The 242,500-nt window shown below is 35.3% G+C and overlaps 4 protein-coding genes and 1 long non-coding RNA gene across 10 annotated transcripts in view; 3 read left to right on the plus strand and 2 right to left on the minus strand.

The window, feature by feature from the left end:
• The window catches only part of LOC115231543 (ancient ubiquitous protein 1), a 47,747-nt gene extending 616 nt beyond the window's left edge, over positions 1–47,131 (plus strand). The window contains exons 1-12 of the mRNA XM_029801547.2: positions 1–320; positions 24,310–24,447; positions 25,767–25,917; positions 28,306–28,417; positions 30,599–30,671; positions 31,695–31,731; positions 31,981–32,025; positions 35,761–35,834; positions 40,882–41,042; positions 42,089–42,232; positions 43,352–43,491; positions 45,786–47,131. The exon at positions 1–320 is cut by the window's left edge and continues 616 nt beyond it. Of these exons, the coding sequence (XP_029657407.1) occupies positions 280–320; positions 24,310–24,447; positions 25,767–25,917; positions 28,306–28,417; positions 30,599–30,671; positions 31,695–31,731; positions 31,981–32,025; positions 35,761–35,834; positions 40,882–41,042; positions 42,089–42,232; positions 43,352–43,491; positions 45,786–45,920 (1,251 nt within the window). The 5' untranslated portion in view covers positions 1–279 and the 3' untranslated portion in view covers positions 45,921–47,131. The remainder of the gene's footprint in view (positions 321–24,309; positions 24,448–25,766; positions 25,918–28,305; positions 28,418–30,598; positions 30,672–31,694; positions 31,732–31,980; positions 32,026–35,760; positions 35,835–40,881; positions 41,043–42,088; positions 42,233–43,351; positions 43,492–45,785) is intronic.
• An 11,055-nt stretch (positions 47,132–58,186) lies between these two features.
• Positions 58,187–67,496, plus strand: LOC118761390. The gene is made up of 2 exons (XR_004997339.1): positions 58,187–58,235; positions 67,357–67,496. It is a non-coding gene; the product is annotated as an uncharacterized LOC118761390 (long non-coding RNA).
• On the minus strand, positions 66,894–132,277 carry LOC115230201 (L-seryl-tRNA(Sec) kinase). Of its 3 annotated transcripts, XM_029800409.2 has the most exons (7): positions 132,261–132,277; positions 131,448–131,537; positions 80,071–80,269; positions 76,085–76,325; positions 69,835–70,027; positions 68,941–69,107; positions 66,894–68,117 (listed from the first exon to the last, which is right to left on the minus strand). In XM_029800409.2, exons 3-7 carry the CDS (start codon positions 80,251–80,253, stop codon positions 67,891–67,893), a joined length of 1,011 nt encoding a protein of 336 aa, XP_029656269.1. In that variant the 5' UTR covers positions 80,254–80,269; positions 131,448–131,537; positions 132,261–132,277; the 3' UTR covers positions 66,894–67,890. The 3 variants fall into 3 exon arrangements, with proteins under 3 accessions (XP_029656269.1, XP_029656276.1, XP_036355123.1); XM_029800416.2 differs by lacking the exon at positions 132,261–132,277 and having other exon boundaries at positions 131,452–131,537; XM_036499230.1 differs by lacking the exons at positions 131,448–131,537; positions 132,261–132,277 and adding an exon at positions 91,675–91,685.
• LOC115222923 (eukaryotic peptide chain release factor subunit 1) lies at positions 131,931–167,226 on the plus strand. 2 transcript variants are annotated; one of them, XM_029793322.1, is made up of 11 exons: positions 131,931–132,089; positions 148,577–148,752; positions 150,164–150,303; positions 151,242–151,380; positions 152,561–152,751; positions 152,878–153,007; positions 155,438–155,593; positions 157,245–157,309; positions 164,156–164,228; positions 164,659–164,733; positions 165,592–167,226. In XM_029793322.1, exons 1-11 carry the CDS (start codon positions 131,992–131,994, stop codon positions 165,675–165,677), a joined length of 1,329 nt encoding a protein of 442 aa, XP_029649182.1. In that variant the 5' UTR covers positions 131,931–131,991; the 3' UTR covers positions 165,678–167,226. The 2 variants fall into 2 exon arrangements, 1 of the variants encoding a protein (XP_029649182.1); XR_004997334.1 differs by lacking the exons at positions 164,659–164,733; positions 165,592–167,226 and adding an exon at positions 160,677–160,786 and having other exon boundaries at positions 164,156–164,234.
• A 9,714-nt stretch (positions 167,227–176,940) lies between these two features.
• Positions 176,941–226,571, minus strand: LOC115229201 (coiled-coil domain-containing protein 149). Of its 3 annotated transcripts, XM_036499220.1 has the most exons (14): positions 226,115–226,571; positions 218,802–218,960; positions 216,304–216,363; positions 214,450–214,554; positions 212,926–213,048; positions 211,702–211,874; positions 206,143–206,215; positions 205,840–205,924; positions 205,029–205,167; positions 202,510–202,589; positions 200,640–200,681; positions 189,172–189,501; positions 185,175–185,196; positions 179,718–179,861 (listed from the first exon to the last, which is right to left on the minus strand). In XM_036499220.1, the coding sequence occupies exons 1-14, from the start codon at positions 226,160–226,162 to the stop codon at positions 179,855–179,857; spliced, it is 1,446 nt and encodes a 481-aa protein (XP_036355113.1). In that variant the 5' UTR covers positions 226,163–226,571; the 3' UTR covers positions 179,718–179,854. The 3 variants fall into 3 exon arrangements, with proteins under 3 accessions (XP_036355107.1, XP_029655458.1, XP_036355113.1); XM_036499214.1 differs by lacking the exon at positions 185,175–185,196 and having other exon boundaries at positions 176,941–179,861; positions 226,115–226,567; XM_029799598.2 differs by lacking the exons at positions 185,175–185,196; positions 200,640–200,681 and having other exon boundaries at positions 176,941–179,861; positions 226,115–226,558.
• Between the last annotated feature and the right edge of the window lie 15,929 nt (positions 226,572–242,500).

Consider the following 242,500-nt stretch of genomic DNA (forward strand, 5'->3'; position numbering starts at 1 on the left):
TGTTTAAGACAAGCACGGAACTAAAACGACCGACATAGTAAACAAAGGAAAATAATAATAATAAAAGAGATTATGTCTTTTCGGCGGTTCTGTAGTTGGTGACTGACTATAACGCGACTTCCGGTTTCCATTGATGGCAGACGTCACAGCAATGTGAGACTATAACCATACACACGATATATATATATATGTGTGTGTAAATATATATGTATATATATACAATTATACACACACACATATGCACACAACAGAACTGCAGCTTCTTTCCTACGAACAAACATGAGTAACATAAAAATTGAAAAACTCTTCAATTTTCAAAGGTAATGTTCACGTTTTTTTACTGTAACTGAATTTGTTTTTGTGTTTTATCCTTTCTTATTTCATAATTTTTTATTATTTTTCACTCAAAACACATAGTGGCATTTTGTTTGTTGGAGATCTTACGCTTGACGTATTTATATATCAAATACGATCACCATTATTATTGTTACTATTTTAGCATTATTAATATACTTTCTCTCATGAATTTTTTGGTTCATCTTATTCCATTACGAACTGCCTTTGGCAACACGCAAACGAAACCTGTTTGCAGATTCTGGAAAATTCTTTAACGAAGTTGAAGTTCGCTAACCTATAATTCTAATTAGATAGTCAACACTAATGCGCCGAATTATATATATTTCAAACGTTTCACCCCTCTTGTTTCTTGGTTCAAATCTCGTCTGGGTCAACTGCTACCTTTGCTTTATCCTGAGGGTCTGTCAATTGTTTTGTTGTTGTTGCTTAACCCCAGGTCAGCTCTAATTGAGCAGACATGATCGAATGCATTCAAACCTAGAGACCGTCTCACATTTTGTATATTTCTTTCTCCGCAAAAGTTGGTTGTGTGCCTAGTAAAAAAAATTAATACATATGTTTAATAACATAATTCAAAATGATAACTTCGTTCATAGGCACCGAACAGTAATTTTGAAGGACATGTTTTAGGAAAATGGGAATTCAGTGATGATTATCTCTATCTTCAGTGTGTTAATGTTGCTAATGAAGTGAAGGGACTTCAACAGAGACTCGACCCTGGACATCGTTTCAGTTCGATGAGCACTCGTTCTTTCTTGAATAATAATATATACAACCTGGTAATACATAAAACGCCACGCGTCTCTTCCTTTCACTGTAAGCAGCACAAAAAGTATCAGAAAGACAAGGTACTGGAATTGATTCTATTTATTTATTCTAATAATAGATAATCTTACGATATTCTGCTGTTACCCGTTATTTCTCTTAACCACCCAGTACTAAAAAGGTTGGAAGGAATCGTCGTCTCTGTCACGGGCATTATGTGCTATTGTTTTTCTGCATGTAAACAGAAGACAGCATGTGAGGTGAAGTCTTAGTAAAAATAAATAAACTAAACAGCCGGTAAAGCCTCACATGTAATATAGTGAGTTCAAAAAGCTTCAATCGAACGAGCTTATCTTAACGATAAGTAGACAAAAACTCCCTCTGGATGCTAAGATTTAAAAACAAGCAAAGGAAATGACAAATGAAATCAGTTGCACAATTTAACACCACCACCTTGCTTTTGAATGCCTTTAGTGGAGTCCAATCTGTTAGAAGCATTTAGGTTAGGTCTCTGACTTTTGGGGATATATTCTCCCCTCTCTCTCCCAACTTGTTCTGGCAGTCCTCAAAAAGAGTCATAAGCACTGCTCTTCATCCTGAATAAGCAATAAAAAATGCAGATTGGAGTGAATTTTGTTTTTAAAGTTAACTTTTAAAGTGAAAACAATTGATATGTTCCAGTCTTATTAGATTTCCTCAGTGAAACATATCCAGCTCAGTTGTCAAAATTAAGAGAAATCAGTATATATATATTAAAAAGAGAGAAACAGAACAGTGATTATGTATATAAACAATATGGTCAAGAGAAACTACCTGGGGAGAATGTTCTGTATACTAAATATATATGCTGTATGATCTCACATATGTAATCTAGTGAATTAAAAAACAACTTTGATTAACTGAGATTATATTCATGTGGTTTGGGATTTGTATAGATGCAGGCCTGGCTATGTGGTTTAAAAGTTCATTTTGCAGTGACAAGTTTTTTAGTTTGTTCTCACTGCTTGATGCCATGGGCAAATGAGTTTCACTTACTGCCTTGGGCTAAACAATGCTTTGTGAGTGAAATTAGTTGAGATAAGCTGTTCAGAAGCCTCTTGTTGCACATATGTTTGCATGTGTGTTTTCCCCATTTGTATATTGACATAGTTTGCACACTGCAAAACAGGCTGTTACTCTTTATACCTGCTGCAAAAAAGAGGTCTAGTTATTGAGTGATCCATTTTCAAAACACAAGAAACAAAAAGAAATGAATAAATAATTTTGAAACAAGTAAGCATTGAGCCATAGAAAAACTGCCTCAACAAGTCTTGTCTAACCCATGCAAAAAGTAAACATCGAAACGAACATAATATGATCAAAACCTAAATGCACCTAAGATCATCTAAGATCATCCCATTGTTGGAAAGAGAAAGATGGTGAGAGGATAGGGATAGAAGGCTGGTGCAACAGAGTACAAATGATTATATACAGGAGTTGAGGTGGACACTGAATGTCAGTTTAGAGGATAGGGGATGTAAGAAATTGGAGTGGTTTAGGGGAGAGGAGGCACTGATAAAGGAGAGTAGTAGTAGGGATACAATGTGAAGTATAAGGGTGATAAATTGTATCATTTACAGTATTTGAGTGATTAGTACCATAGTTAGAAAATTATTGGAGGAATGTTTGTTAGAAGAATTGTGGGGGAGGGCTTGACAGTACCTTTTTTTTTTTTTATGAGATAAATGGATTTTTTCAAGCACAGCATATCAGCATTCTTTCTTAGTGCTCTATCATCTCTTCCATGAGGTTCAAAATTTTGAGGATTATCTTCACTATTTTACCTCATGCCTTCTTCAAACTCCCTCTTCCACAAATTCCATCCACATTTGCAGTACACAATTTATACAGCTGTCCTCATCCATATGCATCATAATACCACACCAGCATAGTCTTCTCTCTTGCATGCAGCATCTAATGTCTTTTATGCCCAATTTTGTTTTTTAACAAATTTGTAAACTGTGGTATATGCACACTAGCATTTTTAGTCTTTTCATGTCCTTTGCATTCACAGCCAAAGTTACACAACCATGTAGCATTGTTGTTTTTACATAAGCATCATACAATCTGCCTTTCATTCTGAGAGATAGATCTTTTGTTACCAACAGAGGTAATTGCTCTCTGAACTTTCTCCAACCAGTTCTTATTCTAGCAGCTGTACTTTCAGCATTTCCCTTGATTTTAGGATATCAATTCTGTTCTGGTGGGCAGCAATGCACCACGTATCTCAGCCTTCGCAAGGCTAAGCATTTTGAGATTGGACTTCAATATTACTTCATCCCATGTCTTTCTGGGTTTCCCTCTTCCACAACTTCCCTCCACTTTAAGTGCTCGGCACTTTTTATGCAACTGTCCTCATCCATCTGCATCATTTGACCAAACCAGTGCAGTCTCCTCTCTTGCACACTGCATATAATTCCTCTTATGCCCAACTTTTCTCTCAATACACAAATGAACTGTTGCATATGTATGTGTGTGAACTTATATATATTGGTTCATCCCATAAATAATGTAGGTTTTTTTTTTATACTTCTTTTATTTTTCAAAATTAGCATGAACTAAGTTCTTTTTTAATCTAAAATATACTCTCCTTCATTTTCTACAATGCTCTTCCAGCTGGTAGACTTGCAAGGACTGTTTTCCAAAATTCACTTGTCCATAAAGAAAAATACTTCTCCAATACTGTTCTGACCTTTACAGAATTCATATTTTTTCCATCTAAATGATTCTGAAGACTGCGGAATAATTGATAATCAGATGGGGCAATGTCCAGCAAATATGATGGGTGGGGCATTGTTTCCCATTGAAATTGCTCCAGCCTTTGGAATGTCATCCTTGCTGAATGAATGTGGCCGAGCATTATCCTGATGAAAGAACACCTTTCGTCTTGAAACCAAAGGTGGTCATTTTCCTTCTAGCACTGACTTTTCCGATGGCATGCAAGTGTTGGTGAATGGTTGAATGACTAAATCCAAGCTTCTCTGCTAGTTCCTCAACAGCTACAATGGGATTTTGTTCCACCACGGTTTGCAGGATGTCCTTGTCAAGCTCCACAGATTTTCCAAGATGAGACTCATCTAGGCTGTAGTTTCCAGCTCGGAATTTCTGTAACCACCATTGATACTGACTTGTACTTATTGTCTGATACTGCATTTATATTCCTCACACTTTGTTGCGTTGTTGCTTTTATTGAACTCATAAAGAAAAATATGCTCCTTTGTCACTTCCATTATAGCTTTGAAAAAATAACTGTTAAAATCGAACTGCACTAAGAATACAACCAAGGTAAAATTACTACATGCTTTTACAGCAGATTGATGCAGGTAGTGTATCCCATCCCACTCTGACTTTTCATGCAATTGAAAAAAAAATGCATTAGTGCCACACCCTAGCAGTTGAGGGAACCTGTGGAAGAGGTAGACCCAGGAAGACCTGGGATGAGGTGGTGAAGCATGACCTTCGAACATTGAGCCTCACTGAGGCAATGACTAGTGACCGGGACCTCTGGAAATATGCTGTGCTTGAGAAGACTCGGCAAGCGCAAGTGAGACCATAACCTTGTGGCCTTTGCCAGGGGTGTGACCAGTCCATTTATGCTTGCCTTTCCTTCATTGGACACTAAACTCTGCTTGCGAAGACCTGTTGAGGCAAGTGAAATCAAATTCAATGACTGGCATCCGTGCTAAGAGTACCACATGAGTGAGATCATTACCAGAGCAACAAGCTGGCCTCCATGATAATGGCACATTAAAAACACCATTTGAGCATGATTGTTACCTGCGTCACCTTACTAGCACTTGTGCTGGTGGCACATGAAAAAAAAACATTTGAGCGAGGTCGTTGCCAGTGCCACTGGACTGGCTCCTGTGCAGGTGGCACATAAAAAGCACCATTGAGCATGGCACGTAAAAGCACCCACTACACTCTCGGAGTGGTTGGCGTTAGGAAGGGCATCCAGTTGTAGGAACTCTGCCAGATGAGATTGGAGTCTGATGCAGCCATCTGGTTTTCCAGACCTCAGTCAAAGCGTCCAATCCATGCTAGCATGGAAAGCGGATGTTAAACGATGATGATGATGTACCTGAACAAACTTTTTTGCTGAAGAAGATCTAATAAACCAAAATATTCTGTTTCTATCACCATTTGGCTTTAAAACCTGGATCCACTCAAATCTGCACTGTTTATATTATCCAAAAAATATTAATCATGTGATCTTATTGGAATTATCTCCATAAGCATTATTAGAAGTTATTCATCTACTAATTACTTGGATAATCTTTTGTTGATCAAGGCTTTTCAACTCATTGTATTACCTACATGTGTCTATCTTTTGTATGTTCCTTTGAGGCATTTTATCTCGGTCACATTATTGATATATAGCAGCTGGTTTGGTTCCCATCAGATACATATGTTACCGTAACATATTGTAACAGAGATGAGATGCTCAAAACTAGAATATTTTTTATCATAGACCTGCATGATTGAGGTTGTCCTGGAGTTAACAAAGAATTCCATTTCATCTTTTAATTATTTATATATTTATGACATTAGCATGGATGTGTGGTTAAGAAGTTTGTTTTGCAACCATGTTGTTTCAGGTTCAGTCTCACTGCTTGCTTGGCACCTTAAGCAAATATTTTCTGCTACAGTTTCAAGCTGACCAAAACTTTGTTAGTGAATTTAGTAGATATCATCATCATCATTATCTTTTAATGTCTGTCTTTCAAATTGGCATGGTTTGGATGGTTTGATAGAGTCTGATAGGTCAGATGTCTATGTCATACTCTAGTAACTGAAATAAAATACCTCGAAGGAACATACAAATTACAAATACACATAGGTAATATAATGGCATGGTTTCTCTTCCTAGATACCCTTCTTAATGCTAACTACTTTACAGAATGTACTGGGTTCTTTTTATGTGGCACCAGCACTAGTAAACTCACCATGTAGCTTGCAAGACTAAGATCCCAATTACTAAGTGGCACTACAGTAGAGAAGGAGGCAGCCTTGTGATTACTGCTGAGGGGTTAACCCTTTAGCATTCAGATTTCTTTGTCAAATGCATTGCTTATTTATTCACATTGTTTTGAATTAATTGTGCATTATTGAATTAATTGTGCATTATCTTGTGGCCTTGAGATTTCAATGGTGTGTTTGCATATTTCTGGAATGACTTTGTAGGATAGGTATGAGAGGATGAATCTGGTTAGTTTTAATGTAAAGCAGGTAGAATATCTGGGTCTGATACAACTGGATCAAATACTAATGAAAGAAGGGGTTGGAATAGGTTTCTTTCTGTAGAGGAGATATGTGGCTACTTTATACAAGAGTGAGTAGGTATCAGATTGTAGTTGGAAAGAGATAAAGATGGGGATGAAGTGTTATGGTCAGCCCTGAAGGTCTAAGAAAGTAAGTGGGAATAAAACAGGAAGGATGGGAGGGGTAGAGATGGGTTAGGAGGGTTGGAGGAGCAATATAATGACTGATGAACAAGGATTGATACATCATTGATGATAATATGTATTGCAGAAAAGACACTGGAGTGTAGGTGATGACTGTAGAGATTGGGTAGTGTTGAAGGGTGAACATAGTGAATGGTGGATAAGGATGGAGGGATAATCAATGCTACATATTATTTAGAGGGAAGATAAGGAAGAGCAGATGATGACTTGCAGTTCAGAAAGGGGTGAAGAGTAGCAGAAGGTTGAGAGACAGGAAGATGATTTGTGGGTAGGTAGGCTGCAAGAATGCAAGTAGAGAGATAGACATGGTACATGGGGTGGGTGAAAGATGTTTGGTAGTTAGGGTAACTCAACAGGTAGTGGTTCAGTGAAGAGGGAGAGATAATTTGATAGCACAGTAGGTTAATCAATGTGAAATGTGTGTAGATTGAGACAATGTTGAGCCTGAAGGATGGATGCCAAGGAAAGTGGTTCTGGGTAATGAAAAAAGATAATGATAAAATATGTGGTTTTGTTCTCATTTAATTACAGCTGCAAAATACTGCTGTTAGACAAGTGATGGAGGGATCAGTGATAGAGAAATGAGGTGATTGGAAAGGCTTAATGTACAAATTGGATGAGGGAGCCACTTGTGTACATACATACTGTGCTTCCAGAACCTCAGTTTCACTAAGAGGGTAGACCTTTTCAAGCATCACATATCACTCTAGTTAGTTTCAATTGCAAGCTGAGCCCCCTTTAATTTTGCTCAGCTTGCTTTCAGTTTTGGTGTATTGATGCAACTCTGAATTTTGATTACGATCAACCAGTTACTTTATCTTGTAAATTAAAGAATCTGACGTTATTTGGAATTAAAGTTGGGAAATTTGGGTAATTTTAGCCAGTCAATAGACAGCGTGGCATTAGCGGCTTGTTACCATGACAACCACACGCTATCTTGTGCTTCACTTCACCCATGTCTGTGCTGCGTGTTGTTCTGTTTTGATATCATGGAATAGAGAAACTGTGGGTGATACAGATAATTTGACATTATTTTTGAATTCTGCATGCAATAACATATAAGATATACGTATTCTTTTACTTGGAACAAATTCTTTGTTGACCAGTGTTATTCTTATCGTAGTTTACAAATCCAAGCATGAAAATGTTACTCAACTTTAGAGTTTTGGAGACAGACACCTCCTTTTCACACACACACATGCACTTATATATTAATGATGTACACAAATACATGACAGGTATACATAATACTGAAATACGCATAAAGTAAACACATGCAGACAAATATATTAATATAACAATTTTTTTTTTTTATGATAAAACATGCAATCAATGTAGAGACAAAAGAACCAGTAAGATGATACATGTTGATTTTATTAGGTATTTCTGTTTTAGAAACTTACAATGAACAGATCATTTCACAGATGCTAAACTATAAATTTCACAGTGTATGCAGAAAATTTGATTATTGGCTAAGAATACACAGTTTTACTGATTTTTTAAAACCTCTAACTTTTTCTTCCAATTTTTTTCTCCGCAACATCATACCTTCATATTGATTTATTGTTTCTTCCTCATCATTATCATTGTCGTTTAACATCCGCTTTCCATGCTGGCATAAGTTGGACGGTTTGATTCTAGCATGCTGAGCAAAGATATATATAGGATTTAGCAGCTAAATCTCACTTGAAAAAAAGTTGGGTAATATAGTCTTAGATAAAAGTATATCTGAATATAAGACAAGAGCTGAACCCAGGGTCAAATAACAAGTTAGATTGATGTAGTCATATGACAGTTAAGTGGCCAACTCACAGATTTAGTGTAGTACTGATAACTGGTTACAAATTATTGATTCCTTGGAAAACAGTAGACTCTAAGGAAATTACACTTGTCTGATTTGTCAAAAAGTAATAAATAATTCTAGCGATGGTATAGAACTTATTTGAATTGTTAATCCCGACTGGTTGTCTCATTAAACAAATTGAATCTGTCATCAGATTTCAGTTTCAAACTAAAGCTTCATCGCAATCACTTGATCACTAATTACTTTAAGAAAAGAAAGTAAGTCTTAACTTTTTTTACCATTTTAAAAAAAATGCTGGATTTTGGAAGAAAGCACCTAATAGAAATACTTCATAATATTTAATTGTATCTCTTTTATGTTCTACCACTGAAGTATTGGGGGTTGATTAAACCACTTGTGCCCTCTCCCAAAATGTGATCTTGTGCCAATGTTAGAAATTTTTATTATAAATGATGATGGGAGATAGAAAGAGTTAAATGATGGGCTAAATGTTTTGTGGTCTCAAGTTATGTCCTTTTGCATTCTGAGTTCAAATCTTGCTTAGCCTTTGATTCTTCATGTTTCAAGTACTGGAAGTTGATCTAATCAACTTCATCGATCTCTCAAAGTATCTGACATTATCCCCATGTTAAACTACATGAGGGTAAGTATTGAATCTCTGAGTTAACAATCATTATAATGGTGTGGGGCAATGCTTTGCAGTATTAGTTACATCCTTTTACATTCTGAGTTCAAATTCCTTTCCTATAGACTTTTCCTATAGTGCTGAGTTGAACTAAACCTTCACCAGTTTTACTGTGTTATAGCTACTTACAACCTTGTAATATTGCTCCTACCTAGATTTCAAGTGAGACTTAGCTGCTTTTTCTTGTAAGCTGAACAAATATATACAGGCTTCTCAAAATTTGAGTAGGAACAACATTACAAGGTTGTAAGTAGCTATAACACTGTAAAACTGGTGAAGGTTTAGTTCAACTCAGCACCATAGGAAAAGTGGTCTTAATCAGACTTTCTTTGTGAAACATAATCTAATAGAAATTAAATAACTTTCATCTGCCCTGTGTCAATAAAATAAACACTAGTCAAGTCTTGGAGTCAACCACATTTTTGCAAAATATGATGTGACCTTGTGCCTGTATTACAAACAAACTATGATCTGACACTCCAAATTTTGAGGATAGGCTTAGATTGTGTAGAGGTACCTTCATTACCACTGCTGTTAGAGAACTCTCAGTTGATACTTCTTGTAGTTTTGGTCTGATATGAACATCACAATTCTTCACCTGTTTCTATTAAAACTAAGGTCTCGTAGCTGTCTTTTAGAAGTCTAGATGTCCAATTTTAAATGTTGAAATTCTACATACAATCTCATAACACCAAATATAAAGATGCCTGACTTTCCTGTTTAAACAGGACACAAACTTACTGACACTAAGCCACTTAATACACTTCACTTAAACAAACCCTCTTAAAATTATTCATTCACACACAGCATATGCATCTTTTCGCACATACACACACACACACACACTCTCTCTCTTATATATATATATATATATATACACACACACACATACAGGGTGTATATATATACACACATACTGTTGCCTAAATTACGCAAAAATGAAAACAACTCTGACATCTAATTTTAAATGAGATATTTACCAAAATTACATAAAAATATCTTGAAAGAGTAAATTTATTCAATGAAATCATCATTGGCTTCAACCTGAGCCTCCGGACAACTTCGGAATCTCCTGCAACTCTTCTGGACGGTCTCCTTGTTTAAGTTGGTGAATGCTGCCATAATCTTTCCTTTCGGTTCATCTTTGGTGTTATAAGGAGTTTTGTTGGTCTCTTGCTCAACTGCACCCCACACAATCAAGGGGATTGCAGTTAGGTGGCCCAGATGTTAGGGGTGATGTAGTTGCAGATATTGTCTGACAGCCATGACTGGGTTCTCCTGCTTGTGTGGCATAGTGCAGAGTCCTGTTGCTAGATATAGGATCTTCCAGCAGCCACCATCTTGACCCAGGACAGTACTGCCTCCTCCAGGCACTTGATGTAGGCTTCCATGTTGAGTCTGAGGCCATGTGGGAAGATGAATGAGGCATAATGTCACCTTCACTAGTGATCACTCCAAACAGCATGATATTGACTGGATGTTTGACGTTTATCACTCTCGGTACATGTCCTCAGATTGACACCCAAACACTCTGAAATGTTTGTATTGGAGCTTGTGGTGCAAATGCCAAGCAGTTCAGCATGTTGTATCCGAATTTTTGGCAGAGTGAATTGTGTCATGATGCTGTTTTACTCACAGATGGTGCCCAGCTAACCCTACTATACTGTATATTTGACAAAATCAAAAACAAACAACGGACATGCACAAAATTAACAATATTAAATGGTGACAATTTACCCATCTCACCCTGTATATCTATATACATATACACAGCTCAAATAAAAAAAAAACCCATAAAAATTGAATGTGAGGACGTGCACAAGAAGTGTATTAGCTTCATGCTCGGTGAAAGGAGAGAGTTTGATGTTTCGAACATAACTGTTCATCTGAAAGGAAAAAGGGAAAAGTCCAAGGATGGTGATGAAATCACCATTAGCACATGTGTAGTTACATATGTGTGTGTGTGTAAATATATACAATAATACCTCACTCTTTTTAGGATACCTGTTTTAGGAGACCCCAGGTTTACAAGTTTTATTTTTCAAGCACAAGATCCAAATTTTGAACAAAGTGCAAAAGTTTCTACTACCATATCAAATGGTTCTGTGCGTTACCAAGAAATTTATAGAGAGTGAAAAAGTAGCTTCTTCTAAGCAAACAACTCTGGACTAGTTTTTTAAAAAGAAATCTAGAAGTCCATCTATGAGTGCTTGTGAATTGGCGATTGCATCTACAAGTGATGATGTGCGTGTGTCTGGTTGTATTTCTGTATGTACGTATGCATGCCTGTTCATGTGTTTAGTATGCGTATCTACATATATACACACACACGTGCATCTGTGTATATATGTGTACATATGTATATATGTACATATATTTGTATATGTGAGTGTGCATACATATCCATGTGTGTGTGCGCGCATGTGCGTGTGCGTGTGTGTGTGTGTGTATGTGTCCGAAGAGCATTTGTGTGTATAGATGTATATGTGAATGACCACATATGCGTACATATGGACCAATTCTTAAAGGTTAGCTAAGGACAATTGCAGCTAAGGACAACCAACCATGAAGAACAAATCAACAGTACAAAATAATCAAATGCCAATCCCTTTAAAACGGCAATCACTTTAACAGTTGCAGAATCACCATCCCATTACATCTACACATTCCAAGCAGTTTGCCAATGGTCCTTCAGCAACAACACACCTTGATAAACTCAGTGGCTACTACTAACCTTTGGCCATGACAAACAGAAAGGATGCTCTTGAAGCTGAGGATTTGACAATATTTACATATTGCCCGAGGAAACACAACTAGATCTCATAATGCAGGGAAACAGTTGCATAATCAAGTACATGCATGCCTGGAGGACTACGTTGTGTAGAAATATGGCGAGCTGGCAGAAACATTAGCACGCCAGTGAAATGCGTAGCAGTATTTCATCTGCCGTTACATTCTGAGTTCAAATTCCGCCGAGGTCAACGTTGCCTTTCATCCTTTCGGGGTCAATAAATTAAGAACCAGTTATGCACTGGGGTCACTATAATCAACTTAATCCCTTTGTCTGTCCTTGTTTGTCCCCTCTATGTTTAGCCCCTTGTGAGCAATAAAGAAATAAGAAACAATTGTAATGATTAAAAATAATTATCTATTCACACATGACAAGCCCAAACGCAAACTGGTGAATTTGAGTAAATGAGTTTTGAGCCAGTTTGACTCTTATTTCTAGCAATGCTGTGTACTATCTTGTACCTTGATTATATTAATAATTTTACCTTTATGGTTATTTTATGCTCACTAGCCACTTATATTATTATTTTTTATTAATAATGATATCTTTGTATATATGTGTGTGTGTACATACAGGATGTGGTGAATAAATTGTCATCTAAATTACGCAAAAATGAAAATAACACTGACATCTCATTTTAACAGATATATTTACGAAAATTACATAAAAAATACCTTGAAATACTAAAGAGTAAATTTATTCAATAAAATTGCCATTGACTTCAATCACAGCCTCCAGACGACTTCGGAATCTCCTGCAACTCTTCTGGACAGTCTCCTTGTTTACGTTGGTGAATGCTGACATAACCCTTACCTTCAGTTTGGAGTTTTGTTGGTCTTTCACTCAACTGCACTCCTTACATAATAATCAAGGGAGTTGCAGTCTGGGGAGTTAGGTGGCCAGATGTTAGGGGTGATGTAGTTGCAGATATTGTCTGACAGTCATGACTGGGTTCTCCTGCTTGTGTAGCATAGTGCAGAATTCTATTGCCAGACATAGGGTCTTCTAGCAGTCACCCTCTTGATCCAGGACAGCACTACCTTCTCCAGGCACTTGATGTAGGCTTCCATGTTGAGTCTGAGGCCATGATGGAAGATGAATGGGGCATAATGTTGCCATCACTAGTGATCACTCCAAACACTATGATGTTGACTGGATGTTTGATTTTTATCACTCTTGGTATGTGTTTTGGGGACACGGCAATCCAATAGTTGTTTTGTGTGTTCACCATCTGATCCTGGCAGAAATTTTTCTTGTCTGAGAAAAACCAAAGCATGTTTGGTTGAAAGGGAAGCTTGAGTTTATTCAAAAGCTTCATAGCACTGTCTTTCCTCTTGTCCTTGATGGCTTGGGATAAAAATTGGCCCTTTCTCATCTTGTCTGAGGAATACCGAATGTCTTCATGCACTATCTACTGTTAAGAAACTCAGATGCTCCCATGTCCCTGGTGATGGACCTGAGTGACTTGGAGAGATCATTGTCAATCATGGCCTGGATCTCACTAACAAATTCAGAAGTACTTTTCTTATCAGAACTATCAGAGTGAGTTTTCCGAGCTGCTGTACCTTCATGATCATCATTAGACTCATCCAACTCTTTCCAAATCATCTGCACTGTCCTCAGATTGATGCTCAAACACTCTGAAATGTTCATTTTGGAGCTTCTGGTGCAAATGCCTAGCAGTACTGCATGTTTTGTTTCCAAATTTCTGGCTGAGTGAATTGCATCATGGTAGTTTTTTTCACAGACCGTTCCCAACTGACCCTACTATACTGTGTCGACAAAATCAAAAACAATGTGCATGCACAAATATAAAATGGTGATAATTTACCCATTGCACCCTGTATTCTTTTATTCTTTTACTTGTTTCAGTCATTTGACTGCGACCATGCTAGAGTACCACCTTTAGTCAAACAAATTGACCCCAAGACTTATTCTTTGTAAGCCTAGTACTTATTCTGTTGGTCTCTTTTATGGAGACATAAACACACCAACACTGGTTGTCAAACAATGATGGGGGGACAAATACAGACAAACATAAATATATGACAGGCTTCTTTCAGTTTCCAGCTACCAAATCCATTCACTAGGCTTTAGTCAGCCCAAGGTTATAGTATAAGACACTTGCCCTAGGTGCCATGCAGTGGGACTGAACTTTGCCTTGTGGTTGGGAAGCAAGCTTCTTACCATACAACCACTCCTACGCATATATATATATGTTAGACCACTGAAATCTACAAGTTTTTTTCATTCTCTCTCTCTTTATTTTCTCTTATTCCTTTCTGTAGAAGAGTGTAGGCTCGAAACAGACTTTTTCATTTTTCTGAACATCAAACTCATACACTTGCTTGTTGTTCATACACTTGTCTTTGTCTTTTGTTTTTCTATAAATTTCAGCACTATATATATATATATATATAATATATATATATATATATATATATATCCCAATATGTACTTATGTATACATACACACATTCAGAACATGTGCATGTACACACACACACATGCATGCAAACTCAGACCATGTGCTTATCACACATACACAAATCCAATTGTAACATAGATTACACAGGCTGAGATTATTGTAAATTTCTTATGAAGATATATGCAGGAGTTTTTCAAGGATGGCATTTTATTTTATCTTTTTTTTTTTTTATCTTAGAATTCTTTCCATTTATTATTTCAAGTAGGTATTTTATTTAAACTAAAACTCTTAAGATTTTGCTCAATTTTACTGAAAAAAAAATTAAACATTCTTTTATTCTTTTAGTTGCTTCAGTCATTTGGACTGGGGCCATACTGGAGCATCACCTTTTAGTCAAAGAAATTGACTCCTGGACTTATTCTATGTAAGCCTGGTACTTATTCTATTGACTTCTTCTGCCGAACTATTAAGTTACGCGGACGTAAACACACTAACATTGGTTGTTAAGTGATGGTGGAGTGGGGGAGACAAGCACAGACACAAAGACACACACATAATTTTATACATATATATACAATGGGCTTCTTTCAGTTTGCGTCTACCAAATCCACTCACAAGGCTTTGGTTGGCCCATGGCTATAGCAGACAACACTTGCTCAAGATGCCATGCATGGAACTGCACCTGAAACTATGTGGTTGGGAAGCAAGCTTCTTACCACACAGCCATGCCTGTGCCTATATATATGATTTTATAATATTTTTCAAGTGGTTAGTATTGATGTGGTTTTTGTGCGTATGACTTGCAAGCATACACACACATGCACATGCATAGACACTGAACTGGAAAAGAAATGCAATTTTTTTAAATGTCATTTTCATATGGTAAATTCTGAAAATTTATTTAGGGAATGTAAATGTAAATATTCCAAGACATGCTGGTTTATGGCCAAGATCCAAATGAGATGCCAAAATACGGCTGCGTTGAATGCCATGGGTGGCAGTCACAAATAATTGTCATGAAAACCAAAATGCACATGCATCTCATGGAAGTTATGGATATAAAAATCAACTTGAACCATGTTCCTAGCATTCGTGATTTGGATGCATCAAGTATGACCTGATTGTCAGCAGTACAGATAGAACAAGCTGTCAGCCGATTGCAAGCAGTGCAGCATGCTCTGGTTGTTGTGAAATCTTACAATGTTCATTTCAGCACCATCTGTTGCCTGCAACAGCAATGCAACACCAACAGTACTGCAGACTGTGCTTGCAGAAGGCACCCCTGGGTGACCACACCCATGCAGGACCACTTCATCCACCTGCAATATTTCCATGATCGCTTCAGACCGGCCAGCATGACAGCTCGTGAGACCATTGGCACTGGACAGCAACGACAGTACAATGTTGACTGGTCGCTAAAAACCTGCGTTGCCGTTGTCCTGCTCAAGGGCCTGTCCTCACTGCCTGCCACCATCAGGCACAAATACAGTGGGCTACACAGCACCGACATTGGTGGCATCAACATTGGAGCTCGATAGTCTTCTCTAACAAGAGCCAGTACTGCATTTCCACCTTGGATGGCAGAATGAGGGTGTGGTGTAGGAGGGGGGAATGCTACAGAGACTCGTGTCTTGGACAGAGACATGTGGGGTGGCCAAAGCATCATGGTTTGGAGTGCTATAGGCCTGAGAATCGGGCCCCATGTGTTCCAAAATGTTGGTGCAAGCAGAAGGAATGGCATCACAGCACAGTGCTACATTGACCAGATCCTAAGATCTCACATCATGCCCTTCTATGTGCATCACCATAGTCACGTGTTCCAGCAGGTCAGGGTCACCATGGATTTCCTACGTCAGCACAACATCAGAACCATGCTCTGGCTGGCTCTCAGTTCAAATTTGATCCCAATTGAACACCTGTAGGATGAAATCTAGAGATAGCTGAACCAGGTGGTCCCAAAGCCAACAATCCATAAAGTTATTTATATTATGATGGATATTCAGCCATAGAAACCCATTCATAGCAGACACTGAAATATTCTGCAGTCTTCAGATCTGTTGGATCTTGTTGATCTGTCCAACCCAAACAAAACATAGAAGATAGATGTTAGATGTTGATGATAATGACACACTAAGGCTTGTGAGAATTATTTAGTCTTGCAGAGGACATGATGACCCTTGTAGTGTTGGTGTCCCATTATAATGCACCCAGTATGTTGCATAATGTGGTTGGCTAATGAACAAAGACAAAATAGAATCAACCTGACTCTTTAGCCTTACCAAGGATGTGACAACATCAACAGCATTGGTGTCATGATAAACTGTACCTAATAAACTCTCTAAAGTGCTGAGCTAATGAACCGAAACAGCATTGGATCCAGAGTATCCTTTAATCTTGCAAAACAGAACAACCTCTCTAGTGCTGGTATCATAATAAAATATGCTCCGTATACTCAGTAAAGTAGTTGGTCTAGGAAGGACTTCTAACATTAGAAACTATACTGAAAATAAAATGTATGAGTGGGATGAATTCCTCTAACCTATCTAGGAGAGCAGCAACTGATTCAAATTCTGACAACCTGTCTTCTTTCTAGTATGGAAATCAGATTTAACATTATGAGGATGATAGTAATGAATCATATAAAGAAGAGATAGGTATTGTTGATTTAAAATTTGTTTGTGTGTATATAAAACAAATTGAAGAAAAGAAATACGACACTCAGACAGGACTTAAACTTCATATCTACCAGGTGTCTGTGATAAGTACATGGTTCAAGGTCTGTTAATAGGTTGTTCATTTTTGAGCTAAAATTAGTAGTTAGATTTAAATAATGTTAGTGCTTTTTATATTTAAAATATTCACTAAAGAAATGCAAAAGGAGCTAATTGAACATCATCAGCAAAGTGTAGCCTCACTATAATAACTTGTTGAAGTGATGTAGGAAATAAATCTCCCTGTAAATATTCAGATATGCACATTTGTTGGTATAGAAAAATAGAATTTTTTTTTTATGAGTGAAAAACCTACTACATCAACAGCTTTCACATCTAAGAACTGAATGTCATTGTCTCGAATGGGTTATAACTGTTTTTCTCTTAAATCTAGAGATAATCACAGTCAAAGTTTTGACATTAATTTATCCATGCTGACATGGGTCAGCTTCATCTGCAACTGGGCATATGTTTATTTGTGTCAGTCCTGTGTAATCTCATTTCTGAGACCTAACATTCTCAAATCTGGCTTTACTAAAATTTCCTCAATCTACTTCTACCTCAAGTGCCAGTTACAATCTATTTATTACAGCATTTCTTCATTTATCAAATGTTATTCATTTAACACTAGCCATACCAGTGCGGCTGTTTCTCCTACACACCTCAATCAATACTTTTTAATTAGACATCATGAAACCTCTAATTAAATACTGCAAAGCTCTATAAGTATATAAAACTATAAATTGTACAGTTAGAGGAGCAAAATTCATGACATTCAGTGTGTGTATGTATCTTGTGGCCTGTTGTGTTTTTCTGTTTTGGTAATTAATATTTTCTCTATCATTCTGCTATGTATCTGTCTTCAATCATTCACTATGCTAGTTTTCTGTTTCATATTACACTTAATACAATTTTAAAATTCTGTTTCTAAATTTGCAAGACACTTAATTATTTAGGTTGTGTTCACATTTAAAAAAATTTATATCAAATTAATATTTTTGATGACTTGTACACATTTCTTTATTTACTTTAGTCAGCTCTTGTAACTATCTTCTTTACCCAGGGTCAGATTAAGTCCAACTGATGCCTAAGCACAGCTCAGTGACATAATAAGTATTGAATGTTAAATAATACATTAAAAAATGTTTTCTTGAGGTCAGACTTCACAACTAAATTAAGTATAACCTGGTTTCTAATTTTATTCATTTTGTTCTAAATAACTGTAATCAATATAAGCAAATTTATACAGGAAAAAATGCAAATTTTTCTCACTTTTAAGTTTACCATATAGACCATGGAAAAACTAGAGTTGAAAAATCTCTTAAGCACACATTTATTGTTTTATGGGTAATTTGAGCCTACTCCCACTTTAATCATCTATTTCATGACACAGTCATTACTTCTAATGTAACATAGCATAACATACTTTACATAAGGTCACAGTATATGGCTATACTGGTAAAATTTCAAATTTGTTTTTGAACATAACTTAGTTATTTCACTATTTTTATGGGTTTCTTAATTTTACTTTTAAAATCCTTGTTTTTGCCATAATCAATTTTAATAGTCTTTTTTATTTATTTATTTTTTTAAAATCTATTCCCCGACAAGCTAGCTGTTTGTACTTTAATAAGCCAGTATATATTACTTAACTACTGTAATTACTACAAGTATTTACAGCTCCACATTCTGTTTGCTTTATGAAGATACAATATAGTGCTGTTGTTTTTATTTTATGACTTGTTGTATATATCAGGAGTGGCTGTGTGATAAGTAGCTTGCTTACCAACCACATGGCTCCAGGTTCAGTCCCACTGTGTGGCACCTTGGGCAAGTGTCTTCTACTATAGCTTTGGGCCGACCAAAGCCTTGTGAGTGGATTTGGTAGACGGAAACTGAAAGAAGCCTCCACCATCGCTTGACAACCATATGTCCCATAACTTAGTGGTTCAGCAAAAGAGACCAATAGAATAAGTACTAGGCTTATAAAAAATAAGTCCTGGGGTCGATTTGTTTGACTAAAGGTGGTGCTCCAGCATGGGCACAGTCACATGACTGAAACAAAAAAATGAATAAAAGACACACACACACACATATATATATATACCTTATATGAAAGTTGTAACTGGTTGAACCAAAAGTCAGGCTACTGACTAAAGAGCAAGTGGTTTGTATTACTCACAACCAACTCAGTATTCAAATAGAGCACTCAATGAAGCTGTAAATAATACCATTTATGAAGCTTGGAGCAAAAGTTCTCTGTACTTCCAATTGTTCAGTAACCTTCTAGTGCTGTGTTCACTTTTTACCATGTATATTTCTTAGAGTAATACTCAAGCTGTAATACATTGCATGTGAACTAAGGCATTAATAAGGGTCCCAACTCTACATTGAGTTACAGGACTCACCATCATCTTACTGTATACACCACATCATCCAGTTATTTTCTGCACATTGCATTTTGCTTAAATGGATCAATAGTGCAGTGTGCCTTTATCACCTACATTATAATTTTTTTGTTATTTATTGTTTAGTAATGTATTGAATTTCTATCTATTATATATCTACACTATGCACATGATCATTTTATTCATTTCACTGGGCTTGTTCAAATTACAGGTATTTTCAGATCTTATTTTAGTTTTTTTGAAACCTACTTATATTTTGATAAATTTTAAGTATTTTTCTTTCATCCCTGTGTGTATTTTATTAATACGACTTTTTTCAGTTGCACCATTCTAAGTCTGTATTTATCCATTACCCTCCCTATATAATGATGTCATACTTTATATCTGATTACTTTAGACAACCATTGCAAGCTCCATTGGTAACTAAGACATACTCTATATTACAAAGGCATGTCTTTATAGCCATAGTGAAGGTGACCTAATGAGGATCATTCAGTGATTTACAGAAAAGGCTCTATCTTAATTGCTTGATGAAGATATAGATTTTTCAAACCTCAGTGAAGATAACCTGTCTTGGAAAGATTTAGCTCTTAGTAGAAACTAACACAAGTAGTGAGGGCTTTAGTCTTGTCATGACCTAAAGCCCTACTGTAAAATGCTTGGTGATGGAATAAATATCCAGCATCAAAGTCATTCCCTCCTCTGTTATACATGACAACAGAGATTAGCAATTTCTTCTTTATTGCATATCATATGGAAAAGGGACATAAAATGATGTTGAAATATAAATTATTTTACCAATTTAATGTCTATTGTAATGCTGTTAGAAATATGTTAAGAACAATAGAAATAGATTCAAGCCAGCTATCTGACCAGTCATCTCATCATGAATATTTTACAAGTAGTTCAGTCTGATTTGTTTCTTTTAATTTTAAAATTTTAAGCCAGTTGACTTTATCATTTTACATATTAGTCTTCATTACTTCAAAACAAATATTTGTATCTTCAAGTGGCTTCTACTATAGCCCCAGGCCAACCAAAGCCTTGTGAATGGTCTTCCTCATCATCATCATACGCCCACCTCCCATGCTAGCATGGGGACAGTTTCACAAGAGCTGGTCAGGCAGACTTCTGTGACTGTTTTGGCAGGATTTTTACAGCTGGATGCCCTTCCTAACACCAACCACTCAGCAGAGTGGACTTTGAGCTTTTTACATGGCACAAGCACAGGTGAGGTCAGTTCTGGCAAAGTTTTTACAGCTGGATACCCTTCCAAACACCAATCACTTTACAGTGTGGACTGAGTGTTTTTAAGTGGCACCTGCACTGACTGGGTCACCAAGTACTTGCCAAGCAAAAAAAAAGCCTGCTGTATATGTGTGTGTGTGTCTGTCTGTCTGTTCCCACCATCACTTGACAACTGGTGTTTGTTTATTTACATCCCATAACTTAGCAGTTCAGCAAAAAAGACCGATTGAAAAAGTACCAGACTTGAAAAAAAAAAAAAGCAAGTACTGGGGTCAATTTGTTCAGCTAAAAGCCTTCATGGTGATGCCCTAGCATGGCTGCTCTCCCATAATTGAAACAAATAAACTATAAAAGATAACATTTGGGGTGGAGAATCCTCAAACTGGAAACCTGACTTGAAAACTTGCAACAGAGTGAAATCTGCTAAAAGTATCAAAGGACCAGATGTTGATGCTAAACCAAGAGATGAATTATGCTTTCCACCTAATCAGGCTACATTGAAGTTTGACTTAAGAACACAGTGAACTAGAACAAATGCTACAAGTTACCCTGTCCAATGCTTTAAATATGCTCCCAGTCTAACACCCTAAATTGGTATCTTATTTATCCAACCACAGGACAATAACTGACAGAGTGTCAATTTCAGCAATGATTTACTCCAGAACAAGACATGCTGGGATAGACATAGCATTTCATTTGCTGCACTCGCAGTTTTAGATCAGACTAAAAATGTCAAGTGTATTTTTTTTTTAATCTTATCGTTATATGTCCTTAATAATGTTACTAAATTAAGCATATTCAACTCTGAATATTGCCCCTAAGTAGCAGATGGCATAAAATATAGCATAAAAGTCATAAACTAGATGTAGAGAACCTTTGATGTTAAGGCCATACAGTACAATTTGGAACATTAGTTGTATCCTATTGATGTTTTGTTTACAGATCTTAAATCTACCTTCATTCATGTTTTATTATATATTGGTATACTGGTTGAGGAAAACAATCTATAATGTATATTCAAAAGAATATAAATGACATTTGAGCATTCACGTATCAAATCAAAAACCATTTTTCTTTTGTTTGTTTGCTTGTTTCTTTTTTTGTTTTTAATCAACTAATTAGTATGGAATATTGCTATTGCATCATTATTAGGTTCTTAAGCAAGTTGCAAGACAACTTACACTTTAATGTCATTTTGACTGTGAACTGTATTAAACAAATAAACGACTATTTATAGAAATGTTCATGCATTCTAAGTGCTAATATCTTACAAAGCTTCATTTAAAATTATGTGTGTGTGTGTGTGTGTGTATGTGTATAAATATGTGTGCTTATATATATGTATGAATGTATGTATGCATGAATATATGTGTATATATATATATATATACACTTACGAATATATGTATGTGTAGCTATTCAACAAAATGTTTATCTGTTCCTTCATAGATTGTGCACCAGATTATGTATTTTACATTGTACTAGTTTAAAATTGCAACTGTCATCTTAAATGTAATTAATTTATTCTACTCTTTTTATACATTTCTCATTGTTTCCTTCTTTAACATTATTGTACTTGTCATGTGGCAGATACTGGTGGCATGCAAAAGCACCCATTGCACTCTCAGAGTGGTTGGCGTTAGGAAGGGCATCCGGCTGTAGAAAACCATGCCATATCAGACTGGGGTCTGAGGCAGCCTTCCAGCTTGCCAGCCCTGGTCAAACCATCCAACCCCTGCCAGCATGGACAATGGACATTAAATGATGATTTTATAAAAAAGAACATGTTTCTTAGTTTTCTACTCAGCTTTATGCTCTGGGTAAACAGATTATGCAGCCACATATAACTTGGGAAAATGTCTTATGCTATAACCCTCAGTCACCCAAAGCCTTGTGAGTAGATTTGATAGATGGAAACTGAAAGAAGCTTATGTGTGTGTGATACTGTCTCCTTACCTTGGCATCATGCAATATTTGGAAATGAGTGTCACCATCATGCAAGCAGTGTCCTTTGTTTCCAACCTCCCATGAAAACATGTCTGGTCATGAGGAAATATTACTTTGCTACATAGCTTGGAAAGAGGTTGGGGCTGACTATGGAAAGAGTATCCAGCCATAGAAAATCTGCCTCGATAATTTCCATCTGATGCATGTGAGCATGGAAAAGTGGACATTAAAATGATGATGATGACACAGCTTAGTCCCTCTGTTCATTCATTTGCTTAACTGAGGGCAATTAACCCACAAAATTCAGTTTAAAAATATCATCATAGAAAGCAAATAATAAAATATTACATGTTCATGCAAATAGGTACCAAGTGAAATATTGTTACAGATTATAGATTATAAGAAGTGATGATGGAGAGAACCTAAAGTTTATATTTAGGGGTAAGATATGCAACCTCACTGCTGTGTTGATGAAGAATCCATTTAGGGCTTTCTTCAGTGACGGTTTCTTATACCCTTGATTTATAATATATACTATAGTTTCTCATATTCAATCTATGCCAGTGTGGAGAAATGAACATTAAATGGTGATGATGATATATATTCTCTGAACCGACTCAGTATGAAGTAACTTCATATTCTATGTTGGACCTCCAAACTAAGAGAAAATAACAGTAATTGCAAAGAATATTTCATTGGGATATTATCTTGTTTTATGGAATGATGATACTCTCTTTTTGGTCACTAATGTTGTACTCCATCCTCTCCTCTTACCCTCCCCTCCATCTCTCTTCTCCTCTTCTCTCTCCTCTCCCTCTCTTCTCCCTCTCCTCTCACCTTCTCTTCTTTCATCCCTCTCTTTTTCGTCCCTCCCTCTCTCGTTACTTTGGTTGATATCATTATCATGAAGAATTTAAATTCTAATTATTTGGTTGTCCTTTCCCTTAATAATTGCAAGTACAATACCCATGATTCAATGCTCCTAGCATCAAGCTATATATGTCTTCTATAATTCTTATCTGCTATAACTTACAGAAAATGGTACATTGAGTTCTTTGTTTCCATTTCCTAAACAAACATAATGCATTTGTAGCATCACTTTACATGAGCATATTTCAGGATGGTTTTTCGTTCATCATCTATAATACAACTACTATAAAAGAATCAATTTATTAACTAAGCAAAATAATACCTTTCATTTTCTTCTCTTTTAAGATACTCTTAATTACACTTTAAGCCCCAAAAGTCTTAAACCCTATAGTGAAAAAAATACAATTAGGGAAATATGATCTTTGGATGTTAAGTCTCATGGAGGCAATGACAAATGACTCTGACTTTTAATGACTTACTGTGCTTAGGAAAACATATCAAGCTAAATGAATTGTAGTCGTTGCCAGTGACACGCAAGAGGCATCCAGTATACTCAATGGAGTGGTTTGCATTAGGAAGGGCATCCAGCCATAGAAACCAAACCAAAACAGACTGGAGCCTAGTGCAGCTCTCTGGCTTACCAGTTCCAGTCAAGCTGCCTAACCCATGCCAGCATGCAAACAGATGTTAAATAATGATGATGTTAGTCTTTTGTTTTTGTAAATACCAATGTAATCAAAACTGCATAATTTTGCTTTATATTTGAATATATTTTAATTTTTCTATTTCAGGTTACCTGAAGGGCTAGCTCTAATCCCAATTATTGTTTATTTTCCTATTGGTTTTCTTCTTGCTGTTGTCCGATTCTTTATTGGTTTGCAAACTCTTTTAGTATCATGCATCTTACCAAAGTTTTCACCAGTGCGTAGGTAAGTCTTGCTATTATAATCCTATTTATACACAGGGACTTGGGGTAGATGTATTAGTTCTCAACTTCAAGCATACAAGTGTTTCAATAGTGATTGTACTCATGTTGGACACAATTGGCCTACTTCTGCAAAATAACATTTACTAGTCATTTTTATATCTTGAATACTGTATGAAAACCATTATATATACATTTGTGTATATATCATTTGTACAGTTCCTTGTCAGTTATAAAGCTGCATATAAATGTTATTAGAGCATGACTAGTCAAATAATTGAAATGCCAAGTCAAAAAGTTCGCTTCTCTTGGTTCAATCACCAGGTCTTTTAATTTTAAAATGTTCATAAATATGTACCCCAGAGTGGAACTGGTAACAGCTAGGATGAATATTCATTAGTTTGCAGTACTGAATTAAAGACCTGTGGGTAGATGTTAGTGAAGTACAAGAAAAGAAAAAAAAGTTTCAGGCTTTCCAACCCAGTGTGTTAAGAGATATATTGTATCATAATAGAGGAGAAGGATTTATAGTTGTGAATTACTAAAGCGTTTGTTTTATACTTTCCTGTAATTCTTAATTTTAATCACTTGATCATTAATTAAAAGTTGTACTCACTTGCTCATTTAGGTTTTCTGAAGCAGTTAGATACTGCTGGATGAACCAGTAGAATGGGCTAAAGCGTTGGTAAGATTTTTAATAAGTGCCTTGTTTATATAAATTACAATTTTGATCCCAAAGTGTCTTTGGGACATAACTTTGCAGACCTGAATGAAACTTGTTAGTGAAACCAATTTCTAGGCTTGATTAGATCACTCCTAGTAACTGACTGGTGCTTTGTTAACATTTAGTAACTAAATATTGCTCTTCTGATTATACTATTGAAGGCAACAAAAAATAGTTCCAGCTCTTAATGTAATATTACCTTAAAATTCATTCTGATGTTACATTGCACCTCTCTACTTATTTCAGGTAACAAAACTAAAATAGGCATCATCTCTGTTTGATAAAAATAAAATTTTCTTCAGTAATTCATGCAAATATCTAAAATTTCAATATCAGAATTTGTTGAAAATATGTCAGTTTTAACCAGATTTATCTATTATCCACTTAAATCCTTCAAAATTGGAATTAAGCACTTGCTCCTATGGGGCTCTTAAAGACTTATGTTTACATATCAGAATTATTTTTTCATTTACTCTCAGATTAAAATAAAAAAAAGAAACCTTTTTGTCAATGATCTTTTTGCTTTTATTATTGACATCTAAATAATATTAAAATTTTATGTATCTAATTGTATTTTCTTTGAATTTCATTGTCAATAGCTTCATTCTGCGTGTAATGTGTGCAGTACTTGGTTTCATAGTTATTGTTGACGAACACAAACGAAGAGATGAAAAAGCTAAAGTGATTGTTACCAACCACGTTTCGTCGTTTGATCACTTCACAACAGCTTTAGTCTATCCCAGTCTGCTTGTACGTATTTCTCTGTTTTACTTTATTTTGGTGGGGAAAGGGGCAAGACTATGGTGGTTTGGGGATATATATATCATATGGTTGCTGTGAAAGAGTTCTTCATTTGTAGAGGTAAAATATACCAATAAAAACTGAGGTTGATACAGGTAGAGTATATTCTTAGGCCTCAGATATGAGGTCATACACAGTTGATACATTTTCCAAACCTTTCAACCCTTATTGAAACTCTCCTTTACTTGGCTGTAGCTGGTTATTCAACAACAATGGCAATTTTATATATATCTTTTAACAGTGCATTGTCTTTAGCTGTTCAGATTAGCTTTGAACAAATACCCTGCTGATTGCTCATATTTTCACTCCATCTGAGTTGTTTTGTTTAAAGATTATACTTTTATTATAAAGCTGTTGTAGCAATTTTCCAAAATGTTGACATTAGAATTAAAACAGCTTAGTGAGTATGTTACTGGATTAGCAGCACATTAGATTTTTGGTGTGTATTTGAGCAATATACTAAATTTATTTACTTCATGTCAGGGAAACTAGAGCTAATCACAAGAGTTCATTACCAAATATAATCTAAGCTTCACAGACGTTGAAACATTGTAATTTTGGCTTAGTTTATGACAAATGTTGCTAGTTAAAATTTAAGATCCAATTCAGTCAAACAATATACACGAGTATTATTGTTTATATAGTTTTGATATTTATAAAGGGACTTGTTTCCTTCTTCTAAGTGCATTTCCCAAGATTACTAGAAACTAGCAGAACCCATGAAAATTCCACAGTTTATAAATGTTCAAATTTTTGTTTTGATGCATAAATTTAAAGCTCTTATTACATTGTTTCATAAAGTCTTTAATTTTGTTCCATAGTTAAGATTGTTAAATGCATAACATGTGACAAGTACAATAATACTGATTTTATGGCATAAATTCTTTAGTATACCACTACATTCTTTTCTATATTTCTTCTGGCTTTAGTCTTCCTATTGATGTTGACTTAAAAGACCTAAATTCAATATCTGTTTTTGTTTTGTTAATTTCTGTTTTATTTGGGTTTCTATAATTGGAATTGAGTAATTGTTATCTCTCCACAATCATGAAGAGGTTTATTTTCTGTGGTCTCCATCCTTCTGTATATCAGTAACTACTCTTGAGTCTTCATCACATCAGTTTTAAATGGCATACCTGTTATTTTATGAGAATGAGCAAAAGAGATACCAACTTATTGCAGGTAGAGAGCCACAACAACAGGTTAGCAGGTTGAGGAGTAATGGAGGAAGGTTTAAAATAGATAGAAAGTTAGTAGAAATGCAATATTTTTATTTCTTTATTTGTAGCTACTCAATAAGTGTGGTGATGTGTTTGGCAAGCTGACAGTTTACTCTTCAACTATTACAGTCTTAAGAAAGGTTAATGTTTGCTAAAATGAATTTGTGAAATTATTAGCATAATTCACTTATTTTTGTAATTTACTCTACATTTAAGATGTTGTTATTCACATAATGGCTAAATATTTTTGGCTATTACTGAAGGTTACATTTTGACTGAATATTTTAAAACTTATTTGAATCAAAATAAAAGAACTATGATATATCATATATCCAATAGATCTTATGAACAATAGAAATCAAGATGAAAGTGGAGAGCAAATAGGCAAGAGTCTGAGACTGAAATATCAAAAATTCCCACATATATTTATACATATATGGAAAGGAGAGGATGGGAGAAATGGAAATATGAATTAGAAACCTGTTTGTGAGGTAGGAAGTTGAAGATACAGTTTATAAGGATAAAATTCAATAAGAAGAGAATGTGTGTATGTGTATCACTTTAATTTAAAAATTTGTATTTCAACATTTTCTATCCTCGCTTGGGTGAGATAGTTTCTTTTTGGAGCTGTTGATTTCACAGCTGGTTGTCCTGCTATCTACTCAACTATCAAGTGTAAGTCAAACCTGTGTCTTTCTTAGCAATACATCATTGTTTGTATTCCTGACTATATGATCTGTAATCACACAACCCTGTCCTGAGCTATTGTCTTATTTTCATTATTCATTGAACAGATATTAATGAGATTATAATTCAAGCAAGTACAGTGATAAAATGCACTTAGGAAATATTTCCTATTAGTAACAGTTTGCTTCTTGTAAATTCTGCAAAAAGTAAACATCTTCAGTTGATTCAGGGATTTGCACAATCAGTTAAGCTCTGATCTCTGGATTTTTATCAATACAAGAGGTTTTCATCAATATCATTCTTAATAATCACATATTCTTTATAATAACTATTCTTCATATTTATATATTTTTTCCTTCTTTCTGTTATTTGTTTCTATTTGATAAATCTTTTAGATTTTACATTTTGATTTGTCAATTTTCCATTGTAGCCTAGTGTGTGTGAACTTTTTCCTACCCTAGAATGGATCCTTGGCTGGAAAGATTTTGGTTTCAAGCAAAACAAAGAATCTTTTCTGAACAATGTTAAAGGCTTTTGTAGTAGTAAGTATTGCTTTTCCATTGTAATGTATCTGTGAAAACCTCCAATCACTTGACAGCTATTTATATTTCACTTTCATATATATTTCTCATCATCATCATTTTTATATATGCTTTTCTATACTGGCATGGGTTAGATTGGCCATTTTGAGGCTATATTTCTCAACTGAATACTTTTCTTGATGTTATCCCATTTAGTCGTCTCTTGCAATACATAAAGATATGGTGTTAGAGGTAGCACACCATCTACTTCATCCTTGTCATAGATAATCATCTTCTGTAACATCCAATGCATTTGAAACTCCACCTTTTTTGAATAATTTGACAATTATGTCAGCTTTTATTTCCTTCCTTGAATCAGCAACCCATTCACAAATCATACTGCCTTCATACTGCTTCCCTTCATGTATGTTTTTTCTTCATCATGCATCCTGTTATCCCACTTAATTTTCATCATGGCCTTAAATGTCATATTGATACTAATATCTAATGGTTGCAAAACACTTGTAAGTCTGCCAAGTATTACAGATATGTTAGTGTTGTGTAATCAGAGGCTTTCAAAATGTTCTCCATTAGATATGCTCTAAACTAATTCTATATAAGAAATCTCTTTTCCTTTTGTAGTCTACCAGCTCATAAATCCCAAACATCCCTTATCCATTTTCTATATCCACTCTTAGCCATCCAGCCTTGTGAATGCACATGGATGACAATTCCTTTGCAAATTTTTCCTTTGGCAGGATTTTTATCTTAAAACTTAGTACTAAGAGTGATGCAAGAAAGGATTAAAGTAATCTTACTTTTCTTGTAGCCAGTGGTGCTCATCAATACTAGTTTTTTTTTTCTCTCCTTTTCGGTTCAGTTTGATTCTCTGGCATGTCAAAAGTAATAAGTGTTTTGTCTATTTTCCTAGTTGATGATAACTTGAAGTATTCCTCTTGCTGATTTCAGATTACAAACAGATGAAACTGTTATATCTTATAATGTAGGTCAACAGGCAGCTCCTGTGCAATCTTAGTTTGCTGCTTGAGTACCAACATCATATTGTGTCATAAACCTAGTGCACCATCTAGCACTTGCTTCCTTCGATGTATGGATTCCGCAGGCTGCATCATCATCATTTAATGTCCATCGTCCATGCTGGCATGGGTTGGGTGGTTTGATCAGAGCTGGCAAGCTGGGGAGCTGTACCAGACTCCAGTCTGATTTGGCATGGTTCCTACAGCGTGATACTCTTCCTAATGCCAACCACTATACAGAATGTGTTGGATGCTTTTACATGGTACCACATGAGCACTTTTATGTGGTACCACACAGATGCTTTCATTTAGTACTGCACAGGTGCTTTTACAGGGCAGCATACAGACACTTTTACATGACTTTATACCACCAGAGGGACTGATCTTAACACTTCTGATGTGGAGTGTAGGTCTTCTTGAGTACATGAATTACACAATTTCCATTTTGATGATTTTTTTCAAGTACCCACTATACAACATTTTTCTCCAATTGTGGACATTTGCTTGTTTACCTCTTCATTTATACATTTTTTTCTTTTTTTGACCTTGTCTGAAATTTAATACCTCGAGTTTTTCACTTGTTTTCTGAAACACAAAATTCTCTTGCCGTAACCCAGTTACTTGTCTTTTTGAAAACTTCAGTAACTTCTAGTTTTAAAGCTGCTCTGTATTTCCTCTCTTTTATGGAGTGCATATTTACACGGGATTATGGCTAAATTGTAAAACTTCAGCTATATTCTATGGCTGCTATACTGAAACTGAAGTCAGCTTAGTAATAAAGAGACATTGTACCTGACTTTGCTTCTTCCATAATGAATTTCAAGAAACTAGTAACCTGATGTTTGTTTGATTTGCAATCAAAACACAATAATTGGCTAGCACAAAACAAACAAACAAACAAGCAACAAAAGCATTTTCACATTGTAGCAATTATATATTGGATAATTCCTTGATTCCATTATTTATGAAGAACTAGAGTTGACTTTTACAGAAGATATATAAAAATTTCAGATTTCTTGCTAAAAAATAGTCAACTGTTATAATGATTATATACAGTAACTTTTGTTGTTGGTTGCAAAAGTACAAGTCCTACAATTGTTGGGTAATAATAATATGATTGATAGTCTTTCACACTAGTTTATTACTATTTTTTATACACTTTCAGGTTCCAATATTCCTTTATTAGTTCATCCTGAAGGAAGTTCTACTAATGGACGTTATGGCTTACTAAAATTCTGGTAAATATTCTTTAACTGAATTTTTTGTTGTATGTTATTTACATAGTCTTACTTTAATTAAGTTATAATATTAATCTCAAAAGATGTTTCATAAATGACTTCTGTAAAAAAAATACAATAAAGATTAAGAAATGACTTCTGCCAAAAAAAAAAAATACAAGAATAAGAAAGAATTCTCTCCCTTAGATTTCTCACTTGCTCTTGCCTTATAGTGTATTAATCTTTTGGGTAGAAACCCCCTTCGGTCATGAATGGGATTGCACCTAGAAAGTTACCCTCCAAGGCACAAGTCCGAGCAGAGTTGTTTATAGAAGGCCAGTGGTCACCCATGCATACCAGCCTCCCCACTTCATGCCACTGATGTTTTCCAAGAGAAAGGCAAAGGCCAATACAGCTAGGCAGCAGTGACTTCTATTTATTTGCTCATTAGTTTTTGAACTATTTCTTCCATAATGTATGTTGCTTTTTCTATCTTTGTGTTGTAATTGTTTTTATGTCTGTATGTGTTATTATTTTTCTTTGGCAACATCCGAGTCTGGCCTATTAGCAAATAATTCTATATGAAATAATTCATGGGACGCAAACAGAACATTGAGAACCCAAACAATAATGTTTCAATTCATTCTTAATATGTTCTGGCAAATTAAAACATGAATCTGTGAGTGATCAGATATTTGTGTTCGAATCTGCTAGAACAAATTAGTATGTATATGTTATACTTTTATCTGTACTTTCATGTAAAAGTATATACATTACTGGAGGTGTGGTCAGTAGGGGGTTCCATCTTATACATTCATCAGGAATTTTGGGTATTATATTTATTGGGTATTAATCTTAAATGTGGAATGATTGTATAAGAATAGTTTATTTGATATGATATGAGTAGGCTCTAACTAGATAATTGTTATGTAATACACTGGTAGAAGCATTCTTGTCATAATTAGTCTTAAAATGATATTTCTATTTTTATCTGTATGTATGTATTTATGAAAACTGAAATGAAATTATTGTCATTACTTTCAGCACCTGGCCATTTTCACTTGACTTTCCATTACAACCTGTAAGCAGTAGTAAAACTATTTTCCTTTCCTGTTTAATTTTCAAAACATTTTGCTTAAAAAAAATGAAAATGCATTAAGTTGCCTTTAAAAGTGGTAATCTGTCTGATGACAAAGCTAATATATCTTCTAAATACTTAAGTCACAAGTATTTTTGTGATTTTTCAGTTTTTAATACTTTTAATTAATGCAGTTTTATTATAAATTAAAATTGGTATTATCCTAACAAATCAATTTCAAATTAATTTCAGATGACTCTCCATGTATCTCGGCCAAATATTTTTCAAATTGCAGTGGTAAGTTCTTGTACAAAATTTTATCTTGCTGTTATTTATTAACTATATTTTTAAAAACTCAAATTACTAATTGTTAAGCAGTCTTTTTTCATGTATACATAAGTGTATTGTCTTTACTGGCTCACAAGACAACAATATGTGAACAACTAAATTAAAAATAGTTGTGTGCATGTATGTGCCTAGGATGTCGGTGCACTTGCTTTTAATGATTCAGAAAAGAAAGAGGCTTGGAGAAGCCATTAGGAAAGACTGCTGAATGTGGAGAATGAATAGGAGGAGGAGGGCCTGCCAAATGTTGACCCAGTAGAAGGACCAGCTATCTGAATAGACAGCTCCCTTGTAGATAAAGCAATTAAGGGTATGAAGCCAGGAAAAGCCCCTGGCCCATCAAGAATCACTGCTGAGATGCTTAAAACATCTGGTGGTGTGGGCTATGGCCTTGTCACTTGCATTGTAAACCAGGTGGTTCATGATAGAATCATACCCATGACTGGCATTGCAGCATCATAATCAACTTCTACAAGGGTAAAGGTGATTCTTTAGATAGAAATAACTACAGGGGTATCAAACTGCTAGATCAGGTGATGAAGGTCATGGAGAGGGTCATAGCCCAACTCATTAGGGAGAGAGTCTTCTTAGATGAGATGCAGCTCAGTTTTATGCCAGGTAGAAGCACCACTGATGTCATATTCCTGGTTTGACAACTGCAGGAGAAATACCTAGCTAAAGATAAACCCCCATACTTAACTTTTGGAGATGGCCTTTGACAGTGTCCCCCAATCTCTTACCTGGTGGGCAATGCAGAATCTGGGGATTGACGAATGGTTAATAAGGGCTGTACAGGCCCTTTACAGAGATGCCGTTAGTAAGGTTAGGATTGGCAATGAGTATAGTGAAGAATTCCAGGTAGAAGTAGAGGTTCACCAAGGTTCAGCCCTCAGTCCCCTTTTATTCATCATAGTCCTCCAGGCAATAACAGAGGAATTCAAGACAGGTTGCCCTCATAGCAGAATTACTACCAGAACTAGAAAAGAAATTTCGGGTGTGGAAGCAAGGTTTAGAATCAAAAGGCCTTAGAGTCAATATAGTAAAGACTAAAGTTCTAGTGAGTAGGAAAGCAAACACATCACACACACCCTCAGATAGGTGGCACTGCTCGATGTGTGGAAAAGGTGTAGGTAGAAACTCCATAAGATATACCCAGTGTAAGCTATGGACACATAAGAGGTGCAGCAACATCAAAGGAAGATTAACCAAGAAGATAGCTTTTGTGTGCGGTAGATGCACAGGAGCAATAAACACCACAGATGCTCAGAAAACAGATTCCATCACACTCCAGGGGGAGAAACTAGAAGTAGTTGATAGCATCCGCCACCTAGGTGACCAAATTAGTAGTAGGGGTGGATGCTCAGAGAGTGTTACCACTAGAATAAGAATAGCCTGGGCAAAGTTTAGAAAGCTTTTACCCTGCTCAGAGTGAAAGGTAGATTGTACGATGCATGTGTACAAACTACCATGCTTCATGACAGTGAAACATGGGCCATGACTGTGGAAGACATGCGTAGATTCAAAAGAAATGAAGCTAGCATGATCTGCTGGATGCGTAATGTCAGTGTGCACACACAACAGAGTGTAAGTGCCCTGAGAGAAATGTTAGACATAAGAAGCATAGGATGTGGCGTGCAAGAGAGACGTTTGCGCTGGTATGGTCATGTACTACGGATGGATGAGGAGAGCTGTGTGAATAAGTGCCACTCTCAAACAGTTGAAGGAATCTGGAGTAGAGGTAGACCCAGGAAGACATGGGATGAGGTGGTGAAGCATGACCTTCAAACGTTGGGCCTCACAGAGTCAATGACGAAAGACCAAGACCTCTAGAGATATGCTGTGACTGCGAAGACCCGGCAACTACAGTGAGTTCACGGCTGTATCCTACACCAGTTTTGCATAACCAGTCCCAGCCCATTCAAAAGTACCTTGGATCGTAGGGTGACCTGCTGTGCTTGAGGAGACCTATTGAGTCAAGTACATCATCATCATCATTTAACGTCCGCTTTCCATGCTAGCATGGGTTGGACGGTTCAACTGGGGTCTGGCAAGCCCAAAGGCTGCACCAGGCCAGTCAGATATGGCAGTGTTTCTACAGCTGGATGCCCTTCCTAACGCCAACCACTCCGAGAGTGTAGTGGGTGATTTTATGTGCCACCGACACAGGTGCCAGACGAGGCTGGCAAACGGCCACGCTCGGATGGTGTTTTTTATGTGCCACTGACACAGGTGCCAGACGAGGCTGGCAGACGGCCACGCTCGGATGGTGTTTTTATGTGCCACCGACACAGGTGCCAGATGAGGCTGGCAAACGGCCACGATCGGATGGTGCTTGTTACGTGCCCACAGCACGGAGGCCAGTCGATGCGGTACTGGCTACGGCCACGTTCGGATGGTTTTCTTGTGTGCCACGTGCCACCGGCACTGGTACCACAAAGATACAAATTCCATTGATGTTCATCTATTTTGATTTGTTTTGATTTTCACTTGCCTCAACAGGTCTTCACAAGTGTCACAAGAAGGAAGGTATGCACAGGTGGACTGACTACGTCCCAGGTAGGGGCCATGGGTTATGGCCTGACTAGTCTTGCCGGGTCTTCGGATGGTGTTTTTATGTGCCACCGACACAGGTGCTAGATGAGGCTGGCGAAATCAACATAAAATGAAAATCAAATGGAAATTGTAGTGGTGATACTCGTGCCAGTGGCACGTAAAAAGCACCATCTGAACGTGGCCAATGCTAGCGCCGCCTTGACTGGCTTCCATGCTTGTGGCATGTAAAAAGCACCAACCGATCGTGGCCGTTTCCAGCATTCTCTGGCCCTTGTGCCGGTGGCACGTAAAAAGCACCCACTACACTCATGGAGTGGTTGGCATTAGGAAGGGCATCCAGCTATAGAAATACTGCCAAATCAGATTGGAGCCTGGTGCAGCCTCCTGGCTTTTCAGACCTCAGTCGAACCATCCAATCCATGCTAGCATGGAAAACGGACATTAAACAGTGATGATGATGTTTATATGTCTTCATATTTATATAAGTGATCAAAGGTGGCAAAGCAACAGAAATTTGAACAAAACATTCTTCTTCACCATATTTTGTTGTTCAAAATTTTCATCCTTGTATGTTGACGTTCAAATCTTACCAGCATTACCTTTTGCCTTTCATCTCTCTTCCAAGGGTGATAAAATAAATGACGTGGTTAATTCTGTTGACTATACCACATCTCTACAAATTTGCAGCCTTCTGCTAATTGAAGAAATTAATTTAGGTAATCTATTAGATTGCAACTGAGTAAAAGTTGGTTGTCACTAACAAATTAAGACCCACAGGTACATGCATGTCTTATTTATATTGAATATTTGTATTTTATACATGTATGCATTTGTTCATCTATCTATCCATCCTTCTTTCATTCTTACCTTCCTTCCTTCATCTTCAATCATAACTGACATGGATCTGCAATACACCATTCTTCCATTCATTTCACTTGTGTATTACATACCATCCGTGAAGCCCAGTGCTGTGAAGTTGTAATTTGAATACTGACACACTGCTTTTAAGTCTTCAGTGTACGCTAGATATTCAGTACAAAGTCTGCAACCTGTACAAGAGATTACTGTCATAAAGAATCATTATCAACTTCAAATGTTTAAAACTAGTCTCATTATGATTCTTATTTTTTACAGACGACCTTAAACAGCCGATGGTGGGAGGATCTCTTCTGGTGTCTTTTTGTGCCAGTCACTTGGTTTACAATCAGGTGAGACATCTGAATTTATTTTATTCAAATAAAATTCTTTATTTGAACACTTGAGGCTAAATCATCTGGGCTAATTTCATTCATTGGAAATTCTATACAGTCCTCATTCTGTATAAAATTGTTTTTTTATATACTTTTCTCATTTTAGTTTTCCGTAGGAATTTTGCAGTATTCTTTTTCTACTAAATGATTAGTATATTATTATTTATATGATAATATAGATGCACTCCTGAAACTCTGACATGATCATATAGGCTTATCTCAGGCTTCATAATGGTGAAAAAAATAAGATACATTTTCTCATGGACAGAATGCCAATCTAATGCATAGCTAGACATACTGGAATATATAGAATTAAGTGTACTCTTTATCTACAAAACAAGGTTTTCAATAGAGCTGAACATTAGACCTATGACTAGAGCTGAACACTAGACCAATGATTGTCATCACTATCATGATCATTTCACTTTTAAAACTATTAGTTAGAATGTATCCAATTGCCAGTCAAACAAAGTGAGGCAAATTGATACAATTTTTTTTTGTCTTTTCTTAACTCATCTGAGGAGGAATAGTATCCATAATGCAAATTCTTCAAGACTTGTGAGATGAATGTTGTTGATATGCAAAATGAACTGGTGCTCACTTGTTAAAAAAAACATCAGTTAAGAAATCCCAGAAGAGCCTCAGTTCTAAGAAAGAATGGTTGTTAAAAATATTTAGTACAGAGATGTAGAGGTGACAAGTGGAGGGATGATTTGTGAGCTTGATGACAGGATGTATGCAGCTAGCTTGTTCAACAAAGCAAAGATCATTGAATAGCTGTATAAGATAGAGTGAAAAGAAACATAAGCTAATAACTGTAGCACTTTGGTGACCATGTCTTAACTAATAAACCAAATTACTGTTATTTTTAATGTAGTGTAGGACATTATGTATGTAAGAACACTACTATACCTGGTATGCAAGCAATATTCCAATGTTAGCTATATTTTAAATTTGTACAGGGTTTTACTTATAGTAAGGGAAAGTTTCAAGCAGACAAAGCAAGTTATTGAGGATTGTTTCCATCTCCTTTTGAAATGTATGAAGGGCAGGCCAATAGTGTTTGTATGATCAGAGAGGTAACTTTTCTTAGGAATGAACTTACCACCTGTACTTCCATAGTTTGAATAGATCCATGTAAAGAAAAGTGAATCAAATAGCTTGATATGGAGAGAAACTGTCTCTGGACTACAGTTTAACCGTTTAGCATTTAAACCAGCCATATCCGACCAAAATATTCTACCTGCTTTGTGTTCAAATTGACCAAATCTGGCCCCTCACACCTATCCTACAATGTCATTCTAAAAATAAACTACCATGTCATCATGACGAATTTGAAACAATGTGAATAGATGAGCATTACATTTAACAAGATAATCTGAATGCTAAAGGGTTAAGGGTAATTGTAAATACAGTCAGAATGGGTTGCCATATTGAGTTAGTGGTTGGAAATTATTTCAAGCTTAACAACTGTGTGTATTTAGTGGTGAGACAGGGAAGTTGTCAGTTCTGTTCTCAATCAAGTAGACTTGGGCAAAAAGAATAATGTATGTTACAGGTAAAGAAGATAGTAAAATGCCTGTAGTTATGTCAGTGATGCAGCTCCTTTGCCTTCCAGCTATCATATTTGTGCTAATTTAACGAAAATCTATTAAAGAATATTAATCTCTCTCTCTCATATATGCATGCACGCACTACACAGGTTATATTAATCCATGAATGTCATACAGTTAAGTGGGAAAGGAAGGATAACTATTTGTAAACATTCATTCACTTCCAGTTTGTATGCAAATATTCAAATTTTGCAAAACTTTCTCATCCACCAACATTTACATGAAAATTCATGGTAAACTATTAACTGTATAATAACCACAAAGCAATTTCAAACATCTCGCTGGTGTGCTTAAAGTAGGAACCATGTACTTTAAATGCCTAGCTTTTATATTTCCTATTTTGTTTTTTAGAACAGATAGTTACTTTTCTTAATTTGGACTTTTCAGCCTGGATGTTCTGCTTACAATTAATCCTTTTCGTTCTGAAGTTAGAGGAGCTCAATATTTTTGTTGTAACATTTGAACTATAACCTTTTGGTTGGTAGTCCAGCACTTTAAATGACCTGGATCTCACTTGCATTTGATTTTTAGTTTGGTTTCTACAGCTAGATGTACTTCCTCATATCAGCTAATTTACATTGTGTACTGGGTATGTTTTCATGATTTCAGCTCTATAGAGGTAGCAATGTTCTTGTCATGAGTACATGGATCTTGTGATTCCTTGTCTCTGCTTATTTGCCAGCCTCTTTACAAAGTGAGATGCGTAAGTGATAGAGACATTAATGATAGTGGTGATGTATATACATATTTAAGCAGTATACAGTTCAGCGTTCACAGCTATTTATAAATGAAAGTATCAATAAAAATTATGGCGGTGTGGGAAGACTTATATTAGATGAGTTTAACATAATTAGCCCTTCAGTATTCAGATTACTTTGTCAAATGTAATGCTTATTTATTTACATTTTTAAAAATTCATCATGTATTGCCTTGTAGTTTTGAGATTTCAAAGATTAAGTTGTTTATTTTTAGAATAACATTGCAGTCTTGGTGTGAGAGGCCAGATCTGACCAGTTTGAACATAAAGTAGATGGAAAATTTTGCCTGTTTAAATGCTAAAGGATTAATAGTTAGGATTTATAGATACTCTGGAAATCCACCAAAATGTAGTTAATTTTTTTGTTTAGATCTCATCTTTAAGAAACCTACAGAAAAATTAAATTATATTCATAAATTATCTAACCACATAAAGAACATTTTTAATAACTTAGAAATATATCCCTAGTAATCTCCAGATTATCTTCAAATTAAGGAATTTCTATGGAAGATTCAAAGACTATAATGAAGTATTAGGAAGTGAATTTACTGAAGAAACAACTCACTATGAAAATACCCTGAACCTTTCATTTGTGTGGGATGGAGTTTGCTTCCCAACCACATGGTTCCAGGTTCAATCCCACTGTGTGGCACCTTGGACAAGTGTCTTCTACTATAGCTGTGGACCAACAAAAGCCTTGTGAACAGATTTGGTAGACAAAAACTGAAAGAAGCCTGTTGTATGGGTGTGTGTGTGTGTGTAGCTTTGTGTCTGTGTTTGTCTCCCATCACTGCTTGCCAAGCAGTATTGGTGTGTTTATGTCCCTGTAACCTAGCAGTTCAGTGAAATAGTTCATTAGAATAAACACAAGGCTTTAAAAAAAGGACTGAGGTCGATTCATTCAACTAAAATTCTTCAAGACAGTGTCCTAGAACCAGGGACGGTCTCAGTTGGGTTGGTAACAAAAAGGTTAAATTTCTGAAATATAGATCATATAGATGAAAACTGCATTTGTGCCTGTGTTTGTCCCCCCACAACCACTTGACAACTGGTGTCAGTGTGTTTATGTCCCTAATACTTAAAAATAAGTACCAGCCTTAAAAAGAAAATAAGCAATGGGGGTCAAATAGTTCATCTAAAATTCCTCAGAGTGGAGCCCCAACATGGTTGCAGTCTAATGACTGAAACGAGTAAAAGATATATATATATATATATATATGGCTAAAATATTACAATGGGTTTTTTTACTAGAACTATGTTTCATCAGCCTGTTGGGCCACAGCTGATTCTATATTGTAAACAAGACACAGGCTTGGGTGTAGGGTAAGAAGCTTGCTTCTCAACCACATGGTTCCAGGTTCAGTCCAGCTATGTAGCACCTTGGGCAAGTATCTTCTACTATAGCCTCAGGCTGACCAAAGCCTTGTGAGTGGATTTGGGAAATGGAAACTAAAAGAAGACCATCACATATATACATATATTTATGTGTGTGTGTCTGTATTAGTCCCCCTTCGCTGCTTGACAACCGGTGTTTGTGTGTGCGCCCCCGTAACTTAATGGTTCAGCATAAGAGACTGATAGAGTAAGTACTAGACTTAGAAATAGTAAGTCCCAGGGTCGAATTATTCGGCTATAATCTTTCAAGACGGTGCTCCAGTATGGCCACAGTCAAATGACTGAAACAAGTAAAAGAATAAAAGTGCTTCATTTGATACATTCTGTTCTTAAAGTATGTGAACTCAAATATTTTTCTTATCAATTCAAAAAAAAATTTATATGTTTAAAACTGTTTTTTGAAGAAAATACATTGGTTGCAGTAGCATAATGCATGTGCCAAAATTCCATATTGAACATCTGTAATCAGAAAGTCTACTTCATCCATGTGACGCTACATGGGTGAAGAGATGTAACTTCCACTAGAAGTGACGGACATACTAGGACAGAAAACAGAGGATATATAACATGTTCAGAGCAACCATGCACATTACATATTGTAAAGCACAATGTAATCTACAAGCAGGTACTAGGCAAGAGTATAGATTGATATGTGGGTCAAACCTGGATGTTCGACAAATTGTTTCTGTGCATGCATCTGTTCAGTCAGCACTGACAGAGACTACACAATAACAACAATACAAAACAAAATGCTACTCAAACAAGTATACCTTGTTTATGATAGTGCAGAAAATGTGTACCAGTTTGGCTGCTGTTGAAAATGGATTAATAATAAATCTTCAATATAAAGGGTGGGTCAAAAGCCATGCACCGAAACATTAGACATTTTATTTATATTACATTATTATTGTTATTATTCATTTTGTTTATCATGTAGAAGTATGTGTGTATTCATCATTATTTTTATTTGATTTTAGAAAAATTGAAGCATGTCTGATACTTCTGGAGCATATTGAACTTATTGGTGCATAACTTTTGGCCCATCCAATATATACAGACACACACATACACACTTGGTTAAGTGTAACATATTAACTGTAACTGTTTGTCAAAATCTTAACCTGCATGCTTCTTACATTTTATAGATTTTATAAATGAAACCGCATTACTTGGTTTTAAGATCCAAATTGTAACATATCTTCCTCTTTTTTTCTTTTTTTTTTTTTATCTCTATTGTTAGGTGTTTACCTGTGATGGAAAAGCCTCTATCTGTGTCTGCTGAAGAGTTTTCAGAAGATGTTCGACAGAAAGTTGCTGCTGATTTACATTTAATTGCTACAGATTACACAACAGCAGATAAGGCTGAACTACAAAAAAAATATCTCAATAGCAAATTTCAAGGTAAATGTTCACCAATAAACACTTTTCTAACTTAGTCATTATTATTAAATAGTGGTGTTCAAGAACTCGTGTAACATAATTTCAATTTTGAATGATTTTCTTTTAAATATAATGGCTAACCTTCAACTTTTTTGCCATTCAAGGGGTCTTTTAATCCAATACTCTACGTGTTATTATTTATAGCTTCATCTATTTGAAGTTACACCAGTAAAAATAATTCACTATATTTTTATATGTATGGACAAATATATGTATGTGTATAGGTGTAGGCATAGCTGGATGACAATGAGGTTTGCTTCATAACCTCATGATTTCAGGCTTCTTATCACTGATTGTTATAACCCATGTAATGTTAAAATTTGCATGTTTAGAAAAACAAAACACCTAGGTTATCTACTCATGAAAACCAACACTTACATTAAGGTGAATGTAAGGTATCTCTGAGTAATTAACTAGTGTCTAGCTTTCTTAATATTACAGCCCATTGTAAGGCAGCAAGCTGGCAGAATTGTTAGTATGCCAGGCAAAATGCTTGGCAGCATTTTGTCTGGCCTTACATTCTGAGTTCAAATTCTGCCATGGTTGATTTTTCATTTCATTCTTTCTGGGTTGATAAAATAAGTACCAATTGAACACTGGGGTTGATGTTATCAACTTACACCATCCCCTGAAATTGCTGGCCTTGTGCCAAAATTTGAAATCACTTTTACAGCCATTAGGCTGTGGTTAAGGTAAATAATTCTCCTTACTTCAGCCTTCTTGCCTTACAAAGTAGGTTCATTTTTACTTGGCTGGGTGGTTAGCCAACCATCATATTCCTTACTAGAATACTTGGTTATGGTATTATGTGGCTTTTAACCATGGTGTTGTTTCTAAAGGATGCAACAGCTATGGTAAGATGTAAATTTGTGTCTCTATCAGTATGCTATTACTTTAAGTGTATGTCTGAATATGCAAAAAGTAAAGAGTAAATTTTTTTGTTATTTATACATGGAAATATATATTTGCATATTTCTTGGTAATCTTATTTATATTATTTAAATCAGATGAGATCACTGAACAACACCAACAACATAAAGACCAAGATACTGACTTACTGCTGAATATGGATGCAGAGATGCGAAAGATGGTTACCCAAGTACAGGATGTGTTGCCTAATGTATCAATTAAAGAAATTACTAAAGTCTTAGGTTTGTTATTCTATTTCTGATTTCTCATAATTTTTTGTTTTATCAATATACAAATACAAACTTTTGTTTGCTATTCTTGATATTTCGGTAATTGGTTAACTGAAACTTTATTTTTATCAAATACCTCAGTAGAATTTGAAATGATTAATAGTTGCAGTCTTTTGAATTAAAAGCAAAAATATTTCTTTATCTATCGATATTTCACACTAGGCACTAACATGACTATGTAGTTAAAAAGTTCACTTTGCAAGCACATGATCTCCATTCTGTCCCACTGTGCAGCACTTTGAATACGCATCTTCTACCATAGTCCCAGGCTTACCAGTACCTTGTAACTAGAATTGGCAGGGGAAACTCTATGGAAGCATGTGTGTGCATGCATTTGCACAAATGTTAACATTCCAACCAGCTGCTCTATGCTTTTGAAGACCAGCTGAATAAGAAAAAAATCATTTGCATGAAAAACGGTCATAGAGGCTGACACAAGAAAGGTATCTCCTCATAAAAATGTTGTCTCAAATATGCTAGCCCGGAAATACGGACATTAAATGGTCAAATAAATATTTTAGTTTTTTTCATTTTTGTTTAATTATTTATATTATGTCCCACAAGTAAATAAATGTTACATTTATGAAATACATATCTTGACTGATGGTGATAAATTTTTATTTGGTATTTTCGAGAAAAAGTACTTCAAAATCGAGGTCTGCAACAGTTTGAAAGAAAAGAAAGACAAACATAGGCTGCATTAAAATAGCAATTTAGGCAACTTAGGTTAACTATGATTTAAGCATAAACATTAATGTAGTTTCTGACTTGTCCTCACAATTCTTGCGTTACTAACTTTACTAGTCTTAGAAATTATTCCCTTTAGAAATGGACAATCCAAGTAGAGAACAGCAACAAAAGAGACCCACTAAAGTCATTTCAATATTTTAAAGAATTGAATGTAATCATGGTGATGAGGAACCAATAAACTATCATTGGTTAATGAAGATGTTTAACTTTTGTTAGTAATCTGTATTATTGGCTCTAGAATATAGTTGTGAATTACGAAATAGAATTGAGAATGAGATAAAAATCTCAGCGTTTATTATATTTTGAAACCTTTATTTCTAGCTCAAACGAAAGATGTTGACACAACAATAACCAATATTTTGGAAACTCAAAGCACTTCAGAAAATAGTAAATCTACTTCTGGTTCTTCATCTGAAAATATATCCAATGGATACACGACAACAGAGGCATTACCAGCTGCTGTAAGTCTTCTAAAAGATTCATTTATTATATTTCTGGCTGATGCCAGTACCGCCTGACTAGCACGTAAAAAGCACCATTCAGATGTGGCTGATGCCAGTGCCGCTTTACTGACATGTAAAAAGCATCATTCGAGCATGGCTGATGCCAGTGCCATCTGACTGGCACCTGTGCTGGTGGCACGTAAAAAGTACCATTCAAGCACGGCCAGTGCCGCCTGATTGGCACCCATGTCAGTGACACGTAAAAAGCACCCACCACACTCTCGGAGTGGTTGGCATTAGGAAGGGCATACAATGGTAGAAACCTTGCCAAATCAGAATGGAGCCTGGTGCAGCCCCCTGGCTTACCAGTTCTCACTCAAACTGTCCAACCCATGCCAGCATGGAAAGCGGACGTTAAACGATGATGATGATGGGTTTACACTAGTATTTTATATCATCATGGCTGTGTGGTAAGTAGCATGCGTACTAACCACATGGTTCTGGGATCAGTCCCACTGCGTGGCATCTTGGGCAAGTGTCTTGTGAGTGGATTTGGTAGACGGAAACTGAAAGAAGGTCATCGTGTGTGTGTGTGTGTGTATATATATATATATGTTTGTGTGTCTGTGTTTGTCCTTATAACTTAGCAGTTCGACAAAGGGGACCAATAGAATAAGTACTAAAGGCAGTGCTCCAGCATGGCCGCAGTCAAATGACTGAAACAAATAAAAGAATTTATATATTTATACACACGCACGCACACATATACGAAGTCACTGTTTTTCTTTTTATGGGTGCCTTTAAGCAGGAGTTGGTTGAGAAATAACTTAAAGTTAAGGTATAACCTTATTTCAGTTAAATGAAAGCACTTAGAGTGTAGGAGTGGGTGTATATGATTCTAGTAAAATACTAAGTGTTTATTGATGCAGTTTTGATGATAATAATAATAATTTCTGCCACTAGTACAAACAACGAATTTGCAAAAGAGTACCATAGTCAGTTTAAGCATCCCTAGTACTTACCTGGAATTTGATTGATCCTGAGAAGATTAAAAAGATGAAAGTGAAGCATATCAGACTAGAAAGAGGCACGACTAAATACCATAGGCTGTTCATATTTGATACAGTTCTATTTCTACTGTTTTATTGCCTTGTTAATATTAATAACAATAAGCCTCGACTGGCTTCCGTGCAGGTGGCACGTAAAATGCACAAATCCGACCGTGGCCTATGCCAGCCTCGCCTGGCACCAGTGCAGGTGTCACGTAAAAAGCACCCACTACACTCACGGAGTGGTTGGCGTTAGGAAGGGCATCCAGCTGTAGAAACATTGCCAGATAAGACCGGAGCCTGGTGCAGCCTTCTGGCTTCCCAGATCCCCGGTCGAACCGTCCAACCCGTGCTAGCATGGAGAACGGACATTAAACGATGAATAATAATAATAATAATAATAATAACAACAACACAGAAGTCATTAACTGTCCTACATCTTTTGATCGAAAAAGTTGCACATAGCAATAGTGCCCAGAAGAAACATGGAAAGTTCTGATTAGGATTTAGAATATCACTGATATATATATATAAATATATATAATGAAGAAATAAGTGATATAGATATCCATTTTCTACAGCTCAAGCAATTAGCACTCTGATAGAGCTTCAGGAATATAAAATTAAGCAGGAGAGAAACAAATTCAAAGGTCGATGTATATATTCATTCAATCCATATTAACAAAATTCTCCATGGTATACAATATACATACATAGATGTATTCATCTATATGAGATATAAAATTTCTAAGAAACTTCGGGAGAGGGGATAAGTATATTACATTGACTCCAGTACTTAACAGGTACTTATTTTATTGACCCCAGAAAGATGAAAGGTAAAGTCAACCTTGGTAAGATTTGAACTCAGAATGTAAAGACAGACAAAATGCCACTAAGCACTTTGCCCAGTGTGCTTACGATTCTGCCAGCTTACTACCTTTTTGATACATATAAATAAATGTTGGTAAGTGGTTCAACAAGTACAGTTTTCTAAAAGATCTAAAAGTGATCTAAAAGATTTTGTAGTGTTGGTCTAGGTTAGTAAGCTTCTGTATAGTCATGCAACCTGCTCAGTATGTAGCAGCCAAATCTCCCTCAAAAAATTTTTTTACATTCTCTTTAAAATATGAAACACTTCAAATCGTCATACATTGCATACTGGAGAGATCACATTATTTCTATCTCTGATCTCTTAATCCCTTAGTTTAATTATTTTTCTTTGACTCAGGAATTTTTACTATATTATTTGCATTTCTATTTTAGGATACACCAAATGTCTACAAATCTGTAGCATTCTCATCATCAGGAAAAGTCCGGCAGCAGTCATTAGAAGAACGTAAAAATCAAATGTTATTTAATGCCCGTCAGAGATACCTTCGAAAGCAGAATCTTAATTGAACATTACTTGTAAGGGATAGAGGAGACAACAAGTGTTTTGTTACTTGGTTCCTTTCTCCTCTCCACATAGCTACATCTTATTCCTCACATCCTACCCTTTTTTCCCCTTCCATCTCTTTTTGCTTCTCCTTCTCATTCTTCTCTTACCTTCCATCCACACTTCTTTGATGATGCATTCTATTTTGTGGTTGTATCCATTTAGTTTGTCTCAATCACCATCAATGATTGTTTCCCTGGAATCTTGCTAGCAATATTTTGATTCTTTCAAAGAAAGTATTTGATCAAATGTTGGAGGAATTTGCCAATGAAGTACACCCTTGTTACAAGTGAACTGGGCCTCTTTAGAAATTTGGTAGAAGTCAAGAGGTGGGCATGTGTGTGTGTGTGTATGTGTGAAAGAGGGAGAAAGAGCATGCAACCATTTGCTTGCCTTGAGTTTTTATGTTTTTATTTTACTTCAATATTTTATTTTATTTCAAAATATTTTGGTTTGGTTTAATTTCATGCAAAAAATAAATACTGTGGATCCAATTTTTGCTGTGAGTTTTTAACATTCTGTGTAATCCCCTTGTTTAAATAGCATGGCATCAGGGTTCAGCAGCTACAAACAAATCAGCTGTACAAACATTATATATATATATATATACATATATATATATATATAATCCTGTAATTCTCTGTTAGTGTGCTTTACAAGCATTTGTGTGCACTGCTGTGGAGTTTGGGATTTTTTTTTTGTTTGTTTTTGTTTTTTGTGGATTTGAAGTTCTTACAGAGTGGATTGTGTATGGATGTACACACACTAGGCAAATTGAAGTTAAGATAATTCAACACATTTGAAACATTTTGATGTTTTTGCAGGTTTTTATTAATTTTCCCCCCTTATTTTTCCTTTTAGTTCCTGTTAAAGCTTTGGTTTTTCAGAAATTTAAACTTTTTAAAATTTGTGTGTGTATATAGATAAATACACATGCATAAAACTTTACTACTCTATAAACTCCTTTGGAAATATGGGAAGAATATGTGTATATATATAACTTGGTTATAAAGATTTCCATAGTTGTTGACTGTTATTAAAAGAAAAGAGATGATCCAGTGGATTGGAAGCAATAATGGATCAAAACACACTTGTTCTAATGGATTGGAGGCAAATATATGAAACGACTAATTAAAATTCAAGACTTCTGGCAATAAAATATTTTTTACTGAGTTATATTCTCTTTATTTTTTTGACTTCTGCCTCACTAAACTGCTTTGATATTTTGTGAACACTATCAGACTATGAACTGTGAAGTAAGAAAGTGACTGGTCAGCATCAGCTAATTTATGTGGGAGAGCTGTCTACACTTGAATAGACATGTAATTTTAATTGATGATTGGTGCAAGAGTGCTGTGTGTGCAGACAGAGGAAGGTACCGGGTAGAGAAAATTATGAGGAGAAAATGGTGAATTTTTCTCTACTGTAGATCACTTGACCCATTTCATTATGCCAAAAAAAAAAATGAATATTAAAACAATGGCATTGATGAATGCATATGTGTGTATAATCCTTGTCATCAGTGTCATGCTGGCATAATCATTAGTGTGTTGGACAAAGATGCATAGCAGCATTTCTTCCATTCTTTATGTTCTAAGGTCATTTGAATTAACCAGCCTCCGTCCCTCTAGATTGCTGGCCTTGTGCCAAAATTAGGAAGAATTATCACTGTCATTTTATGTTAGCTTTCCACGTATTCAACAAGCTGTCATTGTCTGAGACAGTTCATAGTTGGAGCTACTGTTCTAGATGGGATAGAGAACCACATTTTACACTTTTATTTTTTTTTACCTTGTTTTTTTATGGCTGCTTTTTTGCTATAATAGTAAGGAAAATATGAGAGACATAGAAAGCTTGCAATAGTCTTCAAGAAAAAATAATCAGGTTGACCATTGCCTAATGTGAAGAATTCAGTGGCCACTGTGTGTGTGTGAAAGATTTTACAACCATCATCTATATGGACATGGGTTAGATGAATTGATGGGATCTGACATGTTAGATGATATATACATAATCATCATTCTAACAACTATTTTCTGATGCTTGCATGGGTTGGACGGAATCTAATAAGGCAGATTTTTTTACATCCAGATACTCTTCCTGGCACCAACTCTCATTTGTTTCCAAACAATCTAATATTTCCCCATGACCAGACATGTATGACAGTGATAACCATTTTACAACTATCATGGTGTAAAGACAGGAAAATACACATATATACGGTGGGCTTCTTTCAATTTCCATCTACCAAATCTACTCACAAGGCTTTGGTAGGCCTGGGGGTTATAGTAGAAAATACTTGTTCAAGGTGACACACAGTAGGATTGAATCTAGAACCATGAGGTTGAGATACCAACTTTGAATTTAACTCATTTGGATTGCCTGAATAACATTGTGTTAGCATATATTTTCGGTTATATTGATTTGACTAGTATTTTGTACCTTTTTTCTATACCTAAATATGCCAGCGCAATAGAAACAGTCATAGGTAATGTATGGTGTAATCACAAACTAAAGATGTGATTACACCATTCTTATTTTTGTTTTTTTATACTCTGAATTTCTTAATTCTTCTAAGTGATATTTCGATTTACATGTCATACATGAAGAATTACCTTGGATGTTTATACTACTTGCATTTATTGGTATCAGATTGTTTGATATAGTTAACCAAAGATATTTAATACTGAGTGATTTTATAGACATCTGCCTAGATTTATGGATTCCTTTTACTTATTTTATATACACACCCAAGACCATGCTAATAGCTTGGGAGTGAAATTTAGGATTTCTCAATTTTCTGTGAATCAATTTTGATAAAACTTTTCCCAGCTGGTTTGCACACTATGCCAACACCATTGTTAGGTGTTCATTATTCTGTGTAACATCCTTTCTTTTTTATTTCAGATTCTTCAGTTTTGGGGTGAACCATGCTAATAGCTTTTGAATGAAAATAGCCCATCTAGACATTTTTGTATTAGAAAATGAAGGGTAACGATACATATTAAGCATACATTGAGTATATATTTAAGAGAAAACCATAATAATATTATAACATTTTTTGACGTAATAAATTATTTAGCTTCATGAGCACTATTTCGACAGATTACTTCAAAAATCCTATTAGTCATAGAAATTGTCAATTTCTTAATAGTAGCAGGTTGGACTACATTTGTTGCAGCTTTGGTGGTTGCCCATAAGACATCTTTTGATGTAAATTGGCATCTGTCAGCGTAGACATCTTGTTTAATGATGGACCAAAGATTTTCAATAGGGTTGAGATCCAGAGATGCTGGCTGCCACACCATCAACCTTTCACCTTTTATGCCATAAGACCCTAGTAATGTTTGGGTGGTCCTAGCAGGGTGGGAGGTAGTGTTGTCATGCATGAATCTGAGATTCTTAGAAGTGACAGTGGTATGTCATCTTGCCAGGGATCCAAAACCTCCAGGTGATTGTAGTAGGCGGCCGTTGTCACTTTAACCCCTTCAGGCACTTTGACTGGGCCAAAAAGTCTATCCCCAATGATACCAGCCCACAACATGACTCCTCCACCCTGTTGTTGATGTCATAAACATTGATGACACTCATCTCCAAAATAGACCCTATCATTTGCCCAATTATCAGGTCCATCAAGTTTTGTCAGTGAACGGAACAACTCGTGTCTAATGTCATGTACTTTTGGACCCATTGTAGCCTCAAACTCCTGTGACGGGGCGTTAAAGGAGGCAGTTTCAGGGTTTCTTGCACAGAAGCCATGGTCCCGTGGTTTTCAGTACAAGAGGAAGTCTGGAGGTGGTGAAAATGACTTTGCTTGTTTGTCCAGGTTTCCCACATAACTTGCAGCCAATATTCCTTAAATCCCTAGCTGTCACAGTCTTGGATATCCCACAATCAGATCAGTTCTTCTTTGGTGAATGGTCCTTCAGGAATCGTCTGTGTCCACATGACAACCTAACTTCTCTGCAGTGACATGAAGAGAGATGCCTTTAACACTTTCTTTGATGATGACAGACTTTTCTTCATTGTTAAGGCCTTTTCCACGTCCCTTTGTTCTTAGAGAAGAGAGACGCTATTAGCGTGGTACACCCAAAAACTGAAAAATCTGAAATAAAAAAGAAAGAATATTATACAGAATAATGAAAACGTAACAATGGTGTCGGCATCGTGTGGAAACCAGCTGGGAAAATTTTTATCAAAATTGATTCACAGAAAACCGAGAAACCCTAAATTTCACTCCTAAGCTAATAGCATGGTTCTGAGTGTATATATATTGTATCTTGTGTATACAAATAGATGTATGACTGCTACTGTTAAGTTTAGAGCACCACTGAGAATATGATCATTCAGTCTGCTTTCAGTTTAGTGGTTAAGCACATGCTACTCATGATATACAGAGCAAATGTAAGAGAAGTTACTATAAACATAAGTTTGTATTATTTGTTCCATACATATGTTTCACTGCTGTGGTTGTTTGTAACTTTGCAATGATGTTCCAAGTGCAATTGGATGTGTATTGGCTGATGGTCTGTATAGAAACAACTTTCTACTGATAACAAGAGAACTCCTCAGCTGCCAAGCTCTAGACAGCTCACAAAAAACTAAACAAATTCTTTAAAAACTTTAATCTGTCAAATTTTCAAAAGATACAAAGGGCATGAATTTCTTTTACATTACATTTGATTTACATATTGGCCTTTAGTTCCCATATCATAAACTTAATGAAAATTTAAACTATATTAATAAACTTTCCAACTAACCAAGATTAATAATCAATGGACTAATCAAAAACATGTCAGTCAGAATATCCAGCTTGTCAGCTAATAAGAACATCTTAAAAAAGAATGCTTGGTAATAGGACAAGGCCTAATGTTGAAGCAGCTACAACAAACAGATTGAATACTTGGATAATAGTAATTTTAAAACTCATCAATAAAGATGTAAATGATAAGAACATGTGTAACTGGCATTGGCCACAACTACAATTCTAAGCTTGACCTATCTTCTCAAGTACAACAAATCACCAACAGTCTTAGTCACTTGTCATTGCCTCCATGAGACTCAAGATCTAAAGATCATATTGCATCACCTCACCCCATGTCTTCCAGGGTTTACCTCTTCCACAGGTTCCCTCTATAGGTAGAGATCAGTACTTCTTTATGCAGCTGTCCTCATCCATTTGCATCACATGTTCATACCAGCACAATCTTCTCTCTTGCACACTAAATCTGATGCTTCTTATAACCAATTTTTCTCTTAAGGAACTCACACTCTGTTGTATGTACACACTGACATTGCACATCCAGTTGAGCATACTAGCTTCATTTCTTTCAAACCTTTGCTTGTTCTCTGCAGTCACGGCCCATGTTTCACTACCATATAGCATGGTTGTTCGCACACAAGCATCATACAATCTGCCTTTCACTCTGAGGGAGAAGCCCTTTATTACCAACAAAGGTAGCAGCTCTCTGAACTTTGCCCAGCTTGTTCTTATCCTAGTAGCTATGCTCTCAGAGCATCCTCCTCTACTGCTGATTTGGTTACTACTATCTACTACTTCCAGATATCTCCCCAGGCATTCCTAGCGCCTACATACCTGACACACACAAAGACTTTTCTGTTAATCTTCTGATACTGCTGCACCTCTTATGTGCCAATAACTTGCACTGGGTACACCTTATGGAGTTTCTACCTACACCTTTTGTTTATTTTGAGCAGGGCCATCTCCCTGAAGGGATTTGTGACTTGTGGCCTTCAATCTTCAGTTTCACTGGCCCTGCTGGCTTTTCTTTTGTCAGTGACCTTTTGCTGTGTCTTCATTAACAGGGCTCTTTATAACACAACTGAACCATCTGTGATTGGGGAATGTGAGGCAGCCTATGTGACATGGAGCCAGCTCAGCTTGTGCCCTGCCAATGTCCATCCCCTTCTCCCCTCTATGGACAACTCAAAAGAAATGGGACACCTTGCAGTGTAGCATAACTGCAAATGAGTTAGTGCGCTGACTTGACTAGCACTGTCAGGCATGTTTTTGCTTAGCTTCCAAGCCTCACAACAGAGTTTGGCTCAATGTGATACCATTACTCACAACTGGCACTCAGCTTGACAGGACTGTCTGTGCATAGGCATTTCCCTGAGGCTTGGTCTTCAAATCTGGGAGCCTTGTGAATGCTGTTGCAGATTCACTGTGGATTCTTTTGGCCTCCACCCAGTCATGCGGTCATAGTGCTGACCACCTTCCATGGCTTAGATGCTGCAGGCTTACCATTGCAGCTCAAGCCAGTGGGGCTAGAGCAAGGGGATGTACAACATCAGTATGCATGTACAACTAAGTGCAAATGTATTGAGAGAAAAGTTGGACGTAAGTGAATAAAATGTAGCATACAAGAGAGAAGACTATGTTGGTTTGGACATGTGATGTGAATGAATGAGGACAGCTGCATAAAGAAGTGCCAGTGGATGGTACCCATGAAAGAGAGAGATCCAGAAAGATGTGGGATGAAGTGGTAAGGACCAATCTCAGGATATAGGGCCTCACAGAGAAAATGACAATGGACTGAAATGTGTTCTAGAAGCACAGAAAACTTCTCACACACTTTACCAAAACAAACCAAACTACATCTCTTCTCTTCCTTACACTTCCACTTCATGCACTATACTTATCTCCCACTTTCCAATCTTGTCCTCTTGGCTTTGTCCCACTATATCATTGCTCTCCACTAGCCCCCAACCTGTGTGTTCCACCCACATGCTCTGTCTCATTGTATCATTGATATTTGCTAGCCCCCGACCTGTGTGTTTCACTCACACTTAGCAAGAAAAATTTTCACACAACCTACCCCAACACACCAATCTACATCTCTTCCTCACATTTCCTCCTTCATACTCTATGCCTACCTCTTCCTCTGTATCATTGCTCTCTGATAGCCCACCAACTCTATATATACCCAGGCTTTTACCACTCACCTCGTTCCGCACTCTCTAATCATGCTTCCTTGCAATATCCTACCACTTATATTATGATGTTCAAACCTCAAGTGTATACCCTAGCACTTGCCATCATTTATATCTCTCTCTTCCTTTACTCAACCATCCCATTTATATTCTGATCCCTGTCCCTTTTGAATATGCCTGGCACTTTGCCACCATCTCTATCCTACTGTCTCCCACTCTTTCTCTCCTTCCCCTGCATTTCCCTCAGGCTGGGTAACCATGTATTTCCTTTGAAGCAGTGCACCTGTTTCTGTCTTCATTTCTGATCTCTCTCTTTCTCCCCAGCCAGGTAACCTTGTACCTCCTCTACAGCAAGACACCTGTTTCTGTCTCATTATAACCTTTCATCATCTGAAACAAAATAACTTCCTCCAATGCCCGCCTCCCTTCTAAAAAGAGATTTTCTTGTCTTGCAAGTACTTGGTGACCCTGTCAATGCAGGTGCCACTTAAAAGCACCCAGTTCACACTGTAAAGTAGTTGGCATTTGGAAGGGCATCCATCTGTAAAAACTTCACCAAAACTGACCTCACCTGTGCTTGTGCCATGTAAAAAGCACTAAGTCCACTCTGCTGAGTGGCTGGCTGGTATAGGCTTCTGCCCAGCCAGCTCCTCTCAAACTATCCCACCCATACCAGCATGGAAGCAGACGTTAAGTGATGATGTTGATGATGATGATGATATATATATAGGGATGTTGTCAGTAAGGTGAAAGCTGGCAACATGTATAGCAATGAATTCAGTGTACAGATAGGAGTTCACCAGGGATTGATTCTCAGCCACTTATTGTTTATCATAGTCCTCCAGGCCATAACAGAGGAATTTAAGACAGGCTGCTCTTGGGAGTTTAAATCAGAGTATATATATTATTATTATAGTTATTGTATAAAAAAGACTTTCTTAGTTGCTTTTTGTTGGTAACTTATCAAGACTCTGGGTTTGTTTACAAATATTATATATAGTACTAGATAAATGTTACTTTAAATCAGAGCATATATATTTTATTATGATATATTATCATATAGAATGGTTGTCTACTGTCAATCTAATATGAACGTGACAGTAGGGGGGTAGACCACCGCTGTTTAGCCCTAGGAAGCATCGACACATTTTTCCTGTGTCCTTATATACATTTACTAAGGGGAGACAAACACCCCCAGCTGCATCTAGAGACACACGTGTTTCAGGATCATTGTCCTTCGTCAGTCTAGACTAGCAGACGCCGGTCAGCTGTTGATATTTGCCTAGATATATACATTGCGAGTTGAGGCAAATATCAACAGCTGACCGGCGTCTGCTAGTCTAGACTGACGAAGGACAATGATCCTGAAACACGCGTGTCTCTAGATGCAGCCCTGGTGGCTGGGGGTGTTTGTCTCCCCTTCGTAAATGTATATAAGGACACAGGAAAAATGTGTCAAAGCCATCAGGAGGCGTTGATGCTTCCTAGGGCTAAACAGCGGTGGTGTACCCCACTACTGTCACGTTCATGTTAGATTGACAGTAGACAACCATTCTATCGCCCCACCACCATACATATCTCTACGAGAGATTTAGAAATTTAATATTTCTTATTATCATATAGTTATCTGCATATATAAAACAAAGGATGTCTATGTATGTGTAGTATGTATGCATTTCTACAGTTTTCAACCGATTTTCCCTAAACTTTACACACACATTACTTATGTGCCAAGGATGGTCATGAACTATAATATTTTGCCCAGAGCTCCTACATAATGCGAGAAACTGACTGGGGCAAAAAGGTGTTTCACATGGGTTTTTCTCTAAAACATGCAGTTTTCAACCGATTGTCTCCCTTTATCTTCTGCAGTTTTCATACAATTCTCTCACTGTTCTTTCTCTATTTATCATTTCACTTTCTTCATCTTACTCTCACTCTTTGTAATAGTTCCTCTCTTTAAGTCTATGTCTGTTTCTTTCACTCTTTCTCTCCCTCACTGAAAATTGACTTCAATGTACTTCAATTTTGGCATGCATAAATATCTTTGTCTTCATGCTATTTGAATGTTCTCCCTATAACATTACTTTACTTATTTAAAATTTTTTGCACTCCGTCTATTTAAATACACTGTTTACTTTTCTACTTCTATTGAAAACCATTGCTATACAGCCGATAAGCCTTCATTACTAACTAATGACAATTCAACCACACCACTGAGCGTTCATACATTAGGGAAAAATATCCTAAAGTGGCTCAAGTTTTTTCACTGAAGCTATTCTCTTCTACAGCTTTATATACTGAAATGGGGTTTGTAATTTCTGTCTACAAATTGACTTCCTTGTGTGATATAATATTGTTTCGCTTTTATTCTTTCACTGTTAATTCTAATGTGATAAAACTATAATATTGCTTCACTTTTATTCATTAACTTTCATGTTTGTGTTTGCACATTCGATATGTATGAGATAGTAAAGGACATTTTATACCATGACGATGATGATGTCACATATATGAGTGTGTATGTGTCTTTGTGTGTCTGTGTGTGGGTGTATGAGCATGTATGTCTCTCTGACTGTGTGTGTTTCCGTATTAGATACATCATTAAACACATACACACATCTACACATACATGTGACGACTGACATGTGTGAATGTATGTCTGTATGTATCTTTCTTACTATATGTATGTGACTGTATGTGAGAGTGTATGTGTGTGTATCATCATAGTTTGTATATGAATGTGTATGTGTCTGTGTGTGTGTGTGTGTTTGCATGCTCGTTACATATGTTATTAAACACACACATACATATACATATGCGATGAGAACTCTTGACAAAAATCAATCATGTGGAAGGTCCAAGTTATATAAAAATACACATCTACTGTTCAATTAACAGTTCCTAATTATCACAGCAGTTGCAAGGTATTTACAATTTGCTTATATTTGGTTACTTTACACTGCATACAAAAATAAAGACATACAACTGCTTACAAAAATAGAGATTAATGTATATTATTTTCTATGTTTAATTTTCTGTTTAAAATATTGAAAAGAATATGCCACCAAAGAAAAACCATAATCTCATCAGAAACACCTATAAAGCAAGGAGGAGTGCAGAAAACCAAAGGTGAGAGTCTCAAGAGATAAGGGACATGAGACTTTCTTAACCTCATCAAAGGCAGGCTGCAGCACATCAGATGGAATCTCATTACAGAAGGGACATGACACTTTCCAAAGATCACCAAACGCATGTCACAGCATGTCAAATACAGTCTCAAGAGAGAAGGGAGAGGAGACTTTCTCAACATCAGCAAAAGCATGCTGCACCACATCAGATAGAGTCTTAAGAGAGAAGGGAGATGACACTTTCCCAAGATTAGCAAAGGCATGCTGCAGCATTTAATGCTGAACCATAAAAACAATGTTTAGCATGCTAGATTACACAGAAATCCAAATGAATAACTCTCAGGAACAGACCACGTACAAATTCGTTCTTCACAACACCTGGAGCTACTTTCAGATATGATCCATCCCATTCTTATAAAAATGATAATTCTGTCCAAACTGGTGCTAAACTCAAATAATTGTTCATGCAAAGCTTTAAAATTTACTCCATAAATGTTTTGTTGTCAATGCTTGCACTTTTGTATCACCTGTTTCAATATAACTGTAATATATATATATATATATATATATATATATATTATATATATATATATACAAAATAAGAAATGGAGAAATACACCTTAATCAATAATCAACTACCAGATAATACCCAATCACATAATTTATTAACCCACTACATATGAACATCAAGGTCAAACATAATAGTACAGAACAAAACAATGCACATCAATGAGTAATATGATACAATAAGTACAATATGTATAAGTAGATATAAATAAATATAAATATAAACTACATCTTACTGGCAGTATATTGGATATATGTTATCCCATGGTGGGTTGCACTCACAACCCCTATCTCAATTTGTATATATATATATAAATATATATATATATCATCATCATCATCATCATTGTTTAATATCCATTCTCCATGCTAGCATGGGTTGGACGGTTTGACCGGGATCTGGGAAGCCAGAAGGCTGCACCAGGCTCCAGTCTGATCTGGCAGTGTTTCTACAGCTGGATGCCCTTCCTAATGCCAACCACTCCATGAGTGTAGTGGGTGCTTTTTACGTGCCACCAGCACAGGAGCCAGGCGAGGCTGGCAACGGCCATGATCGGATTGGTGCTTTTTATGTGCCACCGGCATGACGAACTATGCTGTTTTAATCCTGAGCAATGCTGGGTATCTCTGCTAGTTATTGTATAAAAAAGACTTTTGCAGTTGCTTTTTCTCCGTAACTTATCCAGCCTCCATGTTTGTTTACAAATATTATATATAGCATTAGACAGTTCAGTATCTATACATAAAATTTGACTGAAATTTATGGGTGAGTGTTCTGGCTCAATCAGATGTGCCAGGAGCCATGTTAGTATTGATATGTGGGTTCGATTCTAGCTTGAGTTAGCTTATCATTTTTCAGTCAGTTGTTTAGATAAATGTTGCTGTAAATTGGAGTATATATATTATTACTATGATATATTATTATATAATTATTATTATATATACAGGGTTATTCAAGAAGAATGAGTTGATTTCATTATGCAATATTTTAATAACGAAAAGCAATAGAAAACTCCAGTTAAGTCACAAGTATTTACTCACAATCAACTTTTATTTTTTGTCTTACAAGAGTTTGATGTGACCACCACCTGCAGCATGAGCAATGCAATAAGAGAATTCCTCCCAGATAAGAGAATTCCACGATCTACTGAGAACTTTGGCTGTCTATTTGAATGCTTTATTGAAGTCTTTCCATTTCTCTTCTATGTCAATATCTCCTGGCAAATTTATTCTTTAGTTCCATAATGAACTTGCTTTTGAGATGCTGATAGTGTCTGGGAGGAATTCTCTTATCACATTGATGTTGCCCATGCTGCAGGTAATAGGAAATAAAAGTTGTAAGTAAATATTTGTGACTTATCTGGAGTTTTCGATTGCTTTTTCTTATTAAAATATTACGTAATGAAATCAGTTCATTTTTTAAAATAACCCTGTATGTACATATATCATCATCATCATCATCATCATCGTTTAACGTCCGCTTTCCATGCTAGCATGGGTTGGACGGTTCAACTGGGGTCTGGCAAGCCCGAAGGCTGCACCAGGCCAGTCAGATCTGGCAGTGTTTCTACAGCTGGATGCCCTTCCTAACGCCAACCACTCCGAGAGTGTAGTGGGTGATTTTATGTGCCACCGACACAGGTGCCAGACAAGGCTGGCGAACGGCCACGCTCGGATGGTGTTTTTATGTGCCACCGACATAGGTGCCAGACGAGGCTGGCAGACGGCCACGCTCGGATGGTGTTTTTTATGTGCCACCGACACATATATATATAGTGGGTGGGGAGGATATGTGTCTGCATGAATCTATATTTTTATACCTAAAAAAGGTGTGTGTGTTTAGAATTAGACTTTTGAAATATATGAATTGACTAATGGACACCTATCCCATGTGAGGTCATGACCTACACGTATTTATGTACATTTGCTCTTATATGCATTTTCCTGTTTTATTTTTATTTATTTATTTTATGGCTTCAGTCATTTACAGTTTCACAATACTTTTCTTTTTATAATCTACTTCCCTTATGTTTCCCACTTCCCTTATGTTCTCTCTTTCTCTCTATGTATTCTTATTTTCCTCTCTTCCTCTTTTTCTATTTGTTGGGTATATTTTTTATTTATTTATTCACACTAATGTTTTCCATATATTTTTGTTTATCTCTTTTATAGCTTCCTTAGTTTTCCTTCCTTCCTTCCTTCCTTCCTTTCTCTTTTTATTCTCTTTTCCTGTTTTCTCTCTCTTTATTCTCAGTTCTGTCATTCTCCTTTTCTTTTGTTTCTTAGTCTTTCTTTGCCAATTACTTTCCTTCTATTTCCCTCTCAAAACACCATCTATCCAAATATCTAGACATTAGTCCTCTATAACTTAATGCAAAAACGTGTTCCCTGGTGATTCAGCATCTAATTGCACTTTGAACATCCAATATAGGGTTCAAAACAACCACACTGGTGAAACACATGTAGGAACAAATTATATAAATTCGTGTTTATCATAATTTCTCATATATATACTGATATGTAATTATAAGATCCAAGGATCTTATAATGGAAATTTGAAAGTTTTGAGCAGCCTGTGGCAGGTATAAAAAAACAACATTCAAGAACAACAATTTATTAGTGCTATATCTTCAGTGACTTAGCTTGGGGTTCCTTGAAGACAACAAAACTTTCATATAATTATGGTATCTTCAGCCTGAAAGAATAACTAGCAGCGTAGCCCTTGTTGAGTAATTATTACATCAGAAGATTTATTTATAAGAAATAATTAAGATTCAGTTGAATTAGGTACTTAAGTTGAAGCACCAAGTCAGTCTGGTATTATCTGCACAGCTCGAAGTCATGTGAATAAAATCAAAATAAGTAACAAGATATCAAGCAGTAATGCAGTATGACCATTTCAAGTGGCTTCATTTAATTGAATAATGCAATCATTACATCAATTTAAATGCGATCTTCAGCTGCACAAATAAATAAATTGAATTTTAACAGACAAGATACATTAATATAATTTTTCTTAAATATTTTAACAGAGTAAGAAGATGGAAGATGTTGTCACTATTGTAGCTAAGAATAGGCTGATATATATATATATATATACAGATCAACCTTCAGCACTATCACTGTCTATCATCAACAGCAACACAAAAACCCCAGCATCAACATCAAAGCCAATACAACTACCACTATTACCAACTCACCTATTCCTTAATTACTAACAGTAACAATAGTATGAATGAGATAAGCAACTCTAATCTAAAGTAAAAAAAAAAAAACAAAAAAAAAACAGTTGCATAAAAATGATGTGGGACACTAATGTATTTTAAATGTTGAATCGAATGTCTTTGATCTTAGGTAAAATGAGGATTGATTTAAGACTAAACATCGACAACACAATTAACAATAACAATACAACCACTGTCACCACCAACATCTTCAACACTAAAACCAATACAACCAAACCACCATCACTACCAACCCAACAGCTATTGAATAACAACTAGTGAGATGGATAATAATATCAGCATGATAGCAAAGTCAATAGCTACATATGTTGCATGTCAACATGTGTGTGTGTGTTTGTGTGTGTGTGTAAGTGGAGTGTGGAGTTTTAATATCTTAAGTCAGCGGTATAAGGGCCACCAGGCTCATGGGCGAAGTGCCCATAAACCTGATAACCTTTCAGCTAACTGTAATTAAACAGTACTTCTTCACACCTCACCCTCTACCCATCCATCCACTCATTTCCATTCTTAAATCTATAGGAATAAGATAACAATGTTTTGGTTTCACAAAACTGTTTTTCCCTAGTACTATTTTTTCCTACATATTTGTTGTGGATAATTGTTGATCATTGCCACTGTTGGACTTACCTACAATACAAGATAATTGGAAAGAATGCATCAAATGGAACTGGAATAAGTAATGAAAAAGGAACAGTAGAATGATTACATTCAATATTAAACTTGATGTTTTAGAAAGGTTTGATGCAGGAAAATAACAGCCACATTACCAAAGTATTAATGTTTGCAGTGTCTACAGCGAGGACAGAATGGGACAGCAGAAAGAAAATTAAAGTTGACAAAAAGTTATTCTGTTAACTGCTCAGATTTTATTTTTTCATATATCTAATGTGATGCTTAAAATGGAACAGTTCTTATATGATTAGCAGAGAAAAACTCGTTCTGGTTAGAAAAGGATGGCTTGAAAAGTTTTAGAAGTGCTTGAATTTGCACAACATAAAAATGACTGGTGAAGCTGCCAGTGCTGATACTAAGGTTGCTATTAAATATCCTGAGCAGTTGAAAAAAAAATGATTGTTGAAGGGGACTACATACCAGAGCAAGTATATATTGTTGAAACTGCACTTTTTTAGCTGTGGGATTTTTTTTCTTGAGAAGTGAAATCAACACCAGTATGTAAAGCTTCCAAAAATAATGTGACATTTCTGGAAGATGTAGTTGGTGTTATAAAACTAAAGCCCATATTTGTACATTAATTTGAAGATCTAAGGGCTTTTAAGGGTTTAATTTGCTTCTGATTTGGCATTCAAATAAGGCATGGATGACTAAGGGTGTCTTTGAAGACATTTTTTTTTGTCTAGACATAATATTTACAACAGAGCATTGTTCTTTTTGACAATAAACTAAAGCCAGCTAATGAATTAAATGAGCTTTCTGATAATGTAATGTTAGTATATATCATCAACAGTATGTCTTTATTCAAGCCATTAGATCAAGGTGTGATAGTTAACTTCAAGGCATATTTGAGAACAACCCAAGAAAGCAGTTGACTGGGAGTATAAACTCATAGTAAGAGACTTCTGGAAGAAGTGCAACATCATGGATGCTGTTAATAGCATAGCATGGAATTAAATAAAACCTTCAACATTGTTTGAAGAAAAATCCATGGCAACACATTATCACTTCATAACATGAAAATCAACTGGAAAATTTCACATAATTGGATTTTATATTATGGCAAGTTTTTCAGGAACATTACTTTTATAACATGGGTGAGTCATGCTGGCATGAGTTGGACAGTTTGACAGGAGCAGGTCAGGCAGAAAACTGCACTAGACTTCTGTGTCTGTTTTGGCAGTTTTTATGGCTGGATGCCCTTCCTAACATTTAATTCACTAATACAAGTTAGTGTTAACATATTTAATTTAATGGGGCATTAAAAATTGAGTGAAAAATAATTATGCAGTGAGGAAAAGATATTAGCTCAATGCTTAATATTATTTTAGTTGCTTCAGTAAGTATGGGTGATTTGGGGGATGTTTTGGTCTCATTAGGCTTTCTCAGCAAAGCAATATAAACTTGGCTGTATGTAGTTAAATTTAGTAATATATTTTTTTTGAAATATGCTAATTTTTCATAGCTAGTTATAATGTTCAGTACCAAATATTTGCATAGCAATTCTTTCTCCACTGTTTCAGCTGTTATGATGTGTATACTTTGCTGAGAAGGTCTAATAAGATCAAAACACATCCACAGTACTCACATGTACTTGCTAAAATATAGAATATTTATATATTTTTCAGTCTGTAATGGCCCTTAAATACATTAGTAATGTAACTGAAAATATCTTGGTATTTTGTACCACAAATTAATTCTTGAGTGCTTGAATTCAATACCATTCTGCAAGATTTAGAACTTTTTCTCCAACAAACTGATTCTACATTGAGTATTAGATTATTTTCACACAGAATTGTCAAGATCATTTATAATGAAATAATATTATCATTATAATAATTTTTAAACAATCATAAGGAATATATAATGTGGAAGGACTAAGAACAAAGCCATAATCTCAATTGTTACTTGCCTTGTTTTCTTTTATTTCTTCTTTCATAATGGCATTGATTTATCTAAGTTATTTTCATTTGGATGTTTATTGTAATAATTGTGTGTATATATACCCAGAACCATGCTAATAGTTTAGGAGGGAAATTTAGGATTTCTTAGTTTTCTGTGAATCAATTTTGATAAAACTTTTCCCAGCTGGTTTGCACACTATGCCAACACCATTGTTATGTTTTCATTATTCTGTGTAATGCCTTTTTTTTTTAATTTCAGATTCTTCAGTTTTTGGGTGAACCATGCTAATAGCATCTCTCCTCTCTAAGAACAAATGGGATGTGGAAAAGGCTTTAATGATGAAGAAAAGTCTGTCATCATCAAGTTTGTCATGTGGACACAGTTAAACAATTCCTGAAGGACCCTTCGCCAAGGAAGAAACAATCCAATTGTAGGACATCCAAGACTGTGACAGCTAAGGATTTAAAGAATATTGGCTACAAGTTACGTATGAAACCTAGACAGACAAGCAAAGCCATTTTCACCACCTCTGGACTTCCTCATGTACCAAAACCCACTACAAATCACATCCTTGGGACCATGGCTTCTGTGTAAGAAACCCTGTAACTGCTTCCGTTAACACCCTACCACACAATGCGCCCAAACGTACATCACATAAGACATGAGTTGTGTTCTGTTCGCTGATGAAACCAGGACAACCCTTGACAAAACTGATGGTTGGGTCTATTTTGGAGCTGAGTGTTACAGATGTTTACACTGTCAACAACAGAGTGGAAGAGTCATGTTGTGGACTGGTATCATTGGGGACAGACTTGTTGACCCAGTCAGGGTGCCTGAAGGGGATAAAGTGACTGCAACTGCAATCTCCTGAAGGAGGTCTTGGATCCCTGGCTAGTTTGACATATTGCTGTCACTTCTAAGGAATCTCATGTTCATGCATGATAACGCTCCCTCCCACTCTGCTAGGACCACCCAAACATTACTCACGTCTTATGGCATACAAGGTGAAAGGTTGATGGTTTGGCTGCCAGCATCTCTGGATCTCAACCCTATTGAAAATCTTTGTTCCATCATTAAACAATATGTTTATGATGATGGATGCCAACTTACATCAAAAGATGTCTTATGGGCAACCACCAAAGCTACAACAAAGGCAGTCCAACCTGCTACTATTTAGAAATTGACAGTTCCCATGACTAATAGGATTTTTGAAGTTATCCGTCGAGATGGTGCTCATGAGGTTAAATAATTCATTATGTCAAAAAATGTTATAATATTATTATGGTTTTCTGTTAAATATATACTCAATGTACGCTTAACATGTATCATTACCCTTCATTTTCTGGAAAAAAAAAATGTCTAGATGGGCTATTTTCATTCAAAAGCATGATTCACCCAAAAACTGAAGAATCTGAAACAAAAAAGAAAGGATGTTACACAGAATAGCGAAAACATAACAATGGTGTTGACATAGTGTGCAAACCAGTTGGGAAAAGTTTTATCAAAATTGATTCACAGAAAACCGAGATATCCTAAATTTCACTCCTACGCTGTTAGTGAATTTCTTAGGATTTAAAACAAAGTACTTTTCAATGGTTAACTTTTGCTTTTGTCAGATAGTATGGTTGAGGATATTACATTGTAAAGCACGGTAACAGAGGCTTGCAGGCTGTTTGTTATTGGGAGTAAGGACTCCATAGAGATGGAAGAGTCACTTGTCTATAGTACAAAATAAAGAATATTATTACTATCATTCTTTAGGTGGCAAGTTGGCAGAGTTGTTAGGATGCTGGGCAAGCTGGTTAGTAACACTTTATCCATCTTTAAGTTCTGAGTTCAAATTCTACCAAGGTTGTCTTTGCTTTTCATCCTTTCAGGGTTAATAAATTAAGAACTGGTCAAGCACTGGGGTCAATGTAATTGACTAGCTCATTCCACAAAATTTCAGGCCTTATGCCTATAGCAGAGAGGATTATTATACTTATGTGGTCCCATGTCATAAATGATCAAGTAATCCTATGGGACAGAAGTAATAGCTAAATGACTAGGAGTGATAGTCCCACTTATACCATTCCCCTATCTAGCTGACAACCCTGTTGTATTGTACAGTTTTTATTGACTGATCATTTGAGCTGTAATGTGAAAGCTTGGACATGTAGTCTCTCTCCTCTCTGACCTATGTCTGTACATTTATAGTTTTTGGTGACCACAGAGAAGACAGGCAAAGCATTGACCTTGCCTGTCTTCAGTTTTAAGAAATGCCTGACAGGAGTGCTTGTGTGATGTCAGTGTGGGTGTTTTGTTTCAGGTTGTTAGTGCAGCAAGGGTGTGGTTGTTATTGATGTCAAATACTGTATAAGATGTATTGTTTTGCTTGTGGTTTATGTTCCACACAAATATTTGCCCATTCTTTTTTTCTGTAGCTTATTTTCTTTATTATTTCCTTATGTAGTTGCGTGATGTCAAGTTTTATTTATATGCAGCAACACCTCAATATATGAATTAATTTATTCCTGGAGACTGCTTATAAAGTGAAAACTTATAAAGCAGAGTAATAATTTCCCATAGTAGCAATGTTATAAATCATAATTCATTCCCAGAAAAATATTTTACCAATAAAATTTACAATACTTGAAAATAAATGGCAATAAAACAACAGTAGAATGTAAAGACTATTTTAAGTAAAGTTTTAAAAAATGTCATTTTCTGAATCACTTTCACTAGACTCGTGCACAGCAGCAATTGTAATTGTGACCACCAATTTACAAGAACTCATAGATGGACTTGTAAATTCCTTTTTAAAAATCAAGTCTAAAGTTGTTTGCTTAGAAAGAGCTTTTTTTGCTCTCTATGAATTTCTTGGTGACATGAAGAAGCATTTGTTATGGCAGTAGAAACTTTTGCACTATGTTCAAAATTTGGACCTTATGCTTGAAAAATAAAACTCATAAAGCAGGTCTTCGTAAAGTGAGATATTACTGTATTTTCTTTTTTGCTCCAGTTTACCCTTAGTCAAGCACACCTATAACCAAAGGTATGCCAGCTTGACCGATATAAAAGACCACTTTATTCAAGTATATCTATTTTTAAGACAGGCTAAATCTGAAAATTAAGATGCTCATTATATCAAGTTCAGTGATTGCATAGAGAGTTCATTCATTGGTTTCATTATTGATATGTATATATTATTGGTTAGAGATGGTGATATATAAAGGACAATTACTTCTATGCAGATGTTGCAGACTAGTTGTTACCAATGCCCTACACAGGCAGAAGTGTAATTATCCGTTTAGAAATGTTTTTTCCTTTCCTTTTTATGGGTATGTTGCAAATTTCTTTCTCCTTCAGTTTCCAGATATATTGAGACACAAAAGTGGAATTTATTTTAATCTCTGTATCTTAAGGAAAGTGCATGTGTGTATGGTAGCTTTTAAATGTTTTTTGTTAGACCTATATAGTTCTTTTTGAGCTTTTGTATGGTATTAAGTGATGTTCCTGAAATTGCATTCTGGTGTTTGGTTTGGTTTGGTTTGGTGCATTCTACATTCTATCACCTTGTTATGATCGGATATTAGTAATTTTCTAGTTTTATTAAATACTGATTTCACCTTAACAGATTTGTGTTTTTCATTCTCCAAATATTCAAATTTTTCTTTGAAACTGATTCTTTTCAAACTGTTATTGTGTCACAATGTCACAAATTGAATATGCCACTGTTGAAGAATAAATATGTTCTGCTTTTCTACTGCAGTTACACATTTTTTTTTTAGTATTATTCTTAAATTAGCATCAAGCAAGGTATCAGAAAAGGCTAGTTTAATGTCAGGTGTTATCTTAATCCTTATATCAAAATATGGTGGTAAATAATCTAGAAATTATAAATTATTTTAACAATTTTTTTCTCAGATAATTAGATATGAAAATATTATATCACATAAGATAAATTTAAGAAATTGAAAATCAAAAGTGAAGACATTCAAAAGTTTTATATATATATATATATATATATAATCAAAATTTTATTTGGTTTTACATAATAAATGTTATAAATATAGGCATTGCTTAGCAATGAATCTGTTAAAAAAAAACACAGTTCTTGTTTTTGAAATGAAGTACAATAGACTTATTGAAACAACAAACATGTAACTAGTCTGTTGTAACATAATCCCATTTTCTGATATGAATGGAACTAGCAGGTGAATTTTCATTGATGCTTTTTTAGGATACAAATGAAAATATATATTTTCATTAAACCATTTCAAAATATGAGAAATGAATATATACACTTTTACTTGTTTCAGTCATTTGACTGTGGCCATGCTGGATCACTGCCTTTAGTCGAGCAAATCGACCCTAGGACTTTTTTTGTAAGCCTAGAACTTATTCTATTGGTCCCTTTTGCCGAACTGCTAAGTTACAGGGATGTAAACACACCAGCATTGGTTGTCAAGCGATGTTGGGGGAACAAACACAGACATACAAACATATATACACACACACACACACATATGACGAGCTTCTTTCAGTTTCCACCTACCAAATCCACTCATAAGGCTTCTCTTTTCATGTGTTATAGATATATATTCAGCCTCTTTGATACCTTCTCATTCCTCTTATTATTTGTACTACTGTCGACCATGCCTCTGACACCCATATCTCTATCATCAGTGCCTTTATCACTCATCTCTCAATCACTCTCTTCTTTTCACTCTCACTCTGCCATGCTGTTGGTATGAACAAGGATGGCAGTGAATCTCTCCTACTAAGGATGTCACAGGACCTGCCTGACCTCTCTCCAATGCTATTACTACCTCTCTCATCCTTATCACCTTAGCTTTCTTGCCTATCTCAAAGCCAATCTGATAGGCTCCTCATTCTTGAGAGGCCTCATCAGATTGGCAAGTACTCCTTCTGTACTCCCCTAGCTGTCAATATTGACAATTATCATTTACTTTCACTGAATTCATCCTCCTCAAATGTCAGATACAGTGATGGTAATAAATAGTGACAGTTTGGACAATTTATGCAGCATTGAAATAGAAACCACAGAGGAGTGAAAAAAATTTTTAAATTAAAAAAAAAAGAAGAAAAACAGCTAAAATTACCATCAATCAAAGTAAACAAAGATACTTATGGAATGAACTTAACTTGTCAAATAGAATGGCTGGTAATAAGATGCAATGGTAGAATCTGGCTGTTCAATCTGTTGATAAAGAATTAACTACCTAAACCAGCTTTGACATTCTGGATTTTTTCTAAGATAACTATATTTCAAAATAAACTATTGTAGTATTCAGCTAGTTTTTTTGTTTTTGTTGTTTAATCAAAAGCCAAATGCAATAGTTAATTTCAAGATATTAAATTCTCAGCTAATGCACACTAAAGTGAGTGGTCCTCAAGTAAAGAGAATTGATTAGCTTGTCTGCATGAAGACATGATGAATTTATGACTTTTTGCTCTCAAGTGATTTCAGTTGTATTTACTGTTGAATCATTACAATTAGATTCAAATATGTCTTTCAGCCACTGATATAAATTACTTTCTGTATTTTTTGAAGCATCTGTAACATTTTCAATAGATTCAGGAATAAGCAGTGAACCTAATTTTAGCTCTGAATAAAGCCTGGTACGAATTTGTAGATAAACGCATGACATCTCTTTCTTATTCTTGCAAGACAACCCAACATCTGAGAAGAAAAAATATATAATAAAATTAATGGAAACATCTTAATACACACACACACACACACACACACACATTCTATATTTATTCTATATTTTCCATGTATATGAGTCAATGAGCAACCTTTTATGAAGTCACATCACTTTTGAAAACCAACACCATGAACTTACATTTCACTCCATGTCTTCACTGCCATGATTTTTTGAACAAGTAAGAAGCTTTGAACTCTAAATTCCAAGATACCATTCCTCTCAGTATGTGATAGGCTAATTTTGCCATAGATTTGCTCAAGCAAAAGCTGACAGGAGCTATATCTTACAGCGACATTAATGATGAGAATGACTGACATCAGTGTTAGCAGATTTAACATTAGCAACATCAACAATTAATGTCCATTTTCCATGCTGGCATGGGTTAGATGGCTTGACAGGAATTGGCAAGAGCAGGGGCAGCACCAGGTTCCATAGTCTGTTTTGACTTGGTTTCTACAGCTGGGTGCCTGCCCTAATGCTGGCCACTTTACAAAATGTACGGGGTGACTTTTATGTGACACCATCACCAGTGTTTTTTACATGGCACCAGCAGCCACACCAATGCTTTTTATGTGGCAATATACAAAGAACTAATAGAACATGTGGTTAAAGTCATGATAGATAAAACAAACATCAGTTTTAAGACATTCATCCCCAAAAGCTAAACAAATAGAAATTAAAATTAATGACAATTAATGACAGGAAGATGATTTATAAATAACTAAATTTTTAAAAACCTGTTTTATCTGATTAAACATGAGAAATGGAAAAAAAAAAACCTTTAGAAATACTCACCTAAATCAGACATTTTCCCTGAAACCAGCTTTCGCAGAATTTGGTCTGCCTGATGTAAAGTGCTAATGGAACATTTAACACGACTTATCTGCCGAAGTTCCACGTTATCTGAAAGTGGTGCTGCTTTGTTTTGTCTGGCATTGTCAACCAAAGCCAACACATCATCTCTGGATGAAAAAAAAGTGAGAATAGGAGAGGGATAATCATTTTTATAGAGAGAAGATAAATGAGATATTAGCAAAAAAAAAAAAAAATGTAATCACTTTTTATTCATTTAACAATGAGTGATGCTAACAGAATTATTTTTAAATCTAGAATACTCTTAATCACATATGATTGTATCACAAAATCAAATCTTGCATAAGTCATTGATCCAAGCAAGATATATTGCTTACTTTGCCTATTTGTACAGTCAGGTGATTACAGTTAGAGACTTGTTAGAATTCACAGGAAAATATTATATAAAAAAAAACATATGTAAAAACTTTCAAAGAGTATTAATGCCTTTGGTGTTCAACACCAGTTTCATAATGTTAAACAGATAAGGGATAAATATCTCTCTTTCAAAATATTGCACAAAATACCAGCAGTTGTTGCAAAGCTCCAGGTTATTCTTGATCAAGCAGATCTATGTTCAAAAGCATTCTAGATGTTATCATTCTAGGTTGGGTCTTTTTCTCTTTTAATGGGATGTCTAAGACTATATTATTAAATGCATTCTCATCTTTTTAGAGGAGATTTGGCTGCTCTTTCTAGCAGGTTGAGTGACCATGTAAAGACCTCCACTGGCTAAGAATGCTTGCAATAAATAGATTTTAACCCATTAACATATTTACAAATGTTCAAATATGTAGCTGACACACATATATGACACAACGACAGATATCAACTTACAAACAACAAATAGTCTGATCCTTGATGTACAGAGAATGAACTTCCCAATTTCTTTCAGATGGTGATGGTGGTTCAAACTTTGAAGCCATTGTGTGAATCACTTCCTCAGGTATGGGGTTTGGCCTATGATTGTTCCTTTTCAATGCCAATTCTATGTTGCATTCAAGATAAACTTGACAAAACCCAATACTATCTAAAACAAAAGAAAATGAATAATACTTAATTTTATTTACTGTTTTAAATCAGTTTTTCTATAGGGCGAGGTTTATATTAGAGGATTTTACAGCTGAATGTTTTACCTATCACTAACTATTCAACTATGACGTTGGAGTAGTACTTGTTTACCTTCCTAACATAGATAGCTATAATAATACTAAAATACCATGATCAAAAAGAAGAGAAAGGCAGAGATGGTCACAAGGGAAGAAAAGGAAAGTAATCATTGACATCATTTTCAACATTGTAGCTGTTTGTTCTTTCCTCACAGTGACATGGACTGGGGATAGCTGAAATAATAGAGCAGTGAACAATAACACAGCTGTAGCTAGATCAGTAAATCATTTGTTGAACTTCTGTTGATTTAGATACATAACCTAGCTTTGATTTCTAATAGGAGCCACTTCACTCCACTGGAACCATTGTACACATTTTTTCCATCATGCTCTTCAGGTGTTTACTCAGCTCAATGTGTTATTATGGCAAGTCTGTAGGCTCATGAATAGACAAATTCATGCATTTTAAAAACAGATTCTCTCAGACAATCGAAACTGATGTTCTGATTGAATATCTAACAACTGGTGTTGGTGGTAGCAAGGAATTCCAGGGGATTACATTTCTGGGTAAGAAGGACTGGGTGAACTGTTCAGTACATAGTCTAGAAGGTAAGAGACCAAAAGGGTGTTGGAAGGAGGATAGGTGAGTGGAAAAGTGGGTGTGGGTAGTATATAGCTAACTAGTTGAGAGGTATGGGAGTCATTGGAAGAAACAGTCTTCAAACTAGAGATTGTAAGCACATTAATGAATGAATCATTGTTAATCAGTCAAATGTCTTTCTTTCAAATGTGGTTTAGGATGGCTGTGCAACAGCAGCACTAGATGTGAGAAATACTCCAGTGTGGCTCTTACCAGAGGTCAGCAACTGATCAAGGGTAAAGTAATTCCTGATTCAGTTTTATGATGTAGATTTACATGCGGGGCTGTCACGTGACATTGTTAGAAATTGTGTGGCATTTTGAGGGTTTTTACTGGCAATGAGATGAAAATGGCCAGGAACAATATACCCAGGGATGTTTGTGACATGTAAACTTAACAGTAAAGTGAGCACTAGCAAACTTGATGTAGTAAGCTAAGAGATTGTAATTGATTAAAATGTCTTATTACACCAATATATTTATGTCTACTTTATGAATGAGATGAAAATTATCACAATTACAACATTGTTTCTGCATTCAAAATACTTAATGCAAAACAGCTGAGGTTCACTTAGTTTAAAATAAGTTGTTGTTGACTAAAGTCAACTCTGATCAGACAGATTAACACTCAAAGTTGTCCCAGCTGAGTATCCTATCTTTTTTCAGGAATTGAGTACCCAGGGCTACATTATCTAATGTATCATCTTGTAAGTGCAGTTACCTCCCTTGACAGCAGGTTAAAACAAGCTCGTGCTAGATGCCGCCAACAGCGGTGGGATTCTGATACAAGGCCTTGCGACTTCCTCTTTTGTCATCTAGACGTTGGAGAGCAAAGACATGATCTAGTTGGCTCTCTTACAACACATGCCAACTAGCAGACATGAAGTAGTATACAGAAGATGAACATGACCTTCATTCATCAAACTCTTTCCTTTATTGTTCAATTGTATATGTTTGAGACCTTGAATAAAGGTATTTAAAGTTACAGCCTTGTTATATGAATTCATTATACCATGTTCCTTTATCAAATGATATTACAGCCTTCTGAATGGAGTCCTCATTAGATGGCTTCAAGACCATTTTGGATGGTGATGTTGTCAGGTTGTCATCTAAAATCTTTTAAAACTGTAGAATATGTTTTAAAGATTTGTTTTCTATCTCTAATAAGATGAGCAATGAGAGAGACAGAGTATCTCTCAAGTTCTAAGTAGATTTTTCTTTTCTCTTTATAACACCAAGTCAGTTCTGATGAAATAGAACTATGATAAAAAGCATCCTAGCTATGACCATCCTGGTTTTAAGGAATACATTATCTAATGTGACATTGCTGTGATGGCAGAGTAAAATATTAGGGAAATTTAAGTGCTATTTCTAGCAGGTTATTTGTAGGATATTGCAATTAACTTCTTTAAAGAAGCATAACATTGTAAAAGAGAAAAATGTTTCATTGGCTTGTGATGCAGAATTCATATCTTCTCGTGGGAATTTACCAGTGATAGAGTATGTTATCCAGAGAAGGAATTCTGTCAAATAAACTCCTAAATTAAAGGAAACAATTAAGAATCTGTGTTGGTTTAAGTTAAAGAGACTGAATAGAAGATTCAGGTTCAACTTAGCAAGATTGAGAGGGCTAAACTATGTATAGGTTACACACTTTCTAATGAGTAAAAGGGAGATTGAACCTTAATATCTGTAACTTTGGACCTTACAAGTATTGACAACGTTTATTCAAATCTTTTCTCATAAGAAAGTGCATGACTCAATCACCTATACACAGTCTTGGCCTGTCGTTCTTGCTAAGTTAATTCTCAGCCCTCCTTTTGGTCTCTTTAATTTAAATCAATGACCCTGTAGCGTATTTTACCTTATATTTCAACTAAACTATATAGAGCTCTCTTTTTTCTTCCTTGATAAGGGCCTGCATTTTGCTTTCCTCATAGTAATAATATTTATTGTAACTACCCCAGTATTTCTTGTAAAATTTGCATTATCTCTTAAATGAAAAGACAGACAACACATAACTGAAATGAATGGATGATAAAACACACTTGTCCAAATTAAGGCACTGATTATGCTAATTTTATTTGCCTTCATCGTCATTTCTTTGAAGGCTTTGTTAAAATACATTATTCATACATACACATAGATTTGCTATCAGGAACCTAAAATATTTTCAGTGACATTAGTAGCTAAGATCCATTATAGACTGAAAACTATTATGTAAATAAATTATATTAATACATTATGGGTTATAGACACCTTATATTTGGTATGTCCAATAGGTTGTTCATATTTACAAATTCTTATTACTATAAATAAATTATATACTAGCTGTACTGAAAGTGGACCACTTTCAATACTGCTAGTAGAATGTTTTTGACTATAGGTATAAGCCTGAAATTTTGGGTGAGTGGCTAGTTGATTACATTAACCCCATTGCTTCTGGTATTTATTTCATTGAACTTGAAATGATGAATGGCCAAGTTGACCTCGATAGAATTTGAACACAGAACATAAAGACCGACAAAATTCCACAAGGCATTTTGTCTGGCATGCTAACAATTCTGCCAGCTTGCCACCATAATAATAATAATAATTTCTTTTATTTGTTATCAGAGTGATGGGTGATGGCAATACAAAGACAAAGTGTGGGGATGTACACAGAATGAAATGATTTAAGAAAGGAAACAGTATACAAGGTATAACGTACTAACAAAAATAAATGCAAATATAAATGGTAGGTGGGGGGGGGGCAGCGTTACTAATTAAGGGACAAGGTTAGCAATTTTGAGGGGAGGGGATTAATCAATACCAACAACCCCAGTACTTGACTTGTACTTTATTTTTGTTGAGCCTGAAAGGATGAAAAGCAAAGTTGACCTCAGTGAGATTTGAACTCAGAAAATAAAGATCTGCAAGAAACATCACAAAGCATTTTCTTCGATGTTCTAAGGATTCTGCCAATCTACTGTCATAATGATGAGGATGATAATGACCATAATTCCTAATATGGACACAAGGCCTCAGTATTTTTAGGGGATGGTTGTAGTCAGTTGTATTATTCCCCAAACATGGTTGACATTTGTTTTTTGTTTTTTTTTATCATACCCAGGGAGATGAGATACAAAGCTGGCTCCAATGGGATTTGAACACAGAGTTCACATGAACATAACAAAATATTGTAAGACATTTAGTCAAGCCCTAACTACTCTGCCACCTCACCGTAGAAGTATAGTAGTAGTAGAAAAACAACAATAATATATCAAAGTCAATTCAGTCAACATTCTATCTCTTCTACAAATAAAATTTGGTACTGTGCCATGTGCAGTCAAAAGAAATCAATCTTTAATGAAATATGAGGTTAGTATCGGTGGTCAAAATATCTCTTACTACTTTCATGATATTAAACAATGCTGTCATGTAAATTTGCCCAAACCATGTCATTGTGTGGCAAGAGGAAACATTAAAATGCTGTTAACCAAAATGAAAAGAGAAAAGAACAAAGGAAGTGGAGAAGCTGTTGTTGTTATTTACCTTCAGGTTGGACTTGATTAAGTAGAACTATGATGAAAGGTGTTTCAAGTGCCATTATCCCAGTTTCTTTCTTTTTTTTTTGCTTTCATTGCAGACATACTATACTTATGACTACATTATCCAATGTATCTTTTTTTTTTTCCATTAAAAAATGATAAAGCAAGGTTTTAAGAAGTTTTAGCTGCTATTTCTAGCAGACCATGCAAATGTGTAGACACTTCATAATTAACAGGGTGCTTAGAAAGAGAGGATGAAAATAAAACCCCAGTACAGAAGATAAGTTTGTTAAGTTTGATCGAGTCCTGGAAAAGAAAATTACTGACCATCAGACCTATGAGCAAACACAGGTTAGCCATAACCAGCACTAATTTAAGGGAATTAGTTTGGTATCTCTATGAAGTTGAATACGCATAAACAGAATGAGAGCAGGTTCGCAATGATATGGTGCTAAGGGAGAAGAAAAACACAGTGCAAATGACAATGCACAACATGTCCTAAAAAGAAAAGTATTGGTTGTGAAATGTTAGGAAATGAAAACTTAGACAATAACAATAATGAAATTATTGTGTTTAGTGCTCAGGTGCACTATAACTCATCAAAGGTGCATGTTGAGTACATAGAATTATGTACAAAAGTCAGGAAAGTGAACAGTGTATGAGTCATGATATACATGTGTGCATGCATATGGAGGGGGAACATCAGGTGTAGTGTAGGCGAATTTCAGGAAACATGGAGGTTTTAAAGGATGCAATGTCACGGCAACTAACAAATGATGCAGGTAGTTTGTTCTATGCTTCAGCAACTCTGAGTGTGAAAAAATATTTCTGAACGTCATGAGAGTTGTGCTCTTTTCTGACTTTGTAGGCATGCCCACATGTGTTAGAAACATGGAGCTCACAAAGATGCTCAAGGTGGTTGTTGGTACGATAGTTAATAATTTTGTGGGTGTTTACCAAGTCAGTTGGCAGACATCGGGGAAGCAAGGCGTTCAGATAGCAGAAGGTTTGATTTGATTTTTGGTAGATGTAATCTGAAATGTATGTGTGTGAATGAGAGAGAAGGAGGGAGAGAGAGAGGGGAGAGAGAGAGAGAGAGATGGAGGAAGAAAATTGACACTACACAGTGAGTTATTGTCTAAATAAGGTAAGATACATTTACACTTTTAGAGAATATTTACAGTATTAAAGTTTTAAAACAGGCAAGCATTAGAGACAAGAAGATAAAATAACACCTTGATAATTTGTTTATATCCAACAATGCTAACATGCAAAAACTGTTGTAAAACAAAAAAACAAATTCCATCTGAAGGAAGTAAATCAACAAGAGTTGTAGCAGATACAGATAGGATAAAAGAAAGCAACCTCTTAGATATGGGTAAAAACACTGACAGGTTGTAATAAAATAAGCATCTCTCATCAATGGAATACCACATAGAAAATAAAATATAAAGAAAAGCAGAAATTCAATAAATTTATTATTATCAATTTTTTTTTTCTATGCTAGCATGAGTAGAATGGTTTTCTATAAATTTGGATATCTGCATATTTTCTGATCAATATATTTTTTAACAACTAGCTATTCTTGTTTTCTTACTGACAACCATTTACTTTTAAAATAAGAGACCACCACCATAGCATCCCTACAAAGTAAAGAAAAGTTATGTACCTTGCTCAAGATCACAACAATATAGTAAAGTTAAAATTTAGTCAGTTAATAGATCAAAATATATAAGTTATTCATAACAAGCATAGACGAATTTATATCACTCCAATGATGAAGAGTTACAAAAATTGTGTGATACTTACACTTTCTGGCTAACTGATAGAAAGGATATCGCATTCCTTGATAATACATATTATCATCTATGATAACCAACAAGTGAAATTCTTCTTTTTTCATGTCCTGCATGAAGCTATTGTTTATTTTAGCCCATAGATCAGGGCACACATTAACAGGGATTTCTGCTTTACCATTTGGGAAAGTTTTGAGAATATTCTCAACACAAAGTACTATATCTTCCCGATATTTCTTCCAATTTGCAGCTCCCTGTAATGAAGAAATAATCATAATTTGAAACATAAAAGGAATAAAGTAACAAGCAAGAGAAGTGCTTTTCAATCTTTTAGCGGTGGCAAACATGCTTTTATTTCTCTAAAAAGGAGGAATACCTTATATAAACATACTTTTTAAAAATCTAAATACTGTACAGCCATTAAATAATATAGACTAGTGGTGAAAATAGGCAGTCAGTCTTTAATTTAAACCTGAAAATTGTGAAGCTCATGGCCAATAATTATTATGTAACCACTACCAAAACCATCATTTTAATGTTGTGTGTCAAGAGCAAATGAACTTGGTAGAGCTCATCTTACCTCAAGTTGTGAATAACAGATAGAATTGACTCACCAGGAATCAAACTTACATTACAAGGTCAGTTTACTGGAAGCTTACCAGTATTCCAGGGTGTTTACATCCAACACATATCATCATCATTTAATATCTATTTTTCATGCTGCTTGGCTGGATGACTTGACAGGAGATGGTGAGCCAGAGGACTGTGCCAAGCTCTGCTGTCTTCTTTGGCATGGTTTCTAAGATTAGATGCTCTTCCTAATGCCAATCATTTTACAGTGTGTACTGGGTGCTTTTTATGTGGCACCAGCGAGGACATCAAGCAACTTGCAAGACAAGACCCCTCAACTGAGTGGGAGATAGTATTGAGGAAAATGGCTGTGTGTGTGTGTGTGAGTGTGTGTGCGTGCGTGTGTGGTGGTGGTGTTCTTTTAGTAGTTTAGTAGTTTAGTAGTTTCCATCACTAGCCTATGGCTAAGCTCTCAGATGCACCAGTATTTTATCTGGTGTTTATTTCCTTGATCTTGTATGGTATGAAAGACAAATCATTCCTGGCGTAAAGGAGGATAACTCAGCCAGAATATAGCAAGACACTTTATCTGATGCTATTTTGTTTACCAAATATGCACACACACACATGAATGTATTTATGTATGTATGCACGCATGATGAGTTTCAGCAGTTTCTGTACACCTATTACCATTCACAGGGCTATGGTAGAAGATCCTCTAGGTTAACACAGAAGTATTGTCTACAGAACCATGAGGTTGTACAGCAAACGTCTTAGCCACACAGCCACGCCTGTGCATCACAGTATATTGTTTTTATATTGATAGTTTATGGGGAACAGTATACTTCAGTGGACTCCACTAGTTAGAAAGACTAAGAAAGTTTTGTAGGAAAAGACATAAAAAGCAAAGCTGTGACATTTTTATCTTTTCTAAGTGGAAAAGAAAAAGTGTCTTCAACGTAATCATGTAGACGTTTCAATATCTGGAGTGCTGCACCCACCAAAGCACATTTTAGGTCAGCAAAATAAAGTTAAGCACTGAACAGGCAACAATTTACAACCACTGTTTTGTTGATAAGCTGTCTCCTTCTTCCAAAATTTCTATTGAAGCTACAGAGCCTCTCTATAGTTGTCCCTCCTCTAGAAGTAGCAGCAAACTCTCCCGACAATGAACCCCTGATGTCTGAAATAAGGATAAATACATTGGACAGTGATATACAAAAAGGGTGGGAAGGACATGACTGAAATTCCTTTGATCATATGTCTGCTCAGTCGGGACTGAGGCATAGGACTAAACAACTACATCGTTATCATCTCACAACCATCACTACCACCACCACCATCTACTACTCCAACTACAGCAGTTTTTGCCCATTTGATAGACAAGTGCTTTAAACTGTGTATCCAATATATTTTTACCAATCCTCCTTTTTCTAGATTTGCAATACTTTAGAATTTCCTTCCTGCTTGTGTTTTCATTCCTTGAGTCTACAAGAGAACCTCTACATGACCACTCAATTTGCACGAAGTAACAGTCACACCTCTTTTAAATGATGCCCTATTTCCCTAAAAAAAAATAAATAAAGAAAAAGGAAGACACATAGGAGACATTTGATATGTAATCCTACATATATGGTCATGGCTGGAAAATATTTGACCATGAATCAAGATTATTTAGTGGTAATCTGGGGCTAAAGAACAATTTGTCATGCTTGTATCATCCAGTCATACACTGGTACTTCCCTAAGAGAGTACCCCAGTATTTATCTGATACTATTTTGTTTACCAAATGTTGTTATATGCACACACACACATGTATGTATTTATGTATGTATGCACGCATGATGAGTTTCAGCAGTTTCTGTACACCTATTACCATTCACAGGGCTATGGTAGAAGATTCTCTAGGTTAACACAGAAGTATTGTCTACAGAACCATGAGGTTGTACAGCAAACGTCTTAGCCACACAGCCATGCCTATTTGAAGGATTAAAGATAAAGTCAACCAAGGCAGGATTGTACTAAAAAAAGTGTAGCTACCTCAAGGCATTTTGTCTGACAGCCTAGCCTAATAATTCTACTAGCTTACCATTCTAACAACAACAATTACACTTTTCTAATTCTCTGATATCCCAGAGGAGACTTCTTGAACTACATAGTAATTTCTTAGATTGGCACATCACCAAAACTTGTTGGGGAGAGTATAAGATTCTCTCCTGGCAAAAGGACAACCATAACACAATGGTCTATCTCTTTAGAGCCAGAAAATGCTTCAGCCCTCAAGAATTGTTAACACTTTCTATAAAGCTGAAAACAGGCCCCAAATGTAATATTGCTTCCACACTTAGAATGATGTCACTGCTATGCATACAGACTGCATCTAGAAGAGGGCAACTTGACTTATTGGAATTAAATCACTATCAGCTTCTGATTCATAAATACTCATCTGTTCTCTTTTCATAACTATAATGGTTCCTATTCCTCAGAGCTACTGTTTTTGTACCTACACTTGTCTCTTTCCCTCTCATCACTCTTACTGCAAACCTCACAACTAACCATCATGCCCATGCCTTCCTTCTCAGATCATCTTTCCTATGGAAACTTCTCCCTGCAAGTGTTGATCTGAAACAGTTTAAACATGACATTAATGGCATCAAGCTCCTTGGTCTCAGAGGGCCAGCAGAGATCAGAGACACTGCCTCTTCTTGCAGATTCAGCAAGTAATATGCATGTATGTATATATATATATATATTTTAGTTAAACTTATTTTTTTTTATAAAGCCTGGTATTTATTCTATTGGTTTCTTTTGCTGAACCACTAAGTTACAGGGATGTAAACACACCAACACCAGTTGCCAAGTGGTGGTGGGAGTCAGACACATATATAAACACACGCACACACACACAACAGGTACTTTTGCAATCAAACCATAATAGATAAAAGTCAAACCTTGCAGTATTTAAATTCCCCAAACACCTAAAGGTATTTTGTCAGGTGCTCTATAACTTCTGCCACTTCACTGCCAAATGTATATATCAGTAGTTTCAGTTACATAATAAAGGTTTATGAATGTGAACATTAAAATATGGCACCTGAGGAGGGTTAGAGAATATACTAATAAAAATAATGATTGGAGAAAGTCAATATAATTGCCTTAATGAATTTATATTATCACTTTGGTCATATTACCTGTATATCAGATATCATTTCGTGATATTTATATGTCTTTGACAGAAAAGATTTAATTCTTGTTTGGTCAGTCCTAATTATGCAATACAATAGCAACGTCAAGAATATATAAAATTTATTTCATTAATTTGCTGTCTTGCAAGTGTAGGTTTGAAAGAAACGATCTCAGTAAGTTTGGGACACTCTACAAAGAATAGTTTATCTAATGTACTGAGACATCAACATTCAAAATTTTTACCTGTTGCACTAAGTTGGGCTTTTCTGTCAGGAAAGCAGTAATATTGTCTGGCATTAAGTCATCATATGAAAGATGAACAACATGATAGATGCTTTTGAACTCTGGTGATGCTTTCAGTCTTTTAGCCAAAGTTGTTTTACCACAGGCAGGCAGACCACAAAGAATTAGTAAGCATGTATCCATGTTTATGGGCTAAAACCTGGTATAATAAAATAATAACAATAACAGTAAAACAATAACAACAACAATAACACGAGCATTCAATTTTGGCACAAGGCCAGCAATTTCAGGGGGAGTAAGTTGATTATATAGACCTCAGTGTTCAAACTTTGTCTAGGGCACAGTATTGACTTAATAGGGGTAGGCGAATTCCGGAAGGCTAGCTGTTGTCATGACACATATTTTGAAGTATTAAACTTTATTTTATATATTGTATATTAGTCAAGCCTGATATATGTGTTAGTCAATCAGTCTGCCTATTTTTCTTATGTTTTGGATTGGTAGTTTGTATACCCATAGCCTTTCTAAGGTCATTAACAGTGTTGGTAGAAAAGTAAGTTGAAATGATACTGAAAAATGCAGTTTAGAATTTTTGTCCAAATACTTTGGGTATATTTATTTAGTTCTAATACATATATACATGTATGGTTTCTTTCAGGTTTTCTAATTCTCTCTTTAGTCCATTTAGTTAAGGAGTTAGATATCAGACAAAGGGGTTTGTTCAGAGACAGCTACATGGTCCAGGTTTTCGTTGTCATAGGTAGAAAAATTCCCAACTTGTTTGAAGACAAATCCTGATAATCAGATGCAGGAATCCTTGTTTTAGGTATGCATCTGATTCAATGAAGACCTTTTCCCAGCTGATACCGGGAAAGTTAAAGCTCTGTGTCATCATGATATTAGGAACTATGGCTTCCTTCAAATCACTTGATGAAACCATTGATGAGATTCTGACTAGGAAATTTGGAGTAGCATGCAGTCTCAAAGTGTTGCTTGTCAATCCTTATACCAACAAATACAAATTCATCCTCTTTACTGGTACGTTCATGAGTAACTGTGACATTGTAACTTTCCTTTTATACTAATCAGTACCCCCACTTCCACCTGTATTATGGTTTTGAGATAAAGGATGAACTCTTGGATAATATTGGTTTTAAATTTTGATACAAGGCCAGAGAAAGGCAGACGAAATGCTGCTAAGCATTTTGTCCAGCATGCTAACAATTCTGCCAGCTTTCTGTTTTCACTCTTGGATAATATTGTTAACCAAACTATCACCATCACAGTGTCTTTCTGGCAGTATGATTACTGAGGATGTGTGCAGCTAAACTAGATGATATATATTTTATTGCATTGAGTTTCATCTGACTATTGAATGATTTCACCAAATATTTTGTGGGATGTTGCAATTGATAAGGTTAATTCTATTATTCGACAGGTACATTTAGTCCAACCCATACTGGCATAGAAAAGGGACATTAAATAATGATGCTAATGATGATATTTTATCTACCCTAGAAGGAAGAAAAACAAATAAATATCACTTCAATAGGATTTTAACATAAAACAAAAAGGAATGTAAATCTGAGGTTTATTGTTTAGCACTTTACTAATTCTCACTCTTACCATCTTAATGGAAACAATAATTTCTAACTTAGGCCAAAGCTATATTTTTGGGGATGGTACTGACCACAGTACTTGACTGATATCTTATTTTATCAACCTAAGAATGATGAAAATAAAGTCGACCCAACCATTCAATAATAATAATGTCATGGAAAGCCAAAGAAAAAAAATGCAGAGATGACTGTTCTATAAAAAAAAAAGACCATCATCAAAATAATGAGAAAAAGTTAAATCATATTTAACTAGAAAAATGTATGATCTTTAAAGACATAAAATAAATAGTACACTGAAAATTGATTCAAATATAACTGTTGCTGCTTTCATAACATCATAAAGAAAATATAAACAGAAATCAAAATAAGAGAAAGCCAATGCAAAAACAAAGACCATTAAATTTTCATAAATAAACAATAATGCTTCAAATTAGTCTTAGGTCCTCCTGCGCCGTGTGGCACATTGGGTGGAAAGGCTTCTCCAACATGGTTGGTCAGCTGCAGCGATTTCAGCTTCATCCTATGAAATGTCAATGGCTTTGAGGTCATTGATGAAGGTGCAGCGCCAAGTCACTTTTGGTCACCCTTGTTTTCTCTTGCCATGTGGTGGCTTTTACAGAATGGCGGTTCTTGCATGCCGTGATGATGGTAATCGGAGGACATGGCCTGCAGATCACAAGCAGCACTCAGTGACAACATCATGGAGTGGATGGGTGTCAGTTCAGCGATGTATCTCGTCATTGCTGATGTGGTGCTGGTATGGTATTCACAATGCTTCAAACAGGTAAAATGATTTTTTTTTTAAGTATAAAAGATGCTATTACATAAAATACATATTTATCAATGAGAGTATGCACAATACATCAAATACTCTTTTTGAGAGTTACACAGAAGAGTTCTTGTTTTGTTATCTGTATAAGAGCAATCTGGTAAAGTCAATATTATATTAGGTCAAACAATTATAATTATTTATGATATAATTACATATTTTAAGTCTAAAATCATCACTACCATGAATTTTAATGTCTATTTTCCATGTAAATATGTAAAATATATATTTAATATTATATTACATTTTATACTTAAAAAAACATTACTAAATAAACATATCTGAAGCATAAATGTAGAGGAAATTTAATGACATTTGTTTATATAGTAATTCAGATTTTTGTTGGTATTTACTTATGAGCTTACAGCTGTAATATGAAGAGGAGCAGATGAAAGGAGATGAAAAGGGAAGAAAAATCATATAATTTTCAAATGTTTTATGTGAGCATTTAAAAAAATGTCATCCAATTAACTTGTTGCACCGAAACAAGTGATATGAAAAGAAAATATCTGTATGTATATAAAGGCCACTATCTGGCAGATTAAGTCCTAGTAACCTAGAAAAGAGAGAGAGAGATGCCAAGATATTGTAAGAACAGTATGTATAAGAAGTATGAAGAACTCCTTAAAGTTATTTGACTGCTTTATCCAGATTTTTGCTTCTAACAATGCACAAAAAAAAATGTCTTTTTCCCAAGGATTGAAATGACTTGTGGCATAACTATGAGACGTAATTCCACAGCAAGACTACATATCAACATCATTAATTTAGTGCCCTTTTTCCATGCTTTTATGGGTCAGGAAAAATTTATCGAAGCTGATTTTTATAGCCAGATACCTCTTCCCATCACTAACCCTCATTTGTTTCTAAGCAAAGTAATACTGCCCACTAAGTTACCCATTACTACTAACAACTGAGAGATTCTCAAGAATGCTTCTAGATACCGGAAATATCCTGGTCACTATGGCTTTGTTGTTGAGTGCATAAAAAACCCCAATAATCTGAAGGTACCATTACCAGGACCATTGACTAACTATTCTGATTCAAAAAGAACATCCATACCTCAAGGTTCACTCGTTTCTGAAACAACATTGCATCTCATTTGATTCAAATCAGATGTTAATAAGTGTGACAAAAATCTTGGTCATGCTGTTGGCTACTGCAATCTATATCTTAATCAACCGAGGATGTTATGCAAGCAACCGTGCATCCAGGCCAACCCAAGACATGTTGTACATCTATACACCCTACCTTTATTAGGTTGTATAAATGTACATTTCATTTCTATAATTTACACACTCCTTTAAATCACTAGTTGTATTTTGGTTTTGTATTCTTTTTTTTTTTAAACAAGTTTTCTACTTCTGATATCTTTTTTGTTTTAAGAATGAATCTTATTAAATTTGCTTCACTAACAGAATCCAAAGTTGCTTTAATACCAAAGTTATGTTATCTCTCTAGACCTGTGTTTGTTCTGGTAGCATTATTAATGCAGTTTTCTTATTATTAACAACAAAAATATAAAAAAATATAAGAATAAAAACATTATTAAAACTAAAAACATTCAGAATACAAATCATTAAGACAGACCTACTTGCATTCAAAACTAAGGTAAACAAAACTCAACAAAATCAAATCACAGCATATCTACCAGATACTGACCAACAAAAGCCAGACTAGAATTATACAATAAAAATATGAAGAAAATGATTTGAAAAAAGTTTTAACCCTTTAGTGTTTTAACTGGCCATATCCAACCCGAATATTCTACTTTAAGTTCAAACTGACCAGATCCAGCCTCTTAAAGCTACCTACAATGTCATTCTAAAAATAAACAATAACACTATCAGAATCGTGAAACCATAAGATAATGCATGATTAATTCAAAACAATTGAAGTAAAAAAAAAAGCAGTAAATTTGACAAAATAATCTGAATGCTAAAGGGTTAAGAAGAGGAAACTTTTATGATTTTGAATATGACAATAAAAGTGGAAATAGTTCACTAATCAAAATTGATTGAAATCTTCTTCTTTAGACCCATAAAATACTTTCCATACTACCACTTGGAGCCTTTAATGCAGTTGTCTCTGTTGCAGACTTCTATTGCTTAGTATAGCTCCACTTCCTGTTCTTTGGGGACCTTTAGCAGAATCTGCTCTGTTACAAGCATTTGAGCCAGTCTTAGCTCTGAAAACTTTTCATTGGTCATCATTCCCTTAGAAGGAGTGTGGGGCATGTACTTCCTCCTACAAAAAGAAAAGCATTTTGACTAAGTCTCTAGTTTGAGATTTCTTCCTCTTTCCAGAATAACAAAGACCTTGTAAAACATTATGGGTTCAACTTTTAAGAAAATTAAATTCAACAATAAAAGAGCAGTAATAAAAACATAAACCAAATCTGCTCCTTGTAGACTTAATGAAAACAGATGTAACATCAATGTCATCAGGATAATCAAAAGAAAAAAAATCTAGGTAGCATCCACAGTAGTCAAAGAAAAATGAGTAGTCTCAAGCCTTCATGAAATCAACAAAAATAAAGGCACCCAAAAATCAAAGACAGTCTTACTACATTGCATAAGACTTGTTATGAAATGTGACGATCATTCTTTTAACTGAACAAACTGATGTTATTAAGAATTAGATTAAAAGCAAAACTTCATACAATTCTAATAGAAAGAGAAGAGACCAATTTGGCAGAGGAGTATAGTTGAAGGGATCCTCATGGATGAAAATATTTAAAACACATGCAGTAACTAAATAACTGTGAAAAGGAATATAAGAACAGTAGTTCAGATGTTCCAAGAAATAAACTGGAAAGCGCTACAAGGTGATAAGATAAACTTTTGGTTGAAATATTCAACAGGCAGAACACCGCCTGAATGACTCACTAATGGAAAACTCAGTTCCCAGCAACATCACACAACTATAGACCAATCAGCTATCTGTCAATAGAATTATAAAGTCTTATATTGCACTAATATCAGAGATGATGATTACCTGGAAAGTAGCAAATTTCTGAAGAACAGAAGTGAAGCTACACCAGCTCATATGGTTGCAAAGATAATTACTAGCTACTAAATCCTTAATCAAGAACGTAGAAAAAGAAAGATCAATCTGAGTATGGCATGGATTGGTTAACTTTTGACAGGTTTCTCCATTCACAGATTCTAAAGGAATAAGCTGTTTAGGGCAGCAATAGCAAAAAAACTACATCAAATATAGAGGCAAAGGGGTGTTAGAGTCATTAGAGAAGCAGATAAAATATTTTGTATTTATTCTCATTCTCTGAGTTCAAATTGTGTCAAGTCCAACTTGTCTTCCATTCTCTTAAGATTAATAAATAAAGTACCTATTCAATATTGGAATCAATTCTTCAGTCACTATTTCTTACTGAAAGAAATTAGTTCAGTTCAGCCCTGGAGAAGGATTGGCCCAACCAAGTTCAAGATACCAAAAAACATGCCAAGTGTCATGATACTGCCCCCTATTGTACCAGCATGGATTGAAAGCCAAAGAAAGGAAAGAAAAAAAAAAATCAACTGTCATGGCTAAAAGACAAATAATTCTACATATAGAAAAGAGGGAATTTTAAAAACAAACCTCATCCCTATTAGAATAGGATGTTTAACATTTTTAACCAATGTGCCAAAGTCAGACTAGACTTAGATACAGGCAATCAAGCATCTTTTGTATATTGTTGATCTCAAGGTGTTTACTGCAGATGATAAACAACGGCAAACACATATAATGGAGGAATTGATATTGAAATTTGGTAACGGAAATTTACAAAAGCAATTTTAAAGAGAGGAAAATTTTTTAAAAAATCATAAATATCATGTTAGATAAAGAAGTAGAGATAAGAGACTTAGACTATACAGACTTGGAAATACTCAGGAATTAAAGAATAAGATAAAGTACAGTGCATGCACAAATTAAAGAAAAGGTTAGGAAGGAATGTTATTGACAATTGTAAGACAAAATAAAAGCCTTTCTCCCAGGAACTACCAAAAAACATACAATGAAGTAAAACACACACAAAATCTGTATATATAAAAGGCAGGATGTGTGTGTGTACGTGAATGTAATTTATGCATGTCCACAAATTAGCCCGCATGTAGCTCCAATTTTATGAGGACATTTGTCATGACCCTAGCTGTATTTTCGTCAACTTATTTTTCCCATAGGCACTAGTGAATAGCAGTAAAAATGAATTTTCAACCTAAACTTTTAACAATTTTCAGGTCGGAGAAATCACCATTGTTTGCATTGATGAATAGTGATGAATAGGCTTTTGTTAAGACTTTTGTTGTTTTTATTTCTCATCAAGGAAAAAAGTGTTTTGTTGATATATGGGCAACACACACACACACGAACATGTATGCATACAAAAAACATGTATGCAATAGGTGTACGTATGTACACGTGTGTATGTGTGCGTTGCCCATATATCATCATCATCATCATCATCGTTTAGCGTCCGTTTTCCATGCTAGCATGGGTTGGACGGTTCTACTGGGGTCTGTGAAGCCAGAAGGCTTCATCAGGCCCAGTCAAATCTGGCAGTGTTTCTACGGCTGGATGCCCTTCCTAACGCCAACCACTCCGTGAGTGTAGTGGGTGCTTTTTACGTGCCACCCGCACTGGTGCCAGACAGAGCTGGCAAACGGCCACGAACGGATGGTGCTTATTATGTGCCACCGGCACGAGGGCCAGGCGAGGCTGGCAACGGACACGAAACGGGGCGGTGCTGGCAACGGTCGCGAAACGGAAAGTTCTCTTACATGCCACCGGCACTGGTAACACATCTGCAATTTCCATTGATCGATTTCCATTGATCGATTTCGATTCTGATCGTCACTTGCCTCAACGGGTCTTCACAAGCAGAGTTTTGACATGCCACCGGCACTGGTAGCACATCCGCAATTTCCATTGATCAATTTCGATTCTGATCCTCACTTGCCTCATCACGTCTTCACAAGTAGAGTTTTGTGTCCCAAGAAGGGAAGGTATGCATTCGTAGGCTGGCTCCATCCCATGTAGAAGGCCACGGGTTATGAACTCACTTGTCCTGCCGGGTCTTCTCGCGCACAGCACACTTCCAGAGGTCTCGGTCTCTAGTCATTTCCTCAGTGAGACCTAAAGTTCGAAGGTCGTGCTTCACCACCTCGTCCCAGGTTTTCCTGGGTCTGCCTCTTCCACAGGTTCCCTCAACCGCTAGGGTGTGGCACTTTTTCACACACCTATCTTCATCCATTCTCGCCACATGACCATACCAGCGCAAACGTCTCTCTTGCACACCACAACTGATGCTTCTTAGGTCCAGCTTTTCTCTCAAGGTACTTACACTCTGCCGAGTGTGAGTACCGGCATTACACATCCATTGGAGCATACTGGCTTCATTTCTAGCGAGCTTACGCATATCCTCAGCAGTCACGGCCCATGTTTCACTGCCATGTAGCATGGCTGTTCGTACACACGCATCATACAGTCTGCTTTCACTCTGTGCGAGAGGCCTTTTGTCACCAGTAGAGGTAAGAGCTCTCTGAACTTTGCCCAAGCTATTCTTACTCTAGCAGTTACACTTTCAGCACACCCGCCCCCGCTGCTGACTTGGTCACCTAGGTAACGGAAACTATCAACTATTTCTAGTTTTTCTCCCTGGAAAGTGATGGAAGTTGGTCTCAGAGCATTTTCAGTGTTTATTGTTCCTGAGCATCTGCCACATACAAAAACCATCTTCCTAGTTAGCCTTCCTTTGACATTGCTGCATCTCTTATGTGTCCATAGCTTACACTTGGTGCATCTTATAGAGTTTCTACCTACACCTTTTACAGATCGAGCAGGGCCATCTACCTGAAGGTGTTTGTGATTTGTCTACCTTCCTACTGATTACGACTTTGGTTTTAGCTAGATTGACTCTGAGGCCCTTCGATTCTAATCCTTGTTTCCACACCTGAAACTTCTCCTCCAGTTCTGATAGCGACTCAGCAATTAGAGCAAGGTCATCAGCATAGAGGAGCTCCCAAGGGCATCCTGTCTTGAATTCCTCCGTTATTGCCTGGAGGACTATGATAAATAGGAGGGGGCTGAGTACTGAGCCTTGGTGGACTCCTACCTCTACCCGGAATTCTTCACTGTACACATTTCCAACCCTCACCCTACTAGCGGCGTCCCTGTACATGGCCCGCACAGCTCTCACTAACCATTCATCTATCCCTAGTTTCCTCATTGCCACCAGATAAGGGATCGGGGGACCCTGTCGAAGGCTTTCTCCATGTCAACAAAAGCCAGGTACAGGGGCTTATCTTTGGCTAGGTATTTCTCCTGCAGCTGCCTTACCAGGAATATAGCATCAGTAGTACTTTTCCCTGGCACAAACCCAAACTGCATCTCATCTAACTAACTCTCTCTCTAATTAGTTGGGCTATGACCCTCTCCGTAACCTTCATCACCTGGTCCAACAGCTTGATACCTCTGTAGTTATTTGTATCTAGGGCATCACCTTTACCTTTGTAGCAGTTGACTATTATACTGCTACACCAGTCATTGGGTATGACCCTTTGTGTATCACCTGATTAACTATACAGGTGACTAGGCTATAGCCGACACTACCAGACATTTTGAGCATCTCTGCAGTGATTCCTGATGGGCCTGGGGCTTCCCTGTCTTCATGCTTCTAATTGCCTTAGCTACCACGGAACTATCAACTCGGATAGCTGGTCCCTCTGTTGGGTCAACATTCGGCAGACTCTCTTATCCCATTCATTTTCTTCATTCAGCAACCTTTCATAGTGGCATCTCCAAACCTCTCTCTTTGCATCCTCATTTAGCGCAAGTGAACCATCTTCCATGCGAACACACTTCTCTCCTACCACATCATGATTCTCTCTCACACACTGTCTTGCAACACGAAACACCTCCAGTCTTTGGTCCTCACGGCGCAGAACATTGGCAAATTTTTTCTTATCTGCTTCCCCTCTGGCTAAATAAACCTGTCTCCTAGCTTCTCTTTTGGCAGTCTGATACAATCCCCTGCTACCCCCATTTTTCCAGACCTTCCAAGCCTGTCTCTTTTCTCTAATAGCCCTGTCTACAATATTGTTCCACCACCACGTTATTCTAGGTCGAGAGGGGACTTTGCACCAGCCACAGATCTGGTCAGTGGCTCTCAGCAGGTTGTCCCTTAGAAACGTCCAGCTGTCTTCTACCCCCTGTGATGCTCTATCCCCTTCTACTTCGTCAAAGGCTTCAAGTAATATGTCCCTAAATCTCTGTCCATTTGCAGGATCTTTAAGCTTCCAGATCCTTCTTCTCCATATTTGTCGTCTTCTGGTTGTCCTCCTAGTCCTGATCCTAAAGTCACTAACTACCAGTCTATGTTGTGGGGTACATTCTTCACCTGGGAAGGTTTTGGCATTTATAAGCAGCCATCTCTCCCTTTGCCTTGTAAGGATGTAGTCAATTGGCTGGTATGTTGGCCCGATTGGTAAGTGACTAGGTGGCTGGTAGGTTTCCTGAAGTTAGTGTTGCAAATCATAAGATTATTTGCATCGCAGAACTCCAGCAGCCTGGTTCCCTCCTTGTTGCGGGAGCCATAGCCATAGCCTCCATGTACGCCATGGAAGCCCCCAGCATGTCGTCCAACGTGACCATTGAAGTCACCAGCCACAAAGATAAGGTCTCTGTCGTTCGTCAACGAGGTAGTCTGCAGTAGAGTGTCATAGAATTGGTCTTTCTGTCCATCGGGTAGCCCCGACTGAGGAGCATAGGCTGATATAATGGTTGCTAAACTATGATGAAGCACTAATCTAATCTTAAGTATTCTGTCACATACTCTGATTACCTCAATTACTTTATCTACCCTATATATATATATATATAATTTGGGTGAAATCCATTGAAATTGGTTTGTGCCAGTGGAACATAAAAAGCACCATCCAAACGTGGCCGATGCCAGCGCCACCTCGACTGGCTTATGTGCCGGTGGCACATAAAAAGCACCCACTATACTGGTGGAGTGGTTGGCATTAGGAAGGGCATCCAGCTGTAGAAACACTGCCAGATCAGATTGGAGCCTGGTACAGCCTCCTGGCTTCCCAGACCCCAGTCGAACCGTTCAACCCATGCTAGCATGGAAAACGGACGTTAAACGATGATGATGATGATGATGATATATATATATATATATACATATACATAAAAACCTATACATAAAATAATGTAATAAAAAATACACAATGTTTGAAAGAGAAAAGAATTTGGATGGTTATTGCAGCAACACCTACAGTTCTGCTCAATCAAGGGTGACTCAGAGTTAAACAATGATGACAATATAGAGAATGACAAAATATTGTTGGTGGTAGGAAAATTTATAAATATCCTGGGGAGGATACAAATTGATAATAGAGTAACACACCTACTGACATGATTTCAATTAGATACTAGGTGACGTATTACCAATCCCATAACAGCCTACATGTTACATATTCGCAGAATTATTAGGTGTTGAATTTAAAACAAAAATAAAAAGAACAAAATTACAATGAAATGAAAAGAAGAAATAAAAGACTTTCAAAAAAAGTCGAATCAGCTTTCCCCTATCTCCAACAGAATATCAAGAATAAAACTTATAAAAAAGAGCAAAACAGACTGATTGGTAAGATTTGAACCACATATCTATCATGTATCAGGTGACTGCAATACCAGTTACATAACAGATGACCTACTAGTCACTCTTCCTCAAATTAGGAACTTAAATGTTTTCAATTTATTTTTTTAGATGTGCAACATTCTTCTCAACAAGATAACTTAATAGCAAAATATGTTAAACTATATATGTATATATAGAGGTGCAGGCAAAGCTATGTGGTCAACCAGCTAGCTTTGTAAACACACAGTTTCTCATGATGTCAAAGCCATATATATATATATTCTTTTCTTTTACTTGTTTCAGTCATTTGAATGTGGCCATGCTGGAGCAATGCCACGACAGGGTTTAGTCAAACAAACTGACTCCAGGACTTATTTCTTAAGCCTAGTACTTATGGTCTTCTCTTCTGGTGAACCACTAAGTTACGGGGAGGTAAACACACCAACACCGGTTGCCAAGAAGTGATGGGGGGAGGGGGACGAACCCAGACACAAAGATACACACACACATATATATAAAAGAAACAGTAACTGGAGCTGAATCATGAAGCTTATAGATTACTGAAAAATATAATGGCACAGAGACCATAATAGAAGAAATAGAACAAAGAATCAAGACAAAGGAAGGGAATATGAATATAATATATATATATATATATATATATATATATATATATATACACACACACACACACACAGATAAATAAATAGATAGGTATAGCTATCTACAATTAATAAAGCAGTGTAAACAAAAGGAGATTTTTATGAATAATGAAAGTGAATTTTATCAGCAAATTGTGCTAGAGAATGAGAAAATATAATACAAGATTCTGGTAAATCATTACAATCCTGGACACACTTCTGAAGTAACAAACTGAAATATTTATTTAAAAAATTTTTTAGACAAGAGGAAGAGGCAGTGCCAAAGATATTTTTACAGAGCTCCTGATTCTGGTGGAAAGAGGGAGGAAGGTATCTTCAGCTAGAGATCTGGCATAAATACTTGCAATAAAGTGAACTCTTCTAAACGCACTCAAAGTATTTTCAGTAGAGTTTCACCTAAGTAGGTCATACCTGGACTGAATTCCGAATGCAAAGAGCCAGAACAAATACAAGGCATCCACAGTTCCATATTTAAGAGATGAGGAATTATGTACATTATTTACATTTGACGGATATCTGTCCTCATCTTGTTTGTTGTTAATACAACGTTGAGTACATGCAGTTTTTAGTAATATTCTCTTCAGATGGAACTGCAAATGGCTCGCTATCTCCAGTGACCTCACACAGGACCATTGAGCGTGGGCCGACATGGTTCGGGATGCAGTTAGGACCAGAGAAGAAGCCGGCTCAACCCGCCCTGGGTGAACGCTGTCACAAGTACAAGTAAGTATATTCTCTTCTATTGGTGGTTTTACCCAAAGGAGATATTTGCAAAGTGTTGTATTACTCTTCAATACTGTCCTGATGTCATATGGGCTGCATATCTTTTGTATCTTTTCGGAGAGGCCTTTCACATAGGGTAGACAGACTGTAGACAGTTTATTGGTTGCATCCTCTCTTTTCTTCATAATTGGAGTAGATAGTATGTTTTTGGGATAGTTGTTGCTTAATAGATTGTTACTGAGCTTGATCATTTCTTCGTGGTAGGTATCACGATCACTACTTATATTCTTTGCTCAATGTTTTAGTCACTGAGCAATTCCTCTCTTTACACTGTATGGATGGTGGGAATAGAAGTTAAAGTGGAAAAGAAATAAGTGTTGTAGGTAGAATTAATGAAAACATTTTAGCATATAATTCGATGGATGATGAGAAATATAACTTCTATTTACACTGGTGTGAATCATGGTGGACAGATGATGATTTGCAATGATTTCAGAGGAACAAGTCGAGTATATTTTGTTAGATATGCAGGGCTAACTTAAGAGAATATTTGGAACAAGAAAATTGAAGAAAGAGATGAGCATCAGAAAAAGTAAGAAAAATAATTGTTAGCATACAGATACAGTATAAACAGATGATTATTTTTCAAGTTGCTCTTTAGCTCTGGGTCAGCTCTAGTCAAGCAGGCTTATGATGAAAAGCATTTCAACCATAACTAGTCAGTTTTTGTTTTGTCAGATGTAGTGTTAGTTAATAGGTACTTTTTTTTTAAAGACAGTAGGTGTGATTTGAGGAAGATTTGGTTGTTATTTCTTGCAGGCTGATGACTGCTTAGAGGTACTCTCAATGACTTGATTTTTGCATGTTAAAAAAAGGGTGATGTCAGTTGGCAGAAGAAAGAGCTTATCTAAATTTTGTAGGTCAACAGAAATGTTCTACAGTTGAGAATGGTGTAACATTAAATGTCAAAAACAGATGTTCTATAGCAGACCCATTCAACCCATGCCAGTATTGGAAAATAGACATTACAACCAGAAGGACGATAGTAGTGATGATGATTTTGTACTCTTTGAGAGGAAGAGACGAACCTACTGCCAGAGAAAAACTTTTCCTTTCATGTAGAGAAGAATATTTTTTTTCAACTTTTTGGCTAAGATTCTCATTGAATTTCTATAGTTGAAAAATTTGGCACAAAATCAAAATCATTAGACGAGATATTTCTGTGTTGTAGGTTGCTCAAAACAACCAAAATAACAACACATTCTCGTCATTTGTCTCCGTACCATCTAATTTTTTTCCTCAATAAACGTGTTGAATTTCATTCACGAGTATTCCTCTTTAAACTTTGATTCTTTTTTTTATGTCTGAGAGTAAAGCTTCTTTTACATCAGCACTGATTTAAAACAGCAAATCAATGTCATTTTATTTAAATTAGTTTGGTTTAGTCAAAGGACTGCATGCATGGCTTTTGCAGGCTTCCAAGCCCAGCATGATTCGTGCTATTAGCAACACTGCTTGAACTACCAAAAGATGCAGGATAAAAGATGCGTGTGTGATTTCCAGAGGGATAATATTTTGAAGAATAAGTTCAGAATGAAATAGGAGCTGTGTACAATCAGGTGACGAAAAGTAAAGAAAAAAAATGACTTGAGAGTAACTGTATGGAGGCGGAATTAGACCAGTCAACTCCTGAGGAGTAGTACTACCATCATTACCACTGTAATACTGGTAGAAAAGGGTAGAGAGAGAAAAGAGAGAGAGAGAAGAGACAGCATGTGTACATGCCAGAGTCTAGAGTCTATGAGCATTTTCATACCAATCAGTTAAGTAGCCTTTGTTTGGATGAGAGCTAAGACATCTGTATGTATAACAGCAACATCATTCTAGATGTAGAAGTAATACTCCACTGTGGGCTTTGCCTGAGCTTTAAAGATGAATATTAGTCTTCAATATGCAATCTTTGCTATGTTGCAAATGTGCGATTGCTAGGAGCATTTGAAGCAAGCAAAAAGGTTCTAGTTGCTGTTTGTGCTTAGAATTGGTGAGATGTGATATTTTCTTGGTAAGTTCAGCGATTGCTTTTTTTGCTGTTAAATGAGACAAGGCTGGCATTTAAGGTCTTTGTTTATGGAATTGGTGCACATTACGCATAAAGTGTCTAGGCAGCATGTGGAAAAAAATGTTGGATGTGAATGAAGGATGATACCATCTGCATAGAAGTAGGTATTACATTGATGTAAGTGGGGAGAACATGGGGACAGAACTAAAACTCGAAGTACACCAGAATTGAAAGAATGTTGACAGTCAGACTGCATTAGAATATGATAATGCAGTATGAAAAAGAAGCCAACAATCCAAGAGACAAGTAATGGATGCAATCCTAGGCAAGAGATCAATGTATAAGACATAGTTGAAACCTCTGCTGAGGCTGAGGGCAACAAAAATGCTTTCACCAAATTTCTAAGGGTGAAAGCTTACTGTTGAGCAACAGAGAATAAATCTGGCTTTATGAAAGCAATGCTATATTAGTCATTAAAGAGGGAGAGACAGTGAAAGTCTTGGAGAATGTTTCTATCAATTCTGTAATAATGAAAATGAATGTGATAAAGGGGTTACGGCTCATGGGATTTTCAAAGATCAGGATACATCCATGTAGAGAGGACTGTCATTCAACCTGCTAGAAATGACTGCCAGTTTCTCCTCAAATCCCACTACTATATTAAAATCGGTCATACTATGTCATACTCCTAAAGACAAGATAGTTATGGTTGAAATATTTGTGATCATAGGTCTGCTCAGTCAGCATTGACCTGAGACTGACAAACCAGCAGGGAGGTTCTTTGTAGTCACTCAACATGTTACAAAAGGCAGCTAAATTTGATTCAAGCCACCCACTGCTGTCTTGTAAAAAGAACAGATTTCATAATGTATATCTAGATACACTATGTATGAATAAAAATGAGATGTCCATAGCTGGGATGCCTTTGATCATAAGTCTACTTAATCAAAGCTAATCAGGGATTAAATTTAACAATAAAAAACAAGCTTGGATTCAAGTTAAAAACTTTTATTAGTCATATAAGATGTTAGAGCTCTTATCTATTAGACCATAAGCATGTTGTGTGTGTGTTTGTGTGAGAAACAGACAGAAAGGATAATTAAGAAACACCTTTTGTTGTGAACTGAACTGCTTGACTAAGGTTGTAAACAGCTGCTATGTTGTGGACATATGCAAATGGACAACACTCACTGGAAGTAAAAGTATTGCTTGCTGACAAACGAATTATTCTCAACAGAGAAAGACAATGGGAGACAGTGTGTGATCAGACTTGGAGAAAGTCTGATCACACACTTCCCACATATTGTGTTGGACAAACAAATAAGATAAAGTAGGATCAAGGGGAAGGAAGATTTTCGCTGCTGCAAACAGATCCAACTTATGAGTATGTTAAAAACAAAACAAAACAAAATAAAACATTTCAATCTAACCCATGCCAGCAAGAAAAACTAGCAATTCTGATGAAGGACAAATAAATGTGCTTAACTTAGAGGTTAACAACCTTTACAGATATATTTGCTACTTCTTAAAAACAACTGAATCATAAGCTAACTGGAAAGCAACTTCTGTCAAGGAATTTTCCACACTCTTGAATAATATATCTTGCTTAATATATCATGTATATATATTACTAATATAGTTGGCTAAAGTTGCATTTTAAATGCATAACTCTTTCTCAGCTGCATTTCTATTCCACCCCCTTTCACACATATTCTGAGACTTTCCTTTGAACATGCACAATTAACAAGCTCTCTTGGCAGGGACCAGCAATCTAACATTTAAAATAATCTCTTCCATTAAGCCATCATATGTCATGTTATACAAAACCTTAGCTTGACTGTAGCCTTAGCTTGACTAATACCATGCGAGTGGATTTTCATGCATATATATATATATATACTTGCATATTTACAAGTGATTGTCTGTGTCTCTTGTTTGTCTGTGTTTACTGGTGTCATGCCAAAAAAGCATAAGTGATTCTATAAATATCATCATCATTTAACGCTCATTTCCCATGCTGGCATGGGTTAGTTTGACTGGAGCTGGTAAGCCAGAGAGCTGTACCAGGCTCCAGTCATCTCGTTTGGCTTGGTTTCTGTGGCTGGATGCTCTTCCTAATGCAATGGACTGAAATAATACTGGGATCATTACATTGGACTAAAAACCTTGAAGACACAGCCAAGTCCAATGAATAAAATTGCTAAAATGAATAACCATCCCTCTACCAGTCCTTTTACTTCTAGTTAAAAACCAATGAAAAATAAGTTCATACTTTTAAAAGATATATATCAATATTAAAAGAACCCTGCTGTTACTATTTATAAAGAATACTGATTTCATTTTTAAACTTCAAAATTTCAGAGAATCTCATCTGCTGAAGAAACTGAACTACCAATCACAATAATTTTTTTTTTTTATCTCTTAGTTAATCAGGAGAGCAGGGGAGTGCTAATTTCTTCTACAAACTCTCCTAGACTAGAGGAGAGAGATAACTAGGTGTGGTTAATGTAACCAGAAGAAGAAATGCTATGTTCATGATCCTTTTCAGAGTTTCAAGAATGGTAGGAGAGAGGGAGAATGTTACCCTTAGAGAGGTGACATGAGCCAGATGTTTGTAACTGAGTCTGTCTTAAGCCTACAGAATCACAAAGGCTAGAGTTGACTTGGATTTTAAAAGATGTTTAGGTAACTAAGAGTACAAAATTCACCATGAAGTGAACACCAGTCTATTGCAGAGTTAACTTACAGCTGGCACAGGTACTCATTTTTAGCTGAATGAAGTGGAGCAATGTAAAACAAAGAGTTGTAAATGATAGAAAGAACATTTCTATATTCATAAATTACAGAACAATTTTCATCTAATGCTAGACACTAAACATGAGCTCTTACCATGTTTCTATTGAAACATAGTCTATTTCAATTAATTTTGAAACTAATTAAGAATTTAGTGAACTAGCTCTGTCATTAAACTGGTGAACTGGCAGAATCGTTAGCATGCCGGGCAAAATGCTTAGCGGTATTTCGTCTGCCGCTACGTTCTGAGTTCAAATTCCGCTGAGATCGACTTTGCCTTTCATCCTTTCGGGGTCGATTAAATAAGTATCAGTTACGCACTGGGTCAATATAATCGACTTAATCCGTGTCTGTCCTCTCTGTGTTTAGCTCCTTGTGGGTAGTAAAAAAATAGGTATTTTGTCTGTCTTTATGTTCTGAGTTCGACTTTGCCTTTTAACCTTTTGGTGTCAATAAAGTACCAGTTGCATACCTGAGTCAATCTAATTGACTGGCCCCTTCCCCAAAAATTTTGGGCCTTGTGCCTAGAGTAAAAGAGACTATTAAACTGGGGTTTGGAGCATAAGTTAACATGGAATTTTGATGGAAGGTTTTTTTTTTAATATTAGGTTGTCCCAAAAGTTCGTAAACACTTGCGAAAATTGAATTTTTACTCGCCAAGTACTAACAAAAACAACAAAAATTATTCCTCAAAATAAAGACCATTATTTTCCAAGACTTTCTACGAACTTTTGGGACAACCTTATATATCACTTCAGAATAGGAAGATTGTATTAGGGAACCAGAAGCAATATTATGTGGGTTGGTATCAGAAGGGTTAAATAATTTGATAAAGTATATCTTCATTGGAACAAGATGACAATTTTTAAAAGAAAGATATAAGCTTTTGAATTTGAATACATAGATTCCTGACATTTATTTTATTGAATCAGATAAAGAAGCATCACAAGGAAAGAAAAAAAAAATCTACAAGAAAACGATATCTTTAATAAACCTTTCAGTATTTAACCCTTTAGCATTCAGATTAATCCATCAACTGTAATGCTTATTTATCCACATTATTTTGAATTAATCATGCATTATCTCATAGCTTTGAGATTTTGATAATGTGATTATTTATGTTTAAAGTGACATTGTAAAGTAGGTGTGAGAGGCCAGATCAGACCAGTTTGAACAGAAAAACAGATCAAACATTTGGGCCAGATATGGCCTGTTTGAATAATAAAAGGGTTAAACTGGCCACATCTGGCCCAAATATTCTACCTGTTTTATGTTCAAACCAGAACATTGTAGGCCATGTGGCTTCTCACACCAGCCCTACAATGTCATTCTAAACATAAACAGTCACATCAAAATCTTGAAACAACATGAATGAATAAACATCACAATTGACAGAATAATCGGAATGCTAAAGGGTAAATGGTCTATTTCTTTCCTTTATGATATTAAATAAAACATGATATTTTTCACACATGTTATACCATTATATAGCATTGTCAATGTATTCAAGTCTTGTATTGCCACTTAATAAGCAATTTAAAATATTATTCGTTTCATAACTTCAACAATTATTCATGGAATTGAAATGAAATGTGAAAATTTTTTTCTAGTAACTTTTGTTTTCTTGTGACCTTATTTCTGTTAAACATTTTATTAACCTTAAAAGGTAAATAAAAAAATGATGGCTTTTTAAAATTTACTCCATAGTAACACGAATTCAAAGATCAAATTTAAATAAATATTTTTCAAAATGATGTAATTACTAAATTTTTGAATGAAACAGCAATAAACTTGTTTCATAAAAGAAATCAAAGAAGCAAAAATAGGACAACAACAATAACTTAAGTGTAGTATCTATGGGAACAACTTCAATACTGTAAAAACAAGTGAAACTTGACCTTCAAAACATTCTAAGTAACATCTTAACAACTAGTATTTGCCAGTACTATACAAAGTATTCTGCATATTGTCATGTTCTGTAGTAATGTGTGTTTATTGTAGTCATTTGTACATTATGGAAAGTGTATAGGTAACTGCCTGAATTATGTAAATAAAGACTGCTGGGAACAGTGATGGGTATAATGTTTCTATTTTGTTTTTGAGGTTTGATAGCTTTTCACAAACTTAAATTGTAAAATCTGAATTGAGATAAATTCTTTCCGAATCCTTGAAGATCAATGTTTCTGGATATATATTGTTACATTTGATAAGTAATAACGAGGAAATTTTGGTTGAAGTAGTTACAATCAGCATGTCTATAGGAACAACAATCACTGTAGTAGAATCCAAATTCCATAAAGGACACTGCGAGTAAGTGGGTTGAAAATGCTGATGAGTGAAGCGAAAATTTGCCTAACACAGAAGTGAAATGATTGAGTGGGTAAGTGGCAACCAATCCATTTACTTAGCAATTAAGAATAAATACCAGATCATCTGAGAAGGTTACTTGTGACAGACAAGTATGCTATCAATGAACAGATTTATCTCATCTGCTTAATACCATGAAACTAGAAGTAATCACTTAAAATTTTTAAGAGACATTTACATTTAAAAATCAGATGGTAGGTGGCTTTTATCTGCAGTCCAGAAAGTCTGTATCAAATGTATGATTATTATTTAGATATAGGGAATATTGTCCTACATAGTGTTTTTAGTTGATACAAACAATATCTTCTAGCAGTAGTATGTGACTATATTTTGATATTTTATTTTCCCAGCTTTTAAATAATCATTTTTAATACAAAAAAACTGGATTTGTAACAGCCACAGCTACACATACAGTTTTGATTTTCATAGTTCAATGTCTCACTGGTAATTTAATGCTGTACTGAAACTGCTTACAAAAGGCTGGTTCCCAAATCATCGAATTTCCATGATCATAAACTTTGTAACTCTGAATTCCTTAAAATAACTATTATAAAACACTTTATTTGTGGAAATTTATAGTTTGTTCTTGGGATATGTTCACGAATAGATTCTTTTGAATGTTTACATAAAATATTGAATATATTTTACTATAAAAGAAATGCTTACAAAATGAAACAAACTTCATAACAGTGCTTTAGTGTCTAGAACCCAAGTTCATCTATTATTAAATATCACTTTTTTTACACAAAGTCCTATATTTTAAGAGAAAGGAAACTGTATATTGTGATGTTCATGCCTTTCCCAAGAGCATCAACAGTCTCAGGGAAATTAAATGAATTAAAAGAAAGCTAAATCACAAACACAATATATCTAATTTCTTGTTAGGTTACCACAGCATTAATCACATCCATCTTATTGCTGTAATAAGTGATCTATTTATTATTTTGGTCCTGTCTGAATGTTTCATTTCTGCATAACATTTTGCTTTTAAAGTTGGTTATGTAACACTAGCATGCACTTCTTTATTAAGCATAAATATAAAAGAACAAATATCAGTCTGCACATGATTTATTAATTACTGCAATCAAAATCAGGCTACTGCTTGGTGGGTGAATTAATCTCATTATCATGCACTGGTTATCTTTAAAATATTGCTATTCTGTTTTCCTTTGTCTTACAATTCAGTCTCTTTGGTTACTCATGATTTTCTATTACTTTCTATACTATCTGTCTAGTTAATGGAATTTTTGTGCCGGGTTTGCTAAAAGTTCGACAATTTCTTGGGCCAAGGTTGTTGATTAGCCCCAGGCCAATGATTAAAGGCATTAAAGTTGTAAGCATCCAGTTGTTTTTTGGAATATGTAGGATTATATAATCTAATGTGGCCTTCCTTTCTTTAAGATGAGCATGCTTTGAGGGAGATCTATCTACCATTTCTAGCAAGCTGAGCAACTATATAGAGGCTCCCTTGTTACAATCTAATTGCCTTTCATTCACTAATTTTATAGATTAGGACCCTGGTAGAGATATATACTTTCAAAAATTATGCATCACTGCTCTGGTGTGATGTTAATGTCTTGAGATTGAAGACTTTAAATCAAATTGAATAGTAAACACGAACTGTACACCTCACACATAAAATGGACTTAAAATTTAAGATGAAGTTGTTTCTAAATGTAGTTTTCCAAAACTGTTGTTGAAAGTATCTATTAAAAAAGATTATATTGCTGGAGCAACCCAATCATCATCATCATTTAATGTCTGTTGTCCATGCTGGCATGGGTTGGACAGCTAGCTTGACCTGAGCTGGTAAGCTGCACCTGACTCCAGTCTGATTTGGCATGGTTTCTACAGCTGGATGCTCTTCCTAACACCAACCATTTTACAGAGTTTCCAATCATTTTGTATCTATTTGCTTTCTGTGTTACCATGGTTTGGTTGGGTCTAAGTGTGTACCATTTATTAGTCATCATCTAGCATACACACCAATGAAAACTAGCCAATTTGTGACTGTGTATGTCTTGTTATTTATGTAAAGAAACCTTTCTAATCATATCAAATTTATTAAGCTGAAACCTCATTGTTGTATTTTAAATATTTCGAATATAAAGGCTTCTTATTTGAAACTGTCAATATTTTCCATATTGTGAGGCAAACTATTATTTTAGAAAATGCTTTAAATAAGATAGGATTTGGTGTACAAGAAATGAATTAATGAAAATATATTGTGTTTGGATTTATAACTAATAGATTACATATTCAACTTTTCAGAAATTCAGAAGATTTCTTCTAATGGAAGGTACACTACCACTACAAATCACTTATACTTCATGATTTATTACTTGGAGGAAGCAATAATATTCAGTAGGGAAAAATAACAGAAAAATAAAAAGAATATATTGTCTACTTTATGCTCACTTATAAGTGTTCAGTGTTACAAACTTGGTCAACACATGCAAACAGACAAAAATACAGCGAGGAAGGTTTGTGTTCAAAATGAAAGATTTATATCTAATATATAAATCAAGATACTGAAACTAAAAATGGTGTTTAGTGTGAAGCTATGACAACGAAAGTTTGTTTTGACCATACTAACATGTTTCTGCATAACAGGCACTTCTCCAGTTGTCTGTCTTGTGTCACACTTATTTAACTATTTCAAATATAAACTTTTGTTGATGAGTTATCTCTTTTGCATTTGATAAGTGCTGACACTACAATGCAATGGCTACAATATATATAACAAAAAATGCCAGCAACTTAACCTTCTCCAAACCATAGCTGTTGACAGCACAGTGCAATGGCTATAACCACTAAATATTATTATTTTAATAGTGTTGCCTATGACATTAAATAAATGAAAATGACAAGTGTAGCTGTGTGGCCAAGGAGCCTGCTTTGTAACCACATGGTTTTGGAATCAATCCCACAGCACAATACCTTAGGCAAGCATCTTCTATAGCCCTGGACCAAACAATGCTCTGTGAGTGAATAGATAGAAAGTGTGCAGAAGCCTGTCATATGCATGTATGTATGTGTCTCCATCCCACTGCTTGACCAGAGTTGGTTTGTTTACATCTTGTAATTTACGGGTTTGACAAAAGATAAGAAACTGATAGAATAAATACTGGGGTCAATTTGTTCAACTATACCTTTCAAAGTGGTGCTCAAGCATGGCCACAGTTCAGTGACAGAAACAAGTAAAAAAATAAATTTAAACCTAGATTTATTCAATTTATCAGCAGACAATAATTTAGGTACTGACAACAGAATGTGTTAGAAAATGCCAAAAGCATATGAAATTATCTGAGATGTTTCTGTTGCTATTGAAACAAGGAATGAGGTTTCCTTTTCATATTCATTCTCTCACATTTTGGAAGCTTTGCAATCATGAAAATCTTGTCAATGCAGGGTTCCATAACTTGAATTATATGTGATGGAACTCTGTATTTTCAGGAGCAAAACACTTCTGTTACGTGGTGGATTCCTGTGTCACAGTGACTAGAGTGAAGTTTCTTGATAAAAGATACAACCAATGCCAGCAACAAAACAGATGAGTAAGCACTATACCCAACAGAATTGCTAAAATATCTTTTAATCTTATTTTATTTTGTTTTCAATTAAAGAACAAAACGCTATATAAAATAATGAAAAAATAAACTGCAGAAGATATGAATCATCATAATTTTACACCTGTTTCCCATACATGGATTAAGCATGTTTGCAATATTTGTAATTTTCTATACATTTTAACTCCCAATGCTTTCAGCCCTACAAACTGGTTCATATGATGCATATTTATATTAATATATTTCAGTGTTTTGTCAATTTGCCATTTTCAATAGGTCTAAAATGGATTTTCATTTTCTGTAACTCACTTATGTTTTAGTACACTCACTCTTGATCTTTTGAAATGTATTGAATATGGCAAACTAACAAGATGATGAAATATTTTTACAGTAAGCAATCTTCCACATGATCATAGAGTTTGAGGTAATTTGCAAGCTTTTTAAAGGAGTAAATCTGAGAATATCAGACAGTGAGTACATCTTATGTACACCCTCAATAGTTGGTACAAGATTACTTAATTGATTTGCAAATGACCTGTATCTGGAATCTGTTCCCATACTCTCAACCTAGATTCAAACAGTGTAGATAGATAATCTAAGCAAGGCATAATAGATTGTAAAACTATGGTACCTAATATTTGTTTACACAGCCATGAGACAAATTTTATTTATAAATACCAACTTTTTGTAATGTGCTCTTTCTGCGTATTAGAAGGGTGTTTCAGATGTAATCTTCCAATGTTTATCAGGTCTATTCAGGAATTGATTGGTTAACTTTAGATCATTTACATTTCCTATTAATTGATCCCAATTTCTACAAAACCTATTTAAGATTTGCTGTCTTGTTAGCTTTTTGCATTGCTTCTTAATATGTATGAATTACTGATGAGTGGTGAATTTCAAAATATAGTTATCTTTGAAGATCACTTTTTTCTGTTATCTTATTGGCATACATCATCTCTCTCTCTCTCTCTCTCTTCATAGTATGTAATTGCTATACTAATAATAAACTGATAAAAATGTTTAAATAGACACAAAATAGCATACAAAATGGTAGAATATATGAAGTCATTTATTATGAAAAGTCACAATTGGACAGCATCTCATGGTCTGGAGTGATAGATAGAGAAAGATATGTTTTATTAAATAGTTCAACTGAAGACAACACTAATATTGTGAAGGTTAAAGAAGAAATGCTAGTTCTAAAATCTCTCTAAGAAATCAACACAGTAGGTGTACTAACAAGTAATACTCGTAGTCACTGCAACATGGCTGACCAATTCGAATGAACTTTACTGTGATTTTTTAACCCCAAGACTAACTGGTTAATGATGCATCTGAGATATTGTGAATAGGGGAGTGAACCCATACCATCTTCTCACAATGGGACCAGCAGACCAGCCTAGTTTTGGGCTATTTCTGCTCCTCTTCAGCATTGGACACCTCGTCTGCTAAAGAGGTTTTCTTTATTATAGGTATAAAGCTTGAATTTAGAAAGGACACCACAAAGACAGATAACATAGAACATGGGGTACATACAAACAATTAATGAATGAATTATGAATTGTGAAAACAATGAGAATGAAATGGTTTTCCTACCCAACAAAGTAGGAAGTTCCATTTTACTGTTTTTACATGAATAATTATTTTTCTATCACTGATGGTAGTTCATCATATCTAAATCGTAATGCAGTTATTTTTACCCTGTCTCTGAATATATCTGTCAACCTTCCTGCTCTCTCATCTTCCAGCAGCACTGCTTTCTCATTCTGTTTCCCCTTCTTTTCGGCCAGCTTAATTCTTACAACGCCTTTCATCTTGGAAATTCTTTTCTCTATTTCCACACTCCTAGTCTCTTCTTCCATCTTTCCTCCTCCTTACTAGTTGAGGGCTCTGGTCTTTGCGTTCGATCTCCCGTTGATACCTCATTTTTTCTTTTTTCATTCTTATTTTCCTCCGCCTCCCTTTTCTTTTTTGGCGGAGATTTACTGTTTTTCCTCTTCTTTTCTACCACTGTAATCTTCTTTTCCTCCTCTGTCGTTACAATCTCTTCTTCCCGACTCTCCTTCTCCACCTCCTCCTGTTTGTGTTTCTGGGGACACTTGGCTTTCATGTGACCCCTTACTCCACACGCAAAACATATTGGAGGTCTACCTTCCACTATAATTCTTAGTCTGGTAAGCTGATATGGACCATTACCTCTAGCCCATATCCCCACAATTCACCTCTGCAGTCTTCGACATTTCCAGGACTTCTGCGTCTTCTTCTGTATTGTAGAGGATGGCTGCCACAAGGCATGCCTCATCAATTTCAGGGGCACTCTCCCTATCCTTACTCTGGCCGTATGACTGCCACAGTAAGTAGGTAACAGTGCCCACCCCACCGATTTCAAGGCTACAGTGGAGTATTTCTTAGCTTCGTTCTCATTGATGAAGCATACCTCCAATGTGCCGAACTTTCGTCCTCTGGTATAGAACGTGGTTATCTCCTTTAAGTATTCCTTGACCACTTCTACGACTATTATATCCATCTTCTTTGTTGCTATATTCAACATTCTATATGTGATGGTATTCCTTTCTGTATTCTCAGTCGAAAATCGGGGGTGTCAGCCTTAGACATCCTCCCTCCTCCTTCAATAAGGTGTTATACATCATGAAGTCCCTGTCCTTGACTTCCAATTCACGTATTTGCAGTAGTTCTGCAGACAGGATTTTGCCCATCAAAGCAGCATAACTGCCTGTTTGTACTTGTGTATTCATAATACCATTGTTTACAGCTTCACCCATAAATGGGGAAGACAAAATTTTCACAAACACAAATAATCACAATAATCAACAATTCAGTAATTCAACGTAATAAAACAATAACTCACAGAGGAGCAAAATTAAGCACAATAACACCGGTAAAGATGAGTCTGCTAGAGATGGCAGTAGCTTGCTTCTGCTTGAAATATATATAATTTCAAGCAACTTGCAGTCACTGATTTTGCAACAAACAAAAATGCTAGTTCTAAAATCTTTTTAAGAGATCAATAAAGTAGTTGTACTAACAAGTAATGTTCGTAGTCACTTCAACATGGCTGTCCGTTCAAACAAACTTTACTGAGATTTTTTTAATCTCAAAAGGACATCTCTAGTTGGTTTATGATGTACAGCTGCATCCAAGATATTATGAGCAGGGGAAGGAACCCCTACCACCTAGCTTCTTATACAATATTATAAAGATATTAATCTTCATGTGACCTAGACTAGTTTCAGGATTGCCTGCTAGGAGAAATATGCAAGCATTATTAGAAAATTGTTTAATTAGCAGAAAGCTGAACTGTTTGCTTGGCTGGTTGTAGAGAAATCCTTGTATTTAGTTAAAGTAAAATTAGATACATCTTCAACATGGATAAATAGAAAATAAATAAATAAACAAATTCCAGAAACATCATCGGAGAATTGATACAAGATTTGTGCACAAGAATGGTTTTTTGTCAACAATTTTGGAAAGAAGCTAAGATATCAAAAATTAAAATCAATCAAGCTATTACATAATATTAGAATAATGGGAGGAGAAGATATTTCTGTACATTTTCAAAAGAAAAGATTAAAATCTAGAATAACTTGGCTTGGGAAAAGAAACATACTGAATAAAAAAAGTTGGTAAGCATGATAGTTGTCTTATATTAACCATTTCAATTTAGCATTTTATTTCTTTTAAAACCCTTTTAAGTGCTTCTAATAAAACCAATTACCTAGATGTACATGCTGTAAAAGGAAAAAGAAAAAAATGTGTACAAAATTCTCAACATTTTCAAAGAATTCACTTAGTCATCATTTAATGCCCACTTTTCCATGCTGATGCAGATTTTCTGTGAACAGATACCCTTCCTGCTGCTAACCATCACTTGTTTCCAAGTAAGGTAATATTTCCCAGATGTATTTTTATGGAAGATGAATGAAGGACATCACCTGTAAGGTGCTATCAATCATTAGCAACTATCACATGTTGTCAAAGCAAGGAGACAATAAAACAAATACACACACTATGATGGGCTTCTTTCAAACAATCCACTCACAAGGCTTTGGTTGGCCTGGTGGTATAGTAGAAGGCACATGCCCAAGGTGCTATGCAATGGAATAGAACCTAGAGCCATGTGGATGAAAAACAAACTTCTCAGGCCATGTCTGTGCCTATCATTTTGTTGAAATCAAATGATTTGTTGTATTCCAATAAAAAAAGAAGGAAAATGTAATAATCAATACTTTTGTCGTGATTATTTGTAATTCTTTAACCTTACTAACCATGTTATTAACAAAATTTTTATCAGTAATGCAGGTTATAATTTATACTACAGCAAATAAAGATCGATTACTTTTAAATGTTCTTGAATTTGGAATAAACTTAATAATGATCAAACAAGTCTAGTAAGATTCAAGTTTGGAAACTGACTTGGTAAAAACTAAGTTTTGACTTTTATTATCTTTGAGAAACCTTTTGACCTATTTGACAGAATTAACAACAGCATTATCATATTGCTCTATAGCCATTATTGAGTCAAGTTGTATTCACATAAAATAAACATGCAACTTCTGTAAAATATCTTTTGTGTGCCAATTGAGACCAAAGGAAACATAATTATGGCTGTAACAGTAAATGTGGAGCAAATATTCAAATGCTTCAGCAGAAGGTTCTTTTAATTTCGTGTATAACAGCTGTTTACTGAATGATTTGTACATTAATATAACTCATGTTATAATGTGGGATAACCATGTGTCTCAACTATAGCAAGACATCTGCTGTTGTCCCTCTTGGCACTTCACATAAAACTACCACCATTTTCCTAAGACACCTGCCCCCACTTAGCCATTCTTTTTCTCTTTCCTGAGTTCTTTGTCTATTTGCAACTAGGCAACATCATGGCAGAAAGAAAAACAAAAAAGTACGAACAGCACACTATAGAGTGATTGATGTTAGGAAGGGCATCCAGCCATAGAGACCATGCTGAAGCTGGTACTGGAGCTTGGCACAGCCCCATGGGTGGCTGGATCCTTCCAAACCATCCAACTCACACCAGCATGGTAAATGGATGTTAAATGATGAGGTGCAATGACATTTTCATTGAAACAAATGAATGGTCCTGTATCTTAATAAAACACACTCTAATTGTCAATACTTCCAAATTTTGTCAGGTTACGTTGTCGGGAATAATCCATATCTTTTATTTGGCTTATCTTTGAGGAAAATAAATCTGGATTCATTTGAGAAAGTATTTTGAGATAAAGTGGTTCATTTCTTTACATAGCTCATGTAATTACTTTATCAATTTCTGTTTTAAATAACTGAGAAATCCCATTTCAGCAATGATATTGTTAATGATATTGGATACATATTGGATACATTTCTGTTACTTATTGAGAAATATTTTGTTAAGGACATGATCATTTGTAATGCTAATCATTATCAGAGACCATCCCAGTTTAAAATATAGATCAACTTTCTTCATCAAAATACCGTATGAAGAATGCCTGGTCAGTATTAAACCTTAAAAAAGGCTACAATAACAGTAAAAATCAATTTCACACACACACACACATATATATATGGAGATGATATGTGGTGCATTGCTGTATTTGAGAAGACCTGCGCACCACAACAGAATTGAGATTCTAAAAACAAGGAGCCACAAAAAGCACCCAGTGCACTGTGGTGTGGTTGGTATTAGAAAACCAAGCCAAAACAGATTGTGGAACCTGGTGTGGCCCAGTTCCTGTTAAGCTGTCCAATCCATGTCAGCATGGAAAAGACATTAAATGATAACGATGATATATATCGTCGTCGTTTAACGTCCGTTCTCCATGCTAGCATGGGTTGGACGGTTCGACCGGGGTTCTGGGAAGCCAGAAGGCTGCACCAGGCTCCAGTCTAATCTGGCAATGTTTCTACAGCTGGATGCCCTTCCTAACGCCAACCACTCCGTGAGTGTAGTGGGTGCTTTTTACGTGCCACCTGCACAGGTGCCAGGCGGGGCTGGCAACGGCCACGGTCAGATTGGTGTATTTTATGTGACACCGGCACGGAAGCCAGTCGAGGCGGTGCTGGCATCGGCCACGAGTCGGATAGTGCTTTTTACGTACCACCAGACCAGGGATCCTGGCTGGTTCAATTCGATTTCGATTGCCCCAACGTGTCTTCACAAGCAAAGGGGGTTGGCATGGGTGCCTGTCGTACGGTCGCATTGGAGTATTTTACGTGCCACGGCCACGAGTCGGATAGTGCTTTTTACGTACCACCAGACCAGGGATCCTGGCTGGTTCAATTCGATTTCGATTTCGCTTGCCCCAACATGTCTTCACAAGCAAAGGGGGTTGGCATGGGTGCCTGTCGTACGGTCGCATTGGAGTATTTTACGTGCCACGGCCACGAGTCGGATAGTGCTTTTTACGTACCACCAGGCCAGGGATCCTGGCTGGTTCAATTCGGTTTCGATTTCGATTTCGCTTGCCCCAACATGTCTTCGCAAGCATGGGGGGTTGGCATGGGTGTCTGTCGTCGGATGAGGTTCTATATCGACTTCGCTTGCCTCAACCGGTCTTTGTGTCCAAGGGAGGAAAGGCATTCATAAGTGGGCTGGGCTCACTTGTCCTGCCTGGTCTTCTCACGTACAGAATATTTCCAAAGGTCTCGGTCTCTGGTCATTTCCTCAGTCAGGCCTAAAGTTCGAAGGTCGTGCTTCACCACCTCGTCCCAGGTTTTCCTGGGTCTACCTCTTCCACGGGTTCCCTCAACTGCTAGGGATTGGCACTTTCTCACACACCTATCTTCATCCATTCTCGCCACATGACCATACCAGCGCAATCGTCTCTCTTGCACACCACAACTGATGCTTCTTAGGTACAACATTTCTCTCAAGGTGCTAACGCTCTGTCGAGTATGTACACTGACATTACACATCCATCGGAGCATACTGGCTTCATTCCTCACGAGCTTACGCATGTCCTCAGCAGTCACGGCCCATGTTTCGCTGCCATGTAGCATGGCTGTTCGTACACACGCATCATACAGTCTGCCTTTTACTCTGAGCGAGAGGCCTTTAGTCACCAGCAGAGGTAAGAGCTCCCTAAACTTTGCCCAGGCTATTCTTATTCTAGCAGTTACACTTTCAGCGCACCCACCCCCACTACTGACTTGGTCACCTAGATAACGGAAGCTATCAACTACTTCTAGTTTTTCCCCCTGGAAAGTGACGGAAGTTGTTTTCTGCAGATTTTCGGAGGTTAATGCTCCCGAGCATCTGCCACATACAAAAACTATCTTCCCAGTTAGCCTACCTTTGACATTGCTGCACCTCTTATGTGTCCATAGCTTACACTGGGTACATCTTATAGAGTTTCTACCTACACCTTTTCTACAGATCGAGCAGGGCCATCTTCCTGAAGATATTTGTGGATTGTCTACCTTTCTACTTATTAGTACTTTGGTTTTAGCTAGGTTGACTCTAAGGCCCCTTGATTCTAAACCCTCCTTCCACACCTGGAACTTCTCCTCCAGTTCTGATAGTGACTCAGCAATAAGAGCAAGGTCGTCAGCGTAGAGGAGCTCCCAGGGACAGCCTGTCTTGAATTCCTCCGTAATTGCCTGGAGTACTATGATAAATAGGAGGGGGCTGAGTACTGAACCCTGGTGGACCCCAACCTCTACTTTGAATTCTTCTGTGTACATGTTGCCAACCCTAACCTTACTTACGGCATCTCTGTACATGGCTTGCACAGTCCTCACCAGCCATTCATCTATCCCTAGTTTCCTCATTGACCACCAGATAAGGGATCGGGGGACCCTATCAAAAGCTTTCTCCATGTCAACAAAAGCCAGGTACAGGGGCTTATCTTTGGCTAGGTATTTCTCCTGCAGCTGCCTTACCAGGAATATAGCATCAGTAGTACTTTTCCCTGGCACGAACCCAAACTGCATCTCATCTAAACTAACTCTCTCTCTAATTAGTTGGGCTATGACCCTCTCCGTAACCTTCATTACTTGATCCAACAGCTTGATACCTCTGTAATTATTTGTATCTAGGGCATCACCTTTACCTTTGTAGCAGTTGACTAGTATGCTGCTGCACCAGTCATTGGGTATGACTCCTTCGTGTATCACCTGGTTGACTATACGGGTGACTAGGTTATAGCCGACACTGCCAGATATTTTGAGCATCTCTGCAGTAATTCCTGATGGGCCTGGGGCTTTCCCTGTCTTCATGCTTCTAATTGCCTTAGCTACCACGGAACTATCAACTCGGATAGCTGGTCCCTCTGTAGGGTCAACATTCGGCAGACTCTCTTTATCCCATTCATATTCCTCATTCAGTAACCTTTCATAGTGGCGTCTCCAAGCTTCTCTCTTTGCATCCTCATTTAGCGCAAGTGAACCATCCTCCATGCGAACACATTTCTCTCCTACCACATCACGATTCTCTCTCACACACTGTCTTGCAACACGAAATACCTCAAGTCTTTCATCCTCACGGCGCAGGACATTGGCAAATTTTCTCTTATCTGCTTCCCCTCTGGCTAGATAGACCTGTCTCCTAGCTTCCCTTCTGGCAGTCTGATACCCTTCCCTGCTACCACCGTTCTTCCAGGCCTTCCAAGCCTGTTTCTTTTGTCTAATAGCCCTGTCAACAATATTGTTCCACCACCACGTTATTTTGGGTCTTAAGGGGACTTTGCACCAGCCACAGATCTGGTCAGCGGCTTTCAGCAGGTTGTCCCTCAGAAACGTCCAGTTGTCTTCTACCCCATGTGTAGCTATACCCCCTTCCACTTCGTCAAAGGCTTCAAGTAACATATCTCTAAATCTCTGTCCATTCGCAGGGGCTTTAAGCTTCCAGACCCTTCTTCTCCATGTTGGTCGTCTTCTAGTCGCCCTCTTAGTCCTGATCCTAAAGTCACTAACTACCAGTCTATGTTGTGGGGTGCATTCTTCGCCTGGGAAGGTTTTGGCATTTATAAGCAGCCATCTTTCCCTTTTTCTGGCAAGGATGCAGTCGATTTGGCTAGTATGCCGGCCCGATCGGTAGGTGACCAGGTGGCTTGTTGGTTTCCTGAAGTTAGTGTTGCAGACCATAAGACTATTCGCATCGCAGAACTCCAGCAGCCTGGTTCCCTCCTCGTTGCGGGAACCATAACCGTAGCCTCCATGTACGCCATGGAAGCCCCCAGCATGTCGTCCAACATGCCCATTGAAATCACCAGCCACAAAGAGAAGGTCCCTGTCGTTCGTCGATGAGGTGGTCTGCAGTAGAGTGTCATAGAAACTGTCTTTCTGTCCATCGGGTAGCCCTGGCTGAGGGGCATAGGCTGATATAATGGTTGTTAATCTATTATGAAGCACTATTCTAATCTTAAGTATTCTGTCACTTACTCTGATTACCTCAATTACTCTATCTATCCATTTCTCAGCGATAAGTATACCCACGCCACCAACCCCTTCAGTGTTCCCTGCCCAGAAAATCTTGTACCTGTGTTCCTTGCCTGTGAGGACCCTAGCAGATCCTCCTCTCCACCTTATTTCTTGCATACAACATACATCAACACGTCTCTGTTCAAGCATCTCGACTATCTCGCCAGACCTACCTTTCAATGTGCCAACGTTGAGGGTGCCCACCCTGAGGGTGTGGGCCTCTGAGACCCTGGGATGAGGGACAGCAGTGTTATGTACCTGAAAAGAAAGCTTGCATTTGCCAGATATCATACTGAGACTCTAGACTACAACCTGCATAAATTTCACAGTTTTTGCGCTATATGATCACAATAAACCCTACATAGGGGTGCGGGGGGGGGGGGTCAAGAAAGATAGAAAACAGAAACTTCCGGTTCTGGTGGATGGGTGGGAGGGCGGGGTCACCTCGAAGGAACAACAGGTTTTAAGTTAATACGTAGGGAATTTTCTGCAACAGAAATTACTGAACATCTAGGAACTTTGGGGTTCGAGAAGAACGTAATATAAATAAGAGAGAGAGAAAAAATTTCGTAGGGAATTTAGGGTATCTTTGGGGAAAGGAATAATGACGAAGGAACAACAGGTTTTAAGTTAATACGTAGGGAATTTTCTGCAACAGAAATTACTGAACATCTAGGAACTTCGGGGTTCGAGAAGAACGTAATATAAATAAGAGAGAGAGAAAAAATTTCGTAGGGAATTTAGGGTATCTTTGGGGAAAGGAATAACGACGAAGGAACAACAGGTTTTAAGTTAATACGTAGGGAATTTTCTCCAACAGAAATTACTGAACATCTAGGAACTTCGGGGTTATATATATATATATATATATATATCAACTTTATACATTTAAGATGTTGGAAGCACAAATAATAACTGGCTCAAGGCTACTCAGCATTTCCTTTCCATCACATCCACTGGTTCAATTAACTAAATTAAGTTCATTTTATTTTAGAATATATCGAATGTTAAACTTCAAAATAGCAATGGATTCTGAGTGGTATGTAAACTTCATTACCAGATCAATTCAACTGCTTGTCAAGGTCATTGCTAACTGGAAGCTTACCAAATAGCTAAATAAGGATTAATTGATAATCATCAATAAACCAATGATGGCAGAGGTTTTAGTCATGATTCTTTTTTTCTTTTTAGTCTTATTAAACATTTTTGTTGCATAAATGTTTGAAGAAATACATAGGGAAACAATTTTAAATTTCTTCACCTGCTCCATCTTATATATAATGGAAGAAATTACATTTAATACATCAATATCTTTTGAAAGCATATATCAGATACTGTGCATGTGCACATGGAGAGGAGACAGAAGCCAGGGAAATCTAAACAGGAGTTATATTAATGTTCAAATCATTCAGTAAACAGCTGTTATACACAAAATTAAAAGAACCTTCTGCTGAAGCATTTGAATATTTGCTCCAAATTTACTGTTACAGCCATAATTATGTTTCCTTTGGTCTCAATTGGCACACAAACTTGTTACTTCTCTCTGGCTCTTTTGTACAATTCACCTGAGAAACATCTGTTGCAAGAGGGCCTGTTAGTCTAATGAATATGATGATGGGCAATGATGAGTATAATTAATAGCAATTATATAATAATGATTTTTTTTTTTCATTTTGCAATAAGGTCTGATTAGCTGAAGAAAGATGTAGTCAGGACTTAATATATAACAAGTACACCTTATTATGGTACCCATAATAAGAAATCCATTCATGATATAATTTGAACTTAGAAAATCCAAACTAAATACTGCTAGATTTTTAGTATGTTCCCCAATCCTGTCCTTACAGCCCTGTTCCTCTGTATCATTGCTATCAGGTAGCTCCCCTGACTCTATACATACCCAGGTTTCTGTTACTCACTCCTCTCTCTGCTGCACTCTTTAATCACACTTCCTTCGCAATATCCTGCTGCTTATATTATGGTGTTTCAAACCTCAAGTGTATGCCTTGGCACTTGCTACCATCTATATCTCTCTCTTCTTTCACTCAACCATATCATTTATATTCTGATTCCCATCCCTTGTGAGTATGCCTGGCATTTTGCCACCATCTAAAATTTGAACTAAAAAAAAATAGAGGGACAATCATGAGGTAGTGAGTTTGATTCTCAGACTGAGCTGTGTTGTGTTCTTGAGCAAGACACTATTTCATGTTGCTCCAATTCATTCAGCTGTAGAAATGAGTTGTGATATTACTGGTGCCAAGCTGTATCAGCTTTTGCCCTTCTGGATAACATCAGTGGCACAGAGAGGGGAGGCTGGTATGCATGAGTGACTGCTGGTCTTCCATAAACAACCTTACCAGGACTTGTACCTCGGAGGGGAACTTTCTAGATGTAATCCTATGGTCATTCATGACCAAATGGGGTCTTTATTTTACTTTTATTATAATATCTGATTTGTCATAACAGAATTACTGCTCTTGCTAAGGTAGTAATCTATAATAGTAATACTCTTTCTTGACCACAAGGGCTCATACATACAATATATGATAAAATGTGTCATACAAAAGAGGAAGTTACAAAAAAATACAAGGTGTGGGAGAAAAACTTAATGCAATATATTAATTCTTAAGCCTACTCTCTGCAGATATATACTTCTGTTGCCAAATCCAGTTTCACACAGACACACACAAAAAAAAAAAAAGAAACAGTTCAAATAGTGATGTTTTGTGGATCAAAAACTTTAACTAAACACTTTTCTGTGTGAGAAATAAAGTTCAATTTCATTTTAGAAAGAATTTCTAGTCAAAAGACATCCTTTTGTGCCATGTGTATTTATTATTTACATTTTAGTGTTTATCAATAAATTTCTAAAGACCAAAGTTGTTAGCAAGAAAGAAGATAAAATTCTCTTTCTTTCAGGTAAATGGCCCTGCTGAATAGATAGAAAAGGAGTTGGAAGTAATTCCATTCACTGCACCCAGTATAAGCTATGGACATGTAAGAGGTGCAGTGGAATCACAGATAGATTAACAAATAAAGTTGTCTTCATATGTAGCAAATGTGCAGGAACAATTGAGCACAAAGAGAAAATGGGACTTAGTCTCTCTCAAATGCCCAGGTGACTCTCTTGAGGTTATAGATAGTTTCTGTTACCTAGGTGACCAAATTAGCAGTGGTGGAGGATGCTCTAAAAGTATTGTTTCTAGATTAAGAATATGATGGAGGAAGTTCAGAGAGCTATTACCTTTGTTGGCAACAAAAGGACTCTCTCTCAGAGTGAAGGGTAGATTATATGATGCTTGTGTGTAAATGGCTATACTCCATGGTAGTCAGATATGGGCTCTGGATGCAGAAGACATGCTTAGACTAGAGAGAAATGAAGGTAATATGTTCCATTGGATATGCAACATCAGTGTGCATGTACAAAAGTGACAAATCAGAGTTAACGTCCATGCTAATATCTCTGGCTGTGATTCTTGTATTCTCAAGACCTATGTTCTATGGCACCAGCCAGTGTGCAGGTGTCTGGTTCAACATCTCTACTTGTCTTCTCAACTGATTCATGATCTTAAAGTCCATGAATCAGATGAGGAGAAAGGTAGAGCTTCCACATGCCCTGCCCCAGTTGAGGAGAGATACATCAGCCAGAGTTTCCTCCAACACCTTTTAAAAGTATATGGAAGTCCATCAACTCTTTGAGTAACAAAGGCATGTCATGTTCCTCCTTGCTCTTCACTGGATAAATTTATCAAGTAAGGAAGCACAGTCTTTTGTAATACTTTGTTCATTCTTTTTTGTCTTCTCTGATTACACATAAACCAAACTGCTCCTTTTGACTCACAGTGCTACCATAGGATGAAACACTTCTATTGTCAGTGCCATTTCCAATACTACTCCCTGCTTGTGAATTCCATTATACTAGTATGTTTGAGCCTGAAGCTCTTGCTTGTTTGATCTTTTCACTCTTTCTTTCCTCCAAATTCCTTCCTTTTGCTTGAAAACATCTTGGCCATGTACTTGTTTATATTATTCAGACCACCACTGTAGTAAGCACTTATTTCTATTACTCCTGAGGAGCTGGTAATTGACTGGTACTTTACTGTATCAAAGGATGATGGATATAAGACAAATTATTTGTTGGCATGCAGAATTTGAACTCAAAATGTAAAAAGCTGCAACAAATATCACAGGCATTAATGATTCTGTCAAAAACCCCAATAGTAATAAACATTGGTACAAGGCCACAAATTTAGTTGATTAATCAGCTTATTGTAATCATAGAGAAAAGAGAAGACCGAAAAATGTTGAACCAGGCAAGATTTGAACTTAGAATGAAAAATGACATATCTAAATACTGGAAACTATTCATCTAATGCTCTACCATTTCTGTAATTCCATACTTTAATAACTTATTCATTCTACACTAGTGAGATAATTAGTCAAAGTATGTCAGTTTTATGGAATAAAATAAGTCATTATCAATGTATATTTTCTCCTCGACTTTTCATAGCAAGCAGTATCTACTATAGATTGTTGATTTTGAGAGTGTAGAACAAGAGCTGCAATATTCAAACTTTTCTCAACAGTTTTAGTGAAAAAAATAGTTATAATCAGACTTTAAATGTGGATTGTTGAGTGTTTGCCATGTGAAACTAGCAACAATTAATTCTTAAACAGGTTGATGGTGAGAATTTAAAGGATTAACAATAAAATAAAAAAGAAAAGTTACAAAATATCATTTGGTTCATCCTATCCTAGCTTCTTTAGAAATATTTTTATATTTTGCTCTATTATCAAAATTCTGAAATAGACTAGGTTAAAAAAATGGCTATTGAATTCTTGCTAGAGTTAATAATCCATAACTCTTTTGTGATCACATATTTGTAAAGAAATACAAAAGGCACATTTCAGTTAACTTTGAAGATAAAAATTGGAGGGATTTAGTAAAATACCTAACTACTGTTATGGTAGTATTTGAGCTATATTTAAAAGTTCTTTTATGATGGAAGATTTTAATGAATATATAAGCACATTAAATATGAGATTTTGTATCATAAAATCAAAGGTGGTCTTATGCAGGTTGGTATCAAAGGGGATATGTGTCCTCTTTAGTGTTAATAATCTGAAAGTATGTGTAGTCTAATCTATACCAATATGAAAAAAAATTAACCATTTAACTGATCACAATGGTAATGCTGATATCATAACAGGTTACTTACTATTAGTCTGTCTGAAATGTTATGCTAGTCTGTGTTTCCCAAAATTACGACCGTTTTCCTCAATTATTAAGGCATTGTAATATATATATTGTAAATATAATAGTTTCTGCCCCTCTGAAACTTAACTATGTCATTTTTAATCCAAACCTAGTCAATGTCTGCAGCTAATGTCGCATTGTTGATGATGTTTCCTTCATTGCCAGAGTTGTAAACATTTTGTTCTATGATCTGTTTCTTCAAAACTTAAAATTAAACAATTCTTTGGAGCTATCCTCAATCTCCAATGCCCTAAAAAGTTATGGGTATCAATTTCTCAAACCACAAATTAAAAATACAAAAGCTATCAAAATATACTGAAAGTTATTTTCCATACTGTACAAGGCCTCCATATGTTTCATGTCTTTTTGATCAATTCAAATAAATTTGTTATTCTTTAGACTTAAAAAAAATTGCTAAAGGGATATAGGCTCAGGATAAACCTTGTTTATCAAATATGCTACTAATTATTTGCACCAAAAGATAATGAACCAGATGAGGTGAACAGTATGTCTAAGTCTAATTTTTTCAGTAAATGCCAAACTTTACCATGTGATATTTAAGGACTTTCTGGGCAACAAAATGTCCATTATTAAATGAAGATTTGTGTACTTGTTAAACAAGTAAAATGACGTCTATTGTTTGTCAAAACTAGAGCATTCTCCTCAATTCAGACGATCATTCTTTGCTATATTACTATCAACCACTTCATTGTAACTTTTAGCACACAGTTATTGTCTTTATAGTGTTTTACTAAGTTGACTTCTTCATGCATATGAGGAGGCTAATGGAAAAAATCCAAAGACTTAGCAATCAAAATATGTAACAGAGATTTGCTGAGCCAGCATACCAGATATAGATAAAATATGGATGGTGTGTTAGCTGAAGTTCAAAGTGCTGGTAAATACACAAGATCTATTTAACCTGACAAAAGGATGGGTAGTCAGGAAAGAGACTCTTAAAAAATCCCAACTTTAACACCAAATAAAACAGCACAATTATGAATGTTAAAATGCATTTAAAAGGATCAGCAGAGTGGAAAACAGAACAGTGAAATTAGGATCAATTTGTGAGAAGGGTACCTATTTTGTGAATCTATCCAACCTTTAACACTGTGGAAAAACACCAAAAAGTGATCATAATTGAATAGGTTAAAATTAATTTTCTTTACCCTAATTGTTGTACATCTAGCTTAAAATTCTAACACTAATAGTCTATGTAAAGAATAAAAAGTTTTGAATGGTACAACAATGCACTATAATACAAACAATGGGCTATGTACCTGTTGTAATTTAGTCATCCATAGTCTGATAGTTCAGAATAAAATTCCTTCTTCAGACATTCTTAGATCGAGTTACTGCTATAATCAGCTTTTCAATGGCTTTTTTTTTTGGAAGCGTCTCAGCAGTGGTCTCATGAAGCTCCTTCTGGAATTCCTTAGTGCATTGTTGTACCATCCAAAACTTTTTATTCTTTACAAACAATACACAATGCTTCAAGCAAACTACAGTACTCTCCTACTAATAGTCTAATTCACTGACATCCAACAAAACAAACCATAAAAGAATATGAAAATTAGTTATACAGTCACTCCAACTCATTAACAGTACAAAATTAATATGCACAACACATTACTATCATAATATAAATTGATTGGTTGATAACATGTATGAAGCAACATACAAACATCAATTAGACATGTATATAGATTTTAGTACATACAAGAGTTCATATACCTATATACATTAATACACACATATGCAAATCCTGACAGACATTTCTATATACACACCCACATATGTATAGATTTTTAAACAACCTATTGAAATTAAAAAGAAGAAAACATACATATTCACGTTATGAATACCACAGATATGCAATGTAGATAATACACATGCAATAAATACATCAATATAATATTTTAGAGTGACAATTTAGTTACTGTTAATCAATAAACAATAGTCTCTGGCACACCAGCTGGTCATTAACTATCAAGGTGGTTGTTTACACTGCTGTTATGACTAATTGGCAGCGTCTGAGAAAATAAAATAAGATTAGGAAATACAGAATATTACAAGCCAAACCTTGGAAGATTATGAAACAGGCTAGTAAAACTGAATACATATTTACCACAGAACAAAGCACACCACACCAAACAAAACCAAACCATACTGGTTTGTTTAATTCCTTCCTGTAAGATTCATCTAAAGTCATTCTGATCAACCAATCAATATTGTATACACTGACTAATCTAAACAGTCTTTATGACTAATATTCTTCCTGATGATAGGTATAATGTAATAAAGATAGTTAAAATAGTACAGAGCCATATTATATAGTTTTACAAGGAGAGAGATTCAGCTGGTTATCATAAGCCTTGTAGTGTCACATCACCAAAGACTGGGATTTTAGATTAGTCAATGCCATATTTCTGGTAATAACTTTTGCTACATCTCCTTCAACCCTTTCTTATAGTAGTTCAGGACTCAATAGAAAAATACACTTTTTTCTCTTGCACAATATGGAAAAAAGCAGTGAAATTAAGAAATATCAATATACACATCAACCAAAGAAATCTAAAGTCCTAGTACATTAAAGGCAAAAACAGTTACTATACTTTTTGAGGTATTTAATCTTTTAAAATCAATATTCTTGTGAATTATATATAGGTGCAGATATGGTTGTATAGTAAGAAGTTTGCTTCCTAGCTGCATAGTTTTGGATTTAAGTCCCACAGCATGGCACTTTAGGTAAAAGTCTTAGACTATAGCTCCAAGCTGACCAAAACTTTGGCAGTGGATTTGGTAGACAGAAACTGAAAAAATCCCATCATATATGTATGTGAGTGTATTGGTTTGTTCAGGTCTCTTGTAACTTAGTGGTTTGGCAAAAATGGACTGACAAAATCATCATTATTGATTAACATCTACCACCCAGCAGAGTGGTCTTAGTGCTTTTTACATGGCACAGGCGAGGTCAGTTTTGGCAAGGTTTTTACAGCTGAATGCCCTCCTCCACACACACAGATAGATAGATATGCACACATGGATATCTTGGGGAAATCCTTCTAGAAGCATGAATGTGAATGATGTCATTGGATTGCATGTGCTTCTGTGTTGTTACACATTATCTTTTATGAATACCAAATCTGACTTTCATATCACAAAAAGTACAATTCATTCAGTACATTCATTAATGAGCTTAAAGCTTGGTTTAAGGTAGAATTAATTAACTAAACTTGTACAAAGTAGTGTTGAATAAAATATATTTGTGTCAAGTCACATCCAACAAGTGTTTGAGATTAAAATATTGCTTAAATATAAAACTGAAGTGAATATAACACTAAAAATTACATTAAATAAACATTTTGTAAAATATTGAAAAGTTAACCTTTACAAAATTTAGGGCACATTTGGTCTCTAGAAAAGGAACTAAATATATCTAAATGCAAAATTTATTAATATTTTGTTCTTAGAAAGAGAATCACAACTGCAAGATCCTCATTCATCAGCATTTAATGTCCGTTTTCCAAGCTGGCATGGGTTGGATGGTTTGACTGAGGTTTGGAAAGCCAGTGGCTCCACCTGGTTCCAATCTGATTTGGCAATGTTTCTACAGCTGGATGCCCTTCCTAATGCCAACCGCTCCATGAATGTAATGGGTGCTTTTTATATGCCACCAGCACAGGAGCCAATCGGGTGTGCTGGCATCGATCACGTTTGGATAGTGCTTTTTACGTGCCACTGACGATTTGGTTATTTTCAAATTAATATTAGTGAAATTAGAAAGTTTTGATGCCATTATATTATACTTAGTTGGAGATTCCGATTCCATGAGTGATTCCACAATCCTAACTGTAAGGTGCTTGGGCTTCAAACACTTGCTGATTCACCTATCTGAAACATTGTAGTTGCTACAAGCAGAGGCATGCAAGACCCCATCCCAGAAAGTCCATCTGGCTGATTGTTAAACAAACCAGCATAATATGCTGATGTATATATATTCCTTCTGTCTTTCTTTTTTGGTATGACAATGATGCTTGCTCCACTGAATTAGAAATCTATACCACTGTCAACTACTCTGTAACTCACCCACCAAATCCTGTACAGATTTGCGTATGTAATTTATCAATCTTCAGAATTGCAACTTCCTGGAACTCTCTCCCCACTCATGTTTCCTTATTGACAATTGCTAGAAATACCAATTGAACATCAATCTCATTGAATAAATAATGCCTGAAGTGCTATAGATTTTATTCCTCTGCCTTGGACAATATCATAAAAAAGTTTCCAGCATCGAAAATTAAGACTGCAGTTGTTTCCTTTGAACTCTCAACACTTTTATCATCATCATTTAACGTCCATTGTCCATGCTGGAATGGGTTGGATGGTTTGACCAGGGCTGGCAAGCTGCACTAGATTCCAGTTTGATTTGGCATGGTTTCTATAGCTGTATGCCCTTCTTAATACCTACCACTTTGAGAGTGTAAGGGGTAGTTTTATGTGCCACCAGCACAGGTACCATTTGCATGACACCAGTATCTGCCATGACTACAATTTTACTTGGCTTGATGGGTCTTCTCAAGCATAGCATAATGCCAAGGGTCTTGGTCATTTGTCATTGCTTCTGTGAGGTTCAACACTCAAAAGATGCTTTTCACATGCCACTAACGTTGGTCACCTTGCCTTCCTGGAGTCCAGTGCTTGAAAGGTGCTTTTTATGTACCAGTTATGTGACACCAGCATCAGCCATGACTATGAATTCACTTGGCTTGATGGGTTTTCTCAAGCACAGCGTATTGCCAAAGGTCTCAGTCACTAGTCATTGCCTCCATGAGGTCCAAAGTTTGAAGATCATGCTTCGCCACCTCGTCCCATGTCTTCCTCTACCACAGGTTCTGTCTTCTTTACACAGCTATCCTCATCCATACGCACCACATGACCATATCAGCACAGTCATCTCTCTTGCACACTACTCTGATGCCTCTTATGCCCAACTTTTCTTTCAAGAATCTCACACTGTCGTACATGCACACTGACATTGCATATCCAGTGAGGCATACTGGCTTCATTTCTTTTAAACTTATGCATGTCCTCAGCTGTCACAGCCCATGTTTCACTGCCATGTAACATAGCTGTTCACACACAGGCATCATACAATCTGCCTTTCACTCTGAGCGAGAGGCCCTTTGTTGCTAGTAGAGGTAGGAGCTCTCTGAACTTTGCCCATCCTGTTCTTATTCTCACAGCTACACTCTTGGAGCATCCACCTCTGCTACTAACTTGGTCACCTAGATAACAGGAGCTATCTACTACCTCTAGCTTACCCACCTGGCAGTTGATGGAGTCTATTTTCTGTGTTTATTATACCTGTGCATTTTTTACACATAAAAGCTATTTTTCCTGTTAACCTTTGATATTGCTGCACTTCTTATGTGACCATAGCTTACACCAGGTACATCTTACGAATTTTCTACCTATGCCTTGTTTACAGATTGAGCTGGGCCATCTACTTGAAGGAATTTGTGATTTGTCTGCCTTCCTACTTACTAAGACTTTGGTTTTTGCGAGGTTAACTCTGAGGCCCTTTGATTCTAGACCTTACTTCAATACCTGAAACTTCTCTAGTTCTGGTAGTGGTTCAGCTATAAGAACAAGGTCATCAGCATAGAAGAGCTCCCAGGGGCAACCTGTCTTAAATTCCTCTGTTATTACCCAGAGAACTATGACGAACAAGAGGGCACTGATAACAGATCCTTGGCGAACCTCTACTTGTACCCTGAATTCTTTGCTGTACTCATTGTCAACAATCACCTTACACACAGTATCCCTGTACATACTTGTACCACTCGTCTATCCCTAGTTTCCGCATTGACCACCAGATATGGGAGCAGGGGACCCTGTCAAAGACTTTCTCCAAGTCAATAAAGACCAAGTAGAGAGGTTTGCCTTTGGCTGAATGTTTCTCCTGCAGCTACCTTACCAGAAATACAGCATCAGTGGTGCTTCTCCCTGGCACTGAACTGCATCTCATCAAGACTAACTCTCTCCCTAATTAGTTGGGCTATGATTCTCTCTGTAATATTCATTACCTGATCCAACAATTTGATGCCTCTAATTATTTCTGTCTACGTTATCACCTTTACTTTTGTAGCAGTTGACTATGGTGCTGCTACACCAGTCATTGGGTATGACTCCTTCATGGACCACCTGATTTACAATTCAGGTGACTAGACCATAACCCACACTGCCAGATATTTTGAGCATCTCAGCAGTGATTCCTGATGGGCTGGGGGCTTTCACTATCTTCATATCCTTAATTGCTTTATCTATCAAGGTACCGTTGATTTGGATAGCTGGTCCCTCAGTTGGGTCAACATTTGGCAGACTCTCCTCCTCCCCCCATTCATTCTCCACGTTCAGCAGTCTTTCGTAATGGCATTTCTAGTCACTGTTTAAAAGTGTGGAGCAGTAGTTCTGGTGACCATAATATTGCATAAATCATCTAAATAAAAGAGATAAAGAGAGAGAAAAAAAAGATGTCTATGTTGCTGAGATGAGGAATTCATATTATGTATACTGTTATATTAGTCAGACTGATGTCCTCATCTTAATTGTTACTTTCACTTTGTTTAAGCTGTTGCATTCTCCAGCCTTCTTCAGGTGTCTTGTGTTGTTGTATTGGAATTTTGAACCTAACCCTTTATTTCATCTACTGGGGTACACTGTTCTCATTCCACAACAGCTGAAATGTAATGAAAGTAACATCTAGATGAGGACACCAGTCCAACTAATATAAACAGAATACATGAGAAAAAAAAAGCAAATAGATTTGTTGTGGTTTATTGATGGATAACCATGACAATACTTTTTCTCTAGTGAGAAGCTGATTTGGCATAAAGAATCCAGCAGAGTAGTCAGTTAGCAAGCATGTCAATACCTCAATCAATGCAAGGTAGTTCAATCAACAGATCAATGGTAAACGCAGATGACCTTCTGAAGATAAGTGGATAAACTTCAGGAGGCTATGCTACCATCTTTATTAAATAGTTATGAAAAATGCAGGACTAAGGTGTAAGCCAGAGGGTAGCAATTTAGCTGTTAAACTAACCAGGTATTTAAAAGCATAATGAGTTGGTTGCACGGATATAGCATATAATGCAAATACACGACAACTGTTGGATGAAAATGTGTTGTCTGTTAACAGTGGAAGGTACCCATAGCAGAAAAAAACAAATGAAGTGATGAAACCAGATTCTGAGGTGTAAGGTCTGATGAGATGATACAAGACTGAAAAGAATGTTGATGAGCCATATTACAGAGGACCCAACCAATTTAAGCATGTAAAAATAGATGTTTTTAATGATGAAACAAAGGTATAAAAATAACAATCATTAGATATAATGGAAACTTTAGAAAACTGCAAATTTTAACATCAGATGTACAGCCCACACAAAATTTCCTGTTAGACATAACGTTTCACACTGGTGCAATGCCACAAAATTGTAAATAGTTAATGTTAAAAGAATGACCCCACCCACTTTCCAATACATGACTAACCTACTGGTAAAGCAATAAAGGAAGTTCTAATGCAGTTGCTTAACTTGCAAAAAATAGTAACCAAATCTCCCTGAAATCATGCTCTACTGCCTGGGAAAAACATTGGGCACATTGAATAATGCAATCCTAGATACAGTAGTGCTGAATAAAAGATGGGATGATGATGATCATCATCATTTAACATCTGTTTTCCTTGCTGGTATGGGTTGGACAATGTGACAGGAGCTGGCCAACCAGAGAGCTGTCAAAGCTTCATTTGTCTGTTTTGGCATGGTTTCTATGGTTGGATGCCTCTAATGCCAACTACTTTACAGGGAGTGCTGGGTGCTTTTTACCTGGCACTGACATATGTACAGGCGTGAGTGCTTTCTATGTGGCACCAACATGAGTGTTATGGGAGCCAAATAAGAAGCTTACTGAAAGTTGTAAATAAGTCTATGTAGGCAATAAAATTATTGGTAGAGGGATATCAAATGGTTGCATTGGAGTAAAAGGTATTAATTCTTGACACTAATCTGCTTAATACTGAACTAGTTCTAGGATACAAATTTCATATTTTAAAGTGATCTAAAAAAAAATCTTCCAAAATTCCATGTTATGTTTCAAACATAAAATTATTTCAATAAATTCATTATTTACAAAATTAACTGAAACAAAGGCTGTGTATTTCAACAGAAATATGGTGACAAAAGAATTAAAGTAGAAGAGCAAGAGCTGAAAAAATTTTCTACCTGAGTTAGGAAAAACAATTTCCACTTTTTTTTGCAGTGTAAGAGACAATGGATGCCTTGCAACAGTAAAAGAGTTAAATGTGTATGGCCAGGTTGAAATGAATCATTAATCTAGGAGACAGATTGAATATATGTAAAAGAACTAAAAAAAAAAAAAAGGCTGTGTACTAGAGACATTTCAAAATCAATTGGATGATGTATGTGGGGAGTGGGTGAAAGGGGGTGGTCAACCCTGCTTTAAAAAAATTTTAATGGAAAATGATTTAATTAAGAGAAATGACTGTGGCAAACATAGCTCGAACAAACTTCCAAGGAAAGAGATTGAGTTAGATCTTAAAAAAAAAAAAGAAGAAAGGGAAAAAACCTCACATATATGATCAAGAAGTGCTCTTAATAGCTTTGAAAAGGTTACCAAGGGTTACTAGTTTCGCCGCATCAATGATTTTGATTGCTAAGTGAACTAAGTTGAAAGTAGAAGGAAAACTGGTGCCTTTGGAAACTAGAAACAGTCACTATTGGCAAAAGCAGCAAAATATGAGAAGTTCAACCTACAAAGCATCCTGTTTACAAATGTTCAGTCAAGTAGAATTAGGTGTATTGCTCAAATACATCAAAATTCATAGAGAAATCCTATATTTCAAACCATTTCAGCTCATATGAGCAAGAAAAAGAAAATAGAAAACAATGTTTATAACTGAGAATTTCTTTATATGTTAAAAATAATTCGTTTTGTAGAGTTTACTCACCTACACCTCACTCTCAGCTAATATGTCATCATTTGCAGTGAAGTCATGAACAGAACACTGACACAAACTGCTTGATAAGTGACCTTTCTCAGAGTTCTACATAAAATCACTAGTTAAATATACTGCTCAAACATATTTGAAATATATAGGATATAATTACATCTTTTATATTAGTTTTGATTTAGTTATCTGTAAATGAGCGCCATAAATGCTTAAATGATTATGTGCTTGCTTATAATTAATCACAACTAATTTTCAATGCATTGTGCATGTTTGAGTATTTATATACAATTACATGTGAACACATTATTTTAAATACACATTTGTATGAATATAAGTGTGGTAAAAAATCCCAAAGAGCATTTAACTATTAAGGTGGTAAAGATCTGTTTTTGTGCCTATGTTCAAAATCTATATTATACTTGTACAACCTGAGCCACCCATGATTAGAAGATCAATGTACAAAAGAATTCCAGACACGACCATATATACATATACAAAATCACACACACATACATTCAAACTACAACGACTAAGATTAAATGCTGAGATAATGATCACATGGTCACAAGTTCAAACCTTCAATGCTTTAGAATCAACATGGATATGGTCATGTTGGGGTACCAACTTCGGTGACAGTTGTTCCAGGTCTTAAGATTTATCTTTGTTCTATATTTTGGGAGCCACGATTTTTTTATATTTAGCATCAATAGTATGTAGATTAGTGAGCTGGTGGAGACTGTTCAACCTTTTCAAATAATTGATCTGGGAAGATAGAAAATACTCTTTTTACAAATCAGTTATATAGTTGTGTATCTTCAAATGCAAAACTGCAGTAGTGTAGCTAAGTCAATGTTAAAAGAATTTTCTTTTTAATGACTAAAGTGAAAGGCAGCATCAATAATCCTCCAGAGGCTTGGTCACAGGCTGGAAGTTATCCTCAAATTAGAGGAGGTGGTTTGAATGCTTATAACAGAATGTACCTGGCTAAAGCACCTAAAAGCCAGGTCACTGTCAAATTGATGAATGAATTAAGTCTTTCACCTAAGAATAGGAACAGCCCCTCCAAAATTTTTGAAAAGGACTAGGCCAAGGTCCTGTGCATCAAGAACGAACCAGAAACCACAGCTGTGAAATAAACTTCTGAACCATACAACCATGTCTGTGCAGTAATCTAGTTCACATAAAAATCTAATTAGAAATATTTATATGGTGAGGATGAAACAACATTAGTTTAATGATTAACACAGGAGATGACTGTACATGCTTTGGATGTATTAAACCCCAACAAGGTATAAATTTCACCATGCTTGCTGCTAAAATAGTTTACTATTTTAGCAGTAAAAATACTCAGTAAACATATTATATTGCACATGAAAGGCATGAAAAACTAGTAGTATTGACTAATTCATGAAGAGAGAGTGAGGGAAAAATGTTTTAGCAAGTTGAACAGCCACGTAGAAACTCCCGAAGTGCAAAGGAATAGACTGTAAATTTATGTTCTTCTAGATCAGCGTTTCTCAACTGGGGTTCCCCAGAACCCTAGGGTTCTGCGAGAAAGATTGAGATAAGCTAATGCTAATTTCATGATCGTAATATTACTATACATGCACAACATATTATTGGTTATTGTAATATAGACATCATTCTATCTAATCCATTATGTCATCAAATATATAACTATATATATATATATGATATTTACCACGTGAACTATGCTAAAAAATATGAGAAAGATATGGTATATAATTTTTTTGGTGCAAGGGTTCCTTGAGACATGTAATTTATTTTAAGGGTTACGCAAGGGTAAAAAGGTTGAGAAACACTGTTCTAGATACATGACAAAATTTTCTGTTATAGATTGGGTTCACTGATTTATGGGATTTATCAATGTTCATGTGTGAATAAAGACAAAATATCTATCCTTTACATTAGAAAGGAATAAATGGGAGGGAATGCTTGGAGTTGCCTACTACATGGAAACTTAATACTGATGCTAGTATACTTGATGTAGTGGGACAATGAATAAATAAATAAATTAAAATACGCCTTTAGTAATGAGAATAATCATTATCTAAATGACTAATTCTGGTCACAAAAGGCAGGGGGAGACAATCTCGAAATTTTAATTTTAAATGGAATGCAGTGAGAAGTGAGTAATCTTTAGCAGCTTGACCAAACTTTTGCAGGTTAATGTCTAAGTAAAAATATATGCCAGGAAGATCTAAGGGGGAAACAAAGGTGGTGAGAGAGTATGCAGCTTCTAGTTCCCGAACTGACACCAATATAGCAACAAGCAATATAAATCTAAGTTCATTCATATTTAGAATTCTTAATAGGAATATTAAATCGACACCGAAAGTATGAGGAAACAAAGTTAATTACAGTGGGATTTGAACTCATGACTAAATATCACAAAGCATTTTGTCTAACGCTCTGATTGACAATCAACAACCAACAGGTGATCAGCCCTTTTGTCTTAAGCGAACGGTGGATACGACGTTTATATATTTCCCAAGTGAAAATAAATGCGTGTGTGAGAATATATAATAAAAGTTTCCCCAGAAAGAGAGAGAGAGAGTGATCCTTAGCTTTTTAATAGAAATGAGTGTGTAAGCATGAAAAGGATGGGTGCAGCTACATTTGATTCAATGTATTTTCGGGTGTTGTCGGTTTGAATAATTATATTCTTCATAGCACAGCAACTCCTTTCCGCTCCGAGACCTTGAGCTACCCAAAATGATATAATTCGTGTGTGTAAACGGTATATTATTTTCTTCAAAAGGATGGGTGGGAAAATTACCTAAGTTGTATTATGTGGAACGTGCCAAATGTGATTTATACATGCATAAGATGTGCTTCTGTAACTTCGTATAGTGATCTTCGTACTAGTAGTTAAAAAAAACAGAAACCCCAAACGAATCAGTTTATTACCTTTAATCATTTAATGTATGAATTTCTGATACATTTGAATGAATCTTTTCGTTCACTGCTTCCATGTCAGTCCCTAAACGACGTGGACAATATTTTCCATACCAAAATTGGAAGTTCAACATTAATAGAATGTTTCTACGGGTAGTCAATTTTGCACACCCGTTCAGTTTACTTAGCTGTCAGGAAGATTTATCTAATCCGCTTAAACACGAGTTTTTAAGAGCTCTTTGGGGCTGATGCATCAATAGAAGATAACAAATTATAGATAAGTGCAAAATATAAACACTGGCATTGTAATGCACACACATGTATGTGTATCTAGAGGCACTAACATACACGTGTAAGCATTCGTGCTTGTGACATTTAAGAAAATACATACATGGCACATCAAATGCGAAGAATAATAGTGATGATAAATTATATCAAGTCCGAAAACAGTCCACCGCCTTTAGTCGAACAAATCGACCCCAGGTCTTATTCTTTGTAAGCCTAGTACTTATCTATCGGTCTCTTTTGTCGAACCGCTAAGTTACGGGGACGTAAACATACCAACATCGATTGTCAAGCGATGGCGGGGGGAGGACAAACACCGACACACAAAGAAGCCCGTCGTATATATATATAAACGCATTGTAAACACACACATATATATATATATACGACGGGCTTCTTTCAGTTTCCGTCAACCAAAATCCACTCACAAGGTTTTGGTCTGCCCGAGGCTATGGTAGAGGACACTTGCCCAAGGTGTTATTCAGTGGGAGTGAACCCGGAACTATGTGGTTGGTAAGCAAGCTACTTACCACATAGCCACTCCTGCGCTTATATATATAGTACACGTGCATTTCATTTTGACAATTATGGTACTCATACAGTAATTTAGCCATATATATATAAGTTTTCTTTTGAGTATATGTATATCTATACAGATAGATAAGTTTTCTTTGTGCTTAGACGTCGTAATTGGGAGGCTTCTCGCAATCCCGTGAACATTTGCAATTAACTAATAAGTAATTAAATTAAAACCATTCATTATTAGTAATAAAACGTAAAACAATTGATTTTTTCTTCTACCTAGTGTAAAAAAAGGCAAGTATAGTATTTTTACTGTTGTCACTATTCAGTTTTTTCGAATTATCTTAATGTTTTCATTAAAAGACGGACGTAACTGCACTCCTACACTTATCGTTTCACAGTTTAATAGTATTTAGCAGGTAATCAACATTTTCGATCCAGTGTATATTCTGGACTGTACAACTAGTTTACATCAACATTTTAAACTTTTTCTTCAATCAATAAAATTAGAAATTCTCCCGCAATGTTAACAACTGTCCTTACCACTATGAATACGTCTGCCCCAACTAGTTAGCATGAAATCAGCTGTAACAATCCCAATACCAACATTACAGATACACATATGTATATTATACATACCTACATACACATGTATAGTCGCTAACGAGTGTGATTCCTTCAGCCTACATCATCCACATATCACCATCGCAGCTGACTTTCACACTCTCTCTAAAACACATACTTCTCCCATCCCTCTTTTAGTTTCCCTTCTCTTCCTACTACTCCATATTTATTTCCTCCTCTCATTGTTTCTTCCTATCCATCCTAGCTCTTCTTTTAACTCCTACCATAGTGCTTGCAATAGTCTTTCTTGCACCAACTCTCTTTAACCCAACACCTCCAACTACGTATAATTTTGTGTTCTCCTCCCACTCTGTTATCTCCTCCTGTTCCTCTGAGCCATTCATTCCTCCGCCCTTCACAGATGCTGTTTGCACTCGCCTCCTCCTCTTCCTCTTTAATATCTCTTACCAACCCCTGTAACACTCTCTTCTACACCTACCACAAATATGTTTGTGCTTGCCTTCTCTTCCCCCTCCCTATAGTTTTCTTATCTCCCACTATTTCCGCGACACTCTCTCCTCCACCCACCACAGACGGAACAGGTCCGAGCCTTTTCAAAATGGCTTCCAACGGTGTGGATGGTGAAACGAACGCCGATCGTAACGTCGAAATATGGAAGATAAAGAAGCTGATCAAAAGCCTGGAGGCGGCTAGGGGGTAAATGTTTTCGCTCAATCTTCACGTACTGGTGAAACATTTTCTTAACGTTGGGCCGACATAGGGAGTTGTGTAAATTCCCCAAAAGTAGTCGACCAGTTTCTTTGCTGCCTGTCTATATATGTGTGTATATAAGCGCTGTGTGTGTGTGAAAAGAAATTTTTTCTGTACCTCTCTCTCTCTCTCTCAGTATGTTTGCCACATGGCTTAATGTTCGTTCGCCCATCCTTTTATTCATTTACCGACAACTGTAGATTTCCACAGGCTATAAATGGTTACCTATACAATTTTGTTTTTGTTTTTAAAAATTGGGTTACAATCTTTTTTTTTTTTTTAATGATTTCAATTGATGATAGATAACAGTACGGTAAAATATATATAATCGTTCTATACACATGCAGCCTGTCTCATAAACATAAAATTTCACTGTAAGTCTGAAGAGTTTCTATCGTACCGTTTGCTTTATAGTCGCAGCTGCCTGTTTGAGACTAGTATCAGTCAATCCAGTATATATGTATATATATACATATATATAATATAATATACACGTTGTGGCCTGCTACTATACACCGGATTCTCTTTACATCCTAAACTACGACTACCCAGGCAAGAAGCTTAAAAGCATTACTCTTATTTAAACATTTATTGTTATTACACATATGTACATGTACCTCAACTTATATAATATGTACCGTTGATGAAATAAAACTCTCCTAGAATGAAGATATGTCGCATATCTATTAACCTCTGTCTATCTAACAATCTGTGATCATACAATCTTATATCTTAAGCTTTCTTGTATACGAGACATCGAGGGAATCTTTCTCAAGCTAGCCATTTATTTAACACGTCTCTTTCTGTTGAAATTAGCTGTTTTACCTCCTTTCCTACTTTATTAATTATTAAATCCGGTTCAAAGCTATTATTAATGTTAGAATTATTATTATTCGTGAAACGTTCGTTGCCTTTTAATTGATGTGTTCGTTATCTCCAGCAGTTTGTGGCATGACGTGCTGAGGCACTTGCTTCTTCTTATCCCATTTATGTAAACCATGCTTCTCTCACCTGGCTGTCACCTTAATGTAAAAGATCCAAGTGTTGCTGTCATAAGGCCACTCAATTACTTCACTAACTAGCACATATATATATATAAATATATATAAAGATTTTCTAACATGCTGTGCTAATAGTAATTATACACTATTTGTGCACAACATTACACAGCACTTAATGCACATCACATAATACACACGTTAGTCTGAGTAAGCATGAATATTTGCTAAATTCAACTAAACATTATATAGTAAATATATATATATATAACATTGTGTACAGTTTATACTATATAATTCGTGCTATGTATAACGCTATATTTCATCGTTGTTGAGGTTTAGGCCTAGATCGGCCCTAATACAACAAACTTATGATGAAAGACATCGACTGTGATTTCACCGCCTTTTTAAGAATATCTACTACTAGATTATTCAGTGTCCTTCTCTTTAAGACTTTAGGGACATTTGTTTGCTATTTCAAGCAGGTTTAGCGACCACATAAATGTCCCCCTGAGATTATTTTAATTACTGTGTGTTGAATAGCGAAGATAGATTGTGAAATATAAAAAAATCCAGTGGCATACAAACCACTTCAGTGAATCTCTTCCATATATCTTTTCTCCTTCAAAGAACTTGTTAGACCAAAGTTTGTTGGTAGATTTATCTACATCCTTGTTTTACTCTGAGTGTATGTATATTTATATATATATATATATATATATATATATATATATATATATATATATATATATATATATAATATAACGTTTCTGTTTCTGTTGGTACAAAAAAAAGTATGACACATGTGATAGTCAACTCGAAAACGTGACATTCTTAACCCGCAACACACTAATCACCAGCTGTTTGTCTTGACATGGTTTTTTTTTTTGTATGTGTGCGTGAACGGGGGAAGGGGGTGTTTAATGCTATTATTCAATGCATTACTGTTATCACGAGTGCTGTATGATACAGATTACCGCGAGTTTTCGGACCCGGGTTCAATTCACAATTTGAATTCATTTGTTAGAGATCTTGAAAAGTTAGTATTGCGACATGTCGTGTAGTCTCAAAGAATTCGTGACTAAGAAAGAAACCGTACTATAACCACGATTTATTTTTGAACTTTCAAATATCTTTTGTTACTTTTTTCTTTCCTTAGAAGTAAAATTCTGTTGAGTAACCGAAGGAACTGTTCAGAGTTTTACATATATAAATTGGTCAGCAAGAAGTTACATAGAATTTGTATTTCAATTTTTATCTCTTGTTCAACTTAGATGTACTATTCTTTTCAAAAGCATGTATGAGTAGTAATTATCGATGTGTAAATTTGGTGAGTTATGCCCCCCTTATTTCATTTGAGACTTTTTTTCTTTGCAAAATAATGATTCTGTTCTGCAACTCTTCTAATGGAAGCACTTGCACTCTCTTCATTTGACTTAGAGTTTTGAAGACATTGACGTTTAAGGAAGGTCCTGTATTGAATATCGATCGCGTTGCATGAAATCTACCCGTTTAATAATTATATTTGAAACGAAGTTAACAAGTGTCTGATCGCTCTCCTTCGTCGCGTTGAATACTGTAATAATGATAATAATCTAAGCAGTAAAAGTTGACTAACGATTTGGCACGGTTTTCACTTCTGACTCTACTTCTTTTAAACAAAAATCGTGTTACTATAGAAATGTTTAGTATTTAAACAGTGAATAGCTTTGATGGGTGTCAAGTTAATTTCTCTGTGGAGTAGTTGTATATTTGAAAAAAAAGCTTTGTGTCTTTAGTAAATGTTGCTTAAAGTCAATATTCTAAACTATAAACTAGTGTGATTATTTTGACTAATTCTAGCTACAGAACTTGTGAAGTTTCAATTTATAACTTCTTTAGGGTTATTTTTGTAAGGTATATAAAAAAATTTGTGATTTAATCGTTATCAAAAATAGTAATATGGGAAAGAAATGAAGTGAGGATTTTCAACTGAATGTGTGTGTAAACTTAATGTATATGGAAAACAGAGCAGAAGTGAGTTGAAGAAAAGACTGGATTTAAGAGAAATTGGATATAATGAGTGGAGACTGTTGGTACAGATGTGATGCTAAAAGAGAGTGATAGCTGGGTAAAAAAAATGCCAAGCAGTCCGTGTGGGACATTCATGCTGAAGACTGAGACATGGGATAAAGTGGTAAAAGCTGACTGCAAGAGGCTGAACCTCACAACAGAGGTAACAAAGGACCACACTAAATGGTGTGGTACAGAATACATGTGAACATGGAAAAGTGGATCTAAAATGGTTTAATATCTTCAGATTAGAATAGATTAATGAAAAATTGTCAGTTTGAATATTTTAAGTGTTTTGAAATATAATTTTGGTGTTAGAGGAAACACATGTTGCCAGAATTTGTGACAATTAAAAGTAATCTTGCAGTGTTTAATTTCCATTTCTGATTGGTTGAATTAGAATCAAGACTGCTGATGGCTTATCTTTCTACATAAAAAAGAGTCACTGTGTGAAATTTGGATAGAGTATAACAAGCTACAAAGATATATTGTATTATTTCAAAATTTCTCTGGGTAGCACATGAAGGAAAGCTATTGAAAGGTTCTCAGACTTTACATTGAAAAGCATTTAAGATAGAATTCTCTAATTTATCTTGGACAATATAAAGTTTTTTCAATGATCAAATACTCAAATTGGAATTATTTACAAACCAATCCTCAGGTATTTTATTGTTTATGAAAGAATAAAATATCAAATATTTAAAGATTAACTATTTCTAATTTGTCTACATCAACACATGAAATGGTCTTTGTTCATATTACCTATAAATATGTTGTTTCAGTTCTTTTAACATAAGCAATAGAATATGAAAGAATTATCTTAATCTAAGAAATAGTTCTTGTTCAGTTTTTTTTCTTTACTCTTTTTGTCCTTTATCCATGTTTGTCCAATGAAATGTAATTTGTAAAATAATTTTACTGCATAGTTGTTTCCAAATTTGAAAAGAGAAGCTTTTCTGCATAATCCCACCATCATTCAGCATCCACTTTTTCATGCTTGCAAGGCTTAAATAGAATTTGTTAAGGCTAATTTTCTATAGCCTGATTCCCTTACTGTTGCTAACCCTCACCTGTTTCCAAGCTAGGCAGTAGTTCCCCATAGCCTGACATTTTTCATGGAAGACTAGAAGTAAACAGCCTTGCTTTTATGTTACTCATTTACAACCATCGTGTGATGTCTTGACATTGGTATACACACACATGACAGACTTCTTTCAGTGTCCACCTTCTAAATTCATTCATAAGGCTTTGGATAGCTTGGGGATATTGTAGAATATGTTTGCCCAAGGTGCTGTGCTGTGGGACTGAATCCAGGACTACATGGTTGGAAAGCAACCATACTGTGGTATGGTCAAGAAGTTTGCTTTTCAGCCATATAGTTTTCAGTTCAGTGGCACTTAGATCAGTGGATTTGGCAAGCAGAAATACAAGCAAGCCCATTATGTAAATATGTGTGTGTTTCTTTGTCTTGACTTCATGTAATAATTGTGAGTACCAGTGTAATTTGTTTCCAGTTTTCTGTGAAAACATGTTTGGCCTGGGGAAAATGTTACCTTACTCAAAAAACAGCTGGGAGTTAGCAACAGGAAAGGCATCCACTCATAGAAAATCTGCCTTAATGAATTCACTTGTCTGGTCCATGCAAAGATGGAAAAATGGACATTAAAATGATACACACTCTCTCTCTCTCACTCACGCACACACACGTATGTCTTTATATACTCTTATCAGCAGTTTTCTTTTATGATTTTTTTCAGTTACTATTATACATTATTTTAGAAATCATTGTCATCCTCGATAATGATTATGAGTACAATTTGAGTAATTGCCTCTTGATCATATGGTTATTTAACTAGCTAACTGAAAAATACTATTTAGATTTGGTTTGTACTTTAAATGAAGTAAATGTATTAGAAATTTGGCATATTTGGATTAAGATCTCTATATATATAAATGGCAAAATATCTGCGTGTGTGTCCTTTATACAAATCCACAATTTTTCAGTGCTTTCTATGGTCATTTAAAACCGTTCAAGGGTGGTTGTGCACATTTTTACATTTCCCCAGTCACCTCGCAAAGCCATTGAAAAATCAATAGAAGTGATTTTTGGTGAATTTTCTATCCAAATCCCAATCAAAATGCCCAAAACTTAATACGCCAATTGAATGTCAGCTAGCTCTATGTGATTGGTTGGAGATTTGCACAGTACTCGCGTGTATGTGCGCACGCACGCAGCTGTATATGCATGCACTAGCACTATGACCCGACGTTGCCGGCTCATAGTGCCATTAACCCTTTTGTTACTGTATTTATTTTGAGATGCTCTATGTTTCTTTCGATTACTTTAAATATAACAAAGAATTCAGTAAAATAACTTAGTTATCATTAAGCTAGTGTTAGGAACATAAATTGTGACTAAGGTTTGGTGGAAGATTTTAATTCAAAACTTATGAAAACAAGACATTTATACTACAGGGCCAGAGCCGGTTTCATCCGGGTTGGTAACGAAAGGGTTAAAGCACTTTAATTGAATCTCAAATTTTAGCTTAACCCTTTAGCATTTAAACCAGATCCAACCTCTCACACCTATCTTACAATGATGGTCTAAAACTATATGGTCGCATAATTGAAATCTGAAGGCTACAAGATAATATAGGATGAATTCAGAACAAAGTGAATAATTGTTGCGTTTGATATAAAAATCTGAATGCTAAAGGGTTAAAATGCTCAAATATTATTAAGTATCTGTTGTTATTCAGTTTTATTGGAGTATTGATTGCATGGTGATAGGTGTGCCATTTGGTATGGTGGTGATGCAGGAACAAAGTGAATAGGCTTGCTCAAGTAAGAACTGAGTCACATTTTGGAAAATTTCAATATAAATCTGATTAGGACTAACTTCACCCAAATGATTGATAAAAGGACTTTGTCCAAGCCAGCTTAGAGACAATTTTTTTCGGGGTCTTTGTCTCTCTAAGAGAGAATGGGAACATGGTTGAACAAGACTCAGTTAAATGAGTAATGTGAATGTGTAGTGCTAGTATTATTTGTTTTAATTGAAATTAATATAGTTGTCTTTTATAGACTTTGTCATTTGCAGTGTGAATGTCCTTAGCTCTAATGACTGCAAATAATAGCTTGTAATTTTCTAGAAAGTCTATTTTAGTTTTAACTTCTGTTGGCCATTAAATACATCTAGTTTGTAGTTTTAGCCATTCACCTAGTCTGGATCTGAATAATTTTTATGAGACTGAGAATAGATGGAGCTTTTTGTTTTTGTAGCTGAAATGTCTACGAATCTAAGGCAGGAGAGGAAACCAAACAGGAAAACAAAGACTGATTAGAATGAAATTAAGCTAAATTCTAAAATGTTTTGTTTTTTTTAAACTTATACTGCTGATTTCAAGCTATACTTTCTGATATAATGGAGCAAACTAAGTAAAATCATCAAATAATTTAATGTAGCTCATTTGTTGCTAATATTGAACTCTGTTTTATATTATTAAGCAGTCACATCATTATAGACAGGATTTTTGCTTTTTCCTTCCATTTCTTTGTTGGAATATGAGGACATCATTGCAAACTAGGGGCAATATTAAATCTCGAATATTTTTAATGTCTAAGATAGTCTGAATAATATATAATGGTAGTCAGTTTTAAAGATTTTGGCACCAGCTTTGCCATTTATCTGATATTTTAAATATCAGTAAGAAACTTGAGTTTGTTATGTTTATTGTAGAGGGATTTGGGCTTTTCTAAAATAAAACTACAAAAATTATTTTACATTCTAGAATATGTAGAATACATATTTCTCTTGATTATTTGTAAGTCTTTTCACTGATCAGTTTTAAAAAGTATAAGTAGAATACAGATATGTTACTACCTGTGGCAAAATTTGATTTTCTGGTTTATAGATCAAAATGGAGACAGATCTCAAGCCATTGAGCAGCTGGTATAATACCAGTATTGCCTGTGGTTAGCTGTACCTTGACACACTTGGTTGCTTACTAATGAGCTACATAACTTTGCCCTTTCACAAACACAAATAAATGGGTGTATTTTGTTTGAGGCTCTTGCTTGTAAATGGAATCAAAGTAACCGAACAGTGCATGTTAAATCAAATGAAATCAAATGGATAGGAAGTAAAACATTTATTTCCTTTTGAACTTATTTAGATATTATTTATATTTTGATTCATTTATTTGTTTTTGTCTGCAATTATCTTCTTTCTTATACATATTCTCTATTCCCCTGACCCTTTTTCTTCAATTTTTAATGTAATAATACAAGGGCTTGGTTTTGTGGTGGGCCATTAACTGCAAAATAAATGCTATTGTAAACATGGAAAAATGTTCATTACATTGGCTTTTTTTTTATTTATCTATTTAAAAAGTCTTCATAGTTGAAAAATTTATCTTGCTGTAAATAGCTTTTAAAAAACTATTACAAATGTTTTGGGATTTGCAGAAATGATAGCTTTATTAATTTAAATGGACCCTAAACTTTGGTTTTTATAGAATGCTGGCTAGTTTCTTTACATGTACTGGTAAAAATAATTTATTCAACAACTGGTTACAATAAAAGGGGTTTAGATTTTATATATATATCATCATTTTCCATGATGGTACGGGCTGGATGGTTTGACAGGAGCTAGTAAGCCAAGGGACTGCACCAAGCTCTACTATCAGCTTTAGCATAGTTTCTATGACTAGATGTCCATCCTAATGTCAACCACTTCACTGAGTGTACTGGGTGTGTTTTACATGGCACCAGCATCGGTGAGATCACCAATTAACTTGCAAGATAGACCCTTCAACTGAGAAGGGGGATGATATTGAAGGAGGTGATTTTGTAAAATTTTCCTTTGATGATGTTAATCACAACCCAGTTTTATTTTTGAGGGGTAATTTTTTTTTACTCTTGGATTCTCTTTATACTACTAACCAATCTACTCTGATATAGGAGTAAAGTTCGATTTTTTTTCTTTTTGCTCAACCTGGCAAATTTAGGGTATGTAGTTGTCACTGCTTGTGTGCTACTCAGATGGTTTTATAACTATGTGATCAGCAGTCTTTTATGTAATGTAATTATATTTGAAGTATAGGTACATGTAAATGTTCTATTTTCCTCATCTTAGATGATCATAATCAAGGGTACTGACAGGTTTTTACTAGCTATCTCTAATATATATATACATGTGTATGTGTCTGATTCTGAGTAACAGTCAAATGAAGGTTCTGTGATCAATTCCTATCCTGACTTGAGCAGAAATATCTTTTCTTAAGACAGTTGGTGTCAAAATGAGCCAGTCATTCTCAATGTTTTTTCCATGCTGGCATGGATTGGATGGTTTGACAGGATCTGGCGAGCCACATGACTGCGTTTTGCGCCAGTGTCAGCTTTGGCATGGTTTCTGCAGCTGAATGCCCTTTACAGTATGTCCTGGGTGCTTTTTTCATGCCACTGGCACTAGTGATGTTGCTAAGTAACTTGCAAGACAAGAAAATCAGTATCAAAGATTCTAATCCTTTAGCATTTAGATTACCCTGTCAAATGTAATGCATATTTATTCAAATTGTTTTGAATTAATCATACATTATCTCATATCTTTGAGATTTCAATGATGTGATTGTATATTTTTAGAATGACATTGCAGGGTAGTTGTGTGAGGCCTGATCTGATCAATTTGAACATAAAACTGGTAGGATGTGGCTGATTTGAATGCTAAAGGGTTAAAGCATTTAACATGAGATAAATAGCCAGAAATAAAGCATTTTGTTTGGATTATTTGAAAGATTGGTAGCAATACATACTGAAATTTAAAAAATGGTGTGTGTGTATATATATATATATATATATATACCGGAGTAAACGCATAAATGTGAAACAAGGTGGAAAAAAGAGTACTCAAATACCAGTGGTAGAGTAATATGCTTTATTTAAAGCAGCAGAAAATTCAACAAAAACAGATTTTGTTGAATTTTCTGCAGCTTTAAATAAAGTATATATATATATATATAGAGGGAATATTTTAAAATGTGTGGAGTTGTAATTTTATTCACACATATTGTAGTCTGTTTGCAATAAAGGATTCGCTTTTAGAAAGGAGGGAAAATATCTGTAGCGTTCGTTCCTTTTAATATTGGTTCATTCTTATTCTACAATTTATTTGAATGAGGTAGAGTGTAATTATACTCCCTATCTATCTGAATTTATCACAGCTGAAACATTAAATCTGAGGAGAAAAGGTAAACAACTGATTATAACGTGGTTATAATTTAGTTTCATTGTTCATTGTGGTTCCATTTAGTTATGGTTAATGACAGTATAGAAAATAACTGGTTGACTGGCTGGCTTTATATTGATAGTATGATTGTAAAATAAGTTTAGTTCCTCCAGGGTTTATACTATTGTTTTAATAGTTCTGTATATGTTTGATCCAATCCCATAGTTAATCTTTTTACTAGAAACATTAAGGGTATGTTTTTGTATTTAAAATTAGGGATTAGATCATCTTTAAGTTTAATGGAACATTTCTCCTGTTTGGTGTGTCTTTTAGAACCATATTTCATTTTGAAGATCCATGTTTAGATATCTTGTATATATCTAGCCAACATAACTGTTTTGGACATAGTAACGTCCATATTTGTTCATTTTTATGTCTAGTTTTTTGTGCTAGCATGAGTTGAATATACACTTATTGAGGTATTATTTTACAATTGGATTCTCTTGTTGCTAACCCTTACCTGTTTTTCAAGTATAGGAATTTTATTGTCTTTGAAAGTACTGAGCTATAAGGTGATTTGTTTACATGGAGTATCATGTCACAGTCTTTTTCCCCTTTCAAATGATTTTATCTGATGACATGCAATGTGTACACACATACATAAAGGGCTTCTATACAATATCCATCTAATCCCACTCAAGAGCATTGACCAGTTGGAAGCTTTAGAACAAGACATCACATGTTGAGCTAGAACACAAAACTATGTCACAAAGTGAACTCTGTATCCACTTAGCTATATCTGTTCCTGCCATACATTTGCACAATTAAACTTGGAAATAATATTGATATTTAAAATTCCTAATTTGTCTAATGGGAACAGCTTGATTTCAATATATATGTGTAAATGATGTGTTAATCTTAGCTTTATTGTTTTAGAGTATTCTTAAATGTTTTTCCTGATTGGTAAGATGATTCTGATTGGCTTTTGTATACTTTTTCATTGTTTCCAGTCATTAGATTGTGGCCATGCTGGGTCTCAAATTTGAAGGGTTTAGTTGATGATGTTTGTTTAAGAATTGATTTCCTTTCCCCATGCCCAACTATCTAATACATACTCAAGTTTTAATAACCAAATGAACTGTTATTATCAAGTTTGTTTAACCATATGCATGTTATCTATTTGCTTGTATTTGTTGATTGTGAGAAATGTTAAGCATGAAACATTGCTAGATTCAGATCAACTTGTGGCTGGGTATGTAAAATATGAATGATGTTATAGTCTCATTTTATTTTTTTTTCAACTAGGAATTACTGTAAATTTCTGACTGTTTATTATGGAGTTTTGAGCTTCCATATTTTCTTTTCCGATAGGCTTGTTTCTCTGTGTCTTAGTTCTATGTTTGAAGTCATTAACCATTAACCTATGCTGAGTTGTATATTCTTCATTTAGGAAAGACTTTGCATTTACAAGCATCTGTTTATGCTGTTCTCTGGTGAGAATGTAGTCAATTTGGCTTGTGTGTCAAGTGTGACTACTGAGCACACAAACTAATGCAGTAAAATATTTTAACAATTCTACAGTGCATTATAATAAATTGTAAAGCAAAATAAATACAGAGAAAGTTTACTTTCATTATTTTAATTTAATTAAGCTTCTTTAATTGTTTTGGTACTCCTGCACCTGATATTAATTGAACTGAGTCATCATCATCATCGTTTAATGTATGCTTTCCATACTGGCATGGGTTGGACAGTTTGACAGGACTGGTGGGCCAAAGGCTGCACCAAGCTCAATCTGATCTGGCAAAGTTTCTACAGTTGGATGCCCTTCCTAACGCCAACCACTCCGAGAGTGTAGTGGGTGCTTTTACGTGACACTGACATGAGGGCCAGTCAGGTGGTTCTGCCAATGGCTATGCTCAAAAGGTGTTTTTTACGTGCTGCCTGCACAAGAGCCAGTCTGGTGGCACTGGCAATGACCACGCTTGAATGTTGTTTTTCACATACCACTGGCACATATGCCGGTAGGGTGATTCTGGCACTCAAATGGTACTTTTCACATGCCGCTAGCACAGGAGCAAATCTGTGGCCCTGGCAATGATCACACTCGGATGTGCTTTTAACGTTCCACTGGCACAGTGCCAATCAGATGGTACTGTTATCGGCCACATCAATGATTTTGATTTGTTTTCACTTGCCTCAATAGCTCTTCGCAAACAAAGTTCATTGTCCAATGAATGAGGGGTACTCATAACTGGGCCAGTTACACCCCACGTTTGGATATGCTTTTAGTGTTCCACTGGCATGAGTGCCAATCAGGCGATACTGTCACAGCCACGTCAGCGATTTTGATTTCACTCGCCTCAATAGGTCTTCACAAGCAAAGTTTATTGTCCAATGGTTACACCCATTGGCATAGGTCAGGGTCTCACTTGTCATGTTGGGTCTTCTCAAGCACAGCATATCTCCAAAGGTCTCGGTCACTTGCCTTGCCTCAGTGAGGCCCAATGTTTTATGGTCATGCTTCACCACCTCGTCCCAGGTTTTCCTGGGTCTGCCTCATCCATAGGTTCCCTCAACTACTAGGGTGTGACACTTTTTCACACAACTGTCCTCATTCATTCTCAACACATGACCATACCAGCGCAGTCATCTCTCCTGCACACCACATCTAATGCTTCTTAAATCCAACTTTTCTCTCAGGGCGCTTACACTCTGTTGTGTATGCACACTGACATTACACATCAGCGGTGCATAGTGGCTTCATTCCTTTCAAGCTTACGCATGTCATCAGCAGTCACGGCCCATGTTTCACTGCCATGTAGCATGGCTGTTCGTACACATGCATCATACAGTCTACCTTTTACTCTGAGCGAGAGACCCTTTGTCACCAGCCAAAGTAGGAGCTCTCTGAACTTTGCCTAGGCTATTCTTATTCTAGCAGCTACACTTTAAGAGCATCCACCCCCGCTACTGACTTGGTCCCCTGGGTAACGGAAGCTATCAACTACTTGTAGTTTTTCTCATAACCACCCACATCTACCTCAGAAATATCCCACAAATCAACATTTTTGATTTGTACCTAACTCTGAAACAGAAATATGTCTGTGACATTCCTGCTTTCCCAAGATAAATTCCAAATGTGACTTGAAGACAAATTTGTAGAATTAATTTGTTACTTTAGTACTCATGTATTGCTTTACCAAAATATTTTCTCAACTTTTATTGAAATATATTGTAGTTATATATTTTTATTCAATCGGTATATTCATGGAGAAGGCCGATAGCATTTAGTTGATGGAGATGGATAGTGGAACTCAAAGCTCTTGTTATTAGACCATAAAACATTAAATCACAGTTTGGTAGTCCCAAGCAGAGTTCAACTCCATTATACTGTGTTGTATTCATTGTGCTGTTGAACTTATTTTTGTTTTATTTTGCCAGTGGGAATAGATGAATTGCTCACAATCTTAAGGTGCTCTCTCTTTCTCCCCCTGGCTCTCATCTTTTTTATGTCCTTTACTTTCCTAGTCTTTCCTCTAGTATCTGACAAAATCTTATAACTTTTTCTCCTTAATATTAACTGTGAACATCCTCTGTACTTTTGTCTTATTTGTATTTACTTTGCTTTATGTGTATGTACATATCATTATGTCCACTTTTCTGTTTTCATGGGTCATATGGAATTTTTTGAGGCAGTATTCTGTATGGTCAGATGCCCTTCTTGTCACTAACCCTCATCTGTTTCCAAGCAAGATATTTCCCTCATGTCCAGATATGTTTTCCACTGAAAAATGGAAATGAACAACATTGCATGTATGTTGGTAATAATAATGATTGTGCATGTGGGTGAGATCTAGGTTTGAAGTTATGTACAAGCTACATCCATGTCATTAAGCCTCCCATATAAAGAACTTAAGTAACTTGAGCTGGAGTGACTTTAATATTTACACAATTTAGTTAATGTCTATAACAGGCACATTGAAGGAGGCCAGCTGTAAATTATGTGTAGTCAACTTGAATAAATGCTTCTGTCACTAATCTGCATTGAAACCTAATTAAAAATTTTAATCTGCATTCCTCATTGTTAAGTAGTGAATGGAAGAGCTTTGGATATCTTAGACTATAGATTGTCTCTTGTGGGTATCATCACATTGAGTTCTTTGAATTGTTATTCACAGGTTTGTCTATTTTAGTTAATTTAATTATATAGATAGACATTAAACTTTATTATTCTTGTGGAATTCAGATTCTTTTAAAATTAAGAACTTTTAACATTTTGAACTGTTTAATTTTTTTAATATCTAAATTGTTTTTTGAATAAAGATAATCTTTTTTGGATGCTCTTTCTTTTTCTCTTGCTCTCTCTCTCTGTCTGTATGTATGTATGTGTGTGTGTGTGTGTGTGTGTATATATATATATATCAAGAACAGGAAAGGAGTAAACCTGTGGGCACTTTATATGACAAGGGAAACATCTGGCAGTATAGGAAAATGGCTGTAGTTTGAATTTGTTGCAGTAGTACCACAGTAGCATTTATTTAGCTCACCCACATAGAAATCTAGGTACAAGACAGCTCTGATGAGTGCACTTGTCAAAAAAAAGATACCATTGAAGGACAGTATTGCTTTGGGGCTGATGCCACTGTTTGGTTATAAGGTAGCTCAAGAGTGGGCAAGAGATGACTGGATTCTTGTGCTGTTGGAACCACATTTGATATTTCCCAGTTGTGCTCATTATTTGTTCATGTAGAAAATTAGGGAGCATAAAAATAGCATGCCATATATCTCTAAATATTTTCATTTGAAAAGAATTTGACAAGAAAAATACACAAAAGCATTTCTTAATTTTCAAGATATAATTTTTGTTTTTATATTAAAATTACAGTAACCAATGTTACCTAGGTGAAGAACTACTGTTACACATTTATGTAACAGAAGCTATCAAACTCCTAGCATACTTTCTGGCAGTCAAAAGAATCCATTTCTTGAGTGCTCTTATTGCTTAGTTCTGTGCATCTATTACATGTGAAATTCTTTTCTGTCAGCTTGCAAAATATCTCAATGCATCTTTTGGTATACAGTCTTGACTTGCTATCTGGTAATTTCCTGTATGTCAAGCTTCACTACCTCTCTGTTGTACTGTTTTATTTTCTATTTTTACTAAGACTTTGTCTTCTAGAATTGACCATTAAGGCCTTATCATTCTAACCCTTCCATATTGGGAAGTTTTTGTTAACACTGACTGATTCAGTATACTGAAGTTCACACAAACAGCCAGTTTTGATCTCTCTTATGACCAAGAGAAGGTTAATAAACAAGAGTGGGCTGGGAATCAAGCCTTGATGTCCACTTCTGTGGACACTGAATTCTTTACACACCGCTAGCACAGCCCTTATAGCTATACCACTGCACATTTTGTTTTAGTAACCACCAAACTACAAACCTAGTAGAGCTCCTGTCAAAGTCTATTCCAGGTTAGTGAAAGATAGGTATAACTGTTTCTTCTTGCTTAAAATCTTCTAGTTTCCTAATGAGGGCATTAGTAGTTCCATGTTCTATCACTGATCCAAACTGCAACTCATAGTTTCTCTACTGATTAATTTTGCTGACTAGATCTATGAGTTTAATCTCTCTAAAGCATCTCTTTTGTTGTAGCATTTCACAATGCTGCTGCTATGTCAGTTATTGGAAATAACACTGCATGTCCAACTTCATTGGATACTTCCAAGCTCTTAGTAACCGTTCCTTCCTGATAGGTTTGCTGTTTTCCCTGCCTTCATCTTTTAATGGTCCTTTCTACCATATAGAGCAGTCAAACTCTGGTTGGTCTCCCTTTGTTGAGTCCATATAAGGTGATACCTCTTTTCCTCTTCAACAACCACTTGTAATACTAATGTCCCTTTCTTTTTATGTTGATGAGGGCAAATGCTCTACTATAATTTCATGTACTCTTTTCATCAACAAGATCTTGACTTGTGTTGACACATTACTTGATAATCCAAAACTTTTCATGCTTTGTGATTAAGAGTATCAGTAGACTTCTTACTTTTGCTCCCCTCTTTTAAATATACTTGACATCTAATTTTCTGTTCTAGTTACCTAGTAATGTTCCTTGACTAATACTCCTCTGCTTTTTATGTTCCTTTTTATAACTCTTTCTGCTGTACTATACTGCCACCCTATTGCTCTCTCATTTTTCTAGAATCAAGTCTTTGTTCCTTTCAAAAATCTGGTCTTTGGTTCACAGTAGTTTGTGTTACAAGGAACATTCAATTGACTTCTATCTCCCTTTAATCATAAGTATCACATAGTCCTTCATACAAGCTACATACAGTTATGTAAGATCTTTTAGATTCCATATTTTTCTTTAATTTGTCTTTTGTTTCTGAGTCCATCTAATTATCCTGAGGTCACTAATTACTAGTCTATGCTGAGGGGTGAAGAAGGTCTTTGCATTCATAAGCAACTGTTTGTCCTGCTTTATGGTAAGGCTAAAGTATCTAGCTAGCATATTCACCTAAGTGATAGATGATCAGGTGATTAGATTATTTTCTGAAGATTTTGTTACAAATTTTTTTGTTTGTGTGTGTATATCTTAGAGAACTCCAGTATCCTTAATAGCTCTTTAGTTCTTGTACCATAGCTATATGTTCATCAGAAGTAGTTATCCTGATATGGTCTACTATAGTTATTAACAATACCAACCATGATAATGAAGTCCTTGTTGCCTGTTTTAGATGTCATCTGCAAGTAGGACTTGCAAGAACGATCCTTTTGCACACTTGTAAATTCTGAAAGCTTGTTTATTCGTTTCATATTCTGACTACTTGATTACTGTATGTTCTTTGCCTGTATGTGAAGTTTGGTCTAGGACCCTCTGCATGTCACCTCATGTACACTGCACACGTTTTTAATATCTTTACTCTAATGTCCCTACAATCCCTCCAGATTTACTTTTTCATTATGCCGACAGTAATGGTAGCAGACCTAAAATTCTGAATGGAAGAGAGTTTCTTGTGGTGATGAGTGAGATGGGTTTGTCTGTACTTGTCAGGAAGAGAGTTGCTGTGATTGTCAAGCCATCCCCACTACAATGCAAAGTACTGATGGTGTTTTTTTGTTTATTTATTGCATTTGATATATTTATTCCACAGAAATGGCACAAGCATGATTTCCCTGATTATTCCTCCCAAGGATCAAATTTCTCGAGTTGCTAAGATGTTAGCCGATGAGTTTGGCACAGCTTCTAACATAAAGAGTCGAGTAAACCGGCTATCTGTGCTGGGTGCCATTACATCAGTACAACAGAGACTAAAGTTATATAACAAAGGTAACTCAAACAGAAACGTTTCTGTGTTTTTTTTTTTGGTTTTGTTTTTATGTGTGGGTTGGAGTGCTGCTTTACTTTTACTCTCTTGCATCAGATGTGCTTTCAATCAAACTGTTGTTGACTATATCAAACTTCCACATCATACTCACTTAGAACATAAAGATAAAATTAAACCTGTCAAGCCAAATGAGATTGTAGTCATGGCTGATGTTGGTGATTTGTAACTGGTACGTAAAAAGCACCAACTACACTCTTGGAAGGGCATTCAGCTGTAGAAACCATGCCAAATCAGATTGGAACCTGGTGCAGCTCCCTGGCTTACCAGTTTTCAGTCAGACTGTCCAACCCATGCCAGCATGGAAAGTGGACGTTAATGATGATGATGGTTTTTTTCAGTTTTTGAGAATATATTGATGTATGTCACACATCATAAATCACCATCTTGGTGCATGTGTGTATATACGGCAGTAATAGGATAAGGAATGATAGTTCATTGATGGAAGTATTTTGGCTGAAAGAGATCTCACTTTTCTTGCTAAAAGACAGTTGTAATTCTTTGGGAACATGTCTAATATGCAAGGCAACTGATAGGGTATAACTCACTGAAAGGCACTAGTTCCATGGCTGGAGCAGGAACATAACCAGACAATGAGCAATGTGGATATGGTATAGGTTTATATAAGACAAATATGTAATTTGTTGTGGGGAAATTATATTTGGAAGCTAGATGTTGGATATAACTAACTAGGAGATATGGGGTACAAGATAGCTTTGCCATATCTCTATATACTGAGATATCAAGACTACTTTGAATTACAATGTGCATATCAGGATTGTGCAAGAAGGTTGATAAAATCACACTATAAAAAAAGATTGAGTAAGATAAGGCATTCTGCTCCTAAAGGAGAAATCAGGTGAGCCAACAGAAGGCTAGATTAGTGTTTCTCACTTTTGTCTTTTGCTTGCTTCAGTCATTTGATTGTGGCCATACTGGGGCACTGCCTTAAAGGGTTCTTAGTCAAACAGACTGACTCCAGGAATGTTTTTTTTTTTTTAAAGCCTAGTACTTATTCTATTGATATCTTTTGCCAAACTGCTAAGTTACAGTGATGTAAACACACCATCACCAGTTGTTTTGTTGAGTGGTGACAGGGCTTCTTTCAATTTCTGTCTATCAAATCTGCTCACAAGGCTATAGTAGGAAGCAAGCTTCTTACCACACAGCTATGCCTGTGCATATATATGTATTATCAAATCAAGGTATGCAGCTATATTAGTCATTTTAATATATTACAAGTTTTTATATTGAAAGATATTAAATGTAAAAATCTCTTTGGAATGGATTTTACTAGTCTGGTTTTATTCTTGCTTAGTCAAATAATAACAGAATTTTTTCTTTTTTAACTTTTAGTGCCTCCTAATGGTTTAGTCATCTATTGTGGAACCATTGTTACAGACGAAGGAAAAGAGAAAAAAGTTAATATTGATTTTGAACCGTTCCGACCTATAAATACTTCGCTCTACCTCTGTGACAACAAATTTCACACGGAAGTAAGTGTTCCTCAGTTTATATTCAACTATTATTGGTAATAACTGGTTATTACACAGTGGAGATGACTTAGTACTTTCATGGCAATATTTCTAAAATAATTTACTACCTATGTGTTTTAATTTTGTATATAAAGATCTTGAAAAGATTGAGCAAAATAACTAACCTTTGCATAATAAGTTGGTGTTTTAGAACATAATTAAGACAGAGGGTTTTCCAAATAAAATTGGAAGAATGAATTTACATATGAGCTCTTAAAGTATTTTTTTTAATCAGCACTAAAGTTGGTCTTGTGTAATGGTTATCAAAATGGTTAAGGATGTTTTAACAACTTTTGTTGGTTTCTGAACTTGCAGGATAATCTTGTTACAGTGTTTAAATTTATGTAAATGTAGCAGTGAAAATCTTTACTGGCATTGCTTTAATACATCAAAATTTGTCTGTGATATATATAACTGATAAACTATCTCATGAATAGCATAACACTCTTGCAGTTGTTTTGAAGCATTAAAGTAGACTCTCAGGATCTACTGTCTGTGCAGTCAGTGAGCGTATAACCTTTTGTAAAACATATGGCTATCCTTTTTGCGGATTCATCTAATTCCTTTATGCACATTTTATAACTACAAAAAAGATTCAATACTTTAAACATAAAATACCGAACTGAATACTGTAAAATAACTTATAAAGCTTTTTCATTTTACCATTATCAGTTCTTTTAAAATAGCACCCTTATGTTTTAATGAAAAATTTATGCTCAAAATTGTGATGTTATATCATTATGAACCATGATTCCTCTGTACACTAGTTGTAACTGATCCATATATTATGATCTTTTTGGGATTCTTGATTTATGTACGATATATACTGGATGAATTGTGCCAGTTTTCAAGTATTACACACTGTGTAGCACCTTATTGGAAGTTTTCTTTAATTACAGGCTTTAACAGCACTTTTGGCAGATGATAATAAGTTTGGTTTTATTGTGATGGATGGTAACGGAGCCTTATTTGGAACCTTATCTGGAAATACACGAGAAGTACTTCATAAATTTACAGTTGATTTACCAAAGAAACACGGTAAATTTTTACAAGCATTTCAGCTTTTCATCAAATTGTCTTTTTGCAGCATGCATCAATATTCAGCTTCGTATATTATAACTTTGAAACAAATATACTATTTTTTTTTTCTTCATATATAACTTTTACCAATATTTACAGGCAATAGTTACTATCCCAAATATTTGTTTTGTAATGTAATCACAGATTATTTTTAGTCCTTTAGCATTCAGATTACTCAGTCAAATGTAATGCTTATTTATTCTCATTGCTTTGAGTTAATCATGCATCATCTCAATAGCTTTTAGATTTTGATGATGTAATTGTATTTTTTTAGAATGACATCATAAGGGTATGTGCGAAAGACTAGATTTGGCCAGTCTTAACATAAAAGCAAGTAGAATATTTAAGCCAGATCTAGCTGGTTTAATTGCTAAACGGTTAAAGCAGTGACTTGATTGGTTTTGCTGAGGACACCACCACAGTTGCTATAGAGCTTGTTGGATGTATTGTCTCTAGTTACTCTATTTCTAAAATTGCTTTTATATATATATATAAAAGCAGTTTTATATATATATGGGATGAGGTGGTCAAGCATGACCTTCATACATTGGGCCTCACAGAGGCTATGATGAAAGACTGGAGATAAGGTGTGACTTTGAAGACCTGACAAATGAAGTGAGTTCATGTTTCGCAGGACGGCCTGCTGTGCTAACCTTGTATCATAGAGTGATCCGCTGTTCTTGAGGAGACCTATTGAGTCAAGTATGTCAACACCAACATCCAAATAAAAATCAAATGGAAATTGTAGTTAAAATTGCCCGTGCCGGTGGCACGTAAAAAGCACCAACCGATTGTGGCCATTTGCCAGCCTCCTCTGGTCCCTGTGCTTGTGGCATGTAAAAAGCACCCACTACACTCACGGAGTGGTTGCATTAGGATGGGCATCCAGCTGTAGAAACACTACCAGATCAGACTGGAGCCTGGTGCAACCTCCTGTCTTCCCAGACCCTGGTCGAACTGTCCAACCCATGCCAGCATGGAAAACACGTTAAACAATGATGATGTAATGCTATTCTAATTATTAATGTGGAATGTGACAAGAAGACAATAACTAATCATTTCATGTTTCAAGATTTGTTTCTTCCTTCTTCAAGTAACAATTTTTATTATAACAAATATATTTTTGGTGTTTCTACAGGTCGTGGTGGACAATCAGCATTGCGGTTCGCTCGATTACGAATGGAGAAACGTCACAACTATGTACGAAAAGTTGCTGAGGTGGCAGTTCAGTTATTCATTACCAATGACAAGCCCAATATTTCAGGACTTGTGTTGGCTGGTTCTGCAGATTTTAAAACGGAACTTAGTCAATCAGATATGTTTGATCCAGTGAGTATCTTGCTTTGTACTTCATCTTGTATTTTAGGTTTGTAGTACTTGGTATTTTAGTCTTGCACATTTAAAGAATTTTGAGGCTATAGTGCAACTGAATGCTGTTTTGTTTTTCTATTTCAGAGATTACAAGGCAAAATTATCAAGATAGTTGATGTTTCCTATGGAGGAGAGAATGGTTTTAATCAAGCAATTGAACTAGCATCAGATGCTTTAGCGAATGTTAAATTTATTCAAGAAAAGAAATTGATAGGTATTTAAAAAAGTTTTTTAAAATTTTATTTTAACGAAACTATTACTTGGAGCCTGATGCAGCTCTCCAGCTTGCCAGCTCTGGTCAAACCGTTCAGCCCATGCCAGCATGGACAATGGACATTAAATGATGATGATATGGCTGTGGTGTTTCCTACATACTATAGTGTACTAAAGAATAAACCTTTGAAATTGAATAGCCGGACAGTCATTAGTGAGTGTCTTTATACAATCTCAGTGTAATTAGTAATAGGAATCAGCTGGACCAATTTCAAACTTCATTAGCAACTGGCACTTTTCTCAAACTATCCACTATGTATGTGTGCATGCAACTGCTATTATTAAGGGTTTTATTAAATTGAACTCACAATTTGCAGAATTGCATTCTTGACAGCTGGTTTGGTTAATGAATTAATAACGTCTTATCAGTGTTCATTTTTGATGCTGTACTGTTCTACAGAATAAACTTATCAATGTTTGTGTATCCAATTCAATACACAGTGGTTATATATGCAGTTCACTGGATGGTTAGAGCTGATCTCTTTTTCTGCCCATGGTAAAATTGTATAAAATTAACTGTATTTAATTTCAGTTTAGATATGCCGTGCTTTTTTGAAATTTATGAATTTATTCTGTGGCTTCAAAAACAAATATGTTAGTAATTTATAAATGTACATGGGCAGTGTAGATAGTAGAGACAGTAGTGTTGTTTGCTCTGTGGTCAGCTTTTTATTTTTGGTGGGGTCAAATATGAATATTATGGTCAATACCTATTAGTCTTAGTGCTTGGTATTAAAAGCTGTTGTCGCCACAGATATGATTCATACCAATGGGAATTATCTTAAAAAGGCTTTGCACTGTCAAGTTTAAAAACCTCTCTGATAAAATAACACTGATATTTAATTTTCATTATTGCATTCCGGAATTTGATTAAAAATGTTTGGTTGATGATAAAAATCCTTAATATTTGCAAGGTGTAACCACTGGTTTATAATACCCAAAGTTTGGTGACTGCTGATGTCGATTAAGCTTTACCAGTAGGGTTGGTATAAGTATTAGCATAATACTCCATCTCCATTCAGTTGGTTCCTTTTGTTACAAAAATAGATATAAAGAAATCAATTTTTTTGTTTAATTGGGTTTTTAAAAATCCATTTTTTGTAGGGAAGGGAAATTGAAATTATTTCACCAAATGTCCTTTCTCCATCTTGGACCAAAAAAATAACATTTATTCTAGTTTGAATTCAACTTCTGGTAGAATACCTGGTGCTTTTCTGTCAAGCTTGTTATTGCAGTTATTCTATTTTGTAGTTGGTTTTACAAAATTTATATTTAAAATACTAGAGTGAAATATTTTGTTCTCAAAAGCTGGTGTGTTAGTTATATTTTTATTACTTTATGATAAAATGTAACTGGATCAATGAATTCTTGGTGGTTCTGATCACTGAGATTTTTCGGAATAGCTACACAGGAGTAGTTTCACACATAGTTCACTCCAGGCCCATGGCTGATATTCAGTGTTCTTACTGCTAACAACAGTGAGCTGTATCAACCAACTTATACTATTTAAGTATATATACTAAGTTCTTTTCCATGAACACAATACAGTCTAGGTAACAGGTTATCAACTATTGACTCTGCCAGTAGGGTTGATATAAATACTAGCATAATACTCAGTCTCTATTCAGTAAGTTCCTTTTGTTACAAAATATACTTGGTTCCCTTTGTCAGCCAATTAAAGTTACCTAAAGAAACTATTTGTTTTTGAGTTGGGACTAGTCAGATGTCATGTCTTGGATTCACTTTCAGTAAATTAGCAATGTTTGAATACTATTGTGTAGTTTTAAAGCATTTAGTAATATTTCTCCTGGTGTCAAAAAGACAAAAATAAAAGATTATACACATGCACACACATATTATTCATGGCCTCATCTTTAGAGATGGAAAAATGTGATATTTGCACCTCTACACTGCAGTTTTGTCTCTGATTATCAATATGTCAGAAGTCTTGTAGTAATTAGTGTTAACAGCTTTTGTTTAGGTAGAAAATTTCCTATTTCAAATCCATTATGTACCCATCCAGAAATAAAGTATATCTTGATGAACAAACTGATTGTAATTAGTTACAGAAAAATTGGGTTTTTAGAGGTGAGCTCAGAAAACTTTTGTTAATTCTTTGATATCAACTGCTTGAGACTAGCCCTGATTTTATAGCATAAAACTTTCTGCTTTAAAGTGATAAACTAAACCTTCTATCAAGATTTATTGTCAGTTTATGTTCCAGATATCAGCTCAATAATGCTAGTTATTTTAAATTCTTCATTAACAAAAGGATTAATTCTATTAAAATAAATGGCAATTGGAAATTAAAGTTGTAATAATTTAGTTTTTTTTTTGTTAAGTTAATTTTAATAAAATTTACTTTTTACAGGCAGGTATTTTGATGAGATATCTCAGGATACAGGCAAATATTGTTTTGGTGTTGATGACACCTTAAAAGCTTTAGAAATGGGTGCTGTTGACATTCTGATCGTCTGGGAAAATCTTGATATTACAAGATATATCTTGAAGAACCATTCCACAGATGGTGAGTAAATTAATTTCTTGTTTCATATAACATTGGTTGAGGAAAAAATGCCACTGCCCTTTATTTCAAACGAAACAAGGGTCAGTGGCATTTGTCAATTCATTTTGTCCAGTAGTATTTTATTAGTATCTTAAGGAAGAATGTGAATATTACAACATTTGATCTTCCTAAAAGTCTGTCTTTGATTGTAAGAATGAATGCACCTTTTAAATGTTTTTTTTTAATTAAGGTTTCTATTTCAAATTACTCCTATGTTATGTTTCATAAAAGGGCTTGTGATAAAATTTTGTTGAATGATAAAGTAGTTAACTATTTGATAATGTTAGGAGTAATTCATTGAATATACTTTCTATTCTAATTTGGGAGTGGACCAACAAAAATAGCTGCCTTGCCCAGGAAGTACAACAGAACACTTTGTAAGATTTGAGCTTATGATTGGAGTTAGTTCTTCAGTTGCTTAGTCTTACAGCCATAACACACAATCCACCTGTCCACTGATGTGTGTGTGTGCTATACCAGCCAGAAACCATAATTTGGATTGAAATATGGTTAATTCCCCTATATATATTATGACATTGTTTTACATAAAATTTGGTTGATGAATTTTAATAATTCTTCAGTAATGACCCATGCAAGCATGGAAAAATGGACATTTAAGGATGATGATGAATAACATTTAGTTTTACAAAATTCTTCCTGACAGTGACCACATGATTACCAAGTTTGATGAAACTATTCTGTAGTTATTTTAAAGCTCATTTAGGATAGGTAATCCACTGGTGGCAGTGGTATTGGTTTTCAGCTGATATTAATATCGTAATAACCCATGCTAGCATGGAAACCGGTTGTTAAACGATGATAATGATTTGCTTATTATTACAAAAAGTAGCACATTTTCAATTACAGTTTAACAATTTCCCTGAGATGAAAAAGTACTAAATAACTTCTATTACTACAGTTCTTGGCTAGTTCTAGTGGAGCTGTACATTCATGTAATAATGAAGCTGGTATTATGTTGTAATAATTGTTCCTGTTGCTACTATAATCTCAGTGTTATATGTGAGTCCTGAAGATGTTGAAAATTTACATATTTGCATGTGGTTTGTACTTCGTTTAAATTTTGGAGAGGAGCTTTTTAAAAGCTTAAATTCTCTTATTAAAGCACAATTCTGATTAGAAATTGGCAATAGAAAATTCTGTTATCAGTTTTAGTGGTTATATAAAATGTGATATAGAAACATGGTGTACATGCACAGTGGCTGTAAGATTAAAATGCTGGATTGCTAACCTTTATAGTTTGCTATAGCCATTGAGTTGCGTCACTGGTCAAGTCTGTTTAGTTTATCTAATGAAAGATGCACCACAATTTTGGCAGCCCTTTCCTTGAACTACCACTTATTTACCTGAACCATGATCTCCTGCTTATCAAATGTAGGTTGGTTTTCTTGGATATTTCTTTCAAAAAGTGTCTCTTTAAAATTCAAATACATCAAGTGGCTAGCAATAGCAAGGGCATCCAGCTGTGAAAGAAATTCTTCAGCGAATTTGAAGGCTATAAAGATATGACTGTAAAATAGTAGGAATTTAAAGATGTAAATACATACTTTTATATTTGTTAGCTAATTTGTTTCTCTTTTTGTTATATTTGTAGAGGAGAAAATCTTGCATTTGAGGCCAGAGCAGGAAAAAGACAAAACACACTTCATGGAAAAAGAAGTTTGTTCTTTCACTATTTTTTTATACCTGCTTTACTTGTTTTTTAGATCTAAAATAATTTGATTTGTTTGTTTATTTTGACAGTGTGTAAATATTTCAAAGTATAGCCTTGAGCTAAAATCTAGATTGCTTTTTGTAATGTGGCAGGCCACTTTCATTAGAAGCTTCAGGTGTTTTATTTCAGTATATGACTATTTTTCATTACAAGGTGCTTTATTTTGCATTTTTATTATTTTTTGTTCATACAAAGCTGTGTTACATCTTTAATCTTATTGAAATGAGAGAAGTTATGTTTACAACATGGGGTTGCTATGTTAGCTCATTGAAGTTTAGTTTAAGCAAGTTTAAATAAAAGGCTAGTGGATTTGTTTTTTATAAAGTATTACTTCAAAATTTATAATATTAGATATGAAAACTGTTACAGTTGATATAATATCATGATTTTCAGAATTTATACATGTAAACTATTGAAGTAAATTGATTGAGATACACTATCTTTAATTATTAATGCCTATTTGGTCAATTTATTTTAAAAAACAAATACAAGAAACCTTGTTGAAACTTGCTTAAGTATACCTCATTGTGAACTAGGAATAAACTTTTCAGTCAATTATTTAAAACTGAAATTTCTTTTTGTGACAGATGGGGACAGGAATGGCCATGTAATTAAGAAGTTCACTTCGTGATTACTTGGTTCCAAGTATGGTCCCACTGCATAATTCAGTAGACTATGTGGAAGTCCATATTTGGGTTTCTGCACAATTTAGAAGCATGGAAAACAGAATCAATACAGTGTTGAGCTAAATACTCTTGTAGTTGGTCAAGATGAAGTTACGTTGCCCATAGCCATCACAAACCCAGTGATATTGCAGTTTAATGTTCCTATCAAATAATTACAGGAACAAAATTGCTGACAGATTGGTCATAGTTTTTACTAGGATGAGGGACAACTCAATATAGATAATGAGAGAAAGAGACAAGTGAGGGAGTGTCTTAGGAGCAGGGATCAGTACAGTAAACATAGAAAAGGCAGAAAATGGAGGCAGCATGTCAGTGGACTGTATGTAGTAGTGTGTTGATGTCATACCAATCAGCTGTGGCTTTTCTTTGAATGCAGTTTAGGATGTGTGTGTGTGTATCAACAGCATTGTCCTAGATTTGGAAGCAGTACACCATTATGGATGTATTTAAGTTTTGTGGAGAGTTGTTGGGGATTAAAATACCTTCTAGCACTGAAAAATAAGATCAGTCTTTGCCAAGTTGATGTGCATTTGCCAGAAGGGATCCATAGTGATATTACTACTTGGCAATTGTAGCAGCCTTATGGGAATTTAGTGTAGTTGGTTGCAATATTGTTTTCTTAATATATGTAATAATTCTGCCTATTGGCACACTTCCATTAAATGTTTTATTAAATCAGAATTCAGTCTGTTTGTTCAGTGCAGGTTTGCTATTGATGTTACAGTTATTTCTATATATGTGTATTCCTTGCACTTGTCTGAGATGAGTGGGAGAGCTAGTCATCCTTTTGAATGTTGTATAGTGTTCTCTGGTGTGGGAGTTGACGACTTCTTGTGTACTGACAAGGACTGTAGGGATTGAAGCTAACTGCAGTAGCAAGCCATTTCTCGCATGTGTAGATGGTTTTGTTTTTCCTTTTTTTCATTTGTGTCGGTTATCTCTGTACAACATGTTATGCATTGTGCACTGTTTCAAGTTTTTTGTAGTTTATTGTGGCTTGTGGGGAAATTTGACAGGGCTTGCTTAGTCCATAATGGATATAATGTAGTATTTGTAAACCATTGCTGTTTCCGTCTTATTTCTTAATTGCCCACAAGGGGCTAAACATAGAGGAGACAGACAAAAGGATTAAGTCAATTACATCAATCCCAGTGCGTAAGGATGAAAGGCAAAGTTGACCTCGGCGGAATTTGAGCTCAGAACGTTTCTGCCAGCTCGCCGCCTTCCTTGCTGTTTCCTTCTGTTAGCCAAATGTGGTACCTGGGATTGCTCTAAGTATTTGCATTGCTTTGCTTTCTTTACTGTCTTCTGTATTTTGGGAATAAGTTGTGACTTGTATTTATGTTTTCTCTGTATTGTGTGTGGTTTAGTTGTTGTTGAGGAATATCTGTTTTTGATGTTCTATGTTGTTGCTGATAGGAAGGGAAACTGGATTTAGTATGTTGCTATGGAACTAGTCGCAGATAGTTGGGCAGTAGTGTCACGGGAATGAATGAAGATATGAGTGTTGGGTTGTTTATGTAATATTATGTAGGAATGTTGTGAAGGTATATATTGGAAAACAGTGAGTGATAGGAGGAATCTCTGTGGTAATCCATTTGGGAAATAGGTTGTAGAAGTGTAGTTTTTGTATAATACATAGGCTTGGCTGTCTTGCATATAGTTTACTGGTTTTGAGTGTCTTTTGTATGAGTAAATAGTGAGGAGTGGAGCTGAAAACTTTTGCTGGTGTTAATGGTATTTAGAATTGCATTATCTGAACACGTGATTTGGAGAGGGGAATGTATCAGTTAGTGATGTCAAGGATTATGTTTGATCATTTGTCTAATCTCTGACAAGGTTGTGGAAATTTGACAATATAGAGTAGTTTTAGACGTTTAGTGCAGTGGTTCCTGTGGGTGTGAGGTGTTTTAAATGTAGATTTGTTTGGCTGAGACTTATGAATTTAGGGGATTTTCATAAAAGAAATAGGTCAGAATCACTGTCTCGATGGGAGGTGCAAATTCTTAGTGTTGCTTCTCTTTGTGTAGTTTTTGGCAACTGAGAAATAGCTAATGGGGATGGATTATTAAGGTTGTTATTGTGGCATGAGCTCTTGTGTGACCACTGTTATTGATATTGCTTATTACTCTGTATAGTGTTTTATCATTAGTTTTGTGGTTGTGTAGATTTGGTGTTTGAGTTTGTCTCTGGTTATTATGAGGTTAGTAATTTTTTTACTGAATATAAAGGTATGTTGAACTTGCCAGATGGGATGTGATTTTTAGATATAAATTTATAATATATGTGTGACAGTGTCCGTGATTGGAGATTGTATTGCTGCTGAATTCTGTAAACCATGTATTTGCATCATGACAGAATCTTCTCCATTGAGCTTTCTTACCTTGTAAATGTGTCTTGGCTTTTTTTCATTGATGTGCAAACAGTAGGTGGTCTGAGATTAGTTGGGGAATTGTTTGCCAGGTGAATGTGGTAGCTAAGCATGGAGAGCAGGAAGTTATGTCTAGGGAAGTGGTGCAGTTAGTTTGGTGATGTATATATGTGTATGTTGGTGTGAGTGTAAAGAGAGTCGAGTTGCAATGATATTACATCACCTCTCTCGTTATCTGTACTATTTGAAAACCAGGAGGTGTTGAGTGCATTGAAGTCTCCCCAATGATGGTGTTTGTGAGAGTGTTAAAGTGCTGTAGCTGGTTGGGGTGCAACCTGGTGGGACAGTTGGTGAGGTTGGTAGTGGTATGTATATGTTTATTATATTAATGTGCTTCATGTTGCTAGTTTTATACAGTTTCTAGTGTAGTGTTTTTTCCTGTTAGTTGATGAATGTTATTTGTCATATCTGTTTATTGAATGCAAGTTTTTCTTTTAAATCATGTTATAGGATCTTTTCTGTTGTTAAAGTGTCTGCCTCGTCTGATATGAGTAAAATTTGGAATAGTGGTTATTTGGTGTTTTGGTGAAAGAATGTTTCCTAAACTATTGCTACATGAATGTTGTGAGAGATGATGAACACTTAAGTTCCATAAAGGTTTTTTTTAATGTCATTAGTGTTGTAATGCAGAATTTTAAAAAAGATTTGTTTACACAATTTATTTTTCTGTATGAAATGTTTATTTTTAAAAGTATTCATACAAACCTGTGATTGTAGGGAGTTAAGGTACAACTTGTTTTTATTGTCACTGTATTTTTCTGGATTATTTGTAAGTGTTTGGTGGAGTTTGTATGTATTTTGAAGGCTTTGTGAAACACCTTTGTGTAAGAACTTCAGCTGATTGATGCAGAAGGTGTAGCTTCTCTCCCTGATGGTATTCACACTTGTGAGAGAAATATGTGTCCTAAAATTTGTTCAATTGGCTTTCTAGCCATGGCCAGTCTGTTGTCTTTTTTGATGTATTCAATATTGTTTAAACCTTTTTGTATGTAACTACCTTTCAAGGCAGTAGGATAGTGTTTAAGGAAGATTTAGGAGCTCTTTCTTGCAGCTCAGGACTCCCTTATTAGCATATGGTGTGTGTGTGTAAGAATGGTGGTGTAGAAAGGGATATTTTGGGGAATTGCTGATTCTGTACAGTTAAGAGTTTGATGCAATGTAGGCAGCAAATTTAGTGGCTTTCTGAGCAAGAGTATCACCTAGAGGACTGTCTTGGTTTAGAAGTAAGGCAAAGGAGAATTCTGCAAAGTTAGCAGATCCTCTCAACAAGAGATTAGGGCAAAATGATTGGTTGCAGTTTGAGAGGCAGGCTCTGCCAACCTTTGCATTTTGGATGATGGTCTTGCAGGAGTTGCAGTATTGTCTAAAAGCTGTTCCATACAGTGGATATTTGTGATATGGCTCAACAGGTGCAAAGACATTGATAATTGGAGGTGAGCAAAATGACAATGAATATCAGACAAAAGAACTGGGGTTGGTATTATTAACAAAAACCCATGAATATGATAATGTAACATAGGTGACCAACTGGAATTAGTAATAAATAAAAAAGTATAATTTTAGTAAAATTGCAATTTCTGATTAAAGGATTGATCTTATTGCCATTGATCATTTTTAGATTCATATTCTGTTTGTATGGGTTAGAAGAGTCTTCTCAAGCACGGTGATCCTTTTCCATCTTCCTTCAGCTTCCTCTTCTTCTTTTGGATTATTGCTCTCTCCATCACTCAGTTTTTATCCTCTACATGCATCACTTCTTTATTAGCAGTTTTCTCTCTTGCATACTGCATCTGATTCTCTTTAATACTGCCTTTTTCTTGGCTCATTTATGCTGTTGCTCATGCACACTAACATTATACATTTATCAGTGCACACTCACTTCATTTCTTTACAGCCTTTGCACATCCTCCTCATGGATGCTCAGGTTTTGTTACCATGCAACATCGCACTTCGTACACAAGCATCATACAATCTGCCCTTCATTCAGAGAGAGAATTCTTGTGTTGCTGTTGGAGGTAATAGCTCCCAGGACTTTTTCCATCCCGTTATATATATTATGCTTTGGGAATATATTCCTCCACAGCTGTTTTGGTCAGCTTGGTAACAGAAGCTATCAACTACCTCTAAGGAGCCTACTAAGCATTACTATTCCTGTTCATCTGCTACATATGAAATCTTCTTTGTCAGTTTCTCTAATCCTACTGCATTTCTTATGCACCCATGTCACTCTTCTGCATATTCAATATGGTCACCCCTCTAATGTTTTAGTGTTCTTCTTTCCTGCTCATTTGAACTATTTTAACTCTTTGCAAGGTTTATTTCTTCTTTCAATTTAGGCTTTGCTTTCATGTTTGGAGTTTTTAAAAAATTCCATGACAGATTCACCTTTGAAGTCTGGATATTAATATACAATAGTTTCCACAGATAGTTTGCTTTAAACACTTTTGTTATGGCCTGGAGACTTATAACAAACAGGAAGTGGTTGAGAATTGAGCCCTAGTAGGCACTTGCCTGCATACTACATTCCTTGCTATCTCATCTTGTTCACAGCATCTCTTTACATGACTTAACATGATTTTCTCAAGTCATTCATCTACACTCAGTTTTCTTGAGACTATAGAGTTTGGTACCCTGTTAAAGGCTTTGTCTAGGCCAATGAATGTTAGGTAGAATGGTTTTCACTTAGCTAAAAGTTCCTGTAGTTCTATCTCTAGGACATCACTGGCAGTACCATTTTTTGGTACAAATTTGAACTGCGTCTCATCTCTTCCTCATCAGTTGTGATATAACTTATATAACCTGTTCCATATCAAGTTGCTGTCTTGTAAGGTGACTGGTATAACACTATCATCATCCACTGCAAATTTTGTTTGTAGTAGTTGATGATGATGATAATAGTGCTACACCAGTCATTTAGCATGAGCCCTCTTTCTCAAGATATTTTCAACATGTTAGCTACTTTCCTTGATGATGTAGATGCCTTCATATCCTTCATTTTGCTTTAACTATATAGTTATATAACTGTCAACTTCAATAGCTTGATCCTTCTGTTGAGTTTATTTAGAGTAGGTGCTCTCTTTCCTGTGTATTTTCTCCTCATTCAATAATTTTTGTTATAACCTTTCCAAATCTGTCTGTGTAGCAGCAATGTGGCAGGTGCATTTCTGTCATTCTGTATGCATTTTTCTCAAAAATATCTTGATTTATACTACATTGCAATCAGGCCTCAGACCCCTCTTGTAGAACATTAGGAATCCTCATACTTTCAGCTCATTTTCTCCATATTCTAGACATTTAGTTTCTCATTAGCTATCTGATTTTGTTATCTTTCTAGGCTGCCCTTTTCATTTTTACAGCTCTATCTACTTAACTATTCCATCACCATATCTGACATCTGTTCAGGTGGAACATTATTCCATCCACAGATCTGGTCTGCAGCTAGCAGCAGATTATCTCATAGTGTTTCAGTTGACCTCTCTGTCATAAGTCTCTATCTCCTCCTCATACATATTAACTAATACGTCTGTGAACCTACATCTGGCTGAAAGCTCTTTAACTTTCCATAACTTCCTTCTCTGGGTATTACTTCTGTATTTATTAGGTATTTTTGATATTTTTTTCTCTGTTAATTATATATGAAAGAGTTTTGTTAAATATTTTACTTTACCTTTCAGACGGGAGTTGAGTTGGAATTAGTGGACCAAATGCCTCTTCTTGAATGGTTTGCAAATAATTACAAAAACTTTGGTAAGAGTTTTATTTCTTTTTTTTTAAATCTAATTTTATGATTTGGTTCAGACAGAATATTTTTGTTTGTTAGCATAATTATTAGATGATGCTTTAAGAAATAAGTTTATTAATGTTTTGTTTCTACTTTAAGAAATAAAATCTGATGACATTATTTACTGCATTATTTGTGTTCAATATATTGTTATGAAATCTGAAAAGTTGTATATTTGTGTAGGGAAAGATTTTTATATAATTCGGTTTATATAGTGCTGGAGCTGAGGACAACTTGCCAATCATTCCAAAATCTCTTTAGTTGAGAAACTGGCTTTGGTATAAGGAAATAAGTTATATAAAGAAAATATGTAATGCTAGGAGCATAGTTATGTTATTTTCACTTCAATGCCTCAAAGGAAATGATCTTATTTTTTCCTTTTTTATGATTTAATAGGTGCCACATTGGAAATAATTACAGACAAGTCCCAGGAAGGTGCACAATTTGTGAAAGGTTTTGGTGGTATTGGAGGTAAGTTGAGAACCTTGAATTTAAAATCTAGAGTGGAGTAGATAGTCCTACAAGACAATGAACTACAGACATTGTCTTAGTTGAAGATTGTGAGAGAGTTTCTTTATACAAGACTTGGTTAAGATATAATTTTGGTTCTGCTACCAAAATTATATCTTGAACATCATTGACTAAGTAATTTGTTTTTCGTGCTAACATATTTAATAGTGGCCATCAAAAATCTTAACTTGGGAGGGAAGAAAAGATGAAATGAACTCAATGACTAATATTATCTTACTAATTATAGTATGGAAGACAGCTCCAGACATGTTTTAATTGCCAAAGTAGTAATTTTTACACTATTATGCACGAGTTGTAAAAAAATTAGTTCCAAAATGGTTAATTTGATTGAAGAATAAAAGGGAATAATATTTGATAACCCTATTTCAATTCCATTTTTTAAAATTGGTTAACATTGTGAATATATTTCTGAACCACTCCTCTGTTTTAATTTCTAAAATAATTGTGAATTTTGACTGGTTACATTAAGCAGCTATGTTTTGTTATTCGTTATAAGAATGTATTTGCCTAAACTACTCTGATTACAAGTTAATTTAATGAAATGTACAATTATTTAAATTTTGTTTAAATATCTGTTTATAAAATGAATTGTAAATAAATATTCCCCTGGGATAAATAACAATAGCTGTACTGAAGAAATGTGCATATTGCATTTTTCATTTGAACTGGAATGTATGTAGAATAAGTAATATATAAAGGCAAAAATAGTATGAGAAATTGAAATTTATCAAGATTTGACTAACCTGCAGTGTACTATGTTTTCCACATACACAATTGTTTTTTCTTTTTCTCTTTCAGCCATTTTGCGGTACCAAGTAGACTTCAATATTTTGGAGGTACACGAAGATGGTTATGACGAAGATTTTGATCTTGAAGATTACTGAAGATTTAGTTTCAGCAATGTGTTGTGCTGGTGTCACGTCCACTTGCTGCTTGGCCACATGTGTTTGCGCAGTTGCTGTGAGAAGTACTACACAGCACATCTCAAACATACGACTGTCAGCCCCTATTTCTTCTTCCTCCTTTCCAAATCTGTTTAGATATCATCTCTGTCTGGAACATTTTTCATTTTCTAACCGCTCTTATTTTCAACACAGCAGTGGCCGGACAAAAGCTTTGGCTTTAATGATACATGTCACTGAAAAGATAGCACCCATAATGAAATATATTCTTTTCAATACAATTAAGTACTGATTTGGACTAAATTTCTATTATATAATGAATTTATATAGTTTATTTTCAGTTATTACATTGTGTTTATTTTTTTTTTTTCTTTTCTTTTATCACTTATGAGATGCCAAGTAATATGTTGGCTTGAAATTTTTTATTTCATACATAACAAAAATTTCTTGGCAAGAATGAAGAAAAATGAGAAACTGGTCTGATTTCTGTAAATGACATGCTTCTGATATGTTTTTGTGTGTGTGCATGCATGTGGTCACTGCTTGTTTCCAAACCTTTTCACTCATTCATTCTGATCATAAAGAAGCTTGATATATAGACATCCTGATTTCTTGTTAGATTTAAATCTTTTTAAAGCTTAGGAAAATTGAAATGATATGACCTACATATATATATATGTATTTTATATAAGATTAATTTTATCTTTTATCATAGCAGATGTTTTTTAGGGTTGTTCATAAGACTGCAAGATTGTTATGAAAAGGAATCAAATGATGTTCACTCTGAGTGGGTGTCTGACTTATAAGTGTAATAGGCAGTGTACCACTATGACCTGTTTGTGTCAAGATTGTTATTGGCATCTAGCAAGAGCCATTTACCATCCTAAAATCCATATGAAAATTCCTCTGCAGTTTGTTAGTGACTTTTCCTCATCTTAATTTATTTTAGAAACCTATCCTGAAGAATTCTGTAAGTCTTTGAATTTTTCTGAGAATGCTTTGCTGCTTTATTTCAATTTTGTCTTCCCACATCTAAACTCTCAGCTGGTTGGCATTGGCAAGATGTAGCAGCAGTTGTGTGGTTTACTTTTCATGCCAATACATTTAGATTGCCTCTGTAGGTTGGTTTTAGGGCAAGTTGGCTTCAACAAGTATAAGGGATCAAAAGAAAGTTACTCCCCATCCACCTTTTTTCATTATTATTATTATTTAAAAAGAAAAAAAATCTTTACTTTCCAGTTCCTTGAAAACTTTTTACCCCTGTTGCTATTTACCTTGCCCTACTTCTCTCAGACCCCTTTCCCCGTTGCTAACTCCCTTGTTGTTCCACGTTAATCACCTATACTTTCTCTCACCTTATGGGTGCACAGCAGTGATTTCCAGTATTTAAATTTTGCTTGCTGTGAGTATTTATCTCACTCACCAGTGACCTTTATTTTTAAAGGTTATGGCAAGTAATTTTAATGGACAGTCTTGCAGATCTAGAAATCTGTTGAAAAAGATATGTGGCCAATAAAAGCATAAAATGGTTTGGTGTTTCAATTTTTTTTCCTGTGTATGTGTGTATATGTGTGTATGTATATATATGTATACATATGTGTGTATGTATGTGATTTATATACACACACACATATGCACTTTATATTTTTTGTGTGCATATTTTACATCTTTTTCAGCCTCTAATAGAAGTTCAAGGAATAGCTAACCGTTCTCATAGCCTTATTTCTCACAATACAAAGTTCCTGTCTTATTGGTATTAGCATTTAATGTCCATGTTCCATGCTGGCATCGGTTGGATGGTTTGACAGGATCTGATGTTTCCAAGGAATGCCTTGTCTTCCAATGTCTGTTTTGGCATGGTTTCTACAGTTGGATGCCATTCCTAATGCTAACAACTTTACAGTTTTGACTGGGTGCTTTTTTATGTGCCACCCGCACTATTGGAGTTGCTGTGCAGTTCACAGGACTGCAAGCCCTAGGGGAAATTGGGATAGGACAGCTTCCTGCTAGGATATGAGGGTATTACTATGAGAAGTGGGGTGAGGATAGTGCAGGTTCTTGTAGAGGTATCTATGTAGTTACTTATATATTGTAAAGAAAAAGATAAGAGGGGAAAAGAAAAAGATCAGGAGCTGCAAGAGATAGATAATGGCAATGAGGTGCCCAGGGGGTCCCCACAAAACACAAACTGAAATGAAGTGGTTAGGTGAGTTGGCAGTTTGAAAATTTGTTAGCAAAGGAGAATGAGGAATGGAGAGGATTGATATGTTAACTGTATTTTGAACACAATTTAAAAAGTGGGGTTTTATGTGTCATTATGAAACTTTTACTCAGGACAATTTATTTTCATACTATTACATGTGATTAAATTTATATATAATGCAGGTGTTTTCAGAAGAGTTGTTATCATGGAACCAGAAGTGGTTTTGAAAGAGTTAATTCATATAGCTGAACTGTTGTTAGCAAATTACGATTTTGAATTAATTTTACAGAAGTATGTTGTTTGTTCTCTAAAATTGATATTAATCTTCATAATTGAATTTGTTGCTACATTGCAAACATTATTAATTATAGACATCAATAGTGAGGTTGTATTGCTTGTTTCAAGTCTTAAAATAGTACACTCAAATGCAAATCCAGTGTAATCTTAAAAGAAGTGTGTATTCAATGATGGGCTATGAGTTGAGAATTGTGGATGAGATGTGAAAAGAATTAAAAAGCATTGATAAATTATGTGATGTATTTTCTGTTTGAAAATTTTCATGTTTGTATCGTTTAGTTCTGTGAGCATCTTTTCCCTTTAAGAAGGGTTATAGGAAACTTATGGACTTTAATCTGAATTGATATAGTTGTGGATTTGAATGTATTCCAATAGGATCTTGCAACTGGATTGATTGTTATTCGTTTGAAAGGAAACTGGATTCTTTCTAAAGAGGATAGTATAAAAGACATTGTTTTTAATCTCAGAATGTTGACTATATTCTTGTTGATATTATTTATGTAACCTTGAGCACGTTTAAAGTTTCATCAAAGTAACAAGATAATGAAGCAGTTGTGTGCCAATATATGATTAATGAAAAAGAACTTACAAATATGATGTCTTTGTTTAAAGAATACTTGATTTATTTTTCCAAATATGTTGTAATCATCATATGTTTACATTTTTTCACATTCGTGTCAGACACCCTCCAGAATTTTGCCATAGAAATTTGATTTTGCTATAGTCATTATCTTTGGATTGGCTTCATGTATTTGATGTATAGGAGATGAATGTGATGTGAAAAAAAAAGGTTTAAATTAGACTTGTACAGATTATGTATAAGTTTTTGTGGATCTTGTGGGTTTCTTTTTTAAACCCCCCTCATTTCTCAAAGAAATATATCAAGTGGTACTCTTGTTAGTTACCTGGTTGTTGTTACTTGATAGATTTGGGGTTTTCTTCTGTGACTATCATTTGAGATTATATATATTATGTAGAGTCTTCATCAGTCATACAAACTGGAACCAGATTGAATTTATGACTATTCAATAATTTCATTCTCTGTCTTCTCAGTTATTGTGGCTCTTAGTGTTTCAGTTTCCTATTTAAGTCATTTCTACTTCATCTTTCTTATGAATTTGTCAACTTCAATCACTCTTCTGCTTTTTAGCACCATTTGACTAATTCTCATGACACTACAGGCTTACATTTGCCATTTATTTTAACAAGCCAGTTGCCTGCCTACGTTTTACTCTGGTTAATGTGTATCACTTTTTGATTTCTTTGATACTGTTACCTAAGCTTTAATTTATTTCATTGCTAACAGGATTAATCTGGAAAGATTTGAGATTAGTATAGGATATATATGGATTGAAGCCAGAAAATAGAAATGTTAGTTGTTTTCCTGTGGGTGCACTGTTAAATGTTTGATGCTATACTTATGTATTGATTCTGTGTTTTCACTTAAAGGGAAGAATCAAAATATAACCATTTTGTTTACATGGGTTCAGGTATGGCTGTTTAGTTATTGTGTTTGCTTCACAGCTATGGGGTTTCTTCATTTGATCCTGCTTTGTAGTATGTTGGGCAAGTGTCTTATATATTAGGTTGTCCCAAAAGTTCGTAAACACTTGCGAAAATTGAATTTTTACTCGCCAAGTACTAACAAAAACAACAAAAATTATTCCTCAAAATAAAGACCATTATTTTCCAAGACTTTCTACAAACTTTTGGGACAACCTTATAGTTTCACTTCAAGCAATACCTTAGAAACTGCAAGTCAGTTGTATATGTGTGTGTGTGTTTATCTTACTGATGTACATTAATGAAAGATATAAGCACTAAGAAACTCTGAAACTGGTGACTCTCCTTTGTCACTCTTACTTTTGTAAATACAGTAAACCAAGGATTAGTTTACTGGATCTCTAACAAGCGACACTATTGTTCACAAATTGCAATATTACATTTAAGTAAAATAGTAGGGTGATTTTGAAGTTGTATGGGGAAAAGAATGTTGGAGATTGCCTCAGGTTTCCATAAGAGGCAGTTTTAAAACTAAGCTGCCTGAATCAGAAAATCTTAAAAGATTACCACAAAACAAATTTTGCAGTGAAAATGTAATACACTGGTTTCAAAACTACAATTATAGGACATTTCAGTTGGAAGAAACATATAGATTCTAACTAAAACAGATAAGATTAGGAAATGAAGTATGTCTTTATCCAGCTGCCATACTAGAAGCTTTTCTTTCTTTTTTTTTTTTTGTCATCTTTTACAAAGGATAAAGCTTCAAATAAAAGCAACAGAATTTTGCATACTTTTCTTAAAAGTAAGTTATAACTTACCATATGGCAGAGTTTGTAAGCGAAATTTAGTGACCAAAGTCCCATTTAAGAACTACTGAAGATCCATGAAGGAATATGCTGAAATGGCCTCTTGACTTACAAGTAGACATTTTCTGCTCTGCAAGTTTATAAACAGATTTTAATGTTTTAATAATAAGAGCTGGATAAATTCTGTTAATAGCTAAGTGCATTGGCATGGGCACAAGTGCAATAAGGCTAGACAAACTGCAGTTGATCTTGTTGAGTATTCTTTCTAATCAACCATCTGTATTTCATGTTTACCTTTTTAAAGCTTCAAATGGAATTCATTTTGCATTATATAGTTGAAGCAATGTATTATAAGTCTTTACTTGCATTCTTTTTATCCATTTTGAAGTTGTAAGAAAGAAATGATGAGGGAGGCTCATGAACATATGCACACGTTGTTTAAACCTTGTCATCAAAAGCATTTTGCAATGCATTTGTTTCTTTATGTAAAAGGTCAAGATCAGAGAAAGCTTGAATATTAATATTGGATTTCTTTAGAGTTGGGGTATATGACTTCCCTCACACTGACAGTTAATATCAACATAGAAAATCTGTTTCTTACAATGTCCATTTGACTTGGTTTTACACTGCTACTATCACTCTGTTTCTAGTTTTGTCTTTCTCCTAGTTTCAGTTCACTTATATTTGCTTTTGATACTTCTTGTTAGGCTCCAAGACTGATCTCAACAATGAAACCTACAAAGGAAATGACAAAAGAGCGAGGTACCTGTCTACCACAACAATTGATATCCTAATACCACCTTAATAATACCTCTCTATGTCAACCAGTTCTTCCTTCATTTCATCCCCAAGATTAGAATAGGTATATACTACATCCTCCTGCTTATTCAGTTAACTTCTGTTTTCCATTATCTTTCCCTGCTTGCTGTCTCCACCATTCAGCTCCTTTCTGTACCTTCTCTCTTCTATGTTAACACATTACTTATTTGCTTTCATCATATATCTACTGTAACCCCTTCCCCCAAACCTCTCCTATATTCACTCCATTTTCCACAGTCACCTGTGTTTCATCACCCTCTCTCTTTATTTTACTCTCTGGCTCACCTGTTCACTTTATCTTACTCTCTAACTCACCATCCTTTCTTCTCCAACCAGAGTATCCATGTATCTATTCTGCAGTAAGATACCCATCCCTGTATACCTTAATCTCTCATGAACTGGCACAAAGTCACTCTCCACTCTCAGTTGAGGGGTCTTTGTCTTGCTGGTGCCATGTAAAAAAACACTCAGTACACTCTAGTGATTGGTGAGTATCCAACTGTAGAAACTATACCAAAACAGACAATGAAGCCTGAAATCGTCCAATCCTTGCCAGCATGAAAAATAGGTATTAAGTGATAATTGATGATATAGTTCTGCCTCTGGTGGGTCAAGCATCCATATTAAAGCTGCCATTTTTATTAGTTTTTACTGGGTTGCAAGTTTACACGTATAATTCCACCACTTGAAGCATGGAGTAATTTGCGTTTCAAACTTGTAAGCATTTGGACAAAACCTCTGGCAATGAATTATCTTGATCTCACTAAATACTAACAACAACTACACTACGCTTTCTTTAATGTGTTAGCCATAAAATAACCCTAATGTCTGCAGTTTAAAATCTAACCTAGATTCCAAGTTTCACCAAATAACAAGCAACATTCTTCCCCTATAGTTCCGGTAAGATCTACAACAAAGAATTCCACTTCTTTTTAACCCTTTCGTTACCAAACCCGCCCGTATTTACCTATTCATATTTAAATGAGAATATCAGAGCAAATCTCTTTATTACATTCGTGAAAACATGTGATTATACTTTGTAAACAGTTCATCTACAGTTTTGTACAATGATCGAAGTGTAATTTTAATTCCGTGAATTTTGGGAGATTTTTTTCCGAAATTTGTTCCTATTGTGTTTTCAAAATTTGTAATTCTGACAAAAAATGGATACGAATTTCATTATATCAAGCAGCGAGTCAAAATTCGAAGGCTTTTCTACTGAAGACCTTCATAAATCTAACTCTATGACTGAAAAAAAAAAAGCACGAGGTATTTGATAATGAATCCGATGTTTCATTTTCCGAAAGTGAAAACAGTGAATCCGAGAGCTCCGACAGCGATAAAGAAAATGAATTGGCACCTGAATGGAGTGAAAATTTTAAAACTGTTTCTTTCGGTGATTTATCTGAAGAAACTGGACCAAGCCACAGTCTTTCCCAGGAGAGTAAAGCCTTAGACTATTTCTATTTACTTTTTCGAATGAGCCTATTTGAAATCATTACGGCGGAAACGAACCATTACGCTAAATGTAAACAAAGCGAAAGAAAGGATAGTTTGTGGTTTCCCACAACCTTAAATGAAATTAATGCCTATTTTGCCATAAATATTATGGGTATCAGAAAGTTACCCAGAATAACAAATTCTATAGTAAAATTTTGTTGTATACCCAATTGAATATTAGCTAATAACCCATTTTCTATAGCGATGTTTGAACAAAATTTTAATAATTTTATATTTTGTTGAATTTACCTGTATCTACCTGCAATTAGAGTCACTTTGTGACAAAAATTATAGTATAGAATTGGTTGAGAACATTTCATTAAATTATCTTCCAAAAATCAGATTAATATATTGATAAATAAAAAAGTTATAGTTGTTTAATGAAACCAGACTAAATTTATGATTGTGTTAGAAATTAATTGAAACATATAAGGGGTGTATTTTGGGCAGAAATATAGTAACGAAAGGGTTAATGCGTTAATCTGGAGGAAAGTATGGAGTTTACAGGTGATCTAAGACCAGTGTATATAGTATATGGCATCTGGAATGGTGCTACTATGCACATGCGTACACTCTAGAGAAAGACCATTCAACTGACTGGTACAATTTTGGTCTCCAATATTCTGGTCCACAAATGTACTATCTCCTCATTACCTTTTCTAATGCTACAAATGAGGTCTCTGCTCTGTGGTTGCCACTAAGATGTTTAACAACACTGTGCCAGAAATCTTTGTCCCCCATTAGCTTTGGTAGGTTTCAATTCCATGTTTGTCTCTGCTAATAACATTAAAGCAACTGAGTGGTCTTCGTCCTCTGTTAGGGTGGAAAAGTCTCCAAAATGATATATAATATGGCCTGTTGTTCAGTATAGAATGTGTCCATAAATTTCCTTTTTGGTCTTATGCAAATCCCATGCGATGTATTGAACCCTTATCAGAAGCCTGGTATCTATGTGATCTTGAAACTCTTGATGCCCAGGTTTTGTCTCCATAGAGGAGAAGGCCAGGCTTGTTGATTTTGAAATGATTTTGAAGCTTGTTCATTGCATATCAGGAAGTCTTTCTTACTGTCACCAACCCAAGGTACTTCAAGTCATTGTGTCATGTGTTGTTATGAAATTTTGCAGGTGGTTCTTATCCTTATTTCCAATCATATACTCAGTCAACATTGAGAAACCGACTGACTAAAGCATTCTCAAGAGATGTCTTGTGTGTCACACACTTTGAGCTACATCAGCATAGTCAGAGTCACTGAGATATGGTTCTGCTGATGTCTCGATCACTTCTGCTAGATGGGGGTCAAGATATTACCTTAGGATGGAATCCACTACAATAACAAAAGAAAAAGAACTAAAGTATCATTCAAGATTTATAAAGCTAAAGGTGAGAGTTTAATTTCTCTGTAGAGGCAAGTGAAGATCACTTTTTGGAAGTGGAATAATTGAAGATTGAAAACGTTTTGTTTCCTTTATTGGTCTCATCTCAAGTCCAACAGATGTAGAAGAGTTCACTCTTCCAGATGGTGGCTAGGATATTATCTGGAATTGATGTCTTGTCTAGGCATTTTTTAAAGCTCTTCTATGGTAAATGCGCCAGGCTCAATAAGCAAGCAGTCTGGTACTTTATAGGTGAAGAAAGAGTTGTCATCAAGATTGGAGTTATGTAGCTGTTTTACCAAGAAGCAGTTTGAAAATACTCAACCAGACCTCTCAATGCTGATCAGTGTTTTTCCTTGCTATGTTCATCATTAGAGAAATTGTCTTCAAAAGCTGCCTGGGCAGCAACATGCTTATTTTCATTATGGAAGTCTTCAAATTCTTCAGTTTTTGATTCTAGTGCCTCCTTGTATGTTTTATCAAGTGTGACTTTAAAGTGAGTCAAGGTAATGACAGCTTCCTTAGATTTCTGCTATTTGAAGAGACAGGCAGTTATGGCAGCTTACAGTTCTCTAGACACTACTACATTACTAGAAATAGTTGAATAATACTACAGGTATGTATATACAGCATGGCTTAGTTTTTTTAATTTACTACTGAATGTATTGGCTAATTATAGAAATATGTGTATCCTTTACCTTGTTTAGGCAAGCTCTTTCAATACATTCTAAGTGCCTGGTACTTAGTGTTGGGGCTCATCTTAACCTGTGATTTTTAGCAGTTAAGGTATGAGGTTTAAACTAAAAGTATTGTAAAAATGAGCATAACTGTGTTATTAATCAACATAAGTCTTTCTAATTGCACATGTTAGTAGAGTAACACTTCCTCTATGCAAAGGTATTACTCAACACAGTTTCCATAGTACTATTTTTGAGTCCAACTCTTGAATCCTCTTTGAAAAAAAATGCAAGTGTGTTGTGTTGTATACACTTCTTCACAGCTCCTTTCATCTTGTCTGAGACTAAACTGTCACAGAAGATATATTTGTCATTCCCCATGGATTGAATCTTCATTTCTGGATCAAAGGTACACCCATGTTTCATCCCTTGTCACCATCATCATCACTAGAGAAAAAAGGTATTGGTTTCAAATGCTTCCAATAAATTAGATGCTCTCCTTCAAAATGGATGTCAGCTTCTGAGGAATTCACTTTCCAATACCTTAAGTCTTCCACTATCTGTAATGCATGATGACCACAATCTAATTGTGCAACAAGCTTGTGAATTGTAACTTGTCTGTCTGCAATTCATTTCATCTGCTCATTGGTGATTTATGTCAGTGGTCACAGTTAATGGTTTGTTACCAATGCTGGCTTCTACCTTGCTGCTGATAGTACTCGTAATATTATACCTAACACCTCTCATCTCTTTATATTACATATCCATATGAGATACAGCTGTTGCTCTTGCACACATAATTATTTTTTTGTAAGTCCAGCTGGTTTCTCAGTTTTCTTGTATTTACCTTTCATAAAAATTTATATTACAAATCCAACAGATTATATTCAACATATTCTATTCATTGTAAATTTTGTTACTGAAGAGAAATGTCAAACAAATACAGCTTACATTTCTTTTATCATATGTAGGTGTGGGAAATATGGTAATAAATAATACATTTATTGATGTCTCTGGCTAAAAATATTTACAGCCTCGGGTAAAAACTGTTTTCCATTTTTGTATGTGGCGAAGCAAACCAATGAAGAATCTCTACGTGATCAATTGAATTGCAAGAAATAACAATGAAATTTCTCTTATCATGCCTGCCATTTTTTCTTGAAGAGACAGAACACAGTAGATAGTTATAAGTACTTTTGATGACAGGGTCTAAATCAGTCGTGGGCAAACTGTGGCCCATAGTACTTTCTGAATGCCATGCCAAACAAAAAATTACCTTTAATTTGTTAAGTAGCATAGTCCACCTGATGCAGCCTGCTTCTCAAAAGAAAAACAAAAAAAACCAGCCCATACCTGGTCTAAATGTCAACAGTAACAAATCTTGCTCCTGGATAGAATGTCAAGTAAATCTAAATTTACTCAACATCCTATATGCCAAGGAGTTTATGCATATAATACTATAAAAATAAAATTTAATTGAATGCAAGGTAGCCATGCATCTCTTCTAGAGCATGAAACCTTTCTGAGCTCCTGCCTTCATTGTTTAACTTTTCTTCTAGCATAAAGTTGCCTCCTTCTCTGTTTTAGTTCCACTCAGTTGAGGTGGATCTTAGTCTTGCAAGTTATGTGATAACCTCACTAGTGTTGGTGCCATAAAAGAAAATGTGCAGTTCACTCTGCGAAGTAGTTGGCAATGAGAAGGGATTCCAGCCATAGAAACCATGTCAAAACAGACATTGGAGCATGACATAATCCTCCACCTCATCAACTGCTGTTGAGCTATACCAGTATGGAAGACAGGCATTAAATGATGATGTTGATGTATTTCACATATGTACTAGTACTTCTGCAAGATCTTTCATTGATACCTCTAATACTGACTTCTCAAATTGTGGCAAAGTCTAGAGATGTGTTGGATAGATTCTACTGACAATGTTGACTCTGATAACTGAAAAGAAGATCAGAAAAAAAAAAACTCAAAGTCATTTAATCAAGTTCTTTACTGATTCAGCTCTTCCAGACCTCTCCAATATTTAAGTTCCAAAGGAAAGGATTTTTTTTTTGTGCGTGTAACAAGATTATAGACAGATATAAATTCAAATGAGGGCTTTAAATAATTGACAGATGTCTGAGCAAAAGCACTGTTAAGAAGTAATTTAACTCTGGCATTCAGATTACACTGTCAAATATAATCCTCATTCATTCACATTGTTTTAAATTAATCATGCATTATATCATAGCTTCGAGATTTCAATGACGTGATTGCTTATTTTTGGAATGACATTGTTAGGTCAATGTGAGAAGGCAGATCTGGTCAGTTTGATCATAAAACGTATAGAATATTTGAACCAGATATGGCTAGTTTTAATGCTAAAAGATGAAAGTTATGGGGCACTAATTTGACAAAAGAATGTAAGCTTCATGATTCAGAGACTCTGGAAATTAATATTTAGAACCCTCTTATTCAATGTATCCTTTTTTGAAGATAGGTTGTAATTTAAGGGAGATCTGACTGCTACTTCTGATAGGTTCAATTGGCATGAAGAAGACAATTTTTGCAAATTGTTAAGTTAGATAGCTATCTGTCCTCCTAGATAATTGCTAATATGGGGAGTAAAGTGAGGTTTATCCATTCTAAATAGAACTTCTATATTTGATATAAACAAGAGGTTTTCAAGAAAAGTTAAGATTGAAGTATATAATCACATTTTATTGCTTATTTAGCAAGATTTGTATAAAAAAGGTAACAAGAATAGTATGTAACAAAAAAAAATGAAAAATAATACAACAGGTTTCAAGTTAAAATGTTACTTTTGATAAAGTCCTTTTTTTCCTCATCTAAAAATGTATATTAAAACAAGAAAAAAATAGAATAACAACCAAATCTTATCTCCCCTCCCTCCCCATGTAAAAATACTCTAAACCTTGGCAATAATACATATATCACAAACTCAATATATTAATTTATTAAACCTGAACATTGCATACAAATGCAAGCTTGTTGGCAATTATAAGTTGAATGAAATAGTAGTTGCATAGAGATCCAGAACCAAAGTTGGAATCAGTTTTACAGTACCAGCCACTTCATGAATATAAGAGAAATTTCTTTACTGAGACCCAAAGCGATAAGATTGTAACAAGAAGGATTTATTGTGAGGTAATGACTTTTTCAAAAGTAATAATCATGCGAGTGAAATGAAGTGACTTTGCTCAGGAATCAAAACTGGCTTGCTTACTTCAGTACTCAATGTATACCCCAAACTTAATGTTGAAAATACTTCTAACATAATTGATGAAGTACTCATTAGTTACACAGCATCAATAGAAGTTTGTTTCAAGTGTTATTTATAGTTAGAATATTCTTGAATTTAGAGGTTTTTAAGTAAAGCCTGTCCTGAGAAGTAAAGACTCTACCAGCTGAAATTTATAAGATACACATGATTCCATTTCAAACACACATAATTTCTTACAGTGACACAAAGTCATATGTCAAAGTGTATAGCCAGTTAAATTGATACAAGTTCATGGCTTGTTAGGGATAAAATGCAAAGTCCACTTACTGGGATTTGAACTCAGAACTAAATACTGGTACTTAACAGTTTCTACCTTCTTAATGATTCTTTCTAATTTTAGCACAAGGCCAGTAATTTTTAAGGGGTTGGGGAAGTTGATTACATCAGTCCCAATGCTCAATTAGTACTTATTTTTCAACTCTAAAAAGATGAAAAGCAAAGTTGGCCTTGGCAGCATTTCAGCTCAGAGATGAAAGAAATACTGTAAAGAGCTGCAAGAAATACTGATAAGAAATAAAGTAAAGAACTGGAAGATATACTGTTAAGCCTTCATAATAATAATGCATTCTGCTTATAGGAATATATTCAATATTTACGATGATCTGAAGTTGAAAGGAAGGTAAATTACAGCAAAAAGAAGTAAAAGTTAGGCACTATAATTACAACTCCCCCAACAAATATTTTGATGAAATAACTATACTGAAAGTTGCAGATTTTGTTTTTCCTCATTATCATAGAGAGAGTAGCAGTGATGTTAAAGTATTATATACAATAAATCACATGTTCAAAAGTTCAAATTTATTGTATTTGTGGCACCTCACACTATCTTGGTAAGAATGGTATAGCTAAATGTCTAAATACATAGGGAACTAATCCTAGAAGATTAAAACTGATTATTAGAAATAATGAAGGAATAATTAATGAAAATCCTCCTATATTATTACTGAAAGATTGAGCAATTTGTATATTAATAATTTGTTCAGGTGGCTTTGAAAATTGGTACCTCTTTTTATGTCATGGTTAAGTAGTTTGTGATTAAATTGTAAATTTGCCAATCTCCACCCCACTAAAATCCCCCACAATATCAATAACAATACATAACAATATCCTACCTCACCCATATTAGCATGGGATAATGGTTAAAAAAAAATAGTTTTAAAATATTAAATAAAAATTTAACTTGAAAATTTTCTACGAAAGTGTTTTAAGGAGAATTTCTTATTTTTGCTTAAAAAATAAGTTATTAACTTTAGAGTAACCGAAAACTATCAAAGTGCTAAGACTAGCTAGACTTGAACATTGATATTGTGAGAATTGGTTCCGTCCTGAAATAAACTCGAAGATGTTGGTAATGCATGTTTAGGTTGTGAAGACAAGTTGTGCCTCTCTAACAAGTCTGGTTGGACAGTGTTATCTTGAGATTCATGTGATTCAGATTGATGAACAGCAGATGGATGACTGGCTTCAGTGCCACAACCATCTTGAGATTTGTTCACTTGAGTATTCTGCCTGTGTGACACTTTTGATGTAGCTGTCTCAACCAACTGCCAAAGTTTCATCTCTGTAGGATCAGACACATTTGCTTCTAGAACTTTTTCAGGTTCATCTCTTTCTTCATAATTCGAAAGACTCTCATTCCTTATTTCTGGATCTTCATCAATTTTAGAATCCTTTAAAAAACAGTCATAATCTGAAAAGATTAGATATATATATATATATGTATTTATATAGATAGGTATGTATATATGTTTTCTATTTTTAATCATTTGGAATCTTCCTGTAAAGAAGGAACTGATTTCTAACAAAGATACAAAACTCCATCATTGGAATGTTATAACAAAAGCTATGTTGCATTTTAATTTTGAGAAAAGTTTTGCATATTTTTACTGTTCCACTTACAGATTGAATTTGTAATGTGCATATTAGCTAGTTGGCTTCTTTTTCTGAAAACCCTAGCTTTTCTAGATTGTTATTCAAGCATTTAACAACAAAACCAAGTGCACCAATTATCATTGGTATAAAAGTGAATATATAATCTGGGCAAAGAAACTGAAGATTTAAAAGCAGTTGTCTATAGTTACTCTCTTCAAGCAATTAGCAGCTCTATTATAACTGAAAAAGCTTTTGCAGAGGATTGGAAACAAATTACACTGTTGTACGATGGAGACTTTTGTTTGCAATTAGCACACTCACATAAAGACAAAAGGAAAGAAAAACCACATACATGTACACAGACATATATATATATATATATATATATATATATATATATAATTGTTGTTGTCATTTTACATCTGATTTCCATACTGATATAATTTCGATGGATCATTTCTGCTTTCTTAGACAGGTCAGGAGACTACATCTTGCATGGAAGTTTCAGTTTTTATTTGGTTTCTTTGGCTTCATGTCCTTCCTAACACCAATCACTTTACACAAAGTGTATTGGGCGCATTTTTAGTGGCATCAGCATTAGAGAGGTTCTTACACCTTCATCAAGACTAAAGGGCCCTCAAAATATATATTTATAATAGGCTTCTTCCATATTCCATCAACCAAATTTCACTCATAAGGTACAGGTCAACCCAATGGAAGACACCAGTAATAAATTCCATACTTTGGAAGTGAACCTAAAACAACAGGATTCAGAACCATGCCTACAGATATATGCATGTATGTGTAAACACACACACAACACAAACACGCGTACATGCATACCAATGCACTCACACACATGACAATTAATTCACCTAGTGAGATAATGGCCATCTTGTTAGTTACAGTTCAGTCAATCACTGTTCACTGTCATGCACCCATGTGTTTCGAGTTGGCTCTTAAGACCAGCTTATCATCTAAGAAAGAAGCAAAATGAAAAATTAAAGCGATAAAGTCTTTACATTTTTGGATTACAGTTACATGCTTGTACAAGAAGTATCCATTGTAAAATATCCTGTGACAAGTGAGAGCAAACTGATCATAACTATTTCAGCTGCAGGCTTTTATACCAGAGGGTCTTCACCAGGCTACTTCAATAAAAAAAATACTATGGACTGCAAACAAATGTCACTGTCAGAAAGCTACCTTTATTTTTTAAAAAGCCAGTGAATGCAAGGGAAATACAAGCTCACTCATACAAACACACACATTCATACACACAATCCATTCACAAAGCTTTAGTTGGTCTAGAAGAGTAGAAGCCACTTGCTCAAGGTCCCATGCTGTGGGACTTAACTCGAAATCATGTGACTAGGAAGAAATAAACTTTTTAACCACACAGCCATGCCTGCATCTACACACATATCTATTTATATGTCTCCTCACAAGCATTATGGTACCTGCTAGCCCCTCTTTCTCTCATTGTGCTCACCCACTGCTTTCTAACTCTCTCTTTCTCTTTCACAGTCCTTTCCTCACAACTTCTGTTCCACCTGAAGCCCTCTCATCATTCTCTCTATGGCCCAGCCCCATGACCCTACCACACATCTCTTTCCTTCAATGACCTTCTCCCAGAGCCATTTTGTCTCTTCATCACCCTTATCTCTTTCTTGTTCCCTTCCTTCCACACCTTCTATCCTTATTCACCGCAAACATTAGCCACTTCACCAGTCTTACTACTCTGTTACTCTCTCCACTATCATCTCACAACAATAAATCTTTTCCTCTCATCATACTTCACCCTCACTCATCAACTCACCTAAAATCATCACATACTCTCTTCTATTTTTCTTTTAGTTGTGGGAGCTGTTTAGTTTGCAAGTTACAAGGTGATCTCACCAGTGCTGGTGCCATGAAAAAGGCACCCAGTACACTTTGTAAAATGGTTGGTAAACTGAATAGAGACAAGCAAGGTTGAGATGAAAACTCTTCAGTTTGCAAGGGAAAAGACTCATGACACAAAACATGCACCCAATACACTCTATAAAGTGACTGTTGTCAGAAAATGTATCCAACCATAGAAACCATATCAAAATTGAAACATTGGAGCTTGATGCAAACATCCAACTCATCAGATACAGTTCAGCTGTTTAATGTATCACACACACACACACACACGCATATATATGTCGTCATCACTGTTATAACATCCACTTCTCCATATTAACATAGGTCAGAGACTTATTGAGGTAGTTTTTTCTATTACTAACTGCTCTCTCTGCCAGTAAGCCCCACCTGTTTCCCATCAAAAAATATTTTCCCTGGTCCTTCAATCAACAAACAGCTAAGTGGCTAGACATGTTTTTGTGAAAGATAGTAAATAAAAGACACTTTTTGAATGAATGGTAACTCTGTCTTTGAATTGGCACACATGTCAAGATCTTTCTCTCTATACATCCAAAGGCCCAACTAAGCCAACAGTACTTCTTACATCAATGCTGAATGGAGAAATCCCAGAAGATCAATGGTTAGGATTGCCAAGCTCTATCAAGTGAGTAACTGCAACACATCTATAGGGGTGACATCCATGGTTGTATAATCAGCAAATGAAAGATTCATTATAACTCAAGCTCCAGATTAAAATTCCAATGAATAATAGAATTGGATGGTGACAGAGAGTCACATGAATCCGGACAAGCAACATGACTGGATGATATGGCATAACCGTGTATTTAAGAAGTGGACTTGGCCCCAAAATAAATTTCCTTAGACAATTGTCTTCTACTATAGCTCTGAGATGATCCAAACCTTGAGAGTAAATTTTGTAGACAAAAACTAAAGAAGTCCTTCATATATACATATACCAGGCATGTGCCATCAGTAATTAATCAGGGTAAGCAGTTGGTGACGTTTATGTAGTAAAACAAATAAGCAAAATGCAGGTGCACAACTGTGTCGTAGACAGATTTACTTCTGCCTTTATAGCACGTAAAGAAAACATTGTTGTAGGAGTGTATGCAGCAAGTGTACTACAGCAGTTCTATGTGTAGCTTTAATACTGAGATTGAAAGGCAGGGGCAACTTATGCCTGCCTAATCTACAAAACAATACAATATTTTGCATTTTATGTATTATAATCAGAGTAGCCTTCATAATTTTATTGAATTAAGTGCATATTTTGCCATAAAAGGAAAATATTAATATCAATCTATTTTATTCAGGGTAGGCACTACCTACCTAGACGGCATGTTCCTGACATATACATATATTATATGTGTGTTTGTGTATCGTTAGGGTGTCTGTGCCTGAGAGAGAGATAGAGAGAGAAAGAGAGTGGGGAGAGTGTGTATATGTTTATGTCTCCTTGTCTTGATGTCATACACTAATTGTTATAATCTTTTGTGATAACACATGTGGCCATGTGATAACATATGTGGTCATGTTTGAAGAACTAGAGGAAATATTATCTTGCTTGGATACAGGTGAGGGTTGGCAGTTGGCAACATGAAGAGTACCCAGTTGTAGAAAAGTTGCATCACAAATTTCATTTGGCCCATGCAAACATGGAAAAGCTAACATTAAAATTATGATAATGATAATATATATATATATATATATATATACACGAAAGAAGGTTTGAAAATGCAATTCAAAAGATGTTTATTTACTTTACCGGTTTCACTCTTTGGAAAAAGATTGTCAAAAGTAACATGTAGAAGTTTGGTTGCATTAATTATTGGTTGTTGCAAATTGCTACATTACATATATACAGTCTTTGGTAACAGGGACATGTTAAGGACATAAAAAAGTTCAACAAGTTCCTTAAAATATTGGGCTCAAAAGATTACTACATAAATAATCGTTCTCAAGGACATGCTTAAGATAGTTTCCAGAAGGAATTGATATTGGTATTGTATCTGTATATTCAAACATGCACAGAATATTGGTTGACACAGAGTACTATAATCCATATAAATATACATTCTTTGGTGACAAGAGTATGTTGAGAATATAAAAAAGTTTAACAAGCTCATTGAAATAATGGGCACAAAAGATTACAACAAATATATTATACATCTCAAGATAATTTCCAGGAGGAATTATTAAAAAAGTTCAGTATACACGTACAGAATATTATGAGTTCAAAAAGATTTACATTATAATAGTCCGGACAGGTCAGTTTTAGCTTCACCACTATTATTATGTAAATCTTTTTGAACTCATAATATTCTGTACGTGTATACTGAACTTTTTTAATAATTCCTTCTGGAAATTATCTTGAGATGTATAATATATTTGTTGTAATCTTTTGTGCCCATTATTTCAATGAGCTTGTTAAACTTTTTTATATTCTCAACATACTCTTGTCACCAAAGAATGTATATTTATATGGACTATAGTACTCTGTGTCAACCAATATTCTGTGCATGTTTGAATATACAGATACAATACCAATATCAATTCCTTCTGGAAACTATCTTAAGCATGTCCTTGAGAACGATTATTTATGTAGTAATCTTTTGAGCCCAATATTTTAAGGAACTTGTTGAACTTTTTTATGTCCTTAACATGTCCCTGTTACCAAAGACTGTATATATGTAATGTAGCAATTTGAAACAACCAATAATTAACGCAACCAAACTTCTACATGTTACTCTCGACAATCTTTTTCCAAAGAGTGAAACCGGTAAAGTAAATAAACATCTTTTAAATTGCATTTTCAAAACCTTCTTTCATATATAATTCCACTCGTGCGGTACCCCACAACTCCACTTTGTTATATATATATATATATATTATATATATATATATATATATATATATATAAGAAACTCATCGTGTATACATATATATAAAAGCCAGTTTGCAGCTGTAGCAGATGTCACTACCGAGCAGTGCCAACTCTAAACCACAGAGATTCAAAGTGAACTGTAACCACTGCAAACTTTTTTGATATTTATGTTACCAAGTGCAGTTAGTAATTTAAAGACTAAACTTTTTTAGTAAAAAAAGGGCTAATATTAGTCATATATATGTTAGATAAGAAGTATATTAGAAAACTGTAGAGAGGCAGTGAGAAAGTTAGAAAGAATATTAGTGCTATATACAGAGAATAAATAGATTATTTTACCTGTCAACATCTTCACTAATGTCTAAAAATCAAAATATGGAGAACACTGTAAATAGTAGTAGAAGTAATTGTATATAGGCTACATATAGTTTAATGTGCCATAGATTGGATAGTAATGTGCTAATATACAAATAGACACATATTAATTACTAACAGAAATAAGTACATATTTTTATCAACAGGTTCTATATAGCAATACACTAATCTGATAAATACAATGAGTTGGTTAATGCTTGAGATCAAATGTATCTATGAATGGATGATCAAAGAGGGAATGGTAAAGATGTGACCAGTATTATAAGTTTAGAAAGAAAATTAGAAGCTTTAGTAAACTGATATAGCTACAATGAAGAATTCAATCCAGATCAGTGCTTTACCAAGACTATGTCTTACTTTAATATAATTATGTATGTACATGTATACATGTGTGCGTGTTCACACACAGACATGGAATTGCAGAAACAACCCACAAATATTGTTGAAGCCATATTAATTAAACAACAAATGCTGTTCTCAATAAACAAACACCAGACAGAATGTGACAACCAAATCATTACAAAAGCAATCGTCTGAAGCATGGTCTTTGAAAGATATTGGTCAAGTAGAATGAGATATCACACAACATCAGGCAGTAATATTCTTTCAAATCAAAGACACAAGTATTTCACAGCTATGGGTTGAATACATATACAAAAAAAAAAAAATCTGCAGCGTTTCAATGAATTTACATCTGATAGAGAAGTGTACTTGTTTGGCAACTCATATCATCTGAGATTGTGTATTGAAGCTGAAATAATTACCTCATGAAGGGCTCATTAGTAACATATAAACATAGTTATGGTAACTCTCACTTATATCTTAATTGTATAGTTTCTTAAAGCTAGATACTTCATAAGAAGCAATGTTATTAAAAAACAAATGTGAACGGAATGCTTTCTGTGTTTCTTAAATGACTAAATTTGACAATGTAACTGTTATCACCACACAAAAGCATTAACACTTTAAATATAGTATGACTATATAAATGAAAAAGAGATTAACATAGGCATTTTTATACCTAATATTATATGCATATTATTATTTTTATGTGTATGTGTGTATATATTTACGTTTTTTATGTCTAATCCCCCCCCCCTCTCTCTATATATATATATATATAGAAAGGAGAGATTCAGTCCATTTGTGTGTTTGTTCATTTGTTTGTCCACCAAAACGAAAGTAAATGGTTCAAGGGAAGCTATTATGTATATGTATCTTATCTACTATTATTATTATCTATATATATATATAAAAGAGAGATTCAAAAAGAGATTCTTTCCATTTGTGTGTTTGTTCATTCATTTGTCAACCAAAATGAAAGTAAGTTGTTCAAGGGAAGCTATTATGCTTTTTCCATATCTATATGCCATTGTCTAATTTGTCTCAACAAAAATTATGCAATGGTACAACATTAATTGTGCACAAACTTATGAGGAACTGCATTGAAGTAAATATTCTCACTGGTTGTGGTAAAGGTGACACTGTCTTCATTCATCACATACCAGTTATACCATCTAATGTCTCAGTCAAAGTTAAGCCATTACAGTTTCTTATCCCACTTTCTTTTGCCATGAGCATTAATAAAACTCAGGGCCAAATACTAAAAGTTGCTGGTTTGCAACTTGAAGAACAAACAGAAATTCGTATATGAAATTCATTTTTCTTTCAATTATTACATGCTTTTCTCTTATATAATACACACATACAGGACAAGTAAACCTAAATCTATAGTCGTAGTCTCACCCTGGTTCAGATTCGAAACTGAATCTTTCAATTCTCCTTGGGCATACGGCCTGTTCAAATGTCAAAAGAAGCCGTGACAAATGGGTCTTCCACTTCACCTGGGGCCTTCTCGGTGCCTTTACACAGTCACCTGGATTTCATGAAGCTATTCTATATCCTTGGTTCCCAAACTTTTTCAAAATTTTCATCCTACAGATCCCCTTTTAATCAGGAATTTTTCAATTCTTAATTTGTATTTCATAAATATTTTCTAAAGATTTATGTGCACAAACATATTTATGTAAGTAATAATGGAATAATTTATTTATTGGTATATGTTTATATGCTTATTGATAGAAAAAATATAGATTTTTAATTACTATATTTGTTGATTGTAATTTAGATACTTATTTTTATGTATTTATTATTTTATAATTATTATATGCGAACTAAAATCTAAAAATATTAATAGTGATTGTTTTGTTAAATAGTTTAGTAATTAAATATTAGAGTATAACCAGGTTAAAGATATTCTATAGTTTATTAATGTTTTGTAAGCTAAATTATATCTTCACAGATAAATACATTTTTCTATCTATCTACTCTATTTTTTTACCTTAAATATTTAACATAATAAATGTATTGTAGGGAACTGATATTAATGTTTTAAGTTTCAAATTTAGTTAATGGTATTTCTTCTATAAGAAAAAACATTATTTTATTTATTTTTTTAATAAATATTGTTTAACTCTGTTTGCTTATTTATTTAACTATTATTGTTAACCTGAAGATTGACTATAATTTTAAATTGAATTCATTTCAATTAAATTTAATTGTAATTCGAATTTCATTATAGCCATGAAACATACGTAGTCTTTTACTTATTATATATTGATTATTCATTTTTATATTTTTTGTGATCTAGTTATTTGTTTCATAAAAATATTTTTTATTTGTTATTTATGTTTTGGTTTATGTCTATCATTGTTTGAGTTGCATAATAGTGGTTTTATCTCTAATTTATATTATATATATATATATATATATATATATATATATATATATTTATATATATATTTATATATATATATATAGGTGCAGGCATAGCTCTTATGATTAAGAAGTTTGCTTCCTAATCACTTGGTTTTGGGTTCAGTTCCACTGCATGGCACTTTAGACAGGTGCCTTCTCCTATAGCCCTGGGCCAACCAAAGCAGATTTGGTAGATGGAAACTGAAAAAGTTAGTTGTACTAATAAATGTGTATATGGATATAAATGTGTGCGCATTTGTGTTTCTTTGTTTTAACACTTCATGGAAGTCATGGAAGTTATCACAATGCTAAATAAGCAGAAGAAATGTAAGAAATGTATACAATATTTTCAATTAAAAATAGCAAAATAGTGACTAAATTAATTTTCTACTTCTACTGGACTCTGTTTTGCTTATACTTAGTATCAATGCTTCAGGCATAAAATCAAATATTGCTCAGAAGGTTTTGATAGTAGGAAAATCAAAAGCTTTTGCTTTAAAAGTGAATTTCTAAAGTTAAAAATGGGTGTGATTCTTTTTCTATACACATACTTAATTTATCATCATCAATTAGGTAAAAAAAAAAGAAGGGAGTTTATGTCAGCTGTAGCAGAGTTTGATCTTAAATCCACAAAGAAATTAAACCATAAATATTCAGAATGATGTCCTTAAACATTTTGCTATTTTCTTATTCAATAAATTATAACAATGTCATAAGGCATGATACAGTCCACTAAAAAAGACAAAAAAACTGCCTTTAAGATCTAATACATGGAGTAAAATATGTAAAAAAAATAATAAAAAGAAAACCCAAAACAAGACACTTTATAAAAGCAAGGAAGATATTTATCTATCTTCTAAACATTAGAGAAACATTTCAGGAGTAGGGGCTAAACGCTAGTGAAGTTAATGAGACACAACTCCACAGAAAGGCAGTGCCTCATTGAGTTTACTGGGGTCTTGTCTTACAGGGTTCCCTAGCACCTCATCTTTAGATAGGTTGTTAGTCAACCACAGAAAGCTATTTGAAGATGATTTAGCATTTATTACAAACAATATAGGATAAATACAGGATATAATGTTTTACCCAGGAACAGAAATTTTGAAGTGTAACTAATGAGCTTGTAGTTCATCACATCTCTATTCATAAAAGAGACTCTGCAAGAAATAAAGCAAGAGGGAAATAAAACTTTCTCATAGCTTACCGAAAAATTTTAGGTCCAAACTGTTTGCTGAAATTTCTCCATCACTTTTTTCTAAGGATTGCTGATTTAGAATTTCTTTAGTTGGAAGTAAATCTAGGTCTGTGAGTGAGACAACTTTATATGGAGTTTGTTGATTGCTATGGGAAGGGCTGTTATCTACAGTGGATGCAGGAGTACTCAAAGTCTCCAGTGTTTCAGTATCTTCTTCAGTGTCTTTATCGTATATAGCGCCATCAGGCTCAGATTTGTTTTCTGGTGAAGAGACATCGGGTAACAAGGATTTCACTTCCTCATATTCTGACCGGATCTTTGCAAGGACTGGATGGGGACCTGGAAGAACAAATGTAATGGTGTAAGTTAAAGAAACATTGACAGAAATGGTAATATCTCTTAGATCAAAAACAGCATGCTAGAGAACATAATTAAACACTACAAATATATACAAAATACAGGTGTAGTTGTGTAGTTAAAAAGTTAGCTTCCCAACCACATGGTTTCCAGTTCAGTCCCATTGTTTGGCACTTTGGACAACTGTCTTCTACTATGGCCCTGGGCCAACCAAAGCCTCATGAGTAGATTTGGTACATGGAAACTGAAGCTCACCATATATATATGTGAGAGAGAGAATGTTTGCATCTCTTTGTCCTGACATTGCATGGCTGTTGTAAATAAATATCATTCCTTTCCAAATTTCTGTGAAAATGTCTGGCCAGGGAGAAATATCACCTTGCTTGGAAATAGGTAAGGGTTGATGACAGGAAGAGCATTTGGCCTTAGAATATCTGCTTCTATAAACTCTGTCTGACCCATGCAAGCATGGAAAAGTGGATACTCATATGACGATGATAATGCAAATGTGTCTGACATTGCATATATGTGTAAAGTGGGAGACAAATGAGCAGCAATGTGGAGTTGTGAGGTCCCTTTAATCATGATGAGGATATAGCTACCTTTCTAGTACTGGTGGGATGAGAAATGCATCCAATAAATTCTGTGAAGTGGTTGGTGTTAGGAAGGGCATATAATCAGAAACCAAGCCAAAATGAAATATGAGTGAGATGGTGTCACCCTGACCCATCTAAGTGAGTAAGTCTGTGCAACCCATGGACAGCAGATATAAAACAAGATGATGAATAATACACAGATACAGTCTTCAAGAGTTTAGTTAATTATATCAATCCCTTTATTTCATTTTATCAACCTCAGAAAGAGTAAATACAAAATTGTGAGGACTGAATTTCAACTTGTAATATAGAGGGACATATAAGGTAGTGAGGTGGTAGACTCGTTAGTATGTCAGGCAAAATGCTTAGTGGCATTTCTTCCAACTTTACGTTCAGATTTCAAATGCTGCCAGGGTCAACTTTGCCTTTCATCCTTTCGGAGGTGATAAAACATGTACCAGTTGAGTTCAATCAACTCATCCTCTCCCTCAAAATTGCTGGCCTTGTGCTAAATTTTGAAACCAATATAAAGGGACATAACTAAATATCACAAAGTAATTTGTCCAAGTGTCTACTGATTTTGCTATCCACCTGCCAATACACACACACACCTGACAAGCTTCTGCACATTTTCTGGTAACCAAATTTTATTCACTATGTCCATGTTATGAATGTACTCAGCATTTTAAATTATTTCCTTGCTTGAGTTAACGTAGTCTATCCAGTTGAAATTTCTATTTTTGAAAGGAACAGCATGAAACCAGTGGTATTGAACAAATATATTATTGCAATTTGCTCAGTTGCATAATTTAATCCATGCATGTGTTTACAAGGTCATGCTTTTATGTGGGACAGGAATGAAAAGGAGATGGAAATGATTTTTACAGTTGTAGAATCCACAAAGGGAGGAAATGTTTATTATATGTGTGTCAGCTGTTGTATGTGTGCATACATGTGTCTGCATAGCTGTTTTCAGAAGTGTGTGCATGTGTGAATATATAATTTGCACATATATCAAAAGCCATGTGTGTGTGTGTGTGTGTGTGTGTGTGTGTGTGTGTGTGTGTGTGTGTGTGTGTGTGTAACTACTTGTATGGACAGTATATCTGTGTATATCTGTTTCTTAAGTTGTGATGTTGTTTATGTCAAGACTGCCATACAGCTATTTTCTTGGCAGGTATGTATGAGGGTGTGTATGTGCTTTTGGTAAGCTTATTTTGTTTCTATCTTTAGTAAATGTGAGAATGTTGAGTTCATGTATTAGTATGAGTTTTTAGAAGCATGCATGTAAAGTTTTTTTGTGCATGCAGACAGGTATGTGTATGTACATGCTTGTGTTAATATTAGATGTGCATGTTTATTTATGTGGCAATAGTAGAGGTGTGTGTGTGTGTGTGTGTGTGTGTGCATTTGTCAAATTGTGATATCTTAGTGTGGTCATGTGTGTTTTCTTAAGTATGGTGCATGTATATATGAAAAAAAGTGTTCAAAAAATGGTAGGTTTAGTATTAAAATCACATTGTTGGAAGGTTCCAAGAAGGAACATAAGTTCCTTTCTCTTCATAGACAGAAGAGGCAGGCAATGCAAGCTCAGAAAGGAAGTACCAAGAGGTGTGGTCTACTGAGTAGAAATGATGCAGACAAGTGAAATGTTGTTGAGCTGGATGTCCAACCAAGCATAAATAATTCTGAAACAACAAACAGTTTATTCATCAAACTAATAAGGCTTGTTATTAAGTGATCCAATGCCTAAAGTTTGTGTGTGTGTGTGTGTGCATGCTCATACATGTGTGTATACCATATTTATATATAGATATACAGAGAAGTTGAGGTTATAAGAGATAATGGTGTCATTGAGACCCAAAGGTGTCAGGTAATGCTGAATAAGTGCTATAGACAGACCATAGTTAAATTCCAGATTCGGTAATATTGCGAATAAAGGGTTCAACGTTGGTTCTATGTCAGCGTGTGTATATACAAATTTTTTGTGTAATGAGATAAAAAAACAAGGCTGTATAGATATTAGAACATTTATAGATAGAAGGTCTCACAGCTGTTTCTAGGATATTATAGGAATATTATTAATTAATATCCTAGAAACAGCTGTAAGACCTTCTATCTATAAATGCTCTAATATCTATACAGCCTTGGTGTTTTATCTCATTATGCAAAAAATTCATATATATAGATATACATACATATACACATTTAGACATGTATACATACACACGTAAATGTTCTGATGTTTGCTTGTTTGTCTGGAAACAGCTGTACAAATTCTCAATGAGTTTTCACAAAAATTTGCATACGTTTTTTTTTAATGTTTCATTCATTAGATTGCGGCCATGCTGGGGCACCACTTTGACCCTTTAGCATTCAGATTACTCTGTTAAATGCAATGCTTTTTGAAGTGATCATGCACAATCTCATAGATTAGAGATTTTGATGATGTAATTGTTTATTTTTAGAATAACATTATAGGGAGTGCATGAGAGGCCAAACCTGGCTAGGTTAAAGGTAAAACTGGTAGAATATTTTGGTTACATATGGCCAGTTTAAATACTAAAGGGTTAAAGAACTTTTAGTTGAATGAAACAACTCCAGGATTTTCTTTTTTTAAGCTTGGTACTTATTCTATCACTCTCTTTTTGCCAAACTGCTAAGTTAAAGTTGCCAAGTGGTGGTGGTGGACAAACACACACACACACACACAACAGGCTTCTTTCAGTTTCTTTCTACGAAATCCACTCATAAGGATTTGGTTGGCCTGAGGCTATAGGAGAAGACACTTGCCTAAGGTGTCACACAATAGGATTGGACCTAGAACTAAGTGGTTGGGAGGTAAGCTTATTACCACACAGCCATGTCCGTTCCTTCATAAAGACAGACGAAATGCCACTAAGCATTTTGCCTGGTATGCTAACAATTCTATCAGTCAAAATAATTTCAGAATAATGCATGATGGAATAAAATGGAGTCGAAGGTTTCCCTGGGGCAATATCTGTACATTTTGTAAGGCGGTGAGCTGGCAGAAATGTTAGCACGCCAAGCAAAATGCTTAGCGGTATTTCATCTGTCTTTATGTTCTGAGTTCAAATTTTGCCAAGGTTGACTTTATCTTTCATCCTTTCGGGGTCGATAAATTAAGTACAAGTTGTGTACGGGGTCGATCTAATCGACTGGACCCCTCCCCAAAAATTTCGGGCCTTGTACCTAGAGTAGAAACGAATATCTGTACATTTTGTAATGTGCATGCTCAACTGGACACAGATACACACACACACAGAGTGATATACACCTTTGTGTTTGGCATACAGTTACCATGACAACAACATTTGATAGTCATTATTGTATAGAAACAATCTTTTGTTTTGGCTTTTATTTTGTTTTCAATGAACATGTCATTATAAGATTGTTCTTCTAACATTGAAAACAGAAGTCTAAAAACTGTCAAGTCATCCAACTTATGTAGGCATGGATATAAAGATGATGATAGATCAGATGCAGGCATGGCTATGTAATTGCATAGTTTGCTTCACAGCCATATTGCTTTAGGTTCCATCCCAGTTAGCAGCACTTGGGGGTTAGGCAAGTTTCTTCAGCTATAGGCTGAACAATACCTTGTGAATGAAATTCAGCAGATTAAAACTGAGAGAGAGAGAGAGACAGAGAGAGTGTGTGTGTGTATGTATGTGTGTGTGTATGCATATATCTGTGTGCGTAAATATATAGAGATATATAACACATACACACACAAAATCATTTGAAGAATGCAGGAATTATACACAAGCTACTTCAAGTTTCATGTAACTGAATGGGCTTGTATAACATATTATGCAAAATCTGATAACTGTTCAGGATTAAATGTCATGACTTTTCCATGAGGAAATGTGAGGGAAAAAAAAAGACATTAAAGGAAAGAGGGATAATTAAAATTATCATTAGTGTTGAATGATTACATCTAAAAAAAAATCTATGCCAAGTGAAAGTAGTCAAATAGGGGAAAGGTAATAGTATGTTAAACTGCATGTCTAATCAGATTAGGAAGGGGGCATTTTATATACATGTGCCTGAATACATCCCTTGTAAACGATATATCCCATTACTGAGTGATTTAGTTAACTTCAAAACTAGGGAGTAAAATGTATTTCACTTGAAAGGCAAGCATTGGTGACAGGAAGAGCATCTATCTACAAACTACAGCCTTATTCAATCCATGTAAGCATTGAAAAAGTGGACATAGAAATGATAATGATGCACATACACAAGTTTGTGAGTGTGTGTGCGTGTGTACAAGGACAGGTAGGATATCAAGATTAAATGGATTTATCAGCATAAAGAGAAAAATGACTAACATAAGCAGTGTAGCAAAGAAGTCAACATACATGGCAACATGGCTGTTGGTTGAGGAAAGATAGCATTTCTTTATGTAGACTGTCATTGACAAGAAAGTCATACAAGTTTACATGATGTTCTATTCACATGCAAGCTATCATCATCATTGTTAAATATCCACTCTCCATGCTGGCATGGATTAGACGAATTGACAGTAGAAGGCTGCACAAGATTTCTGTATGTTTTGGCACAGTTTTTATGGCTGGATGCCCTTCCTAACATCAACCACCCTCCAGAATGGACTGAGAGCTTTTATGTGTCACAAGCACAGGTGAGGTCAGTTTAGCATGGTTTTTACAACTGGATGCCCTTCCAGATGCTAACCACTTTACAGTGTAGACTGGATGCTTTTTACATGGCACCAGCACTAGAAGGGTTACCAAGTAACTTGCAAGACAAAGATCCTTTGAGAGAAGCAGGGGCATTGGAGGAGGTGATCTTGTGTCAGATGATGAAAGGTTAGAGTGTGACAGAGAGACAGAAACAGGTGTCTAGCTGTACAAGAGGTATATGGATAACCGGCGAAAGAGAGAGAGAGCATTGCTGGAGCATTAAAGCAGTAACAGATCATGCTCAGTATGAGCAGAATTAACATAATGCATTATATGGTTTTCAATAATGCAGATGGCAGGCAAAAATGCAAAAGAACAAGCAGAAGGCAGTAAAGATCAGTCTTCTCAACAAGGTCTGGTAGAAGCACTTGTTTTCCTAAGTCATACTGCAATCATGAAACAATGGCCAAGTTTGATGGTATGGTCTGGATTGACAAAGTGTCTATGTTTTTGAGTTCACTGTGCTACTTGAAGGCTATGTGGAGTGGTTCTGTGAAAGGAAGCATCTGAAATATGAAGGAGTTACAGAGTGGGTGAGGCATAAGGATGGTAGCGTACATTACTTCAAATGACAATGGGATTTTAGTTACAGGTCACCATTAGAGAAAATGATGTTGTTTGAAGGAACCAGAATAGTTGTGACTTAGAGCACAGAGCTGATGAAGAAAATATCTTTAACTCAAACTATATGTAGAATAAATAAAAAGAGATGTGACTGTGTTCCAGTTTTATGCTTTTTTTATAACAGATTTTTCATCTTCTGCATCAGTTTCTTACAGTTAGTTTCAAGAAAGAGATACAATATAGTTGTATCTTTAATGAAACGTATTGAAAACAATAGTTAATTCCCATATATATATATATATATAAATCTGTCTCTTTGTCTTTCTATCCACACACACACTCTCTCTCCCTCTCTCACTTTCGGTTTTAGTCACAAACTGTGGTCATGCTGAGGTACTGACTTGGAGGGGAGTTTCAGTAAATGAAATCAATCCCAATACTTATTTTTCTCTCTCTAAGTGTTGAAATGCTAAATAATGGGTGCATAAACAAAGCAACACAAATTATCAAATGCAGTTAACACACACACACACATACGCATACAAATCTATATATACATACACACACAGACATTAATTATTATTATTTAAAATAGTTTAATTTGGCCCCAAGCAACTTTAAAAAAAAAGCTTCATAGGCTCTTTACAGGAACCTAGCCTGTCGGGCTGAGGTAGCTGAATCGTCATTTAACATCCAAATTTTTCATACTTGCATGGGTCACATAGAATTTGTTGAGGTAGATTTTCTACAGTTGTCACCAACCCTCACTTGCCGCCAAGCAAGATAGCCTTTTCCCATTGCTAAACATGTTTTTCACAGAAGACTGGATATGAACAACCTTGTTTGTGTGATGACATATCTAGATAAAGACACACACACACACAACAAGCTTCTTTCAGTTTCCAATTACCAAATCCGCTCACAAGGCCTGGGTTGGCCTGGGCTATAGCAGAAGACACTTGTCCAAAGAGCCACATAGTAAGAATGAACCAAAACCAAATGGCTGGGAAGCAAGCCTCTCAAACACATAGCTACACCCGTGTCTTAGTGATTATTAACCAATCAATGTGATTACAAACATACAAACAGTACATCTGATGGTGGATTTTTACATCTGAAACAGTATAGGACACAGCTAAACGATAAGAACTTATTCAGCAGCAAGGCTCAATCTAGAGTTATTCATTAGTTAAGTTGATAATCTTTTGTACACATATGTAAATTTAGCTTTCCCAACATTTGTATGCATTTGTTTATATCCAAAAGATAAGCTTTACCTGATCTTTCTTACACAAACATTTATTTGCAATAGTTGAAGTCTTTCATATAGCAATCAAATACATGTGCAATAATCTTCTTAAATGAATTGTTACTTGAATGCTATAATATCTGCTATATTTTATGAGCATTAATGATATGTCAAATTGGAGTAGTGCTATTTGTGGGATATATAAAAAAAACAACAACATTAGTTGATAATTTAATCATTTTATAGAAATGCTCCCCACTCCTGAAAAAAAATTATTAAAAAAAAAACCAAAAGAAAACCTAGACAATTATTCAAAAATAGTTATATTAATAGCAAAATATAAAGCAAAACTTGTGACACAGATAGCACATCCTTGTAACAAACCAATTCTAGATGCCCCAGGACACTATTTCATGAATTGGTCAATTTAATATATCAACAGGCTGAAGATTTAAAGTCTGCTGATAATGAATGAAAAACAGACACAACAGTGTTCTCATTATTCTCGCCAGATTAAAACTGTGCAATAGCAACCACCACAACCACACGTGTGTGTGTGTGTGTGTGTATTATTTTATTGGGTTTGGCTTGAGAGCTGTGAAACAGCCAAATATATATGTGTGTGTGTGTGTGTGTGTGTGTGTGATTATATTTAAAATGATTGCGTATACTCAGATGTGGAAAGACTTGTATTGTGGAAATGTGGAAATTGTTCTGCCATATAGAGAATTTTCACAGTGAAGATTTTTCCATATCTGAGTGTATATGAATATGTTAAATATAATTGTACACAAAATTTAGGTCAATGCTGCTTTGAGCAACTCAAAGTAAGATGCATGCATGCGCACGCACTCACACGCGCACACACACACACACACACACAAAATAAATATGGTTCTTAAATACTATCAGACTGAGGCAATTTATTGTTCTCAAAGGAACAGTAAATATTCAGCTTTATATGTTCAAAAGAAAAAATTTTACACATATTTGCACTCAAAAAATCTAAGAAAATGTTACACAGAAAACTGTAAAGAAATATCATAATTGATCTTAATACATTATACACACATGAACATGGGTAGAATACAACTATTCAAACATTATAAAGAGATGTCTTTGGAAAAACATGTACATGAGTGTCTTACAAAACAAAATGTATATTTATAGATTCAAGTTTGATTGTTGCAAAATATGCATGTGTACATATGTGTACACACACATATATGCATATGTATACTTTTACAAACAGACTGTTGCATAAACTGAAATCAATTTTGCACCGATATGTATTGCAATGTTCAGCCTGTAAGCAAATACTACAATGATACTGAAGGAAATGCAAAACACCAAAACTATTGAACCAAAGAGAGACAAAGAAAAACCAAATGATCTATTACAGATCTCAGACAGAGTGTGAAACCTGTTTATTAAGAAACTTATCATCAAGTTCATTAAATATCATCATCATCATCATTTAATGTGTTTTCCATGCTGGCATAGGTTGGATGGTTTGAGAGGGGCTGGCCAAATGGAGAGCTGCATCAGGCTCCAATTGTCTATTTTGGCATGGTTTCTATGACTGCATACTTTTCCTTACACATAAGTCCTGAGGACAGCTGATATCTTGAGTATTGAGGCAATGGTGCACAAGCACCAGTTATATTGGACTGGACCCTTATTAGAATGAAGGATAGTAGGATCCCTAAGCAGATGCTATATGGGGAACTTGTGAATGGAAAAAGACCCCGGCAGAAACCAAGGATGTGATTTAAGGACTGTGTCAAGTCCTCATTATATGCAGGAGACTGACTAGGAGAGCAATGCTTGTCATTACCACAGATGGAGGATGCAGGTTAAGGAGGGGTGGTCAACACTTTTGAGAGAGCACATATTCTGCATGAGGAACTTAAGTGTGCTGCTCGAAAGTGCACTGCTGGTGTAGTGAATGGGGAAAACTTTGGTAAGCATTGGTTTGTAATGTTTGTAGTTGTGTATGCTTGTCAAGAGCAGGGCTCATAAGCCACCAACGGAACTGCAAATGCAAATTATTAGTTAGTCCTAGAGCACACAATGTTCCTGAAGGTCAGCAATGGTCTTCCTCGGTCACGAGTGGATGACCATCATATATATATATATATATATATATATATATATGTGGCGAGAATGGATGAAGATAGGCGTGTGAGAAAGTGCCAATCCCTAGCAGTTGAGGGAACCCGTGGAAGAGGTAGACCCAGGAAAACCTGGGACGAGGTGGTGAAGCACGACCTTCGAACATTAGGTCTCACCATGGAAATGACCAGAGACCGAGACCTATGGAAGTATGCTGTGCGTGAGAAGACCCGGCAAGACTAGTGAAGCCATAACCCGTGGCCCCTACCTGGGACGTAGTCAGTCCGCCTGTGCATACCTTCCTGCTTGTGACACTTGTGAAGACCTGTTGAGGCAAGTCAAATCAAAGTCAAATCGAATCAAGTCAAACCAAATCAAAATAGATGAACATCAATGGAATTTGTATCCTTGTGGTACCAGTGCCGGTGGCACATAAGAAAACCATCCGAACGGGACCGTAGCCAGTACCGCATCGACTGGCCTCCGTGCTGTGGGCACGTAACAAACACCGTCCGAGCGTGGCCGTCTGCCAGCCTCGTCTGGCACCTGTGTCGGTGGCACATAATAACACCATCCGAGCGTGGCCGTCTGGCACCTGTGTCGGTGGCACATAAAAACACCATCCGAGCGTGGCCGTTCGCCAGCCTCGTCTGGCACCTGTGTCGGTGGCACATAAAATCACCCACTACACTCTCGGAGTGGTTGGCGTTAGGAAGGGCATCCAGCTGTAGAAACACTGCCAGATCTGACTGGCCTGGTGCAGCCTTCGGGCTCCCCAGACCCCAGTTGAACCGTCCAACCCATGCTAGCATGGAAAGTGGACGTTAAACGATGATGATGATGATGATATATATATATAAATGCATTTATAATGGTGAAAAAGGCCTCACAGAGGAGATGACAAAGAACCAATGCTTCTGGCAGTTTGCTGTGCTTGAGAAAACAAGTCAAGCTGAGTATATTTATTGCTGTTCATGCATACAGGTATGTCCTCTACATCCCTCTCTCAGCCAAGAAATCATTGTCTTGTGGGCTTATGGGTGCTGGTGTTACATAAAAGTGTCCATACTGGTGCCATGTAAAAGCACCTATGCTGATGTCAGGTAAAAGCACCCAAGCCAGTGCCACATAAAAGCGACCATGCTGGTGCCATGCAAAAGTGCTCATTACACTCTGTAAAGTAGTTGGCATTAGGAAGGGCATCCAGCAATAGAAACCATGTCAAAACAGACAAATGGAACCCAGGCTGTTCTCTAGCTGGTCAGCTTCTGTCAAACCATCCAACTCATGCCAGCATGGAGGACGGACATTAAATAAGGATGATGATTTAAGTATGTGTGCATGTATGTGTGTGTGTGTATATATATATATATATATATAAAACTTAATCTATAACTCACATTCATAACTGAAATGAAAATTACTTTAATACCAGGTCACTGAAGTGTCTTTCAGGCAAGTTACTAATGCTCCAAGTGTCTTATCTTGGCTAAATAATTAATTTTCATAATCAATAAGGCTTAATTAAATATTCTCAGACAGTTTGATAAATCTGATGATAGATTCAAATTAAACATTTCCATGCATAAAAACCATAAAAATTATAATAAAACCATCACCAGCCAAATTTTCTCTTGTCAAAAACAACTGCAGTGTGCTTTAGAAATTTCCCCATAAAACATATCAAAAGGCAAAGAGTAAAGCAAAGAGATATATAAAAGAGAAAATTTAAGGCACATAAAAAGGTTTCCCTTTCTGAAATTGGAAAAAAAAATGCATATGGAAGAGAGATATAAATTAAGAAGGGAAGAAATTGGATATGAAATACCATGAAGCATTATCATTTCAAGTCTTGAGTCCAAGACTTACCTGATGGACTTGTGTCTGTGTCAGTGCTGAGCAAATCAATAACTAATTGTAAGGTAAATAAAACGGTAAGTTAAACAAAATGGCCCACAATATAAAAAAGAAGATGATAAAAAAAATTGATGATTCAAATAGTTTGGTAGACCTGGTCAAACAAAATGGTGGTCATTATTTTAAATAAAATATAAGACAATATCAGATGAAATGTTTGCCCAATTGAAATTCATTAGTTGATCTGAAGGAAGAAGCTGTTCATAGACTTCATCATAGATACAACCCCCGAAGTAGAGATGTCCCCTCTGTACTAGAACTACATTAGACAATAATATATCAGATGACATAGGAGAAAATGCAAGATTGTGTCAAACAATAATAAACTCAAACAAAATATATCAGAAGAAAAAGCTAACTTCAAAGATATTGAGCTTCTACAATTATGATGAAAGTGTTTAATGAAGTTTTTAAAGTTTTTCATTAGGTTAGAAGATTGTTTTTTGCTTTTTTATTACTATTTGTTTGGAATTTTAAAAATGATGGTCATCAAGATATCCCAGTGTTCTTATGGGCCTGTGGTCTGCTGCTGGTTAGCATATACCCAAGGGAAGCAACTGGACTGATATGGATTTAGGACTCATAACAATGATACAAAGAGCAAAAAGTTGCAGGATGACGCTATTGGTTATACTAAGTAATCATACATGGCAGGGGGTAAATAAATTTGACCCTAGTAAGTTGTCTAATTAGAATACATTAAAATACATCAAAAGATAATATACTGTAGATCAGTCAAAAAAAGCTGATATGAAAAGAATTGACTTTGATGACAACAAGGATAAGAAAGAAGCTAAGAGATTTGTACAAAGTTAAAACAGTACTAGCACATGATGTTAGCAGAGAGTTGTTAGTGCAGAGGTCATGATGGTCTGGATATATGAAGACAAAAGATGTAAACTAGCATGTAAGTTGGTCATGTTAGTCTGGACATGTGATCAAAGTAGATGGCAGACTAATTTAATGATGATAACAGTCAGTAAAAAAGTGCTATGACATGCTTTTAACAATAGCCAGAGAAGAGTTTGATCAAGTTGTTATCTATCATTACAATTGCTGAATAAACAATAACATTTATAGAGCACTACAATTGAACATCAGGAAGGCTGGGTAGCAGTTATGTGAAAACATTGTAATGCTAATTTTAATAAACAAAAATATTTTAGGAATAATGTAGCGAGCATCTATGAAATTCAAGACTGTCTATGTATGTATATGGACATGTGTCTCTGTTTATATTGTCATACATAATCTTGTTATCATAATGATTGTAGTCTCTCAATATCTGTTCTGTTGTTGTAACTAGCTTCAGGTAAATCATTATTAAGCAGACTTATGTTTAGAGACATTCCAGCCATGATCATACCATTTATTTTCAAGCAGAGGATTACATTAACCAATGTGTCCTTCCTTTTTACAAGATGGTGAAGTGTGATTTGATAGAGATTTGGCCACTTTTCTGGCATACTGAATGACCAAACAGAAGATTTTTCATTGGCTTCACCATATTCATTACCGTATAATATGTATGTTATTGTATGCCATTATTGCTAATTAAACATTCCGATTTTTATCTTCTGATTTTTTGTTTCTCAAATCTAGTAGAACAATAAAAAAGAAAACAATTTTCCTTTTTATAGTATCTGAATTATTTCCTACATAACTAAGAACAGAAAATAATAAAAAAACAACAACAAAAAAACAAAACAAAACAAAAAACAAAACAGAATTCCCTGGATATAAAACATTTCAAAGAGATAAAGTAAGAATGAGTGAGACAAATGGAGATCAAAATACAAGTAAACACATAAGCTTAACTCACCACTTCCAATGTTCCATAAACCAGAAACTTCTAATGTTCGCAGTTTTTTTTCCAATTCTGCAATTCTATTCCCCAATATTCTGGAATGAAAAACAATTAATAATGAAATAATTAAATAAATAGTTAAATAAAATAAAACAAAACAATGTAGAAATCATCTCTTACACAATGTAACATAAATTTGTGGACAGATATAATCAAATGAATTGATCCAAGTATAAAGGTGGAACTAATTTAATAGTCTTGCAAGAACAAAAATCAGATTGGATCTTATAAGGATTTGAACTCAAGATATAAAAACATGAAACTAATACTGTACATTATTTAATTTAGCAAATGTCCATTTTTGTTGACATACCACCCTTAAAAATATTATTTTCTAATACTACATATTTTTTTTGGGGGGGGGGGTATATAGTTGATTAGACTGATGCCAATATTTAAATGGTACTTTATTTTAATCAATCATTGAGGGTTGAAATGAAAAATTATATTTGAACACAGACCATAAACAGGATATAACTAAATACAGCAAATCATTTTATCTGCTGCCCTACCATTTCTGCCATCTACTACCTTGATAATAAATATTTCTCACAAATTTGGGGAAGTGGGTTGGAACAGTGAAAACAAAAACAACTGCAGTCTGATTTAAATTGAGAATGTAGAAGGACAAAGCAAAATGCTGTTAGATATTTAATCTAGTATTTTACCATTTCTATTATAACATTAACTTTAATAATAATGATGTCTACCATAAAGACAAGGGCAGACAGGAAAAGGCTGTAGCTGATAATTTTGACACTAATACTTGAGTAGTGCTATTTTATTAACCCTAAAAGGTGAAAGGCAAAGTTGACTACAACAGAATTTGATCCCAGAATAATAAAGATTAAAATAAAACCAGTAATTACTAGTATTTAACAGTAATATCAATTGAGATACTATAAGATAAAATGCTCATAAGGTTATCTTAAGTTTCCTTCATCTCACTGAAGTCAGTATTAGACTTCAGTAGGGTGAAGTCTTAGGGAAGAGTAGAAATTTGTGCAGGTTTTATAATGCTACTCAGGACAAATGCATTACCATACTTGAGAGTTATGAGCTTGAAACTATCTAACATATCATCTTGGGTTGTGATAATATTTATGATTAGATCATATTATAAACACAGATTATCATTTAAGATGTATAAGTAACATTAAGTTTGGTTAATAGTTGGCTTGATATATATATATATATATATATGTGCATAAGTCCCGTAACACACCATATCATAAGTAAATATCTTGGAGACCTTGTTTTTATGTTGTGTATCAAGAGTAAGTTAGTTATCAGTTATACAGTATTCCTGATGTATACAGGACTTAATAGTTCTGCTTGTGGAATAAATTTATAATTTGGTGGATTATACCAAGTGAGAGGTCAGGATCTTGTCACAAACAGAGAAAAGTATCAGTCATGAGATATGAACCAATGACTCATTAGTTGGCAGTTCAACACTCAGTTAATACAGACAGTGGTCAGATTAACAAATAAACCTGGGAGCTATTTATCCAGATCTGAAGCTTCATGATTTTTTTTTTATTTCCATACTACTCACATTGAAAAAAATTTTTTACTTTCCTTATTAAAGAATGATGGCAGAACAATGTAAAGTACACCAGACACCAAGTTAATGATTCACTTCACGTCCTGTCCTCAGTACTGCTTTATATCAATGGTCAAAGTACTTAGCTCTAAGAAGATATTACTAGGTGGTAGTAATTCATCATAATCAAGTATTAATTTCAGCAAGAAAAGTACTTGTGATAACATTCTATCTAGAGGTTGATTTCTCTCTCATTTGCTTAATGTTAGAGAAACCGAAGTTGAACTACAGACCCAAGAGATCCTTGTGATTTGGAAAGGATAAGGTTTCATAAGTGAGACGTCCTAATAAGCCAAAGAAACTATCCACTTAATGACAGATACTTGTGAGAGATCAGTTTCAATGAAATTGATGGTTTCATACCAAATAGTATATACAGTATATAATTATAACCTGAGTTTAGATCTATTTGCAAAGTTAGCCTAGATGTTTGATGGGATCTGATAAGAGGTTAAATATTCTCAGGTTCTTATTACTGGTACTTATTAGTGATAACCAGGTGAATCGAGACAATCATCCTCAACAACATGTCTGGTTTTCCATATTAGTGTGGGTTGGATGGTTTTTCTGAGGCAGTGTTTTATGGACAGATACCTTTCCTGTCACTAACTCTTTTAGTTACCTCTTACAAAACATAGGGTGACTATGTACCTATTCTAAAACCATGATATACATGGTAAGTAAATATGCAGAATAAAAATGTTCTGTCTATAAACAAAACAAAACATTATTAACATGTTTAAATCTTTGGCCTATGATTAGGTAGCTCAATATATTATACACTGGGTCATCTTTTGGAGGTTGAATTAGTTGCAGTATCAAAGAATGAAGTCTATTGAAGAAGAGGAAAATGTAAACTAAATCTTACTTGTTTGTTTTCCGCTGATGAGATAAAGCTAGATTTTTGTCATTGATAGTTTCTAAGAGAGCAACGGCTAAGCCCCGAAGATCTGCCATTGCCTGGACACTTGGAACTGTATATTTCTTATCTTCAATCAAATGGTGGACTATGTAGAAAGACAAATTCATGGTCAAATTTCTTTTTACATGAAATTAGCAATTTCTTAGACATGGCATGAAATATCACATTTATTAGAAAGTAATAAAAACACGGCACAAAATTTGAGTTGTGAAAAAACACTGATTTTTGGTGTATATTGTGTGTGGGAGATGTGCCCAAATATAGGCAAGAAAGAGAAAGTTAAACAGATTAAACCATGTTAAATATTATGGATATTAATTTGGTATTAAAAAAATAAAATAAAATAAACTGAAAGGACTTGAATCCAGGTTCTTGATAGGCAATTGCATTTCCAATTATGCTACAGTGTACTTGTGTAGTTTCTCACTCTCTAAAATTAAAACTGTTATCTAATTGTACTATTCAGTCTATTCTCACTTGCTTCTGAGATATTTTGTTAGACACTTGATACAAACAGTATAGCCTAATTCTAGTAATGTTTAACAGTGCTAAATGACTGACAAATTATGTGAAAACACACACACACAATGGATAAACATTTCTAGCATGCAAAAATAGCAATTTAAAAGATGAATAGAAGAAATTTAACTATCTTATTTTGAAGATATAAGAGAGTTTTCATCAAATTTGAAATGCAAAAAAGTATTAACTCATTAAAATAATGAGGTAACAAGAAAGATTTTATTTTCATACCAACCTTGCTTCTGGCTAATGACCAAGCTGTCATTTCGATTTTGACCAAACTTTAAACCTCCTTTACTTTTCTTTCTTTCTAGAATATTCTGAAAATATATATTAAAAAAAAACACCATGTAGATTAATTAGTGTCAGTTAAATATTGTACCACATTAACAGATATGTACAGTCAGAGAATACAAAAGACTTTGCAGTAATATATTTTAAAGAGGCAACAATGTGGACATCATGATAACATCAGAGCTGAAAATGGTAGAAAATAAATGGATAAAATAAAAAGATAAATAAACAGATGAATTAATACCTTATACTTGGAAGCGGTTGCCATTGCCATTGTTTTTTCCTCCTCCATTTGTTTGAGTCTTTCTTGTAAATACCTACAACATACAACAGATAAATGAAATTCCATGTCATTAGAACTCCCTGTAAGCACTTCTAATGCAATTATTCAACTATATAATTTAGATATGTGTAAAGAGCTAGTAGAGTAAAAATCAATGTAAGCACTTATATTAAATCAAAATTATTTTTCAGAGTATTAACTTTATCCTTAGAATGTATATTTGTAATTATTACACCTTCACAACATTTTGATTATCAGATATCTTATCCCTGGATGTTTACATTATCCAAGGTAGGATTTGAACTAGAGCTGAACTGGATTAAAATTCATCCTTGAATTGCAAATGCTTCCAGGAATAAATAATTCATTAGAGATGAAAATTGATTGAAGTATAGTAAAGATTTAACAACTGCAAATATATGTGCTGAGGATAAGGTTAAGAATCATCATTAACGTTTAACGTCCGCTTTCCATGGGTTGGACGGTTTGACTGAGGACTGGCAAGCCAGAAGGCTGCAGCAGGTTCCAATCTGATCTGGCAAGGTTTCTAAAGCTGGATGCCCTTCCTAATGCCAATCACTCCGAGAGGGTAGTGGATGCTTTTTACATAGGTAGGTAGGAAGGTGGATATATTGCATATGTATAGTATTTAATATTGTCTATCTAAAAGTATTATACATGGGGCCAGTACAAGCTATGTACAAAGATGTAGTATGTAAAGTGACAATTTCAGTGACAATTTCAGCATGAAAGTAGGAGTTCATCAAGGCTCAGTCCTTGGTTTTTTATTCATCATAATCCTACACAATAAATTTTAAAGCTGGCTATCTATGAGAATTCCTATATGCTGATAATTTAGTTCTCATAGCTGAATCTATAAAGGAATTAGAGTGGTAATTCCAGACATAGAAGCTAAACCTACAATTGAGAGGCCTCAAGGTAAACTTAGTAAAGACAAAGATTTTAGTATGAAAGAAAGATAGGATTCAGGTACTTTCAAAGACATGGCCTTGCTTGATTAAAAAAAAAAGAGGAGTAGGTATTAACTCCATAAACTGTACTCAATGTAAGCTATGGACATATAAGAATTGTAATGGAATTGTAGGCAGACTAACAGAGAAAGTAAGCTTCATATGAGACAAATGCACTGGAGCAATGTATACTATGAACACACTAGAACTAGATTCTCTTACATACCTAGATGGCTCACCAAAAGTAGTTGATAGCATTTGTTACTAGATTTAATTAGATCTGGCTGTCATTTCTAATGAGTTAAGCAAATGCAAAGAGGCTCACTTGATGCAAACAATTAGTTTGTACCACAATCAGTTTGAGTTAATAAGAAAAGTTATATTTTTGTGAGTCAATTACAAAGAGAAGATCTAGACTAAGAACAAACCTCTCAATTTTGCAGTTTTTGATTTGGAGAAAATCTTTAATGTAGTCTTGTGTGTATTAAAGAAACTAATACAGATGAACAACTTGTGAGAGCCATGTATGTCAGGTAACAATCAGCAGTGAATTCAATGACAAATTAAGTATACAGAGAGGTGTTCACCAGGGTCCTATCCTCAGTTTTACTTCTATGTATTACAGTTCTGAAGTATACAATACAAGAGTTCATGACTAGTTATCCTTAGGGTCTTTTATATACTCATGATAGGTCCATAGCAGAACCTATTTAAAACATAGAAGCATGATTTTGAGTACAAAGACCTAAAAATTACAACGGTAAATATTAAACAGTTAGGTAGTAATAGAAACTTAGTAACAGACTTTCCAAGTTATAGTTTCATGTTATAATTTGGAAAGTCTTGGTGAAGTATAGAGGTAGGAAGTTGGTAGAAATTTGAGTACACAGTGCAAGTAATGAGCACACAAAATATGCAGTGGGATCTCTGGTAAAGTGACTGAAAACCAGGATTTCAAAAGTACTGTTCCTTCTAAGTTGTGCTTGAGATCATGCATACATATCTTGCAATCATTACATAAAAGATTAGTTACTTGAAATAGTGAAGAAATTCATAATTATATTTATTATATATGTATTAAATATTAGATGCAGGTGTGGCTTCCAGCCACATGGTTCCTGGTTCACTTTCTCTGAGTAGTACCTTGGGTAAGTGTCTTCTACTATAACCTCAGGTTGACCAAAGTCTTGTGAGTAGATTTGGTAGACAGAAACTGAAAGAAGTTAGTTGTAGTGTGTGTGTGTGTGTGTGTGTGTGTGTGTGTGTGTGTGTGTGTGTGTGTGTGTGTGCGTGTGCGCGTGTGTGTGTGCGTGCGTGTGTGTATTCATGCATGTATGTATGTATATATGAATGTATGTATGCATGTGTGAGTGCATGTATGTTACTGACTCCTTGTCTTGACATTGCATGATAGTTGCAAACAAGTGCTGTCATACCAGTGTGTCATTCATTTCCAATATCCAGTAAAAACATGTCTGATTACAGGGAAATATCATCTTACTCAGAAACAGGTGAAGGTTGGCAACAGGAAGGGCATCCAACCAGAGAATATTCACCTCAATAAATTCCGTTTGACCCATGCAAATATGTACGTTAAAACAATGGTGATTATATATGTATTTAGTGTACTCTTACTTTTGCTTTAAAAAAAAGAAAAAAACCCTGCAGAATATAGAATTTGTTTTGCACAATGGCTTCTGAAAACTAATGGGAACATTGTTCACATATAACAGGATTAATTAGAATAGTATGAAGTAGAGGCACCTATAGAATAGAGTCCAAGCACTATGCATATGACTTTTTAGGTGCAAATTCCTTTCTATTTATGCTGCTTGCTCAATCAGTTAAGGTTGTGAAGCCGGTGCTATATCCAACCACTGATACACCAATGTAATCAGTAATTACTAAATGTGCAAAGGAAAAGCACAATTTTAATGTGTTGTTTGTTAGCCTATTTTGTAGGTAACCATACATAGCCTATCCTATATAAATGTTTTTAGTTATGATTCTGAATTTCATGCCACAATAATCTCTAAAGAAATTTGAAATTTAAAATTAGACTTGAAGTAATGAATAAAAATTAGCAATGAATTTGATTGCATGCATGAGTGAGAGAGAAAGCGAGGGGAAGGAGGGAATGTGTGTGTGGGAGGGGGAGGGGGCTATGTGTGCGTGTGCAGCCAGGCATTATCTTCAGATTTCCATTTATAAGTGGCTGCGTCTACCACATTTGGCCTTATACACAAACGTTTGTAGATGATCACTTTAAATGTTTTGGTACTAGTTAGTATATATTTTATACAATTTTATACATACAGATTATATGAAACTAATTATTATTCATTTTGCTGTTTAAGTATTTGTTTATCAATAAATTATCATAACTGATCATTCAGAATATATACAAGATGTTAAGAAGAGAGTTCATGAACAGATGTTTTCTTTCTTAATGCTATTTACTAGTATGATTATCAATAAATCAACAGCTTTCCATATTTCATTTACGACAGCTAGATTTGATGGAGCTACTATATTATTAGTATTCATTTTGTGATTTATTTATGAATTACTTTAACTAATCAATCAGATTACATGCAAAATAGTTAGAAGAGAGACCACAAGAGCTTTTAAGTGATATGAACAATCACCAGAGTCCATGTCAGAATATAGTCTCTTGATAATTCACCCAATGCCTCAGCAACAGTTTCATTTTAAGACTACCTCCTTAAGATTCTTTCTACCTGCTTCATCTCTTTCTCCCTCTTTCAGTATAGATATATCCCTTTTTTTTCTCATAACACTCTCCTCATAACACTCTCTTTCTCTCCCTGTCTCTCTCACATGTCCCATTTTCCCACTTGCTGAGGTCTATTTGTGAAACAATACCTGTTCATTGTAGCATCCTATTTGCCAAACACGTCTAGTTAGCAGTATATCTCTATTGCTATTTTGCTCTTCTTATATCTCACTGTCTCCTTCACTCCATATTTCTATCTCTTTACCAGTTTCTACACTGTTTGCATGCACTGTGAACAACTTTGGCAGTATCTAACTCTGAATGAAAGTCTCCACAGATGAGGACCACACATCATCTAGAAAAGCAATAGCTAAATGAAAATGGACAGGGAGTAGAGAGACACTTTAGTCCTGATAGACAACTTCTTTAGTACTTGTAGCATAATAAAATGTCGAGTGATTGCTAACAAGAAGAGCATTCAGCCAATAAAGCCACATCAAAATTATGACAGTCACAAATATAATGAAAAGCACTGATTGTCCAACATAGGACTAAGCTACCATGTCAGTGATGTGCATAGAAGAGGCCAGATGGAGCCATTAGACTTGTGCGAGAATCCCACAGCCATTAAACAATCACATGAACTCCTTCACTGATGCAGAAAATAGACACTCAGCTACAACCCATGCCATCATGAGAAATTCTCCTTTTCCTGTCAGGTACAAAACATCAGGGCTGCCACCATTAACACTGATGTAAAGATGTTGGATCAAAGGAAAATTATATGCAATGATTAACTTTCACTTCAAAACACAAAAGAGCCAACTCTATTTCCATTATGTGGGTGGGAAGAATCATTAGTCAGTGGCATGATTGACATTCTAACTTTCCAAAGAAAATCTTTATCCAGCATGTACCAAAAAATTAACAACTGGTTCTTATTTTAGAAAAGGTGCTAACAACCAGCCCCTTATAAAAAAAAAAACAATGAAAAAAGGTCCAGCTCACCAGTGTGTATACAAATACTCATCAACATAAATTTAATATTTAATTTCCAGGCTTGGGTCTGCAGTATAACCCAAGAAACCCTACATCTTGATTCTACATCATCTTATCTGTGAAATCTAATGTGTGCATGCATTTTTTCAGGTGAGATGACAAAGGGCTGAAATACCTAGTTGATGCCAGGCTGTACTCAAGAAGACCCGTACTCTACAGCAGAAGTGTTAAGACCAACCCTTCTGATAGTGTAAAGCACTCATGACAGTGCCAAGTAAAAGCACCTGTGTGGTGCTACGGTAAAGCACACATGTGGCAACATGTAAAAGCGCCTGTGTGGTGTTACATAAAAGTGTGTGTTATGTGGCATGTAAAAGCACCTGTGTAGAGTCACGTAAAAGTGCTTGTGCAGTGTCATGTAAAAGTGCCCACACAGTGCTACATAAAAGCACCCATGTGGTGCCATGTAAAAGTGTGTGTGGTGTCATAAAAAAAGTGCCCGTGTAATGCCACATACAAGCGCCCATATGGAACCATGTAAAAGCACCTGTGCAGTGTCTTGCAAAAGCATCCAGCAAGATCTGTAAAGTGGTTGGCATTAGGAAGAGCATCTAGTCATAGAAACCATGCCAAATCAAACTAGAGACTGGTGCAGCCCCCCCAGCTTGCCAGCATGGACAACAGACGTTCAATAATGATGATGAATTGATATAATTATATACATATATATCCAAATTTGATAATATAATAAATAAATAAATAAAAAAAAACAATGCATTCCAAGAACCAATAAACTGTTTTAGAGGAACATACCGATTCTCCATGACCATGGCATCGATATCAAGAATTCGTCTCTCATCTCCTTTCAGTATATAGTTCAGCTCCTGGTTTAAGCGTTCATACTTCGTTTTGTAAGCATCTCTTTCAGTCTCTTGTTCTTCTTTCTCATCCAGTACATGTTGCAGGTCTCGCTCCAGCTGTAGATACTAATTAAACAATTTAAAAATTAAAGAATCATATAAAGTAAAGTGATACAATAGAAAGAAAGAAATTGAAGATAAATCGACTATAACTGATTGATTCTTTCTGAATTACAGGAGTTATTTAAGCTGGTTCTGAATAACTGATTCTGTACCATTTAGTGGATGTGAGAGAGAACAACCTCCTTGGTAACAGAATGATAGTCTGTGATAGGTAGTTCTTCTTGTAAATTGAACTCAGCATTGCAAGCCAACAACACATTTATTAATCCCTCTGTGCTGTTATTACTTCCTTATGACTACTTAGATATTATTACTGATGACTGCTTGTATCTCTGGACAAGGAACTTTATTCTGTGTGTCATAGTTTACCTGATCAACCACACAAACATCTACACAGTCATAGACAATTAGTTGTCACAAATAGATACATTTCTACATATATGGAGACTGAATTCATATCTTTTCCTTGACTATTTAAAAATATTTTCCATATTAATGTAGCTGATAATGAATTTGAATCATTTTATTTTGTTCAAAGAATACAATACAACAATTGGTAATAATGTTTAGACTCATGACAATTAGAGCAAGTGTTCAAGACTGTAACCTCATTAACCATTGTGCTTCAGACACTATTTTCAACTGATTCAATGTAAACAGCTAGTCTTTACACAATGATTATGTGAAAGTCATTTCTGTCAAGGTTGTTTCTTCAGTCAGATGCAGCTCTTAATTGATTTTAGAAATGAACTGCTGAATTTTTAATGTAATCTACATGAGCCATAATGCTTGTAAGCTTGAAGTGATCAGAGTAAAAGGACAAATCTAAATATTGATGAAATATTTAATCTGGTGCTTTACCAGTTCTGCTTATCTCATGCTCCTAAAAATCAATATTTTTACTATAACTACTTACAATTCCTGGCAGAGATCGAACCTGTGTAGTTTTTATGCTGTTTCTCATGTTTGTTATACACAAACAACTATTAACATCAAATGTTATTACCATCATTTTCATTCTCGGAAACAGTTCTACAAAAGATTAACAACCAACCTTTTCCTTTTGAGATTCCAGTTGCCGTACAAGGTCTTCTCTCTCATAGGCTGGAAAATGCCGAGTGTTGATACCCTCATCTGTGGTACCAACTCGCTGCCGTGCAATCTGTTCTCGCAACAGCTATTTGAAGACAAATATCAGGTAACAATATTACTAATGGCAATTTTTTGTCACAATAAGTAATCAATCAGGAAAAAAAGTTATACATTGCTGTTTTCAATTCTTAGTGAAGTTACAAACTGTTTAAAGCATGTATGACAGAGTGTAAATGTCTTGAGAGAAAAGTTGGGCATAAAAGGCATTAGATGTGGTGTGTAAGAGAAATGACTGCATTGGTATGGTCATGTGATGCATATAGATGTGGACAGCTGTGTGAAGAAGTGCCAATCTCTACCAGGGGAAGGAAGTTGTGGAAGAGGGAGATCCAGGAAGACATAGGACGAGGTGGTGAAGTATGATCTTCAAACACTGCCTCATGGAGGCAATGACTAGCAACCAAGACCTTTGGCGATATGCTGTGTCTGTGAAGACCTGTGAAGCCAAGTGAAATCATAATTGTGGCCGTTGTCTGTGTCATGTAACTGGCACCCATGCTGGTGGCACATAAAACAGACCTTTCGAGCATTGAGCCTCACGGAGGCAATTTGGCCAATGCTGGTGTCATGTAACTAACACTTGTGCCAGTGGCACATAAACACACCTTCTGAGGTGCTGGGTCGCATGGAGGCAATGACAACTAACTGAAACCTTTGGCAATATGCTGTGCTTGAGAAGGTAGACCTATTAAGTCAAGTGAAATCATAGTTGGGGCAGATATTGGTGTCAAACCAGTGGTACATAAAAGCACCCATTACAATCTCGGAGTGGTAAGTGTTAGGAAGGGCATCCAGACATAGATGCCATGTCAAATCAGACTGGAGTTTGGTGCAGCCCCATCAGCTTACCAGTTCCAGTCAAACTGTCCAATCCATGCCAGCATGGACAATAGATGCTAAATGATGATCATATATATATATCAAGAAAACCCATCCTGTACTCAAGAAGACCACAGTAGAATGTTAAGGTCACTCCTCCTGGTGAAGAGGATTTGCCTGTAAGAGCTATGTGCTGGTGCCACATTAAAAGCAGCCCACAAACACTGAAATGTAGTTTGTGTTAGGAAGGGCATCCAGCCATTGAAACTAAGTTAAATCAGATTAAAATTTGGTGCAGCTCTCCAGTTAGCCAAACTAACAACCCATGCTAGCATGAAAAACAGACATTTGATGATGATGATGATGTATATGTATCTATGTATGCATGTGTCACATAACTGAGATAATTGTGTCAGATAATTGAGTTAGAAGTGCATAATACGTTTAAGAAAGTTCTCTCACAACTTGAGATTCATACGAAGTTAAACCCAACATTGATTACTTTTATGACCAATAAATTTTTTAACTTTGTTTACACTGAGATAGTGTCCCAATAATTTCCCAAAAAGTTTTTAAAAATGAATATAAAAAAAAGCTGAAAAAATACCTTGATATCTCCCTGAGCATCAGAAAGTTTCTGTTTCATATCATCCACTTCAAATTGTAATGATTTGCTATGATCCCGAGAATCAGAGAGCAACTTGTGAATATTCTAGAAGTAGAAAAAAATGCTAAATTAAAATATCAATAGAGCCATAAAGAAACCTGGAAGCATTCACAACTGACGTTCATCAACTGTATACTTTCCCTTTTCCCACACATTATTTATTCATTTATTAATCTGAAATTTTAGCAGTACTCATAAATTGTAGCTGTAAGCAAAAAGGTTACAATATATAAGAATAACAGTTTATATTAAAATATGTTTATAATGCCTTAGTTTCTCAAAATTAGACTCATTTAAGTACCAAATTAGATTTAATATCATTTAAATTTGATGACTAGACAAGAACCAGTGGGGGTTTTTTGCAACATTAACCGGCTGAATTTTTTTTATTTCTTCAGGGAAGCATATTCTCAAGAGGAAGTACATGCAGCAATAATGAATATTCAAATCAAAGTAAATATGGAATTTAATAATGGCCATTCCAAATTCATTTCTTTCTTGATAGTATGGTTGAGAAAATAGTGGTTGGCACAGCTTATTTTACAACTGAATTTAGTAAACCATTTTAGTTGAAGAATGGACAAAAATTTCTTTGAAAACAATTCAAACTTTGTACAAGTCCATACCTCATAGAATTCACACTGTAATTACTGTCAAAGGTGGTCCTGCCCCATATTAAAATAAATTTGTTTGAAATTTTAAGGTGTTTCCATTATTTTGTCCAACCCCTCTATGTGAGTGTAACTATTTATATATGCATGCACACATACACACACACACGTCTTTTATCTTCCACTTGTTTCAGTCATTAGACTATGGCCATGCTGGGGCACCACCTTGAAGAATTTTTCATTGAATGAATCAATCCCAGTGTCTGATATTTATTTTATCGTTCTCTTTTGCCAAACCACTAAGTTACAGGGATGTAAACAGACCAACACCAGCTGTCAAGTGGTGGTGGGGAACAAACACAGAGACACACACACATATATACGAGAAGCTTCTTTCAGTTTCTATCTACCAGATCCACTCACAAGGCTTTGATCAGCCTGGGGCTATAGTAGAAGACACTTGCCCAAGGTGCTACACAGTAGGACTGAACTTGGAACCATGTAGTTGGGAAGTAAGCTTCTTACCACACAGTCACATCTGTGCCTATCCATATTAGTTAAAGTTAAATTACTTTTATTTTATTTCTTCATAGTGTAATATACTTCTTAGCACTTTATAATATACAATACTATCAAGAAATAAAACAGAATTAATTATAAAAGCATATATATTTTTTAAATAGCTATCATGACTCTTTCACATAGTAACTCTGTATGTGTGTATATGTTGAATATATTTGTATACATGCATACAATAAAGTGTTTACCTAGAAAAATTGCTTGCTGCACTCCTGCAAGTTGCAATCAAATTTCCAATTCTTATCAACCATACCATTTCTCTCCTTAAAACACTAATTATGCCACAAGTTACACATAGCACTTCATTATGAGGACCCTACTCCATTTGTATAATGCTAATCTCTTTCACAAAATTATTTCATCTTTCTGAACATGATATATCCCATCACGGCAGACTATAGGCTAAGATAAAAACAACAAAAAGAAACACAAATAATAATCTTGAAAATCACAGATCTGCAATCTATCAACCATGATAGAGCATTAAGAGTATTATTCAGACAGTAAAAATGAAACCAGCAACTTAGTTATGTTCACTCTGATATGCCACCTGTACTGTCACTCAACATTTAGCATAAATAAGTATACATTCTAATTTACTAACCTGTCCTTCTGCTCTACAGTCAGGCCTATCTCCACTGTAGAAAGAGGTGCCACCAAAACCCTGAAATAATAGATATATGCTCATAATATTTCTCACACAACAACAATGAATAACATTGTATATGTACCTGTCTAATTGACTGAGATCATATTTGTGTGTGTGTATATATATATATATATATATATATATATAGAGAGAGAGAGAGAGAGAGAGAGAGATAGAGAGAGAGATAGATAGAATTTACAAAAAAACAAAAGATGAAGATGGGTGTGTAAACAACAAACAGATGTATTAGTTTAATGTTCGGGAAGTGAGAAAGTCTTTTATGTTTTGAACCTAAGCTCTTCAACAGAAAGGAACACAGAAGTAACCGTAAACAGGGAGAGAAAATAAAAAAGGTTTAGTGACTGTGGGTGTAGATGAATGCAAAGGAATGTAGAAGGATGTGTTGGCATATATGCAGTCACAGAATGGAAGTATTTGTGTCTGTGTAGATATTTGCATCTATGAAGATGTGCAAAAGTTTGTGATTATGAGTGAATGTTTGATATATAAAACAAATCTGCATTAAAATTGTAATGTTTTAGGTGGATTTATACAGATTTGTGAGGAAAATGGTGCAAACATTAATGGCAAAAATATGAAAAGAAAAATTTCACATGGCATACTGTTTCTCCTGCCCTTTCCAAAAAACAAAAACAAAAAAAACTGTTTTCTCTTCCTGATTGCTCTAAACTTTCTCTTGACTAATTCTAAGTAATTTTCTGGACTGTTGTGGTAGCAGTATCCTTGAAGCCAAAAGCAAAAGCTTTGCTTTCCATTTCAAATCCCACTTTACTTTTAACACAAATCTCTTCCCATTCCTCTGCTGCTTCAGTCCAACAAATCATCCATCTTTATAAAATTGCCAAATTCACATGTCTAGGTGGTGTTATCTTGACCTCTTACTCAAAAATAAGCTCATATTCTTACATGAAGGTTAAAATCAAATAACCATATACCCTTCAGCTAAAAGAAATAGACCATCTGGTCTTCCAAACTTACATCTGAAACAGTACTGCTAGGTTAGAAAAAAAAATAGAAACCAAGATTTTTATACTGATTAGAACATCCTTTGATAAACGTGGTATGCAAACCTCTTGATCAAACTCCTTTTTTCATAGGTTATACTCAGAACTATTCACCAGTATTCAAAGCTGTATCAATGGCTGAACAATATTTCGTTATATCAGAGGTACTCACTCAATCTTCTGCCCCATAAATATTTGTATCTCCAAGGATTGAACATGAACTTTTTATCTATGACCTTAAAATCTTTTATGCCATGTTTACTGGTATTAGCAGCAGCTTTATCTAAACATCTACTTCTTCTACCAAAGAAGATCCTTGAACAGGAATCCAGGAATCAGGTCATATCTAATGATGTAAAAATTCAAACATTATTTATTTTTAGGCAGATAAATCATATAACATGCTCATTTCTTATGAAAAACTCTCAGAGAAATCCCCACATATTCAACATGTTAAAACTTCCTCAAAAAGAGATTTAGTTTTCTCATTAATGCAAAAAATATTTCAACACAGTAAATACATAAATGTCTACAAGGTATAGATACAGTTAGTTAATCCTTTCACAAACCTCAAGAGCTCACTGAACAATTGCTTAATCTGCACTCAACCCCACTATTATTTGGATGAGAGACATATCTTTGCCTGGATAGAATGACTGTCTATTGCAGGTATCTTTTCCCAAAGTTCTTGTATTTATTCTTGATGGTAAGGTAAACTGAAATATATGATATTAAAGCACCCTTACTCAAAGACCCAACATCTACAGTGAATCTGAACTCATGAACCATGGTAGTTGGTAGCCCAGTATCATATCTATTTGGCCATCTATATAGAATATTTTCCTCATTTTTAGAATGGCTCAAAACTTTAAATTAGTGGCATCCTAAATCACATTAAAAGAAAAAAAAATCAATAAAGTCACTCTTACTGAAACAATCTTCAATCTTTGACTCTTTATTATGTATTCTCTCTCTGCTTCTTTTGCTGCTGTTACTTATCAGAACATACCTGTTTCAACCTACTTCTTGATGTGAGCTGTTGACACGATCTCGCTACCTACTGAACCCTTCCCTCATGCTTTTTTGTTTTTTCAAGAATCACAGCAAATGTTACATCATGCCAATCCTTCATTTTGAGTACTGCTGTTCCTTGGAACTCACATTCCCCCAATGTGTGTCTCCTACATTATATATAGATCTAACTTTTTAATTCCATACCAACAATACTCATCTTGTTCACTCCTGTCTGATATGAGAATGTCCTACTCTAAAAGTGGTATGGGTGAATGAATAAATGAATGAGTGTGTGTTTGCATCTTTGATTATTTGTAAATGAGTAAACTGGGGTTTGTATGAAAGGGAAGGAAAGATTATGTTTCTATCAATGCAAACTTGACTATAGTGGTGAAACAGAAGACTAGAACTTACCTTGCCAGCTAGCTGCCGTTTCAGAGTCTGGTAGCGTTCCTGCAACTGCTCAGCCATTAGCTTGAACTGATCTCGCTCACTGCGACACTGATCCATCTCCCGACTTAAAATCAACAATGCCTCGCATTTACTGTCAAGTTTTCTCCGACATGCTTGATGCTAAAGTAAGAAAAGATGGAAAATAAAGTAGACAATATAGTTAGTTTGACTTAGCAATGAGTGACGCAGGTTGATCGAAACCACTCAGCACCATCTCAAATGGGAAAATTAAATTGATGTCACAACTGGATTTGAACTCAGATACATTAAACCCTGAACTTGAAGCATTTGATCTAGTTTAACTCCCTTTTCTCTGTACCAACTTCACTACCTTCAGACAATTATGTAAATAATTTCTTCTTTAGGTACAAGGTCCAAATTTTGAAGGGAGAAATGTAAATGATGAAATCAATCTCAATATTTTTCATCAATTCCAGAAAGATGAAATGGAAATTGACTTTGGCAGAAAGTAAATGCAGAATGTCAAGAGATATATTTAAATACAAGGCCATTTAATTCTGCCATCCAAATAATAATAATGATTTCTATTATTGGTAAAAGGTGTAGTGGATCTTGCAGGCATGAAGTAGATTTGATCCTAGATAGCCAAATTTAAATTAACACTTCAACAGCATTTTTCACAGTAAAACAATAGTTTTTCTGTGACAGCAGTTTACATTTGCCAGATGCCTTAGCTAAGCAAAATAATGTCTTCACCACTTGACCCTTCTGACCTCTTCTCGGTCAACAAAAGCTAGAATTAAGATAACAAGTGCCACTAACAAAATCAATTGTTCTCAACGATATGTCTATCCTTCTGGATAGTTATAAAAGCAAGAGGACCCAAGCAAAAGTCAGTTAGTGACAACTCCAGTTAGTGAGAACCCGAGTTAGAGAGAGCAACCATCAATTAGTGAATGGACTACCAGAATCATGGCCACAAGCAGGCAGCCGCTAATGACAAATGGCCAGAGGGAAGAAGAAAGTAACAACCAGCAACTATGTGAGACAACTTCCCTCGACTCTCTCACTATCGCTAGCTCAGCTGATTTTCTTCTTAGAACTTTACTCCATCTCTATCTGTAATTAATACTACACAATGATGAGAACACAAACAAACTATACAAGGAAAATCTACATCAATCTTACTTCACATGCTTTACAATTTTATCACCTGTGCATTGAGGCAAGGTGATATACAATGTAATGGTAATAAACATTTTCTTCACAACTTCAATCACTGTTCTTTCATCTTTACATAATGGCAATCAACAAAGAACCAATCCTTAAAAACTGTTTATGACTCCAATGTTCCATACTATTGTTTACAAATTAATTCCAGCTGTTGCAAATTCATAATCCCCTATCGTTACAAATTGGTGATCCTGACGATGCATCATAACTATACCATTACAAAGGTCACAAATCTGAAGAAAGGAAGAAGGGATATAGTAGACTCAATCAACTCCATTTACTTAATTTAGCAATTCAATAGTTGTGAAGTGTAAAGTCAGCCTTAGTAAGATTTGAACTCTGAATTTAATGATGATAATGATTTCTAGTATTGGCCCAAGGCAACATACTTGGTTCCTGGAGAAGCATCACATACTCTGGTGCATATTCCATGGACTGAAAAACAAAAGGCAAAGCTGGTCTTCAATGGATTTAAATTCAGAATGTAATGAGACTTAACTAAATATGCACCAGAATATGTGATGCTTCTCCAGGAACCAAGTATGTTTCCTTGGGCCAATACTAGAAATCATTATCATCATTAAATTCAGAGTTCAAATCTTACTAAGGCTGACTTTACACTACACAACTAGAAATTTATTTGGCATTCATGATGGAAGCTCTAATACAAACATTTCAGAGTGTTTGGGTGTCAATCTGAGGAGATGTACCAAGAATGATGAAAATGAAACATCCAGTCAACATCATGGTGTTTGGAGTGACCACTAGTGATGGCGATGTTATGCCTCCATTCATCTTCCCACACAGCCTCACACTCAACATGGAGGCCTCAAGTGCCTGGAGGAGGTACAGCTGCCCTGGGTCAAGAGGGTGGCTGCTGGAAGACCCTATGTCTGGCAACAGGACTCTGCACCATGCCACAAAAGCAGGAGAACCTGGCCATGGCTGTCAGACAATTTTTGCAACCACATCACCCCTAACATCTGACCACCTAACTCCCCAGACTGCAACCACCTTGATTATTGTGTAAGATACAGTTGAGTGAGAGACCAACAAAACTTGTAATACCCAAGATGAACTGAAGGCAAGGTTTATGGCAGAGACCGTCCAAAAGAGTTACAGGAGATACCGAAGTCGTCTGTGGTTGAAGCTAATGGCGATTTTATTGAATGAATTTACTCTTTAGTATTTCAAGATATTTTTGTGTAATTTTGGTAAATATATCTTAAAATGAAATGTCAGTTTCATTTTCATTTTTGTGTAATTTAGATTGTTTATTCACTACACCCTGTAGATAGATGGAGAGATGGATGGATGGATGGATGCAGGGATATTATATATATATATATAATGATACACATGGCTGACATGTCTACAACACTAACTTCTGGAAACCTGCCAACATCTGATTACTTATCAATCTGGTGGGCACACTAGCCAGGTTGACTACATCCTCATCAGACAGATAGAGTGGTGAATGTTTGTAAATGCAAAATCTTTCCAATGTGAAGAATGTACAACTACAACTCAACATAGATTAGTGGTTAGTGATTTCAAGCTTGGGACCAGAAGGATTAAGAGATGCAAGCTGATATAGAAAAGAAGATTGTGGAAGCTCAAGGATCTTTCAAATGGGCAGAGATTTAGAGGTGTTCTGAATGAAGCTTTGACAAGGAGGAGGAAGAGACAGAGACATATGGTGTGGAGGACAACTTGAAGTTCTTACAATCTATGGAGGGTGACAGACCAAATTTATGGTTGCAGCAAAGCCACTGCTAGACCAAGAGTGGCATGGTGGTGGAACAGTGAGGTTGAGAGGGCTATAAAAGAGAAGGGATGAGTCTGGAAAGAATGGAAAATTGGGAGTAGCAAAGAATCATACCAGATAGCTAGATGCCAGGTTTATATAGCAAGGACAGAAGCAGAAAGGGAGAGGTTAGCTAATGTTTTACAACATGAAGATCAGAGACTTGAGGTGTTTTGGATTGCTAGGCCATGTGTGAGAGAAAATCAAGATGTTGTGAGAGAGAAGTTTGTACAGATGGATAATGGTGTGCTTGCACTTAGTGATTCTGACAAGAAAGAGGTATAGAAGAGTTACTATGCAAGGCTATTAAATGTGGAGAATGAATGGGATAAAGGGAGCCTGCATCCAGTAAACCAAAGAGAGGAACTAGCTATCCTAGTGGACAGCAGTATGGTAGTTGAGGCAATTAAAGATATGAAAACAGGAAAAAACCCTGGGCCATCAGGAGTCACTGCTGAGATGCTCAAAATATTTGATAGTTACTCAGTTAATCAGATTATTCAGGAACAGGGGATAGCCTGAGGGGCATGTGCCATCCTAAAAAAGGAAGTGCACCCTTCTAAATAATGTTATTATGTCCTTTTCTTTTGGAACTGTATACCCTTCTGACCTTGTGTCTTCCCTTCAAAAAATTCCTGGGACTGCACCTGAGGAAGGTGTAATCCTTAGTGACAAGTGTAGCAGCATTAAAATTAGTTGCTACAAAAGTAAAGGATATTCCTTAGACAGAAATAATTATAGAGGCATCAAATTATAGGACCAGGTGATGAAAATTATGGAGAGAGTTATAAACTAATTAGGAACAGACCTAGGCTAGATGAAATGCAATTTGGCTTTGCTCTGAGGAGAAGCACTACTGCTATTTTTATAGTCAGACAACTGCAAGAGAAGTATTTAGCTAAGAACAAACTGTTGCACTTGACATTTGTTGATCTAGAGAAATCCTTTGATAGAATACCCCACTGTGTGATGTGGTGGCTCTGAGGAGGCAAGGGGTAGATGAGTGGCTTGTGAAAGATGTACAGAGATGCTGTTAGTAAGGTGAAATATAACAAGTACATTGTTTATATTTGACAGATATTTGTCCACATGTTGTTTGTTGTTAATACAACGTTTCGGCTGATATACCCTCTTGTCTTCATCAGGTGTCTTGGGAAATTTCGAAACTGGGTTCTCATTCCAAAGGTATTTTTTGATGTTTTATTATTATTATTATTCAGGTCACTGCCTGGAATTGAACTCTGAATCTTGGGGTTAGTAACCCACGCTCTTAACCACTATCCACTACGTCATATGCTCATGGCATAGTGGTTAAGAGTGCGGGCTACTAACCCCAAGATTCCAAGTTCGATTCCAGGCAGTGACCTGAATAATAATAATAATAATAATAATAATAATAATAATAACATTGAAAAATACCTTAGGAATGAGAACCGAGGTTCGAAATTTTCCCAAGACACCTGATGAAGGCTGGAGAGTATATCAGCCAAAACGTTGTGTTAATAACAAACAAGATGAGGACAAATATCCATCAAATATAAATAATGTATGTAATTCCTCACCTCTTAAATATAGAACTGTATTAACTACAAGTACAGTAAACAATTTGGTGTACAGGCAGGCATTCATCAGGGCTCAGTCCACAGTTCCCTCTTTTCCATCAGAGTCCGTGAAGCCATAACAGAGGAATTCAAGACTGGCAGCTCCTGGGAACTACTATATGTTGATGATCTTGTTCTCAAAGCAGATTCTATATCAGAGCTAGAAAAGAAATTCCAGATTTATCTCACTATTTCCACCCCTATGGACCTCTGACCTCATCCCTGGTGCTGTGCATCTCTTGCACACTACACACTCTACATTACCTGTACTGCCTCCTATTGCCTCTACCTTTTCCTCCTAACCACCTCAATTGCGTTCACCTTGCAAGTGTACAGCGCTATTTCCATTTTTATTTATCTGCCACTCTTGCGAACTTACCAGTCCAATCTTCTGGAACATTTTTCTTACATTCAGCTTCCTGTAAGTTGAGAGTATGCCCTAACACTTCTTCACTATCTTCTCTCCTCTTCCAATTAGGGTAGCCATGTACCTCCTCTACTGTAAAACACTTGTTTCTATCCCTCTATCATACTTTAACCACTCATCACCTAGCATAAATCCATCTCCCTTAATACCACAACCTCCTCAGTTGAGGGGTATTGTCTTGCAAGTTATTTCATGATCTCACTAGTATCAACACCACATAAAAAGAACCCACTACACTTTGTAAAGTGGTTGTTGTTAAGAAGGGCATCCAGCTGTAAAAATCATGTCAAAGCAGACATTGGAGTTTGGTGCAGTCCTCTGGCTTCTTGGTTTTTGTCAAACCATCCAACCCATGATAGCATGGAAAATGGGCGCTAACAATGAATGATAATGACGATGATGATAAATAATCGTAATGTTATAAGCTAGGAATGACATATAAGACAAAACTGAGAAAAAGATAGTATAAATTGTGATCCAGGATTACTAAGGGTTTTATTTTTCAGCTACTGGTTTCCACATAAGCTAAAACTAAGCGCTAGTTAACGTGATGAAAGCCTTAAGAGTCAGGGATCAAAGCAGAAGCAACAACAATATAAACATATACATGCACATAAAAAGCAAATGCTATGAATTACCTACATACAAATACAGAGTCCTTGACATTCCGTATATGCTGTGTTCAATCATCCCCAAACACATCTACTAAACGCTACAAATTACTGCAATATCAATACTACCCTTTTTCGAGGAACGCAAAAATATCACTGGTAGCATTACCGTCATTACTTTCAAATATTGTGATGAGATGCATACCAACATAAATACCGTTGTAATGTTGCTCACATCTAATGTAGTCACCACTAGAACTTACAGAGGAGCCTCTAAGTGATCGCGACCAAGTTTCCCTTATGTCACTTACTACTATCAATAAATAAGGGATGAATACATTGATAATGTAATACTAGGTCTCCCTAAAAAGACGTGATGGTAATGGCTTGAATGCCTTTAATCGCAGGTTTCCTCGATCGGGGTTTACAAGAGGTAAACGAAAACAAACTGGACAACGGAGAGAATGCAACAAGCACACGCTGTCGGAGTATGCATACTGTGGTCTTCACATGTCTGAAACACCGGACTTCTGGTTTCTACTTAGTTATTTGACTGACTATCAGCTTTAATCGAAACCTAAAGATTAATGTGCTGCACGCCGAGCCAAATGATCACGGATATTAAATCACAGTTACCCGTACAATTAATAGGCAAAAAGACGCCGTGGTTTAACAAAGACAACGAAGCTAATGAAGAAAAGAGTACGTTAATTAATTGTAATACTGGCTCCTGTCTTCAGATAGTTAAAAAAAAACAATTCATAGAGCGTTTGGAAGGTATTCAATATTTCTTAAACTTAGTGAGTACATGCACACACATCTATGTTTTACATAAATATTTATGTTGATGTTTTGGAGCAAATTGAATCGTTGGAGTATCATTGAAGCTTTCGAACTTGGCGAAATATCAAAGCAGACACGAATCTGATGGAACCCATATTTCCGAACCGCTGACAATCACCAAACAGACACGTTATAAAAGTGAAATGGTTTCAATTAAAGTACAAAAAAAAAAAAAAAGAAGTTATTACTCGTCTAAGGTGCTTGTTCTTATATCTATATCTATATATACCCCCACACATGCATATTCACACTATCTAGTTGAGAAGGTGAAATACATGTATAAAATATGTACACTTATAAAAACACATATTCACAAAAATCTGTTTTCATCAAGAATTTCCTGAAGATGTTTTCTAAATGACAAGGATTCAATATCGTTTAAGATGACAGTATGATTCCCAATCACACATATTTATAGATAATATATATGTATATATATGGGTGGTGGGTATGTTCATTAAATATTTCTTAAGCCATGCTATAATTCTCTAAATAAACGTAGGAAATGCGAGGAGTTGAATCAAAATATGGCCATAGGTAAAAGGTGATGCATAATGACTTCCTTTACGAGAACCTCGTACACATAAAAGATAACATGAAAACTGAGATGTTCATGCCGTTCCACATAACTTTGAGATATGAAGAAAAGGTGGTGGGTGGTTTGTTTGAGAGATCGCAGAGAAGAGACCACAATGGAATTTAGTAAACAATGAGTGAGTGTCATCTCAAGATATAAAGAAAAACCATTGAGTGTTGTAGTTCTGTACAGATATTTTTTGCGTTAAACTTACTTCATTTCTCAAAAGTTCAAATTTCTCTTCAAGACGCTCAAGCTCCATACTGTAATGTAGAAGTATTAAACCACATTATGGTCAAGGAAATACAGGTGTTTGTCGACTGGTTCTTTGGACAGACTGTGATATCCTAGAGTCAGCATGACGCTTTAGTTATGATCCACGGTATGTAGCGCCTTAAGAAATATCAAGCATTGCAAAAACTATAATATATTTCTTTCTATATATTATATTACTTTTAAAACCATATGAACCATAACTTCCTCTAGGACTGTAGTAATGTGCGATAATTTAAGACAGCTTTCTGTTTTCAAACGCCAACCAGCTGTAATTCATAATTCTCACCTTCTTGTTGGCACATGGAGTGATCTCCCTTACTTCGCAACCCACATCGTCACACCTTAAGCTAACAGCTGCATGTGGACACATCGAATAATAATTTCTGTCCAACACAAACGTAAGGTTACTAATTTTGTGGGGAAAGGGTATATTCGATTTAATGTATCTCGGTATTTATTTACCCCCACAAGGATGGAAAGCAAAATCAATCTCGATATAATTTCTACTCAGAATGTAAAAAGACGGAGCTTTATACAGCATGGTATTTCATCGGCCATTCCACTGTTTTACCTGTCTCTCTTAAAAATTACTTTTAACATAGGTACAAGACCACGCATTTTGGAGGAAAGGAAAAGTCGATTATATTAACTTCAGTACTTGACTAATACTTATTGAATCAGTTCTCGATGAATGAAAGCAAAAGTCTGTAGGATTTGAACTCATGCAATACACGATTACATTTGAGTGGGTGGGCACAATCGATTAAAATAATTCCATTACTTAGTTTATTGGGCCCGAAGTGGGTGACAAGCAAAATTGTACACCGGTGTTGAAATATTTTAACTACTAGCGGTATGTGTGTCCTTACATGTTGACAGCTAAATATAAGATCATTTGTTGTTTTCATAAGAATTTTATTAGTGAGTCTTAGGATGCCTTCATAGACAGTTTTTTTTAAAATAAAAGGTGGGGCAGTGCAGTTAGTGTTTACTTTGAATTACTATATGCTGATTAATAGGTGCCAAGCTGTCCGATGGTCCGTTTCAGAGCAGTGGAGGTTGCTTCTGTGTGTAGTTATCAGACCAGATATATGTGATGTCATTGCTGTGCTAATATTGTTAATATATATTTTACACGCTTATGGATAGCTACCGGTTTAATATCAGAGCTTAAATATTCGGATTAATAAAGCCTCTGGAGGTAAAGAATCGCGTGCTTCTACGGCTTCACTTGAATAAATACAATTTGACACGATAATGGCGTCGCCGGTTAAAAACAACGAACTTTTATTCTATGACCCAGATATAATAAAGGTGTAACTGCGATGCATTCCTATAGCACTGAGGACATACCTCCACATGTGTTCTCCCCACCTACTTTGTTACCTCATAACTTTTTTTAAAAATGGATATTTTTCTATGAAATCTTATACAAATACGCTTCAGATGGTGTAGATAACGATTATATTGGAATTTGTGTTGAAAAAAAAAATTTTTTCCGAGGGTAGGGTGTGGAATTTCGGAAAATTCACATGTGTCGGTTTTGTTTCCTTATAACTTTCGGGGAAATGGATATTTTTTAATAAAATTTTCTACAAATACCTGACTTTTTTAATCTCAAGCACAGGTTTAAGTTTTTTTTTTTAACTAAACACTTTGAAACTTCGGATTGAAAAGGTCCCAGGTACCTTACAGAGTACGTAAATTACGATTATTTAAAATGAAAAAGAAAATTGACGAACACACACATATATACTGACACACATCACAGTTTTTTCCGAAATGTCAAGCTTCGTTTTGTAAATATATATGTGTGTCAGTATATATGTGTATGTGCTCACCAATTTTCTTTTTCATATTAAATTATAATATAATCGTAGTCTACACACTCTGAAAGGTGAAAATTTCATTAAAAAATATTTATTTTTCTGAAAATCATGAGGAAACAAAGCTGATTCGCATGAATTTTCCGAAACTTCTCATTCTACTCACGAATATTTTTTTTTTTTTTTCTTACAACAAATCCTGATATAATCGGAATCTACACCATCTGAAACGTATTTGTTACAAATTTCATTAAAAAATATCTATTTTTCTGGAAGTTATGAGGAAACAAAATTGGAGGTGGGTACACATGTCACAGTAAAAGCGAAAAAGCTTCTGAACACTAATAGATTTTTATTTTTGGTGAACAGAACAATTTTGTTTTTATCAAAGCAAGGTATGATTGCCACATAAAAAATTTCATCAACAGGGAAACCCATGTAACTTGAAAAAAGGGGTTTTATCTGTTTAACATGTGGGATAGTGTTGTCCTTTCAACTCCAAAAGAAATTGATAATTACTGCAAATTATTTATTAACACATCAAAATCTGACAGAATCAATTCAAAGTTATTCTCAGAAATTATGTAAGTTTGGTTTTGTGAATTTTGAAAAGAACTGAAATTGAAGGACATTATAGAAGATGATATTCAAATGAGACTCATTGATGGCATGCAGTAATTTGAACATCATGAACATTTTCACTCAATTGACCCCAAGCTTAATGCATGCATTGAATTCATGAACAGCTTGAAGTGATCTTTAAATTTCAGATGTCTCATGTACAGAAAAGGATATAATAGTGATTTTGATAATATCACTGTCAAATGTTGGCAGAAACAAGTATAAATCTAGTTATAAATGTTGCATTGTGTGGCTATAACCATGCACCATCATAATATCTTGTATGTAGTAAGATATGTATTAACAGTGAGAGAAAGAAAACGAATTGCTTTCAAGTAGTATAAAAAAATGTTTGAGGAAACTGAAACTGGTGATTCTATAAATATTTATGAAATTGGCCTAAAAAATACTGCAATAGTCAATGTAAAACCTGATGATGTAACATTAAGATGTTGGTTTGTTAACATTCAGCTAACCAATACATCTGAACTTCTGGATCAATTTAAATAAATCAGAATTAAACTAAAATAATTTGATGGATCACTCATTATGATTATGGGCAAGTTTAATGAATAGATGCTGGAAGCTGTCAAGAGCATCAAAATTGTTATTGTCCTTGTTGCTGAGTGTAAAAAAAATCTTGGTTGCTTGTTATCAATAGGATGATTATTGATAGTTGAACATTAATTCATGAATTGAAGCTTGAGGACAATTTAGGAAATCAAGAGGTTTTATGGTTAACATTCTTCTCAAAGGAAATAGACAATAAGGACAGCAGGGGATGCAAACTACACATTAATAAGTGAATGCTGTACTTGTGAATGGTGATATTTTGTGTATGGGTGTGGATGTAAGTAGCTAAAGAAGAATCGAGTTAGGCCATTGCCAATACACATTAAACCATTAGTCATAAAAAAGCTGAGGAAATTAGTGAAAGTCTTTCAGATGTTCTTCCAGGGACCTTTCTTTTAGCTGTTGTGCATATGCAAATATCCCAGAATATGTAAAGTCTATAAAATATGTGTAAATGAACAAATTCAGATTCTTATCCAGTTCCAGATACTGAATCAATGTTTCATTCTCTTTCTGGCATGAATTATTTTGCTAAATTTTGATTTAAAAGGGAGATACCATTATACAGAAATTATTCTGAAGCAAGAGAAGTTACTACATAAGTACATTAAGAATTCTTTCAAGATGAACAGGTCTTCTGCACAAAATTAAAATAGCCAGTGCTTGATTCACAAAGTAATAGATCATGTTGGAAATGACATTGATAATGTTATTTATCAAGATGATGTGTGTATCGGTGGTAAAACTCAAAATTCTTCATATGAAGGTAAATAAGATAAAAAAAATATCAGAATTTACAAGGATGATAATCAATTGAGCTAAGTTTGTGTTAGAGACTGATGAATTGCTTCTTTTATTTAGACTAACAAAGGAGGGTATATTATCAGATCATCAATTAGTTGTAAGAATTGCAGACAGCTCTTAATAATCAAGATGGCCAGAAGTAATAGAAGTTCAGAATGATGAAGCAGAAACTGTTTAGCAGGTATTAAGAATTATGTTTGCCAGAAATTGTGCTCCAAAACCATTTATGTTGGACAATACTTGTGAATTTCATGATATTCACTTGTGCACATGGCTTGATAAGATCAAGTAATGCTATGACAAATGTTCTGTCATCCAGACTCATATAGAATTCCTGAAAGAATGGTTGAAGTTGTTTAATAACATAATCACCAAGTAAAGGTACTATTAAGGCATAGTTGGGTTGCATACTTTTGGATTATTAGACAATTATTTACTCAGGAAGACTTTTTAGTCCATCTGTTTTGGTAGACAAATAACAGTCATCAATAACTACTGCTCCAGTTTGGCATTGTAGAAGAACAAGCTAGATTTATATCTCAAGTAAGAAATAATACAGCTGTGGTTTTTTTGAAGGTGAACAGCATACACTAACTCCTGAAGATCAAATAAATAAGGGCACAAATATTGATAACAGACAAAATACAGAAGCATCTCTTCAAGTTCTTTTGAATGGTATTCCAGACTCTGTTAATAATGATTATGATTTTACAACTGACTCGGGGACAAATATTGCAAACATCAATGAAAAACCATTTTTTTTCCAGACGTGATGTTTTACTAATATTAGTATATGATTAAGACAGTAAGCTGGCAGAATTGTTAGCACACTTGGTGAAATGCTTATCATTTCTTCTGACTTAACATTTTGATTTCAAATTCAACTGAGGCCAGCTTTGCTTTTCATTCTTTCAGGGTTGGTGAAATATGTACCAGTTGAGCACTCGGGTTGATGTAATCAACTTACCTGCCTCCCCAAAAATTGCTGCTCTTATGAAACCAACGTTGATTTCATGATTCTTATGGGCTGATTAAGACTAAGATAGCTCCAAAATCGATGAATAGTTATTCAGCTAAACAAAGCTTCTGAATACAAAGTATTGCATGTGACTATGACTTTACTTGGATGAATGCAGTATGACATGACAGTGAACATAATTCTGTCAGCCATGCATAAGTTTTGTTAAGCATCTGTTACAACCAGAGTATAATCTGACACTGAAGAGGGAGCCCAATTTTTGGGATGAAGTTTTGACAATGTTAAAAGTGAGATTACTATGAAACATTGTACTTCATACAACAAGCAATTATAAGGACTTTGGTGAGGTTGGGGGCTGTGTGTGTTCATGTCTAATGAGAGTGTTATGCAAGATTGTTTCCTTCTTATGTTATTTTTAGATATTGTTGAAGAAATGAGATTGCCATGCTTCTGGTGACATATATTTTCAAGATTTCTGTTAAGAGATTGCCTCTTAATGACACCTGAATACAAAGGGTAAAAAAAGGTGGTATCAACTATGCAGAAGTATGTGTGGTTAGTTAGATTAATGTAGAAGATTAGAATATCAAAAGATATATGAATTCATTGAATTAAGGTCGGAGTGAGAGAGCACTACAAATATATATTCAGTGAAGTATTCTGACAGAATATTTCCAGTCCAAACAATGAAAGATAAATGGTGCTTATAGGCAAGCAACATAGCTATGAGATTATCATGCTAAATATAGTGAAAGATTTAATTGACAAGATGGAAAATGATAGAAATATTACTATCAAATTTCTTAAGAGAGAGAACATTTTGGTGTGTGATGTAAGAAATTAATTTTCCTGATAGTCACTGAGAATGAAAATGAGTTAATCCAGAAAGAAGAGGGTTGGGAAGATAATGAAATATACTGGAGTGAGCAAACTGTTTTATTGGTAGGAATGTGCTGTCAGCAAATACAAAGAGAAGGCCATTGAAGTAGTTGTAGAGGAGACAGAAGATAGTTCAACAGAGACCTCTGCTTGTATGAAATCTTGCTATTTAAACATGCAATCTTTTTGTTGTAAATGAAATATTTTTGATCTTTTTAATATTAGATAAGTTAAAGTCCTGAATCTTCCAGTTCATGATCAGAGTTATCCATTGTCAGTAATATGAACTATTGATTTGAGGGATAGAGAAGTGAGATTTGTGATGTTCATATTTTTCCCAAAAGCATTAATGAAATAAGTTAAATAGCTGTGACTGAAAAATCAGCTGTTGTGCACATCTTAGTATACTACCTACTTACAAGATTACTTGTCACCAATAATATACTGGAATTGATTAAATTTTGTATATTTTCCTCATAGAAAAGGTGAGTAAAATACTAATCAGATATTGAAATAGAGGTAAATTTTTAAATTGCTTCCTGGATGTTAATGGAGCTATAAAAGTTAAGTCTAAGGCTGTGCCTCGTAGTACAGTACAGCCAGGTGTAACTCATGAGCAAGTATGGCTTGGAAATATACCATACTTCCACTCAGTGTTTTAACTGCCTGAGTAGTCATAAACAGACATTGACACTCTACTAGCCCCATCACACTTGAACCAGTAGTACATCCAGAATGTGACAGCTTTAGGGAGAGAGGGTTACACCAACACTCAGATGGAATTCTTTTGTAATTGAATGGACAGGAAGAATGTGAAATGAAGAGCTTTATTCAAGGACATAATGTGCTGCCTTGTCCAGAAATTAATTTCATGATCTTAGGATCTATCTAAACAACTTGGTCATGTATCTTCAAATTCTACATAACAAATCAATATTAAGTTTCTGTCTTATATACTATCCCTTCTCACTCTCTCTCTCTCTCTCTCTCTTTCTGTAAAATATTTGAAAGTATTAAAGGGCTAAGAGCTAATTTCCCTCCAAATGCAAGGATCCATAGGACAAGCTTTTAACTCCTGTTTCTGAGTAACTAGCCAGACATTATACAAATTTCCCTCCAGGGAAACTTTTGGTTGATAAAATTTAAATCAACTATACATTACTTTTATTGTTTGTTTAAATCTAGAATTAGAATAATGAAAATTGAGAGAAACTGAATTCAGCTGTGCAATCTGTTTGTTACAGCCAATTATACCACTTCTGCTACCTATTTACTGTTAGATGGACTGGACCATTTTAGAAGTTAGTGTCTTGCATACAACTGCAATACAAAGATTTTAACAATATGAATTGTTGACCTCGTGACTATAACTTATGACTCATTTGACCCAGGCACTAACACTTTTGAGAAGAAATTATGTGGTTATTTACATTTGAAATGTCAGTTACTGAAATACAGATGCTTAGGTGAAGATAATGTGAAGCTTAATCAATGAAAATGTCATAAGGAGACTGAATTCCTAACAATTCCGCCAGTTTCAGACATCTTAGTTGTGATTTCAACTGGTTTGATCACCTACAGACAGAATGGTTTACAGGTGTGAAGAAAGCTGAACCTAACACTGAAAATTAATAAAACACCTATTAGTCATACACTCATACACTGCCTCTGTTGCCTGTTTCAATCTAAGATTGAGAGAATAAAAAAATAGATGTTATACTCTAAAGCAATGCTTCTCAAACTATATGATGTGGTGTACTGGCAGTTTTTTTTCCAATGTGCCTGGGACCAGTAATATTTCTTAGTAATATTAATTTATACCAGAAACGATATATATAATAAATATAATAAAAATTGACAATTTTTAAATCTTATATTTATTTTGTAAACAAATAATAGAATATTACATAAGCTGATAAGTTGTTTCCTGCAGTGCATAAAGCAAAATTACTGAAATTATGCAATTGTTTCTTTCTTTTCTGGAAACTTGCTGTGTACCAGCAGCTGATGGCTTGTGGACCATCACTTTGAGTAGCACTGTTCTAAAGCACCCTTAACATTGTATTAAAGAAGAAGAAAAAAATCACTATCATTATCTGTTTGTTAATTTGTTTTACTAATCTGTTAGAATTTAATTCATATATAAAGTGGGTTGAATATTTGTGAGCAAACTTTAATGGGACATAAATGGAAAATGATCTAATGTCATGTTACACAGCAGTTGCCAAATTTTAACTTTCTCATATTTCTTGCAGATGTACTGACAGCATCAATACAACAGATCCCAATCTGATACAGAGAAATGTAAAGGTACATCATGTTCATTGCACTAAATTCCACCCACAATGAATTGGAAATTGCCAGTTTCACGTTCAGAGTTGGGAAAAAACTGAAGGCCTATATAGAGGGCTGTGTCATCAATGGGCAAGAGGAAGAAACTGACTGGCAACCCCACAACACCAAGAATTTGATGGGGCTGTTACTGTGAGCATGAAAGATGGTATGGATCAGGGCTACCTGATTCTGGCTTGCAGTCATTTCCATGGCCACATCAAGGCTGTCATTAGAGTTGAATTTTAATGAATGGTTTGTTGTTTCTTTGATGTATCCAGTTGAATGTATGTGCCATTTTTCCGGAAGCATGCTGTATTTCTGTTTAGTGTCTAGTTTTGTTTTACTCTCAGATACCAGGAACACCTGCAGATGGGACATGTGGATCCTTTATTATAAATTGTATCTAACAAATTTGAACAATTCATCATCATCATCATCATTGTTTAATGTCTGCTTTCCATGCTGGTATGGGTTAGTTGGTTTGACTGGAACAGGTAAGCCAGAGGGCTGAAACAGGTTCCACTCTGATTTGGCTGATGGTTTCTATGGCTGGATGCCCTTCCTTATGCCAACCACTCTGAGGGTATAATGGGTGCTTTTTACATGCCACTGGCATGGGTGCCATTTACATGACACTGCAATGGCCATGACTATGATTTCTCTTGGCTTGACAAGTCTTCTCAAGCACAGCTTATCACCAAGGGTCTCAGTCATTTTTCATTGCTTCTGTGAGGCTCAAGCTTTGGTTCTATTTCTCCCTTTAAAAATTACTTTCATGAATATTTTAAATTTGAAAAGAAAAAAAAAAGATTCTATTAGATTCCTATAAACTCTCTGATTTAAATCCTATCACTATATTGTATTTTAAGATAATTTTAATGATTATATCTTCATGCAGTACAGGAAGTAAACCATTGAGAAATAATCTGTAATGAGCATTAGCAAAGTAGAATGATAAAAAAACTGATACTGGACCATAGGCACAAATATTCAGGTTTTTATGCTATTCATGGTACTTATTTTATATTAGATATAACTGTAGTTAGATCAACATTCAGTTTTTATTGTACCATAAACATGTTTCTTTCTCAGTACTGCACTTTTATTTGCCAGCTTTCAATAAAAAATACTTAGACTCTCATGAAACTGCTCTTCAGCTTTTATCAGAAACAAAGATAATGCACTTTCTCTTGAAACAAAATAATATCTGGTTTGAATTAATCATATGACTTTAGTTCTCAGCCCTCTCTTGTTTATTACAGGTCATAACAGAGAAGTTTAAAACCAGCTGTCCATGAGAACTTCTGTATGCTGATGACCTAGTTTTCATAACTGAATCTATCAAAGATTTAGAGAAGAATTTCCAAATGGGCAGCCAAAGCCTGGAATTGAGAGGCCTCAAAGTAAACTTAGAGGGGACAAAAGTTTTAGTTAGCAGCAAAGAAGAAAGGATTATACTGCTCAATATGCAGAAAAGCAGTTGGTTGGAATTCCATGGTATAGAGAGTGTAAACTATTGACTTACAAGAGGTGTAGAGGGATTACAGTCAGACTAGCAGAAAAAATAAACTTTGTATGTGGCAGATGTACTGATGTAGTTAGTAGTAAAAGCACAAATGAAATAAATTAACTTAAATACTTATGCAGGCTCCTTAGTTGTAGTTCATAGTCTATGTTACCTAGGTAATCTAATTAGCAACAAAAGCAGATGTAGCTGGAGTAAGATTGGATTAATAGTTTAGGGTGCTCATGCCCACAATCAACAACTAAGCTTCACAAAGACAAAGGACTGTGATGAGTGGTGAGATGCTGTGCTGGAGATGACTTGTCAAGCCCATAAAAGCATGGGTAAAAACAGTTGTAAAGAGAATAACACTATCTTGTCTACTATGCATGCACTTTTGGGTATCATAACAGTCTTTTTTTACTTGACTTGTGGCTTCTTAGTGTCCCTGCTTTTCTCCTGATGAGTTGTAATCAAGGGCGTATATCTGGGTGTGTCAGGTGTACCCTGCACACTCATCAGAAATGACAGATTCATTATAAATATTAACCTTACTTGTTAATTTTATCACAAATATCAATGGAAAACTTCAATACTCCTGCTTCAAATTTGGTGGCATTAGGTGTGGCAGCACACCTAATATAACAACCACCATACACCATTAGTTGTAATGTGCCTGAGCACTGTACAATATGTTCATTATTATGACTTAATTATGAATCAGTGAGAAAGAAAGCCTCTGCGGTATGTCAATTCTTCTTCTTTCATGCATCAACAAAAAAAAAAGTAAAAATCCTGGAGTGGCCCAGTGGTTAGGGCAGCGGACTCGCAGCCGTAGGATCGCAGTTTCGATTCCCAGACCGGACGTTGTGTGTGTTTATTGAGCGAAAACACCTAAAAGCTCCACGAGGCTCCGGCAGGGGGTGGTGATCCCTGCTGTACTCTTTCACCATTTAAATGGCGGTGCCCCAGCATGGCCACAGCTCATGAGCTGAAACTAGATAAAATAAAAAAATAAAATAAAATAAAAAATATACTAGGCTTAAATTAAATTTTACTGTTTTTAAAGTTTGTTTTGTAACATAGTCATACAGTATCACAATGACATTTTCCTTGGCTATGATAAGTAATTATGAAACTTACTGATTGAAATTCAACAGTTCATATTCCTCTGTTGGTATTTCACAGTTGTGAAATAAAGGATTGAACCCCATACACTATAATTAAAAGCCTCTGAATTCAAACTCAATCAATGAATATGTAGTAGTAATGGTAGCTGTGGTTTACCTTTGTTACCTGCATATAAATAGAATATTATAATGCTGATACAACAAAAAATATCTATTTCTTTACTACCCACAAGGGGCTAAACACAGAGAGGACAAACAAGGACAGACAAACGGATTAAGTCGATTATATCGACCCAGTGCGTAACTGGTACTTATTTAATCGACCCCGAAAGGATGAAAGGCAAAGTCGACCTCGGCGGAATTTGAACTCAGAACGTAACGGCAGACGAAATACGGCTACGCATTTCGCCTGGCGTGCTAACGTTTCTGCTTGCTCGAGAGATTTTGAGATTCGTGAACAACTAATCCAAGTAGAGGAGACAGTATTCTTTGCCTTCTTTTTATCTATGTGGGTGAATAATCAAAAAGAGATCAAGTTATAAGAAGTTATGGTTCTTCCATGCAGGAGTTACTTCCCTTGGATTCAGCTAAAACTAATTTTTTCGAAAGTTGATATAAACATAAATAAATAAATACAATTAACTTTAATAAAATGGCATCAAGAACCTGTTCCTAGTATAGATGTAACATATACTACTTTTGTAAATTTACCAGAAGAAAAGTGAGGAAAATTACTTATGGTCAAAGGCGTACCAGCCAAGACGACCCTGTTTGATTTGCATGCAATGTATCCAAGACGACATTTTATAATATGTCTTTATTTTACTGAAAGGATAGTGTATGGTTTGAAAGAGATTTGGCTGCTATTTCTAACAGATCTTGTGACCACATAGATTTCCCTTGTTATATGTATGTTGAATGAAATAGTTCAGGAGAATAATTATAACATTAGGTGTAATATGCAAAAGGGGATGAAAATTTATAAAATTCTTTTAATCAAAGGATTGATTAAAAATGTTTGACAATTAGACAGACCATCCATACATTCACAAATACATACATATATACACATAAACTGGTATACATACATGCGAGGATGCGTGTGTGTGTTTGTGATTTAATAAGTTTAAACTGTAAAATACTAAGGATCCTTTAATACCTAATGGTCAACCTCTAAATTCCACTAATCTTGACCCCCAGTGTTGTATGCCCCCAATCATTCTTCTATTTCTGCAAAATCAACATCATTTGAACCTGACCAGCTGCTCAAGCTATAATCACTCTTTGACATCCCCCATAAGTATTTCTATAGCTAACTCTGAATATATCCAACACTACTACCAGAGTAGCTCTCCCACCCCATCTAATACTTGTAATTTCAAAATTACATTCGAATGCCCTTTGGAAGAAAACTATCTTGCCAAAAATATTGTTTACAGATGTCAAGTGCAACTACAAGAGAATACATAGGTGTTATGACCAACAGTTTTAAGAAATACTTTAAAATGCATGTTGATTTATTCAAAAACCCTAAATTGGTTCACTCTACTTCACTGGCTGAGTAGGTCTGGCAACTTAAAAATCAAAACACCCAATGTACATTACAATGGATGGAACTGCAGGTAATAGACTTTTGCCTGAAGAGGTGCCCTGTGGGTGAGCAGCACAGGCCTGGTCATCATTATATGGTTGCCAGAACAAAATGGCAAAAATATGGGCAATGAAGAAAGTAATTGTCATCCCAGTGATTCTAGGGGCACTCAGAACACTAACAACTAAGTTTGAGAAATATGGTGGAAAAATTGGAATTGACATGTGGGTAGAGCATGCTCCCCAAAACTACTCAGTTAGGGACAGCTAGGATTTTGAGATCGGTACTTGGGTGTTGAGTATCTTCCACAAAACTTAACACTTAAGTACCATGACTTATAATTTGTGGAAAGACATATTGTGAGACCTTTGACAACAGGTTGCTGTCTGCTGTCACAGAATTAACCAGAACAAGTAAGATAAAGATCTCTGAGAAGTAAAATGTAATGATGTAATGATATATATATATATATATATATATATATACTAGCAGTATCGCCCGGCGTTGCTTGGGTTTGTAAGGGAAATAACTATATAAGCATGTTTAGAGAGTTACTTCCCTTATATAATAGCAAAAAAATGCATTAAAATGGAAAAAAATGATGGTAAATTTTTTTTTAAATCGTAGACTCATCGTAGACACGCGCTAATACCCAGAAGGGCTCGATATGAATCATGACTATAAGATACCCGGTTTTGGTTAAACTGCACCGCAAAATGTGGGAGTAGTTAGGAATCTAAATCGTAGGAGACAGACACACAACCTTGTTTTTATATATAAAGATATATATATATATACATACATACATATACATACATATATAAGAAGAATAACCACCAAGGTGAATTCCTAATATGCTAGAAGATGTCAAATCACCTTACCACAAAAAATGTGTTCTCAAGAAATTTCAGCAAATGCCAGAATGTAAAATGAGCAAGACATTCTAGCATTTGCTGAAATTTCTTGAGAACACATTCTTCTTGGTAAGGTGATTTGGTGTTTTTTCCAGCATATTAGGAATCCACCTTGGTGGTTATTCCTCTTATATATGTATGTAATATAATTTCTTAATCTTTGGAATTTTTAAGTATACTAGGCCGTTGGTTTAAATTGATATTAATTAATATTAATTTTCTACCCTCATTATCTAACTTTTAAATAACCATGTTCTCTAACTGGTAAATTCGTTGCAGAAATTTATTAACTGCAGAGTTCTTTCTGGTTTCAGCATGCCAAAATGAAGACATTTGAAATATATCCTCAAATATAATTGGCAGAACTTTATACACATTCTCTTTTGGGAGGATGTCTTGTGTCTAGTTCTGTGAATTAAGTTTTCCATGCAATGGCTGCACTGATGAACTATGGACATTTACATTCGAGAATGTTTATAGCAAAATCTAGGTATGTAGCTTATTGCCAAATTTTGTATTATGTCATTTATCTTGCTCATTTTACATTCTGGCATTTGCTGAAATTTCTTAAGAACACATTCTTCGTGGTAAGGCGATTTGGCATCTTCTTCTAGCATATTAGGAATCCACCTTGGTAGTTATTCCTCTTATATCATCATCATCATCGTTTAACGTCCGTTTTCCGTGCTAGCACGGGTTGGACGGTTCGACCAGGGTCTGGGAAGCCAGGAGGCTGCACCAGGCTCCAGTCTGATCTAGCAGTGTTTCTACAACTGGATGCCCTTCCTAACGTCAACTAAAATTGTGAAATATGCAAATAAAAATCAAAGACTGTAAGGAATGGAAACGGTAAATAAAGACTACATATGTTTTATAGCTAAACAATGTTTGTTACATAACTTGTTACAAGTTATGTAAAAAATATTTTTTAGCTATGAAACATATGCTTCCATGCATTGCCCAACTCACAAGTACTTTCAGTTCTCAAGCTCCAACTGACCATTCTGGTTCTTCATAAGAAGGATCTCAGCCAACTTAGTAGAACTCTTTCTTACACTTCTCGACCATGATGGTTCTGTGAGTAGCATTTATGTAAGCCTCAAATATGGAGAAAGTCTCCACATTTGTTACTTACTTTGCATTCAGCTCCACTCTACACTTACAAGTTAAACCTTTTCCCTAAACTGTCTCTTTCCACTCTTCTAGATTCACAGACATACACACATACACACTAAGTATGAAAATCTCTCCGGTCATTTCAAACCAACAAGGCTTCTGTCTCTGTAGATGTTTCTTCCACCACTCTCAAGCAATGCATCTCAGTGCTAGTTCCTATACGTACCAAATTCTTCAATTCTTCCCCCACTCTCTCTCTTCCTTTCAGTATATCCTTATATTTGGAAACATGGTTTTGTGTCCATGAGGGGTATTCAGTTTATGAGTAGTTTCTATATGTTAACACTCATGTGGTGAACACTGAAGAGCAGTAAGTTAATTCTTGATTCTATCATGTGATTTTTATTCCAGCTTAAAGCTTTTCTTTTTTCATTTCACAAACATTGGTAATGATCTTGAGTTTCCCGAACTGGCAACACACACACAGAGAAAAAGAAAGAGATAAAGACTTTGTATCAAAAGACAATGAATTAAAATAATTAAAAGACAAATAATTAAAAAAACAAACAGCAATAATATAAGAACAGTGATGATAAGGGAACAAATGTGCAGAAAATCAAAAAAATATTATTATTAAGCTAGTTTTAGTTAAGTACTGAGAGTGATTGGGTTGACATAATTCACTGAACCCATTCTCTTTTCCCAACTAAAAGCATTTATGACCTTAGGTCAGTGTTAGAAATCATTTTTATGCCAGTATATATTGCAAACACCACCTAGTTGTGTCAAAGCAAGCTTCTAGAGACTTGAGACTTGAATTGGCAAATTGATTGTTGTTGTTGCTGTTGTTCAGCTGTAGGTCAATCCTAATGAAGCAGACTTATGGTCAAATGCATTACATCTATAATAATAATGAAATTATTGTATACAGTGCTCAGGTGCACCACAACTTGTCAGAAAGTGCATATAAAGTACATGCAGTAATGTAGAAATGTCTGGAAAGTGAACATGCTTGTGTGTGTATGGAGGGGAGAAAATCAAGTGTAGTGTTGGCGAATCTCAGGAAGCATGGAAGTCTTGAAGGATGCAGTGCTCCGACAACTAACAACCGATGCCGGCAGTTTGTTCTACACTTCAGCAACTCTCAGCGTGAAAAAATGTTTCCTGAAGTCATGGGAGCTACCATTTCATCCCATATCTTTTTTATGAGAGTATCTGGGATTATACCATCTAATGAATCTCTTTTTTAAGATGATGATGTGTGATCTGAGAGAAGTTTGGCTGCTATATCTAGCAGGTCTAACAACCAAGTAAGGGATCCTACAATTCCTCAGTGAACAGGCTTTAATTTCTTGTAATAACAATCTCTCCTTAATTACAACTCTAATGAAAGATATCGGTATCAGTTACCCTGTGATGCAATATTGTATGATTTTAATATATTAAGCCTCCAGACTTCTTCTCTAGGCTATATTTTCTTTCTTATTCCTTCTTTCTTTTGTTTATTTTTGGATGCTTTTATTTTCACTCTGATGAAGCTCCATGTTCTAGTTTGAATATCCTATGAAGATGAAGAATATTATTTTTGCAATTCTTTCATAGGCACTGACTGGCACCATAAGTGGAAATGGCCATAAGAATTGTTATGTCACACAAATATTATATAATGTTTTATATTAAATAATAAGTTATAGATGTGGTCCAATTGATTTGCTTGTTGATCTGAGGTTTTCTCCATTTTTTGAGTATTTATATATATATATCATCGTTTAGCGTCCGCTTTCCATGCTAGCATGGGTTGGACGGGTCAACTGGGGTCTGTGAAGCTGGAAGGCTTCATCAGGCCCAGTCAGATCTGGCAGTGTTTCTACGGCTGGATGCCCTTCCTAACGCCAACCACTCCGCGAGTGTAGTGGGTGTTTTTTACGTGCCACCTGCACAGGTGCCAGACAGAGCTGGCGAAATATCTATCTATATATATATATATATATATATATATAATATATATATATATTATATATATATATATATATATAAAGGCGGTGCTCCAGCA

The sequence above is a fragment of the Octopus sinensis genome, linkage group LG2 (assembly GCF_006345805.1).
Source record: "Octopus sinensis linkage group LG2, ASM634580v1, whole genome shotgun sequence".
Classification (NCBI taxonomy): Eukaryota; Metazoa; Mollusca; class Cephalopoda; order Octopoda; family Octopodidae; genus Octopus; species Octopus sinensis.

What these genes read in the sequence shown, in the direction of transcription:
- LOC115230201 (XM_029800409.2), bottom strand. Translation starts at nt 80,253, where the DNA reads ATGGATACATGCTTACTAATTCTTTGTGGTCTGCCTGCCTGTGGTAAA. An exon ending in AGCCCAACTTAGTGCAACAG is followed by an intron (nt 76,326 to 80,070) that starts GTAAAAATTTTG and finishes TCTTCATTACAG; the next exon opens with GGAGCTGCAAATTGGAAGAA. An exon ending in GATCAGACTATTTGTTGTTT is followed by an intron (nt 69,108 to 69,834) that starts GTAAGTTGATAT and finishes TTTTTCATCCAG; the next exon opens with AGATGATGTGTTGGCTTTGG.
- LOC115222923 (XM_029793322.1), top strand. Translation starts at nt 131,992, where the DNA reads ATGGCTTCCAACGGTGTGGATGGTGAAACGAACGCCGATCGTAACGTC. An exon ending in ACAACAAATTTCACACGGAA is followed by an intron (nt 150,304 to 151,241) that starts GTAAGTGTTCCT and finishes CTTTAATTACAG; the next exon opens with GCTTTAACAGCACTTTTGGC. An exon ending in TCAAGAAAAGAAATTGATAG is followed by an intron (nt 153,008 to 155,437) that starts GTATTTAAAAAA and finishes TACTTTTTACAG; the next exon opens with GCAGGTATTTTGATGAGATA.
- LOC115229201 (XM_036499214.1), bottom strand. Translation starts at nt 226,162, where the DNA reads ATGGAGCTTGAGCGTCTTGAAGAGAAATTTGAACTTTTGAGAAATGAA. An exon ending in GCCATGGTCATGGAGAATCG is followed by an intron (nt 206,216 to 211,701) that starts GTATGTTCCTCT and finishes TGTATGTTGTAG; the next exon opens with GTATTTACAAGAAAGACTCA. An exon ending in TTTATGGAACATTGGAAGTG is followed by an intron (nt 200,682 to 202,509) that starts GTGAGTTAAGCT and finishes CCTTACAATTAG; the next exon opens with TTATTGATTTGCTCAGCACT.